This window comes from Hyla sarda, chromosome 10, assembly GCF_029499605.1.
Source record: "Hyla sarda isolate aHylSar1 chromosome 10, aHylSar1.hap1, whole genome shotgun sequence".
In the NCBI taxonomy this organism is placed as follows: Eukaryota; Metazoa; Chordata; class Amphibia; order Anura; family Hylidae; genus Hyla; species Hyla sarda.
Window position 1 is genome coordinate 15,260,111 of NC_079198.1, and position 274,465 is coordinate 15,534,575.

General features: G+C 44.0%; 6 protein-coding genes and 1 pseudogene across 25 annotated transcripts in view; 1 reads left to right on the plus strand and 6 right to left on the minus strand.

The window, feature by feature from the left end:
• Nucleotides 1-1,744, minus strand: part of LOC130294200 (fish-egg lectin-like) — a 50,202-nt gene extending 48,458 nt beyond the window's left edge. Inside the window, exon 1 of the mRNA XM_056543749.1 lies at nucleotides 1,702-1,744. The gene's annotated coding sequence lies outside the window, so the exon portion shown is untranslated. The remainder of the gene's footprint in view (nucleotides 1-1,701) is intronic.
• A 3,247-nt stretch (nucleotides 1,745-4,991) lies between these two features.
• On the minus strand, nucleotides 4,992-10,847 carry LOC130294204 (fish-egg lectin-like). Its single transcript, XM_056543763.1, has 4 exons — nucleotides 10,311-10,847; nucleotides 9,920-10,147; nucleotides 7,148-7,481; nucleotides 4,992-5,277 (listed from the first exon to the last, which is right to left on the minus strand). Exons 1-4 carry the CDS (start codon nucleotides 10,357-10,359, stop codon nucleotides 5,097-5,099), a joined length of 792 nt encoding a protein of 263 aa, XP_056399738.1. The 5' UTR covers nucleotides 10,360-10,847; the 3' UTR covers nucleotides 4,992-5,096.
• Nucleotides 10,848-30,079: 19,232 nt separating this feature from the next.
• On the minus strand, nucleotides 30,080-56,286 carry LOC130294206 (fish-egg lectin-like). Of its 4 annotated transcripts, none has more exons than XM_056543775.1 (7): nucleotides 56,176-56,286; nucleotides 43,524-43,584; nucleotides 42,741-42,863; nucleotides 38,693-38,791; nucleotides 32,192-32,419; nucleotides 30,924-31,257; nucleotides 30,080-30,455 (listed from the first exon to the last, which is right to left on the minus strand). In XM_056543775.1, the coding sequence occupies exons 3-7, from the start codon at nucleotides 42,760-42,762 to the stop codon at nucleotides 30,278-30,280; spliced, it is 861 nt and encodes a 286-aa protein (XP_056399750.1). In that variant the 5' UTR covers nucleotides 42,763-42,863; nucleotides 43,524-43,584; nucleotides 56,176-56,286; the 3' UTR covers nucleotides 30,080-30,277. The 4 variants fall into 4 exon arrangements, with proteins under 4 accessions (XP_056399750.1, XP_056399751.1, XP_056399753.1 ...); XM_056543776.1 differs by having other exon boundaries at nucleotides 43,524-43,587; nucleotides 56,176-56,206; XM_056543778.1 differs by lacking the exon at nucleotides 38,693-38,791.
• On the plus strand, nucleotides 55,990-241,693 carry ARHGEF1 (Rho guanine nucleotide exchange factor 1). 10 transcript variants are annotated; one of them, XM_056543766.1, is made up of 36 exons: nucleotides 56,386-56,509; nucleotides 60,228-60,307; nucleotides 77,787-77,887; nucleotides 110,401-110,502; nucleotides 171,781-171,837; nucleotides 175,245-175,322; nucleotides 179,177-179,290; nucleotides 181,735-181,833; nucleotides 184,168-184,210; nucleotides 189,224-189,329; nucleotides 193,741-193,881; nucleotides 198,782-198,811; nucleotides 201,411-201,510; nucleotides 202,438-202,516; nucleotides 206,024-206,059; nucleotides 209,114-209,281; nucleotides 210,181-210,286; nucleotides 211,922-211,933; nucleotides 214,715-214,891; nucleotides 218,589-218,767; nucleotides 221,418-221,561; nucleotides 221,640-221,722; nucleotides 223,075-223,200; nucleotides 224,282-224,396; nucleotides 225,955-226,055; nucleotides 226,220-226,297; nucleotides 227,614-227,689; nucleotides 227,809-227,976; nucleotides 230,475-230,562; nucleotides 231,506-231,613; nucleotides 234,509-234,576; nucleotides 235,672-235,815; nucleotides 236,315-236,506; nucleotides 237,308-237,420; nucleotides 238,908-238,987; nucleotides 240,713-241,693. In XM_056543766.1, exons 5-35 carry the CDS (start codon nucleotides 171,820-171,822, stop codon nucleotides 238,980-238,982), a joined length of 3,165 nt encoding a protein of 1,054 aa, XP_056399741.1. In that variant the 5' UTR covers nucleotides 56,386-56,509; nucleotides 60,228-60,307; nucleotides 77,787-77,887; nucleotides 110,401-110,502; nucleotides 171,781-171,819; the 3' UTR covers nucleotides 238,983-238,987; nucleotides 240,713-241,693. The 10 variants fall into 10 exon arrangements, with proteins under 10 accessions (XP_056399743.1, XP_056399742.1, XP_056399741.1 ...); XM_056543768.1 differs by lacking the exons at nucleotides 56,386-56,509; nucleotides 110,401-110,502 and adding an exon at nucleotides 55,990-56,038; XM_056543767.1 differs by lacking the exons at nucleotides 56,386-56,509; nucleotides 110,401-110,502 and adding an exon at nucleotides 56,248-56,319.
• On the minus strand, nucleotides 57,856-127,566 carry CD79A (CD79a molecule). Of its 7 annotated transcripts, XM_056543783.1 has the most exons (7): nucleotides 127,467-127,541; nucleotides 117,116-117,210; nucleotides 96,380-96,481; nucleotides 77,634-77,924; nucleotides 71,461-71,579; nucleotides 60,156-60,218; nucleotides 59,202-59,654 (listed from the first exon to the last, which is right to left on the minus strand). In XM_056543783.1, the coding sequence occupies exons 4-7, from the start codon at nucleotides 77,902-77,904 to the stop codon at nucleotides 59,541-59,543; spliced, it is 567 nt and encodes a 188-aa protein (XP_056399758.1). In that variant the 5' UTR covers nucleotides 77,905-77,924; nucleotides 96,380-96,481; nucleotides 117,116-117,210; nucleotides 127,467-127,541; the 3' UTR covers nucleotides 59,202-59,540. The 7 variants fall into 7 exon arrangements, 6 of the variants coding, with proteins under 6 accessions (XP_056399758.1, XP_056399754.1, XP_056399759.1 ...); XR_008848426.1 differs by lacking the exons at nucleotides 96,380-96,481; nucleotides 117,116-117,210; nucleotides 127,467-127,541 and adding exons at nucleotides 57,856-58,087; nucleotides 81,767-82,020 and having other exon boundaries at nucleotides 59,491-59,654; XM_056543779.1 differs by lacking the exons at nucleotides 96,380-96,481; nucleotides 117,116-117,210 and adding an exon at nucleotides 81,767-81,922 and having other exon boundaries at nucleotides 127,467-127,566.
• Nucleotides 201,278-201,386, minus strand: LOC130294763 (U2 spliceosomal RNA; annotated as a pseudogene).
• A 9,728-nt stretch (nucleotides 241,694-251,421) lies between the features above and the next one.
• Nucleotides 251,422-274,465, minus strand: part of ERFL (ETS repressor factor like) — an 86,050-nt gene continuing 63,006 nt past the window's right edge. For both annotated transcript variants that reach the window (XM_056542375.1, XM_056542376.1), the window contains 5 exons: nucleotides 267,282-267,353; nucleotides 260,053-260,287; nucleotides 254,638-254,815; nucleotides 253,542-253,656; nucleotides 251,422-252,457 (listed from right to left, as the gene is read on the minus strand). In XM_056542375.1, coding sequence (XP_056398350.1) covers nucleotides 251,913-252,457; nucleotides 253,542-253,656; nucleotides 254,638-254,815; nucleotides 260,053-260,287; nucleotides 267,282-267,345 — 1,137 coding nt within the window. In that variant the 5' untranslated portion in view covers nucleotides 267,346-267,353 and the 3' untranslated portion in view covers nucleotides 251,422-251,912. The remainder of the gene's footprint in view (nucleotides 252,458-253,541; nucleotides 253,657-254,637; nucleotides 254,816-260,052; nucleotides 260,288-267,281; nucleotides 267,354-274,465) is intronic.

Sequence of the window (274,465 nt, forward strand, 5' to 3'; positions counted from 1 at the left end):
CCTACCTTGGCCACCGGACTCCTTTCTCTTTTATAAGTCTGTTTATCCTGTGACTCATTTATTGCTTGTAATGCTTCTTTTATCACTTTCAATAAAACCCTTTTTTGAATTTGAAAAAAAAAAAGTTTGACTCATTGTCATTTGCACTATGCTTGAGAAAGGCTCACTTTTAGCCGAAACGTTGCTGTTATTGATGCAATAAACATCAGTTTGCTACTATACTGGACCTGGCGATTGTTGCTGTTTCCTTTGAAGAGAGTGTGAAGTGTACCCGCCTTTGGCGTTCGGGTGGATTACGGGCACATCCCCAGTGGTAATCCAGTGCTGGCTCCCATTGTGTTTTTACTTTTATATATATATATATATATATATCAACAAAAGAAGAAGGTCCGGCACGTTAGGTGGAGGATAAAATAAGCTTTCCTTTATTCACAATTCTTGACACGATTCACATACAGAAAAAGGGCTGACGCGTTTCACCTACATTGAGGCTTAATCGTAGCTACGGATTTGTGCTTTAAATGTTAACACAAATACTGTGTGAATCCAGTCATTGGGATTTTGCTACAGATTTTTTTGCTGCAGATTTTATACTGTGGATTTTGTTATTGAATTACCAGCAGAAATTCTGCAGCAAAATGGGGGAGATTTATCAAAACCTGTCCAGAGGAAAAGTGGTCCAGTTGCCCATAGCAACCAATGAGATCGCTTCTTTCATTTTTAACAAGGCCTCTGAAAACTGAAAGCAGCGAACTGATTGGTTGCTATAAGGCAACTTTCCTCTGGACAGGTCCACAAGAAATGTGGGACAATACAAAGATTGTATAGACTGATGATGTGGGGAAGATACAGATGTGGAATGGCATTATAGGCGCACAGGTGGGTAACACTATTGGTTTATAGTAGTGTTTCCCAAGCAGGGTGCCTCCAGCTGTTGCAAAACTGCAACTCCCAGCATGCCTGGACAGTCATTGGCTGAGAGTTGTAGATTTGTACCAACTGGAGGCCCCTGGTTGGGAAACACTGGTTTATAGGGAGGGAAAAAACAACTATGATGGACTAAGCTTTTCAGGTACTGTAGGTGGGGGACACTATGGGGGAGATTTAACAAGACCTGCCCATAGCAACCAATCAGATCCTTTCTTTCATTTTTCAGAGGCTTTTTTAAAAGTAAAATAAAAAATCTGATTGGTTACTATGGGCAACTTTTCTCTGGACAGGTCTTGTTAAATCTCCCCCATAGTGTATATTAGAATAAATAAGGAAAAAAACAAAACACAAAAACACACTATCATTTCCCTGAAGCTGCTTGTACAGAGGCCAGTCCTCCCTGACAGACCCCCCTCCCTACAGTCCTCCCTGACAGACCCCCCTCCCTACAGTCCTCCCTGACAGACCACCGTCCCTACAGTCCTCCCTGACAGACCACCGTCCCTACAGTCCTCCCTGACAGACCACCGTCCCTACAGTCCTCCCTGACAGACCACCGTCCCTACAGTCCTCCCTGACAGACCACCGTCCCTACAGTCCTCCCTGACAGACCACCGTCCCTACAGTCCTCCCTGACAGACCACCGTCCCTACAGTCCTCCCTGACAGACCACCCTGCTGATCATCAGTTACTGTGGACTCTTCTAAGTCCCCTCACACAGTCCACCCTCCCTACAGTCCTCCCTGACAGACCCGGCTGATGATCACTTACTGTCCCCTCATGGCAGCTCCAGCTGATCTTCTATCCTCCATCTCTTCCTTTCCTTACCCAGAGAGGAGCAGGGAGGGGGAGGGGCCGTCAGCAGCAGCAGGACCCTGAGCGACAGTGGCCAGAGAATGCCTGTATGACAAGATGTCACTTCCTAACACTTGTATCTGCTCTTTCTTCTTGTCCCCTGCTGTTATCTCTACCAGCCGTGCCTCTATACACTCCTGCCCCTGTGCCTCTATACACTCCTGCCCCTGTGCCTCTATACACTCCTGCCCCTGTGCCTCTATACACTCCTGCCCCTGTGCTTCTATACACTCCTGCCCCTGTGCCTCTATACACTCCTGCCCCTGTGCCTCTATACACTCCTGCCCCTGTGCCTCTATACACTCCTGCCCCTGTGCCTCTATACACTCCTGCCCCTGTGCCTCTATACACTCCTGCCCCTGTGCCTCTATACACTCCTGCCCCTGTGCCTCTATACACTCCTGCCCCTGTGCCTCTATACACTCCTGCCCCTGTGCCTCTATACACTCCTGCCCCTGTGCCTCTATACACTCCTGCCCCTGTGCCTCTATACACTCCTGCCCCTGTGCCTCTATACACTCCTGCCCCTGTGCCTCTATACACTCCTGCCCCTGTGCCTCTATACACTCCTGCCCCTGTGCCTCTATACACTCCTGCCCCTGTGCCTCTGTGCCTCACACCTTTAAGAAAAAAAAAAAAGGCCCTATGAGCCCTATGTGTGCACGTCCCTGTATATATATATATATATATATATATATATATTATTTATTTTAATTTTTTTTTTCCTGCTCTAGTTAACCATGGTCATGTTTGACTGGTCAGCAAAGATTAGATGGCCATACAATTACATCTACATTATACAATGTATTCAGAAAACTTTCAGACCGCTTTTTTACATTTTGTTATGTTGTGAACTTTTCTTAAACTAAAATAGAAAATTTACAACACAAATAGAAAAACATAGCCGCACATCCACCATTTGTATAATGATTATACATTTTGATCAAAAGCCCACTCGCCACAACAAGGCCACCTAGGCAGAGTGGGTCCCTAACCTAACACTAGTGTAGTGCCGGGCGGCGACCACCGCCTCTGAGACACCATGCCCACAGGGGGAATGACCCAGTGGCCAGGCAGCCCCACTGCTGCCCGACCAAGCCCCTGTCTTTGGGCTGCACCACCCCACAGACAAAGCATCACAGAAACAATGGCCGCCACAAAGAACCACACCAATGGGAACACTTACTATGTGCTCCCTACCAGAAGGCTGGGAGAATGTTAGGAGGAAACCCTTATGCCGTCTCCTGCTGATTAAAAATGCCTGGGCCGAATGGGTGGAGCGGAGTGCTGGCCATGGAAGAAGGGAGAGACTACAAATGTACAACACAAATAGAGAAACACAGCCGCACATCCACCATTTGTATTTTGATCTACTTTCTTCTCAGCATAATAAAAAAACTAACAGGTTGTTATACATTTTGATCAAAAAGTACAAGCCCACTCGCCACGTCAAAAATCGAAAATTCCTGTTTTCTCACCATCATTCTGCTCTCAATACTCCATAACCCCGTATTTATGGTTGTTCTTAGTTACAAGACCAACGCCTGCTGCATCGGAGGGGAGCGAGGGGTCCCGCGGCATGCGACTGGCCGATCCTGCGACTATACTCTCGGCTGTGTTCTTTATTTCTTTTTCTCTTTCCCTTTTTTCAATATATTCCACGTGTGCATTAGAGCAGTGCTTCCCAACCTTTCTATCACTGTGGACCGGTAAGCGTTTGATCATTTTTCCGTGGCCCGCGTGTTTTGATTTAATAATTTTAATTTAATTGTATTTAAACATGCCTTCAAAATTAAATACAGCTAAACCAAAAAATGAATATAAAGTGATTTATTTTGATTTAACTCACTAGAATGCATGTTTGTTCTTTTGTGAGCCCCAGACTTCTCCTTTAAAGGGTACCTCTCATCAAAAAAACTTTTGATATATTATAGATTAATGTATGCAGAATAACTTTACAATTGCAAGTTATTAAAAAATATGCTTCTTTCTATTTAATTTTCATCTTTGAAGAAATGACCACTAGGGGTCTCCCTACCAGTCCTGGCAGCAAGCATTTCAGACTCATGCTGGAGTCCTAAACACTACGAGCTGCCAGTCTGCTTTGTTCACAAAGGAGAACAATCAGAGCTGCCAGCCTGCTTTGTTCACAGCCTGTTTGGCTGTGAACAAAGCAGGCTGGCAGCTCTGAGTGTTTAGGACTCCAGCATGAGTCAGAAATGCTTGCTGACAGGACTGATCGGGAAAAATACAATAGAAAGAAGCATATTTTTCATTAACATACTATTGGAAAGTTATTCAACATTCATTAATCTAAAATATATCAAAAGTTTATATGATGAGAGGTACCCTTTAATGCTGAGCATGTATTATACTTTGTGACTTGACACATTACCCCCTAAGCACACAGGGAAGCCACTGTATTTCTTATTAGCAAGACCTAGCATAACGCGACCCCAGGCCGGGTGCCTGAGCGAATCCTGTACTATAGCAGGTTGTATGGTGCAAGAACCACTAGGTAGGGGACATGAAATACACACTGTGATTCCCTTCACCCATCACTGTCACCCACTTCCTCTGTGCACTTACCTCACGGCAGCTTCTCTTCAGTCCCCGCATCTCCGACCTTGAGGACCCGCTCTCTGATTGGTCAGGAGGAGGATCAGTGTAACAATAGCGAATTTTCATTCGTTATTGTCACACAATGGGCGGGCTCGGGAGGGCGCAATGCTCTGCGCCTCGGCCGTCACAGTGACATTTTTTAAAGTTCCTCGGGCCGCCCGGTACCGTTTGATCCACGGTACCGGTCTGCGGCCCGGGGATTGGGGAACACTGCATTAGACTATTCACCATAATATATTCCTTCCATTTAACCTCCTCTAATTGTCCAGACTCCAAAACCTGAAAAATATTTTCAAATCTGCCCCGAATATTATTTCTAAGAAATTCAAAGAAGTTGAATTTTTTCCATTCCACTATGAAATAGGCCTGTGACGCTAAGAAATATAGTCTGATGTCTGGAAATGCTGGACCCCCCCCCCCCCCCCCAATATACCGTGGCTGGCAGAGATGGACAAGCTTTATTCTGGTCCTCTGTCGCCCCCAAATCAAAGCCATGATTTTTAAAGAACTACACGAAAGACATGAGAAAAAAAAAGACATGAAGACCAGATTTTATTTCATGCAAATTATGCATAGTGATTTTATTATCATTTGTGTAATAGCTATAATTTTATAAAATTTTTATTTTTTCCCCCCATGTTCTCTTAATCACAAAGAAAATTGAATACTTTTTGCTCATGTCGGTTCTGTCACATATTTAGATGTGATGTGGTTGGGTAAAAGTAGTCATTGGCTTTGCATTTATAGATGTCTCCGCTCTTCCCCAGAAGCCACAGGTTTCCATCATCATAGGATACATGTCGGAAAGTGCCACAGAAATCCATTATAGTCCAAAAGGTTCCAGTAGGATTGCTAGCCGAGATCCCATCCCTGAAAGAGAGAGGAGAGGTCACTTACATCTCCAATGGAGGAATATTGATTATGACAATCAGGTGATAACTATGGTACAATCCACTGATTCCCAATTGGGGTCCCGCAGAACCTAGGGGTTCCATCAGGCACTGCCAGGGGTTCTGCACTGGCAATTATTTATTTATCTTTTTTTTTTAATCTCCTGGATCACGGCAGCACAGGGGGAAGGGAAGCCTGCGTGCGCATTGTGTGAACATGCGCACACAGCGCCCCCCTGCGGCACCGTGAGTGAGTCACATGTGCTCAGGCCGGAAAGTGGATAAAGGCAATAGGAATGATCATCTTCCCAGCCCCTTGGTCATCTTCCCAGCCCCCGGACCAGCTTCCTGGACCCCTGATCATTTCCCCGGTCCCCTGATCATCTTCCCGGCCCCTGGACCAGCTTCCTGGCCCCCAGACCAGCTTCCTGGCCCTGCAGAAGGATGTTGAAAAACAGCTCAGCTTAATTAAGGTACTGCACCCTCTCCCTTCTGTCACCCCTCTGTTTCCCCCTTTCCCCCTTGTTCACTTTCCTGTCATCCATGTCCACCTTGTCCACCCCTGTCACCCATGTTCACCACCCCTCTGACCACCCCCCCCAGTCTACCACCTATCACCAATGTCCAAACCCCACTATTCACCCCTCTGTCCCTTTGTCACCCCTGTCCACCCCTCTGTTACCACCTTGTTACTCCTGTCCACCCCTCTTTCACTCCCCTGTCACCATGTACACTCTTCTACACCCATGTAAACCCCTCTGTCACCCCCACGCCCCCTGTCACCCATGTACACTGTTCTACAACCATCTGTCACCCATGTACACCCCTATGTTACATCCTACACCCCTCTGTCATCACTGTACACTCCTCTTCACCCCCAACACCCCTCTGTCACCCCCCTACACCCCCCTGTCACCCATGTACACTGTTCTACAACCATCTGTCACCCATGTACACCCCTATGTGACATCCTACACCCCTCTGTCATCACTGTACACTCCTCTTCACCCCCAACACCCCTCTGTCACCCCCCTACACCCCCCTGTCACCAATGTACACTGTTCTACACCCCTCTGTCACTCATGTACACCCCTCTACACCACTGTAGTGCGGAGCCTAATAGGTTTGTTTTGCAGGTAAAGAATTGTGGCTGGAAGAAATAGTCATGATGGCGCGGACCAGATGGAGAAGAGAAGGGAACAATGCTGATTTTAGAAGATGTCACTTGTGAGTTGCTGTATAAAGCAGCACTGTAATCTACATACCCACAGTTAAATTGACATTGTGCATTGCATTGTGGCTTTTTACCTTTTTTTTTTCTCGTCAAATTCGGTAGGGGTTCGATAGGAAAAAATAAAAAAATTTCGGAGGCGTTCCCCAGGTCGAAAAACACTGGTATAATCTTATATTGTGCCCAGCAGTGAACTCCTTCTCCAGCTCAGTGACACTATCAAAACTAGTACTGGCAGCCACCACTAGGGGAGCCCTACACATAGCTTTATATTGCCTGCATTATTACCAGCTGTAAAAAACCTTATGCAGTGTCCTGCTCCTAGTGGTGGCTGCAGATAGCCAGAATTATGTTATTTATCGATAGAGATAAGCAGAGCTCCCAATGATAGAATAATTGACATTTAGTGGAGCTCTAAAAGGGGAGTGGGACACCTTGTGATTTTTGCTATGGTGTCCTCTCATTTCTGTATGTGCCCCTTACAATAAGAGCATATTGCTGGTAAGGTATATAGGTTGGGAGTCAATGTCATGACTCTATGATGTCAATCACCGAACCACCACATCCATGTTTATATACCATGTATGATAGTGATATGCAATGTCTACTAAGCTTTTACCTTTTAAACAAATATCCTTGGGCGTTCACACCATACACAGAACCATCTGTGCCGACCTCCACCATGACCAAACTGCCTTCTATCTGCTGCCACCGACTTCCTCGGCAGGATGTGGGCGTCACATCATAGCGGTAATATATGTTATTGGCGGAATTGACACCCCAGCAGCCATAAGGGCCACAGCTGTAATACTTCAGAGCCCCCTCTAGTTGGGTATAGGTGAAGACGGCCGATCTGGAAATGGCTTGATCCTGGTTCAGGCAGAAAATCAAATCCCCTGCATTGGCTCCAGACAGGAATTTATTACCACCTGCGTCTACCTGCTTCAGAAGACCTAGGGAAACAAAATAATGGATAATGTTAGATGAGACTGATAGATAGATAGATAGATATTAGATAGATAGTAGATAGATAGATAGATAGAAAATAGATATGAAATAGATAGTGTCACGTGTGGGCAGGGAAAAGGTGAAGTCCTGCACTCCATTCGCCCACAACCTTTTTCCCTTCTTATTGCGTAAATGTTCTAACTGACGCATCAACAACCACGAAGACGGTCCCAGCCTATCTATGTGCTGGGACTTCAGAGTCAAAATAACAAACTACAAAAATACTCAATCACAGGTCAGGGGATTGTCAGGCTTACAAAAGGTAAACGCTGATTTAACAATGAATCAATGTCAGCAAGCCAAAGTCTGAACCAAGAGAATCAGAGAGATGCCGAATCAGAAAGCAAGGGGTTAATCCAGAAAAACAGAGCCAAAGTAAGATACCAGAAAGCAGAATACAATATAGAATTCTAGCTACAGAAAAAAATCTTCTTTCACTGGCAAAGGTGTATTAGCCAATGAAGGCTTAAGTAGCCAACAAAACAGATGTGGGCACACCAGGTATCTGATAGGGGAGCAAGACAGAATCGTGATAGAGTGTAACCACAGAAACCTAACAAAGAAAACAAACAAGACATTTAAAGAGACACTGCTATTACAGATAGATATGAGATAGATGTCATGGTTGTGCCTTGTAGGGAAGGGGAGAATGAGTCTTAAGCTGACTCTGAACCTCTTTCCCTTCCTACTTCCATAGTCACCTTAACTGGTGGCTCCACAACTAGGTATATGACTGTGGTTACCAGGTCCAGAGAAATAGCCAAAGGATAAGTGCAGCCACCAAATATATCCAATCAAAAGTGGTAGTTTTTTCCATAGTGCAGAAAAAAAGCAGACAATGTTTCAGTAGTCTAACACGACCTTCCTCAAGTAGATAGATAGAGACAAAGAAGTAACTGCAGCACTAAAAAGGGTGAAAAAATTGAAAGTAGCTTTATTCCATATCAATATTACAGATGCAGCGTTTCTGCTGCCTGTGCAGACTTTCTCAAGCATGATGCTATTTTTTGTCTAGATAGATAGATAGCTATGAGATAGATAGATAGATAGATAGATAGATATGAGATAGATAGATATGAGATAGATATGAGATAGATAGATATGAGATAGATAGATATGAGATAGATAGATATGAGATAGATAGGAGATAGATAGATAGATAGATAGATATGAGATAGATAGATATGAGATAGATATGAGATAGATAGATATGAGATAGATATGATATATATAGAGATAGGAGATAGATAGATAGATAGATATGAGATAGATAGATAGATAGATAGATAGATAGATATGAGATAGATAGATAGATAGATAGATATGAGATAGATAGATAGATAGATATGAGATAGATAGATAGATAGATAGATATTAGATTGATAGATAGATAGATAAGGTATACAGACCCTTGAAGAATGTTGTATAACCTGTAATTTCCCTGAAGATTGTTCATATATTCATTCCTCCTTCTAAACCCTCAATCTCTCTTACACATATAATGACGGGGGAGGCTGCGTGTCTGTATGTTCTGCAGAACCTGCTAAGGCTCCTTTCACGCTTCCGTTTTTGCCCGGTAGGTGAAGTCCGTTAGAAAGATAGCGGGAGTAAAAATTGTGCATGACGTCTTTTTCTCCCGCTATCTTCGGCCACAATCACCGGAGTTATAACGGATGTTAGAGGAATCCCATTCAAGTGAATGGGATCCTCTTTGCCTGTTATGACTCCCATTAGGCTCCGTTACAATAATGCATGTTAAGGGCCGTCAAAATTTAAAAAAGAATAAAAGAGCCCTTAACGTCCGTTGTAAAGGAGCAACGTTCACAGTGTGTAATCCAGAGTGAAGCCGCCTACACGTTAGAAAGAAGTAGTCAGGACCTGTCTAGTGCAACCAGTTGACTGTTTGATATTTTCAGGGGTCTCCCGACTCTTTCCTGACCCGCTCCTTGGCTGAGTCCAATTTATGTTCATGGTGGGAGTGGGAAAGACAGATGTGAATCCTTAAGTATTCTAAATAACAAAACATTATAGCCCAGGGTAGCCATACACATAAGAGAGATGTCGGCTGAACACTGGCTGCCATCTTGAAGGGGGACACTTTAGTACTTTTTGCAGTCACTTCTGTGTTTACACATTTGGGGGGAGATTTATCAAAACCTGTCCAGAGGAAAAGTTGACCAGTTGCCCCTAGCAACCAATCAGATCGCTTCTTTCATTTTTAACAAGGCCTCTGCAAAATGAAAGAAGCGATCTGATTGGTTGCTATGGGCAACTCAGCAACTTTTCCTCTGGACGGGTTTTGATAAATCTCGCCCTTGGAGTGGAATGGGTCAGAAATGGTGCAGACCAAGAAGACCCCAAGGCAGTAAAGATGTCCTCTTACCATTAACAGCCACCCAGCTGTCATCGTCTAATCTATAGATATTATTCGCCCTGTTGACTCCCCAGACACCGGCTGGACCGACCGACACATGGATCAGTTTGCCAGGAATCTGCTTCCAGTATGTGTCCAACCATTGGTAGATGTTGTCATCATTGTTCACACCATAGACCTGACCGGCGCCTGCATCGATCTGCTTCAGATTTCCAGGGATCACAGTGCACTGCAGTCCTGAGAAGAGAAGCAATGATACAATCCAAGGAAAATAAGAACAACACAATAAAACTAAACATAAGCAATAATGTACAAGAAATACAAATACATAAAGAGACATGCAGTTATAGGAATCACTCCCTATACAAGTACTGACTCCATAGAGGAGGAAAGAAGTTACCTGCAGCAGCTCCTGTATACAACAGCACAAGACCGAGGATCTGGATCATGGTGACTCCTACTGTGATGACCGACAGGTTCTGCACCTTTTATTAGTCGCCTTAACCCCTCCCTGTGTCACATAATATCACATAAGGCAGGGACTAGTGGTGACGTTCTCCTGCCCCCTGAGGTGTGGTAAGTGTTTGTAGACCATGGCCATTATTGCTCAGGGGCCAAGAACAGTCTCGGCCCACTGGACCTGAGCCTCAACATAATCATATGCCCAGAACTTAGGAATCATCTTGTCTCTCCTTATTCTTTTTAGCCTTTGTTCATTTTGTAAATGAAAGAGAAATGGTGGATGACTTCAGCTGCTGTAAGGTGCTACCATGACCATCCAAAGGCCAGGAAATATATTATTATTTTATCCTCCTACTTAAAGGGGTACTCCGGCCCTAAGAAATCTTATCCCCTATTCAAAGGATAGGGGATAAGATGTCTGACCGCGGGGGTCCTGCCGTTGGGGACCCCCGCAATCTTGCATTCAGCACCCACCTCTTTGAGCTGCACATCGCGCTGCCAGCTTACAAACTGCCGGTGGCCAGCATGACTCTGTCATGACTCAGCCCCCGTGTGACGTCACCCCCCCGCGCCTGCTATGCAAGTCTATGGGAGGGGGCGTCATGCCCCCTCCCATAGACTTGCATAGCGGGGGCAGGGTCGTGACGTCACACGGGGGCGTGACATCACGATACTCCGGCCCCGTGGTCGGCACCCGGCAGTTTGTGAGCTGGCAGCGCGGCGTGCAGCTCAAAGAGGTGGGTGCCGAATGCAAGATTGCGGGGGTCCCCAGCAGTGGGACCCCCACGGTCGGACATCTTATCCCCTATCCTTTGGAAAGGGGATAAGATGTCTTAGGGCCGGAGTACCCCTTTAAGGTACCCATACACATTAGATTCAAGGGGTACTCCACCGCTAGACATCTTATCCCCTTATGTTTGGATAGGGGATAAGATGTTGGGAACCAGTGATCTTAGGGGGTTGTGCTGAAGAGAAGTGTTTTCAAAAAGAAAGATGAAAATGCATAAATTATAACTACCCAGTGCTATCTCCACCATGAAGATCTTATCTCCAAATCGATTGATGCTGCCCTAATAGAAATGCTTAAGGTCACCCCAAATATGGTTCATTGTATTATAGAAGATCTTCTCCAATCAAGAATATTCCCCGGTTACGTGACAATATGGATACAGACCATGTTACATCTTGTATACACAGATATCTTTGTGTCCCGGTACCGTATTGCATCCAGATTCCAGTTCCTAGTGTAGAGGTCCCCAAAGTCAGAGTAACTACGTTCAGGTAGGGGTCCTCAGGTGGGACAGCCCCTAGTCGCCTCTCCTTAAGTCTAACTTTAATGTTCATAAATGTATATATTAATAATTATATCTATATTGTATAGACATGTATAGTACTTACCTTGTTCAGCGTCGCAGGACCTTCGGTCATGTGATCATGCTAGTAACCTCTATGGTATGTTGCAGGACCTTAGGAGGTCCTTGGGTCACGTGTTACCCACAAATCTCTGTAAAGGTGATTGACATCCGTTTGGACCAATTAGCATTAGTCCAGCCCCTGCCCATATAAGGGAGCAGCGTCCAATTATCGCTCTCTTGGGTTGCTGCTCTCGTGGATGTCGGACTAACAGGACGGTGTGCTACGCAACTTTCAACGACACGCTAGGCCTCAAAACCTATGGCCTCATCAGAACCAAAAATCGTGAGTTTTACTCTAATTCCTGCTAATGCTAGCCTGACTACTGGACCGCAACTAATTCCCCTAAATCCAGTGGAACAGCGCAATAGACTAAAGACTTTTAAAGCTAAAGTCCCAACCATTGTCAATCTCCAAAAGGAAGCTGTTGTATTGTTATGTTAATGGAGTGTACAGAAAATCTTCAGTTAAGTTAACGCTGTTTACAGAAGCTTTCCGGTTGTGGACAATCCATTATTACTCACTACCTCAAACCTATTATCATCTACCTCCCTATCGTTCCTGGGAAGGGCGGTTGTCACGATGCCGGCTGGCAGGTAGTGGACCCTCTGTGCCAGAGAGGGATTGGCGTGGACCGTGCTAGTGGACCGGTTCTAAGCCACTACTGGTTTTCACCAGAGCCCGCCGCAAAGCGGGATGGTCTTGCTGCGGCGGTAGTGACCAGGTCGTATCCACTAGCAACGGCTCACCTCTCTGGCTGCTGAAGATAGGCGCGGTACAAGGGAGTAGGCAGAAGCAAGGTCGGACGTAGCAGAAGGTCGGGGCAGGCAGCAAGGTTCGTAGTCAGGGGCAACGGCAGAAGGTCTGGAAACACTGGCAAGGGACACACAGGGAACGCTTTCACTGGCACTAAGGCAACAAGATCCGGCAAGGGAGTGCAAGGGAAGTGAGGTAATATAGGGAGTGCACAGGTGATAACTCTAATTGGAACCACTGCGCCAATCAGCGGCGCAGTGGCCCTTTAAATCGCAGAGACCCGGCGCGCGCGCGCCCTAGGGAGCGGGGCCGCGCGCGCCGGGACAGAACAGACGGGGAGCGAGTCAGGTAGGAGAGCCGGGGTGCGCATCGCGAGCGGGCGCTACCCGCATCGCGAATCGCATCCCGGCTAGCAGCAGGATCGCAGCGCCCCGGGTCAGAGGACGTGACCGGGGCGCTGCAGCGGAGGAGGTGAAGCGAGCGCTCCGGGGAGGAGCGGGAACCCGGAGCGCTCGGCGTAACAGTACCCCCCCCCTTGGGTCTCCCCCTCTTCTTGGAGCCTGAGAACCTGAGGAGCAGACTTTTGTCAAGGATGTTGTCCTCAGGTTCCCAGGATCTCTCTTCAGGACCACAACCCTCCCAGTCTACTAAAAAAAAATTTTTTCCTCTGACCTTTTTGGCAGCCAAAATCTCCTTGACCGAGAAGACGTCCGAGGAGCCGGAAACAGGAGTGGGAGGAACAGATTTGGGAGAAAAACGGTTGAGGATGAGTGGTTTGAGAAGAGAGACGTGAAAGGCATTAGGGATACGAAGAGAAGGAGGAAGAAGAAGTTTATAAGAGACAGGATTAATTTGACACAGAATTTTGAAAGGACCAAGATAGCGTGGTCCCAACTTGTAGCTAGGGACACGGAAGCGGACATATTTAGCGGAGAGCCATACCTTGTCTCCAGGGGAAAAAACGGGGGGAGCTCTTCTTTTCTTATCCGCGAACCTCTTCATGCGTGAAGAAGCCTGTAAGAGAGAATTTTGGGTCTCTCTCCATATAATGGAAGGGTCACGAGAAATTTCATCCACAGCGGGCAGACCAGAGGGCAAGGGGGTAGGGAGGGGGGGAAGAGGGTGACGGCCGTACACCACGAAAAATGGGGATTTGGAGGAAGATTCAGAGACCCTGAAGTTATACGAGAATTCGGCCCATGGAAGGAGATCTGCCCAGTCATCCTGGCGGGAGGAAACAAAATGTCGCAAATAATCACCCAGGATCTGGTTAATTCTTTCTACTTGTCCATTGGACTGGGGATGATATGCAGAGGAAAAATTTAATTTAATCTTGAGTTGTTTACAGAGAGCTCTCCAGAATTTAGACACGAATTGGACCCCTCTATCCGAGACAATCTGCGTAGGCAACCCGTGAAGACGAAAAATGTGTACAAAAAATTGTTTAGCCAACTGAGGCGCAGAAGGAAGACCAGGAAGAGGAATGAAATGTGCCATTTTGGAGAATCGATCAACGACCACCCAAATAACGGTGTTGCCACGGGAAGGGGGTAAATCAGTAATAAAATCCATACCAATCAGAGACCAAGGCTGTTCGGGGACAGGCAGAGGATGAAGAAAACCAGCGGGCTTCTGGCGAGGAGTCTTATCCCGGGCACAGATAGTGCAGGCTCGCACAAAGTCCCCAACATCCGTCTCCAGAGTTGGCCACCAATAGAAGCGGGAGATGAGTTGCACAGATTTCTTGATGCCCGCATGACCTGCGAGATGGGAGGAGTGACCCCATTTGAGGATTCCGAGGCGTTGGCGTGGAGAAACAAAGGTCTTTCCTGGAGGAGTCTGTCTGATGGAGGCAGGAGAAGTGGAGATCAGGCAGTCAGGTGGAATGATGTGTTGCGGAGGGAGATCAACTTCTGAGGCATCCGAGGAACGAGAGAGAGCATCGGCTCTAATGTTCTTATCGGCAGGACGAAAGTGAATCTCAAAATTAAATCGGGCAAAGAACAGAGACCACCGGGCCTGGCGAGGATTCAGCCGTTGGGCCGACTGGAGGTAGGAGAGGTTCTTGTGGTCGGTGTAGATAATAACAGGAAATCTTGATCCCTCCAGCAGATGCCTCCATTCCTCAAGTGCTAATTTAATGGCTAGAAGTTCTCGATCCCCGATGGAGTAGTTCCTCTCCGCTGGAGAGAAGGTCCTAGAGAAAAAACCACAAGTGACAGCATGCCCGGAAGGATTTTTTTGTAGAAGAACAGCTCCAGCTCCTACTGAGGAGGCATCAACCTCCAATAGGAAGGGTTTGGAAGGGTCAGGTCTGGAGAGCACGGGAGCCGAAGAAAAGGCAGACTTGAGTTGTTTAAAGGAGTCTTCTGCTTGAGGAGGCCAGGACTTGGGATCAGCATTTTTCTTGGTTAAAGCCACGATAGGAGCCACAATGGTAGAAAAATGTGGAATAAATTGCCTGTAATAATTGGCGAACCCCAAAAAGCGTTGGATAGCACGGAGTCCGGAGGGGCGTGGCCAATTTAAGACGGCAGAGAGTTTGTCTGGATCCATCTGTAGTCCCTGGCCAGAGACCAAATATCCTAGAAAAGGAAGAGATTGGCATTCAAACAGACATTTCTCAATTTTGGCATAGAGTTGGTTGTCACGAAGTCTCTGAAGAACCATACGGACATGCCGGCGGTGTTCCTCTAGATTGGCAGAAAAAATTAGGATATCGTCCAGATATACCACAACACAGGAGTATAATAGATCACGAAAAATTTCATTGACAAAGTCTTGGAAGACGGCAGGGGCATTGCACAGTCCAAAGGGCATGACCAGATACTCAAAGTGTCCATCTCTGGTGTTAAATGCCGTTTTCCACTCGTCCCCCTCTCTGATGCGGATGAGGTTATAGGCGCCTCTTAAGTCCAATTTAGTGAAGATGTGGGCACCTTGGAGGCGATCAAAGAGTTCAGAGATGAGGGGTAAGGGGTAGCGGTTCTTAACCGTGATTTTATTAAGACCGCGGTAGTCAATGCAAGGACGTAGGGAGCCATCTTTTTTGGAGACAAAGAAAAATCCGGCTCCGGCAGGAGAGGAGGATTTACGGATAAAGCCCCTGTTACGCCGAGCGCTCCGGGTCCCCGTTCCTCCCCGGAGCGCCCGCCTCATCTTCGTTGTTGCAGCGCCCCGGTCAGATCCACTGACCGGGTGCGCTGCGGTCCCGCCTTCAGCCGGGATGCGATTCGCGATGCGGATAGCGCCCGCTCGCGATGCGCACCCCGGTCCCCGTACCTGACTCGCTCTCCCTCGGTCCTGTCCCGGCGCGCGCGGCCCCGCTCCCTAGGGCGCGCGCGCGCCGGGTCTCTGCGATTTAAAGGGCCAGTGCACCAATGATGGTGCCTGGTCCAATCTTCCCAATTAGCTTAATTGGTAATCACCTGTGCACTTCCCTATATTACCTCACTTCCCTTGCACTCCCTTGCCGGATCTTGTTGCACTTGTGCCTAGTGAAAGCGTTCCCTTGTCTGTTCCTAGTCCGTGTTCCTGACCTCCTGCCGTTGCCCCTGACTACGATCCTTGCCGCCTGCCCCCGACCTTCTGCTACGTCCGACCTTGCTTCTGCCTACTCCCTTGTACCGCGCCTATCTTCAGCATCTTCAGCAGCCAGAGAGGTGAGCCGTTGCTAGTGGATACGACCTGGTCACTACCGCCGCAGCAAGACCATCCCGCTTTGCGGCGGGCTCTGGTGAAAACCTGTAGTGGCTTAGAACCGGTCCACTAGCGCGGTCCTCGCCATCCCTCTCAGGCACAGAGGATCCACTACCTGCCAGCCGGCATCGTGACAGTAGATCCGGCCATGGATCCCGCTGAAGTTCCTCTGCCAGTTGTCGCTGACCTCCCTACGCTGGTCGCCCAGCAAGCTCGTCAGATCGCCCAGCAGTCGCAACAGATAGCGCAACGAGATCAACAGCTGGCATACTTGACCTCCGAGGCACTGCGTATTCAGTCACAGATACAGCAGCTGCAGCCGCAGATACAGCAACAGCTCCAGCTGCAACTACCATCTCCTCCGCCGGCTCCTGCAACTCCTCCGCAGCAACCGGTCCTTCCTAACCCCTGCTTGTCCCTGCCGGACAAATTTGGCGTAAAGATCGCCCAACGAGATCAACAGCTGGCATACTTGATCTCCGAGACACAGCGTCTTCAGTCACAGTTACAGCAGCTGCTGCCGCAGATACAGCAACTTCAGTCACAGCAGCTGCTGCCGCAGATACAGCAACTTCAGTCACAGCTACAGCTGCAACAACCATCTCCTCCGCCGGCTCCTGCAACTCCTCCGCAGCAACCAGCCGTTCTTAACCCCTGCTTGTCCCTGCCGGACAAGTTTGATGGGGACCGCAATGATTCTGCCACAGCCACAGTCCAGTCCTTCTTCGCTGAGGTCCGTGGTGTCTTCGAGGAGCCTGCCCGAGCTTCTTCTGCCGAGATTGCCCTGCTGAACCTGGAACAGGGTGTTTCTTCCGTTGGCGAGTACGCCATTCAGTTCCGTGCTCTTGCTTACGAGTTGTCCTGGAATAGTGAGGTTCTCTGCGCGACCTTTAAAAAAGGCCTATCCAGCAACATTAAAGATGTTCTGGCCGCACGAGAGACTCCTGCTGACCTACATGAACTCATTCATCTTGCCACTCGCATTGACATGCGTTCTTCCGGATGGCGTCTGGAGCTCCGCCTGGATATGGACTTTGTTCGCACGAAGCGTTTTTTCTCCCCGGCTCCTCTCTCCTCTGGTCCTCTGCAATCCGTTCCTGTGCTTCCCGCCGCGGAGGCTATGCAAGTTGACCGGTCTCGCTTGACACCTCTAGAGAGGACACGACGCCGCATGGAGAATCTTTGCCTGTACTATGCCGGTACCGAACACTTCCTGAAGGATTGTCCTATCCGTCCTCCCCGCCTGGAAAGACGTACGCTGACTCCGCACAAAGGTGACACAGTTCTTGATGTCAACTCTGCTTCTCCACGCCTTACTGTGCCTGTGCGGATATCTGCCTCTACCTTCTCCTTCTCTACTATGCTCTTCTTGGACTCCGGATCTGCAGGAAAATTTTTTTTGGCCTCTCTCATCAACAGGTTCTACGTTCCTGTGACCAGTCTCGCCAGACCCCTCTACATCTATTGTTTTTACAATAAAAGATTGGACTGTCTCGTACGTTTCCACACAGAACCCCTCCTAATTTGCATCGGACCTCATCACGGAAAAATTGAGTTTGTTTTCCTCAGGTTCTTTGGCCCCAAGAAGAGGGGGAGACCCAAGGGGGGGGGTACTGTTACGCCGAGCGCTCCGGGTCCCCGTTCCTCCCCGGAGCGCCCGCCTCATCTTCGTTGTTGCAGCGCCCCGGTCAGATCCACTGACCGGGTGCGCTGCGGTCCCGCCTTCAGCCGGGATGCGATTCGCGATGCGGATAGCGCCCGCTCGCGATGCGCACCCCGGTCCCCGTACCTGACTCGCTCTCCCTCGGTCCTGTCCCGGCGCGCGCGGCCCCGCTCCCTAGGGCGCGCGCGCGCCGGGTCTCTGCGATTTAAAGGGCCAGTGCACCAATGATGGTGCCTGGTCCAATCTTCCCAATTAGCTTAATTGGTAATCACCTGTGCACTTCCCTATATTACCTCACTTCCCTTGCACTCCCTTGCCGGATCTTGTTGCACTTGTGCCTAGTGAAAGCGTTCCCTTGTCTGTTCCTAGTCCGTGTTCCTGACCTCCTGCCGTTGCCCCTGACTACGATCCTTGCCGCCTGCCCCCGACCTTCTGCTACGTCCGACCTTGCTTCTGCCTACTCCCTTGTACCGCGCCTATCTTCAGCATCTTCAGCAGCCAGAGAGGTGAGCCGTTGCTAGTGGATACGACCTGGTCACTACCGCCGCAGCAAGACCATCCCGCTTTGCGGCGGGCTCTGGTGAAAACCTGTAGTGGCTTAGAACCGGTCCACTAGCGCGGTCCTCGCCATCCCTCTCAGGCACAGAGGATCCACTACCTGCCAGCCGGCATCGTGACAGCCCCTTTTTAGATTCTCCTGGACGTATTCGGACATGGCAAGAGTCTCTGGGGCAGAGAGAGGATAAATTCTGCCCCGGGGTGGAGTAGTACCCGGGAGGAGGTCGATAGGGCAATCATAAGGCCTGTGAGGAGGTAGAGTCTCAGCTTGTTTTTTGCAGAAAACATCCGCGAAGTCCATATAGGCCTTGGGGAGACCGGTTACTGGAGGAACCACAGAGTTACGGCAAGGGTTACTGGGAAGCGGTTTTAGACAGTTCTTGGAACAAGAGGACCCCCAACTCTTGATCTCCCCAGTGGACCAATCCAGGGTTGGGGAATGAAGTTGAAGCCAGGGAAGTCCAAGGAGAATCTCCGAGGTGCAATTGGGGAGGACCAAAAGTTCAATCCTCTCATGATGAGATCCGATGCTCATAAGAAGGGGCTCCGTGCGGAAACGTATGGTACAGTCCAATCTTTCATTATTTACACAATTGATGTAGAGGGGTCTGGCGAGACTGGTCACTGGGATGTTGAACCTGTTGACGAGAGAGGCCAAAATAAAATTTCCTGCAGAACCAGAGTCCAAGAAGGCCACTGTAGAGAAGGAGAAGGCAGAAGCAGACATCCGCACAGGCACAGTAAGACGTGGAGAAGCAGAGTAGACATCAAGGACTGTCTCACCCTTGTGCGGAGTCAGCGTACGTCTTTCCAGGCGGGGAGGACGGATAGGACAATCCCTCAGGAAGTGTTCGGTACTAGCACAGTACAGGCAGAGGTTCTCCATACGGCGTCGTGTCCTCTCTTGAGGTGTCAGGCGAGACCGGTCGACCTGCATAGCCTCCACGGCGGGAGGCACAGGAACAGATTGCAGGGGACCAGAGGAGAGAGGAGCCGAGGAGACGAAACGCCTCGTGCGAACAGAGTCCATATCTTGGCGGAGTTCCTGACGCCTTTCAGAAAAACGCATGTCAATGCGAGTGGCTAGGTGAATAAGTTCATGTAGATTAGCAGGAATTTCTCGTGCGGCCAGAACATCTTTAATGTTGCTGGATAGGCCTTTTTTGAAGGTCGCGCAGAGGGCCTCATTATTCCAGGACAATTCTGAAGCAAGTGTACGGAATTGTACGGCATACTCGCCAACGGAAGAATTACCCTGGACCAGGTTCAACAGGGCAGTCTCAGCAGAAGAGGCTCGGGCAGGTTCCTCAAAGACACTTCGGATTTCCGAGAAGAAGGAGTGTACTGAGGCAGTGACGGGGTCATTGCGGTCCCAGAGCGGTGTGGCCCATGACAGGGCTTTTCCGGACAGAAGACTGACTACGAAAGCCACCTTAGACCTTTCAGTGGGAAACAGGTCCAACATCATCTCCAGATGCAGGGAACATTGGGAAAGGAAGCCACGGCAAAACTTAGAGTCCCCATCAAACTTATCCGGCAAGGATAAGCGTATCCCAGGAGCGGCCACTCGCTGCGGAGGAGGTGCAGGAGCTGGCGGAGGAGATGACTGCTGAAGCTGTGGTAGCAACTGTTGTAGCATAACGGTCAGTTGAGACAGCTGTTGGCCTTGTTGCGCAATCTGTTGTGACTGCTGGGCGACCACCGTGGTGAGGTCAGCGACAACTGGCAGAGGAACTTCAGCGGGATCCATGGCCGGATCTACTGTCACGATGCCGGCTGGCAGGTAGTGGACCCTCTGTGCCAGAGAGGGATTGGCGTGGACCGTGCTAGTGGACCGGTTCTAAGCCACTACTGGTTTTCACCAGAGCCCGCCGCAAAGCGGGATGGTCTTGCTGCGGCGGTAGTGACCAGGTCGTATCCACTAGCAACGGCTCACCTCTCTGGCTGCTGAAGATAGGCGCGGTACAAGGGAGTAGGCAGAAGCAAGGTCGGACGTAGCAGAAGGTCGGGGCAGGCAGCAAGGTTCGTAGTCAGGGGCAACGGCAGAAGGTCTGGAAACACTGGCAAGGGACACACAGGGAACGCTTTCACTGGCACTAAGGCAACAAGATCCGGCAAGGGAGTGCAAGGGAAGTGAGGTAATATAGGGAGTGCACAGGTGATAACTCTAATTGGAACCACTGCGCCAATCAGCGGCGCAGTGGCCCTTTAAATCGCAGAGACCCGGCGCGCGCGCGCCCTAGGGAGCGGGGCCGCGCGCGCCGGGACAGAACAGACGGGGAGCGAGTCAGGTAGGAGAGCCGGGGTGCGCATCGCGAGCGGGCGCTACCCGCATCGCGAATCGCATCCCGGCTAGCAGCAGGATCGCAGCGCCCCGGGTCAGAGGACGTGACCGGGGCGCTGCAGCGGAGGAGGTGAAGCGAGCGCTCCGGGGAGGAGCGGGAACCCGGAGCGCTCGGCGTAACAGCGGTGGTAGGAAAAGATATATTGAGGAGCCCCCACCCTGGCGTCACGAATAGCAAGGGTTAACAAGCACCCTTTAATACCCGCACAGCTACACTCCCCATCCCCTACATCGCCCAAGCTACCACATATCAATCGCCTTTCATAAGGGAAAGTTTAACTCCTACAGGACCCATGACGTAACGTTACGTCCCAACACCCTGGGTCTTAAGGACCAAGGACGTACAGTTATGTCATGGGCAGTTCTGGTCCCCGCCGTGCGCCGGGCGGGGAGCGGACCGGGATGCCTGCTGAAATCATTCAGCATGCATCTAGTGCAAATGCCCAGGGGGGTCATTAGACCCCCCATGTCGGCGATCTCCGCAAATCGCATGTGAATTCACACATGCGATTTGCGGCTATTCCGGCGTTGCGGGTCACGTCACGGAGATACAAGGTGATCGGGGGTGTATGATACACCCCCTATCACCCACTGTATCTATGGGGAGGTGGCCATTTCTCCACCACCCCCCCCCCCCCCAGGATCTCTGCTATTGGCTGGACGATCATCCAGCCAATAGCAGCCGGCAGGGGAGGAGTTAACAGCATCCTCCTGCAGCTCCCGCAGCTGGCTGAGTTCAGTCAGCGGTCAGAGCTGCTGGAGGAAGCCGGGGACCCCCCCCCTGCCGAGATCGGAGCCCCCAGAGAAGAAAAGAAGCCCCCCATAGATCAGGGAAACCATACAGCCCAGGGAAAGGTAGGGTAAATAGTAAAAAATAAAGTTAAAAAAAAAGTTTAAAAAAATTTCCCCCCCCTGACCCCCTAATAGGTCCCCAAGGGTCTTCTGCAGTTTTTTAGTGTGACCCGGGCCCTATTAGGGGTTCAGGGCGCTGCATTAGCCCCCCAATTTTTTTTTTGGCTGCAGCATTTCCCCCCCCCCCCCCCCCATATAACGGTGTGTGATTTCTAATCACACACCGTTATATATAGTATACACCAAGCACACACACAGTACATAACCCCCCCCCCCACACACACACACACACTACCCCCCCCCCCCCCGCAACCGCCCTCCCCCCCCCCCCCCACCTGCCACCATAGACAAAAGGCGATGGCTCGACGGGCATTTTCGGTAGTGGAGGCATACGCTTTTCTTGCCTCCGACTCCGAATCTGTCAGTGAGGATGATGAAGATCCAACATTTCTGAGTTCTTCATCGTCCTCCTCATCACCTAGTAGTGATGATGAGCCCCCTGCACGGCGAGGCCACGCACCCCCCATGCTGATGCCGCTCGTACTAGGAGTCCGACCACCCAGACAAATTTACCGGAGCCCCCTTCCGGTGAACCTGTCTGGAGACCCCCAGAGGGTTATCAGCCACGGGTTCCGGAGTTTGTTGGCGACTCCAGAATCCGGATTGACAATTCTGGATTCACTGAAATTGACTATTTCAGTTATTTTTTCAGTGACAGTTTTGTCAATTACATGGTGGAGCAGACGAATCTGTACGCCAGGCAGTTCATCGCCCACCACCCTGATTCTTTGTTTGGCCAGGTCCAATGAATGGTGCGCCATTGATGCAGCAGAAATGAGGACATTTTGGGGCCTCTTGCTGCATATGGGCCTGGTCAAAAAGCCCAGTGTCAGACAGTACTGGAGCGGGGACATCCTATACCAGACCCGCTTTACAGTATGGTCATGACACGGAGGCGGTTCGAGGTCATTTTGAAATGCCTGCATTATGCAGATAATGAGGCATGTCCGCCCCGAGGTGATCCCGCCTATGACCGGCTTTACAAAGTGAGGCCGGTCATCGATCACTTAGGGGCCAAATTTTTGGAGGCCTATGTACCCCTCAGGGAGCTCTCGGTTTATAAGTCTCTTATCAGTTTTAAGGGGAGACTCATCTTCCGCCAGAATATTCCCTCGAAGCGGGCGCGGTATGGCGTGAAGCTCTATAAACTTTGTGAGAATACCTCCGGGTACACTCTCAAGTTTAGAGTGTATGAGGGAAGAGATTCCCGTATTGAACCCCCAGATTGTTCCCCCACTCTGGGTGTTAGCGCGAAAATCATTTGGGAGCTTGTGCACCCATTGATGGATAAGGGTTACCACGTGTACGTGGACAACTTTTATACCAGCATCCCTCTGTTTACATCCCTTGCCGCCAGATCCACGTCCGCTTGTGGGACCGTGCGGAAAAACCATAGAGGCCTCCCTCTAAATTTTGTTAAGACACCTATTCCCAAGGGTGAGTCCCGTGCCCTTGCCCATGAAAACCTGTTTCTGGTCAAGTATAAGGATAAGAGGGATGTCCTTATGCTGACCACTATTCATGGCAACGGCAGCTCACCTGTCCCTGTGCGAGGTACCACAACACCGGTCCTCAAGCCCGATTATATTCTGGACTACAATCGGTATATGGGGGGAGATGATCTTTCTGATCAAGTCCTCAAGCCATATAACGCCATGCGGAAAACGCGGGTATGGTACAAGAAAGTTGCAGTCTACATGGTACAGGTTGCCATGTACAACTCTTTTGTACTGTCCCATTACGCTGGCAACACAGGGACATTCCTCCAGTTCCAATAAGAAGTCCTAAAGGTCCTGATCTTTGGCGACCGGGAAAGAGCAGGCCAGACTTCCCAAGGAACTGAAGTAATAGGTGCCAGGATCGTCCCAGGCCAACACTTTCCAGGTGATGTCCCCCACACTGGAAAGAAGGGACGAGCCCAGAAAAGATGCAGAGTGTGTTACAAGAGGGGGATTCGGAAGGACACCACCACTCAATGTGACACTTGCCCAGATAATCCGGGCCTCTGCATTAAGGATTGCTTCAGGGAGTATCACACTTCCATGGAGTTCTACATTTTCCCTCTTCATTTTAATTTTCCACAATTTGACCCAAATGTACCAAGTCCAGAGTACATTCCAAGTTTTAACCCCATAAAACCACTAAATTGCCCCAAAAAATATTTAATCCCCCAAAAAAAAAAAAAAACTGATAAGACCTCTGGGGGTATTTTATTTTTTTTATAAAAAATGGGTCATGGGTCACTGAGTCACTATCATCGGGGACTTTTTATGTTGCCTCAAATGCGCAGCGCTCTCTCTCCACCTGAGCGGGGTGCGCATTTGAGGCAACAAGTTAGGGACGGCCACACATATCACATTCCAGAATGATAATTCAGAGCATAGGGTTTGGGGCGGGCATATTTTTTTGTTTTGGCTATGCTCTGGGTCATCATTCTGGGAACATAATCTGTTTTATAATTTTATGTCCCACTGTACCCCATTTTAGTTACTTAGTGTACCCCAGTTATTTACCCCATGTAATGCCCCTTGAGGGGGGGTCCCACTGTTCTAGCTCCATAGGAGAAAGCCAAAGCTCAAGGACCCTGACTGATCTCCGACACCTCTGAGACCGGTGTGCACCCTGTTTACGCCCAGACTTGAGGTATGCCCTTACTCCAAAGAAATGTGTTTACACATTTACAATGACATTTTCTCCTTTTACCACTTGTGAAAATGAAAAATTTGGGGTAACCAAATTTTAGTGTAAAAAAATTACATTTTCCATTTTCACATCCCACTTCATGAATATTTATCAAACACCTGTGGGGTGTTAAGGCTCTCTGTACCCCTTGTTATGTTCCTTGAGGGGTGCAGTTTCCAAAATAGTATGCCATGTGTTTTTTTTTTTTTTTGCTATCCTGGCACCATAGGGGCTTCCTAAATGCGACATGTCCCCCCCCCCCCCCCCCCCCCCCATTTCAGCAAAATTTGCAAATGTGACTCCTTCTCTTCTGAGCATTGTAGCACTCCCGTAGTGCATTTGACGTCCACTTATGGGGTACTTCCATACTCAGAAGAGATGGGGTTACAAATTTTGGGGGGTATTTTCTGCTATTAACCCTTGCAAAAATGTGAAATTTGGGGGGAAACACACATTTTAGTGAAAAAAAAAATTTTTTTTACATATGCAAAAGTCGTGAAACCCCTGTGGGGTATTAAGGCTCACTTTATTCCTTGTTACGTTCCTCAAGGGGTCTAGTTTCCAAAATGGTATGCCATGTGGGGGGGTTTTGCTGTTCTGGCACCATAGGGGCTTCCTAAATCCAACATGCCCCCCGAGCAAAATTTGCTCTCGAAAAGCAAAATATGACTCCTGCTCTTCTGAGCATTGTAGTTCGCCCGTAGTGCACTTCAGGTCAACTTATGGGGTACCTCCATACTCAGAAGAGATGGGGTTGCAAATTTTGGGGGGTATTTTCTGCTATTAATTCCTGCAACAATGTGAAATTTGGGGCGAATCACACATTTTAGTGAAATTTTTTTTTTTTTTACATATGCAAAAGTCCTGAAACCCCTATGGGGTATTAAGGCTCACTTTATTCCTTGTTACGTTCCTCAAGGGGTCTAGTTTCCAAAATGGTATACCATGTGTTTTTTTTTTTGCTGTTCTGGCACCATAGGGGCTTCCTAAATGCGACATGCCCCCCGAGCAAAATTTGCTCTCAAAAAGCCAAATATGACTCCTTCTCTTCTGAGCATTGTAGTTCGCCCGTAGTGCACTTCAGGTCAACTTATGGGGTACCTCCATACTCAGAAGAGATGGGGTTACAAATTTTGGGGGGTATTTTCTGCTATTAACCCTTGCAAAAATGTGAAATTTGGGGGGAAACAGACATTTTAGTGAAAAAAAAAATTTTTTTTTTACATATGCAAAAGTCGTGAAACCCCTGTGGGGTATTAAGGCTCACTTAATTCCTTGTTACGTTCCTCAAGGGGTCTAGTTTCCAAAATGGTATGCCATGTGTTTTGTTTTTTTTTTGCTGTTCTGGCCCCATAGGGGCTTCCTAAATGCGACATGCCCCCCAAAAACCATTTCAGAAAAACGTACTCTCCAAAATCCCCTTGTCGCTCCTTCGCTTCTGAGCCCTCTACTGCGCCCGCCGAACACTTTACATAGACATATGATGTATGTGCTTACTCGAGAGAAATTGGTCTACAAATACAAGTATAAATTTTCTCCTTCTACCCCTTGTAAAAATTCAAAAATTGGGTCTACAAGAACATGCGAATGTAAAAAATGAAGATTGTGAATTTTCTCCTTCACTTTGCTGCTATTCCTGTGAAACACCTAAAGGGTTAAAACGCTGACTGAATGTCATTTTGAATACTTTGGGGGTGCAGTTTTTATAATGGGGTCTTTTATGGGGTATTTCTAATATGAAGACCCCGGTCACTCCGGTCTCCGCCACGATCCTGGTTGCCGGTGGTCAGCGAGTCATACTGCACTAAGCCAATCACCGGCAGCAGCGAAGTCCCGGCTCGGCCGGCGATAGGCTGAGCGGCAGTGTGACGTTTTCGGCCCTGGCAGCAGGTGCCGGGGCCGAAAACGTCGCACTGCCGCTCAGCCAATCGCCGGCCGAGTCGAGACTTCGCTGCGACCGGTGATTGGCTGAGTGCAGTATGACTCGCTGACCACCGGCAACCAGGATCGTGGCGGAGACCGGAGTGACCAGGGGAACAAAGGAAGGTATGTATCTCTATTTTTTTTACTGGAGTACTCCATTCATTTTACACAATTTTTTGTGCTTATGAAAAGTAAAAATTTTTTGAGCAACGGGGGCAGTGCAGACTAAACACTGCCTATAGAGGAGGACGGCACTCAGCTGGAGCTTCTCGCAACTTCCTTAGGACATCCCCCCCCCCCAGCAATGGAAGTAACAGCACTGACATGTCCCCCTGAACTGGCTGAGTATGTGGTGTCATTCAGCACTAGTACACATCCATCCAGGTACATCGCTGTGCTACATTTCTTTGTGCCCTCAGACCCGTCTCACTATAGGTCATGGGTCAGGTGAGGGGAATATGGCACGAGCCCGCACGTTGGTTCCTCCTCACAACAGGCCAGACATCGGAGCTGGTTCCAATGTCCGTTATTTAAATAAATAAATGCCGTGATCAATAGCGATCACAGCATTTTCTAACCTGCATTTACTTTTTAAGAACTTGTCCATCCACTCAAAATACCGATCTCCTGATCATGTCCTTTAGTGTTAGATTCTGCTGGTCATTTATTATTACCTAGAGGGGATTCCTGAGATAACAACAGGAATAACAGGAAAAGTCTCCAGCAGAAATAGAAAAATACATAATAATACCAAGATGTAAGTGTAGACGACATCACCATGAGCTTCATCCTCAGCTTCTTACTGTAGTTTGCAGGAACCTGAACTGTTTTACTGTTTTTTGTTTTTGTTTTTTATCCTGTGCAATAACATATCTGTTTGTAATGTGCTAAACAGGTTTGTTTGACTCTGTAAATCAGTTTTAGGGTGCATGCACACCACTTTTTTTGCTAAACAGTTCCCGTATACGGTTTCAAGTTAAAAACCGTATGGAATCATATAGCAAACCGTATGCATTGACTTAACATTGTAAACCATATGTCAAACACAATCATCCGGTTTAGTCCGTTTTGCGTCTTATACGGTTTTGTACTTTTTTTTTCCCCCATATCCAAAACCGTAGACTACCACGTTTTTTGGTCCGGGTGAAAAACCGTATTAAACCGTATGTGTTCATTTTTTTTAACATGGGAGTCAATGGGAACCGTACAGAACTGTATGTGCGTACGGTTCCATCAGGTTTGCACCATACGGTTTTTGACTTTGCACAGTTTTTTTTTCTTGGAATTTCAATCAAACAAGTGACACTTTATTCAAAATGAAGTGAAAAATTAAAAACATATACTTTTATTTATTTTAAACGGATGCAACCGGACATTGTTTTTCAAACCGTTTACAGGTTGAAATTTATACACACGTTTTGATACAGTTTAGTCAGGCTTTGAGGAATCCGTTTTTCATCAAAAACCTGATATGGGAACTGTATTGCAAAAATGTGGTGCATTCACCCTATTCACACTACATGTCTGCTTCTGCGGTAGTATTTGATTTCTCTTTCCGTGTTTGTCCATCCCACTGGTCTTTTGTTATTCTCTTTATATTCCTTATATTCATTATCTATGTCCTCCAGATCCCCTTTTTTTACTTCTTTGTTTTGCCCATCCTATGAAGTATAACTTTGCATTTCATTAAAAACATTATAGTGAGTTGCAATATGAATTTATATGCTGTATGCTAAGGTTACTTCTTTTCTCTATTTATGCATATCCGCTTAGATTGATCTTTATTGCATGCAATAGAAGGAGTTTTTTGGTATATAACTTTATTTATATGTTTGTTGTTTCACCGGTGTGGGGCAGAAGCTTGTGTGGCAGCGCATGTTCCTGTGCTTTGACCTCAGCTCACTTCCCCTATTTAGGATTATTTTGTCTGTACACAATTCATATGAGTAAGGCTTGGTTAACAGGCCAAAGTGCGTCACTGTCTACCTAGTCCTATGTACCTTGAAGATTTAAAATAAAGAAGCTGGGTTCTAAAGACTGTATATATTATACCAGCGCTTCTTAATACACTTAATTAGCTGCCAGATATTTTATATGGGTCCCTGTAAACCATATATAGGGTAAAACATGTTCTGGGGAGAAGTATCTAGTGCCAAAGGGCCCCAGGGGCTAAGGCATTCGGGTAGAAAGACTCCGACAGCCTGATCCACATTAAATGAGTTGTGTATGCAGTTACAAGGCTAACAAATCTCGCATGTTCATAATCCCAGTTCTTGATACCCTAACAAAAGGAGCATGTAAGGACATTACCAACTAATTCCACATGGACTCGTCCCCAGTTATTTGTTATTCCTTACTCAGACCTGTGAAAGACATTCGGAATTAAAGCCCCAGGAACTGTTGTCAACACTAGGCCCCAGTGGCCCCAGTGGCCACTTTCTGTCATCCGCCCTCCAGGACTGGGTGCCAAGGATGGCTGTTGTGGTGACCCAGTTTGTGCTGACCCAGTACAGGAGTTGCACCCCTGTACCCTTACTGCCATGTCAGGCAACCTCCCTACAGTGTCCCCTGGGCCCCTTACACCTGTTCCCCTTGTACAGTTATCTTTATGCTGTGTATTGTATATAAAAGCGTTATGCCTTTAAGAACAGTTGACATGTGATTAACCTGTTGTCATGTGATTGTAACCCAGTGAGGTATCAGTGAGCATATGACCTAAGGGTGACCTGTGGGACCCATCCAGAGTCTCTGTATAGCTGTTTAGACTGTTACACCTGTCTGACTCAGTAAAGCTGCCGTTGTTCCATAACATGGTGTCGGAGTCATTATTTGCCTCCGTGCCTAGCCCAGGATCCAGCGATATTCCTTCCAGCGATAAACCATGTAAATCCCATGGCATCATGAACACAAGGGGTTAATGCCATCTGCCCCTAGGGTAATTCCATCTGCCCTCATCACACCCTCACCACATTATCAGTTGTTGTATACTCGAGAGTTTTCTAGTTCTTTCCTGTCTGACAACAGTGCTCTCTGCTGCCACCTCTGTCCATGTTAGGAATTGTCCTGAGCATGAGCAAATCCCCATAGAAAACCTCTCCTGCTCTGGATAGTTCCTGATAGAAAAGGGCAGAGGTGGCAGCAGAGAGCCCTGTGGTCAGACTGGAAAGAACTACACAACTGTAGTACATCTGTACTGCAGCACAGTACAACTGTCAGTATTACACTGACATTCAACCTATGATATCCAGCCTATGACTGGACCTCACAAGCAACCATGCTCAGTAGATAAGAGGCCATCAGCTGACCTCCTGCTGTTATGACAGCCATTGGGACCCTGTGATCAAATTACAGGGTCTCCGATGGGGCACAAGGGGAGCTATTCCTGTGGAACACTTCCTGACACTATTAAATATTTAACTATAAGAAATATATATTGGCTTGCCCTGGTTGTTATGGTGGGCATAGTTTTCTGGCCCTGGTTTTAATGGTGGGCATCATTGGCTGGCCCTGGTTGCAATGGGAGAATTATCTGCTGGCCCTGGCTGTAATGATGGGCATCATTAGCCAGCACAGGCTGTATGGGGAGCGCTGCACGCTATTTTGCATGTCCCTTCTTTCCTTCCCAGATGGGGGCAGAGCACAATTCATCAGCGTACTGAAAATCTCTTTTCTTTGACAGGATAAATATTAGCTTACATGGCAAAACCCCTGCCCTAGATTGTTGGTGAACTACACTAAAGAATCCACTGAGAAAAAAAAGACATAAAATAAACGATTTGAAATCCATATTTTATTTAATGCAACAGATATTACAAAAAATTGAGCATTGTGATTTTATTATTATTTTTGTATTATCTATGATTTTACTTTATTTTTTCCCCCCTGTTTTCTCTGAATCACAAAGAAAAAAATAAAGTACTCTTTGAACAAGTCGTTCCTGTATTTACATGGAATCTCATCGCCGGGCCGGCCCAGAGTAGTCTAAGTAGTCATTGGCTTTGCATTTATAGATGTCTCCACTCTTCCCCAGAAGCCACAGGTTTCCATCATCATAGGATACATGTCGGAAAGTGCCACAGAAATCCATTATAGTCCAAAAGGTTCCGGTAGGATTGCTAGCCGAGATCCCATCCCTGAAAGAGAGAGGAGAGGTCACTTACATCTCCAATGGAGGAATATTGATTATGACAATCAGGTGATAACTATGGAATTATCTTATCTTGTGCCCAGCAATGACCTGCTTCACCAGCCCCAATGATGCTGTCATAACTAGTATTGCGTCCACCACTAGGGGAGCCCTGCACATAGAATTATATTGCTCTCATTAATACCAATATAAAAACATATGCAGAGATCTGCTCCTAGTGGTGGCGGGAGATAGCCAGAATTATGTTATTTATCTATAGAGAAAAGCAGAGCTCCCCATAATAGATTGATGGATCCCTTGTGATTTTTGCTATGGCGCCCTATCATTTTTGTGTATGCCCCTGACAACAAATATATACTAATAGCATGGTATATAGGTTTGGAATCAATCAGAGTCCCATCCCTGTTTATACTCTATGTATTATTATAATATACAATGTCTACTAAGCTTTTACCTTCTATACAAATATCCTTGGTCATTCACACCATACACTGAACCATCTGTGCCGACCTCCACCATGACCAAACTGCCTTCTATCTGCTGCCACCGACTTCCCTGGCAAGATGTGGGCTTCACATCATAGCGGTAATATATGTTATTGGCGGAATTAACACCCCAGCAGCCATAAGGGCCACAGCTGTAATACTTCAGAGCCCCCTCTAGTTGGGTATAGGCGAAGACGACCGATTTGGAAACGGTTTGACCCTGGTTCAGGCAGTAAATCGAATCCCCTGCATTGGCTCCAGACAGGAATTTATGACCACCTGCGTCTACCTGCTTCAGAAGACCTATGGCAAAAAAATGATGGATAATGTTAGATGGGACAGATGGATAGATAGATGGAAAGATAGATAAACAGTGGGGGATGTTTCAGACCTTGCAAGCCTGTTAAACTGATTGCACAGAGGCATATTCACAGTGTAGGGTCCATCCCAATGAGGTCACCTTAGCGTGGTGGGATGGTCCAAACTATTTGGCTGCCAAATTGTGAGCTAAGTACATCATTTTTGCATTTTTTGCATTTTAGCAATATAGCATTTCATGTTTTAACTGTATCTTTGTGCTAGCAGTGTGCTGCTGTATTCTCCTGTTTATATTCAGCCTAGCAGCGCGCACCTGTATGCCAGGTCCATGCAGTAGTTTTGGTATCAGTATGTGCTGGCCAACTTATCCTTGTTTAGATAGATAGATACATAGATATGAGATAGATAGATAGATAGATATGAGATAGATAGATTGATAGGAGATAGATAGATATGAGATAGATAGATATGAGATAGATAGATATGAGATAAAAATTAGATAATCTGAAGCTTAGGTTAGAGAGAGAAAGCTGTCAGTTCCCCGAAGATTGTTCATATATTCATTCCTCTTTCTAAACCCTCAATTTCTCTCCCTCTCTCATGTATTCAGATCACAGTAAAGCAAACACAGCAGCTCAGGTATGTTCTGCAGAACTTGTTAGTAGGAATCTATCTACATTGGGATTCCTGAATATGGGTGTGGGTGGACAGCCATCGCCCCTGTATGAGATCCTTCTATACTGTAAATACCAAAACATTATAGCCCAGGGTGGCCATACACATAAGAGAGATGTTGGCCGTACACTAGCTGCCATGATAAAGTGAATTCTGTCGCTTCTGTGTTTACACATTTGAAGTGGAATAGGTCAGAAATGGTGCAGACCAAGAAGACCTGAAGGCAGTAAAGATGTCCTCTTACCATTAACAGCCACCCAGCTGTCATCGTCTAATCTATAGATATTATTCGCCCTGTTGACTCCCCAGACACCGGCTGGACCGACCGACACATGGATCAGTTTGCCAGGAATCTGCTTCCAGTATGTGTCCAACCATTGGTAGATGTTGTCATCATTGTTCACACCATAGACCTGACCGGCGCCTGCATCGATCTGCTTCAGATTTCCAGGGATCACAGTGCACTGCAGTCCTGAGAAGAGAAGCAATGAGACAATCCAAGGAAAATAAGAACAACACAATAAAACTAAACATAAGCAATAATGTACAAGAAATACAAATACATAAAGAGACATGCAGTTATAGGAATCACTCCCTATACAAGTACTGACTCCATAGAAGAGGAAAGAAGTTACCTGCAGCAGCTCCTGTATACAACAGCACAAGACCGAGGATCTGGATCATGGTGACTCCTACTGTGATGACCGACAGGTTCTGCACCTTTTATTAGTCGCCTTAACCCCTCCCTGTGTCACATAATATCACATAAGGCAAGGACTAGTGGTGACGTTCTCCTGCCCCCTGGGGTGTGGTAAGTGTTTGTAGTTTGTTACATAGGATACAGTTTGTTTAATTTACTGTGGTGTTCTATGACCATTTGGGCATTAGGACAGGACCCAAGGACCCATGGCCAGGAGGGACTCATACAAAATAAAAATAATAGGAAAATGTGCAATATGGGGTTACAGGAGGGGCACCTATTAAAGGAGGAACAGTAGGAAGGGTCCTTACAGAGGAAAGGATAGTGAGTCTTAGGGTAGTGGGTGACTAGATATTTATAGGGCTCACAGGTGAGGAGCTGCATAGGGAAGCAGAGCCTTATAGGGCACCCCCTGTCTTTCACTATAAAGTCCCTTCTGGTCTTGTTTTTGCTGCTCCCCTTCTGCACCTCACAGCACCCCACAAGCCGACACACAGTGATAAGTACTCCTGTTACACTTCCTGAGACCAGGGTGAAATCTCGGTGGTCAGTCATCAGTATAGGAGATTTATGTTGATTTTATAGTATTTGTGATGGTACAAAAGTCCCCTAGAGAGTTTTTCAATTGGGTGCAAAAAGCGGTTTAAAACGATGCAGAACCAAAACTGTATCGACTCGCTCTGTGACATGGCACCGGTGATACTTGGCAGCTACCCAGTACTTCACACAATACTTAACCTTTGCCCGGGTGCTGCCAACCCACAGTATGCTGCGACATCTTGTCTGTGAGGGCCTAATGTCCAAGTTTTTCCAAAGGCCTCATAAAGTCTAGGACTGCCTCTGCTTTCTTAGAGTCACTGCATTGGGATATGTACAATTGGCGTCACTCAATGGTTGGCACAATTGTGTCACAATCCCTAAACTTTAACTACCCAGTGCTATCTCCACCATGAAGATCTTGTCTCCAAATCGTTTGGTGCTGCACTAAAAGAAATGCTTAAAGGGGTACTCTGGTGAAAACCTTTTTTTCTTTTAAATCAACTGGTGGCAGAAAGTTAAACATATTTGTAAGTTACTTCTATTAAAAAATCTTAATCCTTCCAGTACTTATTAGCTGCTGAATGCTACAGAGGAAATTCCTTTCTTTTTGGAACACTGATGACATCACGAGCACAGTGCTCTCTGCTGACATCTCTGTCTATTTTAGCAACCATGCATAGCAGATGTATGCTAAGGGCAGCATGGTGGCTTAGTGGTTAGCACTGCTGCCTTGCAGTGCTGGGGACTTGGGTTCAAATCCCACTAAGGACAACAATAAATAAAGCGTTGTTATTATTATTATTATAACGTCAGCAGAGAGAACTGTGCTCGTGATGTCATCAGAAAGCATTCCAAAAAGAAAAGAATTTCCTCTGTAGTATTCAGCAGCTAATAAGTACAGGAAGGATTAAGATTTTTTAATAGTAGTAATTTACAAATATGTTTAACTTTCTGCCACCAGTTAATTTAAAAGAAAAAAGGTTTTAACCGGAGTACCCCTTTAAGGTCACCCCCCGACATGGTTCATTGTATTCTAAATTTTCTCCAATCAAGAATATTCGCTAAGTGATAATATGGACACGGACCATGTTACATTGAATGTTTTAACTAGAGTATTTGAGCTTTGAAATGAATCTCTTTCTTCAAAAACAACAAAAAAGCAGGTTTTCCTAGTTTTTTGGAAGACAATACATTTTCTTTAGAAATTCACTAATTACCTAGCCAGCCCATATCAATGCTGCCAAGCGGCCTGCAGGGGCCACAAGCAAGATTTTCAGGATTTTTTTTTATAAATGATACATTTCTGCAGAAATCAACTTACCTAGATGGTATGGACTTACAGCTTGTGGCCCTCTAGGCATTCAGACTGAATACCCCCCATCAGGGTCATTCCACATGTGTCTGAATTTTTTATGTACATCCGTTAAAAATTCACAGCAAAAATTGTACAGTGGTCCCTCAACATACGATGGTAATCCGTTCCAAATGGACCATCGTTTGTTGAAACCATCGTATGTTGAGGGATCCGTGCAATGTAAAGTATAGGACAGTGGTCTACAACCTGCTGACCTCCACATGTTGCAAAACTACAACCCCAGCATGCCCGGACCACTGGTAGAGGAAGTTGTACTCACCTGTCCCCGCCGCTCTGGACCGTCACCGCTCGTCACCACTGCCCAAGATGTCGCCCTCCATCGCTGTCCCCGGGGTGTCCCCGACGCTCCGGCAAGGCCTCTGCTTCCCCAGCGTTCGCGCGCTCTGTCGCCGCCATCACGTCGCTACGCACGCCGCTCCTATTGGATGACGGGACGGCGTGCACAGCGACGTGATGACGTCAATGGAGAGAACCGACGATGGAGGGGATCCCGAAGAGGAGGCGCCGGAGCCCCCAGGACAGGTAAGAGACATCATCGGAGCTCACGGGGCACCGTAAATGGCTATCCAGTGGCAGCTGAAGCAGTCTGTGCTGCACGATAGCCATTTATGCGATGGCCCCCGACATACAAAAGCATCGTATGTTGATGCTGCCTCTGAGAGACCATCGTATGTTGAAATTATCGTATGTCGGGGCCATCGTAGGTCAAGGGGTCACTGTATATGTTACATGTAGATTTTGTTGCAGATTCACCGTGGATCTCACCCTTATACACAAAAAGTGCACAACATAGGAGGGAAATTATCATTACTTTTACACTGTTTTTGTGGTTCATGAAAAGTCTTTTGCACAAAGGCTTCGTTGTGCATTTTCTTGCACCTCTTTACAGTTGGTCATATTTTCAATAATGGTGCCATTGTAGAACAAAATGAAATTGCTCATTCAGTGGTAACTTATTTATGAATAGCGAGTTGTAAAATATCCAACTTTACATCATTTCAGACCACATGCAGTGAAAAGCTCTACCTACACCATCTGACAGTCTTTCCATCTGACATTCTGAGAAGTTACAGTAGAAGTTGTGCGTCACTGCCTGCTATCCATCTAACTGTGGTGGACCAGGAAAGTAACGATGTCTAGGGTGTTGCGGTAATAGTGTAGGGTCTGATGGTATTAACCCTTGAATGTCGTGACGCCAGGGTGAGGTTTCCTCAATAGTAATGTTCCTACCGCCAACCATCCCACAAACGGCAGGGAGAAATAACGGAATGTCCACAGCAGATTTTATGAAGTAAACTGAAGAAACTTTACTTGCAGATTTTATGCAAGGGTATTGAACATAACAGTCTTTTCAAGAGTGAACCGGGATACAGGTTCCTCACAGGTTTTCTGGGACTTGGAAGCAATGAGCTTTTGATGCTAACCCCTGTGCTACTATTTTAGAATATTTGAGCTGATAGTAGTCACACAGAATTGAGTAGTTTGAGCTTTGGTAACGCACGTTTTATGGCTGCGGAATGTTAGGCTTCAGGCCTAGCTTGAACTGATGCTGAGATGTTGTGCTCGCTTTGTAGCCAGGAAATAAGAGAGAGAATTTAGTGGCTGCAGACCCTTATATATTAAGAGGGCTGGACAAAGCTCATTGGTCAGCAAACCTGTAAGTTATGAACCCAGTGAACTCTGGGTACATCACATGACCTCCAAAGGTCCTTAAGCACTTTATACATTACAACTGTTAAGGTCCTATACATATATTTCCTATACATTAAATTAATATGTACACACTTTACTTAAGACGACTAGGGGTAAGCCCTACAGGAGAGCCCTATAGACATGGAGGGACTCTAGCTGCGGGGACCTTAGACAAGGGACAGGACTAGGTCCTGTACTGGGACACAACATTACCATATGGTATCCAGTTGTGCTCCGCTGCCTTTGCGCCGCTTTGTCCTTTGTTCTGTGCGATCCCCAGGTCTTCCCCTCTACAGTGCTGTGCGGTGGTCTTTCCTCTTCTGCTCTGTGTGGCACTCCTTTTGCCTGCACATGCCTCACAGAACTGTGGAGGGAAAGACCCGGGGACCGCACAGCACTGTAGAGGGGAAGATCTGCGGACAGCACAGAACTGTGGAGGAGAAGACCTGCTGACTGGACAGTATTGTGGAGGGGGAGACCCTGGGACCACACAGCACTGTAGAGGGGAAGACCTGGGGAGCGCTTAGCACTGTGAAGGGGAAACCCCGAACTGCACAGCACTGTGAGGTGGGGAGAAGTGGGAACCACATAGCGCTCTGTAGGGGAAGACCCGAGGAGCACAGAGCACTGTTGAGGGGAAGACCCGGGGAGCGCACAGCACTGTGGAGGGGTAGACCCAGGACCACAGAGTGCTGTGGAGGGGGAAAGACCTAGGGACTGCACAGTGCTCTGGAAGGAAAGACTTGGAGAGTGCACATCGCTGTGAAGGGGAAGACCCAGATACGCACGATACTCTGGAGGGGAAGACCTGGGGAGTGCACATCGCTGTGAAGGGGATAAGCTAGGGAGCACACAGCACTATGGGTAGACCTAGGGACCACAGAGGGATGGGAAGGGAAAAACCCATGAAGCGCACAGTGGTGTGAAGGTGAAGACCTGGGGAGCGCACAGCACTGTGGAAAAGTAGACCCAGGGACTGCAGAGCGATGTGGAGGGAAAGAGTTGGGGGCAACACTGTGGAGGGGAAGACCCAGGGACCACACAGCACTGTAAAGAGTAAGATCAGGGAACCACACAGAGATGTCAAGGGGAAGATTAGGACCACAACAACAATGATAAATTCCCCCATAGTGAGCATACTGCAGCTGGGGGAATTTTGCAGCAGTTATGACCCATCAACCAAAAGGGGGGGGGATTGATTTTTTCTCTCTAGGTCACAGCATGGCGGCAGCAGCTTCATCAAAGGTATTTATAATTTTTTTACTGAATAAAATGCATTCCTCACTCCACACTGCCGCCCTGAGCACAATCCCACGGGTGTCTTATGGTAAATACGATTCCGTAGAATAATTTATATGAACATCTAAACACCAGAAGACAGGGGCACAAAGCAAGATTTTCAAGATTTCTGAAAAATTAAACATTTCTGCAATATTTGGTGTCCCGGTACAGGACCTTTCTTGTCCTGTCCCTGTCTATATCCCCTCAGCTAGAGTCTCTACATTCCACAGGGCTCTCCTGCAGGGCTTGCCCCTTGGTCGCCTCATATAAATGTATTTCTGTATAGCGTACAAATGTATAGGACCTACCTAGGTCACTCGATATATTATAATGGTTGTACAGATGTTTAGGACCTTTCTGGGTCATGTGATAGTGTCATGGGTTCAGGACCTACAGGCTTTGCAACCAATGGGATTAGTCCAGCCTCCCTGGTATATAAGGGGCTTTAGTCTGTAAATTCACTCTCTTGGTTCCTGCTCTTAGTTCCGGACTGTCAAGCAAGCACAATCAGCATATCTCAATTTATCTCAACTAGACCAAAGCCTACAGAACCAGCAGCCACTAAAACCGTGAGTTATAAAGCTCTGTTTACTAAATCCTTGTGACTACTATTCAACTTAACTCATACAATTAGTAGCACAGTGGCCTGCTTAAAGCTAAAGACTACCCGTCCCAGCAAAGCTTGCGAGGAACCTGCATCCCGGTTACCTCAAGAGAAACTTTTTAATTGTAAAGACTGTTGGCTTAAGAAGTTCAGTAAAAGTTCCAGTTATCTCACAAAGTCTGCTGTGGACATTCCGTTTATTATCCCTGTCGGCCGGTTGGCGGCAAGACCTCCAATACTAAGCAAACCTCACCCTGGCGTCACGACAAGTAAGGGTTAATACCACAAGACCCTGCATCACCTCATTGCCTCACCCAGTCACCACAATTATCCTACCTAGCGGGTTTATATGCACAATAAACATTTTATCATACCAGCATGTGAGGGCCAAAATAAACTTGCTAACCTCCCAGACAAACTTCTGGCTTTTAAGAGTAAACAAAACAGTAGGGAAAAACAGAAAGGTTACCTCTTTTAAAGGGGTACTTCAGGATATAATTTTTCTTTAAAATCCTGTCCAGGCTGCCGGCATTTGAAAAAAAATTTAACTTACCTCCCGCCACTTCCCCGGTGCCTTCAGTATAGCTGTCTTGGCCTCTGGAGTGGTCCTCTTCCTGGTTGTTAGGGGTTGATGTGTCAGACTGCAGCTCAGCTAAGAATAATTATTCTTAATTTATTTAGTGCCAACAGATTCCGCAGTGCTGAATACTCAAATTAGTCCCTGTCCCCATTGGGGGTCACAATCTAAGTTCACCAATATATTGGACAATTTCATTTTTTTGCTGATTTTTCATTTTTTAATCCATTTTTTTCTGTAACACAGTAGGCGTTGACAAAGAAATAAAACTCAATATTTATTCCCCGAATTCTGACGTACTTAGAAATATCCCACGTGTGGCCTTTGTGCACTACATGTCTCTCACACAGCCCTTGGGGTGCAAAAATATTTTTGGGAGACTAGTTAACGAGACTAGTTAACGATTTTATTGGTACCATTTTGGGGTACATGACACTCTGATTGTTTTTTATTTTATTTTTTTATGAGGTGGTATACATAAAAAAATCTATTCTGCAGTAGGTTGTTCGTCATGCAGTATAAAGACTTAGACTAATCACCACGTACATGTACCTGATATTGCGTAAACGGCTTGAGGTAGGGATGCTTATATAAGAACTAAGTTTATCCAATCTGGGATGGGACTGATAAAAGCCAAATTAAAACTTTGGATTTAATATGTAAATTAATAAAGGAATATTTGTTTATATAGTTATTTTAATTTCCTATTCAATAGTTGTATATTTATCGCCTGCATTGTTTACTACTGATTACAACCAGATACTGAGACTTGTTTTCTTTTTCTAAACTGTTTCTATTTTCTGATTGCAGATTTGGAGTACATTGTTATGAGGGCCGCCATCTTGCCTGGAATGCTATTAACAGCATTTGAAGGGTTGCTCCCACCATCCTATTTTTTTTTCTGTCCCTGCCTATTGCCACTCTATCCCTAAACCCCTCCCTGCTTTAAATTTTTACTATTTTAACCCCTTAAGGACCGGGGTTTTTTCCGTTTTTGCATTTCCGTTTTTTGCTCCTTGCCTTTAAAAAATCATAACTCTTTCAATTTTGCACCTATTAATCCATATTATGGCTTATTTTTTGCGCCACCAATTCTACTTTGTAATGACATCAGTCGTTGTGCCCAAAAATCTACGGTGAAACGGAAAAAAAAATCATTGTGAGACAAAATTGAAAAAAAAACGCCGTTTTGTAACTTTTGGGGGCTTCCGTTTCTACGTAGTACATTTTTCGGTAAAAATAACACCTGATATTTATTCTGTAGGTTAAAATGATCCCCTACTTATATAGGTTTGATTTTGTCGCACTTCTGGGAAAAATCATAACTACATGCAGGAAAATTAATATGTTTAAAATTGTCATTTCTGACCCCTATAACTTTTTATTTTTCCGTGTATGGGGCAGTTTGAGGGCTCATTTTTTGCACCGTGATCTGAAGTTTTTAGCGGTACCATTTTTGCATTGATAGGACATATTGATCGCTTTTTATTCATTTTTTCATGATATAAAAAGTGACCAAAAATGCACTATTTTGGACTTTGGAATTTTTTTGCGCGCACGCCATTGACCGTGTGGTTTAATTAATGATATATTTTTATAATTCGGACATTTCCGCACGCGGCGATACCATATATGTTTATTTCTATTTTTATTTACACTGTGTTTTTTTTTTATGGGAAAGGGGGGGTGATTCAAACTTTTAATAGGGAAGGGGTTAAATGATATTTATTCACTTTTTTCCACTTTTTTTTTGCAGTGTTATAGGTCCCATAGGGACCTATAACCCTGCACAGACTGATCTCTTATACTGATCATTGTTATCCTATAGGGACCTATAACACTGCACACACTGATCTTTATCATTGATCACTGGTTTCTCATGGGAAACTAGTGATCGATGATTCTGTCGCTTGACTGCTCATGCCTGGATCTCAGGCACTGAGCAGTCATTCGGCGATCGGACAGCGAGGAGGCAGGTAGGGACCCTCCCGCTGTCCTGTAAGCTGTTCGGGATGCCGCGATTTCGCCGTGGCTATCCCGAACAGCCCACTGGGCTAACCGGCATGGTTTCAGTTTCACTTTAGACGCGGCATTCAACTTTGAACGCCGCATGTAAAGGGTTAATAGCGCGCGGCATTAGCCACGGGTCCCGGCCGTTGTTAGAGGCCGGGCCCGACCCGCTATGATCGGGAGTGGACACATGACGTTCCAGTACGTCATGTGTCCTTAAGGGGTTAAAAATAACTTTTTGTCTGCCTGGTAGTGTGCTCACTACAAGGCAGACTTCCCCAGCAGGCACCACGTCACTGATGCCAGCTGGGGGGGACTTCCGCCCTTAGTTTATCTACACAGGGTGCCTCCAGCTGTTTCCCCACTACAACTCCCAGCTTGCCCTGACATCTATTGGCTGTCAGGGCATGCTGGGAGTTGTAGTAGTGAAACAGCTGGAGGCACCCTGTGTAGATAAGCTATAAGTTAGTTCCATGCGGCACTGCGGCGCTACGGCGCTAGCCCGTTCCCTCCGTCAACCCCCCCCCACATACCCCGTTCCCTCCATCACAAACCCCCCTCCCGCAAACCCCTTTCCCTCATTACACTTACAGTTACTGCAGAGTCCGGCAGCGGGCGTGCAGGGACAGCGGCGCGACGACATGTGCGGGAGGAGTGGCCTCCCAGCCAGTGGCCAGGGAGCCAATGTGCTTGCTCCCTGCCTGTCTGATTGACAGGCAGGTAGCGAGAGCAGCCTAAATGAAAAAGGACTGATTGCCAGGTCAAAATCAGTCCTTTTTCAGGCGTGACGTCACACCAGGCTGCAGCCGGCCACTAGGAGGTGACCCCTAGTGGCCGGTTTTTAAATTAAAGCATTTTAATGAAAAAAAAATAATAATAAAAGTATATTAGAGATATGTTGTAGTACATAAGTACTACAACATATCAAAAAATAAAGTTGGTGACAGTGCCCATTTAAAGATATGCTTTACAGCAAGTCCCATAAACAAAGGCACAATCCTGGGGCAGACCCTATTCACTTTGATGGGAGAGTTTTAAAGGCATGCTCCATGACCTGTGCAGAGATCAATGTGTAGGGTGGGTGAGGCTGAGCCCTACCAGGGCTTCTTCACCATACAATTTAGTTTCATAAACAGCATTGGACTGGGGTTCCTTGGATGCACCAAATGGAGTTGTCTTCTGCTAGACCTACTGAACCTTGTTGTATTAGTGGCCCATTGTTATTTCAGAGCCTGGGCCCTTAGGGGCATTCTCTGGTACACTGGTGGGCCAGTCTGACCCATCACACACATTTTATAAGAAAATCTCTTGGATTTGGGCCCAGCATATATTTGGGTCTGTGATGGTCAGATGTAGTATATATTCTACATACCTTTAAAGGGGTACTCCGGCGCTTAGACATCTTATCCCCTATCCAAAGGATAGGGGATAAGATGCCTGATCGTGGGGGTCCCGCCGATGGGGACCCCCGTGATCTTGCACGCAGCAGCCCAGTTAAAATCAGTCCCCGGAGCATGTTCGCTCCGGATCTGATTACCGGCGACTACGGGGCTGGCGGCATGTGATGTCACGCCCCCTCCCATAGGCTTGCATTGAGGGGCGGAGTGTGACGTCACACGGGGGCAGATAGTATGTTTAATACACATTTGTTTCTTAAAATAATTTTTTTGTTACCAAAAACAGAATAGAAGGCCGTATGTTCTGTATGTGAATGGCGCCTTAAGTTTATAGACATAATATTGAAGGTAGAGGACCATACTTTTGGCTTATAGCATCACAAACATTTATGACCATACATGGTAAATATCCTCAGACTAAGCTAGGACTCAAAGAACAAATATTAGACAATCTGTATAACCTGTTACACAATAAAATGCACTTTGTGGCTGATTCCCATGTGATAACATCAGAAATGTCTCTGATTATCTGATGTTCAATTGTGCTCAGGGCTTACATTCATGCTCGTGGTTGCAACATTTGAATACAGATTATGCATGGCCATACATTGACTTACCAGGTGGTTGAAGTTCTTTCATACTTGAGACTGCACTTTACATGCAACCCTGTACACCTATAATAAATGAGAAAGACTAACGAAGCGGTTGAGTTGTGCCCAAAACCGCGTATGAGGGCACGCCTATAGAGGGCATGCCCTATGGTGAAATGATGAAAATAAGGGCGGGTTGGGAGGGTTCCGAAAATGACTTGTACGCCCCGCCTGCATGGTGGAGGGGCGTTTTATAGTCGTGCCTCCATCCTGGCTCCGCCTAGAGGTGCGGGGGGCGTGGGAATTCACGCCCCTTCACACAAATTCAGCCTTAAAGGCTTCCCACTTGTGCTCAGGGCTTACATTCATGCTCGTGGTTGCAACATTTGAATACAGATTATGCATGGCCATACATTGACTTACCAGGTGGTTGAAGTTCTTTCATACTTGAGACTTCACTTTACATGCAACCCTGTACACCTATAATAAATGAGAAAGACTAACGAAGCGGTTGAGTTGTGCCCAAAACCGCATATGAGGGCACGCCTATAGAGGGCAGAAAATCAAGAAGTAGAATTAATAACATTGTTCCTAACCATGATGACCAAGGCCACACACTAGTCATATCTATCTCCCCTAACTGTACTAACTGAACTAGAGAAACAAAGAGTTATGCCTGCTGGCTAGCAAACACAAGAGGCAGTGCTTGATGTTGCGAAGCCATGGTATTCATGCCTACTAGGAACGGCCCGACACTGGAAAAGGGAACTGACTACATACTAGCTAATTCGTGCATGTTGACATACTTACTGTGCCATTGAAGAAAGGGGAAACCAACAAAGCTTGTCAGGCATGACATGTCCTCCACTCCCTGCTAAATAAGTGGCAAAAATTCACTGTTAGTTGGTGACGCACAACCTGACTATGTGACCGACCCTCGGTACATTTTGCCAGGCATTTAAGTGACCTGGTGCCTGTAGATGTGACAGGTCTTAGTGTAGACGTTTTGCCTGACGAGACAAACCTAATTCGAACCTCGTACCTGTAGGTGTGACAGGTCTTGAGTAACCCTTGTGTCTGTGGACGTGACGGGAGTTTGCGTGACGCTGACAAGCGTGGACGAGACCGGTTGATTCGAGACAATGACCACTTGGGCGTCGTGAAATTTATAAACTTATGACTTGTGTACGGGAAACATTGACTATGCTCTAAATCCCCTACAGGTGTGGCAGGAGATGATGATGTGGAACCCCTAAAAATGATGGTGTCGTTGCTCTGAAGATGTGTCAGTAACAGCAACCGAGTAGTGCATCCCCCTGCAGACGTGGCAGGCATGACGGGTCTACAACTACCTATGTGTCATGATGTAGTTGCTCTGAAGACGTGTCAGTAACAACTATGCAGTGCATCCCCCTGCAGGCGTGGCAGGCATGATGGGTATACAACCACCTATGTGTCTTGATGTAGTTGCTCTGAAGACGTGTCAGCAACAACTAAGCAGTGCATCCCCCTGCAGGCATGGCAGGCATGACGGGTATACAACTACCTATGTGTCATGATGTAGTTGCTCTGAAGACGTGTCAGTAACAACTATGCAGTGCATCCCCCTGCAGGCGTGGCAGGCATGACGGGTATACAACCACCTATGTGTCTTGATGTAGTTGCTCTGAAGACGTGTCAGCAACAACTAAGCAGCGCATCCCCCTGCAGGCGTGGCAGGCATGAAGGGTATACAACTACCTATGTGTCATGATGTAGTTGCTCTGAAGACGTGTCAGCAACAACTATGCAGTGCACCCCCCTGCAGACGTGGCGGGCTTAACGGGTATACCGCTACCTATGTGTCATGACGTAGTTGCTCTGAAGATGAGTCAGTAACAACTATGCAGTGCACCCCCTGCGGGTGTGGCAGGCCTGACTGGAATACAAAGCCACCTATGAATCGTGAGGTTGTTGCTCTGAAGACGTGTCTGTAACAACTAATAAGCAGTGCCTCCTGCCGCAGACATGGCAGGTGTGACTGGTACAACCACCTATGTGTCATGACGTAGTTATTTTTAAGACATGACATTATGCATAAGAATATTTCAGCGACAGACTTATGCATGCCCTTGGACAAGATGAACGGTAACTAGTGAGTGTATGACGAGATGCGGACGCTTCAACTGTGACTACGTGCAGTTATTATGGTAATGTACGTGAATCATGTGAGCTACGGGAACCAATAGCCGGTACATCGGCTGTAGTGCAGAGCAAATAGGCGTAGTGACACTAATGTGTGCCTGGTATGTTACTTATGGTAGTTAACTTGTGACAACACTATGTGGAGGAATATGAAGAAGCCGTCTCGTATGCATGACTTGTAGCAATGTACGCGAGTAATGGAATGTAACAACATGACACTGATTACTACTATACAGTACGCTAAGGACAAGTGTTATGATAACTATGATCATGCCTAACACCAACTAACTTAGTGAAAATACAACCTGCGTGCTGCGAGCCTATACACAGTGACTGGAGAATGCTGTAACATGTGCTAAAATTCTATAGGTATGTAAGTGTAAAACACTATACAGCATAGCTATGTACCGGGAAACAACAACGTCATAACCAATACTACAAACGTATGTACCGTAGAATGCTACAATCGTATGTTCCGTGAAACACAACGTATCAAGTGTAATGGCCAGACGAATGTGCAGAGTAACTGTAACTGTACCGTATAAGCAATGAACATCTGAGCAGTATGACGCTGTGAGTTTATGTGTAGTGTACACCGTGTGAAGCTATACGTGTGTGAACTGTATGAGCTATGAGCATGTGTACGATAACACAGTATGAAGCTAGACTCATCAACACCTATGAGCGAACGTTCCGTATAGCCGTACGTACGGAAGGAAGGCACACGTAAGTGCAACACGACAACGACGAGCACATAAGCGGTGCCGGTGGTACGAGCGTTCAACCCTATGACTGTACTTGCTGTATGTGACGCAATGAGCGTATGTACTATAACACAACACTGACCGTGCCTACTGGTATAAGACACTGTGCGCGTATGTACTGTTATACAACAATGTGACCGTACCTACTGCATATAGCACTGTGAGCGTGTGTACTGCATGCCATGCTGTAACTGTACCTACTGCATGTGACCCTAAGAGTGCATGTACTGTATCCAATACTGGCCATACCTGCTGCATATGACACTATGATCGTGCGTACTGTGTACAACAGTAATTGTATCTACTGCGTATGAAAGTATGAGCGTATGTATTGCATACTACACTGTAACTGTACCTACTGCACATGCCACTGTGAGCATATGTACTGCATACTGTACTCTAACTGTACCCACTGCACATAACACCATGAGCGCATGTGCCGTACACAGCACTGAACTGTACCCCTAACATGAACACTATAAGCGTATGTACTGTATGCAACGCTGCAGCTTACCCACTGTATGTACATTACGAGCGTAAGTATTATATACGACACTGACTGTACCTACTGCATGTGACTTTATGACCGTATGTACTGTGCACAACACTATAACTACACACCACTGTAAATTGTACCCACGGCATAACGGTGAGAATGTATACACTGTGTACAACACAGACTGTTACCCAAAGCATGATACTGCGGGCGTATGTGCTGTACACGACACTGACTGTACCCAGAGTATATGACACCATGGATGCACACGCTGCGCCCAACACTGACCGTACTCTCCGCATGTCTCACTAAGGGCGCATGTAGCCCGCGCATGTAGAGCATACGCCGCGAATGCCCCCACGCAGCGTGAGACGCCGTGATCGTGTATGCGTCGTAACCTACCTGCGGTATAGAACTACTATGTCGTAAGAGCAGTGATGCTATGAGTGTGAATACCTGACTCATGTTAGAATGCTATTAGTAACTGCAGAGTATGAACGCTATGAGTAACTGCATGGTATGGACGCTATGAGTGACTGCCCGTTATGTTATGAGTAACTGCACAGTATGGACTCTATTAGTAACTGCACAGTATGGAGGCTATGAGTGACTGCACGGTTATGGATGCTATGAGTGACTTCACGGTATAAATGCTATGAATGACTGCACGGTATAAATGCTATGAGCGACTGCACGGTATGAATGCTATGAGCGACTGCACGGTATGAATGCTATGAGCGACTGCACGGTATGAATGCTATGAGCGACTGCACGGTATGAATGCTATGAGCGACTGCACGGTATGAATGCTATAGTGGCTGCACAGTATGAATGCTATGAGTGACTGCACTGTATGAATGCTATAAATGACTGCACAGTGTGAATGCTATAAATGACTGCACAGTATGAAAGCTATAAATGACTGCACAGTAATGAATGCTATAAATGACTGCACGGTATGAATGCTATAAATGACTGCACAGTATGAATGCTATAAATGACTGCACAGTATGAAAGCTATAAATGACTGTACGGATGAATGCTATAAATGACTGCACGGTATGAATGCTATAAATGACTGCACGGTATGAATGTTATAAATGACTGCACGGTATGAATGCTATAAATGACTGCACGGTATGAATGCTATAAATGACTGCACGGTATGCATGCTATAAATGACTGCACGGTATGAATGCTATAAATGACTGCACGGTATGAATGCTATAAATGACTGCACGGTATGCATGCTATAAATGACTGCACGGTATGAATGCTATAAATGACTGCAACGGTATGAATGCTATAAATGACTGCAACGGTATGAATGCTATAAATGACAGCACGGTATGAATGCTATAAATGACTGCAACGGTATGAATGCTATAAATGACAGCACGGTATGAATGCTATGAGCGACTGCACGGTATGAATGCTATAGTGGCTGCACAGTATGAATGCTATGAGCGACTGCACTGTATGAATGCTATAAATGACTGCACAGTGTGAATGCTATAAATGACTGCACAGTATGAAAGCTATAAATGACTGCACAGTAATGAATGCTATAAATGACTGCACGGTATGAATGCTATAAATGACTGCACAGTATGAATGCTATAAATGACTGCACAGTATGAAAGCTATAAATGACTGTACGGATGAATGCTATAAATGACTGCACGGTATGAATGCTATAAATGACTGCACGGTATGAATGTTATAAATGACTGCACGGTATGAATGCTATAAATGACTGCACGGTATGCATGCTATAAATGACTGCACGGTATGCATGCTATAAATGACTGCAACGGTATGAATGCTATAAATGACTGCAACGGTATGAATGCTATAAATGACAGCACGGTATGAATGCTATAAATGACTGCAACGGTATGAATGCTATAAATGACAGCACGGTATGAATGCTATAAATGACTGCAACGGTATGCATGCTGTGAGAGCTATGGGACAAATGCTGAGGCATGTAATTCATGCATACACATGTGATGAATATTCTGCAGTGAATTCAAGGTGCAACAGGACAACCAGTGTGAACTTCACTTGGTGGTCTACATCAGAAATATGGGAGGGTATCCTTTGGGGGGGCCACCTCAGCATGCCAAGGAGCAGCCCATCCCCCATACCACACCCAAGCAGCGCACAGACAGGCCCCACATTAGCGAGGACACTGTCCGTATCCTGCACGCTGACATGCGACAGCCCGCCTGGCCAGTTCCAAAGTTCACCAGCAGACTGCGCTGCTCTGAACCACCACGCACCACGTGACCCTGCCGCGTCGCCCCGGCAACATGACGCCGGAACATGCCGCGGGAGTGAACGGGGCGCCGGCGGGGTCAGAGCAATGTCGCAGGCACGTGACCGGCCCCCCACGTGACACCGCTGCGCTGCACCGGCCGTGGAAAGCAGATTAGGCCGTGGCACCACCGGATGCCTACCGGGAGGCACGAGGCAGCGTACGGGGCGGCTGTGAACGCCGCCGCCGCCAGGGAGTGGAAGCCGCGTGAGGGAGTAATAGATGGGGCGAGGTTCCCCGGCGGACCCCGGGAGCGTGGAGGCGCACGGGTGAGGGGAACATTAGGAGGTGGGTGACTGCTTATGAAACCGGGATAACCCGGGCTTACAATACTGGAACCACTCCGCCCCCTGCACACGCGCTCCTTCCGAAAATGACTTGTACACCCCGCCTGCATGGTGGAGGGGCATTTTATAGTCGTGCCTCCGTCCTGGCTCCGCCTAGAGGTGCGGGGGGCGTGGGAATTCACGTCCCCTCGCACAAATTCAGCCTTAAAGGCTTCCCACTTAGGTGAAAGAATGTGACCAAATTAAAGCTGACAATCCATCTACAGCCAAGATGGGACAATAGAAGGTATTATCTGTCACAAGGGATATAATTATGTGTATGGTCGGTGTTAATGTCCATTAAGATCTAGAAGTTTCTTGAGCAAACAAACTGGAACAACCAGAAAACCATCAACAGGACCATCGTGAGTGCAGACTCGAGAACTGTATTACAGGATTATAGAAACTCAGGGGCGTACCTAGAGCATTAGGCACCCGGGGCGGACCCTTTGTTTGTCACCCCCCCCCCACACACACAGACACACGCACCCCCCCTTAATTACACCCCCTCCCTCCCCTCCCCCCAGGAGCGGACTGACAACACTCGGGGCCCCTGGACCAAAAAAAGGCAAGGGCCCCTGCTAGGCTCTGCAGCTCGTCAATCTTCTGCCACACTCCTATTCCACCCAAATCCCACACACAATAAACTAAAATTTATATATATATAAGAAACACTTTAACGTAGGTAAATTTCCATGACCAATAATACTGGTATACAAGGAGTAAATATATACCACCACACAACAACTGGATAATACCGCCATACTGTACTGAATAATACCACTATACACAGACCAGTATACTATAAAGGATCTGTATACAATATAAGTGATTATATACAGGACCATATGGCGGTAGATATCAGCTGTATACAGGATGTATATACTATATAAGTGATTACAGTTACATTTTGGGACTCACAATTACGTCTTTTCTGATCAGCGGCGTCCTCTTTCCTTTTCTTCTCCGACCCTGGCCAGTGATAGCCTGAGCCCACTGTCATGTAAGAAGCCGGCTTCTTACATGACAGTGGGCTCAGCCTATCACTGGCAGGGTCGGGGCATCGCTCTGGCCGGTGATAGGCTGACGGCTGTCCGGCGTTCCCGTCCCCAGCGTGCGGCCGACGTGGGTGAGTTAAGTTTATTTTCTGTATCTTTTGCAGCCCGGGCATAGGTATACAGCGTACAGCAGTGGTCTCAAACCTGCGGACCTCCAGCTGTTGCAAAACTACAACTCCCAGCATGCCCGGACATCCATGCTGGGAGTTGTAGTTTTGCAACAACTGGAGGTCCGCAGGTTGGAGACCACTGGCGTACAGTGAGTTCCATCGCCGGAGGCCCCCAACAAAGAGGAGGAGGGCAGTGCTTGACATATGTGAGTAGTACCCCGCTGGGCTGATCATTAATTGGGGGGAGCAGAATAGCGCTGGCGGGTCACATGATTTTGGTGGGGGGGAATACCGTTATATACCGTGGAACCGCCGTAAGTTAAAAAAAATACCGTGATACACATATATGGTCATACCGCCCAGCCCTAGGTATACGCAGAGCAGCCCCCCTCTCCCCCCTTCCCTATAGGTAAATGCACAGCACCCCCCCCCCCTCTCCCCTATAGGTAAATGGAGAGCACCCCCCCTCTCCCCCTCCTTCCCTTTAGGTAAATGCAGAGCACCCCCCCTCTCCCCCCCTTCCCTATAGGTAAATGCAGATCACCCCCCTCCCCCCTCCCTTCCCTATAGGTAAATGCAGAGCACCCCCACCCCTGTCCCTCTAGGTAAATGGAGAGAACCCCCCCCCTCTCCCCCCTTCCCTTTACGTAAATGCAGAGTACCCCCCCCTTCCCTATAGGTAAATGCAGAGCACCCCCCTCCCTCTCCCCCCTTCCCTATAGGTAAATGCAGAGCACCCCCCCTCTCCCCCCTTTCCCTATAGGTAAATACAGAGCACCCCCTCTCCCCCCCTTCCCTATAGGTAAATGCAGAGCACCCCCCCCCCTCTCCCCCCCTTCCCTATAGGTAAAAACAGAGCACCCCCCCTCTCCCCCCCCTCCTATAGGTAAATGCAGAGCACCCCCCTCTCCCCCCTTTCCTATAGGTAAATGCAGAGCACCCCCCTCTCCCCCCCCCCCCCCTTCCCTATAGGTAAATGCAGAGCACCCCCCTCTCCCCCCCCCCTTCCATATAGGTAAATGCAGAGCACCCCCCCCTCCCCCCCCCCTTCCATATAGGTAAATGCAGAGCACCCCCCCCCCTTCCCTGTAGGTATATGCAAAGAAAAAAAAAAAAGGATGCTCACCTGACGTCCCACGCAGCGATCTCCTCAGCTGCAGGGCCCGCATCTTCTCCCCTCCACAGTACAGGCGCCGATGAGTGACGTCACCGGCACCTGTACTGCGTGCTGCGTGGGGGCGGAGGTCACGTCTCCTCTGTGCAGCTGCAGATGCGGCTCACACAGAGGGGACGCCTTCTCCTGTATGTGCGTGTATCGCGCATACAGGAGAATGTAGCGCTGTCAGCTGGGGATCTGGGACGAGTGTCCCGGACCTCAGCAGCGGCGGAGGCGGGTCAGTCCGCCCCTGGCACCCCCCTTGAGAGTGGCACCCGGGGCGGACCGCCCGTCCGCCCCCGCCCCCCCACCCCCTTGGTACGCCACTGTAGAAACTTGACCAATAGTGGGGTCTCTGAAGTGAGGTAGAAAATGGTGGAGATAGGAAATACTATATACTGTGCTGTAATATTAGAATATGGACCATCACACACTATATACTCTGCTGTAATATTAGAATATGGACCATCATACACTACAGTGGGGATCAAAAGTTTGGGCACCCCAGTTAAAAATTTGTATTTATGTGCATAAAGAAGCCAAGGAATGATGGAAAAATCTCCAAAAGGCATCAAATTACAGATTACACATTCTTATATGTCAACAAAAGTTAGATTTTATTTCCATCATTTACACTTTCAAAATAACAGAAAATAAAAGAATGGCGTCTGCAAAAGTTTGGGCACCCAGCAGAATTTATAGCATGCACTGCCCTCTTTGCAAAGCTGAGACCTGCCAGTGTCATGGATTGTTCTCAATCATCATCTGGGAAGACCAAGTTATGTCAATCTCAAAGGTTTTAAATGCCCAGACTCATCTGACCTTGCCCCAACAATCAGCACCATGGGTTCTTCTAAGCAGTTGTCTAGAAATCTGAAAATAGTTGACGCTCACAAAGCTGGAGAAGACCATAAGAAAATGGCTAAATGTTTTCAGATGTCAATTTCCTCTGTTCGGAATGTAATTAAGAAATGGCAGTCATCCGGAACAGTGGAAGTTAAAGCAAGATCTGGAAGACCAAGAAAAATATCAGACAGAACAGCTCGCAGGATTGTGAGAAAAGCAATTCAAAACCCACGTTTGACTGCACAATCCCTCCAGAAAGATCTCGCAGACACTGGAGTTGTGGTACACTATTCCACTATAAAGAGATACTTGTACAAATATGGTCTTCATGGAAGAGTCATCAGAAGAAAACCTCTTCTACGTCATCACCACAAAAATCAGCGTTTGAACTTTGCAAATGAACATATGGACAAGCCTGATGCATTTTGGAAACAAGTTCTGTGGCAGGACTGAGCAAAGGTACGTTTGGAGAAGGGAAACAGAATTTAATGAAAAGAACCTCTGTCCAACTGTTAAGCATGGGGGTGAATCAATCATGCTTTGGGGTTCTATTGCAGCCAGTGGCACTGGGAACATCTCACGAGTAGAAGGAAAATAGATTCAATATAATTTCAGCAAATTTTGGATGCTAACTTGATGCCATCTGTGAAAAAGCTGAAGTTAAAAAGAGGATGGATTCTACAAATGGATAATGGTCCTAAACACACCTCGAAATCCACGGGGGATTACATCAAGAGGCGTAAACTGAAGGTTTTGCCATGGCCTTCACAATCTCCTGACCTCAACATAATTGAAAATCTATGGATTGACCTTAAAAGAGCAGTGCGTGACAGACAGCCCAGAAATCTCAAAGAACTGGAAAACTTTTGTAAGGAAGAATTGGCAAAGATACCTCAAACAAGAATTGAAAGACTCTTGGCTGACTACAAAAACATTTACAAGCTGTGATACTTGCCAAAGGGGGCAGTACAAGATATTAACTCTGCAGGGTGCCCAAACTTTTGCAGAAGCCATTTTTTTTGTTTTCTGTTATTTTAAAAGTATAAATGATGGAAATAAAATCTAACTTTTGTTGACATATTATAAGAATGTCTAATCTGTAATTTGATGCCTTTTGGAGATATTTCCATCTTTCCTTGGCTTTTTTATGCACATTAATACAATTTTTTACCTGGGGTGCCCAAACTTTTGATCCCCACTGTATATACTGTGCTATAATATTAGAATATGGACCATCATATACTATATACTGTGCTGTAATATCAGAATATGGACCATCATATACTATATACTGTGCTGTAATATCAGAATATGGACCATCATATACTATATACTGTGCTGTAATATCAGAATATGGACTATCATGTACCATATACTGTGCTGTAATATCAGAATATGGACCATCATGAACTATATACTGTGCTGTAATATTAGAATATGGACCATCATTAACTATATACTGTACTGTAATAATAATATATGGACCATCATGAACTATATACTGTGCTGTAATATTAGAATATGGACCATCATACACTATATACTGTGTTGTAATATCAGAATCTAGATCATCACTTAGGAGCTTTTTCAATGACCGAGAAAACATTACAGAAGATAGCAGCCAAATTCGGGACATGTCAACAATTTAACCTGTTGCTTTAAGTGTTACTCTACTTTTATACACTTTTGACATGTCATAGATTAATGTCAGAACAATTTTTTTGAAAGTACAGTTAAACTTTAGTTATCCCCCATCTACAGTAGCTTATTGGTGGGGGTCCGACTGCTGAGACACCACCGATGAGAACAGAGATCAATTTTGAGTGAATGAAGTGCAGCATGCATGATCGTTCACCGTTCCATTCACTTCCTATACAACTTATGAATTTACCTGAGTTCTCTCCTGAGGAAGAGTGGAAATGCCCCTCAAAACGCGTTTATATTAAATATAGCAACTACTGCTTTCAAATATCCAGGACCGATCTCCTTTATTCATCCACCCCACCATCTGGCATCCACCCATCGTCTGTTCTTTTTCTTTCCAGCAAGTTATTTAATTCTTTGGATCCTACATTATTGCACCCAACACCACAGGCACAACCCCAGATACTAACTATGTGTACCCTTGGGTCGAGGATCTCCATAACTTTATTTAGTAATCGATTCTGCACATAGGAGCGCTTTGTATTTCTTTTTTTCTTTTGATCTCCTGATCATGTCCTTAGGCATTAAATTCCGCTGGTGATTTATTAGCACCAAGAGGGGATTCCTGAGATAACAACCGGAATAACAGGAAAAGTCTCCAGCAGAAATAGAGAAGATAAGGTGATTCACACAATTACATTCACATTTATATTCCTTTCTTACTTGCCCTTATTTTTTTTTTTTACTTTGGGGCCACATTTCCACCTTCTTATAGAAGAGACACCTGCCCAGTAAAGTAAATGGGACCAACCAGTGCCACACTTCTTAATGGAACTTCACCAGCTTCCTCTCTTATATGTCATGTTTACATGCTTTTCTATTATTGTACTGCTTTAAAAAAAAAAAAAAAAAATTTTAACAAGATTGGTATGTTTTAATTTGCTGTATTCTGACCATCTGCAATTTTTTTTATTTTCTGTATATGGGGCGTTAAGAGGGCAAATTTTTTGTGCCCTGTATTTTTTTTTGTGCCCTGTGCAGAGGAAAAGTTGACCTGTTTTCCACAGCATCCAATCAGATTGCTTCTTTTTAAAAATCGAAAGAATCAATCTATTTGGTTGCTATGGGCAACTGGTCAACTTCTCCTCTGCATAGGTTTTGAATAAATCTTCAAAAAAATAAATTTTTACTGTACGGTGAACGGAGTAAATTTAACCCCTTAAGAACCAAGCCCATTTTCACCTTTTCGTTTTTTTCCTCCTCGCCTTTTAAAATCCGTAACGCTTTCATATTTCATTCTACAGACCCATATAAGGGCTTGTTTTTGCGTGACCAATTGTACTTTGTAATGAAACCTCTGTTTTTACCATAAAATGTACGGCGAACCCAAAAAAATATTTTTTTAGGGAGGAAATTTAAATGAAAACCACAATTTTGCACATTTTGGAGGGTTTCGTTTTCACACTGTACAATTTACGGTAAAAGTGACATGTGTTCTTTATTCTGTGGGTCAATACGATTAAAATGATACCCATGGCTAGATACTTTTGTATTTTTGTACCGCTTAAAACTTAAAAAAAAATCTAACATTTTTTGTACAAAATCAGTAATCTAAAATCATCCTATTTTGACCACCTATAACTTTTAAATTTTTCCGTATATAGGGTGATATGAGGGCTAATTTTTTGCACCGTCATCTGTACTTTTTATCGATACCACATTTGCATATATAAAACTTTTATATACTTATCTATAGCAATCATTTGATTGCTAGTACTGTTCAGTGCTATGTATAGGACATAGCACTGATCAGTATTATCGGCTATCTCCTGCTCTGGTCTGCTCGATCTCAGACCAGAGCAGGAGACGCCGGGAGCCAGGTGAGGGGACCTCCGGCCGCCATTACAGATGATCGGATCGCCGCGGCAGCCGTGTATGACGCGAGCACCGATCCGATGCTCCCGGTCATGCACAGGACGTAAATGTACATCCTGGTGCGGGAAGTATCGCCAAACCATGACGTACATTTACGTCCGTGGTCGTTAAGGGGTTAAGACTCAAAGGAATGACAAAATCAAATTTTTTCTACTGCGACAACATAAAAAGACTTTTCAAAAATTAAACAGTAAGACATATATGAACCCCAAAATGGTGGCATTTAAAAGTTCAACTTTTCATGCAAAAGAACAATCCCTCACAAGGCTTTATTAATGGGGGAAAAGAATAATGACATTATTTGGAAGGCGGAGAGGAAAAGACAAAAAAAAAATTTGGACATTAAGGCAGATGGCATGAGGGGGGAAAGGGTTATAGGGAACAGAAAAAAGAGCAAATATCTTCAAAAACTGCAGCACACTTATATTTGGCTTCAATTGGCTTTATCTGAAGTGAGCTGCAATATGACCAACAACCTGAGGACAGGTACAGTGCTGTTTTTCTTGAAGAAATCCCCTCTGTTTTACTAATCCTGGATAACCTCTTTATGTGGTAGCCATGGTGCCTGTAGCCCAGATGTAACACACTTTGAAACATATATAAATCAGAAATGACACACATACCTCCTCAATAATGATCTGTTTTTCTCTATATGAAAATCTCTTTTTCTTATCCATCTCTTGCTGCGCTGGTGAGGCACATCCTCCATCTTCCTCATTACCACAAGGATTCGCCTCAGCCATTGTAGCTTCATTTGTTATGGCTGGGTATGTGCTTGTAGATAGAGATGGGGTCACATGTTTGTTCACTAACATCTAGGTTCATGCTCCTGAGGAAAATGTCTCTCTATGAATCCTAAAAAAAAGAGTTGATATGACCTCTGGTGTCTTCCTGGAGTCTCTGCACTGAGTGACACGATCCTCCACCTTTCCTCTATCCCAGAGTGTAAGATTTGAGGTAAGGATGTGAGCTAAAGTTGTGAGGTAAAGATGTGAAATGAAGATGTGAGGTAAGGGTATGAGGTAAAGATGTGAGGTAAAGTTTTAAGGTAATGATGTGAGGTAAAGGTGTGAGGTAAAGTTGTGAGGTAATGATGTGATGTTAATTTGTAAGGTAATGATGTGAGGTTAAGCTATGAGGTAATAATGTCAGGTTAAGGTGTAAGGTAAAGTTGTGAGGTAAAGATGTGAGGTAATGATGTGAGGTAAAGTTGTGAGGTAATGATGTGATGTTAATTTGTAAGGTAATGATGTGAGGTTAAGCTATGAGGTAATAATGTCAGGTTAAGGTGTAAGGTAAAGTTGTGAGGTAAAGATGTGAGGTAATGATGTGAGGTAAAGTTGTGAGGTAATGATGTGAGGAAAAGTTGTGAGGTAATGATGTGAGGTTAAGTTGTGAAGTAATCATGTAAGGTAATGATGTAAGATAATAATGTGAGGTAATGCTGTGTGGTAAAGATGTGAGGTAAAGTTGTAAGGTAAAGATGTGAGGTAAAGTTGTAAGGTAAAGATGTGAGGTAAAGTTGTAAGGTAAAGATGTGAGGCAAAGTTGTGAGGTAAAGTTGGGAGGTAATGATGTGAGGTAATGATGTGAGGTGAAGTTGTTAGGTTAAGATGCATCGTGTAATGTTTGTGACAGATTTGGGTGCAATTAGCCACAATTTGAGATGCGCCCAAACTCTGTCCAACATTAGACACATTAATAATTGTGAAGGGGAACAAAACAACATAAGGAATGCTAAACCCCTCCCCCACACTATTGATAAATTCCCCCCATTGTTTTCATTCACTGACAACAAGCAAGAGAGCTTGATAATGGTGACGAAATGAAAAACAAAAATCATGTTAGACTTAATATTAGACTTTATTGACATCAAACTGGAAAATCGCTATAAGCATTTCCTATTGGTGATATAAATGGTTCATGCCTGTCTGGTATATTGAGTGAAGACATTAAAGGGGTATTCCAGGAAAAAACTTTTTTTTATACATCAACTGGCTCCAGAAAGTTAAACAGATTTGTAAATTACTTAAAAAAATCTTAATCCTTCCAATAATTATCAGTTGCTGAAGTTGAGTTGTTCTTTTCTGTCTGGCAACAGTGCTCTCTGCTGACATCTCTGCTTGTCTCGGGAACTGCACAGAGTAGAAGAGGTTTGCTATATGGATTTGCTTCTAAATTGGGCGGTTACCAAGACAGGTGTCATCAGAGAACACTTAGACAGAAAAGAAGAACTCAACTTCAGCACCTCATAAGTACTGAAAGGACTAAGATTTTTTTTAATAGAAGTAATTTACAAATCTGTTTAACTTTCTGGAGCCAGTTGATATATATAAACATTTTTTTTCCTGCATAGCCCCTTTAAGGTTAGCATTTCATGACATATAACAGATAGTATAATGTACAATATGATTTCAGAGGAATAAACCATTTCTTGTATGGATAGTAATGACATAACCAGGTAATGGCAGTATGTTCTAGAATAGAGAGATCCCTGTCCATCTACTACTGGGGCGCCAGATATTCCTGGACAGTCTGTAATAATAGTGAAAAGAAAAACACGTCCATGATCATATCAGTATATTAAGCTATAGACATGTATACCATGCATTATACTCTTTATTATTTATTGTGGTTTTCCAACATGTCTGTAAAAAGCATTGGTTGTTTGTGATTTTTGATTAAATCATCCAGGAAAAGGAATATTTTAGGTTGGCAGCCCTGACCCACTAGTCCCTTTTCCTGATGCAAAACTCAAAATATCAGCTTCCCTTTAAAATCCATTCTGTGCTTATTATGTATGCGATATATCTCAAAGCATGCCCCTCATATTACAAAAAAAAAATGCTTCTTTAATTCATACAGATATCTTACGTCTTAAATATGTGTCTAGCTTCTGTATTTGGCTCACAAATCCCACTGTTCTGCTGCTCACCCATTCTGACATCCACTGCTCAGGAAGGGGCATGTCCGAGGCAAGCACTGAGCCCGTCCTCACTCACCATGTATTCACTTACTTCCTGAGTCTGCTGTGTTGGGTCTCTTTATCCATTTACTGCAGACTGCTCTGTAACCCCCTCCTCTCTGTTTTCAGACAAGAGTCTTATAGATAGGACAGGAGTGAGCACAGAGGAGTTCTAGTCCCACCCTCACTTACTAGACTTTGTCCCGGCCTGTGCTTGAGCTAGGACAAAGAATCCTTGCACCAGCCCAGAGGATTGCACCCCCCCCCCCACCCCCACACACACACACACACACACTTCTCTATTAAAGGGGTATTCCAGGAAAAAACTATATATATCTCAACTGGCTCCAGAAAGTTAAACAGATTTGTAAATTACTTCTATTAAAAAATCTTAATCCTTTCAATAATTATCAGCTGCTGTAGTTGAGTTGTTCTTTTCTGTCTGGCAACAGTGCTCTCTGCTGACATCTCTGCTTGTCTCGGGAACTGCACAGAGTAGAAGAGGTTTGCTATGGGGATTTGCTTCTAAACTGGGCGGTTCCCGAGACAGGTGTCATCAGAGAGCACTTAGAAAAGAACAACTAAAATTCAGCAGCTCATAAGTACTGAAAGGATTAAGATTTTTTTAATAGAAGTAATTTACAAATCTGTTTAACTTTCTGGAGCCAGTTGATATATATATATATATATATATATAAAAGTTTTTCCCTGGAATACCCCTTTAACTTACAATTCCTTATTAGGGTATATGGCCACAGGTTTATAAACTGCACTTTATACTACTATTTGGGTAAACCCACTATGATAGGCTCGATGCACTGTACAAATTCTACAAACAAGGCAAAGCTGTACATAAAATAAAAGCATTTAACAGGTCAATACAATTACAAGACGAGCTGTCTTATGTGGTGCGTCACCAGTGTCACCAGTGATATCCACACAACCGTTCCGATGGTTTCTAATGGTTTGTTACCAATTTTTTCCCCCACGCGACGCTGATTCCTCTAATACTGATTTCAGGGGTCAAGGTTTTTCCAGCTGAAAGACTGTCGCCCGCAAGGTGCCCACATCTTCATAGGTGGCTTGTAGACCACGGGAGATGTCTTCATACATCGAACAGTCCTCCAAGTTAAGACCCTTTAAAAAGTCGGAGACATTTTTTTATTACAATATTTCGGGGAAGAATTCAGCTAACAAGAGAGAGAAGCAAGAACTAAGAGGTACTGGTGGTAAAATATATATATATATATATATATATATATATATATATATATATATATATACACGTTTTGTGTCCCTGTAAAAGTGAAAGGGGTTATGCAGGAAAAAAGTACAGCAGTATTCAGCAGCTAATAAGTACAGGAAGGATTAAGATTTTTTAATAGAAGTAATCTACAAATCTGTTTAACTTTCTGACACCAGTTGATTTAAAAAAAATAAAAAATAAAAAAAAAATAAGGGTTTTCACCGGAGTACCCCTTTAAGTACTAGAAGGATTAAGATTTTTAAATAGAAGTAATTTACAAATCTGTTTAACTTTTTGGAACTTGTTGATTTAAAAAAAATAAAAATAAAAAAAAATAAAAAGGGAGGGGGGGGGGGGAGTACCCCACGTAATGGGGACTGACAGATTCTTACCTCATAAAGATTCTCTCCTTCTGCTTCTTTGAAAGACATTGAGTTAACATTTTCCAAACGTTTCTGTTGCAGAAGACGAAAGACAAGAAAGTAGAGATGAGAACATTAGACCATTTGCTGCTGTGGAGCAATACGTAGAATGGAAAACACAGGTTAGATTTATGTGTTGATAATAAAATTAGGAAACCTGGAATATAATGGATTGCACATAGGGTCAAGCTGTGTAGATGCCTCTGGGTATAACATAAACATAGCTCTATACCAGTGGTCTTCAACCTGCGGACCTCCAGATGTTGCAAAACTACAACTCCCAGCATGCCCGGACAGCCAACGGCTGTCCGGGCATGCTGGGAGTTGTAGTTTTGCAGCATCTGGAGGTCCGCAGGTTGGAGACCACTGCTCTATACAGTGCCACAAAAAACAGCCTTATAGTGCAACATGACAGCACCATCCAATAAAAACATAAATGCTTCACAAAGTGTCCAAAAAAAAAAATACTACTGTATGAAATGCCTAAATAATTCTAAAGCTGAGTTCAAAATGGCCACTGTTTAGTACAGGCTACATACACTATGGTGGTGCTGACAGGGTGGGTTTTATTTCAGCACAGCTGCATCTATCTGCATCTAACTACTTTATCACTGTAACTTGGTCATGTGATCACCAGTCTGATTCTCTTAATCTTCCAGTGCTTAATGGTCAAAACAGGATGTCAGTTCTGGGTCTGACTTCCTATAGCCTACCTGATCCCTCCTACTAGCTCCCAGACCCCTCCCCTTCCAGCTTCATCTGTTGTCTCTATGAGATCAGGATATATATTAGTTATACGCCCTCCTCCAGTTCTATCTGTATACTGCTGCTGCTATCTCTAAGGGATCAGGATATATAGAAGTTATACACCCTCCTCCAGTTCTATCTGTATACTGCTGCTGCAGTCTTTATGGGATCAGGGTATATATTAGTTATACGCCCTCCTCCAGTTCTATCTGTATACTGCTGCTGCTGCTGCTGCTGCTATCTCTATGGGATCAGGATATATAGTAGTTATACACCCACCTCCAGCTCTAGCTGTATACTGCTGCTGCTATCTCTATGGGATCAGGATATATAGTAGTTGTACACCCACCTCCAGTTCTATCTGTATACTGCTGCTGCAGTCTTTATGCTGCATCCTTTCTCTGAAAAAATGCACTTTAAGTAAGAAAATGCACCTAAACTGCAAATAACGTGTATTAACCTAAAGACTCATGCGTTTACCTGGGTAACCTCCAGTACCAGCAGCCAAATTAGATGACCAGTTTGAGGATTCATGGGAAATGTGGGTTACATTACAGAATCACATCAGCAAAAAGTGGTAAGCACAAGGCATACACAAGAACCTCTACATCATTCTCTAATAAAAGACTATGTTGCGCTATATAAGGAATAAAAAGAATTTGGAGAAAATAACCTCTTGTTTTGCCAGTAATATAATACATACTTGATTGAAATCTGTATTGGGTTTTTCAATAAATAACCAGGAGAGATTATATATTTCTTAAAAGTACAATACTTAACTATGCCTTTTTCAGATTTAAAGGGGTTCTCCACCATAAGGTGATTTTAGTACGTACCTACCAGACAGTAATGGACATGCTTAGAAAGGATCCGTGCTTGTCATGTTGTGAGATTACCATAATGCTGTGGCTAGCTTTTTGTGAACTAGGGGACCCCGTGATCTTGCACGCAGCACCCCATGTCACGCCCCCTCCCATAGGCTTGCATTGAGGGGCGGAGCGTGACGTCACATGGGGGCGGAGGTGTGATGTCACATGCTGCCGGTCCTGTGGTCGCCGGTAATCAGACCCAGAGCGAATATGCTCTGGGGACTGATTTTAACTGGGGTGCTGCGTGCAAGATCACGGGGGTCCCCAGCGGCGGGACTCCCGCGATCAGGCATCTTATCCCCTATCCTTTGGATAGGGGATAAGATGTCTAAGTGCCGGAGAACCCCTTTAAGATCCTTAAAGGGACCCTCCGCAATCTCCGAGCAGCACCTCGGAGCTGTGTCTCCAGTTTCAGAAAGCTCTTTGTTTCCGGGACTGGAGACGTGACGTAACGCCATGCCCCATAGACATGAATGGAGGGTGCGTGGTGTTACGTCACGAGGGGGCATGGCGGGTACATCACGTCTCCATCCAGTCCCTAAAACAAAGAGCTTTCCGAGACTCAGGGCCATTTGAAGGAAATTGGAGGCCCCAAGCAAAATAGACATGGAGGCCCCCTCCACCCCCCCTCCCCCTGTCCTTCTTACTCCCCCCTCCCCTCCCTATGTCCTTCTTATTCCCTCCCCCATGTCCTTCTTACTCCCCCCTCCCCTCCCTGTGTCCTTCTTATTCCCTCCACCATGTCCTTCTTACTCCCCCTCCCCTCCCTATGTCCTTCTTACTCCCCCTCCCCTCCCTATGTCCTTCTTACTCCCTCCCCCCCTATGTCCTTCTTACTCCCTCCCCCATGTCCTTCTTACTCCCCCCTCCCCTCCCTGTGTCCTTCTTATTCCCTCCCTCATGTCCTTCTTACTCCCCCTCCCCGTGTCCTTCTTACTCCCCCTCCCCTCCCTATGTCCTTCTTACTCCCCCTCCCCTCCCTATGTCCTTCTTACTCCCTCCCCCATGTCCTTCTTACTCCCCCCTCCCCCTGTCCTTCTTACTCCCCCTCCCCCTCCCTGTGTCCTTCTTACTCCCCCTCCCTTTGTTTTTTTTTTACTCCCCCCCCCCCCCCCAACATGTTTTTTTCCCCTCCCTACCCTACCTATGTTCTCAGTTACCTCCTCCGGCTCCTTCCCTGGACCCTGTAGCGTGGCCGAGCTCCTCTACCTCTTGGCTCTCACTCCGTCCGGCCGGGTACCGCGTGGTACAGGAGATTCAGTTTCTTGTTCCTGGCTGGACTGAAAGGAAGTGAGCACTCTGTGTACACTTCCTGTCAGTCCGGCCAGACTGACAGCCAGGAGGAAGAGGAGCTCGGCCATGCTACAGGGAAGGGGAGGAACTTGGGAGGTGACCAGGGGTGCTGCAGCCTCCTGAGGCTCTCTATAGAGCGCTCAGGCGGCTGCAGCCTTATAGGAAGCACAACAAGCATCGGGGTCCAGCTCGGGGTCCCAAGCAATTGCTTGGTTTGCCTGTCCTTTAGCGACGGGCCTGCCGAGTCTGGAGACGCAGCCCCGAATAGAATGCGGGTGTTGCTCTTTGGCCAGATAACTCCTTTAAAGGGGTACTCCGCTGCTCAGCGTTTGAAACAAACTGTTCCGAATGCTGGAGCCGGTGCTGGGAGCTTGTGACATCATAGCCCCACCCCCTCAATGTAAATCTATGGGAGGGGGCATGACAGCCACCACGCCCCCTCCCATAGACTTGCATTGAGGGGGCAGGGCGTGACGTCATGAGGGGGCGGGGGCTATAACGTCACGAGCTCCCAGCGCCGGCTCCAGCGTTCAGAACAGTTTGTTCCAAACGCTAAGCAGCAGAGTACCCCTTTAAGCTCTACCCGAAAGACTTGGGCCATCCTTTAAGCTGGCCTTACAAACACACAAATAAAAGTTGCCAATTTAAGTAGGATTAGCCAATATAATGTATATGGTGGCTTCAAGACTCTCCTCTGGCAGCAGATGTCAGGGGAGAAAAACTACATATCAGCATTCCTAATGATTCTGATCTCAGGAATCAGAGATGTCCGGCAACGACTTTCTCCCCTCCCACCAGTCAGAATACACGCTCAGCTTGTCATCTCAAATATACGGCCAGCTTCAGAACCGGTCAGATTTTCTTATATTTTGTACAAAATGACACAGCAGGACACTATGGAAGAGACCAGGCTTTATTGTTAGCGTTAAAGAAATAAATTCATAAAGAAAAAAAAAACCACACTCTTTTTTATTTCTTTCTCATTGGCACAAGTATATATATATATATATATATATATATATATATATATATATATATATATATATATATATATACGGTCTATATAAAAAGAGAGAGAGAGAGAGAGAGAAACTGCAAAGCTTCAATGTCATACAAGTCAGGAAACTCTTAATACAAGCAAACTGTGATCTATTTTAATAAGTAAGTGTTCAATTTTCCTACTGCACCCCCACAGGGCAAATCAGGCATTACATATACACCACTTAAATAAACTTTTCTAAACTACCTCAGGCTATGTTGCCTAACTACTCCTAACACTCCTCCCACCCTTAAAAAGCTGTGTATCATACCTTTATTCTTGCTCACATAGTGCAATCTCCCAGCAGGAGAAAGTGGGTGTTTCCATGCAGGCATGACATTGAAGCCTGCTGGGGGACCACTTCCGCCCTCACATGGTTGCAGTGCTGGGATGAATAAAAGACCTCAGGCTCTGTGTATCTTTCAGTGAGGCACTGTGCAGCTGTCAATCAAGCTCAGTGCAGAGAAACACTTCCTGAGTTTGGTCTCCTGCCAGGTCGGGGGGAGACCAAACTCACTGTATTAATTGCAGCAGGGAACAGAACAGAGCCACCTAGTGGCCGTTTTTTTAAACATATTTGTGTTAATAATTTTAAAAGCAAGTAAATGGCAAAGTGTCTGCTAATTACACAAGGAACACTATATTATAAGTTTTATTTGGTGACAGGTACTCTGCATAATGCATAAACATGTTGGGTCCACCATAAGGAAAAAACTCTTTGTAGCATCTATCCAATCTGAAAAACAGCTGAGCGTCTTAAATAGCGGATCCCCAATATGACAATAATTTTAATCGTGGGACTTGTAGTTTTAATTAGAGATGAGCGAACTTACAGTAAATTCGATTCGTCACGAACTTCTCGGCTCGGCAGTTGATGGCTTTTCCTGCGTAAATTAGTTCAGCCTTCAGGTGCTCCGGTGGGCTGGAAAAGGTGGATACAGTCCTAGGAAAGAGTCTCCTAGGACTGTATCCACCTTTTCCAGCCCACCGGAGCACCTGAAAGCTGAACTAATTTATGCAGGAAAAGTTCATCAACTGCCGAGCCGAGAAGTTCGTGACGAATCGAATTTACTGTAAGTTCGCTCATCTCTAGTTTTAATCATAAACAGTATATTAAAATTACAGCCCATTCTAGACTGGCCTTACACTGATTCCTGTCTAGTCTATAGTCTGTAGGTGGCCACATGACTGAGAGCACAGGCTTTGTCACTCCTCCATTTGCCAGAGGCGACAGAGTTTTGTTTCAACTTGGCAATCTTTATGTAATAAGGAACCTTGTCCAATAAACTGATTCAGATATGTCCTCCCAGTGATCAGCCGCAATCTATGTAGGAATTTAGTAGCAAGGGTTTAATTTCCCTACAGCACCACCACAGGAGAAATGAGGCATTACACGTCAACCTTCAAAATAAATGTTCTGTCTATTGACTGCACAAACATGTGGGGTCCTCCAGAATAAGAAATGCTCTTTGGAGCCGCTCTACTTTATGGCATATTAATAAAGGTCATGGATGTTGAACCCTCTAATTAGTAAAGTGGTCCCTCAAGTTACAATATTAATTGGTTCCGGGACAGCCATTGTATGTTGAAACCATTGTATGTTGAGACCATAACTCTATGGAAACCTGGTAATTGGTTCTGAAGCCACCAAAATGTCATCCAAAAATAGGAAAAAGTGAGGATTAAACAAAAATAAGTAGATAACTAATACAGATAAAACAAATCCTTCCATATAAAAGTAATAAAGATCTGCTGGGAGCTGTAATCACTATGTCTGTGTTTCCCAAGCAGGGAGCCTCCAGCTGTTGCAAAACTACCACTCCCAGCATGCCCGGACAGCCAAAGGCTGTCCGGGCATGCTGGGAGTTGTAGTTTTGCAACAGCTGGGGGTACCCTGCTTGGGAAACACTGATCTATATAGAGGACAGGAGCTTCTTCGGGGTCCTGTACAGTACACAAAGTGTCCCAAAAAAGTAACATGGAGTCGCCCCCACCTGGTGTCCAAAGGAGCAGCTAATCCTGGTACAGGTAAAGAGTACAGAACATGTAATACCTCCCTGTACTGTAGGGGGCGCTACCAGACCCCAGTCAGTGCATGCACTTCAGTAATACAGGTAAAGAGTAGTACAGAACATGTAATACCTCCCTGTACTGTAGGGGGGGCTTCCAGACACCAGTCAGTGCATGCACTTCAGTAATACAGGTAAAGAGTAGTACAGAACATGTAATACCTCCCTGTACTGTAGGGGGCGCTACCAGACCCCAGTCAGTGCATGCACTTCAGTAATACAGGTAAAGAGTAGTACAGAACATGTAATACCTCCCTGTACTGTAGGGGGGGCTTCCAGACACCAGTCAGTGCATGCACTTCAGTAATACAGGTAAAGAGTAGTACAGAACATGTAATACCTCCCTGTACTGTAGGGGGCGCTTCCAGACACCAGTCAGTGCATACGCTTCAGTAATACAGGTAAAGAGTAAAGAACATGTAATACCTCCCTGTACTGTAGGGGGCGCTTCCAGACACCAGTCAGTGCATACGCTTCAGTAATACAGGGGTTTTACCAGTGAATGCCCATTCTGATTGGTCAGTTCTTCCAGCCATTGACAGGTATCGCAGATCTGGACTGTCTGTACATTGTATGTTGAGTCTGGTTTCAACTTACAATGGTCCAGAATAGACCATTGTATGTTGAAACTAATGTATGTTGAGGCCATTGTAAGTTGAGGGTTCACTGTATTACTTTTCTGAGAATGAATTTTCTATGCAGGACTACCCCTTACGGGACTTTCAGTGGTTCCTTTTAAGCAGTGGTGAAAGCATGTAGGTCTGAGAGAGGAAGGCAATAAAGAAGACTGATAATGCTGCCATATGGCTCCTGCGCTGTTCTACATTGTTGTACGCGCCGGGTCTACTGACAACAGCTGTACACCAGTCAGGGACGTGTAATCATTATTGATGGCTTTGCCTGCCGTGGAATAAGCTTCCCATAAACGCTTGTACACTTCAGCATGACGACATCGCTACAAGACAGGAATGAGGAGAATATTCTTAATATTGGGAAAATAACTAAAAGGGGATCATTTATGAACTTGCTCATAAAAGGACAGTAGAAAAGTAAAAATACCTCAGCTATCACCTAAAACAAAAACTTGAAGAAAAAAACTCAAATAGACATTTTTGCGTATTTCTGAAGGAGGATGGTGACAACTAGAGATAAGCGAACTTACAGTAAATTCGATTTGTCACGAACTTCTCGGCTCGGCGGTTGCTGACTTTTCCTGCATAAACTAGTTCAGCCTTCAGGTGCTCCGGTGGGCTGGAAAAGGTGGATACAGTCCTAGGAAAGAGTCTCCTAGGACTGTATCCACCTTTTCCAGCCCACCGGAGCACCTGAAGGCTGAACTAGTTTATGCAGGAAAAGTCATCAACTGCCGAGCCGAGAAGTTCTTGACGAATCGAATTTACTGTAAGTTCGCTCATCTCTAGTGACAACCAATATGGCTGGCACTTTATGGCTGACCAACATACTATTTTAAAGGGGTACTCCAGTGGAAAATTAAACAGATTTGTAAATTACTTCTATTAAGAAATCTTAATCCTTCCAGTAGTCATCAGCTGCTGTATGCTCTACAGGAAGTTCTTTTCTTTTTGAATTTCTTTTCTGTCTGATCACAGTGCTCTCTGCTGACACCTCTGTCCATGTCAGGAACTGTCCAGAGCAGGATAGGTTTGCTATGAGGATTCGCTCCTGCTCTGGACAGTTCCTGACATGGACAGAGGTGGCAGCGGAGAGCACTGTAGTCAAACTGGAAAGAACTACACAACTTCCCCTGGAGAATACAGCAGCTGATAAGTACTGGAAGGATTAAGATTTTTATATAGAAGTAATTTACAAATCTGTTTAACTTTCTGGCACCAGTTGATAAAAAAAAAAAATATATATTCCACTGAAGTACCCCTTTAATGAAAAGTGTGCTGGAGTAAGATGCGCCAACAACAATTTGGGTTCCTAAAATGTACAAACGTTTTTACGCCAGGAAGTGTGTTCTTAGTGATGCATTAATATCAAAAGGAGACGTGCATTAGAAATTAAAAACTTTTTCAACAGAGGTTGTGGGGAGCAGAATGTCAATCTGAACAGGATAGAACTCGCTATAGCAAAATTATTTTCCAAAATCTTGGAGAATGGACAGGGGACAACTGGTGGAACGTACGGAGCTTTTAAAGGGGTACTCAGCTGCCCCAGCATTCGGAACATTTTGTTCCGAACGCTCAGAGTGGGCGACGTGGGTCGTGATGTCACACCACGCCCGCTCAATGCAAGTCTATGGGAGGGGGCGTGGCATCACAAGGGGTGTGGCCATGACATCATGACCCCCGCCGCCGCACCCAGCGTTCTAAAGGAGCGGGGGTCCTAGCTGCGGTACAGATAATAGTTCTAAATAAGGAGATAGAATTTGAATTGCTCCAGTTGTAGGAGAGTGAAAAACTCTCAAAGGACGAGGAATCTAATTAGATATGTAGAAATGAAATGAAAGAAATATATATCGTTGTGTAACACAAATACCTGAGAGCCATGATTTCCTATGGATACCAACATAGTTCACACTGCGTACTTGGCCGGAATTTTACATATGCACCAAGAAAAACTTCCGATGTACACAATAAATGGGTTATCCAGTAATAGAAAAACAGAGCTAATTTCTTTCAAAAACAGCGCCACCCCTATCTCCAGGTTGTGTGTGGTATTACACCTTATTTACTGGTATGCAGACCAATATATGGAGGGTAAACTTCAATAGACCATCCCCATAGATTAACTTAAAGATAATCCAAAAATACCTGTCTTTCCCATATATATATATATATATATATATATACACACACACACATATATATATTAATTAAAAATTCCACACATAATGTTGGAATAGTAGTGCTATAGTCTCCTTTTGACTTAAAGGTGTATTCCACGCTGTCAGGAACTGAGGAACTGTCTGGAGCAGGAGAGGTTTTCTATGGGGATTTACTCCTTCTCTGGACAGTTCCTGACACAGACAGAGGAGTCAGCAAAGAGCACTGTGGTCAGACTGAAAAGAAATGTAAAAAAGAAAAGAACTTCCTGTGGAGCATACAGCAGCTGATAACTACTAGAAGGATTAAGATTTTTAAATTGAAGTATTTTACAAATCTTTTAACTTTCTGGCATCAGTTTATTTAAATAAAATGTTTTCCACCTGAGTAGCCCTTTAAGGGTGCGTTCACACGCTAGTAGCTAGCAGCGAGTTTCCCGCTGTGGAAAACCCGCTGCGAGTTACGCTACCATTGATTAAAATGGGGCCGCGGACAGTCCGCAAATCTGACACTATTGCGTACTGTCTGTGGACCAATTCAAATCAATGGTAGTGTAACTCACAGCAGGATTCCCACAACGTGAGACCCGCTGCTAGTAATAGCGTGTGAACGCACCCCCAAGACTGAGAAAACCTGAAATGCCTGCAAAAGTCTCTAGAATTGCAATCGTTTGGGGGGAGTTAAAATAAGCCCACCCCTTTTGTTGCCCTGTTTACTGGATTGTCCCAACAAAATTGGGACTGATGGCACATATGCTGCATGCAAAGCAGAACTGTACAGCCAACAGATTGGTGCAGTGTACTGTATACCCAACCTGAATAGAACTCAACATTTAACAGCTTAAATGTCCTGATGGTGATGTGGGACTATGGGAAAATAGATGGGTGCACACAAACCACATGACCGGAGACAGCAGATCAAAAAGGGGACATTGAAAACCAATAGGGCATATCCCCCATACAAAACAACAAAAACCTGGGTCATAGAGTAGAAGCAATAGATGCACACAACCTACTAGATCACAGGTTCTAAGACATCGAGTGGCAAGATAATGACCCTCAAGTATGTCCTCCAATGGGAGATCAGATTATTGCTCATGGGATTTTGAGGTAGTCTGAAATTAACCTCAAGGGTTTGGGCCTCATTTCTTAAAGGGTACCTCTCATCAAAAAAACTTTTGATATATTATAGATTAATGTATGCAGAATAACTTTACAATTGCATGTTATTAAAAAATATGCTTCTTTCTATTTAATTTTCCACTTTGAAGAAATGACCACTAGGGGTCTCCCTACCAGTCCTGGCAGCAAGCATTTCAGACTCATGCTGGAGTCCTAAACACTACGAGCTGCCAGTTTTTCCGCAGTGTGAACAGGACAGCAGAAATAACATTAAAGTCAATGGGCAGAGGAGATGTGAATTAATTTGGAAGGGAGAATTCAAGAGGAATTACTCGAGTAAATTCCTCTTGAATTACTCCATGTGAACGCACCCTTAAAGGGCAACTGTCATGAACTTGGGGCTATATAACCTACCCACAGCCTTTGTACTGTGTACAGATTGTGTCTGCAGTAGTTCTCTCTCTGCTTTTAACACCCCAAAAAAACGTTCTTGATATCAGCCGCACACATTCGGATAGGTGTGGCGCAAGGTTCGCTATGCCCCACCGCCGACACGCCTATCCCCTGTACGTCAGCGCTGGGACTGCTGTGTGATTGACACACAGGTCCCAGCGCATGCGCATCTTAGCTTATCCCCTGTGCACTCCGCAGCGTGTTATCCTGGCAAACGCTCGCTCCTGCCGCCTGACTCCTCAGTGCGCCTGCGCAGTGCTAGAGGCAGAGAGCGCGCTCTCTGCCGCTAGCACTGCGCAGGCGCACTGAGGAGGAAACCGGTGGGAGCGAGCGCTTGCCAAGATAACACCCTGCCTCCTCAGTGCGCCTGCGCAGTGTAGAGGCAGAGAGCGCGCTCTCTGCCTCTAGCACTGTGCAGGCGCACTAAGGAGCGAGCGCTAACACGCTGTGGCACGCACAGGGGGATAAGCTAAGATGCGCATGCGCTGGGACCTGTCTGTCAATCACACAGCAGTCCCAGCGCTGACGTACAGAGGATAGCGGCGGGGCATAGCAAACCTTGCCCCACGCCTATCCAATATGTGCATCTCACTGAGGAGGTTAATACTTAAAGGGGTACTCCGCTGCTCAGCGTTTAGAACAAACTCTTCTGAACGCTGGAGCCGGCGCCGGGAGCTTGTGATGTCATAGCCCCTCCCCCTCATGATGTCATGCCCCGCCCGTCAATGCAAGTCTATGGGAGGGGGCGTGACAGCCATCACACCCCCTTCCCATCGACTTGCATTGGGGGGGAAGGGTGAGACATCATGAGGGGGCGGGGCTATGACATTACAAGCTCTCGGTGCCGGCTCCAGCGTTGGGAGTACTCCTGTAAAATATAGAATTGTATACTTACCCTGTACAGGAGGAAGGTCCCAGGGATGATAGCGCAGAGGAGCAGTATGATTCCCTCAGCAGTGATGAGTCTGTTCTTTGTAGCTTCTGAAACGTTAAAGAACAGGTATAGAGGAGGACCTGAAACATGAAATGCAGGAGGTTAGAACCATGAATAGGCCCAGTAATACTAGAGGTCAGTCATTTCTACAATATTAAATATGATGAGAAAAAAAAGGCTTAGTGCCTATGGATAATACTCAGGCATAGCTATAGGGGGCCCAGTGGTGGACGACCTTATTTCAGATTGTGCATTGGGGCCAAGTAAAAGGGGTACTCCGGTAAAAAAAAATTATTATAATTTTTTTTTATTATTAAATCAACTGGTACCAGAAAGTTAAACAGATTTGTAAATTATTTCAATTTAAAAATCTTAATCCTTCCAGTACTTATCAGCTGCTGCATGCTACAGAGGAAGTTCTTTTATTTTTGGATTTCTTTTCTGTCTGACCGTAGTGCTCTCTGCTGACACCTCTGTTCATGTCCAGAACCGTCCCGAACAGGATAGGTTTGCTATGGGGATTTGCACCTGCTCTGGACAGTTCCTGATACAGACAGAGGTGTCAGCAGAGAGCACTGTGGTCAGACTGTAAAGAAATTCACAACTTGTGGAGCATACAGCAGTTGATAAGTACTGGAAGGATTAAGATTTTTAAACAGAAGTAATTTACCAATCTGTATAACTTTCTGGCACCAGTTGATTTAAAAAAAAAAATAAAAATGTATTCCACCGGAGTACCCCTTTAAGCCTTCAAGTCAACCCTCTGTAGATGCTTACAGTGATAGTAAATGCATGCAGTATTCTGGGCAAATCTATACTGTTTGGTCAGGTTATGGAAACAATATGATGTCATACTCCTAAAAAGGTTGCCTACTTTGAAAACTCCCTTTTTGTTTGAAGATTTCTCCATAAATAACCTGATCACAGGGCATCCGACTTCTGAGACTCCCAGCGATCGGAGGGAATCTGTAGGAGAAACCTACAGCAAGTGCTCAATTCTCCTGCAGTGCCACCACAGGGGACATTAAAGAGGCACTGTCATTGTTGAAAACTTTTCATATATTGCAGGACTTTTCACAATATACACCTATTAAAAAAATATTTACATTTTCAACTGAAATTAAAGCTCAAAATAGCCACCACTAGGGGTCGCCTTTCTTTTAGCCAGACAGATTAGTCTAGATTTTACAGCATACTGGATACCGGCCGTAAAGCATACCGGTATCCAGTATAGGAGATTTCTATTGAGTGTATGGGTGGGCACGCACTGCCTGTGAACGAGCCTGTGAACGAGCAAAGGGAGCGAGCTCACACAGGCAGGGTCTTCCACAGATCCAAGGGTGCAATGCTCTGCAGTCTACACATACCCCCCCCCCATGTGTCTATACAGGTGGGGGTATGTGCAGACAACGGTGCAATACTCTGCACATACCCCCCCCCCCCCATGTGTATAGCAGTGTGTGTATGAACATTCCTACACAGGTGGGGGTATGTGCAGAGCATTGCACCATTGCCTGTATTACAGTCAATGGTGCAATGCTCTGCACATACCCCCACCGGTATAGGAATGTTCCTACACACACTGTGAAGTAGACAGACTGACACGCCCCCTCCAGCCAGCACAATGAAAAAGTAACTCATCAGCAGATAAATGCTTGGATCTCTGGATATACAGGTCCAGGGCCGGTTTTATGCTTAGCGTGGCCCTAGGCAAAATCAAAAGAGGGGCCCCAAAAGTCGTAATAGTGCACTAACCAGATTTGCACATTTTTGGTCACTTCAAATACCATAAAAAATATCTAAAAAAGCAATTGAAAAGTCCCATCAAAACAAAAATGGTACCGATAAAAACTACAAATCACAGCGCAAAAAATTACCTCATACATCCCCATATACAGAAAAAGAAAGGAGTTATAGGGATCAGAATAGTACAATTTTATATTTTTGTATAGTCCCCCCACATTAGGTTGGCAGTATAGTTCCCCCAAATTAGGTTGGCAGTATAGTTCCCCCACATTAGGTAGGCAGTACAGTTCCCCCACATTAGGTAGGCAGTACAGTTCCCCCACATTAGGTTGGCAGTATAGTTCCCCCACATTAAGTTGGCAATATAGTTCCCCCACATTAAGTTGGCAGTATAGTTCCCCCAAATTAGGTTGGCAGTATAGTTCCCCCACATTAGGTTGGCAGTACAGTTCCCCCACATTAGGTTGGCAGTATAGTTCCCCCACATTAAGTTGGCAATATAGTCCCCCCACATTAAGTTGGCAGTATAGTTCCCCCACATTAGGTTGGCAGTATAGTTCCCCCACATTAGGTTGGCAGTATAGTTCCCCCCACATTAGGTTGGCAGTATAGTTCCCCCACATTAAGTTGGCAGTATGTTCCCCCCCCCCCATTAGGTAGGCAGTATAGTTTCCCCACATTAGGTGCAGTATGTTCCCCCCCCCCCCATTAGGTTGGCAGTATGTTCCCCCCACATTAGGTTGCAGTTCCCCCCCCTCCCATTAGGTTGGCAGTATGTTCCCCCCACATTAGGTTGCAGTTCGCCCCCCCCATTAGGTTGGCAGTATGTTCCCCCACATTAGGTTGCAGTCCCCCCCCCCCATTAGGTTGGCAGTATGTTCCCCCCACAGTAGGTTGGCAATGTGTTCCCCCACATTAGGTAGGCAGTATGTTCCCCCACATTAGGTAGGCAGTATAGTTTCCCCACATTAGGTGCAGTATAGTTCCCCCACATTAGGTTGGCTGTATGTTCCCCCCACACTAGGTTGCAGTTCACCCCCCCCCCCCCCATTAGGTTGGCAGTATGTTCCCCCCCATTAGGTTGCAGTCCCCCCCCCCCCATTAGGTTGGCAGTATAGTTCCCCTCTTTACCCCCCCCCCCCAATTAGGTTGCCAGTATAGTTCCCCCCCCCCCCCATTAGGTTGCCAGTATAGTTCCCCTCTTCCTCCCCCCCCCCATTAGGTTGGCAGTATAGTTCCCCCCCCCCCCCCCCTAACGCCGGCCCTGTATAGGTCCGAGACACATAAAAATTATATGCACATGATCAGGATTGGGTACTGAGTAACATATGACTTTTTTTTCCTTTCTTCGCACTATGACAGGTACGCTTTAAGTATTACCGCATGCTCAAACTCAGTGCTATGGGTTGTCTATGCAATGCACGTACATGCCGGGTCCTCCGGAGAGTCAAACCCTTTTGGTCTGCTCAACTCTCGGCAAATATGCCTTCTTTAAATTCCTCAATGTAGATACAGACATATGTATCCGCATGTATCGCCTCCGATGGGGAAGATTTATCAAAACCTGTCCAGAGGAAAAATTGCTGAGTTGCCCATAGCAACCAATCAGATCACTTCTTTCATTTTTCATAGGCCTCTTTAAAAATGAAAGAAGCGATCTGATTGGTTGTTATGGGCAACTCAGCAACTTTTCCTCTGGACGGGTTTTAATAAATCTCCCCCCGCCCATATAGTTTACATTCGGCTATAGAAGTAAAAAGGGAATTGGTGCTCAAGGTTACGGATATTTGTCTCACACGTGGAAACAATACTTAAAGGGGTAGTCCAGTGGTGAAAAACGTATCCCCTATCCTAAGGATAGGGGATAAGTTTGAGATCGTGGGGGGTCCGACCGCTGGGGCCCCCTGCGATCTCTCTGTACGGGGGGCAGGCTCTCCGGACAGATAGCGGGTGTCGACCTCCGCACGAAGCGGCGGCCAACACGCCCCCTCAATACATCTCTATGGCAGAGCCGGAGATTGCCGAAGGCAGCGCTTCGGCTCTGCCATAGAGTTGTATTGAGGGGGCGTGTCGGCCGCCGCTTCGTGCGGAGGTCGACACGCCCCCTTCCCGCGGGCTGTTGGGGCTCCGTACAGGAGATCGCAGGGGGCCCCAGCGGTCGGACCCCCCCACGATCTCAAACTTATCCCCTATCCTTAGGATTCTTCACCACTGGGTTCACCACTGGACTACTCCTTTAATGGGGTACTCCAGTGGAATAAATTTTTTTTTTTTAATCAACTGGTGCCAGAAAGTTAAACAAATTTGTAAATGACTTCTATTAAAAAATCTTTACCCTTCCAGTACTTTCTAGCAGCTGTATGCTACAGAGGAAATTCTTTTCTTTTTGAATTTCTTTTTTGTCTTGTCCACAGTGCTCTCTGCTGACACCTGATGCCCGTATCAGGAACTGTCCAGAGCAGGAGAAAATCCCCATTGTAAACCTATGCTGCTCTGGACAGTTCCTGACACGGACAGAGGTGTCAGCAGAGAGCACTGTGGTCAGACAGAAAATAAATTAAAAAAAGAAAAGAACTTCCTAGTAGTAGACAGCAGCTGATGCCCGTGTCATACGCGGCTGATCCCGGCTGCTGATCGCAGCCAGGGACCCGCCGGCAATGGCCGACGCCCGCGATCTCGCGGGCGTCCGCCATTAACCCCTCAGGTGCCGGGATCAATACAGATCCCGGCATCTGCGGCAGTTCGCGATTAAAATGAACGATCGGATCGCCCGCAGCGCTGCTGCGGGGATCCGATCATTCATAACGCCGCACGGAGGTCCCCTCTCCTTCCTCCGTGCGGCTCCCGGCGTCTCCTGCTCTGGTCTGTGATCGAGCAGACCAGAGCAGGAGATGACCGCAAACACTGATCTGTTCTATGTCCTATACATAGAACAGATCAGTATTAGCAATCATGGTATTGCTATGAATAGTCCCCTATGGGGACTATTCAAGTGTAAAAAAAAATGTAAAAAAATGTAAAAGTCAAAGTAAAAAAAAAAGTGAAAAATCCCCTCCCCCAATAAAAAAGTAAAACGTCAGTTTTTTCCTATTTTACCCCCAAAAAGCGTAACATTTTTTTTTATAGACATATTTGGTATCGCCGCATGCGTAAATGTCCGAACTATTAAAATAAAATGTTAATGATCCCGTACGGTTAACGGCGTGAATGAAAAAAAAAAAAGTCCAAAATTCCTACTTTTTTAATACATTTTATTTGAAAAAAATTATAAAAAATGTATTAAAAGTTTTTTATATGCAAATATGGTATAAAAAAAAGTACAGATCATGGCGCAAAAAATGAGCCCCCATACCGCCGCTTATACGGAAAAATAAAAAAGTTAGAGGTCATCAAAATAAAGGGATTATAAACGTACTAATTTGGTTAAAAAGTTTGTGATTTTTTTTAAGCACAACAATAATAGAAAAGTATGTAATAATGGGTATCATTTTAATCATATTGACCCTCAGAATAAAGAACACACGTCATTTTTACCATAAATTGTACGGAGTGAAAACGAAACCTTCCAAAATTAGCAAAATTGCGTTTTTCGTTTTAATTTCCCCACAAAAATAGTGTTTTTTGGTTGCGCCATACATTTTATGATATAATGAGTGATGTCATTACAAAGGACAACTGGTCGCGCAAAAAACAAGCCCTCATACTAGTCTGTGGATGAAAATATAAAAGAGTTATGATTTTTAGAAGGCGAGGAGGAAAAAATGAAAACGTAAAAATTTAATTGTCTGAGTCCTTAATGCCAAAATGGGCTGAGTCCTTAAGGGGTTAAAGGGGTACTCCACTGGAAAACTTTTTTTTTTTTTTTTTTTAAATCAACTGGTGCCAGAAATTTAAACGATGACTTCTATTTAAAAATCTTAATCCTTCCAGTACTTATCAGCGGCTGTATACTACTAGGAAGTTCTTTTCTTTTTTTAATTTCTTTCCTGTCTGACCACAGTGCTCTCTGCTGACACCTCTGTCCATGTCAGGAACTGTCCAGAGCAGAAGCAAATCCCTATAGCAAACCTCTCCTTCTCTGGACACTTCCTGACATGGAAAGAGGTGTCATCAAGTAGAAGATAATTTATGTTTGTTGATCAAATAATGGCAAAATAAATATATGGTAAGATGGCCGGCGGGTCGCGACCCGCCGGCCATCTTACCATATATTTATTTTGCCATTACTTCTGTTGTACTTGTTTTTTTTTCACCTAGAGTAGAGGTGACAGGTTGGCCTCTCCTATACTTGGTTTTGTACCTTCAGCTACAGTTAGTTATGAACATTTAGTGTTTTTTTTAACCTTATTCTGTGGGTTAATACTTATCGCCTTTTGCCTCCTACTCACCCTTCACTCTTAGGTAGGTTCCACAGGATAAATGGTTTCTATTTCCTACGTTCACTCTGCACTGATAGAACCCACGGTCTGTTTTGTTTACGTTGGCGATGGTCAGGTTTTGCGTGTTGGATTCTAATTCTACCATTCTATATGTTTCGTTAGATATTCCGTCCCGGAACCAGAAAACGGTCACATCCTCATTGGGTTTCTTATGGAAGTTGCATGGGATCGTAACGTCCTCTCCAAGGGATACGGATATAGAGGTGGGTACAAACTGCATTTCCAGACCCCACAATGGAACTGTAGAAAAATAGTGTACAGATGCTGTTATGGATACATACATATACATAGCTGTATAGAAATCTGTACAGACCACCAGGCACTCTGTGTAATTGGTAATTGTGGAATAATCTGATAAGAAAAATACCCTAATGCCGGGAAAAAGTCTTTAAAGGGGTACTCCGGAGGGGGGAAAAAAATGTCAAATCAACTGGAGCCAGAAAGTTTTGCAGATCTGTATATTACTTTTATTAAAAAAATCTTAAAAGCGTATTGCGGGCAAAAACATCTTATCCCCTATCCAAAGGATAGGGGATAAGATGTCTGATTGCGGGGGGCCCGCCACTGGGACCCCCCGCGATCTCCCTGCAGCACCCGTATTCTATGCGGGGCTGTGTCTCCAGGCTTTTTGGTACTGGAGATGTGACGTCACGCCACACCCCCTCCATTCATGTCTATGGGAGGGGGCGTGGCAGCCGCCACGCCCCCTCCCATAGACATGAATGGAGGGGGAGTGGCGTGACATCATGAGGAGGCGTGACGAGGTTTCCGAGCCTGGATAGAATGCAGGTGCTGCAGGGAGATCAGATTTTTTTGGCCTGGAATACCCCTTTAACCCTTCCAGTACTTATCAGCTGCTGTATGCTCTAGAGGAAGTTGTGTCGTTCTTTCCACAGTCTGTCCACAGTGCTCTCTGCTGCCACCTCTGTCCGTGTCAGGAATTGTCCAGAGCAAGTAAACTATAGTAAACTGCTCTGGACAGTTCTTGACACACACAGAGGTGTCAGCAGAGAGCACTGTGGTCAGAGTGGAAACAACTACACAACTTCCTCTGATAAGTACTGGAAGGATTAAGATTTTTATATAGAAGAACTTTACAAATCTGTATAACTTTATGGCACCAGTTTATTTGAAAACAATGTTTTTCCTCTGAAGTACCACTTTAAAGGGGTACTCCAGTAAAAAAAAACATTATTATTTTTTTTTTAAATCAACTGGTGCCAGAAAGTTAAACTGACTTGTAAAGACTTCTATTAAAAAATCTTTACCCTTTCAGTACTTTTTAGCAGCTGTATGCTAGAGAGGAAATTCTTTTCTTTTTTAATTTCTTTTCTGTCTGACCACAGTGCTCTGTGCTGACATCACTGTCCGTGTCAGGAACTGTCCAGAGCAGGATAGGTTTGCTATGGGGATTTTCTCCTGCTCTGGACAGTTCCTGATATGGGTATCAGGTGTCAGCAGAGAGCACTGTGGACAAGACAAAAAAGAAATTCAAAAAGAAAAGAATTTCCTCTGTAGCATACAGCTGCTAGAAAGTACTGGAAGGGTAAAGATTTTTTTAATAGAAGTCATTTACAAATCTGTTTAACTTTCTGGCACCAGTTGATTTAAAAAAAAATGTTTCCACCGGAGTACCCCTTTAAAGACCCCTAAATAGGTTTGGATTGTGCTGGAGCTTTACCACCTTTGGAGCCCATTGGTAGATCTCCGAAACTGTGGGTGAGACTGGCACGAGACAGCAATCCAAAAAGGCCACAGATAAGTCCATACCTTCCATAAGGACGAATCTACTCTATCTTGATGAACGGACATACGAAAGATGAGACTAACTTGGAAAACATTCAACTATTTCTGGAGATTGTCCATGACGTTATTAATAGATGGATTGGCAAAAATATTTTTCACCGTTCAGATTTTAAGCAAAAATGTTTAAAAAGTCATGCGTGACATGAGGCCTCGCACGGTACTTTGCTCTCTAGAGAGGTTCACTTGATAAATACACTGATGGCAGGTGCTTCCTGTTCCTCTTTCCATTATATTCTCAATAATGAAGACAAGACAGAGATACTTCCTATCAGTGTTATCTCAAGTCTGACCAAAGTGTGTGTGAGTGGGGGGGGGGGGGGTCAGAGATAATATAATTTATCCGAATAGCAAAAAGACAGGTTCTATGGGTATGTATGCAGATTGAGGAAGCCATGACTGTAGACTACTACTTCAACCCATAGGGGCAGCAGTGGCCTGAGACAACTACATAGACCTTGCTTGTGCCCAATACAGTGATCCTTCAACGTACAATGGCCTCAATATACAGTGATCCCCCAACATACGATCATTTCAACATACAATGGCCTCTCAGAGTGTCACTCACCTGTCCCCGACTGTCCTCTTCATGCTCCACTGCATGGCCGTCACTGTCCTTTGTCGTCATCACGTCGCTGCGCACGCCGCCCCGTCATCCGATAGGAGCGGCGTGCACAGCGACGCGATGACGGCGATAGAGAGCGACGATCCAGGGCAGGGGTGATGGTCCAGAGTGGTGGGGACACGTGAGTATAACTTTCTATATTTATTATTGCACGGATCCCTCAACATACGATGGATTCAAGTAACGATGGTTCATTTGGAACGAATTACCATGGTATGTTGAGGGTCCACTGTACAATAGTTTCCACATACAAGGGTCTTTTCTGGACCATTGTAACTTGAAACCAGACTCAGCATACAATGTACAGACAATACAGATCTGTGAAATGTGTCAATGGACGGAAGATCCGACCAAGCAGAATGGGTAAAAAGCTGTATTACTGAAGCGTATGCACTGACAGATGTCTGGTAGTGCCCCCTACAGTACAGGGAGGTATTACATGTTCTGCACTACTCATTACCTGTATTACTGAAGTGTATGCACTGACTGGTGTCTGGTAGCGCCCCCTACAGTACTGGGAGGTATTACATGTTCTGTACTCTTTACCTGTACCAGGGTTACCTGCTCCTTTGGACACCAGGTGAGGGCGACTCCATGTTACTTTTTCAGGACACTTTGTGTACTGTACAGGACCCTGAAGAAGCTCCTGTCCTCTACATAGACCAGTGTTTCCCAAGAAGGGTGCCCCCAGCTGTTGCAAAACTACAACTCCCAGCATGCCAAAGGCTGTCCGGGCATGCTGGGAGTTGTAGTTTTGCAACAGCTGGAGGCTCCCTGCTTGGGAAACACTGACATAGACAGTGATTACAGCTCCCAGCAGATCTTTATTACTTTTATATGTAAGGATTTGCTTTATATATATTAGTTATCTACTTATTTTTCTTTAATCTTCCCTTTTTCCTATTTTTGGAAGATATTTTGGGGCTTCAGAACCAATTACCAGGTTTCCATAGAGTTCTGGTCTCAACATACAATGGCTTCAACATACAATGGTCATCCTGGAACCAATTAATATTGTAACTTGAAGGACCACTGTATTAGACTTCATCAGAACCTTGTATGTACTGTTTTATAAAAAAAAAAAAATTATCATAGAGAACCCCCTGTTGCCCTTCCCATAGCCATAGAATTAAAGGGGCACTTCGGTGGGAAAAAAAAAATTCAACTGGCTCCAGAAAGTTACATAGATTTGAAAATGACTTCTATTTAAAAATCTTAATCCTTCCAGTACTTATGAGCGGCTGTATGCTCCAGAGGAAGTTCTTTTCTTTTTGAATTTCTTCTCTGTCCAACCACAGTGCTCTCTGCTGCCACCTCTGTCCATGTCAGGAACTGTCCAGAGTAGGAACAAATCCCCATAGCAAACCTCTCCTGCTCTGGACAGTTCCCTCATACGGACAGAGGTGTCAGCAGAGAGCACTGTGGTCAGACTGGAAAGAAATTAAAAATTAAAAAAAGAACTTCCTCTATAGTATACAGGTACTGGAAGGATTAATAATTTTTCTGGAACCAGTTGATATGAAAAAAAAGAATTGTTTTCCACCGGAGTACCTCTTTAATTCTATGGACCGTTAGAGTAAAATAGGATGTTTGGAGCCCTGAATCAGGAAAATTGAGCTCCAGTTGGCTCATAACAATGTAATTCGGGACATACCTGGGAGGAGCATAAGGAACACGACTACGGGTGGTGTCCATGTCAAATGTGGTGTATCCATTGGCATCTTCTCCAATCTGATGTCCCACCCAAGATGACCTGCAGAAGACAGCCCGAGAGCCTGCGCCAGACTGATACTGGAGGTGTTTGTTATTTCTATATGGTTCGTCGGTGGGAGGGAGGATGTGAACAGGAGATCAGCTCCATTGCTTCAAAGAAAATATGAGTCGAAAAACTGTCTCCCTTGTACCGTACCTAAATATCTATACCACCCCAGAGTGTAGTATTAATAAAACTTGTCATAAAGGATGATGGGGCTTGCAATAGTTAAAGGTGTACTCCAGTGGCAAACACATTTTTTAAAAATCAACTGGTGCCAGAAAGTTAAACAGATTTGTAAATTACTTCTATTTAAAAATCTTAATCCTTCCAGTACTTATCAGCTGCTATATGCTTCACAGGAAGTTTTGAATTTCTTTCGAGTCTGACCACAGTGCTCTCTGCTGACACCTCTGTTTGTATCAGGAATTGTCCAGAGCAGGAGAGGTTTGTTTAGGGGATTTGCTTGTACTCTGGACAGTTCCTGATACAGACAGAGGTGTCATCAGAGAGCACTGTGGTCAGACAGAAAAGAACTTAAGAAAGAAATACAACTTCCTGTGAAGCATACATGTCAGGATCCGGATACTGTGAGGATACTGGTGGTGGATCCTCTGTGTCAGTGGGGTGATGACGTGGGCCATACCAGGGGAACGGAGTCTAAGGGGTTACTGGTTTTCACCAGAGCCCGCCGGAAAGCGGGATGGACTTGCAGCGGCAGGTAACCCCCAGGTCATTTCACCCGATAGCGACTCAACCCCAACTGACGGCTGAGACAGGCGCGGTACAAGGGATTAGGCAAGAGCAATGTCGGACGTAGCAGAAGGTCAGGGCAGGCAACAAGGATCGTAGTCAGGGGCAACGGCAGAGGGTCTGGAACACTGGCTTGGGACATACATGGGAACGCTTTCACTGGCACAAGGGCAACAAGATCCGGCAATGCTGGGAAGGGGAAGTGAGGTTTTATAGAGAGGGCACAGGTGTGATCACTGATTGAGCCAGGCGCCAATCAGCGGCGCACTGGCCCTTTAAATCACAGAGAGCCGGCGCGCGCGTGCCCTAGGGAGCGGGGCCGCGGGCGCCCGGACTGAGCCATCGGGGAACTTGACGGGTGAGGTGACCAGGGTGCGAGCCGCGAGCGAGCGCGTCCCACCACGCGGGTCATCAATGCAGCGCTCCCGGTCTGTGGGTCTGACCGGGGTGCTGCAAGAAGGTGAACGCCGCGAGCGCTCCGGGGAGGAGCAGGGACCCGTAGCGCTCGGCGTAACAATACAACAGCTGATAAGTACTGGAAGGATTAAGATTTTTTTAATAGAAGCAGTTTACAAATCTGTTTAACTTTCTGGCACCAGTTGATTTGAAAAAAAAAACTATTTCCCTGGAGTACCCCTTTAAATACAGGCCCTTAGTTGACATTAAACCCAGTGGTGTATCTATAAGGCAGTAGTCTACAACCTATGGCTTCCCATCTATTTTTGAACTGCACAAAGTGGCTGTCATAGTATGCTGTGAGTTGTAGTTCCACGAAGACTGGAGAGCCATGTGTTGCAGGGTGTTGTTATAGGGAGTCGGACAGTGCATTCCCACTGAACCCCTATGCCAAGTGGCAACCGAGGAGCCCTTTGCCCCAAGGGCAAGCAGCACTAAGTACGATCGTACAGTGACCTCTCGTAGTAATAAATTGTGATTGAACGCTAAGTAATTGACTGATTTAGTAAATAGCACGGGCGTATGCAGGATTTTATCAAATGGGAACTACAGCCATAGCTATGCAAGTGCCAGTACATAAAAATACACGTGGACTTGCAGAACAAAGTAAGTGTCCCTATAAAATAAAAAAAAACATATAAGTGACTAAAACATACTAAACTACACCTAAATAATGCCACCAGACGGTACACCTAAATACCACTGCCAAACTGTTCACCTAAACAATGCTGCCAAGGCATATACCTTAACAATCTTGCCAAACTGTACACCTAAACAACTCTGTCAAACTGTAAACTTACAAGGGTTATCTACCATAAGTTGACTTTAGTACGTACCTGGCAGACAGTAATGGACATGCTTAGGAAGGATCTGCGCTTGTCTTGGGGTTAAATGTCTATGTTGTGAGATTATCATAATGTTTTTATGAACTGGTTATTTCCTGTTGGATTTCGTTCTCTAAAACTACACATCCCATAGTCGCTTATATGTAAATACGAGGTGACTTTCCTTCCTCCCACACATCAGCCACCCCACCTATAGAAACACAATTAAGCTGCATTCCATTCAAAAGACCAGTGTTTTCTAACCAGGATGCCTACAGCTGTTGCAAAATGATCTCTCTCCCACCAAGTGGTCGCTCCACCCAATGAAGCAGGACCGGCTCCCTCTGAACTCCTGACTAGAGATGTCATGTCTCGACACACTGCAACCTGGGAAGATCCGAGACTTGAGTAATTTTGTAAAAATAAATATTGTGGCGAAAATCACAGAAGACTTTCAGGGGGGGTCCCTGGTGTCTGAGCATGACGTCACGAGGGGCGTGATGTCACAAGGGGCGTGGCGACCACCGAAGTCCGCACCCAGCGTTCGAATATAAATGTTCCGAATGCTGGGGAGTAGAGTACCCCTTTAACATGATCCAGGGCTGGAGCAAGAATTTTTGACACCCTAGGCGAAACCTAATTTTGTGGAAAGACTCTATAACGGAGTATTTATTTATGGGTGTACAGTAAAGTCATTCATCCAGACATTTTACATTACATGTTCACCTGCCTGCAGGCACCCCTAGGGGGAGCTCACTGTATTCATACGTATACAACTTCCATTAACCTTAAAGGCGTACTCTGCCCCTAGACATCTTATCCCCTATCCAAAGGATAGGGGATAAGATGTCTGATCACGGGGGTCCCGCCACTGGGGACCCCCGCCACCTCGGCTGCAGCACACCAGACATACCGTGCATGGAGCGAATGTGACATCACGCCACGCTGGGGACGTCACAGCCATGCCCCCTCAATGCAAGTCTATGGGAGGGGGCGTGATGGCCATCATGCCTCCTCCCATAGACTTGCATTGAGGGGCGTGGCCGCGATGTTACAAAAGGGGGCGCGGCCGTGACATCACAAGGTCCAGCGCTGCACCCGACACTCTATACAAACCCCTTTGGATAGGGGATAAGATGTCTAAGGGTGGAGTACCCCTTTGATAATAAAACAGTAGACGGTAAGCTCCCTCTGGTGGAGGAAGTAGGCAAACTTTTTTTAGAGTGCTGAATGTAAAAAAAATAAAAATTACTATAAAAAGGTGGAAACTCACTTTAGTCTATTAAATTACTGCGCCAAATATCCAGACTAAGCTGCATTGACATTGAGAGACATTGGCCCTTATTTAGTCTGGGTTCACACTACGGTTTGTAATTACGGTTCCCGTATACGGCTGGGAGGAGGGGGCGGGGCTTAATCACGGCGCCCGCACTCAGCCGTATTCGGGAACCGTATTTAATGTATGTCTATGAGCCAACCGGAGTGAACCACAGCCTCCGGTCGGCTGCTTTTTCGGCCGTATGCGGTTTCCCGACCGCAGGCAAAAACGTGGTCGACCACGTTTTTGCCTGCGGTCGGGAAACCGCATACGGCCGAAAACGCAGCCGACCGGAGGCTGCGGTTCACTCCGGTCGGCTCATGGACATACATTAAATACGGTTCCCGAATATGGCTGAGTGCGGGCGCCGCGATTAAGCCCTGCCCACCCCTCCTCCCAGCCGTATATGGGAACCGTAGTTACAAACCGTAGTGTGAACCCAGCCTTACTAAGAGTGTTGTGTAGTTTTCTTTGTGGGTTTTAATTCCTTACAATTTATTTTCCACGGTATTTACTAAGGTTTCCCTACATTTTCCACTTCCCCTACATTTTCCGTTTTTTACACCCGCTCTGATCTGTCGGGTTTTCCTCGGCTCAAATCCACCACATTTTCTGTGGAAACCTTAATAAATATGTTGGGTTTTTGTGAAAATGTCAGGGACACACTCCCTTTTTGGTGACCACGCCCACTTTCCCTGACGACCACGCCTCCTTTTTGGGTTTTCTTAGCAAAATGGAGAGTTAGTAGGGTTTTTTTTTCCAATTCTGGCGCAGACAGAATTTTTGGAGCAATGAGCCAGAATCTGGCGCACAACCCGACAAAACATGGTTTTTGTAATAGTAAATGAGGGCCATTGTGTGAGACAGCTAACAATAGATTCAGGCGGAACCATCAAAAAAGGAAGTGAGATTTGCAAATGGGAGAAGATAATGTGAATGGAACAATAAACCAGATGGGTATCTTCTCTGTATTCTTACGAACTCCTAAAACAAGCCATTAACCCCCTACCCACCGCAGAGATGTTTGGCGACAACGTTTTTTGTTTTTCTACCTCCGCCATACAAGGGCTGTATTTTTTTTATTTTTTATTTTTTTATTTTTATTTTTTTGCAGAATAAGTTGTATTTCTTACTTAATTTTTTTTTAACCATATAGTGTTCTGTATTTTGAGGGCAAAAAAAAAAAAAAAAAAAAAAAGAACACCCAATTCTACCGTTTTGCGCATTTTAATATTTTTTTTTTTTGTTTTTGATTAGTTTACCCTTCTTCATAAAGTTTTTTCTTTCTATATTTCTATAGTTATGCTGCTACTTTTTAAGTTTTACAGCTTAATAAATAAATGATATATATTATAAAATTATGTATATATATATATATATATATATATATATATATATATAAATAAGTAAATATGAATATATATATATATATATATATATATATATATAAACATTTATATAGATATATAGATATAGATGCTGCTACTTTTTAAGTTTTACAACTTCATACATAAATTGTATGTAAATAAATAAATAAATGAATTATGTGTATATATATATGTATATATATATATATATATATATACACACACACACACACATATATAAAAATGATAAATAAATAATATATATATATATATACATATATATATATATATATATATATATATATATATATATATATATTTATTTATTTTTTTCCATGCCTGAGCTGTATGAGGGCTCATTTTTTTGCACGGTGATCTGTAGTTTTTATTAAAACTATTTTGAGGATAGATAAAATGTGTTTGTTTTTGGGAGGTGGGGTCAATTCTTGCATTTGGTATTTTGTTTTGCTAGGCAAGATTATGAACATTATATCTACATTTCTTAATGTAGCAATAGTAGTCGTGCTTATTTTTTTATTATTATTATTTTTATGTTGTTAAAACTTTTTTTAATCCTTTATTTCATTTCGTTCATGGTGTTACAAACTGGCCAATTAGGGAAGAGAAGAGACTGCCACTTGGCGTCTGACCGCCCTAGATTAGTGTTTTCCAAACAGCGTGCCTCCAGCTGTTGCAAAACTACAACTCTCAGCATGCCCGGACAGCCAAAGGCTGTCCGGGCATGCTGAGAGTTGTAGTTTTGCAACAGCTGGAGGCACACTGTTTGGAAAACACTGCCCTAGATGTACATCAAGAAAGGGGTTAATACTCCTCTTGGTGGCAATGAAGGAACTACTCCAAACAGAAGTCAGGTTGGCCACATAGCATAAAAAAAAAAAAAAATATCCACATGCAGTTTGCATCATGACCAGCAGATGGCAGCATACACTTATATAAAGATTTACAGGCAGAGATAGGAAAGATTTCCTGGGACAGTTTCATTTCAGACAAGGACCACCATCAGGAATTTCGTGGTCCCAAACAGTTGAAGTTGGCCCCTTACCAAATGCTGTAAAAGGAACCTGGCAGTGTGCCCTATATATATATAGATAGATAGATAGATAGATAGATAGATATAGATATATATATTATTTGGCCCAGGCCCCTGATGGCAGCCCTACTTATTGCTACAATGCATTCGGAAAGTATTCAGACCCTTTCACTTTCTCACATTTTGTAATGAAAAGGCAGTTCCAATAAAGTGAATGGGGAAAACTGAAATTCAAAATGTTATTAAAGGGCACTGTCATTAAAATGCTATTTTTGCTATTGCACTCCTTATGGTAAATAAAAAAATATTTCTAATATACTTTGTTTAATAAAAAAAAAAGAGGTTTTCCGTTTTATTTGCGCTTAAAAAAAGCTCAAGAGCACATTTTCCCCCATCTTATACACAGACTTTGGACAGAAGCCCAAACACAGGAAGTGCAGCCTGGAGTGCTGAGGGGGGGGGGGGGGGGGTGGCCAGCTTCATCCAATCATAGCTCCTCTCACACTTAACTGCCATATGCTGTTGGTTGGACACACCCCCCTCAGCACTCCAGGCTGCACTTCCTGTGTTTGGGCTTCGGTCCAAAGTCTGTGTATGAGATGGGGGAAATGTGCTCTTGAGCTTTTTTTAAGCACAAATAAAACATAGAAAACTTCATTTTTTTTAAACAAAGTATATTAGAAATATTTTTTATTTACCATAAGCAGTGAAATACCAAAAATTAGTTTTAATGAGTGCTCCCATTTAAATAGGAAAAATTTAACTTTTGCAAGGACATAAGTATTTAGACCCTTTTTTAAGACACTTGAAATTTAGCTCTGGCTCCTCCCATTTCCCTAGATCCTCTCTGAGATGATTCTGCACCTTGGACGGAGTCACCGGTGGTGAATTCAGCTGATTATACAGGATTTGGAAAGACACAACCCTGTCTATATAAGAGCAAAAACCATCAGAGCAAAAACCAAGCCATGAGGTGGTAAGAACTGCCTGTAGAGCTCAGAGATAGGATTGTGTGAAGCCACAGATCTTCAGAAGGGGACAAAAAAAAATTCAACAGCACTGAAAGTTCCCAAGAGCTCAGTGGCCTACATCATTTTTACATGAAAAAAAAGTTTGGAACAACCAGTACTCTCCATGGAGCTGCCGCTCCATCAAACTACGTAATCGAGGGGGGAGGGCCTTGGTAAGAGAGGTGGCAGAGAACCCAATGGCTACTCTGGCTGAGCTACAAAGATCCAAAGTGGCAGCAACATGATGTGGGTGTGTTTTCAGCAGCTGGGATAGGGAGACTGGTCAGGGTTGAGGGAAAGCTGGGATTCGCATAGCGGGCCACGATTATTAAAATATAATGTCAATGAACCTGTACGGGGTAAACATAAAAAAACAAATGTAAAATTGCTGCTATTTGGTCACATCACATTCCAGAAAAAAATAAGTGAAAAGTGATAAAACTCACAAATACGTAAAAACTACAGATCACAGTGCGAAAATTGAGCCCCATACAGCCCCGTATATGGAAAAATGAGCCAGAATAAGTCAATAAACAAACTCGTTTTGTTTGAAAACATTTTTTTTTATTTTATTTTTTTAAAGTAAAATAACAATGGTTATCATTGTTATTGTATTGTCCCACAGAATAAAGAGAATATGTCAGTTTTACAGTCCAGGCATGCTGGAAGTTGTATTTTGTCAGCAGCTGGAGGCACACTGAAAACACTTTAAATATAAAAAAAAAGTCAGCAGGATGGCACAAGATAAAAGAAACATAAATAAAATATTATGTGACCAAACAATACTGAGTGACATGGGGTCACCCCGGAAATAATTCATTTTATAGAACTGATATTCTGTGGTATGACCACCAGGAGGTGCTATAAGCAAAGAGAAATAAACATGTAATTTGCCCACTGAGCAGGGAGATGCTCTTTGCTCATTAATGCTAATTATATCATTATTATGTCATTCCACTGCCCTGGTTATGCTTTACTGCAGCTCGTTACACTATAGCGTCTCATTACACTAAAGACTCAGAATGACACACCCCATAAAATGTGTATTTACAAAAGGAGGAAAGTTCTGTGCAAGTCTATTAAAGGGGTACTGCGCTGCTTAGAGTTTGGAGAAAACTGTTCCGAATGCTGGAGCCGGCCCTGGGAGCTCGTGACGTCATAGCCCCCCCCCCCTCTCATGATGTCACGCCCCGCCCCCTCAATGCAAGTCTATGGGAGGGGGCTGGAAACTAGCACTGAGACATCTGGTCTTGACTGTACCCCAGTAGAAAGAGCTCTAAGGAAATTGTAATGGCCGCCCCCTTATAAAGGGGGGCTGAGCCAAAAGCCCATAGGTCAAGCTGCGGGTCATGAGTCAAGCTGGTGACTCTCTGGGTAACATAAACATAACATGGGACATCTCAAAAGGTCCTTTAGACAATTACATTAGTCCTCCAAAGGTCCTTAATACTGTCTTTACATTAGCATATTGACTATATACCTATTACAATAAATACATTGTACTAACAGCAGGGGAGACACTGCAGGAGAGCCCCCAGGTCACTGAGGGACTCAACCTGACAGGACCTAAGTGTAGTACAGGACTATGTTCTGTACTAGGACATTACAAACCAGCTACTTAACATAAGTAGCCCTCAACGACAGGTTCTGTCAGGATTGAGGGTTGAAGCGGCCTGGGAGCCAGATGTAGTACTGGGGTATTTTTGTTAATAAACGTCCATTTCTACGCTGCTACTTGATTTAGAAAACTGACAACATAAGAGTGTCTGTATAATTGTCCATAATGTCCATACATGCTCGGATTAATTTTTTTCAACTGAGAACAGGATTAATAAGGACTATGACTAGTACTGATAACTTTACTTAAGGATCTATAACTCTGCATTTGATGATACTAGACTATGCATAATTGACTATACAATACACGACATTCTATTCTATACATGACCTGACTTAATACTTGACATGAGACATTTTCGGATTGGGTTGCCCGAGGCTTTCTGCTCAATGCCTTGGCTACTGGGGTCCCTTGGCATTTAAACACTTCTCCCCACAACACTGTATTAGTTTTATCATTTTTATGCTAGACATTCTGTAAATAACATTTGACATTTCTGTTACCTTATGCTTGACTACGTGCATTATTGGAGTATCAGGAGTACCTTCTGGCCAGGAAAGTATCCTGTGCACGAATGCAAGAACATATGATATTAGACATCATTTACATATGACATTGGAGTGGGCTGTGTAATTTTGAATGATACAGTCCTACTGTATGTGACTTGATGTGTACATGACTTGTACGTGTACATTATGTTTACTTTATGTGTACATTATGTGTAGTACACTGCTTTGCTGTATATTGTATAAGATGCTTAAAGGGGTACTCCGCCCCTAGACATCTTATCCCCTATCCAAAGGGTAGGGGATAAGATGTCAGATCGCCGCGGTCCCGTTGCTGGGGACCCCTGGGATCCCCGCTGCGGCACTGCGCTATCATTACTACGCAGAGCGAGTTCGCTCTGCACGTAATGATGGACAGTACAGGGTACATCGTTATGTCACGGCTCTGCCCCTCGTGACGTCATGGCCCGCCCCTTTCAATACAAGTCTATGGAAGGGGGCGTGACGGTCGTCACGCCCCCTCCCATAGACTTGCATTAAGGGGACGGGCCGTGATGTCACGAGGGGCGGAGCCATGATGTCATGCTGCTCCATCCCCCGTATCGCCCGTCATTACGCACAGAGCGAACTCGCTCTGTGCAGTAATGATAGCGCGGTGCCGCAGCGGGGATCCCGGGGGTCCTCAGCAGCGGGACCACGGCGATCTGACATCTTATCCCCTATCCTTTGGATAGGGGATAAGATGTCTAGGGGCGGAGTACCCCTTTAATCTTTGCATCTGGCTGGTATCTGACCTTGCATGGACCGTTGGGACCTACGCAGCACCATCTCTTGGGACCCAGGAACGTCTACTTCTTCAGGAGCTCTTGATTCAGTTTGGTTTACAACAGGTTTTTCCTCTTCAGTGGCCAAAGTAGGTAGTAAGTCTGGACTGGCAGGACTTGGACTTGTGGATACGTACATGGGTGAAGCAGGTGGTCTGGAGATTGGAGTATATTCTGGCACCAACGGTGACAGGACTTGAGCTGGTGAGGGGACTAGAGTTGGTGGCACCGGCCCACATGTTGGCATGAGACCGAAGATTGCAGTTCGGCCAGGATGGAACATGGGGACATCCATGGATGGGTGAATTTCCTCTCCGGGCACATACTCCCAGGCAGATCTTCTTAGTGACATAGCTTGATTCGATTATGATGAACGGTTCGTACCCTGACTTCTGGATTGCCTACAAGTCTGGATAGGGTACGGCGGTCACCGTGTAGGGCTCCATTTCCAAGATAGAGTCCAGTTTGTGGGTTCTTGGGAACTTCCGCAGCCAGACCTTGTTGCCTATCTGAAAGGTTTGGCGGAGGCATGACAGTTGTAGTCCTGCTGTTGCCTCTGTTGGGCCTCGCCCTCTCCATGGAAGCTTGCGGAGAGTTATTGAATGGAGCTTGGAGTCCAAACGTCCGATCCTTTGGCAGCTGGCTGTGTCAGCCCATCATCAAATAGAACTGGGTGTATCCAGTGGAACAGTGCACTGTATTGTTATAGATTTCTAACAGTTCGGGTAACAACCGGGGCCACTTTTCGTGTCTGGACACAGACGCTGCTCAGACATCCTAGGATTTGTACCCAATGGGAGTAGAACATATGGACCGTGGTTTTGGCTGAGAGATCTTTAACTGGCACGATGACAACCCACTTGGAGTAGTGATCCACCATGGTGAGAGCATAAGTGTACCCTGACCGGGTAAGAGACAACTTGACATGGTCTAGTGCAAACAACTGGTAAGGCCTTTCACTCTGGATGGAATGGAGGGGTGCTCTGGCATCCCTGCATCCGTTCTTGGTGACATTGCAGATGGCACACTCACTGCACCATTTTTCAATGTCGCTCCGCATCCCAATCCGGTAAAGCCGTTGCCTGACAGTAGCTTCGGTCTTGTGTCCCGACAGATCTAGGTAGGCGTTGAGGACCATCGCCGCGTCTCTTCGGGGAACCAGGATCTGATTAAGTCGTTCACCTGAAACCGGATCCAAAGAGTTTCGGTATAACAGTCCCTTGTGTATGAACAGTCGCTTCCTCTGTTGCCACAGACGCTTCAACTTGTAGTCGCTCTGAGACCGGCGTAGATGGGTTGGTACCTTTTTCATCAGCAGGTAGTCCAACAGATTCCCCATGACTTAATTTTCGTCTTGCAGAGTCTTCCAGGTATATGGGTCTTCCTGGACCTTCTCAGACCTGTTTTCACCCTCTTCAAGTGTGGTCACAGCATTCTGACAAACAAACCTCTGGTAAAATGGGGGCATCTCCACGTCTTCCCAGTCGTCTTCGACAGGTGGTTCTTCGCCAGGGGTCATTCAAGATCGGCGTTGATATTGGACTTGCCGCTTCTGTACTTGATAGTGAAGTCGTAATTGGCCAACCTTGAAGCCCAATGCTGCTCAATGGCACCCAGTTTGGTGGTGTTCAGGTGGGCCAACGGACTATTATCCGTATATATACAAAAACTTTTGATATGTTGTAAAGCATGCAAAACAAATAGGTTTTGCACTTGCGTTCATTAGAAAATTTTTGGTATTTCATACTGAAAAAGCCAGTCAAACAACTGCCCCCCCCCTGCCTGCTTGGACACATACTGGTCCTGCTTGTGTCCCGCTACTGTCAGTGAGGACAAGCTGGGAGTTGTAGTTTTGCTAATGCTAGGGGAGATGTGATCAGAAAGCATACTGAGGGAGGGGGCAGAGATCTGCACAGTGAGGCCACGCCCCCTCCCTTTGAGAGGAATTCAGACTAGTGAGCTAAATTAAAAGTGTAATAAAAAAAAATAAAGGTGCTAGACACAAAAATTACATGTACATGGTCAGGATTAGGTACTGAGTGATATATTTAAAAAAAATGTTTTTTGTTTGATCTGACGGGTACGCTTTAAACTTCTCAGTCACAGTCCATACGAGGGCAAGGAGTTCCAGCTTGAAGGAGCTTTAATTGGCATTGTTCTTCTCTGCTTCTCGCAGATTACGACTGGCATAGGCTATCACTCGCTCTTGTCCTTCCTGGACTTGGGATAGGACTGCCCCTAAACCCTCGAAGCTGGCATCAGCGTACAGCCGGAACGGCTGAGTGTAGTCTGGATATGCCAGGATGGGTGGCTCTGTCAACATGTGTTTCAGGGCTTGGAATTCTGTCTCTTGCTCCTTGGTCCAGTCCACAGGTAGCTTCCCACTGTAATTCTCTTTCGCCGTAGGAGAGCTGTGAGGCTCTCCGCAATATGGGCAAAGTGGGGAATGAAGCGGCGGTGGTAGCCGGCAAATCCCAGGAAGCTCCGGACATCTTTCACTGTGCGCGGGGTAGGCCAGTTCTTAACAATGTCCACCTTCTCGGGATTAGGCTGGACTCCCTCGCCGCGGACAACATGACCTAGGTAATGTACCTGAGGTTTAAGCAGATGGCACTTGGACGGCTTAATCTTTAATCCGTGTTTGATCAAAACTTGGAAGACGTCCGACAGATGACCAATGTGCTCCTGGTAGAACTTGGATTACACAATGACATCATCGAGGTACTGTAAGGGGCATTACACAGCCCGAATGGCCTACTCTTGAACTCAAACAATCCCATGGGTGTCACGAAGGCTGTCTTCTCTCAGTCTTCCACAGCCATAGGCACTTGCCAATGCCCACTGGTTAAGTCCAAGGTGGAGAATTAAGTGGCCAACCCAAGGGCAGTGAGTGATTCTTCGATTCTTGGAAGGGGGATAAGCGTCCTTATGGGTGATATTGTTCAGTTTCCTATAGTCGACACACAAACTGATGGTCCCATCCTTCTTTTTGACCAGGAAAAGGGGCGCCGCCCAGGGACTCTGACTTTCCTGTATGATGTCTGCGTCCTTCATGTCAGCCAGCATCTTCTTGACCGTTAGGTACATGCCAGTCGTGACCGGGCAGTGTCTCTCTTTAATAGGTGGGCTGTCGCCTTTCAGAATTCGGCGCTGAATCACGAACGTATGTCCAAAGTCTGTAGGATGCTTACTGAACGCTTCTTGGTACCTCTTGGTTACATTGATGACCCCATGGACTTGATCCTTCGGGGTGGTCTTGTCTCCTACTTGAACCAGGGTTCAGGGGGACCTTGAGCAGAATCCAAAGTCACTTGAGCTTCCCGTTGTCGAGCCACCTTGCGTTCTGATATAATGTCACTTGACTCTAGAAGATTCAACTGGCTACTGGAGTGTATTTTGGTAAGACTGTAGCCACGCTGGACAGATGGACTATTCGGACTGGAACTTTCTCGTTGATAACTGTGACCAGACTTCTTGGTGCTTGAACTAGAGGATGGTCTTCTAACTGTATAGGCTCTAGCAGGGCTTGGTAGTCCTTGTTTCTCACTCCAGGACGTGCACGACACCAAAGGACTGTCTCTGTGTTGGGTTGCAAGGTCACCAACCTGATGTCTTGAATTTGCACTTTGCAAATTTTTCCTTGCCGATTGGCAAATTTCTGCTCCGCTTGGAGAACCTTTAAGTGGTTCTGCGCAGCCCGCTGGCCTGAGGGGGACATGTAGGGAAGAGAGGCATGCAAAGAATCTACTATGTCAGTAAAGCAATATTTCATGATATTCATTCCCAATATGAGCTCTGCCGACCCCTTGTCAGACACATCAATTACAATCACTCCCTGCCCTCTAAGTACATGTTTCCCCAACTGGATGGTGGGCTCCCAATATCCATGTCTGGGTATTGGTTTCCTGTTACTTGCTACTACCCTGAAATCAACATCATCAGGCTAACACAACAAATTAGCATTCCAGTACTTGTAGAAAACATCTTTGGATATAGTGGACACTTGTGACCCGTATCTATTAACGCTTCCAACTGGATACCTTCGAAAATGAGGGCAGGGGGCAACATATAGTGAGAGTCCTGACTTAGCTTGTTCCGGGTTCGGACCTGATGTCTGCTTTCCTGAGGGCCGGTCCGTGACCTCAGGGGAAATCCCTTTAAATCCTAACATTGTACTTTCCAATGTCCAGATTTGTTGCAGTAGGTACAAAAGGGCCTTTGGGTACCTGGGGGCCTATTGGGCGGATTATTGCAGGGTTAACTTAACGATAAGTAGATACAGGTCTCCTGGGTAGTGACGGCTCACGGTTGGCAAGCTCCTTCACAGCCAGAGTCAATTGTTCAATGTCCTGTTTGACACTCTGAAATTCTGAGGCTGTGGAGGTTGGTAGGGTATTGGACAGGGGGGCGGGAGCCGCTGGTGGTGGTGATGATATGGGTCCGGCTGCCAAACCCAAGGGTTCTGGCATAGGTGCATAACTCTCTTTAGACTCAGTCCCGGGCTCTATGACCCGAATAGCCAGCCTCTTAAAAGCAGCGGAGGACAAATTGGGATTTTGTACTGCTAACATCCTCAACTGAGCGTTGTCCTATTTGTTATGAGCCCAATCAATGAGCCTGTCCATCAATACTTTGTTACCCTGATCGGGAGTGATACCATCTAGCTTTTGAACAGTCTCTAGGGCATTTAGTAAAGCTACTGCATAAGCTCTCAGAGTCTCACCTGGATTCTGCCATATCTCATACAACCGGAGACGTATCTCTGACAGATAATGCAACTCAAATACCTGATACAACCCCTGGAAGATCTGCTCTACCGTTGCCTTCTCGGAGGCGGGGCAGGTTCGGACCTCCTCAAGGGCTGGTCCTTGTAGTTGTCCTGTAAGCACCTGTTGATTGGGAGGGAGAGAGTAAAAGAAAAGACAAAAAAGCTCTGAATATTTTCCTTGAAATCCTTCAGGGTGAAGGGGTCTCCATTGTAGATAGGAAGGACAGGATTCCCCAAAAATACTGGTGCTGATGCTGGGACACCCACATTGTATATGTATAGTATATATGATGTATATGGCCTGTGTTGTGGGCCCCTGTACAGTATATATGATGTATATAGCCTGTGTTGTGGGCCCCTGTACAGTATATATGATGTATATAGCCTGTGTTGTGGGCCCCTGTACAGTATATATGATGTATATAGCCTGTGTTGTGGGCCCCTGTACAGTATATATGTATATAGCCTGTGTTGTGGGCCCCTGTACAGTATATATGATGTATATAGCCTGTGTTGTGGGCCCCTGTACAGTATATATGATGTATATAGCCTGTGTTGTGGGCCCCTGTACAGTATATATTATGTATATAGCATGTGTTGTGGGGCCCCTGTACAGTATATATGATGTATATAGCCTGTGTTGTGGGCCCCTGTACAGTATATATGATGTATATAGCCTGTGTTGTGGGCCCCTGTACAGTATATATGATGTATATAGCCTGTGTTGTGGGCCCCTGTACAGTATATATGATGTATATAGCCTGTGTTGTGGGCCCCTGTACAGTATATATGATGTATATAGCCTGTGTCGTGGGCCCCTGTACAGTATATATGATGTATATAGCCTGTGTCGTGGGCCCCTGTACAGTATATATGATGTATATAGCCTGTGTCGTGGGCCCCTGTACAGTATATATGATGTATATAGCCTGTGTCGTGGGCCCCTGTACAGTATATATCATGTATATAGCCTGTGTCGTGGGCCCCTGTACAGTATATATGATGTATATAGCCTGTGTCGTGGGCCCCTGTACAGTATATATGATGTATATAGGGTGTGTCGTGGGCCCCTGTACAGTATATATGATGTATATAGGGTGTGTTGTGGGCCCCTGTACAGTATATATGATGTATATAGGGTGTGTTGTGGGCCCCTGTACAGTATATATGATGTATATAGGGTGTGTTGTGGGCCCCTGTACAGTATATATGATGTATATCGCCTGTGTTGTGGGCCCCTGTACAGTATATATGATGTATATAGCCTGTGTTGTGGGCCCCTGTACAGTATATATGATGTATATAGCCTGTGTTGTGGGCCCCTGTACAGTATATATGATGTATATAGCCTGTGTTGTGGGCCCCTGTACAGTATATATGATGTATATAGCCTGTGTTGTGGGCCCCTGTACAGTATATATGATGTATATAGCCTGTGTTGTGGGCCCCTGTACAGTATATATGATGTATATAGGGTGTGTTGTGGGCCCCTGTACAGTATATATGATGTATATAGGGTGTGTTGTGGGCCCCTGTACAGTATATATGATGTATATAGGGTGTGTTGTGGGCCCCTGTACAGTATATATGATGTATATAGCCTGTGTTGTGGGCCCCTGTACAGTATATATGATGTATATAGGGTGTGTTGTGGGCCCCTGTACAGTATATATGATGTATATAGCCTGTGTTGTGGGCCCCTGTACAGTATATATGATGTATATAGGGTGTGTTGTGGGCCCCTGTACAGTATATATGATGTATATAGCCTGTGTTGTGGGCCCCTGTACAGTATATATGATGTATATAGCCTGTGTTGTGGGCCCCTGTACAGTATATATGATGTATATAGCCTGTGTTGTGGGCCCCTGTACAGTATATATGATGTATATAGCCTGTGTTGTGGGCCCCTGTCCAGTATATATGATGTATATAGCCTGTGTTGTGGGCCCCTGTCCAGTATATATGATGTATATAGCCTGTGTTGTGGGCCCCTGTCCAGTATATATGATGTATATAGCCTGTGTTGTGGGCCCCTGTCCAGTATATATGATGTATATAGCCTGTGTTGTGGGCCCCTGTCCAGTATATATGATGTATATAGCCTGTGTTGTGGGCCCCTGTCCAGTATATATGATGTATATAGCCTGTGTTGTGGGCCCCTGTCCAGTATATATGATGTATATAGCCTGTGTTGTGGGCCCCTGTCCAGTATATATGATGTATATAGCCTGTGTTGTGGGCCCCTGTACAGTATATATGATGTATATAGCCTGTGTTGTGGGCCCCTGTACAGTATATATGATGTATATAGCCTGTGTTGTGGGCCCCTGTACAGTATATATGATGTATATAGCCTGTGTTGTGGGCCCCTGTACAGTATATATGATGTATATAGCCTGTGTTGTGGGCCCCTGTACAGTATATATGATGTATATAGCCTGTGTTGTGGGCCCCTGTACAGTATATATGATGTATATAGCCTGTGTTGTGGGCCCCTGTACAGTATATATGATGTATATCGCCTGTGTTGTGGGCCCCTGTACAGTATATATGATGTATATCGCCTGTGTTGTGGGCCCCTGTACAGTATATATGATGTATATAGCCTGTGTTGTGGGCCCCTGTACAGTATATATGATGTATATAGCCTGTGTTGTGGGCCCCTGTACAGTATATATGATGTATATAGCCTGTGTTGTGGGCCCCTGTACAGTATATATGATGTATATAGCCTGTGTTGTGGGCCCCTGTACAGTATATATGATGTATATAGCCTGTGTTGTGGGCCCCTGTACAGTATATATGTATATAGCCTGTGTTGTGGGCCCCTGTACAGTATATATGATGTATATAGCCTGTGTTGTGGGCCCCTGTACAGTATATATGTATATAGCCTGTGTTGTGGGCCCCTGTACAGTATATATGTATATAGCCTGTGTTGTGGGCCCCTGTACAGTATATATGTATATAGCCTGTGTTGTGGGCCCCTGTACAGTATATATGATGTATACAGCCTGTGTTGTGGGCCCCTGTACAGTATATATGATGTATATAGCCTGTGTTGTGGGCCCCTGTACAGTATATATGATGTATATAGCCTGTGTTGTGGGCCCCTGTACAGTATATATGATGTATATAGGGTGTGTTGTGGGCCCCTGTCCAGTATATATGATGTATATAGCCTGTGTTGTGGGCCCCTGTACAGTATATATCATGTATATAGCCTGTGTCGTGGGCCCCTGTACAGTATATATGATGTATATAGCCTGTGTTGTGGGCCCCTGTACAGTATATATGATGTATATAGGGTGTGTTGTGGGCCCCTGTCCAGTATATATGATGTATATAGCCTGTGTTGTGGGCCCCTGTACAGTATATATGATGTATATAGCCTGTGTTGTGGGCCCCTGTACAGTATATATGATGTATATAGCCTGTGTTGTGGGCCCCTGTACAGTATATATGATGTATATAGCCTGTGTTGTGGGCCCCTGTACAGTATATATGATGTATATAGCCTGTGTTGTGGGCCCCTGTACAGTATATATGATGTATATAGCCTGTGTTGTGGGCCCCTGTACAGTATATATGATGTATATAGCCTGTGTTGTGGGCCCCTGTACAGTATATATGATGTATATAGCCTGTGTTGTGGGCCCCTGTACAGTATATATGATGTATATAGCCTGTGTTGTGGGCCCCTGTACAGTATATATGATGTATATAGCCTGTGTTGTGGGCCCCTGTACAGTATATATGTATATAGCCTGTGTTGTGGGCCCCTGTACAGTATATATGATGTATATAGCCTGTGTTGTGGGCCCCTGTACAGTATATATGTATATAGCCTGTGTTGTGGGCCCCTGTACAGTATATATGATGTATATAGCCTGTGTTGTGGGCCCCTGTACAGTATATATCATGTATATAGCCTGTGTTGTTGGCCCCTGTACAGTATATATGTATATAGCCTGTGTTGTGGGCCCCTGTACAGTATATATGTATATAGCCTGTGTTGTGGGCCCCTGTACAGTATATATGATGTATATAGCCTGTGTTGTGGGCCCCTGTACAGTATATATGATGTATATAGCCTGTGTTGTGGGCCCCTGTACAGTATATATGTATATAGCCTGTGTTGTGGGCCCCTGTACAGTATATATGATGTATATAGCCTGTGTTGTGGGCCCCTGTACAGTATATATGTATATAGCCTGTGTTGTGGGCCCCTGTACAGTATATATGTATATAGCCTGTGTTGTGGGCCCCTGTACAGTATATATGATGTATATAGCCTGTGTTGTGGGCCCCTGTACAGTATATATGTATATAGCCTGTGTTGTGGGCCCCTGTACAGTATATATGATGTATATCGCCTGTGTTGTGGGCCCCTGTCCAGTATATATGATGTATATAGCCTGTGTCGTGGGCCCCTGTACAGTATATATGATGTATATAGCATGTGTCGTGGGGCCCCTGTACAGTATATATGATGTATATAGCCTGTGTTGTGGGCCCCTGTACAGTATATATGATGTATATAGCCTGTGTTGTGGGCCCCTGTACAGTATATATGATGTATATAGCCTGTGTTGTGGGCCCCTGTACAGTATATATGATGTATATAGCCTGTGTTGTGGGCCCCTGTACAGTATATATGTATATAGCCTGTGTTGTGGGCCCCTGTACAGTATATATGATGTATATAGCCTGTGTTGTGGGCCCCTGTACAGTATATATGTATATAGCCTGTGTTGTGGGCCCCTGTACAGTATATATGATGTATATAGCCTGTGTTGTGGGCCCCTGTACAGTATATATGTATATAGCCTGTGTTGTGGGCCCCTGTACAGTATATATGATGTATATAGCCTGTGTTGTGGGCCCCTGTACAGTATATATGTATATAGCCTGTGTTGTGGGCCCCTGTACAGTATATATGATGTATATAGCCTGTGTTGTGGGCCCCTGTACAGTATATATGTATATAGCCTGTGTTGTGGGCCCCTGTACAGTATATATGATGTATATAGCCTGTGTTGTGGGCCCCTGTACAGTATATATGATGTATATAGCCTGTGTTGTGGGCCCCTGTACAGTATATATGATGTATATAGCCTGTGTTGTGGGCCCCTGTACAGTATATATGATGTATATAGCCTGTGTTGTGGGCCCCTGTACAGTATATATGATGTATATAGCCTGTGTTGTGGGCCCCTGTACAGTATATATGATGTATATAGCCTGTGTTGTGGGCCCCTGTACAGTATATATGATGTATATAGCCTGTGTTGTGGGCCCCTGTACAGTATATATGATGTATATAGGGTGTTGTAGGCCCCTGTACAGTATATATGATGTATATAGCCTGTGTTGTGGGCCCCTGTCCAGTATATATGATGTATATAGCCTGTGTTGTGGGCCCCTGTACAGTATATATGATGTATATAGCCTGTGTTGTGGGCCCCTGTACAGTATATATGATGTATATAGCCTGTGTTGTGGGCCCCTGTCCAGTATATATGATGTATATAGCCTGTGTTGTGGGCCCCTGTACAGTATATATGATGTATATAGCCTGTGTTGTGGGCCCCTGTACAGTATATATGTATATAGCCTGTGTTGTGGGCCCCTGTACAGTATATATGTATATAGCCTGTGTTGTGGGCCCCTGTCCAGTATATATGATGTATACAGCCTGTGTTGTGGGCCCCTGTACAGTATATATGATGTATATAGCCTGTGTTGTGGGCCCCTGTACAGTATATATGATGTATACAGCCTGTGTTGTGGGCCCCTGTACAGTATATATGATGTATATAGCCTGTGTTGTGGGCCCCTGTACAGTATATATGATGTATATAGCCTGTGTTGTGGGGCCCCTGTACAGTATATATGATGTATATAGCCTGTGTTGTGGGCCCCTGTCCAGTATATATGATGTATATAGCCTGTGTTGTGGGCCCCTGTACAGTATATATGATGTATATAGCATGTGTTGTGGGGCCCCTGTACAGTATATATGATGTATATAGCCTGTGTTGTGGGCCCCTGTACAGTATATATGATGTATATAGCCTGTGTTGTGGGCCCCTGTCCAGTATATATGATGTATATAGCCTGTGTTGTGGGCCCCTGTACAGTATATATGTATATAGCCTGTGTTGTGGGCCCCTGTCCAGTATATATGATGTATATAGCCTGTGTTGTGGGCCCCTGTACAGTATATATGATGTATATAGCCTGTGTTGTGGGCCCCTGTACAGTATATATGTATATAGCCTGTGTTGTGGGCCCCTGTACAGTATATATGATGTATATAGCCTGTGTTGTGGGCCCCTGTACAGTATATATGATGTATATAGCCTGTGTTGTGGGCCCCTGCCCTCCTGTCCAGCTCCATTATGTGTGAACATTTCTCCGTGCGGATTCCTTTGTGTAATGAGTGAAGTTTTTCATTTCGGTGGACGCTATAAATAGTCATGTGAAATTGTTCTCTGCACATCCCCCTGCCCTGTAATCCTGTGAGGGGGGAGACATGTTTGCTGTATCTGTTGTGCGCGCTCTGCTGTTCCGTCGGCCTCAGTATCTGGCTCCTGTCCCTTCCATGTCCCAATTCCCACTTCAACTTGGCTCCAAACTGGGACAGAACTTTTCCGCAGCTGAAAACCCAACTTGTAGGACTATAATGCGGCGGTGAGCTTTATAATGGGGCCTTCCCTCCCTCCCGCGCTCCCCTTTCTGCCGGTCCCTATGTGTCTTTCCCTCTCAGCAGGCTCGATTACAGCCTTCATTTCCTTTTTCTGTTTTCAGGCTATGGGGGTCCCTGGAGGATCCATAAATAACCCCTTTTATCAGCGGAGCCTATGACTAAAGCCGGCAACAACAGTGGCGACACAAGAAACTGGGCCGCATCCACATGTCTAAGGCCTCTAATAGAACCCCATAAGCTCCTGGGTCCCAATGCAAAATCTGTGACAGGGCCCCCCCCCCCCCCCAGCTACCTTGTACCATATATAATAATATACAGTTAAAGGGGTACTCCACTGGAAAACATGTTTGATTAATTTAGGGCATAAATAGATTTCATTGCTACTGAGGAAAAGTTGAGCATTAGATGGGTTAAGCCAGCATTTCTCAACCAGGGTGCCTCCAGCTGTTGCAAAACTACAACTACCAGCATGCCCGGACAGCCTTCGGCTGTCCGGGCATGCTGGTAGTTGTAGTTTTGCAACAGCTGGAGGCACCCTGGTTGGGAAACGCTGGTTTAAGCTATATGTCTTAAAGGGGTACCCCACTGGAAAACATTTTTTTTTTTTTAATCAACTGGTGCCAGAAAGTTAAACAGATTTGTAAATGACTTCTATTAAAAAAAATCCTTAATCCTTCCTGTACTTATCAGCTGCTGTATAATGCACAGGAAGTTTATTTTTCTTTTTGAATTTCTTTTCTGTCTGACCACAGTGCTCTCTGCTGGCACTTCTGTCCAAGTCAGGAACTGTCCAGAGCAGGATAGGTTTTCTATGAGGATTTTCTCTTACTCTGGAAGGTTCCTAAAATGGACAGAGGTGTCAGCAGAGAGCACTGTGGTCAGACAGAAAGGAAATTCAAAAAAGGAAAGAACTTCCTCTGGATCGTACAGCAGCTGATTAGTACTGGAAGGATTAAGATTTTTTAATAGAATGCTGGTAGTTGTAGTTTTGCAATAGCTGGAGGCACCCTGGTTGGGAAACACTGGGTTAAGCTATATGTCTTAAAGGGGTACTACACTGGAAAACATTTTTATTTTATTTTTTTTATTTTTTAATCAACTGGTTCCAGAAAGTTAAACAGATTTGTAAATAACTTGTATTAAAAAAAATCCTTAATCCTTCCTGTACTTATCAGCTGCTGTATAATGCACAGGAAGTTTATTTTTCTTTTTGAATTTCTTTTCTGTCTGACCAAAGTGCTCTCTGCTGGCACCTCTGTCCAAGTCAGGAACTGTCCAGAGCAGGATAGGTTTTCTATGAGGATTTTCTCTTACTCTGGAAGGTTCCTAAAATGGACAGAGGTGTCAGCAGAGAGCACTGTGGTCAGACAGAAAGGAAATTCAAAAAAGGAAAGAACTTCCTCTGGATCGTACAGCAGCTGATTAGTACTGGAAGGATTAAGATTTTTTAATAGAATGCTGGTAGTTGTAGTTTTGCAATAGCTGGAGGCACCCTGGTTGGGAAACACTGGGTTAAGCTATATGTCTTAAAGGGGTACTACACTGGAAAACATTTTTATTTTATTTTTTTTATTTTTTAATCAACTGGTTCCAGAAAGTTAAACAGATTTGTAAATAACTTGTATTAAAAAAAATCCTTAATCCTTCCTGTACTTATCAGCTGCTGTATAATGCACAGGAAGTTTATTTTTCTTTTTGAATTTCTTTTCTGTCTGACCAAAGTGCTCTCTGCTGGCACCTCTGTCCAAGTCAGGAACTGTCCAGAGCAGGATAGGTTTTCTATGAGGATTTTCTCTTACTCTGGAAGGTTCCTAAAATGGACAGAGGTGTCAGCAGAGAGCACTGTGGTCAGACAGAAAGGAAATTCAAAAAAGGAAAGAACTTCCTCTGGATCGTACAGCAGCTGATTAGTACTGGAAGGATTAAGATTTTTTAATAGAATGCTGGTAGTTGTAGTTTTGCAATAGCTGGAGGCACCCTGGTTGGGAACCACTGGGTTAAGCTATATGTCTTAAAGGGGTACTCCACTGGAAAACATTTTTATTTTTTTTAAATCAACTGGTTCCAGAAAGTTAAACAGATTTGTAAATGACTTGTATTAAAAAAATCCTTAATCCTTCCTGTACTTATCAGCTGCTGTATGATGCACAGGAAGTTTATTTTTATTTTTGAATTTCTGTCTGACCACAGTGCTCTCTTGCTGACACCCCTGTCCATGTCAGGAACTGTCCAGTGCAGGATAGGTTTTCTATGGGGATTTTCTCCTACTCTGGACAGTTCCTAAAATGGACAGGGGTGTCAGCAGAGAGCACTGTGGTCAGACAGAAAATAAATTCAAAAAGAAAAATACAGGAGGAAGTTCTTTTCTTTTTGAATTTCCTTTCTGTCTGACCACAGTGCTCTCTGCTGACACCTCTGTCCATTTTAGGAACCTTCCAGAGTAAGAGAAAATCCCCATAGAAAACCTATCCTGCTCGGGACAGTTCCTGACATGGACAGAGGTGTCAGCAGAGAGCACTGTGGTCAGACAGAAAAGAAATTCAGAAAGAAAAGAACTTCCTGTGGATCGTACAGCAGCTGATAAGTACTGGAAGGATTAAGATTTTTTTAATGGAAGTAATTTACAAATCTGTTTAACTTTCTGGCACCAGTAGATAAAAAAAAAAATAATTTAATGTTTTCCAGCGGAGTACCCCTTTAAAGGAAACTTGCACCTGCATAGACTATCTAACACCAAGGAATAACTTGTAGTACCTGTGCACCATCTCTAGAGATGAGCGAACTTACAGTAAATTCGATTCGTCACGAACTTCTCAGCTCGGCAGTTGATGACTTTTCCTGCATAAATTAGTTCAGCTTTCAGGTGCTCCGGTGGGCTGGAAAAGGTGGATACAGTCCTAGGAGACTCTTTCCTAGGACTGTATCCACCTTTTCCAGCCCACCGGAAAGCTGAACTAATTTATGCAGGAAAAGTCAGCAACCGCCGAGCTGAGAAGTTCGTGACGAATCGAATTTACTGTAAGTTCCCTCATCTCTAACCATCTCCAATGGTGATACATCATTTATAGTGATGGTCCCCCTGTATGGGACTAAGGGACCTTTTGGCTCCTCCATTAGCTGTGGATACCAAATTTTTCCTCTAAGGTCTGTAATAGAACCCCATAAGCTCCTGGGTCCCAATGCAAAATCTGTGACAGGGGGCCCCACCAGCTACCTTGTACCATATATAATAATATACAGTTAAAGGAGTACTCCCCTGTAAAACATATTTTTTTATATTTTTTTTTTTAAATCACTAATGACAAAAAATTAAACAGATTAGTAAATGACTTCTTTAAACAAGTTTTTAATCCTTCCACTACTTATCAGCTGCTGTATGCTCCACAGGAAATTATTTTCTTTTTGAATTTCTTTTCTTTCATGACCACAATGCTCTCTGCTGACACCTCTGTCCATTTTAGGAACTGTCCAGAGAAAGATAGGTTTGCTATGGGGATTTGCTCCTACTCTGGACAACATATATACAAATGGGGAAACATCTACAGGGGGCCCTGGGACACTGAAGGACACTACCTGACAGAGCAGGAAAGGTACGGGTCAACACCATCCCGTACTGGGCCACCGCAAACGTCTTTAAAGGGGTACTCCCGTGGAAAACTTTTTTTTTTTTTAAATCAAATGGTGCCAGAAAGTTAAACAGATTTGTAAATCACTTCTATTAAAAAAATATTAATCCTTCCAGTACTCTTTAGGGGCTGTATACTAAAGAGAAATAAAAAAAAAAGAAATGCATTTCCTCTGATGTCACGACCACAGTGCTCTCTGCTGACCTCTGCTGTCCATTTTAGGAACTGTCCAGAGCAGCATATGGGGATTTTCTCCTGCTCCTGACAGTTCCTAAAATGGACAGCAGAGGTCAGCAGAGAGCACTGTGGTCGTGACATCAGAGGAAATGCATTTCTTTTTTTTTTTTCTCTTTAGTATACAGCCCCTAAAAAGTACTGGAAGGATTAAGATTTTTTAATAGAAGTGATTTACAAATCTGTTTAACTTTCTGGCACCAGTTGATTTTAAAAAAAAAAAAAGTTTTCCACGGGAGTACCCCTTTAACCCCTTAAGGACTCAGCCCATTTTGGCCTTAAGGACTCAGACAATTTAATTTTTACGTTTTCATTTTTTCCTCCTCGCCTTCTAAAAATCATAACTCTTTTATATTTTCATCCACAGACTAGTATGAGGGCTTGTTTTTTGCGCGACCAGTTGTCCTTTGTAATGACATCACTCATTATATCATAAAATGTATGGCGCAACCAAAAAACACTATTTTTGTGGGGAAATTAAAACGAAAAACGCAATTTTGCTAATTTTGGAAGGTTTTGTTTTCACGCCGTACAATTTCTGGTAAAAATGACATGTGTTCTTTATTCTGAGGGTCAATACGATTAAAATGATACCCATTATTATATACTTTTATATTATTGTTGCGCTTAAAAAAAATCACAAACTTTTTAACCAAATTAGTACGTTTATAATCCCTTTATTTTGATGACCTATAACTTTTTTATTTTTCCGTATAAGCGGCGGTATGGGGGCTCATTTTTTGCGCCATGATCTGTACTTTTTTTTGATACCACATTTGTATATAAAAAACTTTTAATACATTTTTTATAATTTTTTTTTTAATAAAATGTATTAAAAAAGTAGGAATTTTGGACTTTTAAAATTTTTTTTCGTTCACGCCGTTCACCGTACGGGATAATTAACATTTTATTTTAATAGTTCGGACATTTACGCACGCGGCGATACCAAATATGTCTATAAAAAATGTTTTTTATGCTTTTTGGGGGTAAAATAGGAAAAAACGGACGTTTTACTTTTTTATTGGGGGAGGGGATTTTTCACTTTTTTTTTACTTTTACATTTTTTTTTACACTTGAATAGTCCCCATAGGGGACTATTCATAGCAATACCATGATTGCTAATACTGATCTGTTCTATGTATAGGACATAGAACAGATCAGTATTATCGGTCATCTCCTGCTCTGGTCTGCTCGATCACAGACCAGAGCAGGAGACGCCGGGAGCCGCACGGAGGAAGGAGAGGGGACCTCCGTGCTGCGTTATGAATGATCGGATCCCCGCAGCAGCGCTGCGGGCGATCCGATCGTTCATTTAAATCGCGAACTGCCGCAGATGCCGGGATCTGTATTGATCCCGGCACCTGAGGGGTTAATGGCGGACGCCCGCGAGATCGCGGGCGTCGGCCATTGCCGGCGGGTCCCTGGCTGCGATCAGCAGCCGGGATCAGCCGCGCATGACACGGGCATCGCTCCGATGCCCGCGGTTATGCTTAGGACTTAAAGTACGTCCTGGTGCGTTAAGTACCACCTCACCAGGACGTACATTTACGTCCTGCGTCCTTAAGGGGTTAAGCATCTAAGGGGCAATGGTCTCCAACCTGTGGCTCTCCAGCTGCTGCGAAACTACAATTACCAGCATGCCCAGACAGAATTGTAGTTTTAAAACACCTGCTTTCCTAGATTCCTAAACAGGAATACAGGATTGGTGAAGGTTTCTCCATTAAAGTGGTACTCCGCCCCTGGCATCTTATCCCCTATCCAAAGGATAGGGGATAAGATGTCAGATCGCCAGGGTACCGCTGCTGGGGACCCCGGGGATCGCTGCTGCGGCACCCCGCCATCATTACTGTGCAGAGCGAGTTCGCTCTGTGCGTAATGACGGGTGATACAGGGGCCGGAGCAGCGTGACGTCATGGCTCCACCCCTCATGACATCACGGCCCATCCCCTTAATGCAAGTCTATGGCAGGGGGCGTGACGACCGCCACGCCCCCTTCCCATAGACTTGTATTGACGGGGGTGGGCCGTTACATCACGAGGGGCGGAGCCGTGACGTAACGATGCTCCGGCCCCTGAATTGCCCGTCATTACGTGCAGAGCGAACTCGCTCTGTACAGTAATGATGGCGGGGTGCCGCAGCAGCGATCCCCGGGGTCCCCAGCAGCGGCACCCTGGCGATCTGACATCTTATCCCCTATCCTTTGGATAGGAGATAAGATGTCTAGGGGCGGAGTACCCCTTTAAGGAGACCCCATATGGACGACAACCCCTGTGCAAGATATAAAGGTCTTCGCTGGTGGTCAATCAGCTTTCCCAGGTACACGGTTATATAAAAACAGCACGATGTATAAACTCTCGCGTGTTCACGCTCCGTGATGTGTGACCTCGGCTGGCGCAGCAACCGGAGGACTGATGGACGGGCAGGGTCAGCAGAGAGTTTGTGCCAAGAAAGGGTGACTGTCCAGAAAAATAATTTGCCTGGAATCAATCCCTCCCTGGGTTTCTGCGGGGTGTTTTTCTTTGTGATTTTGTGCCGTGTTGGCAGGATCACTGGAACAGGCAGGTCGCGAGTTCTGAAACATTAATTTCGGACATATATATATTGGAAGCCTGAGCAGATGCCAAGGGCGTAGCCAGAACCATCACTGCCTTGTGACTGCTTTGGTGCCCAGCAGACTTTGTCCCACAAGGAGGGCCGTTCTCCTTCACGAATGTTGATTAATTTAGGGCATAAATAGATTTCATTGCTACTGAGGAAAAGTTGAGCATTAGATGGGTTAAGCCAGCATTTCTCAACCAGGGTGCCTTCAGCTGTTGCAAAACTACAACTACCAGCATGCCCGGACAGCCGAAGGCTGTCCGGGCATGCTGGTAGTTGTAGTTTTGCAACAGCTGGAAGCACCCTGATTGGGAAACGCTGGGTTAAGCTATATGTCTTAAAGGGGTACCCCACTGGAAAACATTATTATTTTTTTTTTAAATCAACTGGTGCCAGAAAGTTAAACAGATTTGTAAATTACTTCTATTAAAAATCCTTAATTCTTCCAGTACTTATCAGCTGCTGTATAATGCACAGGAAGTTTATTTTTCTTTTTGAATTTCTTTTCTGTCTGACCACAGTGCTCTCTGCTGGCACCTCTGTCTAAGTCAGGAACTGTCCAGAGCAGGATAGGTTTTCTATGGGGATTTTCTCTTACTCTGGAAGGTTCCTAAAATGCACAGAGGTGTCAGCAGAGAGCACTGTGGTCAGACAGAAAGGAAATTCAAAAAGAAAAGAACTTCCTCTGGATCGTACAGCAGCTGATTAGTACTGGAAGGATTAAGATTTTTTTAATAGAAGTAATTTACAAATCTGTTTAACTTTCTGGAACCAGCTGATTAAAAAAACAAATAAAATCCAGTGGAGTACCCCTTTAAAGGAAACTTGCACCTCCATAGACTTTTTCTGCTTATTTCTGCTCTGCAGGCTTCATCTATACTTTGCAGTTCTCCCAGACCTGGTAGACGGAGCTCCCTCCTCCCCCCTCTATAGACTTGTACTGGCTTGTCTTGCAGACACAGGACAAAGGTGAGTAGTTTTTAAGAGGAGAACAAATGAGCAGTTGGGGTGGGGGGAAGCTTAGTAACTAGAGAAAGAAGCATTTTTCTCTAATAAGATATATTACAAAAGTTTCTTATATTCGCTTGTGCTATTGATCTATGCAAAGTTTGTTCAATTAACAGTGTCTATTTAAGGACTCTGCAGTGTTTAGGTGGTGGGCCTATGGGGTTCAAATGACACATCTACCAAATTACTGTACTTTAAAAAGTACCTGTCACCAAATAAACTGTTCTAAACTAACTACGGCTAGGTTCCCTAACTACTCCTAAAATAAAAAAAATTCTGAGCTGTAAAAAGCTGTGTATTTTTCCTTTCTTCTTGCTCACATAGTGCAATTTCCCAGCAGGAGAAAGTGGGCGTTTCCCAGCAGGCATGACATCACTGAAGCCTGCTGGAGGACCACTTCCACCCTCACATTGTTGCGGCATTGTGATTAATAGAAGACCTCAGGCTCTGTGCAGCTTTCAGTCTGTGTTGCTATCAGTGAGGCTCTCCTGCAGCTTTCAGTCTGTGCAGCTTTCTGTGAGAATCTGTGGAGCTTTCACTTTCTGTGCAGCTGTCAATTAAGCTCAGTGCAGAGAAACACTTCCTGAGGTTAGACTCCTGCCAGACCGGGAGGAGACCAAACTCATTGCATTAATTGTGGCAGGGAACCGAACCGGGCCACCTAGTGGTCGTTTTTTCTATTACATTTTAAACATATTTATGTTGATAATTTTAAAAGCAAGTGAATGGGAAATTGTCTGATAATTACACAAGGAACACTATATTAAAGGTTTTATTTGGTGACAGGTACCCTTTAAGGAGGCCCACCCTCTCCAGCATTTGGGATGTAGTGCTGTTGCCCTGAAATGACAGCCTGCAGTTGGTTTCACGCCCTTGGGATTAATACAAGTTTACAGGGAATAAGACGGAGAGATTTATCCAGTGCCTTAAAGGGCCGTTATTAGTCCTCGTTCCTGTCCCATCCGTGCGAGTCTCCCATCTCACATCTCTATGTTATGTCGTCTGGCACCCCCTGAGCGCATAGAATGTGACCGTGTCGTATAGACACAGGACGGCTCTCGGATTGGAGACTGACAGTGAGAGTAAACATCTGAAGAAGCTGTATACATTTTCCGTAAAGCGGAGGATTCTGGGCGTTAAGACACTTGCACAAGAAGCGAACACATGTTCTGGTGTCATGGGTCATCCAGAGCTGGAGGCTGGCACCCACATACAGCGACTGGACTACAAACCCTAGATCGGCGTTTCCCAACCAGGGTGCCCCCAGCTGTTGCAAAACTACAACTCCCAGCATGCCCGGACAGCCTTTGGCTGTCCGGGCATGCTGGGAGTTGTAGCTTGCAACAGCTGGAGGCACACTGGTTGGGAAACATTGCCCTAGGTGGTTATAGTCCATATTGGGAATTTGGAGGTGCATCCTTTAGTGAGACAATTGCAGAGCGCCAAACAGTTAAATTGTCACGGTCATTTGAACAATCTTTGCATCGATCAATAGTGCAAGTGAATATAAGAAACTTTGTAATATATCTTATTAGACAAAAATGCTTCTTTCTCCTGTTATTAAAGGGGTACTCCGGTGAAAAAAAAAGTTGAACAGATTTGTAAATGATCATTATGCACCTCAGATGGTGAGGTTCTTGAGGTAAAAGCTATAAATTAGATTTTTAGATTTGTAAATGACTTCTATTTGAAAATCTTAATCCTTCCAGTACTTATCAGCTGCTGTATGCTCCACAGGAAGTTCTCTTCATTTTAAATTTATTTTTCTGTCTGACCACAGTGCTCTCTGCTGACACTTCTGTCTCTCTCAGGAACTGACAAGAGCAGGAGAGGTTTGCTATGGGGGTTTGCTCCTATTCTGGACAGTTCCTGAAATGGACAGAGGTGTCAGCAGTGAGCACTGTGGTCAGACAGAAAGGAAATGTTAAACAATAAAAGAAAGAACTTTCTCTGGAGCATACAGCAGCTGATAAGTACTGGAAGGGTTAAGATTTTTAAATAGAAGGAATTTACAAATCTGTTTAACTTTCTGGCGCCAGTTGATTCTTTTTTTTTAAATTATATATATATATATATATATATATATATATATACACAGCAACAGGAGAATACAGCAGCACACTGCTAGCACAAAGATATAGATAAAACATGAGTATATAGATAGAACATGAAAAGCTATACAGCTGTAATGCAATAAATGAAAATATGAAATTATGAGGTACTTAGCTTGCAAATTTGGCGGCCAAATAGCTTGGACCGTCCCACCACGGTAAGGTGACCTCATACTGGGAAGGACCCTACACTATGAATATGGCTCTGTGTGAACAGCTCAGCAGGCATTGCAAGATCTGAAACATCCAAGGCACCTTATAGCAGCACACTGCTAGCACAAAGCTATAGATAAAACATGAGTATATAGATACAATCTCTAAGCCAGGTTTATATAATAGTTTGGAATCAATAGTGCTGGCCAACTTATTCTTTGGTTATATATATATATATATATATATATATATATATATATATACACACACACATATACGGTGGTCCCTCAACATATGATATTAATTGGTTCCAGGAGAATCATCATATGTTGAAACCATCATATGTCGAGTACATATGTCTATGTAAAAATGGTAATTGGTTCTGGGGCCTTGGAACCATTGTATGTTGAATACATAACTCTATGGGAAACTGCTAATTGGTTCTGGGATGACCATTGTATGTGGAGTGTATGGGGAGTGTTTAACAAACCAGGGTGCCTCCAGCTGTTGCACAACTACAACTCCCAGCATGCATGTACAGCCATTGACTGCCTGGGCATGCTGGGAGTTATAGTTTTTCAACAGCTGGAGGCACACTGATAGGGAAACATTGATGTATGGAGTGTATAGTGTGTATATGTATTGTATGTGATGTGTGACATCACATACAGTACTGTACAGTTCTTTAAATACCTTCAGGGGGGACAGAATGTCCTCCATTACCATCCTGCCGACTACAGCTCTATAGGAAAGGAAGGGGAGGGCAGCCAGCAGCTCATTGGATGCCTGCAGCAAGATGCTGCATGTTATTGGCTATGGCTGCACTGGGGGGCGGGGCTTACACGGAGCTCACAGTGGAAGCCTGCGTGAGTTAGCAGGACAGCATGTGAGTAACAGGAGGCAGAACGGGGCACACGGGGCACATTAAACAACTATCTGTCATTTGCTGAAGTTGTCAGCGCTGTCATATAGCTGTTTGTACGATGGACCCGACACACAGCAGCATCATATGTCGAGGCTGCCTTCAACATACGATGGGCTCTGAGAGGCCATCATATGTTGAAATGATCATATGTCGGGGCCATCATAAGTCGGGGGGGTCACTATATATATATATATATATATATATATATATTTATTTTTTTTACCAGTGTTACCAGTGTTCAAGTCCCCTAAGAGGACTGAAAGTAGAAGTAATACAAAGTTATGACTTCTTCCATTTATCATATAAAAAATAAATACACATAATTAGTATCTCTGCTCCCATAAAAGTCAGAACTATTCAAATAAAACCTTAAATACCAAAATTGTATTAATACCAGACTACAGCTCACCCTACAAAATTTTTTATTTTTTATTAAAAATAAAATTAGCCCTCGCATTGCTTTATAGATGGGAAAAAAAAAGTCATGAGTTTTAGAATATTGTTATGCAAAGTGATTTTTTTTAGCATTTATTTAATTGATGTATTTATATATTTTTTGTTTTTGAAGCAAAACATAACAACAACAGAATAACTTTGGTATCGCTATAATCGCGCTGACCTGCAGAGTGACCGGTCAATGGAAAAAATAAAGTTCTTCTGATTCTTGCAGGGAGAGGATGTAAGAAATGAAAATTAGTCTTCTAGAAGGGTTTAAAGGGGTACTCCACCCCTACACAACTCTACTACAACTCCCAGCATGCCCTGACAACCTAGACCAGTGGTCTTCAAACTGGGGACTTCCAGCTGTTGCAAAACTACAACTCCCAGCATGCCTGGACAGCCAATGGCTGTCCAGGCATGCTGGGGGTTGTAGTTCTGCATCAGTCGGGTGAAGTGAAAAAAAAAACGGTGACCCATAGTCGAACGTGACTGAGCCCAACTCTCTTAGCCCTTCTCAGTGCTGATAGCTGTTAGGGTTCAGCATTAGGGTTGGGATTAGGCTTTTAGGATTAGTGTTAGGATTGGGGTAAGGGGTTATGATTAGGGGTTAGGGTTTAGTATTGGGGTTAGGATTAAGATTAGGGGTTAGGGGTACATTTTTGAATTGTTGTTTAGGGATAGGATTAGGCAAAATTTCCACTTGTTTTTTGTCTGGCAGTTTTTAGAGATCGGCCACTGCAGTTTTTGACCCAAAGTCAGAAGTGGATCCATAAGGGAGGAGAAGTGTAAGTCCTTCCTTTATATTAGGGATCGACAGATTATCCGTTTGGCCGATATTATCGGCCGATATTCACGATTTTGGACGTTATCGGTATCGGCAATTACCTTGCCGATAATCCGATAATGCCCCGCTCCCCCCCCCCCCCACCGCACCGCCCCGGCCAGAGACCGCCGCCCCATTGCCTCCCCCATCCCCGATTTTATAATTACCTGTTCCCGGGGTCCAATCTACTTCTGGCTCCTGCGGCTAATTATATAATCAGGGATGGGGAGGCAATGGGGCGGCGGCGGTGGTTGGACTAAGGACCGGCAAGGGGAGAGAAGCAGGCGGCGGCGGTCTCTGGGCAGATTTAAAGTGCCCGCTTTAAATCAATGATCTGCTTCGGCGGCGCCGTGGGGGTGTTGGTGTTTGGAGAAATGGCCGATAATTTATACCGGAATATCGGTATAAATTATCGGCTATCGGCCCTAACCTCCACAGATTATCGGCTCTAAAAAAAAAAAAAAAAAAACGATATCTGTCGATCCCTACTTTATATGTCCTATTCATTTTGAATACACTTCTGGCTTTGGCTCAAAAACTGCAGTGGCAGATCTCCAAAAACTGCCAGAAAAAAAAACAAGTGGAAATTTAGCCTTAGGGGTTAGGATTAGGGTTTAGTATTGGGGTTAGGATTAGAGGTTAGGATTAGGGGTACATTTTAGGATTGTTGTTTAGGGTTAGGATTAGGGGTTAGGATTAGAGGTTAGGATTAGGGGTAAATTTTAGGATTGTTGTTTAGGGTTAGGATTAGGGGTTCATTTTAGGATTGTGGTTTAGGGAAAGGATTAGGGGTTAGGATTTGAGATTAGAGGTAAAATTAGGATTAGGGGTTAAGGTTAGGATTAGGGTTTAGAGATGGGATTAGGGGTTAGTATTTGAGATTAGAGGTAAGATTAGGATTAGGGATTAAGGTTAGGATTAGGGGTTAGGATTAGAGGTTCGGTGTTAGGGAGTGAGAGGCTGTAAAGCAGAAGTGTGTACCTGTGCAGAGGGTCACATTCCACTACAGGGACACAGTTTTCTTCATTACACCTGGGTCTTGGAGATCTCTGGTCTAGGTCGTCTTTCTAGCAGTAATAAATTGGAAATAAATAGACAATTTCTTATAGTGCAATCCCGCCATGCACACTATTATTATGCGGTAATATTATTGGGATACATTTATTTACTGCACAACACAGAAGAACGATAGGTAAAAGATCAAAATGTCACAAGTGTAGTGCAAATCAATCAAAGGCTAGGTCTTCCCAGTGCATTCTGGGAGAGATTCATGTGTGTGTGTGGAGTACGGGGCACACAGCTTACCATCAGAAAAGGCATAAAAAATGCTGAAACCACATGACTTCTATGTAGTGAATGTTGCATTACAATTTCCTGTTGTTGGGGGGGGGGGGGGGGGGAAGCCACATGACAAGTGACAAGACAAATGCAGAACCTCTTCAGACATATATAAGATCTGGTATTACATCACCTCAGTTGTTATATTTGGGGAATGTCTTATGACCAACACATAAATAAAAAAGATTATAATAATATATTAATAAATACATAAATAATGAATCATACACCGCACACAACACAATCATTGCCTTGATATTATGTCATTAAATGTGCAGGAGATCCAACCATTCCATAGACCCCGTCACCCGCTGCCAGCAGGAGATGGGTGTTGTCTTTCCTTACACAGTTGTGGTTTTAGTGGTTCTGGGTGGAGCCTCATTAAAGATTGTATGGAATTCACAATTGTTAATGATGGAGGGTATATAAAGACATTTAGGGAGATTTATCAAAAATGTGGAAAAGGAAGAAAAGTTGACCAGTTGCCCATAGCAATTAATCAGATCACTATTTTCATTTTAAGAACTGGTCAACTTTTTTCATGACGCCAGGGCACTGTTATTCTATACACGGTCCGAGGTTGGAGACAGCTTCTCCTGGGCCAGACACAGGCAATAAATGAAAACATAGACATCAGGTTACGGATAACTGTCTTTACTGAGCTGGGTGCAGATAGTATTACACCTACAGCAGGTTTTGGTGAGAGAGTGCAGCGTAACCCATTGGGAGCCCTTTTACCATGCTGGGACTTGTGGTGCTTACACCAAACAGATTAATACTGACCTGTGAGACGGAAGGATGAATCCTGGTAGGTAGGATTCTGTCAAGGTACTGAAGACTTTTCCTCAGGGGCATGAACTTCCACCGTGCGAGTAATCCTTGCAGAAAGACCAGAGGGACTAGACATGAGCGAGGCCTCTCCTCAGAGCACACGACACACAGCACACCTGAACCACACTGCTGCTCAGGAGCCACAATAGGATGAACTGGGGGAAAATCCTCCCCTGCACTACACTATACAGGGAAGACTTTAGGGGTTCCAATTGGCAGGCAGGGCCACATGGGGTTCACTGCTCTCATTTAAGGGTACAGTAACATAGAAAAACATATATACATATAACAATAATAGAATTCATTTAGGAAAATATATTACTTGGCAATAGAATGTAAATATAATTAGTTTAACTACATTTTAACTACAATTAATTTAGCTACCAAGCTGCCCAAGACAGTCCAAAGCCACAGGACAGCTACTGGTGCTGGGACACCCCATATAGATATGAGATAGATAGATAGATAGATAGATAGATATGAGATAGATAGATATGAGATAGATAGATATGAGATAGATAGATATGAGATAGATAGATATGAGATAGATAGATATGAGATAGATAAATAGATATGAGATTGATAGATAGATAGGAGATAGATAGGAGATAGATAGATAGATAGATAGATAGAGAGATATGAGATAGATAAATAGATATGAGATAGATAGATATGAGATAGATAAATAGATATGAGATTGATAGATAGATAGGAGATAGATAGGAGATAGATAGATAGATAGATAGATAGATAGATAGATAGATAGGAGATAGATAGATAGATATGAGATAGATATGAGATAGATAGATATAGATATGAGATAGATAGATAGATAGATATGAGATAGATAAAAATCTGTTTTCTCCCCGTGTCTCTGTGTGGTGGCTCTGCTGTGTTGTTACAATGGATTAGGGATATTTGGATATTCTGGGCCGTGTGCGGCCCTTCCATGGAGCGGTGCGGGGGATCTGCAGGACGCTCTTTGATGCTTCTTACAGATCAGAATATTTGCCACTTCTGCCAACAGCTGAGCTACAAATCATTTTATCCTTTTATTTGTCTTTGGATCCAGATTTCCATCAGAAGAGATTACAGCTGTGTATGTGAGACGGCATCACATGTGGAGAAGAAGAGCAGATATCCTATGTGCAGTATATGGCTGGAGACATCAACATAATAAGGGGGGGGGGGGCATAGATATCCATAGAAAGTCCGCCAGCTCTATGGTATCCACCCGCAACATACAGACACACTGCTGTGACCCCATAACTGCATAGGCCAGTGTTTCCCAACCAGGGTGCCTCCAGCTGTTGCAAAACTACAACTACCAGCATACCCGAACAGCCGTTGGCAGTCCAGACATGCTGGGAGTTGTAGTTTTGTAACAGCTGGAGGCACCCTGGTTGGGAAACACTGGCATAGGCCATACTGGTTTATGAACAGAATGCAAGATCAGCAGTGCAGACTGATATACAGCGGATTTGTGGTATGTTGGGTGCATGAAATGTCCGTACTGTATCTGTATCCTGTAAATCATGATAGGTCACAACTTAGGACAGTGTTTCCCGACCAGTATGCCTCCAGCTGTTGCTTGATTGGGTATAAAAAAAATTACAACTCCCAGCATGCCTGGACAGCCTTTCAGAAAAACAGATTTAAAATAAAAATGAAAACTGCCCCACACCTGTTGGCACTACAGTGTTTCCCAACCAGTGTGCCTCCAGCTTTTGCTACAACTCCTAGAACAAAACAAAAAAAAGAGCAATTTTCTTCCAGAAATACCGCCATATGTCCTCAGGTTGTGGGTGGTATTACAACTTGGCTCCATTCACTTCAGTGGAATTCAGCTGCAATATCACCCACAACCTGAGGACTTCTGTGGCGCTATTTCTGGAAGAAAATAGCTCTTTTTTTTGTTCTAGGAGTTGTAGTTTTGCAACAGCTGGAGGCCCACTGGTCGGGAAACACTGAAATAACAATAAAACACGTCCTAGCAAGAAAGCAGCTTAAAAAGGGATATATAAAGAACAAGTCCCTTACTGATCCAGCCCCCTTAAGGGTAGGGTTACACGTGGCGTAAATGCTGCGTATTTGACGCACGTGGGTATTTCTGTGCTAGAAAAGTCAATGGTAGCAGTAATAAACACCCATATACTTTGCTAGCACTGAAATACGCTACGTGTGACCCTACCCTTTATTGGGCCCTGTCCGATATAAAAACTTTTGATATGTTGTACATCTTTGCAAAACAATCGTTTTTCTAATATACTTCTTTAAAAAAAAAAAAAAATTATTATTAAAGAAAACTGCCTCCAAAAACCCCTCCACTAGGGGTCCCCATACCTCCTGGGACACTGATGAGCCCCACCGCTGCATGAGCATGTCCAAGGGTTATGGACACAAGATGGTTGATTGACAAGGCTGCAGGAGGAACACAGCCTGCAGCAACACTGCTGTAACACAGAGTTTTACCAAACATGTGCCTCCAGCTGTTGCAAAACTACAACTCCAAGCACGCCTGGACAGTCAAAGGATGCTGGGAGTTGTAGTTTTGCAAAAGCTATAGGCACACAGCTGAAGGCAACATAGCTGCAAAAAGAGTTATCCAAACACCTCAAACTATTCCAAAACTACAAGTCCCAGCATTACAGGACTGGCAAAGGATGATACACATGAATGAAATAGGAACACATAGAAAATCTATGCATAAAAAAACAAAAAGCAAAAAAAACCCACTGTACTTTTAGCACTAATCCTTTGCACTAATTTAGGAAGATGTAAGTTATACACTCACCATATTGTCTTTGGTGGTAGAGTACAGGCAATCTCCAATAATCATTGTGTGTGTGCAGCATAAATCCAGAAAGGAAAGGGTTACAGAGCAGGGCTCCCAGTAGAATGGGACCCCTGTGTAGCGCCGCAGGGACAGCAGAAAGTAACCTTTTGTAGATATACAGGCCATTGGGTGCAGTTCCACACTGCAGTTTTAGGCCATGTACACATGACTTAATTACCAAGCGCAATTCCATGGGAATATTCCACTCGGAAATCCTGCTGCAGCAGAGTCCCATTGATTTCAAAGGGATTCTGCAGCACTGTGCACATGGCCGTTGGCTGTCGGGGCATGCTGAGAGTTGTAGCTTTGCAATAGAATTTTAGTAAGGCATGTAGATCAGTGTTTCCCAACCAGGGTGCCTCCAGCTGTTGCAAAACTACAACTCCCAGCATTCCCGGACAGCCAAAGGCTGTCCGGGCATGCTGGGAGTTGTAGCTTTGCAACAGCTGGAGGCACCCTGGTTGGGAAACACTGATCTAATGTGTATGGGACATCCAGACTCTCCCACTAGAGCAGATGTCGGAGGGGTCCACCAAAATACAAATTTAACATATTAATACTCCTCATTTGCATATAACTACAAACATTACTGATCCATGTATTCAGATGGAGATGTTGCCTCTCTACGACCTCCTTTCCCCCCTGGGCCACCTTTGTTTATACCCCTTCCTGGCTCTAGACCTGTTCATGTATATTGCTTTACAGCTGTTTCAGTCATGTGACTATAGTGAGGTAGTAAATGGTCGGCATTCTGCTGGTAAGTGTGGTGCACCTCCAACAGGAAAGTCTTCAATATAAGGAACAAACTTCTGATACTCACTTATAAGCTTGTGTTTATTAAAGAGTACCGGTCATGATCTTGTTACATTTTATAATCCTCCCAGGTCACTGCCCCCATCATGATAATCCACCCCCGGCCTTTATTTTTTATCATTTTTTAGTTTTCTACCTTGATATTGCTCTGTATTTTCTGCTCACACTCCGTCAGATTCACAGACTGGAAAGGGGCGTTCCCCAGCAGGCGTGACATCATCTGAAGCCATACAGGGGAGAACTTCCTCCCTCACTCTGCTACACACAGCCGAGAGCAGTTCAGTGTGAGATGAGCCATGATTGGCCAAGGCTGCATTCACCCCCCCCCCCCCCTCAGCACTCCAGACTGCATTTCCTGATTTTGGACTTCTGCCAGGCCAGCAGGAGTCCAAAGTCTGTGCAAGAGATTTGGGGGGGGAATGTGCTCTGGACTAGTAGGGAGACACCTAGTGGTAGCTTTTTTTAACACAAATAAAACATAGAATTTTTTTTTTTTTTTTTAACAAAGTACATTAGAAAGGTTTTTTATTTACCATAAAGAATGCAATAGCAAAAATTATTTTTAATCAGAATGCTCATTTAAAGAAGAATTCCAGGAATATTAAATTTTTTCATAAATGTTTTAACCCGACTAAAGGGGCAGGGTTTGCATAATTAGGGGCGTGTTCCCGACATTTTCCTGAAAACCCGACAGTTGTATTTAAAAGCCCACCAGAAAAAGAGTGAAATACTAAACTTGAAAACCCGACTGCCTTGAAGTGTGAGGAATCTTTTTAAAAAGTTTATTTTTATTTTTTTTTATTATTATTAAATCCTGTTACTTGTCCCCTTAGTAGCTTTTCATATTACAGTTTAAATTTTTTTAATAACATTTATTTTTGAATTTCTCTTATTTTTATATATTTTTTTTAAATCTTGGCTTTCATTTCCTTTCATCTTTTCTTTTTTACTTTTTGTTTGATAACGAGCCAGGAGCTCGTGACGTCATAGCCCCCCCTCAATGCAAGTCTATGGGAGGGGGTGTGATGGCTGTCACTCCCCCTCCCATAGACTTGCATTGAGGGGGGGGTGTGATGTCATGAGGAGGTGGGGCTATGACGTCACAAGCTCCCGGCGCCAACTCCGTTTGTTCCAAACGCTGAGCAGCGGAGTACCCCTTTAAGGTGAAAATGGGCTGAGTCCTTAAAGGGGTTATTCAGGAAAAAACTTTTTTATATATCTCAACTGGCTCCAGAAAGTTAAACAGATTTGTAAATGACATCTATAAAAAATTTTTAAGCCTTTCAGTACTTATGAGCTGATTAAGTTGAGTTGTTCTTTTCTGTCTAAGTGTTCTCTGATGACACCTGTCTCGGGAACCGTCCAGAGTAGAAGCCAATCCCCATAGCAAACCTCTTCTACTCTGTGCAGTTCCCAAGACAGACAGAGGTGTCAGCAGAGAGCACTGTTGCCAGACAGAAAACAACAACTCAACTTCAGCAGCTAATAATTATTGACAGGATTAAGATTTTTTTTATAGAAGTATTTACAAATCTGTTTAACTTTCTGGAGCCAGTTGATATATAAAAAAAAAAAAAAAAAAAAAGTTTTTTTCCAGGAAAGAACAGCTGGAGGTCCACAGTTTGGAAGCCACAAGTGCTGGATGTGCCTATGGTGAACTTGGCATCACCCACATCTGTTTTATTTAACCCCTAAGATGTAGGAAAGTGATTGATTTTTGCAGCAAATTTTAAATCTAAGGGCTCGTTCACACGCATTTTACGCTGTGGATCCACCGACGATGGACCGCCAAAGTGTGCCACCAGATGTGCCTACTCGGAGTGGAGGGAGCAGCCGCGATGTGTGCGAGTACACCGAGCATGCGCACAGCGACTCATACGTCGTAGCAGTGTGTCTGCTCGTAGCGGCGGATTGCAGCTCCGAACAGGCACCTCTGGAGACACACTTTAGGGGTCCATTATCGGGGTCCAAAATACGCTTTTGATCCGCCCGTGTGAAGGAGCCCTTACAATGTAGTCACCCAGCAGGGCCCTTCACAGTGTGCAGCTATTACATGTGTGACGATACTAACGGCGTGCGCCCCGTAGTCAGTCGCTGTCATATCAAGTGTCATAATAAAGCCATCCACCACAGAGAGCACCATCTGCCTGCAATGTGCCTCAGCTACCAAGCCAAATTTCAGCGAGGGGCCAATAAAATCTATATGATGAGTGCGGGGGACCGAGAGTTCATCATATGGCAGAGGTTACATAGGGACAATGATGTGAATTGTCAGAAGTTTAGTCAGTTGGGGGACTCGTGCTGAGACTCCTCACCAATCCTTAAAGGGGTTACCCAGGAAAAAACTTTTTTTTTTTTTTTTTTTTTTTTAATAGATCAACTGGCTCCAAAAAGTTAAACAGATTTGTAAATTACTTCTATTGAAAAATCTCAATCCTTTCAGTACTTATGAGCTGCTGAAGTTGAGTTGTACTTTTCTGTCTAAGTGCCCTCTGGTGACACGTGTCTCGGGAACCGCCCAGTTTAGAAGCAAATCCCCATAGCAAACCTCTACTACTCTGTGCAGTTCCCGAGACAAGCAGAGATGTCAGCAGAGAGCACTGTTGTCAGACAGAAAACAACAACTCAACTTCAGCAGCTGATAATTATTGAAAGGATTACGATTTTTTAATAGAAGTAATTTACAAATCTGTTTAACTTTCTGGAGCCAGTATATATATATAAAAAAAAAGTTTTTTCCTGGATAACCCCTTTAAAGAAGTACTCCGCCCCTAGACATCTTATTCCCTATCCCAAGGATAGGGGATAAGATGTCTGATCGCGGGGGTCCCGCCACTTTCTGTTCCTAGAAATGACTAATATTACATTTGAAGCTTGAAAAATTTGCATAATAATCAAATTAAAAAAAGAAAAAATTAGAAAAGGCCTTATCCAGGAAAAGAAAAAGTTAATGTGTTCCAAAAACAATGCCACACCTCTCTTCAGGATGTGTGCAGCGCCATTCACTGCAATGGAACTGAGCTGCAATACCACACCCAACCTGAGGACAGGTGTGGTGCTGTTTTTTTTTTTTTTTTTAGTCCTGGTTTAGTCTGGTTTTCTAGTCCTGCATAACCCATTAACAAGTACAGGCAAATGGACTGAATACGTCACTAGCTGACTATGTTAAGCCCATGGGCACAAAACCTCGATGGGCCTGCTGTATATATCAGTATGTCGCTGTATACATCAGTTTCCCTTTGTGACAGGTTGCTAATGTATATGCGAAATGCACAAAGCAAACATGGTATGAACCTAGCTAAAAAGGGGCACTCCGGAGATTAAAAGAAACATTTTTAAATTCAACTGGAATTGAATTTAATCTATAAAAAATATTTTAAAGCGCCTCTTTTACCTAAATTAACCCCTTACTGTGCTATGTCCAAAGACCTCTCCTCCAGGACACTGGTAACGGACTTTTTTTTTTTTTTTTTTGGCTTCTTTTTTCCCACCACAATACTAAAGGGGTATTCAGCCCATAGACATCTTATTCCCTATCCTTTGGAGGGGTCATCACGCCCCCTCGTCTCCAGTCCCTTCCCCTCCCCCCCCCCCCCAATCAGACATCTGATCTGACATTGGATAGGGGATAAGATGTCTATGGGCGGAATATCCCTTTAAAATTGTGGTGGGTGAAAAGAAGCATAAAAAAAATAAATAAATAAAAAACCTTTCTAAATGTAATTTGCGCAAATAATAAATACAGCTCCACTGCAAAAAGTGGGGTACGGTGCACCAAACAGCAGAATACAGTGGTCACTCAACATACCATGGTAATCCGTTCCAAATGGACCATCGTTTGTTGAAACCATCGTATGTTGAGGGATCCGTGCAATGTAAAGTATAGGACAGTGGTCTACAACCTGCGGACCTCCAGATGTTGCAAAACTACAACACCCAGCATGCCCGGACAGCCAACGGCAACATCTGGAGGTCCGCAGGTTGAAGACCACTGGTATAGGAAGTTGTACTCACCTGTCCCCGCCGCTCCGGACCATCGCCGCTCGTCACCGCTGCCCTGGATGTCGCCTTCCATCGCTGTCGCCGCGTCCCCGGGGTGTCCCCGACGCTCCGGCAAGGCCTCTGCTTCCCCGGCATCCTCGCTCTCCGTCTCTGCCTCTGAGAGTCCATCGCATGTTGAAATGATCGTATGTCGGGGCCATCGTAGGTCGGGGGGGGGGGGGGGTCACTGTACTTTGAAAGATGTTCTACCAAGAATTGTGCAAAAAAAATAAAAAATTTGTGCAAAAAATGCAATTGCGCAAAATTTGCAGGGACATTTAGAACATTGAAGTGGTGTAAAGCCAATGATAAATGTCCCCGTGTGTATGTGGGGCAGTGAAGCTCTGACCCCCGCCGGCTGGTCTACTCCTCACAGTTACTATAGGTTTGAGAGCTCGCTAGTGATCGACTTCCACATGCCGGGGACAACCTCCAAATCAGGCCGACAGGGGTCAAAGCTTCACTGTTAAAGGGGTACTCCGGTGCTAAGATGTCACGGCTCCGCCCCCTCAATGCAAGCCTATGGGAGGGGGCATGACAAACCGGGCACTCTCGTACCCAGCCGAACCCGGTCTGTATTTCATTCATTTCAATGAGCCGACCGGAGTCAAACAGTGACTCCGATCGGCTCATTTTTGTCTCGTATGCGGTTTTCTGACCGGACCTAAAACCGTGGTATGCCGCGGTTTTAGGTCCGGTTACAGAACCGTATACAGGGCAAAAATGAGCCGACCGGAGTCACTGTTTGACTCCGGTCGGCTCATTGAAATGAATGAAATACGGACCGAGTCTGGCTGGGATACGGGAGTGCCCGGTTTTCGCTGCCCCCCAGCCGGATCCGGTTCCTGTGAGCTCAAAACGTAGTGTTAAAAGAGTAGTCCAGTCCTGAAAAACTTATCCCCTATCCTAAGGATAGGGGATAAGTTTCTGATCAAGGGGGGGGGTCCGAGCGCTGGGGCCCCCCCGCGATCTGGGGCCCCCGGTAGCTCGCGGAAAGGGGGCATGTTGACCACCCAACGAAGCGGCGCCGACACACGCACTCAATACAGCGCTATGGCAGAGCCGGAGATTGCAGAAGATTGGCTATCTGGTAAAGCTGGGAGTTGTAGTTTTGAAAAAGCTGGAGGCATCCTGGTCAGGTATCAGGGCATGCTGGGAGTTGTAGATTTGCAACAGCTGGAGGCACCCTGGTTGGGAAACACAACAATCCTCTTTGTATCTACCCTGTATCTAAACAGTCCTGACCAAACAAAAGTAGGTCATTGGTGCCCCCTAGGCGGCAGTGATATATGCCTGGTCCGACTTCCCTCTACTCGTCTGAAGGAATGCATTGTTTTACATATTGCAAAAAAAAAAAAAAAAAAAAAACGTTTTGAACAACTTTTGGCAGCAACCATGTAGCAGCTGCATTGACTTGCATAGTTTGCTGCATTCCTAGGACAGAGCCTCCAGCCAGTACGTCACATACAAGTAATGCAGCAATTGAGAAGCTTCACCTATGTCAGTGTTTCCCAACAGGGGTGCCTCCAGCTGTTGCAAAACTACAACTCCCAGCAAGCCGAAGGCTGTCTGGGCATGCTGGGAGTTGTAGTTTTGCAACAGCTGGAGGCACGCTGGCTGTCCAGGCATGCTAGGAGTTGTAGTTTTGCAACAACTGGAGGCACCCTGGTCAGCTATCAGGGCATGCTGGGAGTTGTTGTTTTGCAACAGCTGGAGGCACCCTGGCTGGCTGTCCAAGCATGGTCACATACAAGTAATGCAGCAATTGAGAAGCTTCACCTATGTCAGTGTTTCCCAACAGGGGTGCCTCCAGCTGTTGCAAAACTACAACTCCCAGCAAGCCGAAGGCTGTCTGGGCATGCTGGGAGTTGTAGTTTTGCAACAGCTGGAGGCACGCTGGCTGTCCAGGCATGCTAGGAGTTGTAGTTTTGCAACAACTGGAGGCACCCTGGTCAGCTATCAGGGCATGCTGGGAGTTGTTGTTTTGCAACAGCTGGAGGCACCCTGGCTGGCTGTCCAAGCATGGTCACATACAAGTAATGCAGCAATTGAGAAGCTTCACCTATGTCAGTGTTTCCCAACGGGGGTGCCTTCAGCTGTTGCAAAACTACAACTCCCAGCATGCCCGGACAGCCGAAGGCTGGGAGTTGTAGTTTTGCAACAGCTGGAGGCACCCTGGCTGGCTGTCCAAGCATGCTAGGAGTTGTAGTTTTGCAACAGCTGGAGGCACCCTGGTCAGCTATCAGGGCATGCTGGGAGTTGTCGTTTTGCAACAGCTGGAGGCACCCTGGCTGGCTGTCCAAGCATGCTAGGAGTTGTAGTTTTGCAACAGCTGGAGGCACCCTGGTCAGCTATCAGGGCATGCTGGGAGTTGTAGTTTTGCAACAGCTGGAGGCACCCTGGCTGGCTGTCCAGGCATGCTAGGAGATATGGTTTTGCAACAGCTGGAGGCACCCTGGTTAGCTATCAGGGCATGCTGGGAATTGTAGTTTTGCAACAGATGGAGGCACCCTAGTTGGCTTATTGGGCATGCTGGAAGTTGTAGTTTTGCAACAGCTGAAGGCACCCTGGTTGGGAAACACTGACCTATGTACTGCGCAGAGCAGGAAGTACCTGATGCAATGTATCTACTGAGACAGAAGACTGAGACATCTTGTGCTTCCTGGTTTACTCTCCTCTTCCTTGCAGCGTAGGAAATGCAACCTGTGAAGAGAAAACCATTCCTGCAACTCGTGCCCCCTCCCAGTTTCGCCGGTTCTCAGTGACTTACTCAGTGCTCCCCACCCTGTATGTGTACATGCAGCCCCTCCCTGGTGTCTGTGCACCTCCCCTGCTCTCTTTCCCAGTAGCTCCCCCTCCCCCTGTCCTCCTTCCTGCCTCCCCTCCCCTCTGCAGTCTACTTTGATGACAACTGGAGCTCTGTGCAGGGACTTTCTCACCCAGACACCCCCAGACCGAATCCCCCCCCCATGTGCACAGGATCAGTGTGAGCTGCTGGGAGCCCTGTGCCCAGGGTAGAGGTAAGAAAGCAACTGGCAAGCTGGTAGTACCCCCTTTGTAATCCCCCTCCCCATAGACAACTCTTTTCCTGTTTAGTGCACCTTTTTGTTGCACTTTTTGTCCTAGTTGTACTGTGGAGCCCTCTGCAGCCTTCACCCACATATACTGGACTTTGCGAGAAACTTTGCACCTTTGCAGAGTAACTTTCCCAAGTGATCCGGTGTCTGTGGTGATGTTGGCATCTGCCCCTGTAGCCGGGTGGCGTTGGGTATTTATGTATTGTTTTGTCTCCCATTCTGTCAGTGCCATAGTCTTGTGTCTGTCACACCGCCTCCTCTCGCTCAATCACTTCCTTTTGGTATAGGTTGGTGGATTGCCAAATATTTTTTTTCTTTATATACAATTATACCCTTTATACCGCATGGTACCTGCCTCCTTTCGGGTGATTGGCCATAGAAACGAAACTTTGTGAGTGTTTTGATACTTTTGTAGCAGAGCGGTGAACGATATACAAGGTAACTGCCTGGATATTTGGCTGCAGGGTTGAATGATTACATGGCACCACATGGGCAACGCGAACTATGAATGATGGTGAATTGGGTCTGGCAAGTATTCGGCTGAATTATTCCTATATGTCGGATCGGTTTCACTGGGATATTCTGGATGTTTATGCCACAGAATTATAATTTGGTGAGAAAAGAGACTTTGCACCTTTAGTGGAGAAACTTTCCCAACTGATCCGGTGTCTGTGAATGTTGGTGTTGGCATCTGCCCCTATAGCTGGGTGGCATTAGTTATGTATTGTTCCTGTCAGGCACTACGCCTCCTCTCTCAGTCACTTCCTCTGGTATACGTTGGTTTATCACCTCATATTTCCTTTATATACATATATATTCTTTATACCGCCTGGCACTTGTTTCGGGTGAACAGTCAGAACGATCAACTGTATACCGAGTATCTGCCTGGATATTTGGCTGCACGGTTGAACGATTACATGGCACCACATGGGCAATGTGAACTATGAATGATGGGGAATTGGGTCTGGCAAGTATTCGGCTGAATGATTCCTATATGTCGGATCGGTTTTGCTGGGTATACTGGATGTTTATGCCACAGAATTGTATTTGGTGAGAAAAGAGACTTTGCACTTTTTGTTGAGTAACTTTCCCGATAGATCCGGTGTCTGTGAATGTTGATGTTGGCATCTGCCCCTATAGCTGGGTGGCATTGGGTAAGTATTGTTTCTCCTGTCAGGCACTACGCCTCCTCTCTGTCACTTCCTCTGGTATATGTTGGTTTATCACCTCATATTTCCTTTATATACATTTATATTCTTTATACCGCCTGGCACTTGCTTCCTTTCAAGTGGACGATCAACCGTATACCGTGTACCTGCCTGGATATTTGGCTGCAGGGTTGAACGTTTACATGGCACCACATGGATCTTTGCAGAGTAACTTTCCCAAGTGATCCGGTGTCTGTGAATGTTGATGTTGGCATCTGCCCCTATAGCTGGGTGGCATTGGGTAAGTATTGTTTCTCCTGTCAGTCACTACGCCTCCTCTCAGTCACTTCCTCTGGTATATGTTGGTTTATCACCTCATATTTCCTTTTTATACATATATATTCTTTATACCGCCTGGCACTTGCTTCCTTTCAGGTGAACGGTCAACCGTATACCGTGTACCTGCCTGGATATTTGGCTGCAGGGTTGAACGTTTACATGGCACCACATGGATCTTTGCAGAGTAACTTTCCCAAGTGATCCTGTGTCTGTGAATGGTGATGTTGGCATCTGCCCCTGTAGTCGGGTGGCGTTAGGTGTTTCTGTACGGTTTTGTCAGTCATTCTGCCTGGTGTCTGTCTCTACACCTCCACTTCCTGCGGCGTACGTTGGCGTATCGTCCCCTATTTCCTTCTTTACATTTGTTCTCTTCATACAGCCTAGCACTTGCTTCCTTTAGGGTGGTTGATCATAGAAATAACATTTTGTGAATTGGTTAGATACAGTGCACTGTGTACAATGTACCTGCCCAGCTATTTAGCTGCTGTAGTTAGTGCTCAGTAGGGTTAAACTGTACATAGCACCACATGGGCAATGGGCACTATATATACATCACATCCGTTTAGGATTTGCATTGACTTCTTTTAGTCCTGCCGTGGCAATAGTGTAATGTTGTGCCCATGTGGTGTGACATTACACGATTTTACCTGTCGAGATTCATTCCACCATTAAAGTCGTCCCCCCCCCCCCATACTTTACACCAGTGTTTCCCAATCTGTGGCTCTACAGCTGTTGCAAAACTACAGCTCTGAGCATGCCTGGGGGTTGTAGTTTTGCAACAGTTCCCATGTTTAGAGGTAAATTGATACGACCTGTCATATAACCCCTAGTGACTGCTGTGTCCTAACCCAATCAATGCCCCATCTTTGGTTCTGATCATAACTGTGTCACGTTGCCCACAAGTCATCTGCTGTTGGTGCAACCATTCGGCCTACACCTCCCTTCTGCTAGTACTAGGTATTAACCCATTCGTACTACCTATACCATACCGATTCCTCTACTGTGAAATTATTTGGTATTCTCCGCATTAAGGTCCTGCACAGAGTCTGCAACTCCATTTACAGTTGGACTAAGGCAAGGCCGTATGATGTGTTCAGTCCATTAGAAAAGCCGTCGGGACTTGCGGCTCTAATACGTACTTAGAAATACTCCGTCTGAAGCTTCCCAATCACACTAGGCCAGTTTCACACTAGCATAATACTGACACATTTTTGCATCCAAATTATGGTAACAAGACAGGCCTGGCCACCAGCCCAATGACCTGACAGCTGTCGGTTTGGGCCATCAGACCTGTGCTTGGGCTAGGACATGTACCTGTAATACAGAAGCATAGTGTAAAACGTGCTATACAGGAAAATTGGTAAATCCCATTACGTTTGGATGACTCAGTAATCTAATGTGTATGGGGGGGCCTGCTGACCGGCTCTGACCACTTTCAACTCCTCTGATTCCTTGTTGGGCCAGGACGTAAGCCGTCACCTGATGTGTCTGGCAACTCCTTATCTCCTTTTTCCCATTGGACTAAACATGCACAATCGGCCGAGCTGACTGTGCTTATTTATGGACTAGATGGGAAATAGTGTTTTGACTGACGTCTGTCTTATGTGTACGACCAGTTTGGGGTTTGTTGGCAAATCTCACCAAAGCTGGTTGGATCTGTCAACAAATAAATCTGGGGAATGGCTACCTCATAGCAGTATGGATTTTGAATATCTTTATGAGGTTGTATAGGATCTCTCTTGTACCCACATGCCAGTTAACCAGTCAGACTGTTTTGACATGGAGCCCGTTTGGGCACATAGTACGAGTAGGAACCCTGAGGTAAGGGTAAGCACTTATATCATTCCATGTTCTTCCTGCACCCACGTCATACAGTCATCTTGTCTCTTAAAGTGGTACTCCGCCCCTAGACATCTTATCCCCTATCCAAAGGATAGGGGATGAGATGTCAGATCGCGGGGGTCCCGCCGCTGGGGACCCCCGGGATCTCTGCTGCAGGATCCACCTGTTGCGGCTTCCGGAAACGCTGGAGGCTTTGGCTCCTGACCACGGTGACGTGAGACTGTGACTCCACCCCCCCCCCCGTGTGACGTCACGCCCCGCCCCTCAATGCAAGTCTATGGGAGGGGGCGTGTCACGCCCCATCCCATAGGCTTGCATTGAGGGGGCGGAGCGTGATGTCACACGGCGGAGCCGTGACGTCACAATACTCCACCCCGTGATCGACACGCTCCGGGGACTGATTTTAACGGGGGGGGCGGTGTGCAAGATCACGGGGGTCCCCAGCGGCGGGACCCCCGCGATCAGGCATCTTATCCCCTATCCTTTGGATAGGGAATATGATGTCTAAGCGCCGGAGTACCCCTTTAAAGGAAAACAGTCATCCTGTTCACCCACACTAAACCCAATACACTGGGCAATAGTGTGGATGAACAGGAGTCGATGAGGGGGTCACTGACTAAAGTCTGAAGAAATGTCCCACGAAGATCTGCTTCTATCTTCTCTGAATTGTGCGCTGGAGGCGGGCCCCGTCGGCTCAGTTTGCATCTTCATTGTCTGTGGCCCCATGTCCTTGTGACGTGGAGTCACTGGTCACGGGTGCACATGCACCGACTCAGTGGACCTAAGGTACATATTTTATTCAGTGACCCCTCATCTGACTCCTGTTCAGTCACACTATAACCAAGTGTATTGGGTTTAGTGTTGATGAACAGGATGACCATTTTCTCTTAAATGAACGCTGTCGCTTTAAAACATTTTGATATGTTGTAGAAACATGTCATAAGTTTTGATCGGTCGGGGTCTGAGTGTTCAGACCCTAACCGATCACTAGAATGAGCAAGAGAAGAGCATGCTAAGTGAGACAAATTTACCTTAGTCTATGACAGTGGTCTCCAACCTGCGGACCTCCAGATGTTGCAAAACTACAGCTCCCAGCATGCCCGGACAGCCGTTGGCTGTCCGGGCATGCTGGGAGTTGTAGTTTTGCAACATCTGGAGGTCCGCAGGTTGAGGACCACTGGTCTATGAGATTGTCTCAGTCAGCCGTGTACTTCTCTCCCGGCTTATTTTAGCGATTGGTTGGGGTCTGACAATTCAGACCCTGACCGATCAAAATTTTAGACTTTTCTTTTATATATGTGAAAAGTTTTTTTTAAAGTGACAAGTACACTTTGGGGGAGATTTATCAAAACCTGTTCAGAGGAAAACTTGCCCAGTTGCCCATAGCAACCAATCAGATCGCTTCTTTCACTTTTCACAGGCCTTTTTAAGGGTACGTTCACACGCGCGTATTTAGCTGCGGATCCGCTGGTGAAGGCCCCGCTCTATGCTGTCTTTACATGTGCCTGCTGGTAGCAGCAATTACGCCGCTACCAGCAGACACACTGCAGCGATGTGCGCGGCGTACTCGCACATGGCGGCCGCTCTCCCTGCTCTGAGCTAGGCAGAGAGCTCCCGCGATGTGCGAGTATACTGCGACTCACATCGCAGTGTGCCTGCTGGTAGCGGCGTATTGCCACTGCGAGCAGGCACATCTAAAGCCGGCATAGAGCGGGGCCTTCACTAGCGGATCCGCAGCGTAAAATACGCTGAAAATCCGCGCGTGTGAACGTACCCTAAGGGTGCGTTCACACTGCGGAATCTCCGCTCGCTGAATTCAGCGAGCAGAGATTCCGTCTGGCGGCCGCCGCCGAAAATACTTCTGCGCTAGGGCCGCGGGGCACTGAGCCGTCACCATTGACGGCTATGCAGTGCTCACGGAATCCGCGCAAAGAACGAACATGTTCCTTCTTTGTGCGGAACAGTTTCAGCGGCGGAATTGTAACTACACCGCTGAAATTCTGCAGTGTGAACGGGACACACCGTTGTGTGCGGAATTCCGTAGTGTGAACGTACCCTAAAAATGAAAGAAGCGATCTGATTGGTTGCTATGGGCAACCGGTCAACGTTTCCTCAGGTTTTGATAAATCTCCCCCCCATTATTTCTACTTTTTAGTCCTTTCTCGGCGCCTGCAGCTTCAGACTGCTGTCCGGACGGAGTTTGCTCCCCATTGACCCCCGCTCTCTTCCGGTTCGGAGTGTCACAAAGCTCTATAGTCCCACCGGAGTGCGAAGCTGACCCAGCTGGTTTACACAACGGTTGGGGAATCCGCTATTAACCCCTTCACACAACAGCAAGGACGGATGTCCTCCCTATAACCAAATTTTGTATTTCTGACATTTAGGAAACTGCTATCGAGACGCCATGATGTGTATCTGGATAGCCCAGTACCTCAATTTCTATAGAATCATTTTTATACTCGGCTGGTTTTATACGTCCTTCGTACTTTTTTTTTTTTTTAAATGTTTTTTTTTTTTTTTTTTTTTAATACAGCGGTCAATTTTTCCAGTGAGTTGGCCACACTTCCATGTATTCTGGTAAAATGATACGATGCGGCTTAAATGATGGACTGAATATTTCCATCCACCTTTATTAGGCCCTTATGGTACATTTGCTCGTACTATTTTTCTTTCCCGTGTTTATTGTATTTGCCAGATGTTATAGTATTGGACTTATAGGAATTTCTGTTGCTCCTCTCAGTTTTTTTTGCTGTGTTGCGTCGCAGGTTTTTCACGCTTTTTATGGGGGAAAATGATGGCACGCAATACCCCGATTGTTGTCCGCAGTGGTGACGTCCTTGTGGGTCGCCTCTGTTTTGAGCCTTTGAACGACAGGAAGATGCAGCACAATGAGCGCGTTACTACGGTCTCCCCATTCCGTACACGTACATACAAGAAATAGCTGTTGGCTGAAATCACGTTCGTCTGTCCGCTGTCTAATGGTTATGTAAAACTTATCCCCTAAAGTGTCTGATCATGGGGGGGGGGGATCTGACCGCTGGGACCCTCCACGATCTTTAAAAGGGGCCTGTCTCTTACCGCAGAGCGCTCCGACTCCCACTATCCAAGACAAACTAATATCTGGAGAGACGGTCTGCGCCGCCAATCACCGGCTGAGGTTTGTCTCGGAAGTAGGGTTGCCACCTGGCCCGTATTTCGCCACCCTGCCGATACTTTTATATTAAAAATACCGGCAATGCAATGGTCTGTATTTATCCAACCAATCTTCCAACTCCCGAAATGTTGCACTGTATAATATACCAGTGTTTCCCAACCAGAGCGCCTCCAGCTGTTGCAAAACTACAACTCCCAGCATGCCCAGACAGCCAAAGGCTGTCTGGGCATGCTGGGAGTTGTAGTTTTGCATCAGCTGGAGGCACCCCTGTGTTGGAAAACACTGACCTACACTATATACTACTATATAGTCCAACATGCTGGGAGTTGTAGTTTTGTAACAGCTGGAGGCACCCCTGGTTGGAAAACACTGACCTACACTATATACTACTATATAGTCCAACATGCTGGGAGTTGTAGTTTTGTAACAGCTGGAGGCACCCCTGGTTTGAAAACACTGACCTATACTATATACTACTATATAGTCCAACATGCTGGGAGTTGTAGTTTTGCAACAGCTGGAGGCACCACTGGTTGGGAAACATTCACCTGTGCTATATACTACTATATAGTCCAACATGCTGAGAGTTGTAGTTTTGCAACAGCTGGAGGCACCACTGGTTGGGAAACATTCACCTGTGCTATATACTACTATATAGTCCAACATGCTGAGAGTTGTAGTTTTGCAACAGCTGGAGGCACCCCATGTTGGTAAACACTGACCTATATTATATACTACTATATAGTCCATCATGCTGGGAGTTGTAGTTTTGCAACAGCTGGAGGCACCTCTGGTTGGGAAAGCTGAGCCACAGGCTGTATCAGTGCATGCTGGGAGTTGTAGTTAGTAACTAACTGCAGCTCCCGAATTTACTTTAAAAAAAAAGAAAGCGATCAAAAAGTCACATCAAAACAAATGGTCCTGTTAAAAACCTACAGATTGGGGCGCAAAAAAGGAGCCAATATAAGGAGAAATAAGAAAGTTATAGGGGTCAGAATAGGACAACATTTCCCCCGCATATGTGTATCCTGTGATGTCACGCATATATCATTGATTATGCAAATTAGCATGGCCAGTATTTTTTTGGCAAGAAAGGTGGCAACCCTACTCGGAAGGTGGGGGCCGAACGCTCCGAGGTAAGAGACAACCCCTTTCTGGAGATCACAGGGGGGCAGTGATGACACTTATCCCCTATTTTGTGGAAAGGGGATACATTTTACCTAACCAGAGTACCCCTTTAAATGGCAAAGATCTAAGATTCCTTATATTCCTGACTGCCATAATGTACATCGACCGCCATGTAGACCCTGTCTGATGAATACACAGGGCTTGTTCACACTACCGGATTCCGCATGCAGCAGCCCCCAAATTGATTTTACTGCTTAGTTTCTGCTGCGCGGTTGACGTGTCGAAACGTTCCGGAGGATCTGCATTTCGATGGAAGATTAAACATGTTCAATATTGTGACAGAATCCGCCAAAGAAATCCCATCTGTCAATCGGCTTATGTCCCCAGATGTGTTGCAGACACAAACGCGAGTCCAGCATGATGCCAGTATGACTAAGAACGCTTAAACGGTCGAAACGCGTCACTGCTGTTCTTTTACCTGTACTGCCGTGTCAGAATAAATATTACCTGCATTACCAGCCTAGTCCGGGCTGAGTCCGTAGCGCGTGAGTGGCAACCTATTAGGGGTGAGCTGGATATACCTGTGGACTGTGCTACAAACGCGAGTCCGGATCATTTCTGGTCCAAGCAGAAGATGGCAGGTCCTCGGTGTAAACTGACTGAAAAGTGGTGCAGTTGCCCATAGCAGCCAATCAGATGGCGTCTTTCATTTTTAGAGAAACCTCCCCTATATATAAGGTTATATATATATATATATATATATATATATATATATATATATATATAAAGTTTAGGGGGGCTGCACCACCATGAAGTAATAATAATAATAATAATATTTTTATTATTATTATTATTATTATTATTATTAATAATAATAATAAAAATAATAAATAAAAATAATAATTAATTAAATAATTGTAATTAATTAAATAATTATAATTAAATCATGAAATAATAGTGATTAAATTATTAAATAATGATTTAATAATAATAATAATAATAATAATAATAATAATAATAATTAATAATAATAGTAATCACCATTGTGTGATATCCAATAACACTTTGTATAGGGCAGTGTTTCCCAACCAATCCAGCTAGCAAAACTACAACTCCCAGCATGCCCGGACAGCCTTTGGCTGTCCGGGCATGTTGGGAGTTGTAGTTTTGCAACAGCTGTTTCCCCATCTATAAAGTGAATTGCAGCCTCAATATAGAAGCCCATCAGGCGCCTTATCTGCTTTGATCACAATACAATGAAGTGTTTCCTTTCATGTTTGGCCGCGCTGAAGATCAGGCCTAACCACCTTATCCGCCCACACACTTATTATGAAGAATTCGGCATTGTAAAGGGGGACTCGACACGTGAAACCAAAATAGGGCCCAACAGAGGCCTTTAAAAAATAAAAAGGGTGCCCCATCTATTCATAGGCTGTGTATGGTATTGCAGGTCACTATTCACTATTATGAAGAGTGGTTACAATCCAATTTATGGACCGTTTTGGCGCCGTTTCTGAGAAACTTGTAGGACAAACAAACATCAGACGAAATGGACACCTAGTTTAGGAAAGGATATCCGAAATCCTAATATGGCTAGGGGAGGTACAGTATATGACACTTAGGACCTGATTCTGTCCCCCGGTGCTTCATATCCCACAATACTATTTGGGACTCTGTAGACTGCAGAATCGGCAACCGGTTGGACCAGGACAGGATTTTCCGTAACTATTAGATGACTCTTCTTCGATTGTTGTGACACTGGAAGAAGCCTTTGGTGTGGATCCCGGTGACATCTGGAGGGCGACACCATTATTTGTTTTCATTTTCCAAATGACAGCCCTTAAAGGGGTACTCCGGTGGAAAACTTTTTATTTTTTTAAATGAACTGGTGCCAGAAAGTTAAACCGATTAGTAAATGACTTTTCTTAAAAAGTTAAACAGATTATTAAATTACTTTTATAAAAAAATCTTAATCCTTTTAGTACTTTTTAGCAGCTGTATGCTACAGAGGAAATTCTTTATTTTTTGAATTGTCCACAGTGCTCTCTGCTGACACCTCTGTCCGTATCAGGAACTGTCCAGTGTAGCATAGGTTTGCTATGGGTATTTTCTCCTGCTCTGGACAGTTCCTGATAGAGCCATCAGGTGTCAGCAGAGAGCACTGTGGACAACACTTTCCCTCTGTAGCATACAGCTGCTAAAAAGTACTGGAAGGATTAAGATTTTTTAATAGAAGTAATTTACAATCTGTTTAACTTTCTGGCACCAGTTCATTTAAAAAGCTGGTGCCAGAAAGTTAAACAGACTTCTAAATGACTTCTATTAAAAAAAAATCTTAATCCTTCCAGTATTTATTAGCTGCTGAATACTACAGAGGAAATTCTATTCTTTTCGGAAAACAGTGCTCTCTGCTAACATCACGAGCACAGTGCTCTCTGCTGACATCTCTGTCCATTTTAGGAACTGTCCAGAGCAGCATATGGGGGATTTTCTCCTACTCTGGACAGTTCTTAAAATGGACAGAGGTGTCAGCAGAGAGCACTGTGGTCGTGATGTCAGCAGAGAGCACTGTGTTCCAAAAAGAAAAGAATTTCCTCTGTAGTATTCAGCAGCTAATAAGTGCTGGAAGGATTAAGATTTTTTTTTTTTATAGAAGTGATGTATAAATCTGTAACTTTCTGGCACCAGTTGATTTAAAAAAATAAATAAAATAAAAAAAGTTTTCCATCGGAGTACCCCTTTAAAGCAGTGTTTTTCAACCTGCGGCTGTCTAGCTGTTGCAAAATACAGCTCCCATCTTGCCTTGACAGCAAAACTACAACTCCTATCATGCTCTGACAGCCCCAGCCTGTGGCCCCTCAGCTGTGGCAGTCATCACTTGTGATATGGTAGCCATTATTTTGTTAAAAGACACACATATATTTAAAGGAGTACTGCAGTCTTAGACATTTATCCCCTATCAGCAGGATCTAGAGGAAAAGTGTCTGATCGCGGGGGGTCCGTCCGCTGGGACCCCCCCCCCTCCCCCCATGATCTCCCATACGGGGACCCAGCATTGCCGCGGCTAATGCGCGTGTCATCGACTTCACGGAGGACACTTCCCCTCCATACAGCTCTATGGGAGAGGCGGGGATGCATGAATGCTACATCTCCGCCTCTCCCATTGAGATACATGGAGGGGGCGTGTCAGCCACGGTATTTTGCTGCGGCCGACACTCCTCCTGCATGGGAGAGTCGCGGCAGAGTCAGGGCCCCGTACAGGAGATCGCGGGGAGTCCCAGCAGCGTTCTGACCCCCAGCGATCAGACACTTATCCCCTATCCTGCGGGGCCGCAGAACTCCTTTAATAAATTAACACCATAGGGGGTCTAGGCCTTTGTGTCTGTGAAGACCCCAAAAAAAAGACCCCCCCCCCCCCCCCCACATAAGAAGACACTAGCATTTAGGGCTGGGCAGTATGACCAAATGTGTGTATCATGGTATTTTTTAACTTTTGGCGGTTCCACGGTATATAACGGTATTTCCTAGACCCCCAATCCCCCCCCCCCCCCCGTATTAATTATCGGCCCACATCCCCATTGAAGTAAATACTCACATATGTCCCCCGCATGTCCCCTGCCCTCCTCGTACTGTTTGTTGCGGCCGCCGGCGCTGACACTCTATACTGTGCGGTATCACTATGCACGGGCTGCAAAAGGTAAACAAAATAAACTTTAACGCACCTACGTCGGCCTTACGCTGGGGACGGGAACGTCGTACAGCCGTCAGCCTATCACAAGGCCGCAGCGATGTTCTGCCTCGGCCGGTGATAGGTTGAGCGCACTGTCATGTAAGGTTCCTGTCCCCAGGAAACAAGTGAGGCCGGTACCGGACTAACGGGAGGTGAGTTAACGTTTAATTTGTTTATTTTTTGCAGCCCGGGCATAGGGATACCGCACAGTATAGAGCAGTGGTCTCCAACCTGCGGACCTCCAGATGTTGCAAAACTACAACTCCCAGCATGCCCGGACAGCCAACGGCTGTCCGGGCATGCTGGGAGTTGTAGTTTTACAACATCTGGAGGTCCGCAGGTTGGAGACCAGTGCTCTATACTGTGCGGTATTGCGGTACGGTACGGGTTAAAATTCATATCGTGCAGCACAAAAATTTCGGTATTCGGTATGAACCGGTATATATACCGCCCAGCCCTACTAGAATTATACGTGATAATCAGGACCCTGATTGCATTCGTGTAGGTTACACCTCTAGGGTCAGCATTTACACTACACTCTCCATATCCTGACATTTTAGGATTTGGGGGGGGGGTCCTAGAGGCTGGACACCAATATAAGAGCAAGGCCTTATATAACTATTGACATCCTCCTAACTAGAGATGAGCGAACTTACAGTAAATTCGATTCGTCACGAACTTCTCGGCTCGGCAGTTGATGACTTTTCCTGCGTAAATTAGTTCAGCTTTCCGGTGCTCCGGTGGGCTGGAAAAGGTGGATACATTCCTAGGAAAGAGTCTCTTAGGACTGTATCCACCTTTTCCAGCCCACCGGAGCACCGGAAAACTGAACTCATTTACGCAGGAAAAGTCATCAACTGCCGAGCCGAGAAGTTCGTGACGAATCGAATTTACTGTAAGTTCGCTCATCTCTACTCCTAACGACCGCTCAGTGGATAAATGATGGGTGCTGGTTGGTACATTCTTATATCGGAGTTCCCTTTTATTAAAAAAATAATATGTAAGTAACTTGTCCTAAATATAGCAGCTTTCGTCATCCTCGACAACAACAACAACTCCCAACATGCCCGGACAGCCGTCATCTTTTATAGATTAATAGTTCGGACACCCCTATATGCATTAGATCAGTGTTTCCCAACCAGAGTGCCACCAGCTGTTGCAAGACTACAACTCCCGGCATGCACAGACTGCCATAATCTGTAATAGAGGAAAAGTGCCCCCCCCCCCCTCAATATACATTAGATCGGCCGCCAGCTGTTGCAAGACTACAACTCCCAGCATGCACAGACTGCCATAATCTGTAATAGAGGAAAAGTGCCCCCCCCCCCCCATATACATTAGATCGGCTGCCAGCTGTTGCCAAACTACAAATCCCAGCATGCACGGACAGCCATTATCTGTAATAGAGGAAAAGTCTCCCCCCCCCCCCCATATACATTAGATCGGCCTCCAGCTGTTGCCAAACTACAACTCCCAGCATGCCCAGACTGCCATAATCTGTAATAGAGGAAAAGTCCCCCCCCCCCATATACATTAGATCGGCCTCCAGTTGTTGCCAAACTACAAATCCCAGCATGCACGGACAGCCATTATCTGTCATTGACAAATAGTTGGGACACCCTTATATAAATTTAGATCAGTGTTTCCCAACCAATGTGCCTCCAGCTGTTGCAAGACCGGACAGGCCTCATCTGTCATAGAGAAATGGTCAGGACACCCCTATTTACCTAAAAATCAGGGTTTCCCAACCAGTGTGCCTCCAGCTGTGTGCCTCAAACTACAATTTGGGTGTCTGGGCATGCTGGGAGTTGCAGTTTTGCAACAGCTGGAGGCACCCTGGTTGGGAAACACTGCATTAGATAATCAACCTGTCCTGCCAGTTCGAAACCATGGCCGCCTGTTGCACTGCTGGGAGTTGTAGAATAGCTGGAAAGCTACAGGTAGAAAAAATGCTGCGGTACAGGAATCTCCCTCTAAGCTCCCTGCCAGTAAGCGGGTGTCTGCGGCTGTGGTATTCACTGTATATATAGACTCTTATGTAGAAAATATTCCAGTAGCTTCTTACTTTTCTCCTAGTCCCATTTAGAATTTGTCATATTTTCCATATACAAAAGCTTCATGATGAAGGAGCGGCCTGTCCTAGAAGAGCGGCTTTGTACGCGAAGACATTTACGAGGGGTTTCTCTCTAATGCGGCCGTTCACACTGGGGGGGGGGGGGGGTCATGTGTCTGTCATAAGGCCCCTTTTGTCACTGCTGCACTAATATAGGCCGAGGCTTGTCAATGGCACCCTATGAAAGTGAAGGGCACGTGCCAAAAATTGAATGATGGTCACATAACCTTCCATAGACTTTAATGGGACTGCAACTAAACTGAGGAAGGAGGAAAGGAACCGGCAAGAAACATCTTCAAGCAGTGGCAACCACTGTCTGGGCATGCTGGGGGTTGTAGTTCTGCCACCGTTTGGAGAACACTGCCATATTGGATGTCTCCAGTCTTCATAGTGCAACTCCCATCATCAGCGCTTGGTTCTTGCAGGTCACAGTACCACAACCCATTCTCTTAAGTTTGACATTTGACTCCTCTTGACACCTTTTGTTTTTTTAAAGGGGTACTCCAGTGGAAAACTATTTTTTTTTTTTTTTTTTTTTTATCAACTGGTGCCAGAAAGTTAAACAGATTTGTAAATTACTTCTATTAAAAAAAATCTTAATCCTTCCAGTAATTATTAGCTGCTGAGTACTACAGAGGAAATTATTTTCTTTTTGGAACACAGAGCTCTCTGCTGACATCATGACCACAGTGCTCTCTGCTGACATCTCTGTCCATTTTAAGAACTGTCCAGAGTAGGAGAAAATCCCCATAGCAAACATATGCTGCTCTGGACAGTTCCTAAAATGGACAGATGTGTCAGCAGAGAGCACTGTGCTCGTGATGTCAGCAGAGAGCTCTGTGTTCCAAAAAGAAAATAATTTCCTCTGTAGTATTCAGCAGCTAATAAGTACTGAAAGGATTACGATTTTTTAATACAAGTCATTTACAAATCTGTTTAACTTTCTGGCACCAGTTGATTTAAAAAAAAAGTTTGCCACCGGAGTACCCCTTTAAACAGATTTGTAAATTACTTCTATGAAAAATCTTAATCCTTCCATTACTTATCAGCTACTGTATACTACAGAGAAAGTTCTTTTCTTTTAGATTTTTTTCTCTGCCTGACCACGGTGCTCTCTGCTGACACCTCTGTCCATGTTAGGAACTGTCCGGAGCAGTTGCAAATCCCCATAGCAAACCTCTCCTGCTCAGGACAGTTCCTGACATGAACAGAGGTGTCAGCAGAGAGCACTGTGGTCAGGCAGAAAAGAAATTCAAAAAGAAAAGAACTTTCTCTGTAGTATACAGCAGCTGATTAGTAATGGAAGGATTAAGATTTTTAATAGAAGTAATTTACAAATCTGTTTAAAGGGGTATTCCGGTGGAAAACTTTTTTTTTTTTTAAATCAACTGGTGCCAGAAAGTCAAAAAGAAAAGAACTTCCTCTGTAGTATACAGCAGCTAAGTACTGGAAAGATTAAGATTTTTTAATAGAAGTCATTTACAAATCTGTTCAACTTTCTGGCACCAGTTGATTTAAAAAAAAAAAAAAGTTTTCCACCTGAGTACCCCTTTAAGGTCGCGAAATCGCTCACTGAACATATTAGTTTGCAGTTCTCTGACGTGTAAGGCCTTGTTCCCTGTTCACATTCCTTTGGGGACCTGAACACACTGCAGGCTCAGATGTTTTGACTTGCACAGGTACATTGTAACAGACTACCAGCTTAGGAAAGCAATCTGTGCTGCTGTGTTGGTAGGAGCGGCAAGAACTGGATACAATTGTCACAGGTCTTCAGCTGCAGGGTTTTCAGGCCTTTAGACTCGTGTTTCCCAACCTGTGTGCCTCCAGCTGTTGCAAAACTACAACTTCCAGCATGCCTGGACACCCGAAGGAAAGAGTCTCCTAGGACTGTATCCACCTTTTCCAGCCCACCGGAGCACCTGAAAGCTGAACTAATTTATGCAGGATAAGTCATCAACTGCCGAGCCGAGAAGTTTGTGACGAATCGAATTTACTGTAAATTCGCTCATCTCTAGTAATCTCCTTACTACTGGGGTGACACACTGCAACAAACTTCCTCCTCATGTAATCACCTTACTACTGGGGTGACACACTGTAACAAACCACCTCCTCATGTAATATCCTTACTACTGGGGTGACACTGTAACAAACCACCTCCTCATGTAATCTCCTTACTACTGGGATGACACACTGTAACAAACCTCCTTCCTCCTCATGTAATCTACTTACTACTGGGATGACACACTGTAACAAACCTCCTCCTCCTCATGTAATCTCCTTACTACTGGGATGACACACTGTAACAAACCTCCTCCTCATGTAATCACCTTACTACTGGGAGGGGGGGCACACTGTAACAAACCTCCTCCTCATGTAATCTCTTTACTTTTGGGGTGATGCACTGTGACAAACCCCCTCCTCATGTAATCTCCTTACTACTGGGGTGATACACTGTAACAAACCCCCTCCTCATGTTTTCACCTTACTACTGGGGTGACACACTGTAACAAACCTCTTCCTCATGTCATCTCCTTACTACTGGAATGACACAATGTAACAAACCTACTCCTCATATAATCTCCTTACTACTGGGGTGACACACTGTAACAACCTCCTCCTCAGGTAATCTCCTTACTACTGGGGTGACACACTGTAACAAACCTCCTCCTCATGCAATCTCCTTACTACTGGGGTGACACACTGTAACAACCTCCTCCTCATGTAATCTCCTTACTACTGGGGTGACACACTGTAATAAACCTCCTCCTCATGTAATCTCTTTACTACTGGGGTGACACACTGTAACAAACCTCCTCCACTATGCGTTTGTTTAAAAAAAAAAAAAAAAGTCTATTCTTTCTGCAGAATCGGATTGGAAATGCAATGTAGTCTATAGAGGCAGCGCATTTCTGAGCGGTCCTAGCGCTGTCATGTTCTGTCGGCGCCTGCTGTCTGCAAAGTGTCGGCCTGAAAATTTTGCGTCCATCAAAATCCGCTAAGTGAACATCTCAAAACTAAGATCTGAAAATATTAGCTTAAAGGGGTACTCTACTGGAAAACATTTTTTTTTTATTTTAAATCAACTGGTGCCAGAAAGTTAAACAGATTTGTAAATTGCTTCTATTAAAAATCTTAATCCTTCCAGTACTTATCAGCTCCTGTATGCTCTTTTTGAATTTCCTTTCTGCCTGACCACAGTGCTCTCTGCTGACACCTCTGTCCATTTTAGGAACTGTCCAGAGCAGGAGAGGTTTGCTATGGGGATTTGCTCCTGCACTGGACAATTCTGAAAATGGACAGAGATGTCAGCAGAGAGCACTGTGGTCAGACAGATTGAAAATTCAAAAAGAAAAAAACTTCCTGTGGATCATACAGCAGCTGATAAGTACTGGAAGGATTAAGATTTTTTAAAAGAAGTAATTTACAAATCTGTTTAGCTTTCTGTACCGATTATCGGTTTGGCCAATATTATCTTCCGATATTCACGAATTTGGACATTATCGGTAATAATGCCCCGCCACCGCACCGCCCCAGCCAGAGACCGCCGCCGCTGCCCTATTGCCTCCCCCATCCCCGCTTTTATAATTACCTGTTCCCGGGGTCCGCGCTACTTCTGGCTCCTGCGGCATCCTGCAGTAATAATAACATCATGACGGTGTACCGATGTACCCGCTGCAGCAAATCTTGATCCTTATCGGTCTCGAGCTGTACATATGGATGCAGTGGTCACATAGGTAGACGGGCGTGTCATTGCTGCAACAAAGTAACAACAGTTTGGAAGCCCCTGAGCTTTGGGGCATTGTTAGGATTCTTTTGTTATTTTATGGTACACCCCCCACCTGCGCAATTTTTTTTGTGTGTATATATATATATATATATATATATATGTTTTTTTTTTTCTTTTTGAAAGGCTCCGGGAACCCCCTTAACGTTCTGCTGTTGGGGCGGTGCAGTCAGCTGCTCTGGATGTGCGTTGCCATGTGCAGAAGGGACAATTGTTCTCTGCGGAGTAAAGTAGTTGTTTGGCCTTGGCCACCTCCTGATATTGTTAAAGGTCTCGGCTTCCTGGTATTTTCCTGATAAATATTGGCGCGGCGTGTAACTCCCTCTCTAGGCCTCACCCGTGTGTGTGTCTGAGTTTGCTTTGCAGACTCAGTAACGTATCGGACACTGCTGTGTGTGCAATTTCCTTGCATATTGTGCTAGCCGTACACATGAGATCAGCGCTTCCCACCCAGCCGGCCTCCAGCTGTTGCAAAACTACAACTCCCCAGCATGCCCAGACAGCCGAAGGCTGTCTGGGCATGCTGGGAGTTGTAGTTTTGCAACAGCTGGAGGCACACTGGTTGGCCAGTCCTGTCAGAAAAAGACTGCTTCGGCCAACAATGTGTGATGTCCTAGTACGGGATATAGTCCCGTACAGTGCTTAGGCCCTGTGAGGTTGAGTCCCTCTGTGTCCTAGGGGCTCTCCTGCAGTGTCTCCCCCATAGTAATATATATTATGTATAGTGTTATGTATAAAGGACCTTTTAAAGGGGTAGTCCAGTGGTGAAAAACTTATCCCCTATCCTAAGGATAGGGGATAAGTTTGAGATCGTGGGGGGTCTGACCGCTGGGGCCCCCTGCGATCTCTCTGTACGGGGGCCAGGCTCTCCAGCCAGATAGCGGGTGTCGACCCCCGCGGCAGAGCCGGAGATTGCTGAAGGCAGCGCTTCGGCTCTGCCATAGAGTTGTATTGAGGGGGCGTGTCAGCCGCCGCTTCGTGCGGAGGTCGACACGCCCCCTTCCCGGGGGCTGTCGGGGCTCCGTACAGGAGATCGCAGGGGGCCCCAGCGGTCGGACCCCCCACGATCTCAAACTTATCCCCTATCCTTAGGATAGGGGATAATTTGTTCACCACTGGGTCACCACTGGACTACTCCTTTAAGGACCTTTGAGTTAGTCACATGATAATGTGTTCACATGATGTTTGTTACCCAGAGAGCACCAGCTAACCAGGTGACCTGCAGCTTGACCTATGGGCTTCAGGCTCAGCCCCCCCTTTATAAGAGGGGCAGCCATTACAATCTCTTCTTAGATCCTGAGGCACAGTAAAGACCAGACGTCTCAGAGCCAGTGTCCAGCACGTCTGGAGGCCTCAAGCCTAACCTACAGCCACCTGTCAGTAAGTCAAGTCATCTCTGTCTGCTGTCACTACCTACAGTCAAGTCAAGTCTATTATAGTCAGAGTGGCTGAACTAAAGTCTGTCAAAGTCACTACAAGTCCCAGCAACCTGCGTGGTCCTTCTGTGTTACTGGCCACCTCTCTGAGATCCTGGCCCAGCTGTAAAGACTATTTCCATCTGTCTACCTCAGTAAAGCTACCGTTAACCCTGACCTGGTCTTGGACTATTATTGCCCTGTCTAACCTAGGGATAGCGGTGCTGGATGGTTACCGGGAAAACCACGCCCTGGCGTCATGAACATTTAGTGGTTAATACCATCTGCCCTTGGGCTATACCATCTGCCCCATACACCTCACCTTCACACCCTGTGGAACTTGTTTGCTTGTGTCCATTGGTGAACGCGTGAACCCGTTCCCCAAATAAGACAGAAATCGCTTGTTCAAATACCAAAAACACTGTGTGAACACAGCCTAAAAAGGGGGAGATTTATCAAAACCTGTCTAGAGGAAAAGTTGCCCAGTTGCCCATAGCAACCAATCAGATTCACTGAGAAATGAAAGAAGCGATCTGATTGGTTGCTATGGGCAACTCTGCAACTTTCCTCTGGACAGGTTTTGATAAATCTCTCCCCAAAGTGTTAAGAATTAGAAAAAAAAACATGGCTGATATGTTACGAAAAACAGCACCACACCTGGTTACAGGTTGGATAAGGCATTGCAGCTAAGCCCCATTCACTTCAGTGGAGCTGAGCTTCAATACCAGACATCGTCGGTGGAGAGGTGGAGCGCCATTTTTGCAAAGAAAGCAACCAAACCTCCCCAATCTCATGGCGTCAAACTTAGTCTTTCATCTTAACGCCCCGAATAAGATTGCCTAATGATTCCGTTCAGGATGTATGTGCTATTTTAAGGGGACTGGACAATGCAGTCTGCCTAAAATAGCCCATACGTTCCAAACAGAATTGCTCGGTGACTACATTTGGGTCTTGGAAATGAATGGCGCCCGCTGCTCTCCGTTTACCGTATACATAGGCGTCCTGTTTTGGCGGGAGGCCCACGGATACGTCTAGCGATAACCAAAATGCAGTATAAACTGTGCCTAAGGAAGTAGCCCTAGAAGGGGGCAACATCTTTGTGCATCCCTCCGATGGTCTCGCTTTACTGTTGCTGTAAAACACTGGAGCTGGCGTTTGGTTTCTAATTTTTAAGGGGGTTGACCTTTATATTTCTTGCATGGGTATATACAGAGTGCAGAGAAGATAGGATATGGCCGTATTACTTAGAAATAAAGATTACTGTCTGTGTAAGGTGGAGGGAGGGGGACTAGTATGGAGGGAAGTGACAGCAGATAAGGACTTTCACTTTCTGGCTGCGGAGCGCTGCTGCCTGTCACTATAGATAGGGCTCCATGTCAAGTGCGTGTTATATATTCTACAGGAGGGGCAGGCAGGGGACAGCCATAAAGGAAGTCATTTTGATAAGACAAGTATATTAGGGAATTGTTGTACAGTTATGGCCGTAAATGAAGTATTTCTCACAGAAAAGGATTGCAGTAACACATGTTTTGTTATACACATGTTTATTCCCTTTGTGTGTATTGGAACGAAACCAAAAAATGGAGGAAAAAAAGCTAATTGGACATAATGTCACCAAACTCCAAAAAGGGGCTGGACAAAATTATTGGCACCCTTAACTTAATATTTGGTTGCACACCCTTTGGAAAAAAATAACTGAAATCAGTGTCTTGCTATAACCATTAATAAGCTTCTTACACCTCTCAGCCGGAATGTTGGACCACTCTTCCTATAACCATCAATAAGCTTCTTACACCTCTCAGCCGGAATGTTGGACCACTCTTCCTTTACAAACTGCTCCAGGTCTCTCTTATTGGAAGGCGCCTTTTACCAACAACAATTTTAAGATCTCTCCACAGGTGTTCAATGGGATTTAGATCTGGACTCATTGCTGACACTTCAGAACTCTCCAGCGCTTTGTTACCATCCATTTCTGGGGGCTTTTTGACGTATGTTTGGGGTCATTGTCCTGCTGGAAGACCCAAGATCTCGGATGAAAACCCAACTTTCTGACACTGGGCTGTACAGTGCGACCCAAAATCCGTTGGTAATCCTCAGATTTCATGATGTCTTGTACACATTCAAGGCACCCAGTGCCAGAGGCAGCAAAACAACCCAAAACATCACTGACCTCCACTATATTTCACTGTACGTACTGTGTTCTTTTCTTTGTAGGCCTCATTCCATTTTCGGTAAACAGTAGAATTATGTGCTTTACCAAAAAGCTCTATCTTGGTCTTATCTGTCCACAAAATGTTTTCCCAGAAGGATTTTGGTTACTCAAGTTCATTTTGGCAAAATGTAGTCTTGCTTTTTTATGTCTGTGTCAGCAGTGGGGTCCTCCTGTGTCTCCTCCATAGTGGGGTCCTCCTGGGTCTCCTTCATAGCGTTTCATTTCATTTAAATGTCGACAGATAGTTCGTGCTGATGCTCCCTGAGCCTGCAGGACAGCTTGAATATCTTTGGAACTTGTTTGGGGCTGCTTATCCACCATCTGGACTATCCTGCATTGACACCTTTCATACATTTTTCTCTTCCGTCCATGCCCAGGGAGATTATCTACAGTGCCATGGGTTGAAAACTTCTTGATTATGTTGCGCACTGTGAACAAAGGCAAATCTAGATCTCTGGAGATGGACTTGTAACCTTGAGATTGTTGATATTTTTCCACAATTTTGGTTCTCAAGTCCTCAGACAGGTCTCTTCTCTTTCTGTTGTCCATGCTTAGTGTGGCACACACAGACACACAATGCAAAGACTAAGTGAACTTCTCTCCTTTTTATCTGCTTTCAGGTGTGATTGTTATATTGCCCACATCTGTTACTTGCCCCCAGGTGAGTATAAAGGAACATCACATGCTTGAAACAATCTTATTTTTCCACAATTTTGAAAGCGTGCCAATAATTTTGTCCATCCCATTTTTGGAGTTTGGAAGGAAGCTCAACGGAGCGAAACATATGTAGGGGTCTGGCACATCCCTGGGTAAGGCTTATTATCCCATCTGGTACTGGTTCTTTTGGTTTTTATGCCCCTCTGCTGTGTTACTCTATACTATTTACCTTTATTTGTTTCATTGTCATGAGTGTGGGTTTAAATCATTTATTCATACATTATATTACATCCTTCCCTAGTATGTGTTCACCATAGATATTCTCCACTGAGCCATTGTTATTTTAATTTTATGTTTTTTATTTTTGTGATTTTTCAATAAAGATTCATTTTGTATTTTTTGCAATTATGGTTTTGGTTAGTGTCCTCTTATTTTTGGGGTAGTAGTTTGTAGTTTTGCAACATCTGGAGATCTACTGTTTGGAGACCAATGATCAAGCTCTTTCCGATCTGCTCTTGTGCTATAGTACGGTGCCACAGGTCCTAGGGTCACCCTCTTCTATCTATCTCGGTGGTCTCCAAACTGTGGACCTCCAGATGTTGCAAAACTACAACTTCCAGCTTGTCCAGACAGCCATTGACTTCTAAGAGACCATTATGGTGCCATAGTACGGTGTCACAGGGTCACCCTCTTCAATGTATCTCTGTGGTCTCCAAACTTTAGATCTCCAGATGTTGCAAAACTACAACTCCCAGAATGCCCGGAACATGTAGTTTTGCAACATCTCGAGGTCCACAGTTTGGACACCACTGATCGAGCTCTTTCTGATCAAGCTGTATGGCTCTTGTGCCATAGTACGGTGCCACAGGTCCCAGGGTCACCCTCTTCTATCTAGTTCAGTGGTTTCCAAACAGTGGACCTCCAGAAGAGGGTGACTCTGGGACCTGTGACTTCTAATAGTGATCTCTTAGAAGTCAATGGCTGTCTGGGCATTCTGGTAGTTGTAGTTTTGCATTATCTGGATATCTAAAGTTTGGAGACCACAGAGATAGATTGAAGAGGGTGACCCTGTGGCACCGTACTATGGCACCATAATGGTCTCTTAGAAGTCAATGGCTGTCGGGACATGCTGGGAGTTGTAGTTTTGCAACATCTGGAGATCTAAAGTTTGGAGACCACAGAGATAGATTGAAAAGGGTGACCCTGGGACACCGTACTATGGCACAATAACAGTCTCTTAGAAGTCAATGGCTGTCTGGGCATTCTGGTAGTTGTAGTTTTGCAACATCTGGAGGTCCACAGTTTGGAGACCACTGACATAGATAGAAGTGGGTGACCCTGGGACCTGTGGCACCGTACTATGGCACAATAACAGTCTCTTAGAAGTCAATGGCTGTCTGGACAAGATGGGAGTTGTAGTTTTGCAACATCTGGAGGTCCACAGTTTGGAGACCACTGACATAGATAGAAGAGGGTGACCCTGGGACCTGTGGCACCGTACTATGGCACAATAGCGATGACTTTTGAACATACAGTAAAGCTGTACGCTAGGCCCGATAGACTTCTATGAGAGTCGTATTATGGCTCGGCGGCCTCACCCGGGATTCTCCCTTTTACTTTCGAGGGCCGGCTCTGTAATGTTTACCAGGTTTCGCTGACCTTGGTTGAGGGGGCTCTGGCGTGTGCCCGTCAGCTGTGTCAGGACAATGGCATGCTGTATTACAGGGAATGTATGCGGTGAGGTAGCCGGGTCTTTGTCTGGACAATAATGTGCTCAGATGTTGGTCTCCTTCCAGATGATGTGATCACCACCTCAGCCTCTATAACAGTGGCCGTCTGTGGAGCACAGGGCCGCTCTCCGCCCGGGCCTACAGAATGGAGGGTCTGTGAGCTGTCTCCTGTGAAGCGGGGCTGGGTGTTCCTCTTTCCACCAGCCGCTGGGTGGAATACCAACTTGGGCATCTTAAATTACCCTTTTCCCTTTCCTCTTGAGTCACTGAGAGGTTTTTGTGCTCGTACAGATGGGGTATTGATGGCGAGGGGCCCGGGACACTGTAATAACAGACAGAGGTGCTGGCAGGACTGTGAGTCACTGTGCCCGTGTGTGTGGGTACCTGTGTGCCTGTCATAGTGCCCGTCTGTGCGCTGTTTGCCGCCTATCCCTCCTCAATGCTTGTCTTATAATCTACTTGTAGAATAGGAGCCCTTGTTGAAAATTTTATTCAGCAACTTAAAAACGTATTGTGAAAGCACAAGATGGTCAGGATCCAGCATTGGCATGGTGGTAGGGTCGCCACCTTTCTTGCAAAAATAAATAAATACAAAATACCGGACATGCAAATTTGCATAATTAATTATAGATGCGTAACATCACAGGATACACATATGTGGGGGAAATTTTGTCCTGTTCTGACCCCTATAACTTTTTTATTTTTCCTTATACGAGTCTGAATGTGGGATTATTTTTAGCGCCCCGATCTGTAGTTTTTAACAGTATAATTTTTGTTTTGACGTGACTTTTTTTGATCGCTTTAAAAAAAAAATATTTTTTTAATTAAATTCGGGAGTTGCAGTTAGTTACTAACTACAACTCCCAGCATGCCCTGATACAGCCTGTGGCTCAGCAGCTGCCCCAAACGAAAACTACAACTCCCAGCATGTTAGGCTACATAGTAGTATATAGTATAGGTCAGTGTTTCCCAACCAGGGTGCCTCCAGCTGTTGCAAAACTACAACTCCCAGCATGTTGTACTATATAGTAGTATAAAGTATAGGTCAGTGTTTCCCAACCAGGGGTGTCTCCAGCTGTTTCAAAACTACAACTCCCAGCATATTGGACTATATAGTAGTATAAAGTATAGGTCAGTGTTTCCCAACCAGGGGTGCCTCCAGCTGTTGCCAAACTACAACTCCCAGCATGCCCAGACAGCATGTTGGGCTATATAGTATAGTTCAGTGTTTCCAAACCAGGGTGCCTCTAGCTGTTTCAAAACTACAACTCCCAGCATGTTGGACTATATAGTAGTGTATAGTATAGTTCAGTGTTTCCCAACCAGTGGTGCCTCCAGCTGTTTCAAAACTACAACTCCCAGCATATTGGACTATATATAGTAGTATATAGTATAGGTCAGTGTTTCCCAACCAGGGGTGCCTCCAGCTGTTGCAAAACAGCTGTCCGGGCATGCTTAGAAATGTAGTTTTGCAACAGCGGGAGGCGCTCTGGTAGGGAAACACTGGTATAGGGTAATTACATTTTGTAGGTTTTCTCTGTGACTTTTTAACCCATTGCGCCAAAATGTGCAACTTTCTAATAAATGCTCCGGTCTGGGCTGGTTTAGATTTGTGACAACTTGCACAAGGCGCAGAAAATAAATTTAAGTGAGAACTCCAACCAAAGCAAACTTATTCCGTATCCACAGGATAGGGGATAAGTAACTGATCACGGGGAAGAGTTCTGACCGCTGGGACCCACCGCGATCGCCGGAACGGGACCTCTGCTCTCGGTGAGGAGCTGGTGCGGTAGACTGCGCGCGATCCATTCATTTCCATGGGAGCACCAAATAGGCCCGAGTACAGCATTTGGGCATCATTGGTGCTCCCGTAGTAATGAATGAAGCAAGTGCCATCTACCATTCCAGAGATCCCATTGGTCGGAGCTAAGTAAGGTTATTTAAAAAAAAAAATTCCCAGCTCTAGTAGTAAATGATTTTTTTTTTGCATTGGATAAATCCTTTAAGGTTTTTGTTTGCTGTCAGTGAAGGAGAAGTTTCTACCATTTAAAGGGTTACTCCGGTGGAAACTTTTTATTATTATTATTTTTTTAATCAACTGGTGCCAGAAAGCTAAATAGATTTGTAAATTGCTTCTGTTTAAAAATATTAATCCTGCCAGTACTAAACAGCTGCTGTATGCTCCAGAGGAAGTTCTTTTCTTTTAGAATTTATTTTTGATCTGACCACAGCGCTCTCTGCTGACACCTCTGTCCATTTTAAGAACTGTCCAGAGCAGGAGAGGTTTGCTATGGGGATTTGCTTCTGCTCTGGACAGTTCCTAAAATGGACAGAGGTGTCAGCAGAGAGCACTGTAGTCAGACTAGAAAGAAATTCGAAAAGAAAAGAACTTCCTGTGGAGCATACAGCAGCTGTTAAGTACTGGAAGGATTAAGATTTTTATATAGTCATAATTTATAAATCTGTTTAGCTTTCTGGCACCATCGGAGTACCCCTTTAAAGGCTGGTTTCACACAGCCGGTATGTAAGTATAGGGGTTGTAGAAGGTGCGATATTACCCAGACCCAGGAGCCTGAGGGGTCCATAAGGTCTATTTCTTAAAGAAGTAGACCAGTGCTATAAATAAAGCATTATAGCTGGGGACCCTGTAACAGTGTTTGGCATTGGGGCCCCACATCTTCAAGTTTTACCACTGCACATAGTCGTGTTACGATTCATTTACATGGCCATTGTAGTCCGGTAATGGGTGCTTTGGTTTCATATGACATTCTCCCAATGCTCTTCTGGATAATCCAAACTTCAGACGGGCCCAGACATGTACTGGCTTAAGCAGGGAGACACGTCTGGCACTGCATGATTTGAGTCCCTGGCGGCGTAGTGGTAGCCTTTGATGGTAGCCTTTGTTATTTTCGTCCCAGCTCTCAGCAGGTCATTCACTAGGTTGCCCCCGTGTGGTTCTGGGATTTTTGCTCACGTTTCTTGTGATCATTTTGACACCACAGGGTGAGATCTTGCGTTGAGCCCCAGATCAAGGGAGATTATCAGTGGTCTTGTATGTCTTCCATTTTCTAATAATTCCTCCCACAGTTGATTTCTTCACACCAAGCTGATTGCCTATTGCAGATTCAGTCTTCCCAGCCTGGTGCAGGTCTACAATGTTGTTTCTGGTGTCCTTCGACAGCTCTTTGGTCTTGGCCATAGTGGAGTTTGGAGTGTGACTGTTTCAGGTTGTGGACAGGTGTCTTTTATACTGATACTGATTCTTAAGTGGGAGAACTTGCACAATTGGTGGCTGACTAAATACTTTTTTGCCTCACTGTATGTGGGCATAAAATGCGAAACGGGCCAAGGGCTTGCAGGCCTGTACATAGCTGGCCCTGCTCTCAGCTGAGGATCTACTTGTATCCAGTCTAGACTATACTCTGCGTGCCAAATTCTTCCGCACAAACTACACCTATCTCACGATGTATCAATTTGGAGTCCTAGACTGCCCACGGTTGTATATACATGGCATGGCGCCATTTTTGCAAGAAAGCGGCTGTATTTTTCTAATCCTGGATAACCCCTTTTAAAAGGGGTACTCCTGTGGAAAACTTTTTATATATATATCTCAACTGGTGCCAGAAAGTTAAACAGATTTGTAAATTATTTCTATTAAAAAATCTTAATCCTTCCTGTACTTATTAGCTGCTGAAATGGTTTTCTTTTTGGAACACAGAGCTCTCTGCTGACATCATGACCACAGTGCTCTCTGCTGACATCTCTGTCCATTTTTGGAACTGTCCAGAGCAGGAGAAAATCCCCATAGCAAACATATGCAGTTCCTAAAATGGACAGAGATGTCAGCAGAGAGCACTGTGCTCGTGATGTCAGCAGAGAGCACTGTGCTCGTGATGTCAGCAGAGAGCTCTGTGTTCCAAAAAGAAAACCATTTCCTCTCTGTAGCATGCAGCAACTGATAAGTACTGGAAGGATTAAGATTTTTTAATAGAAGTAATTTACTAATCTGTTTAACTTTCTGGCACCAGTTGATTTGAAAAAATAAAAATAAAAAAATAAAAAGTTTTCCAAGGGAGTACCCCTTTAAGGTCCCATACATGTTTGACCAATACAAGCTGGACTGGTCCACCATCTGATGCAGCCTTTCCCAACCAGGCTGCCTCTGGCTGTGGCAAAACTACAACTCCCAGCATGCCCGGACAGCCTTTGGCTGTCCGGGCATGCTGGGAGTTGTAGTTTTGCAACAGCTGGAGGCACCCTGGTTGGGAAACGCTGATCTTAGATGTGTGCGTGCGTATATATTTCTTCACTTAACTCCGGAAAACATGTATGTGGGAGACCTAACTGCTGATGATTCAGAGTTTTCAATAAAAATAACACCATGGTGACGCCGGCATGCAAAACAACAACTAGTACTTAAAGGTACCAGTCAGGGGGACGGAAAGAAGAATATTTCTAAGGCTGCATTCACACCACGTTTTTGCAATACAGTTCCCGTATGAGGTTTTTGATGAAAAACGAATTCCACAAAACTTTTCACTCCATTATAAATAAAGTTTCACTTGTTTGATTGAAATTTGGAGAAAAAAAAAACTGTGCAAAGTCAAAAGCCGTATGGTGCAAACCGGATGGAACCGCACGCACATACGGTTCTCTACGGTTCCCATTGACTCCCATGTTAAAAAGAAAAAAACAACTGTATACGGTTTCAATACGGTTTTTCACCAAAAACTGTGGTAGGCTACGGTTTTGGGTACGGGGAAAAAAAATTAACAAAACCGTACAGGACGCAAAACGGACACAACCTGATGCATCTTTTGGCATACGGATTTCAATGGAGAGTCAATGCGTACGGTTTTCAAATTGAAAAGGTATACGGGAACGGTATTGCAAAAACGTGGTGTGAATGTGCCCTAAGGGTGCGTTCACACTACGGAATCTACGCTCGCTGAATTCCGCCTGGCGGCCACCGCTGATAATGCTTCGGCGCTAGGGCCGCGGGGCACTGAGCCGTCACCATTGCCGGCTATGCAGTGTTCTCGGAATCCGCGCAAGGAATGAACATGTTCTTTCTTTGCGCGGAACAATTTCAGCGGCGGAATTTCTGCAGTGTGAACGGGTCTCGCGGAGACCCATTCACACTAATGTTAAGTTCACACCGCGGAATTCCGTAGTGTGAATGCACCCTAAGCCTGAATGTAGTGCTGGGCGGTATACCGGTTCATACCGAATACTGAAATTTTTCTCATACCGCAATACCAGTTGGGCCCCTCCATCACGCCCCCGAATGACTTAATTTTCAGCCGCAGCGCACTGTCCCTACTTCGGGGAACCAATCATATGTGATCCGCGGGCGCTATTCTGCTTCTCTCCCCCCCCTTGTTTATCAGCCCAGCGCTGCACTGTCCCCAACGGCGCTGGAAATCTGTACTGTACTACATATTCCTTGTGCCCGGGCTGCAAAAATAAACAAAATAAACTTTAACTCCCCTTTCTACGTTCCCCCTTTGTCTATTTGGTAACGGTCTCACGTTGGGGATGGGAACATCACCGAGCCGGACGGCTCCTTACATGACAGTGCGCTCAGCCTATCACCGACCAAGGCGGGACATCGCTGTGGCCGGTGATAGGCTGACGGCTCTGTGACGTTCCCGTCCCCAGCGTGAGGCAGTTACCGGAGCAACGTGGGAAGGTGAGTTAGAGTTAACTTTTTTTGTTTATTTTTGCAGCCTGGGCACAAGGAATATGTAGTACAGTACAGATTTCCAGCGCCAGCGGCCCGCAACTCACAGGAGGACGAGGTGACATATGATTAGTTCCCCGGGGGGGGGGGGGGGGGGATGATTAGAGAAGCAGCGCCCACGGGTCACATGATTGGGGGGGTGAACAATACCGTTAAATACCGTGGAACCACCATAACTTACAAAAATACAGTGATACACATTTTTGGTCATACCGCCCTGCTCTACATAAATGTCTCTCGTAGTACAGTTTAATTAAAGGGGTACCTCAGTACTTTCAAACCTATTCCCTGTGGATAGGTTTCTGATCATAGGGGGGGGGTCAGACCGCTGAGACCCCTGCCACTGTCCGCACGCGCTCCCTGCATTCTCTATTGGAGGCACTGTACTCGTGTATCTCAGGTGCTCTCATAGACAGTGAATGAAGCATGTGCCAACATGCCACCCCATGCACAGGGAGCCATGGGGCCTCATTCTGTAGATTTTGGGAGTCTTGGCGGAAGGGCCTGCCGCAATCAGACACTTATCCCCTATGTTGTACTGGAGTACCCCATTAATCCGTAAAAATGGAAAGGATAAAACATATTTGTAAATTGGCCTAGTGCTGGCAAAGCTGAATATTTTTTGTCGCGGAATCGGGCCATAAAGGATCAACTGCTTTAGAACCTACAGTGGGTATGTGTATGGGACTAGGTAGGTAAGTGATATACTGTGGCCGGCAGTGACCAAAAGCATGACTGTGTGCGCGGCCCCGCCTCTAAGCCTCTCTGAACACACAGGGCTGCTGCTGGTAAAGCCGTATGTGTGTGTGTATGCTCATTGGAGAATACGCAGTATTTTCCCCGCTGCGCAGCGTGCTATACGTCAGGTAAGCACTACCAGAGACCATACCCTAAAAAAAATCTTTTTTTTTCTATTTAAAGGTGTACTCCGGTGGAAAATTATTTTTTTTTTAAATCAACTGGTGCCAGAAAGTTAAACAGATTTTTAAATGACCCCTATTAAAAAATCTTAATCCTTCCAGTACTCATTAGCTGCTGAATACTACAGAGGATATTATTTCCTTTTTGGATCACAGTGCTCTCTGCTGACATCACGAGCACAGTGCTCTCTGCTGACACCTCTGTCCATTTTAGGAACTGTCCTACTCTGGAAAGTTCTTAAAATGGACAGAGATGTCAGCAGAGAGCACTGTGGTCATGATGTCAGCAGAGAGCTCTGTGTTCCAAAAAGAAAATAATTTCCTCGGTAGTATTCAGCAGCTAATAAGTACTGGAAGGATTAAGATTTTTTTTTTATTGAAGCAATTTACAAATCTGTTTAACTTTCTGGCACCAATTGATTTAAAAAAAAAATGTTTTCCACCGGAGTACCCCTTCAAGGGATCTGTCAGGCGACTACAGGCTACTGTTTATGGAATTCTGTAGTTTTATCAAGCTCTGCGGTATAGGCCGGTGCTATAGAAATAAAGGAATTATTACTATCAATGGCCTTTTGTGTTCTTGGTCGTTGTTTTTAGAGGTGTGAGCTAAAGTTGAGATGATGAAGGTAAAGGGACTTAAGTAGCTGTCAGGCAAACGCTCATACGGCTGACGGCTGTATTGATGCACGCTCGACTCAGCTGAGCATGAGTGTGTTTTTAGGCCTGGTTCACACAGCTGAATTTCTGAGCGGTCCTAGTGCCGGTGCTGTCTGTGCAGAGATTTTCCGTGCGGACATTCCACCGTGTGAACATAGCCTTAGTCGCAAACTTCTGTATGTGGCTTGTGTCTGGAGAGAATTAAAGGGGTACTCCAGCGCTTAGACCTCTTATCCCCTATCCAAAGGATAGGAGATAAGATGCCTGATCGCGGGGGTCCCGCCGCTGGGGACCCCCGTGATCTTGCATGCAGCACCCCAGTTAAAATCAGTCCCCGAAGCATGTTCACTCTGGGTCTGTGAAGTCAAGGCTGTGACGTTAAGGCTCCGCCCCCGCATGACATCACGCTGTCACGCCCCCTCCCATAGGCTAGCATTGAGGGGCGGAGCGTGATGTCACACGGGGGTGGAGCGTGATGTCACACCTCCGCCCCCGTGTGACATCACGCTCCACCCCCGAGTGACATCACACTCCGCCCCTCAATGCAAGCCTATGGGAGGGGGCGTGACAGCGTGACATCACACGGGGGCGGAGCCTTGACGTCACAACGCTTCGGCCCTGTGATCGACAGTAATCACACCCGGAGCAAACACGCTCAGGGGACTGGTTGTAAACTGGGTGCCGCGTGCAAGATCACGGGGTCCCCCAGCGGCGGGACCCCCGCGATCAGGAATCTTATCCCCTATCCTTTGGATAGGAGATAAGATGTCTAAGCGCCGGAGTACCCCTTTAAGGATCGAGAGTTGAAATTCACTATGTCGACTCTTTCTCTTCCCCTACACCCGAGTCTCCAAACTGTGGGCCTCCAGATGTCGCAAAACTACAACTCCCAGCATGCCCGGACAGCCAACGGCTGTCCGGGCATGCTGGGAGTTGTAGTTTTGCAACATCTGGAGGCCTACAGTTTGGAGACCACTCCAAACCAGTAGATAAAATCCAGCAACACGACAGACGTAGAGAATGTCAGTGATTTATTGGGCCGTTGCGCAGATGCCGGGTGTGTGTATATATATAATTTGTGTACTGCAGTTGTCAGTGCAGTTAAATCATTAATGTTGTGGATATATTATCTGTAGCCAGACATCTGCTTTCAGCAATGGTTCAGTTCCAGACTGTTCCGACCCGAACCAAGACTTTTATATCTGTGGGGTTTCCCTGTTTTTCTATTGGCTGCGAACAGCCCTGTGATGTCATAGCATCGGGTCACTTGGGTGTCCTCAGGCAGCCTGGCCCTTTTGGGCGTCCATACGTTTTTATCTTCATCACTTGGAGATGCACTGAAGTTGGAATTCCTCTTTTTTGTATTATCTGTGTGGTGTCGCGGGGGGGAGTGATGGTGAGGTGTATGGGGCAGATGTTAACGCCTATATGTTCGTGATGCCAGGGCGTGGTTTACCCGGTAACCACCTGAACGGTAGTACTGCTATCCCAAGGTTAGGCAGGACAATAATAGTCCAAGACCAGGTTAGGGTTAACGGTAGCTTTACTGAGGTAGACAGATGGTATAGTCTTTACAGCTAGGCTAGCCTTTACAGCTAGGCCAGGATCCCATAGAGCATGGCTGTCCTAAAGTCTGTCGAAGTCTCTACAAGTCCTCGCAGCTTGCGGGGACTTGTAGTGACTTTGACAGACTTTAGGACAGCCACTCTGACTATAATAGACTTGACTTGACTGTAGGTAGCGACAGCAGACATAGATGACTTGACTTACTGACAGATGGCTGTAGGTTAGGCTTGAGGCCTCCAGATGTGCTGGACACTGATTCTGAGACGTCTGGTCTTTAGTGTGCCTCAGTAGACGTGTGGTGGAAGAGAGGAATTGTAATGGCTGCCCCTCTTATAAAGGGGGGGGGGGCTGAACCAGAAGCCCATAGGTCAAGCTGCAGGTCACCTGGTTAGCTGGTGCTCTCTGGGTAACAAACACGTCAGATGAACACATTATCATGTGACTATCTCAAAGGTCCTTAAAGGTCCTTTATACATAACACACATAGCACTATACCTAATATATATTACTATGGGGGAGACACTGCAGGAGGGCCCCTAGGACACAGAGGGACTCAACCTGACAGGACCTAAGTACTGTACGGGACTATATCCCATACTGGGACATCACATCCGTGTTAGTGTTGACTTTGTGCAGATAACCAAAACCTTGTGTGTCTATTATCCACCCCTTTTATGACACCTATATAAGTGGTTTCTGCTTATTTTAGGCCCAACTGTGCATCCCTAGAACTCTCTTCAGCTATTTCGTTCACTCTTAGGCCATGTTCACACGGAGGAATTTTTGCGGAATGTCCGCCTGGAAAATTTAAAGAAGATATCCGGCGAAACAATATTTATCAGTATAGATACCATATGGCTAACAGAAAAGGTGGCAGTTCACAAAGTATCTCTATCTCTCCAGCAATTCGCAGGCTTCGGCTCTTCTTCGGCCTCGGTCTCACAACCTCTTTCTCATGGCAGCTGCTTAAAGGGGTATTCCAGGAAAAAACTTTGTTTTATAGATCAACTGGCTCCAGAAAGTTAAACAGATTTGTAAATTACTTCTATTAAAACATCTTAATCCTTTCAGTACTTATGAGCTGCTGAAGTTGAGTAGTTCTTTTTTGTCTAAGTGCTCTCTGATGACACCTGTCTCGGTAACCGCCCAGTTTAGAAGCAAATCCCCATAGAAAACCTCTTCTACTCCGTGCAGTTCCCGAGACAAGCAGAGAGGTCAGCAGAGAGCACTGTTGCCAGACAGAAAACAACAACTCAACTTCAGCAGCTGATAATTATTGAAAGGAATAAGATTTTTTTTAATAGAAGTAATTTACAAATCTGTTTAACTTTCTGGAGCCAGTTGATATACATAAAAAAAAGTAACCCCTTTAGCTCCACTATTTAGCTCTGCGCCAGTAGCTCCTCTAATGGCGGCTCTTTCTTTTTCAGCACTCACATCGCAGGCCCCCTTGGGCACTACATGTAGCCAACCAATTGCTCTAACCACTGTTGGGTCAAATTTGCCCTTTTCTAATTACTGTTCAAAAATGGTAAAGGCCACAACTCTTGCCAGCAATCCAAATTCGGGCTCTGCGTGGGCCTGGTCAGATGCCCGCCTTCTATCTCTGCTCCGTTTGACACAAACAACGTCTGTTGGCGCTACCACGTACAGTCCTTACCAACAAAGGGGCATTTGCAAGTGTGGGGCCCAATAATCTGGCAACAATGATCTTGAAGGTCTTATCCAGGATTTAGAGAAACAGAGCTGATTTCTTTGAAAAAACAGCACCACACCTGTTGCCAGCTTGTGTGTGGTATTAAAGCTCCAGTCACGTTAAAGGGGTACTCCGGTGGAAAACTTTATTTTTTTTTTTTTAAATCAACTAGTGACAGAAAGTTTAACAGATTTGTAAATTACTTCTCTTAAAAAATCGTAATCCTTCCAGTACTTATTAGCTGCTGAATACTACAGAGGAAATTCTTTTCATTTTGGAACACAGAGCTCTCTGCTGACATCACGAGCACAGTGCTCTCTGCTGACATATCTGTTCATTATAGGAACTGTCCAGAGGGGCATATGTTTTCTATGGGGATTTTCTCCTACTCTGGACAGTTCTTAAAATGGACAGAGGTGTCAGCAGAGAGCACTGTGCTCGTGATGTCAGCAGAGAGCTCTGTGTTCCAAAAAGAAAATAATTTCCTCTGTAGTATTCAGCAGCTAATAAGTACTGGAAGGATTAAGATTTTTTTTAATTGAAGCAATTTACAAATCTGTTTAAGTGTCTGGCACCAGTTGATAAACATAAAAAAAAAAAAAGTTTTCCACCGGAGTACCCCTTTAAAGGGAAATACATATTAGCCATGAGGGATGTGAGGGTTATCCCCCATGTCACAAATTCTCTGTAGTTAATCATTCTCCTGGTCTGTCTGGGCCCTGTGAAGTAGCGCTTTGTTTAGGGCATGTTCTGTGTGTCGCGGTATTTACATGTGCTACGCTGTGTTTGTATATACTGTAGCAGTAGTTCTGTGTTTGTCTATGGGTTAGGTGGTGTTTTGTGTGTTGTTTTTAGGGGTTGTTTGCCTGCCTCTCTGCGCTGACGTTGACATATGATGTTGACATATGACGCTTCCTGACTCGTATACGACATGTGTCAAAACAAACAGCTGGATTTTCCCTCCGAATGAGAAGAATAAAAATGAAAAACTCCGCCTGATACGGTCAATTCTTAGACGCTCGTCCTATTACCGTATAATACAGTGAACGCTATATGGCTTAAACCAGTGGTCTCAAATGGTGGCCCTCCAGATGTTGCAAAACTTCAACTTCCAGCATGCCCGGACAGCCAACGGCATCACCATTGCGACACCCTGACACCATAGGAACACAGAGCTCTCTGCTGACATCATGAGCACAGTGCTCTCTGCTGACATCTCTGTCCATTTTAGGAACTGTCCAGAGCAGCATATGTTTTCTATGGGGATTTTCTCCTGCTCTGGAAAGTTCTTAAAATGGACAGAGATGTCGACAGAGATCACTGTGGTCGTGATGTCAGCAGAGAGCACTGTGGTCGTGATGTCCGCAGAGAGCACTGTGGTCGTGATGTCAGCAGAGAGCACTGTGGTCGTGATGTCAGCAGAGACCACTGTGGTCGTGATGTCAGCAGAGAGCACTGTGGTCGTGATGTCAGCAGAGAGCACTGTGGTCGTGATGTCAGCAGAGAGCACTGTGGTCGTGATGTCAGCAGAGAGCACTGTGGCCGTGATGTCAGCAGAGAGCACTGTGGTCGTGATGTCAGCAGAGAGCACTGTGGTCGTGATGTCAGCAGAGAGCACTGTGTTCCAAAAGGAAAATAATTTCCTCTGTAGTATTCAGCAGCTAATAAGTACTGGAAGGATTAGGATTTTTTAATAGAAGTAATTTACAAATCTGTTTAACTTTCTGGCACCAGTTGATTAAAAAAAAAAAAGTTTTCTACCGGAGTACCCCTTTAAAGTTTTTCAGCTGTTTTTCCTCTGTGTGCACCAGGCCAAACCTTTTGTTTTTTCTTTTTTTGCCGAATTCTGCCAGGTCACTCTTCTGATTCTGGTTTGTGAGCAAACTTTCCCCATAGTTTTATTATTCACAGTTGCATGGGTCAGTAGTTTCTGCACGCTTTTCACTATACTCGTGAACCAGGAGGCTCAGGATGAACATACATGTTTGGGCGTTTAAAGTGGGTGAAAAATCTCTGGACGAGTGTTTCCCTACCAGGGTGCCTTCAGCTGTTGCAAAACTACAACTTCCAGCGTGCCCGGACAGCCAAAGGCTGTCCGGGCATGCTGGGCGTTGTAGTTTTGCAACAGCTGGTGGCACCATGCTTGGGAAACACTGGTCTATATAGAGGATAGGAGCTTCTTCAGGGTCCTGTACAGTATGCGCAATGTCCAAAAAAAAGTAACATGGAGTCACCCTCACCTGGTGTCCAAAGGAGCAGATAACCCTGGTACAGGTAAAGAGTACAGAACATGTAATACCTCCCTGTACTGTAGGGGGCGCTACCAGACACCAGTCAGTGCATACACTTCAGTAATACAGGTAAAGAGTACAGAACATGTAATACCTCCCTGTACTGTAGGGGGAGCTACCAGACACCAGTCAGTTCATGCACTTCAGTAATACAGGTAAAGAGTACAGAACATGTAATACCTCCCTGTACTGTAGGGGGCGCTACCAGACACCAATCAGTGCATACACTTCAGTAATACAGGTAAAGAGTACAGAACATGTAATACCTCCCTGTACTGTAGGGGGCGCTACCAGACACCAGTCAGTGCATACACTTCAGTAATACAGGTAAAGAGTAGTACAGAACATGTAATACCTCCCTGTACTGTAATGCTGGGAGTTGTAGTTTTGCAACAGCTGGAGACACCCTGGTGGCGAAAACACTGCTCTGGACGCTTGCCAGCCTAGGGAGGGGGCATCGGGACAGCCGCAGACAAGAGGGATTGGGATACAAAGTCTGGCGGGTGGGGGGGCTGGGCACATACCTGGCCCGCTGCATAGTTGCCATACTTTTACTCTTAGAAGGAAGTTGGTGTGAGTGCACAGAGTGTGCAAATGGTTGCAGGGATGTGTCTGTACACGCATGGGGCGTAGCAGCACTTACGTAGGACTGCCATAGGGCATATATACTATGCAGAGCTCTAGGGAACTAAATGGGGTTTGCACATCCTTCCTATATCTTGGATCTGTATGGTTCATAGTAGGTCTACATAATTCATTCAGATTTTAAAGGGGTACTCCGGTGGAATTTTTTAAATTTATTTTTTTTTTTTTTAAATCAACCGGTGCCAGAAAGTTAAACAGATTTGTAAATTACTTCTATTAAAAAATCTTAATCCTTCCAGTACTTATTAGCTGCTGAATACTACAGAGGAAATTATTTTCTTTTTGGAACACAGAGCTCTCTGCTGACATCATGAGCACAGTGCTCTCTGCTGACATCTCTGTCCATTTTGGGAACTTGTCCAGAGCAGCATATGTTTGCTATGGGGATTTTCTCCTACTCTGGACAGTTCTTAAAATGGACAGAGGTGTCAGCAGAGAGCACTGTGCTCCAAAAAGAAAAGAATTTCCTCTGTAGTATTCAGCAGCTAATAAGTACTGGAAGGATTTAAGGGGTACTCCGGTGGAAAACTTTTTTTTATTTTTATTTTTTAAATCAACTGATGCCAGAAAGTTAAACAGATTTGTAAATTACTTCTATTAAAAAAATCTTAATCCTTCCAGTACTTATTAGCTGCTGAATACTACAGAGGAAATTCTTTTCTTTTTTGGAACACAGAGCTCTCTGCTGAAATCATGACCACAGTGCTCTCTGCTGACACCTCTGTCCATTTTAGGAACTGTCCAGAGCAGCATATGTTTGCTATGGGGATTTTCTCCTACTCTGGACAGTTCCTAAAATGGACAGAGGTGTCAGCAGAGAACACTGTGCTCATGATGTCAACAGAGAGCTCTGTGTTCCAAAAAAGAAAAGAATTTCCTCTGTAGTATTCAGCAGCTAATAAGTACTGGAAGGATTAAGATTTTTTAATAGAAGTCATTTACAAATCTGTTTAACTTTCTGGCACCAGTTGATTTAAAAAAAAAGAAAAAGTTCTCACCGGAGTGCCCCTTTATGTAAAAGAAAATCTCCTTTTTTTTTTTTTTAAAGATATTTTAACAGTGGAAATATTCCGGTCGTGGGTCATGTGACTGTCCCCCAACCCACCGCAGTCTCGGGCTCCTCGCTGTGTGTTTATTTTGGTACTCCGGGTTTTACAATGTTTTTCCTCAGTGTATAAATCAGTTTAATTAAGTTTTCCGTCAGCCGAGGAGGAGTTGTTATTTTTTATTTCTGGAGCTGTCCAGTGGTCTCCAACCTGCGGACCTCCAGCTGTTGCAAAACTACAACTCCCAGCATGCCCGGACAGCCAACGGCTGTCCGGGCATGCTGGGAGTTGTAGTTTTGCAACATCTGGAGGTCCGCAGGTTGGAGACCACTGCTATAGACTATGAGCTAAGCCGGCAAAGCACACGAAGGGTTAACGCTGGCATGACGGAGGGCATTGAGCTGTATGTAGCAGAGACAGGGATTAGACGGCACATTCCAGCTGTACCCCCCCTCCCCTCCCTTTTAGTGGGCAGCAGCTGGTATTCTGAGGGAGGAGGGATGGAAGGGGGGTGATATGACAATAGTGCCAGTCCTGGTCTGTGCCACCAATGCTGGGCGACCATGGGAGGTGTATGGATTTGGGGGAGTGTAGAGACTTATGTCCTGCATACCTGGGATTCCATTCCCCACCTCCTGACGGGCCATCCCTGTGCACATTCTGCCCACTCATCCTTTTTGCTGGATTTTACTAATCCACTATCGCCCCCCACATGCACCCATTCTGTTCTCCTGTATGTGGCACAGGGATTAAAGGGGTTATCCAGGAAAAAACTTTTTTTTCATATATCAACTGGCTCCAGAAAGTTAAACAGATTTGTAAATTACCTCTATTAAAAAATCTTAATCCTTTCAGTACTTATGAGCTTCTGAAGTTAAGTTGTTATTTTCTGTCTAAGTCCTCTCTGACATGTGTCTCGGGAAACGCCCAGTTTAGAACCAAATCCCCATAGCAAACCTCTTCTAAACTGGGCGGTTCCCGAGACACGTGTCATCAGAGAGGACTTAGACAGAAAAGAACAACTTAACTTCAGAAGCTCGTAAGTACTGAAAGGATTAAGATTTTTTTTAATAGAAGTAATTTACAAATCTGTTTAACTTTCTGGAGCCAGTTGATATATAAAAAAAAAAAGTTTTTTTCTGGATAACCCCTCCGGTGAAAAACTATATATATATATATATATTTTTTTTTTAATCAACTGGTGCCAGAAAGTTAAACAGATTTGTAAATTACTTCTATTAAAAAATCTTAATCCTTCCAGTACGTATTAGCTGCTGAATACTACAGCGGAAATTCTTTTCTTTTTGAAACACAGAGCTCTCTGCTGACATCATGAGCACATTGCTCTCTGCTGACATCTCTGTCCATTTTAGGAACTGTCCAGAGCAGCATATGTTTGCTATGGGGATTTCCTTTTACTCTGGACAGTACTTAAAATGGACAGAGATGTCAGCAGAGAGCACTGTGGTCATGATGTCAGCAGAGAGCTCTGTGTTTCAAACGGAAAAGAATTTCCACTGTAGTATTCAGCAGCTAATAAGTACAGGAAGGATTAAGATTTTTTAATAGAAGTAATTTACAAATCTGTTTAACTTTCTGGCACCAGTTGATGTAAAAAAAAAAAAAAAAAAAAAAGGTTTTTCACCGGAGTACCCCTTTAACACCACCATGCAACTTCGTTACCTTACCCCAATGTATGTATACGGTAATTTTTGGGCCCCATTTGTGCAATTAAATACATCAAGTCAACTGGGTTATCTGTGATTTTTTTCCATGGGACTGGTTGAACTGGTTGATTTTAACCCATCAGGTACAATTCGGGTTCTGATGCTCATTCAAGATATGAGTGGCGTTTTAAAGGGGTACTCTGGTTGAAAAGATATTAAAGGGGTACTCCGGTGGAAAACATTTTTTTTTTTTTTAAATCAACTGGTGCCAGAAAGTTAGGGCGCCTTCACACCACGTTTTTGCAGTACAGTTCCCTTTTCAGGTTTTTGATGAAAAACTGATTCCTCAAAACCTGACTAAACTGTATCAAAACGTGTGTATAAATTTTAACCCGTAGACAGTTTAAAAAATGATGTCCGGTTTTCAATACGGTTCCGTACGGTTTTCACATTGAAAACATAAATGTAAAATGGTGGTGTGAATGCACCCTTAAACAGATTTTTAAATGACTTCTATTAAAAAAATATTTACCCTTCCAGTACTTATTAGCAGCTGTATGCTACAGAGGAATTTCTTTTCTCTTTGAATTTATTTTTTGTCTTGTCCACAGTGCTCTCTGCTGACACCTCTGTCCATGTCAGGAACTGTCCAGAGCAGCATAGGTTTGTTATGAGGATTTTCTCCTACTCTGGACAGTTCCTGATACGAGCATCAGGTGTCAGCAGAGAGCACTGTGGACAAGACAAAAAATAAATTCAAAAGGAAACGAATTTCCTCTGTAGCATACAGCTGCTAAAATGTACTGGAAGAGTAAAGATCTTTTAATAGAAGTAATTTACAAATCTGTTTTAACTTTCTGGCACCAGTTGATTAAAAAAAAAAAAATAAATGTTTTCCACCGGAGTACCCCTTTAAGATAAATTTTGATAAATGCACTGGTGCCAGATTTGTAAATTACTTCTATTTAAATATCTTAATCCTTCCAGTACTTATCAGCTACTGTATACTCCAGAGGAAGTTGTGTTCTGTCTGACCACAGTGCTCTCTGTTGCCACCTCTGTCAGTGTCAGGAACTGTCCAGAGTAGGAGCAAATCCCAATAGCAAACCTCTCCTGCTCTGGACAGTTCCTGACATGGACAGAGGTGTCAGCAGAGAGCACCATTGGAAACAAAAAAAAAAGGAATATGGTTGACTTTGCCATGTTAGGGTACATTCACACTGAGGAATAGGAGAGGAATCCTCGCGTAAAAATTCTGCCGCAGAATTTAAGTTTTTTTTTTTCGTGCAAAATTTGTGTGAAAATCGTGCAGAATTCTGCGTGGAATATAGGAGGAAACTGGGGTTTCCTTTTTTTTTTTTTTTTTTTTTTTGCTGAACTACAACCACCAATTGGAATTTCCCTTTTTATTTACAGTGGTCCCTCAAGTTACAATATTAATTGGTTCCAGGACGACCATTGTATGTTGAGACCATAACTCTATGGAAACCTGGTAATTGGTTCTGAAGCCCCCAAAATGTCATCCAAAAATAGGAAAAAAGTGAGGATTAAAGAAAAATAAGTAGATAACTAATATAGATAAAGCAAATCCTTATATATAAAAGAAAGAAAGATCTGCTGGGAGCTGTAATCACTGTCTATGTCAGTGTTTCCCAAGCAGGGAGCCTCCAGCTGTTGCACAACTACAACTCCCAGCTTGCCCAGACAGCCAAAGGCTGTCCGGGCATGCTAGGAGTTGTAGTTTTGCAACAGCTGGGGGCACCCTGCTTGGGAAACACTGGTCTATGTAGAGGACAGGAGCTTCTTCAGGGTCCTGTACAGTACAGTGGCCCCTCAACATATGATATTAATTGGTTCCAGGAGAACCATCATATGTTGAAACCATCATATGTCGAGTACATATGTCTATGTAAAAATGGTAATTGGTTCTGGGGCCTCGGAACCATTGTATGTTGAATACATATCTCTATGGGAAACCGCTAATTGGTTCTGGCATGACCATTGTATGTGGAGTGTATGGGGAGTGTTTAACAAACCAGGGTGCCTCCAGCTGTTGCACAACTACAACTCCCAGCATGCATGTACAGCCATTGACTTTCTGGGCATGCTGGGAGTTATAGTTTTGCAACAGCTGGAGGCACACTGATATGGAAACATTGATGTATGGGGTGTATAGTGTGTATATGTATTGTATGTGATGTGTGACATCGCATACAGTACTGTACAGTTCTTTAAATACCTTCAGGGGGGGTAGAATGTCCTCCATTACGATCCTGCCGACTACAGCTCTATAGGAAAGGAAGGGGAGGGCAGCCAGCAGCTCATTGGATGTCTGCAGCAAGATGCTGCAGGCTATTGGCTATGGCTGCACTGGGGGGGCGGGGCCTGCGTGAGTTAGCAGGAAAGCATGTGAGTAACAGGAGGCAGAACGGGGCACACGGGGCACATTATACAACTGTCAGTTACTGAAGTTGTCAGCGCTGTCAGATAGCTGTTTGTACGATGGCCCCGACACACAGCAACATCATATGTCGAGGCTGCCTTCAACATACCATGGGCTCTGAGAGGCCATCATATGTTGAAATGATCATATGTCGGGGCCATCATAATTCGGGGGGTCACTTTATGCGCAATGTCCAAACAAAAGTAACATGGAGTCGCCCTTAGCTGGTGTCCAAAGGAGCAGGTAATCCTGGTACAGGTAAAGAGTACAGAACATGTAATACCTCCCTGTACTGTAGGGGGCGCTAAAAGACACCAGTCAGTGCATACACTTCAGTAATACAGGTAAAGAGTACAGAACATGTAATACCTCCCTGTACTGTAGGGGGCGCTACCAGACATCAGTCAGTGCATACACTTCAGTAATACAGGTAAAGAGTAGTGTAGAACATGTAATACCTCCCTGTACTGTAGGGGGCGCTACCAGACATCAGTCAGTGCATACACTTCAGTAATACAGGTAAAGAGTACAGAACATGTAATACCTCCCTGTACTGTAGGGGGCGCTACCAGACATCAGTCAGTGCATACACTTCAGTAATACAGGTAAAGAGTACAGAACATGTAATACCTCCCTGTACTGTAGGGGGCGCTACCAGACATCAGTCAGTGCATACACTTCAGTAATACAGGTGTTTTACCGGTAAATTCTGATTGGTCAGATCTTCCAATTGACACGTTTCACAGATCTGGACTGTCGCACATTGTGGCCCTCATTTACTATTCTAAACCGACTTCTTTTGTCAGGTTTTTTTGGCGCATCTTTGTCTGCGACACGATGCAACATTTTTTCCCGACGGACCCGATGTGGATTCTCCCAAACCCGAAAAGGGGGCGTAACCCGACATTTCTGAGCTTTCCCATGTATTTATAAAGGTTTCCAACCCGTATTTGTTGAATTGTTGTGGATTTTTTCCCGACAACTCAGAGGAATTGGAAACCAAAACCAACAAAACCCACGTACGACAAACAGGATGCGACATAATAATAAATACCAGGGGGAAAAAGCAGTCGGGTAAGAAAGCAACATAGACTTACAACCCGATTTCCTAAGTAAATGAGGGCCTGTATGTTGAGTCTGGTTTCAACTTTCAATGGTCCAGAAAAGACTATTGTATGTTGAAACTATTGTATGTTGAGGCCATTGTAAGTTGAGGGATCACTGTACTTATTTATTTATTTTTATATGGAATTTCCGCGCAAATTCCGTGCGGAAACGATTTCAAGCGTAACATTTTTTACCATCGACTTCAATGGACTTCTGCTCGCGTATTCCGCAAGAAGACTGAACGTGTTCTTTCTTCTAGCGGAACGGAATCCCGCGAGCGCAATTTACGCAGTGTGAAGAGTGCAGAAGAAAATACATTGAAGTCAATGGCAATGCAGATGTTAATTATTTCTAAGCGGAGAATTCACGAGGAATTACTGAGTGTGAACGCAGCCTTAGTCTTTAGAACCGCATTGTTTGTTGATAATTAGAGATGAGCGAACTTACAGTAAATTCCATTCGTCACAAACTTCTCGGCTCGGCAGTTGGTGACTTATCCTGCATAAATTAGTTCAGCCTTCAGGTGCTCCGGTGGGCTGGAAAAGGTGGATACAGTCCTAGGAAAGAGTCTACTAGGACTGTATCCACCTTTTCCAGCCCACCGAAGCACCTGAAAGCTGAACTAATTTATGCAGGATAAGTCATCAACTGCCGAGCCGAGAAGTTCGTGACGAATGGAATTTACTGTAAGTTCGCTCATCTCTATTGATAATTCTCAGATGATGAGCTCAGCTCTGCTACATCATGTGCACTTGGATATGTTGGGGAGGGAGGATTAGTCCAAAGTCTTTAATGTATCTTCCTTTGCTCTTTGCAGGTGACTCGATCTCTGGCCCCCGTCCAATAGACCTTTAAGATGGACCAAGAAGATGGGGTGAGTGTTGACAATGGTTTTTCTATGGCAGTGTTTCCTAACCAGGGTGCCTCCAGCTGTTGCAAAACTACAACTCCCAGCATGCCCGGGAACTGTATTGCAAAAACGTGGTGTGAACCCGGCCTTAAGCAAATCCTTACATATAAAAGTAAGGCGGCATTCACACCACGTTTTTGCAGTACACTTCCCGTATACGTTATCAATGTGAAAACCGTGCGGAACCGTATTGAAAACCGTACGCATTGACTCTCCATTGAAAACCATATGCCAAAAGATGCATCAGGTTGTGTCCGTTTTGCATCCTGTACAGTTTTGTCTTTTTTTTTTTTACCCGTACCCAAAACTGTAGTCTACCACGGTTTTTGGTCCGGGTGAAAAACTGTATTAAACCTCATACTTTTTTTTTTTTTTAACATGAGAGTCAATGGGAACCGTACAAAACTGTATGTGCGTACGATTCCATCCGGGTTTCACCATACGGTTTTTGACTTTGCACAGTTTTTTTCTTGGGATTTCAATCAAACAAGTGAAACTTTATTCATAATGGAATGAAAAGTTAAAAACGTATACTTTTTTCTTAAAAAACTGATGCATCCGGACATCATTTTTTAAACCGTATACTTTTTTTTACCGTATACGGGTTAAAATTTGTACACACGTTTTGATACAGTTTAGTCCGGTTTTGAGGAATCCGTTTTTCATCCAAAACCTGATACAGGAACGGTCTTGCAAAAACGTGGTGTGAATGCAGCCTAAGAAAGATCTACTGGGAGCTGTAAATCACTGTCTATGTCAGTGTTTCCCAAGCAGGGAGCCTCCAGCTGTTGCAAAACTTCCAGCATGCCCACACAGCCAAAGACATGCTGGGAGTTGTAGTTTTGCAACAGCTGGGGGCACCTTGCTTGGCAAACACTGGTCTATGTAGAGGATAGGAGCTTCTTCAGGGTCCTGTACAGTACACAAAGTGTCCCAAAAAAGTAACATGGAGCCGCCCTCACCTGGTGTCCAAAGGAGCAGCTAATCCTGGCACAGGTAAAGAGTACAGAACATGTAATACCTCCCTGTACTGTAGGGGGCGCTACCAGACACCAGTCAGTGCATGCACTTCAGTAATACAGGTAAAGAGTACAGAACATGTAATACCTCCCTGTACTGTAGGGGGCGCTACCAGACAGCCAGTCAGTGCATACACTTCAGTAATACAGGTAAAGAGTACAGAACATGTAATACCTCCCTGTACTGTAGGGGGCGCTACCAGACAGCCAGTCAGTGCATGCACTTCAGTAATACAGGTAAAGAGTACAGAACATGTAATACCTCCCTGTACTGTAGGAGGCGCTACCAGACAGCCAGTCAGTGCATACACTTGAGGTAATACAGGTAAAGAGTACAGAACATGTAATACCTCCCTGTACTGTAGGGGGCGCTACCAGACAGCCAGTCAGTGCATGCACTTCAGTAATACAGGTAAAGAGTACAGAACATGTAATACCTCCCTGTACTGTAGGAGGCGCTACCAGACACCAGTCAGTGCATACACTTCAGTAATACAGGTGTATTACCAGTGAATGCCCATTCTGATTGATCAGTTCTTTCAGCCATTGACACGTTTCACAGATCTGGACTGTCTGTACATTGTATGTTGAGTCTGGTTTCAAGTTACAATGGACCAAAAAAGACCATTGTATATTGAAACTATTGTATATTGAGTCCAGGGATCACTGTATGTGTTGGGTACCGGAGGCCTGTAAGCTGCATGTGGTTCCTGGCCCTCAGTCGTCTGGAGAGGATGGCTTTTTTCCATAGTGTTGTCCCACTAAAGGGTCTGTGTTTGTCTATCACAGAATGTCCTGGCACACAGTAGTGGATTTCGGCATTATTAAAATTCCAGACTTTGAGGGTTGTTATCTTAAAAGGTTGAAGCACTTTAGTTTCTCCGCTCTCCTCGTTCTTCTGTTGCCAGTTGTGCATCATGGTGTTGTGTCTTTGTGTAGCGGGCGCACTTCTGAAGTCAGATGAGTTCTCGCTATAATGGGGCGTTTCCTGGTGGGTTGATCAGCTTCCTGCAGACGGTCTGAGCATCCTTCATACTAAGGCTGCCGTTATATGTTCCGTTATGAAAACCCTTAAAGGGGTACTCCACCGGAAAACATTTTCTTTTTCTAAATCAACTGGTGCCAGAAAGTTAAACAGATTTGTAAATTACTTCTATTTAAAAATCTTAATCCTTCCAGTACTTATCAGCTGTTATATTCTCCACAGGAAGTTCTTTTGTTTTTGAATTTCCTTTCTGTCTGACCACAGTGCTCTCTGCTGCCACCTCTGTCCATTGTATAAACTGTCCAGAGCAGGATAGGTTTGCTATGGGGATTTGCTTGTACTCTGGACAGTTCCTAAAATTGGCAGAGGTGTCAGCAGAGAGCACTGTGGTCTGTAGAGAATATAGCAGCTGATAAGTACTGGAAGGATTAAGTTTAAGTTTAAGTAGAAGGAATTTACTAATTTGTTTAACTTTCTGGCACCAGTTGATTAAAACAAAATGTTTTCCATTGGAGTACCCCTTTAAAATCAGCCGTTAAACGTCCGTTACAAAATCCCATTATAGTCTATGGGATTTTTACATTATCCGTTTTAACCTCTTATAGCCCGATATTAAGAACGGACGTAATTTTGTTACGGGTGAAATAGTGCATGCGCTAGTTCTTCTCTTCTATCTCCCGTCACAAAATAACGTCCGTTATTAATATCGGGCTATGACTGGTTAAAACGGATAATGTAAAATCCCATAGACTATAATGGGATTTTGTAACGGCCGTTTAATGGCTGATTATTAGGGTTTTCATAATGGAACATTAAAGGGGTACTCCGGTGGAAAAAAAAAAAAATATATATATATATATATATAATATATATATTTTTTTTTTTTTAAATTAAATGAACTGGTGCCAGAAAGTTAAACAGATCTGTAAATTACTTCTATTAAAAAATCTTAATCCTTCCAGTACTTATTAGCTGCTCAATACTACAGAGGAAATTATTTTCTTTTTGGAACACAGAGCTCTCTGCTCCGGACAGTTCCTAAATGACCACAGTGCTCTCTGCTGTCCATTTTAATAACTGTTCAGAGTAGGAGAAAATCCCCATAGCAAACATATGCTGTTCTGGACAGTTCCTAAAATGAACAGAGATGTCAGCAGAGAGCACTGTTTCACAGATCTTGACTGTCTGTACATTGTATGTTGTGTCTGGTTTCAAGTTACAATGGTCCAGAAAAGACCAATGTATGTTGAAACTATTGTATGTTGAGGCCATTGTAAGTTGAGAGATCACTGTACAGTGGTAGCCATTATATTGTGACATTTTTTTTCTGATTTTAGACCAATCTTATATGTTTTTCATCTACCCAGGGTTTCCATTCCATGGGGGCCATGTCAATCATTGGAGCGGAGGATGAGGACTTCGAGAATGACATTGAACCAGTAAGGGTTGGTGGGCCCGAATTTTGAGTATTCTACAACATTAACTCTTTTTGCTCTCCTGTTCGTGTAAATCTTGTGACTCTGGTGCTTTGGTCAGGGTTTCGTTGACAGCACCTCACTATTTCATTGAGTGAAGAAACTTTGCTGCCCATCTTAGTTGTTTATTCTCTATTGACATGGTTGTTGTTGCTCGTAACCTTATTATGTCATTGACTGTATTATCTCTGCCATTCATTTTAACCTATCATTCACCTATAGACCTCTAGGCCAGGGTCACAATGAGAGCATCTGCAGCATGTTTCCCGCTGCGGATGCGCCGTCGGCAGTCACAGAGGCAGTCTCGTTCTGCAGTCCCTCTGTGACTGCTGTCAACGCATCCTCAGCCAGAAATATTCTGCGGATGTGACCCATGTGACCCTTCCCTAAAGGGGTATTCCCATATTCCAGCTTTCAGCTGAATTAGAACCTGTCATTGCTTTTTCAGTTTACCTATATCTTCTCTTCACCTCACCATCTTATACATCAGACTGTCTCTGCTTTTATCTTATTCTCTTGAGCCTCTGCTCTTCATCCCACCATCTTTATTCTCCTGGCAGTCTGCTTTTCACCTCATTATTTTATTCTTCAGTGCTCTTCTCTCCATCTTATTCTCCTCAATGTTTCTGCTCTCCATCCCACCGTCTTACTTTCTTAAGTCTTTTATCTCATCACCATCTTATTTTGCTGATTCTCTGTTTTTTTCCCTTACCATCTTGTATTTCTGACCTTCTCTGCTCTTCACGTCACCATCTTATTCTCCTGACTGTCTCTGTTCTTAATCTTCTGTTCTCTAAGCCCTGCTCCCCGCACTATCCTTTTCTCTTACCTCTGCTGTTCCACACATCTTATTCTCTTACCTCTGCTCTGTCACCATCTTATTCTCTTACCTCTGCTCTGTCACCATCTTATTCTCTTTCCTCTGCTCTGTCACCATCTTATTCTCATACCTCTGCTCTGTCACCATCTTATTCTCTTACCTCTGCTCTGTCACCATCTTATTCTCTTACCTCTGCTCTGTCACCATCTTATTCTCTTACCTCTGCTCTGTCACCATCTTATTCTCTTACCTCTGCTCTGTCACCATCTTATTCTCATACCTCTGCTCTGTCACCATCTTATTCTCTTACCTCTGCTCTGTCACCATCTTATTCTCTTACCTCTGCTCTTCCACCATCTTATTCTCTTACCTCTGCTCTGTCACCATCTTATTCTCTTACCTCTGCTCTTCCACCATCTTATTCTCTTACCTCTGCTCTGTCACCATCTTATTCTCTTTCCTCTGCTCTGTCACCATCTTATTCTCTTACCTCTGCTCTGTCACCATCTTATTCTCTTACCTCTGCTCTTCCACATATCTTATTCTCTTACCTCTGCTCTTCCACATATCTTATTCTCTTACCACTGCTCTGTCACCATCTTATTCTCTTACCTCTGCTCTTCCACATATCTTATTCTCTTACCTCTGCTCTTCCACACATCTTATTCTCTTACCTCTGCTCTGTCACCATCTTATTCTCTTACCTCTGCTCTTCCACATATCTTATTCTCTTACCTCTGCTCTGTCACCATCTTATTCTCTTACCTCTGCTCTTCCACATATCTTATTCTCTTACCTCTGCTCTGTCACCATCTTATTCTCTTTCCTCTGCTCTGTCACCATCTTATTCTCTTTCCTCTGCTCTGTCACCATCTTATTCTCTTACCTCTGCTCTGTTACCATCTTATCCTCTTACCTCTGCTCTTCCACCATCTTATTCTCTTACCTCTGCTCTGTCACCATCTTATTCTCTTACCTCTGCTCTGTCACCATCTTATTCTCTTACCTCTGCTCTGTCACCATCTTATTCTCTTACCTCTGCTCTGTCACCATCTTATTCTCTTACCTCTGCTCTGTCACCATCTTATTCTCTTACCTCTGCTCTGTCACCATCTTATTCTCTTACCTCTGCTCTGTCACCATCTTATTCTCTTACCTCTGCTCTGTCACCATCTTATTCTCTTACCTCTGCTCTGTCACCATCTTATTCTCTTACCTCTGCTCTGTCACCATCTTATTCTCTTACCTCTGCTCTGTCACCATCTTATTCTCTTACCTCTGCCCTGTCACCATCTTATTCTCTTACCTCTGCTCTGTCACCATCTTATTCTCTTACCTCTGCTCTGTCACAATCTTATTCTCTTACCTCTGCTCTGTTACCATCTTATTCTCTTACCTCTGCTCTTCCACCATCTTATTCTCTTACCTCTGCTCTGTCACCATCTTATTCTCTTACCTCTGCTCTGTCACCATCTTATTCTCTTACCTCTGCTCTGTCACCATCTTATTCTCTTACCTCTGCTCTTTCACCATCTTATTCTCTTACCTCTGCTCTGTCACCATCTTATTCTCTTACCTCTGCTCTTTCACCATCTTATTCTCTTACCTCTGCTCTTTCACCATCTTATTCTCTTACCTCTGCTCTGTTACCATCTTATTCTCTTACCTCTGCTCTTCCACACATCTTATTATCGTATTGAAAACCGTATGCCAAAAGATGCATCAGGTTGTGTCCATTTTGCATCCTGTACAGTTTTGTCAGCTTTTTTCCCCGTACCCAAAATCGCAGCCTACCACAGTTTTTGGTCCGGATGCAAAACCGTATTGAAACGTATACTTTTTTTTTTTAACATGGGAGTCAATGGGAACCGTACAGAACTGTATGTGCGTACGGTTCCATCCGGTTTTCATCATACGGTTTTTGACTTTGCACAGTTTTTTTCTTGGAATTTCAATCAATCAAATGAAACTTTATTCAGAATGGAGTGAAAAGTTAAAAATGTATACGTTTTTATTCTTAAAAAACTGATGCAACCGGGCATCATTTTTCAAACTGTATACGGGTTAAAATTTGTACAAACTTTTTGATACAGTTTAGTCAGGTTTTGAGGAATCCGTTTTTTTTTTTTTTTTATTAAATAAAAAACGTGGTGTGAACCCAACCTCACCTCGGCTTTTCCCACCATCTTAGGCTTCTTTCATACTGCCATTGTGACCCGCCCATAACTGGTCAGTTAGGCTCATTTTTTTAATTTTTTTATTATATATAATATTTTTTTTTTTATTTTTTTTTTTTTCTGGCCTTTTAAAGGGGTACTCCGGTGGAAAACAACTTTTTTTAACTGTTGGCAGAAAGTTAAACAAATTTGTAAATTACTTATCAGCTGCTGTATGCTCCACAGGAAGTTGTATTTCTTTCTGGAGTTCTTTTCTGTCTGACCACAGTGCCCTCTGCTGACACCTCTGTCCGTGTCAGGAACTGTCCAGAGTGCAAGAAAATCCCCATAGCAAACCTCTCCTGCTCTGGACAGTTCCTGACATGGACAGAGGTGTCAGCAGAGAGCACTGTGGTCAGACAGAAAAGAGCTAAACAAGTCCCTCTGGATCATACAGCAGCTGATTAGTACTGGAAGGATTAAGATTTTTAAATAAAAGTAATTTACAGATCTGTTTTAACTGTGGCACCAGTTGTTTTTTTTTTTATAAAATTGTTTTCCACCGGAGTACCCCTTTTAACAGCCATTATCAGGATGGTCACAACAGGCACCGCTGGGTCCCGACAGATTCCATTGATTATAATGGGGTCTGTTGTTGTAGAGGAGTATAGCAGGAGTAAAAGATGGTGCATGCACTCGTTTTTCCCCCGCTTTGCCCCTATCATTTTACAACAACCGCTGTACTGCCGGGACATAACGGCAATGTGAAAATAGCCATATTCTCTTATCTCTGCTCTTCCCAACAAATGATTCGCCTCATTGACTCTTTCCATGGTTTGTCTCCTCAGAATGTGGATGACCAGCAAAGTTATTTCCAGAGTATTGAGCTGGTAAAAGATCACCCAGCTTACATTATGGTCTTTCTTCACCATGCTGTTCTTCAGTTTGACCCAAGCCCATTGGTAAGAAGTGGCCACATAATCAACTAACCCAAGTCCTATCTTGTACTTTCATACACTATATTTGTACTGTAATTTTAACCATTAAAATGGCCTCACCACCTTCGCTTGTTGTACAAGCCATTTTTTCCAAACAAATGTGTGTCTGTGTGTAAATCTATCTATCTATATATTTATACACAGTATGTGTATGTATATATATATATATATATATATATATATATAATTTTTTTTATCCACAGTGTGTGTGTGTATATATATGTATATATATATATATATATATATATATATATATATATATATATTATTTTTACACAGTGGGGGGGGATTCATCAATCTATATACAGTAATTTTACGTGTATTTTCTTGTGCAAAATCTTGCGCAAGGATATTTCCTGCGTTCTATTTGTGCGTCTTTTTTGGTAGAACTTTTTCTAAAGATGTCACCCTTCAGGTGTACCGTAGAGCCGTTTTTCCTGTAGACATGAATTTACTAACTGCGTCTTTTTTTTTTTGCACACAAAAAGAACGCAAGTGTCATTTTTTTTCGCAAATATACACCAGCTCCGATAAAGGGGACTCCATCAAGGGGTACTCCGCCCCTAGACATCTTATCCCCTATCCAAAGGATAGGGGATAAGATGTCTGATCGCGGGGGGTCCCGCTGCTGGAGACCCCGCGACCTCGGCTGCAGCACCCCAGACATCCGAACTTTGCTCCGTGCCAGATGACTGGCGATGCAGGGCGGAGGCTCGTGATGTCACGCCCTCTCAATGCAAGTCTATGGGACTTGTCCAGGGGCGGAGTACCCCTTTAAACTGCACGTCTCCAACTATTGCAAAACTAAAAACTCCCATCGTGCCCTGAAAGACACTGGTTGACGAACATTGAGTTATTGCATCAAAAATCAGCCATACTTCATTGTTTAACACCTGAAAAGCCTCATTTTTAATATTGGACTATATCTATGTCCCAAGAACGGATCTTCTCGGAGAACAGTGAGAACCCCAAGATTAAAGGGGTACTCCGGTGGAAAAACATTTTTCTTTTTTTTTTTTTAAATCAACTGATGCCGGAAAGTTAAACAGATTTGTAACTGACGTCTATTAAAAAATCTTTACCCTTCCAGTACTTTTTATCAGCTGCATGCTACAGAGGAAATTCTTTTCTTTTTGAATTTCTTTTTTTGTCTTGTCCACACTGCTCTCTGCTTACACCTCTGTCCGTGTCAGGAACTGTCCAGAGCAGCATCGGTTTGCAATAGGGATTTTCTCCTGCTCTGGACAGTTCCTGATACGGGCATCAGGTGTCGGCAGAGAGCACTGTGGACAAGACAAACAAAGAAATTCAAAAAGAAAAGAACTTCCTCTGTAGCATACAGCTGCTAAAAAGTACTGGAAGGGTAAAGATTTTTTAATAGAAGTCATCTACAAATCTGTTTAATTTTGTGGCACCAGTTGATTTAAAAAAAAAAAAAAAAAAAGGAAAGTTTTCCACCGGAGTACCCCTTTAATTAAAGGGGCAGTTTCTATGATGGATCTTGTCTGTAATGGTTGTGCTTATTTATTCTCTTTCTCTCCTCCATGCTGGTCTCAGATGCTCACCTCGGTTATTACAGGTGTGTCTGATCCCTATTACATGTGTGCTTTTTGTGCCTGTCAGAACTGGGGCCCAATGAGTGTATGTGACGAACATAATGGGGTCTAGCTGTTCCTGTAATGTCATTCACCCCATATGACTGCCACACCATTATGGTGACACTGCGTTCTGTCATGTAACAGAATAAGCCATCTAACCTAGAGGAGCAGCCTTAAAGGGATATACTCCACTGGCCAGCGTTCAAAACTAAATGTTCTGAATGCTGTTTTCGAGCTGGGTCTGTTCCGCCCCCTCAATGCAAGTCTATGGGAGGGGGCGTGACGACAGTCACGCCCCCTCCCATAGACTTGCATTGAGGGGGCGTGGCCGTGACATCGTGAGGTGGCGTAGCCGACCTCTGCAGCGCGAAAACAGCTTTCGGAACATTTCGTTCCGAATGCTGCCCAGTGGTGTACCCCTTTAAGTTGCACAAATCACATGACATATTATGCTTCGCTCCATCCCACTTGGTAATGCCTCCCAAAATTGCCAGTTTTTCCCCTTTTCAAAGTTATTTTGCATGTAGCATGACTTTCGGGGTTGCAATACCAGACCCAGCCATGGACAAAGGTGGCGCTGTTATTTAAAAAAAAATAATAAATAATGTTTTTCTAATGTCAAACAAACCCTTTAAATATGCACATGATATGCAAATGGATACACGCTCATTAGCTTTAAGTGAAAAGTGACTGCTGAGGAGCTTGTCCTTGCCAGCAGGTGGCAGTAGATTCTTGCTTGATGGGTGAATCGTGGTTTATATTATGTTTTTTTTGCTTTCTAATTTTTATTTCGGTCCTGTTTGTCTGCAGCTCTGCTTCTTACATGTGGAGATGTTAAGAAGCCTTTCAGCCAAAGAGGGAAAGAAATCCTTTACAGATTTCTACAACACGTTCCTGATGAAGGGCGCAGTGAGTATCTTGTCTGCTCTTGTACATTAGAGAACCAGCATGAATCTTAGATCGGTGGGGGTCCCACCTCTGGGACAGTAAGAGACCACAGTGTTCCACTTCATTGTTCTTATACTGTAGGAGCAATGGTTTTTCTGTGACTATGCCTAGTGCAGCGGTGTTGTTCCATTTGAGGTCGGACCCCCACAGATCAAACATTGATGGCCCATACTAGGAATGAGCTGTTATATTACTAGAGAATCTCTTTAAAGGGGTACTCCGGCGGAAACCTTTTTTATATATTTTTTTTAATCAATTTTAGGAACTGTCCAGAGCAGCATATGTTTGCTATGGGGATTTTCTCCTACTCTGGACAGATGTCAGCAGAGAGCACTGTGCTCGTGATGTCAGCAGAGAGCTCTGTGTTCCAAAAAAAGAAAATAATTTCCTCTGTAGTATTCAGCAGCTAATAAGTACTAGAAGGATTAAGATTTTTTAATAGAAGTAATTTACAAATCTGTTTAACTTTCTGGCACAAGTTAATTTAAGAAAAAAAAAAAAAAAAAGTTTTCCACCGGAGTACCCCTTTAAGGTCTTCTCTATTGAACCATCTTATAGGTGCCATAAGTTATAAGGGGATGGTGTTCCTGCTTTATGTAAATAAAGTTTCATCCTCAATTACCTGTAGTTTCTAGGTGTTAAAGGGGTACTCCGGTGGAAATTATATTTTTTTTTAAATCAACAGACAGTTATACAGATTTGTAAATTACTTCTATTAAAAAAAATGTTAATCCTTCCGGTACTTATCAGCTGCTATATGCTCCACAGAAAGTTATCTCTTTTTGAATTTCTTTCCTGCCTGACCACTGTGCTCTCTGCTGACACCTCTGTCCATGTCAGGAACTGTCCAGAGTAGGAGCACATCCCCATAGCAAACCTCTCCTCCTCTGCACAGTTCCTGACATGGACAGAAGAGAGCACTGTGGTCAGACATAAAGGAAATTCAAAAAGAAAATAACTTCCTTTGGAGCATACAGCAGCTGATAAGTACTGGAAGGACTAAGATTTTTAAATAGAAGTAATTTACAAATCTGTATACCTTTCTGGCATTAGTTGATTTAAAAAAAATGTTTTCCCGCTGGAGTTCCCCTTTAAGGCCAATAATTTGTCCCAACTCTGCGCTCCATTATAGTCTATGGAACCGTTGCCTGCAATGAGCCCCAAGCCAGGAGTGCAGCATGTTACACGTACTTCACCTGGCTGTATCTCATGTTCAGTGCTGAGACCCCCACCAATAAGAACTGTTTAGAGGTCCCTGTGACATTATTAGTTCTGCTCTTTCCTTTGTAGTTGTGACTTCACATTACACTCTAAAAGCAGTCTGCTCTGTCCCTGCTTTCCCTGTACTCACCTGTCTGCTTGGGATGAGACCAGTGATGTGAAGAGGGAAAGTAATTGAAAGAGATTTTCTGCTACAGAGCTCCAAATCCCCTACATAGATGGATGTTAAAGAGAAACAACCTGTGTACGGTGTCAAAGTATTATAAAGCTACATACTAATATTCTGTTATTAGCTATACTGCACAGATCTTCCATATCAGCTCTGCTGTTTCCCATGTAGACATCACACACTCTAAAAATCAGTCTGCTCCGTCCCTGCTCCTCCCTCCCCTCCTGTCTGCTCAGGACAAGGCCAGAGAGGGGAGCTCATATTACTGCTCATTATATTTATAACTGATTAGACGAGGCAGCAGGAAGCCTTTCTCAGTCACAGTAGTTTATGCCAGAACGGGCTCCCTGCTGCCTTACCTATTATGTCATAAATCTAATGTACTGTAATATGTGCAGTAAATCCCTTCTTCACATCACTGGTCATGTCCTGAGCAGACAGAAGGGAAGGGAGGAGCAGGGACCAAGCATGGTCACAGCTAAGTTGCTTTATTATACTTTTTCAACACCAGACACAGGTTGTTTCTTTTGCCAGACAATCCCTTTAAGTTCAGTCTACGCAGGGGATTTGGAGCTTTGTAGCAGAAAACCTGAGCTCAAAGACATCAAAGATGTCCAGGTGGACATTGGAGGAGTGATGTAACACTATGGTATAATTCCTGGTAGCTCTGTGTAGGGGGTGACTGGCATATTTTAGGTGTGATTTTTGGACCGTACCTCTCCGCCAGCCGCTGATAATAATGGGAATTCTTGTACAAACAGCAGCCCCGGGGCAAATCTTTCACTGCATTGTTCACCAGTGACTCAACATTCCTGAGCGTCTGCAGCTCTTCACCCAACAGGAATAGCTGTGATTGCTTCCTATTGACTGACGTTTCTTCTGTTTTTTTATCCCCCCCCTTATAGGTTTTGCGCGTCCCGATTCCGACTAACGTGTCCTTTGAACTGGGTGAGTTCTTAACGGGGACTTGGAACCTGTATAAATTGCTGTGTATTTTAAAGGCTTTACACCCTAAGGCTTAAGATGTTGATGCAGAAGTGACCCATTTAATTTTGCAGGGTTCTGGAAAAGCTGGGTGGCTGTCTTGACTGCCCACCATCCTGCAGCGCAAAGCTCTATCTTGTCCTGATAGTTTGTTACAGTGTATCAGTGCTGGTAAAATGGAATAGTCTGGATACAATCGAATACGTTCTAAAGCAGTGATCTCCAACCTGTGGTGCTCCAGCTGTTGCAAAACTACAACTCCCAGCATGCCCTGACAGCCTGCGGCTGTCAGGGCATGCTGGGAGTTGTAGTTTTGCAACAGCTGGAGCAGCACAGGTTGGAAATCACTGCCTTGAGGTCAGGATAGGTTTTCATCCAAGTACTATACTTATTGCTCTACTACAGTAGCTGTCTGGGCATGCTGGGAGTTGTAGTTTTGAAACAGCCCGAGAGCCACAGGTTGGCGGTCACTGCTTTGCTACAGGTTGGCGGTCACTGCTTTGCCGCAGGTTGGCGGTCACTGAGGCCTGTATAGGTTTTCACCCAAGTGGAGTGATAACTCATACAAATCATTGCTCTACTACAGTGGTCTCCAAACTGTGAGCCTTCAGATGTTGCAAAACTACAACTCCCAGCATACCCCTTGGCTGTCCAGGCATGCTCTGGGTTGTGGTATTGTTACTGGAGGTCCACAGTTTGCAGACCACTGCTCTACTACATGTGGCATGTACCGTACATAAAGGGGTTGTCCAGGAATAGAAAACCAGAGCTAATTTCTTCGAAAAACAGTATACAAAAAATACCATACACAGCCTGAGAACAGGGTTGACTCTGTTTTTGGAAAAATTATCTCTGGTTTTCTAGTCCTGAACCACCCCCTTAACTTAGAAAGTCATGTCGATGGACCCCCCCCCCCCCCCAGCAGTTAAAGGGGTACTCCGCCCCTTGACATGTTATCCCCTATCCAAAGGATAAGGGGATAAGATGTCTGATCGCAGGGGGTACGGCCATATTCGTGAAGTCAGGTCACGTCACACCCACTCCATTCATGTCTATGGGAGGGGGCGTGGAGTAACCGCAGCAGCACCGTCCCGAGGATCGTCTGGGCCCCAGCGGCCCGGACCCCCGCGATCAGACATCTTAATTCCTATCCTTTGGATAGGGGATAACATGTCTAGGGGCGGAGTACCCCTTTAATTAATCTTCAGGAGAACCCAGCAGCAAGCGTTCAATTATCCTGCAGCACCCCCGCAGGGGCAATGAAGTACTACACCCTTCCTTTTTAAATCAATAGGCTTGAATAGTGCATGAACAAGCCGGTTCCCCCAGACTCTCCATGCTGGCTAACAGATTAGGATCCTGAATATAGGGCCCACCCTTATTTGCTCTCATCGTCCTAAATAAAGTAGACAACGCAGTCAGTGTAGCAGTTTGCCGGCTGATCTTAGAACAGTTCTGGATGGGGTTGCCCTTTATGGGCGATGTAATCTTTCCGTCACAAGCTGCTTATGATATTTTAGGTCAGACTCGATTAGGGTTTTTCCCTTTACGGTGAATGCATTTGGCACGCTCCTCTTTGATCGTTTTGTATGGCTCTGTTCTGCAGAAGCTGCCACCTTTTTGTTTCTATGTCTTGTCTGGTTTGTAGGGCAGCAGCAGAAGCCTTCCTGCAGCGAGAATGCTCTGTGTATAGCGCCCTGTGTATAGCGCCCTGTGTGTGGCGCTCTGTGTGTGGCGCTCTGTGTGTGGCGCTCTGTGTGTGGCGCTCTGTGTGTGGCGCTCTGTGTGTGGCGCTCTGTGTGTGGCGCTCTGTGTGTGGCGCTCTGTGTGTGGCGCTCTGTGTGTGGCGCTCTGTGTGTGGCGCTCTGTGTGTGGCGCCCTGTGTGTGGCGCCCTGTGTGTGGCGCCCTGTGTGTGGCGCCCTGTGTGTGGCGCCCTGTGTATAGTGCTGCTCTGTGTATAGTGCTGCTCTGTGTATAGTGCCCTGTGTATAGTGCTGCTCTGTGTATGGCGCCCTGTGTATAGTGCTGCTCTGTGTATAGTGCCCTGTGTATAGTTTGCTTGGTGCACAAAGGCAAATCACTTCCCGAGTAGATGCTGTGAAGCTGATAAACTCCGCACATGGTTCTTCTGTCTCCTCCCTTCCTAGAGTCAGCAAAGTTTTCTGTGCAGGGATATGGAGCCACCTTCAGGGCACATGCGGTACTGCAGTCTGAAAAAATGCCACTTATCCAGATACAGCACTAGCCCAAATTCTTTTGAGGATGCCTGAGGTGTATATTATTGTATTTTTCAGACAATTTTAATGTTTAAGGGGGAGATTTATAAAAACCCGTCCATAGGAAAAGTTGCTGAGTTGCCCATAGCAACCAATCAGATTGCTTTTTTCATTTTTTAGAGGCTTTTTCAAAAATTAAAGAAGCGATCTGATTGGTTGCTGTGGGCAATTCAGACACTTTTCTTCTGGACAGGTTTTGATAAATCTCCCCCTTAGTCCTTATTAGGCTGACCATACATCACTTTTTGTTATTTAATTAATTTTTTATTTTTCGAGACTCGCCCATCTTTTTATAAAAAAAAAAAAAAAGAAATTGTTTTTTTCCCTCCCCTTTTTAAGAAAAAAAAAAAAAACACAAAAAGAACAGAACGGGACAAAATATAAATTTTTGCCTTCTTTGTGTCCCAGCATCTGCTGCTCACTGTTCTTAAAGGGGTACTCCGCTGCTCAGCGTCTGGAACAAACAGTTCGGAACGCTGGAGCCGCTGCCGGGAGCTCTTAACGTCATAGCCCTGCCCCCCTCATGATGTCACGCCCCACCCCCTCAATGCAAGTCTATGGGAGGGGGCGTGACAGCAGTCACGCCCCCTCCCATAGACTTGCATTGAGGGAGCGGGGCGTGACATCATGTTCCAAACACTGAGCAGCGGAGTACCCCTTTAAAGTGGGCACGACCCGTGCTACTTGATCTTAAAGTAGTAACTGGCCCTGCTGCCACTTTCAGACAGTAAGCAGTGGCTGCCAGTATTTGTGATGAGTGACGCCTAGAGTTGCCACCTTTTTTTGCCCAAAAATACTGGCCATGCTAATTTGCATAATTCATTATATATGCATAGAACTCGGTTTTAGGTCCGGTGGGAAAACCGCATACGGGGCAAAAATGAGCCGACTGGAGTCAGCGTTTCACTCCGGTCGGCTCATTGAAATACATTACATACGGGCCTCATACGGTAGCGCCAGTTTTTACCTCCCCCCCCCCAGCCTAAAACATGGTGTGAACCCAGCCTATGATAACACATCCTAGATCTGAACGAATGAACTAATCGTATGAAATACTTTCGTCTTTACATAGTTGAATTCGCTGACAACAAAATCACACAAAAATTATCAATGGAAATCAAATTTATCAACCCATGGAGGTCTGGATATGGAGTCACACTCAAAATCACAGTGGAAAACCGCACTACAGGCTGATCCAACTTTATGTAATGTCCTTAATACAAGTCCCAATGAGGCTCAGTAGTGTGTGTGGCCTCCACGTGCCCGTATGACCTCCCTACAACGCCTGGGCATGATCCTGATGAGGTGGAAGATGGTCTCCTGAGGGATGTCCTCCCAGACCTGGACTAAAGCATCCGCCAACTCCTGGACAGTCTGTGGTGGATGGAGCGAGACGTCCCAGATGTGCTCAATCGGATTCAGGGGAACGGGCGGCCAGTCCATAGCATCGATGCCTTCCTCTTGAAGGAACTGCTGACACACTCCAGCCACATGAGGTCTAGCATTGTCTTGTATTAGGAGGAACCCAGGGTGAACCGCACCAGCATATGGTCTCACAAGGGGTCTAAGTATCTCATCTCGGTACCTAATGGCAGTCAGGCTACCTCTGGAGGCACATGGAGGGCTGTGCGGCCCCCCAAAGAAATGCCACCCCACACCATTACTGACCCACTGCCGAACCGGTCATGCTGGAGGAGGTTGCAGGAAGCAGAACATTCTCCACGGCGTCTCCAGACTCTGTCACGTCTGTCACATGTGCTCAGTGTGAACCTTCTTTCATCTGTGAAGAGCACAGGGCGCCAGTGGCAAATTTGCCAACCTTGGTGTTCTCTGGCAAATGCCAAACATCCTGCACGGTGTTGGGCTGTAAGCACAACCCCCACCTGTGGATTTCCGGCCCCCATACCTCCCTCATGGAGTCTGTTTCTGACCATTTGAGTGGACACATGCACATTTGTGGCCTGCTGGAGGTCATTTTGCAGGGTTCTGGCAGTGCTCCTCCTACTCCTCCTACGGCCTCCTCCACGTCTCCTGATGTACTGGCTGTCTCCTGGTAGCGCCTCCATCCTCTGGACACTACGCTGCCAGACACAGCAAACCTTCTTGCCACAGCTCGCATTGATGTGCCATCCTGGATGAGCTGCACTACCTGAGCCACTTGTGTGGGTTGTAGACTCTCTAACTATACCCTAGCTGCCAACATCAAAAATGTTTTCTATGGACTTTTAAGCTGGACCTTATTATGGGGTGAAGTTTTATTTGCGGGGGGGGGGGGGGGGGGGGGGGTGCTGCAGTAATGTCAGACGCCATTTGTAGTTACACAGACAATACAGACAAAACCCCAAGATTGGAATATCTGTGTTTGTGCTGGATTTATATAGGTTTTCTCAGCTTTTTTATGTATTTTAGGTGGTTTGAATAGAATTTTAGTAACGCGTGTAGATCAATGTTTCCCAACCAGTGTGCCTCCAGCTGGCTGTCCGGGCATGCTGGGAGTTGTAGTTTTGCAGCAGTTGGAGGCGCCCTGGTGGGGATACACTGATGTAGAGATACAGTGTACCAATATAGGGTGCTAGATCAGTCCTGAATGTTGAGATTTACTTTATTCCTGAGCGAGACAAAAAAAGTTCCCATGGAAGTTACTCTGCATTGTCTAGGAAATGTGGTTCTGTATATTGAGCCTTATGTTTCCCATCGCAGATCGCACAAGGTTAGATCTTATTCAAGACGAGACGCTGAAGAAGTATTTAAGTGAGATTCAGAGTCATCAGATCCCAGAGATCTGCAGACAGCTGGAAGATTTCAGGTAAGTGTCACTACTGCGCCAGGGTGATAGATAGATATGAGATAGATAGATATGAGATAGATAGATATGAGATGGATAGATAGATATGAGATAGATATGAGATAGATAGATATGAGATAGATAGATATGAGATAGATAGATATAAGATAGATAGATATGAGATAGATAGATATGAGATAGATATGAGATAGATAGATAGATATGAGATAGATAGATATGAGATAGATATGAGATAGATAGATATAAGATAGATATGAGATAGATAGATATAAGATAGATATGAGATAGATAGATATGAGATAGATAGATAGATAGATAGATATGAGATAGATAAATAGATATGAGATAGATATAAGATAGATATGAGATAGATAGATATAAGATAGATATGAGATAGATAGATATAAGATAGATATGAGATAGATATGAGATAGATAGATATGAGATAGATAGATAGATAGATATGAGATAGATAGATAGATATGAGATAGATATAGATAGATAGATATGAGATAGATATAGATAGATAGATAGATAGATATGAGATAGATAGATAGATATGAGAGAGATAGAAATGAGAGAGATGGATAGATGTGAGATAGATAGAGAGATAGATATGAGATAGATAGATAGATATGAGAGATAGATAGATATGAGAGATAGATAGATATGAGAGAGATAGATATGAGAGAGATAGATATGAGAGAGATAGATATGAGAGAGATAGATATGAGAGAGATAGATATGAGAGAGATAGATATGAGAGAGATAGATATGAGAGAGATAGATATGAGAGAGATAGATATGAGAGAGATAGATATGAGAGAGATAGATATGAGAGAGATAGATATGAGATAGAGATATAGGGGATAGAGATATAGGGGATAGAGATATAGGAGATAGAGATATAGGGGATAGAGATATAGGGGATAGAGATATAGGAGATAGAGATATAGGGGATAGAGATATAGGGGATAGAGATATAGGAGATAGAGATATAGGGGATAGAGATATAGGGGATAGAGATATAGGGGATAGAGATATAGGGGATAGAGATATAGGGGATAGAGATATAGGGGATAGAGATATAGGGGATAGATATAGGAGATAGATAGGAGATAGATATGAGATATGAGATAGATAGATAGGAGATAGATAGATAGATAGATAGATAGATAGATAGATAGATATGAGACTGACAGACAAATATCTACTTAGATGAAAAGTGAACCCTTCATACTACCTGGATGTCTGTGTTGATTGGTAATAAAATGGGAGCTGGTGATTATCTGTGTCCCAAGTCTAGACAAACACAATGTAACTAAACAAATAACACACAAAGGCTGCCATGTCTATGTCTTTTATTTAGCACATTGAGTAAACATCCACAATGCAGGGGGGAAAAAGTAAGTTAATCCTTAAAGTTGTATTGTAGCCCGTAAATACAATATCTCCTATCCACAGGACAAGTGACTGATCACAGAGGAGGTGGGGAGCAGGATTCCTCTCTACAACACATTTTTTGTTGGTGCAAATAAGATTTCTTTCAACACAGAGAATAAACCTTCCTCCCGGCAAATGTGTTTCATTTTATCAATATTTCTGGGAAGCCTTGCGTGCAGCGACCTCTTTAGGACCGGTCACCGATGCGGCCTGTGATTGGCTGAGTGGTCCGTCACTGTCGAGACTATTACGTCTCAGAAGGTGGGGTCAGAGCGCTAAGTGGGGACAGCCGGGCCCCATTCTGGAGATCACGGGGGTCTCGGGGGATCAGACTTCTCATAGTGGACATATAGAGGGAGATTTATGGCACCTTTATAAATGGCTAAATAGCATAGATCTAAGTAAATTTAAAGTGTGACATTAACCAGAGAAGAAGAGACCGGTCAGTCGCCATGCCTTGTGCGCTCTTATTCAAGTAGAATTGGGGAAGCCGATACCGGACGCTTGTACATGTATACATGCATGTGCCCGCGTGGCCCATTAGGACAATTATTTCACCAAGAAATTAAAGATGTACTCCGCAGCCCCCTCAATGCAAGTCTATGGGAGGGGGCGTGACGGCTGTCACGCCCCCTCCCATAGACTTGCATTGAGGGGGCGGGGTGTGACATCATGAGGGGGCGGGGCTATGACGTCACAAGCTCCCGGCGCCGGCTACAGCATTCGGAACAGTTTTTTTCCAAATGCTGAGCAGTGGGGTACCCCTTTAAATGGCAAAAGGTGTCTTCATTAACCCCTTAAGGACGCAGGACGTAAATGTACGTCCTGGTGAGGTGGTACTTAACGCACCAGGACGTACATTTACGTCCTAAGCATAACCGCGGGCATCGGAGCGATGCCCGTGTCATGCGCGGCTGATCCCGGCTGCTGATCGCAGCCAGGGACCCGCCGGCAATGGCCGACGCCCGCGATCTCGCAGGCGTCCGCCATTAACCCCTCAGGTGCCGGGATCAATACAGATCCCGGCATCTGCGGCAGTTCACCATTAAAATGAACGATCAGATCGCCCGCAGCTCCTGCGAGGATCCGATCATTCATAACGCAGCACGGAGGTCCCCTCTCCTTCCTCCGTGCGGCTCCCGGTGTCTCCTGCTCTGGTCTGAGATCGATCAGACCAGAGCAGGAGATGACCGAAAACACTGATCTGTTCTATGTCCTATACATAGAACAGATCAGTATTAGCAATCATGGTATTGCTATGAATAGTCCCCTATGGGGACTATTCAAGTGTAAAAAAAAATGTAAAAGTTAAAGTTAAAAAAAAGTGAAAAATCCCCTCCCCCAATAAAAAAGTAAAACGTCCGTTTTTTCCTATTTTACCCCCAAAAAGCGTAAAAAACATTTTTTATAGACATATTTGGTATTGCCGCGTGCGTAAATGTCCGAACTATTAAAATAAAATGTTAATGATCCCGTACGGTGAACGGCGTGAACGAAAAAAAATTAAAAAAGTCCAAAATTCCTACTTTTTTAATACATTTTATTAAAAAAAAAATTATAAAAAATGTATTAAAAGTTTTTTATATGCAAATGTGGTATCAAAAAAAAGTACAGATCATGGCGCAAAAAATGAGCTCCCATACCGCCGCTTATACGAAAAAATAAAAAAGTTATAGGTCATCAAAATAAAGGGATTATAAACGTACTAATTTGGTTAAAAAGTTTGTGATTTTTTTTAAGCGCAACAATAATATAAAAGTATATAATAATGGGTATCATTTTAATCGTATTGACCCTCAGAATAAAGAACACAGGTCATTTTTACCATAAATTGTACGGCGTGAAAACAAAACCTTCCAAAATTAGCAAAATTGCGTTTTTCGTTTTAATTTCCCCACAAAAATAGTGTTTTTTGGTTGCGCCATACATTTTATGATATAATGAGTGATGTCATTACAAAGGACAACTGGTCGCGCAAAAAACAAGCCCTCATACTAGTCTGTGGATGAAAATATAAAAGAGTTATGATTTTTAGAAGGCGAGGAGGAAAAAATGAAAACGTAAAAATTAAATTGTCTGAGTCCTTAAGGCCAAAATGGGCTGAGTCCTTAAGGGGTTAAATGGGCACTTTCCCAAGAAAAATATTGTAGAGACTTAAAGGGGTATTCCGGCCACAGACATCTTATCACCTATCCAAAGGATAGGGGATAAGATGTCTGATCGCGGGGCTGCTGGGAACCTCGGCGGTTGCCACACCCGGCATTCTAAACAGTGTATTTAGAACTCTGGGTTTGGGCGGTTGGAGAAGTGACGTCACGCCACGCCCCCTCGTGCCATTACACCACACCTCTTCCATTCATGTCTGTGGGAGGGGCGTGACAACTCCCATAGACATGAATGGACAGGGTGTGGCATGACATCACTTCCCCGGCCGCCCAAACCCAGCGTTCCAAACATACTGCTCAGAATGCTGGGTGCGGTACGGAGATTGCGGGGGTGGGGTCCTAGCGGCAGGACCCCCGCGATCAAACATCTTATCCCCTATGCTTTGGATGGGAGATAAGCTGTCTGTGGCCGGAATAGCCCTTTAACAAAAGTTTTTTTTCTGTCGTGGGTCTGAGTTCTCAGGAGTTGTGCTGTTAGTTGTAGTTTTGCAACAGCTGGAGACTCACTTGCCTTTTCTCTCTGCACTGTGGATGTTTACACAATGTGCTCAAAATATGAATGAACAGTACAACGGTTTGTTTGTTATTAGTTTAGTTACATTGTATTTGTCTATATTTATGCTATACACATGAGATAGGCTTACATTCACCAGAAGCTGGACAGGGGGCAGGCAGGATAACCTAGGGGTGTCCTTTATGACCCATATGTTGAAATGATATGATGTGATTTTGTGCTGATGACCTTCTATTCCTGTACACACTGTGCTGTAGTCGCTGACACTTCCTCTGTATTCTCTGTATAGGGCCAAACGGGTACTTGGTATGACTCCTGGGGAGCAGGAGCTTAGAGAACTGGAGTCCTATACGACCAATGACAGATATATATTACAGTCCAAAGAAAAACAGCTGGCGGAACGTCTACTGGGGAAGCTGGAAGATATGCAGTGAGTATTTCCAAAATACATGGGGGGAGGGGGGCAGGGTAGTGGGGGATTTCAATGATCCCTATTTGAAGGACACATTGCTCAGACACCGGCAATTATTCTTTCATGTTGGATCTTTTTCACATTTCTCACAATTTTTCTCCCCGTTGCTGTGGTGCCTGCTACTCCCTCTTACCACTTTCTGCAGTGCCAACCACTCTTCCATGCCACTTGCAGCATTGCCTGCAACTCCCTTTACAGCAGTGTCTGCCATGCCTCAATACCAGGGCCTATTGTGCCCTCATAACAGTTGCTGCTATACCCATGCTGCAGTGCCCGACACTCCCCATGAAAACCATGTTGTGCCTCTTAACATTGCTGTAGTGCCGGTTGAGCCCCCATGATTTTACTGCAGACCCTGTTGTGCCCCAGTGATGTTTGCTGCAGTGCCTGTTGTGGCTTCATAATATGGGCTGCAGTGTCAATTGTGCCCCCCCCCCCCCCCTTACAGTGCCTGACGTGCCCCCAGGATTTTTGCTGCAGTGCCTATTGTGTCGTCACGACACGTGCTTTACTGCCTGATGTGCACTCTTGACATGTGCTACAGTGCCTATAGTGCCCCCATGATGTTTTCTACAGTGCCTATAGTGCCCCCAGGATGGTTTCTACAGTGCCTATTGTGCCCCCATGATGTTTGTTGCAGTGCCTTTTGTTCCCCCATGATGTTTCCTGCAGTGCCTATAGTGCCCCTATGATGGTTTCTACAGTGCCTATAGTGCCCCCATGATGTTTTCTGCAGTGCCTTTTGTTCCCCCATGATGTTTGTTGCAGTGCCTTTTGTTCCCCCATGATGTTTCCTGCAGTGCCTTTTGTTCCCCCATAATGTTTTCTGCAGTGCCTTTTGTTCCCCATAATGTTTCCTGCAGTGCCTTTTGTTCCCCCATGATGTTTTCTACAGTGCCTATAGTGTCCCCATGATGGTTTCTACAGTGCCTATAGTGTCCCCATGATGGTTTCTACAGTGCCTATAGTGCCCCCATGATGTTTGTTGCAGTGCCTTTTGTTCCCCCATGATATTTCCAGCAGTGCCTATAGTGCCCCCATGATGGTTTCTACAGTGCCTATAGTGCCCCCATGATGGTTTCTACAGTGCCTATAGTGTCCCTATGATGTTTACTGCAGTGCCTTTTGTTCCCCCATGATGTTTTCTGCAGTGCCTTTTGTTCCCCCATGATGTTTCCTGCAGTGCCTATAGTGCCCCCATGATGTTTCCTGCAGTGCCTATATTGCCCCCATGATGTTTCCTGCAGTGCCTTTTGTTCCCCCCATGATGTTTTTTGCAGTGCCTATAGTGCCACCATGATGTTTCCTGCAGTGCCTATATTGCCCCCATGATGTTTGCTGCAGTGCCTATAGTGCCCCCATGATGTTTGTTGCAGTGCCTTTTGTTCCCCCATGATGTTTGTTGCAGTGCCTTTTGTTCCCCCATAATGTTTGTTGCAGTGCCTTTTGTTCCCCCATAATGTTTGCTGCAGTGCCTTTTGTTCCCCCATGATTTTTCCTGCAGTGCCTTTTGTTCCCCCATGATGTTTGTTGCAGTGCCTTTTGTTCCCCCATAATGTTTGTTGCATTGCCTTTTGTTCCCCCATAATGTTTGCTGCAGTGCCTTTTGTTCCCCCATGATTTTTACTGCAGTGCCTTTTGTTCCCCCATGATGTTTGTTGCAGTGCCTTTTGTTCCCCCATAATGTTTTCTGCAGTGCCTTTTGTTCCCCATAATGTTTCCTGCAGTGCCTTTTGTTCCCCCATGATGTTTTCTACAGTGCCTATAGTGTCCCCATGATGGTTTCTACAGTGCCTATAGTGCCCCACGATGGTTTCTACAGTGCCTTTAGTGCCCCCATGATGTTTGTTGCAGTGCCTTTTGTTCCCCCATGATATTTCCAGCAGTGCCTATAGTGCCCCCATGATGGTTTCTACAGTGCCTATAGTGCCCCCATGATGGTTTCTACAGTGCCTATAGTGTCCCTATGATGTTTTCTGCAGTGCCTTTTGTTCCCCCATGATGTTTTCTGCAGTGCCTTTTGTTCCCCCATGATGTTTCCTGCAGTGCCTATAGTGCCCCCATGATGTTTCCTGCAGTGCCTATATTGCCCCCATGATGTTTCCTGCAGTGCCTTTTGTTCCCCCCATGATGTTTTTTGCAGTGCCTATAGTGCCACCATGATGTTTCCTGCAGTGCCTATATTGCCCCCATGATGTTTGCTGCAGTGCCTATAGTGCCCCCATGATGTTTGTTGCAGTGCCTTTTGTTCCCCCATGATGTTTGTTGCAGTGCCTTTTGTTCCCCCATAATGTTTGTTGCAGTGCCTTTTGTTCCCCCATAATGTTTGCTGCAGTGCCTTTTGTTCCCCCATGATTTTTCCTGCAGTGCCTTTTGTTCCCCCATGATGTTTGTTGCAGTGCCTTTTGTTCCCCCATAATGTTTGTTGCATTGCCTTTTGTTCCCCCATAATGTTTGCTGCAGTGCCTTTTGTTCCCCCATGATTTTTCCTGCAGTGCCTTTTGTTCCCCCATGATGTTTGTTGCAGTGCCTTTTGTTCCCCCATGATTTTTCCTGCAGTGCCTTTTGTTCCCCCATAATGTTTGCTGCAGTGCCTTTTGTTCCCCCATGATGTTTCCTGCAGTGCCTATAGTGCCCCCATGATGTTTCCTGCAGTGCCTTTTGTTCCCCCATAATGTTTGCTGCAGTGCCTTTTGTTCCCCCATGATTTTTCCTGCAGTGCCTTTTGTTCCCCCATGATGTTTGTTGCAGTGCCTTTTGTTCCCCCATGATTTTTCCTGCAGTACCTTTTGTTCCCCCATGATTTTTGCTGCAGTGCCTTTTGTTCCCCCATAATGTTTGCTGCAGTGCCTATAGTGCCCCCATGTTATTTTCTGTAATTTCTGTTGTGTCTCCTGATATATACTTTGCTGCCTGTTGTGCCCCTGCGACGTTTACTACCGTAGTGCCTCATGCTGTGTATTACGGTTTCCCCCCCCCTCCCCTTATTTTACTTGCAGTGCAGCTGCAGTGCCCATCATATATCCATGTTACTTGCTGCACTGTTGGTTGTGCCCCCTGTGCCCCTTCCCTTATCCCCACTAAGTATTGATTTTTACGTTATTTAATTCTCTGTAGTATCTTTCACTCACTATTGCTGTACATACTATGACCCGGCTGTCAGGGCATGCTGATAGCTGTAGTTCTCCAAAATCTAGAAAGCCCCATTTTGGAGCATGGAAGGACTGTAGATTCCTTGAATCCTATACATGTGTACCTGTGCACGGTCCCCTCCGCTATTCCATCCTCTTCCATTGTGGGAGCCAGTGTCCCACACTGCAGATGGGCTGCTATATATAACTCCGCTCAATCCCAGGCTGGGAAAGTCGGGACCCCAGATTAACCCCGACACCTCTGGGAATTAATCTTGCACTCCTTAACCCATTCGTTGCCTACTGCATCAGTCCGACCCTACTGAACGCACATACCCAGGAGCTTTTGGCATCCAAAGGGTTAATACCCAGGAAGTGGTCTTGGGAAGTATCCACAGTCACCGTTCCCTAACGAGGAACATCTGTCTCGCAGTCTGTGTCGTTGCATCATCCTGCTGCGTGGCGGGGTATATATAATGCGGCACCGTCCCCGTTGCCTCCATTCACTGACTCTGGACTCGGAGACACTTGTAGGAGCCTCTCGTACCATGATCAGCAGGACCAACTGTGCCAGACTCACACCCGCTAAACATGATATTCCGTGGGTGAGTGTCTTGGGTAGGGATGGGCATGGGGAACATGTGGAGACAATTCATCCTTAATTATTAGTTCAGTGGACTCCAAACTGTGGACCTCCAGATGTTGCAAAAACTACAGCTCCCTGCATGTCCGGACAACTAGGGGTTGTAGTCTTGCAAAAATTGGAGGTCCACAGTTACTAATGTAATGTATGTACACAGCAGAATAGTGAGTGCAGCTCTGGAGCATAATACAGGATATAACTCAGGATCAGTACAGGATAAGTAATGTAATGTATGTACACAGTGACCTCACCAGCAGAATAGTGAGTGCAGCTCTGGAGTATAATACAGGATATAACTCAGGATCAGTACAGGATAAGTAATGTAATGTATGTACACAGTGACCTCACCAGCAGAATAGTGAGTACAGCTCTGGAGTATAATACAGGATATAACTCAGGATCAGTACAGGATAAGTAATGTAATGTATGTACACAGTGATCTCACCAGCAGAATATTGAGTAGAGCTCTGGAGTATAATACAGGATATAACTCAGGATCAGTACAGGATAAGTAATGTAATATATGTACACAGTGACCTCACCAGCAGAATAGTGAGTACAGCTCTGGAGTATAATACACGATATAACTCAGGATCAGTACAGGATAAGTAATGTAATGTATGTACACAGTGACCCCACCAGCAGAATAGTGAGTGCAGGATATAACTCAGGAGAGTATTCTATATTATGTAATCTTTGAGTCAATTTGCAATGTAGATAACATTTGTATGTAAATTAATACTAAAAAACATAGGCATACTCTTTTTAGGGGGATGCTGGATTTGAGAAATGGTTCTTGTATAACTAAATTCACTAAGATGTGGAACAAATCAAACTTTACAGTTTATACATCACCCTTTATTATCCCACTGCGGACATTGAGTGCTATGTATGTGGTGCAAACACATGGTCACTAGAGGGCAGCACTGACCTGTTTGGCAGCCCGGTTCTTGTTAGCTGTGCACTTTGTACACAGCATCCTTTATACATGTACTCATTTATTCTGCTGTGTCAGTCGGAAAATGTAAATCAGGATTACTGTGGTTACCAATGCTGAGCCCTGATGTTCTTTTTCTCTTTCCAGCCCAAACATCTCTACGGACGAGGAGAAAAGGTAATGCCAAGCTCGTGATCGCCACCTATCTGCCAAATGACTAACGTCATGTGTACCATGTCCGGTTCACACTGTTAAAGGGGTATTCCAGGCAAAACCTTTTTTTATATATATCAACTGGCTCCGGAAAGTTAAACAGATTTGTAAATTACTTCTATTAAAAAATCTTAATCCTTCCAATAGTTATTAGCTTCTGAAGTTTTCTGTCTAACTGCTCAATGATGATGTCACGTCCCGGGAGCTGTGCATGATGGGAGAATATCCCTATAGGAACTGCACAGCTCCCGGGACGTGAGTCATCAGAGAGCAGTTAGACAGAAAACAGCAACTCAACTTCAGAAGCTAATAACTATTGGAAGGATTAAGATTTTTTAATAGAAGTAATTTACAAATCTGTTTAACTTTCCGGAGCCAGTTGATATATAAAAAAAAGTTTTGGCCTGGAATACCCCTTTAATGTTGATTCTCTATAGCAGTGTTTTTTTAAACAGTGTGTCTCCAGCTGTTGCCAAACTACAACTCGCAGCATGCCCGGACAGCCTTAGGCTGTCCGGGCATGCTGGAAGGTGTAGTTTTGCAACAGCTGGAAGCACACTCTTTGGAAAACACTGCTCTAGAGAAAAATAATTTTTTTTTTTTCTTCGTAAGAAGTTAATAGAGATTTGGAACAGAAACAGTGCCAGTCTTGACCATGCGCTGCGTCTGGTATTGCAGCTGATCCCTATTCACTGAAACAGTTATTCCTAACTTACGTAGTAATTAGCATATGCCATCACTGTATGATAAGTGGTGGTCTGACCTCCAGGACCCCCACTAATTATAAGAATGAAGAGGCACTCGTTTAGCTCTGCGTCTCCTTCTGGGTTGTTCAGTTGCTCTGTGTTAGCAACTCTCTGCTCTGGCTTTTAAAGGGTGTCCTAAGCAGGAGACACCCTTCATTTATTTATTTAATTTAATTATTTTATTTCTTTTTATTTATTTAATTTAAGTTATTTTATTTTAATTTATTTATTTTAATATTTCTTTTTATTTATGTATTTATTAAATTTTGATGTTTATTTATTTTAATTTATTATTTATTTTATTTATTTATTTTAAATTTTTTAATTATTATTTATTTTATTTATTTCTTTTAAATTTTTAAATTTTTATTTATTTTATTTATTTTTATTGTTTTATTTTAATTTATTTTTATTGATTTATAGTTATTTATTTTAAATTATTTTATTTATTTATGTATTTTTATTTGTTATTTTATTTTAATGTATTTATTATTTATTTATTTAATTACATTTTTTTTTCAAACTTTCAAGGAAATAAAAACAAAATCAAACATAAAAAAAAAAAATGAAACCAAACCCACCACTGGGTTGCTCCGCGATCTCCTGTATGGGGCCCCACCTCTCTCTGGGAATGGGGTGTGTTGACCCCCGCACAAAGTGGCGGCCGACACGCCCCCTCCATAAATGTCTATGGGAGAGCCGAAGATAGACGAACGGCTCTCCCATAGAGATATATGGAGGGGGCATCTCGGCCGCCACTTCATGCAGGGGTTGACACGCCCCCTTCCCGGAGAGAACCATAACCCCGTACAGGAGATCGCGGGGGGTTCCAGACCCCCCCCCCCCCCCCCCCCCCCGTGATCTAAAACTTGAGGGGTTTGGGAATATTTCAATATTTTTTTTTTTAAAGCCGAGGAACGTGCTCTCGATTCACCCAAAGTGCAAGAAAAAGTGCAAACGTGTTACACTAAAAAAAACGTGCACAAAGGATGCGGTCTATCGCAAGCCCTTCTCCGATAGGAGAGAGGCCCCCCAACAAACCTTACCCTTTGCCTCCGGACCAAAAGGTACCTGCGAGGTTCCAGGTTCGATGTCCCTTTTCGCCGAAGCTACTAGGGGACCACAAATGCTCCAGGCATCCCCCTTAGCGTTAGCCAAGGTATCTGCCCGCAGAGCCGATAACGGTAGGTACCCTGCCAAAGCAGGAGTACCCGGGGTGTTTGCAGGGAGGTGCGGAACCTAATGGCCACACACACCTCCCCTAGACCGCCAGGAGGGACACCCAGAAGGGTTACCACATCCTGACAAATCCTGTGAACACACAACACGCAAAAAGTGACACAGTGACAAAAAGAAATAAATAAGTGAATATGTGCAGATATACTGCCCGGACATCCGGCCGGATCTATAAACATTTCTCTGATCCTAGCCAGAAGGCCGGGAATCAAGAGGTGAGTGCCACAAGGTGAAGAGATTATGGTGCCCGTGCTTCAACTCAGTGAGTCCATCCTCCCGGTGAGTTTCGGTGAGTTCGGGTCACCAGTCCCCGAGGCACAAAAGTACCACGGCTCTAGACCCTCTCAGCCTCATGGCGAGACCCGGAGGGAGCAGGTCACATCGGGGCAGCCGTCGAACTGATTCCTCAGAACCAGCCCCGGAAAGCCCCGGTACACCTGCATCCTCCATGCAGCACCCATCCCCACCAGCCCCACACCGGCGTAGTGTACCACCGGCATGAAAACTGATAAGAACAGATACTACACTTGATCTTAGCCAAAAGGCCAAGAAGCGTTACTTATACTTATTGTCTTTTGCAGTTCTGCCATCGTCCATGCCATAGCTGCATACATGAAGCACATCGGGGTGAAGACCAAGGCGGCGGATAGCAAAAAGAAAAGTGGCTTTTTCAGGAAAATGGTGAGAGATAAGCATTTATTCATTTATTTACATTTTATTAATTCATCCTTCTGTTTAAATTATTTTAGCAGAATGATCAATCTGCCCGATACAAAAACAACCAATTACTGCTCAGCTTTCATTGTACCAGAGCTGCTTGAGATGGGAAAGGCGAGCCGTGATTGGTTGTTATAGGAAAGTCAGACGGTTTGTGTCGGATTTAGGATAATTTGGAGTAAAAGTGATTTTTGCAGAATTTTTTTTTTTTTTTTTTGCGTTTTTAATGTAATTTTTCTTTTTTTCAAGTGACATAAGTTTTTTAATTTTTTTGTAAACCCATAGGAGGGTTAATAAATAAATTAAAAAAACTAAGATTAAAAAAAAATATAAATATATATATATATATATATATATATATATATATATATATATATATATATATATAATTTTACATTTTTTTTTTTTTTTGCGGGAAATGGTGTACTTATTTTACTATATATTGTCTTGAGTAGCAATATATATATATATATATATATATATATATATATATATATCTATTTGTGAAATGGAATGGCGATATTTTCTGAATTCCCAAAAAGAGTGAATAGCCTGGGCTTTAATTTTCTTAAAGGGGTATAAGGAGGATAAGGTGTCTGATCGCGGGGGGCCCGCTGCTGGGACCCCCCACGATCTCCCTGTAGCACCTGCATTCTATACGGATGCTGAATCTCCAGTTTCGGAAACCTACAGGGGCCGTCACGCCCCCTCCCGTAGACATGAATGGAGGGGGCGTGGCGGGACGTCATGTCCCCAGTCCCGGGAAACCCGGAGGCTTCCGAAACTAGAGACGCAGCTCCCGCATAGAATGTGTTAAATTAATTAAGGCAATACCCCTTTAATTGTGACATGTTTCTGCAATATTTCCCTCAATGTCTTCTCTTTCTCCAGGTTTCTGCAAAGAAGCCAGATGAGCCCATGAAACCTAAGAAACCTTTCAGTATCTGGAACCGTAATGAGACTCCGCACAGTGAGTAGTACATGAAATTATGTTAAGTCAACGGTTCAGATACTTTCTATCTATCTATCTATCTATCTATCTATATATATACGGTATATATAATCTTGTATGATACAACTGGGTGTGTTATGTTAGTGCCAGCAATAATACACATGTACATTAATAGGAATAACAGGGTCTAAGCGAGATGGAATGGTCCTTAAAGTGTACCGGTCATATCACAGAAAAAAAATAATGCCTTTATATATTACTCACTAGGTCGTGTAGATTCTTTACATGTTTTTTTTTTTTAATGTGTCTAGCTTCTGTATTTGGCTCACAAATACCTTTGTTCTGCTGCTCACTCATTCTGACATCCACCGCTCAGAAATGGGTGTGTCCCAGGCAAGCACTGAGCTCGCCCTCACTCACCATGCATTCACTTCCTTCCTGAGTCTGCTGTGATGGGTCTCTTCATCCAATTACTGCAGGCTGCTCTGTAACCCCCTCCTCTCTGTTTTCAGACGAGTCTGATATACAGGACAGGAGTGAGCACAGAGGAGTACTAATCCCTCCCTCACTTACTAGACTTTGTCCTAGCCTGTGTTTTAGCTGGGACAAACATGATGCTGCAGCCGGACAGAATTATGTACTGGATGGTATGGGGAGCCCTAATGGTCTTTTTTTTTTTTTTTTTTTTTTTTTATAAGCCATGATTTCTATGAGAAGGAGATAACATTTTCTTATGAATTATATTAGAAAGGTTAAATGGGCACTATCATTAAAACTATTTTTTGCTATTGCACTCCTTATGGTAAATAAAAAAATCTTTCTAATGTACTTTGTTTAAAAAAATGAAATTTTCAATGTTTTGTGTTTAAAAAAGCTGCCACTAGGTGTCTCCCTACTTGTCCAGAGCACATTTCCCTCCATCTCTTGCACAGGCTTTGGACTCCTGCTGGCCTGGCAAAAGTCCAAAATCAGGAAATACAGTCTGGAGTGCTGAGGGGGGGGGGGGGGTGTGTGTGCAGCCTTATCCAATCATAGCTCATCTCACACACTGAACTGCTCTGGGCTGTGTGTAGCAGAGTGAGGGAGGAAGTTCTCCCCTGTATGGCTTCAGATGATGTCATGCCTGCTGGGGAACGCCCCTTCACAGTCTGTGAATCTGACTGAGACTGAGCAGAAAATACAGAGAAATATCAAGGTAGAAAACTAAAAAATAATAAAAAATAAAGGCCGGGGGTGGTTTATCATGATGGGGGCAGTGAACTGGAAAGATTATAAAATGTAACAAGATCATGACCGGTACTCTTTAATATTTTTCTAAGATGTACAGCATATAAAGGTGTTTTAATTCTGACAGTGTTTACTTAATAAACTAATAGGGGTGTGCACTGTACTGACAAGTATATTACAAGGCCTGTTTTTTTCCCACCTTAAGAGTTAAAGGGGTACTCCGCCCCTAGTCATCTTATCACCTATCCAAATTATAGGGGATGAGATGTCTGATCGCGGGGGTCCTGCCGCTGGGCATCCCCTGCGATCTTCCCGCAGCACCCGGCCTTTGTTTAGAACTGCGGCTGCTGCACCGGAGGCTCGTGGCATCACAGCCAGGCCCCCTCAATGCAAGTCTTGCATTGAGAGGGAGGGCTTGACGTCACGAGGGGGGCGTGTCGACCGTGACATCAGCGCCACATCTCTAGTCATCAGGCACGGGGCGACGTTTGCTCCGGGCCCCTGATGACTGCGGTACCACGGCAGAGATCCTTTGAATAGGGGATATGATGTCTAGGGGCGGAGTACCCCTTTAATGTAATTATTTACATCCTGTATTATACTTCAGAGCTGCGCTCACTATTTTTGAAACAACTAACAAGCGTGTGAGCAGAGTTCTATAAAACAGGTCAGTTAGCAAGCTCTGGTGGGGGAACCCCTTTTTTTAAATAAACATTTCAAAATGAGGCACCACGAAACGGGGGTCATACAAAATGACCTTGAAATTGTCCCTGTCTAGGCTTTTGGCATATTGCAGGGACAAGTGAAAGATTTAGGGTCAGAGTAAAGGACGATATTTCCTATTTATGGGACTATATTGTTCAGTGGGGTTAAAGGGGTACTCCACTGCCCAGCATTCGGAACATTTAGTTCCGAACGCTGGCTTCGTGCTGGGGGGAGGGATCGTAACATCATGGCCACGCCACTTGTAACATCACACCACGCCCCCTCAGTGCAAGTCTATGGGAGGGGGCGTGACGCCCCCTCCCATAGACTTGCATTGAGGGAGCGTTGCATGACATCACGAGGGGCACAGCCGTGACCTCACGACCCCTGCAGCACGAAGCCAGCGTTCGGAACTAAATGTTCCAAACACTGGGCTGTGGAGTACCCCTTTAAGTTTTGCATCTTCCTATGAGATTTTCTCCCTCCGTTTGTTCCCTTTCACATGCAGCTCATATCTGTGGTGCCCTATTTCTTTTCACTGATACGTTATTCTATTTTGTACTTTTATGTATTTATGTTTCTGTATAGCCGTCTGTGTCTTTCCTGTCTCCCTATAGTCCGGACTCCCCTTACTTACACTTCTGTCTTCTTCTATAAGCTCCTATGGCTGCTTTGCATGCTTGTTTATATTTCTTAAAGGGGTACTCCGGTGGAAAACTTTTTTATTTATTTATTTATTAATCAACTGGTGCCAGTCACGCCCCTTCCCATAGACTTGAATGGAGGGGGCGTGGCATGACATCACTAGGTGCGTTGTCGTCACACCCCTGTCTCGGGGGGGGAGGGCTCAGAGGCAGCGCCCCGCACAGAATGACGGCACTGCACCGTGCCCCCCAACGGCGGGACCCCTGCGATCATACATCTTATCCTCTATCCTTTGGTTTAAAGCTGGAATACCCCTTTAAAGGAATTATCCAGGAAAAAAAACTTTTATATATATATATATATATATATATATATATATATATATATAAATCAACTGGCTCCAGAAAGTTAAACAGATTTGTAAATTACCTCTATTAAAAAAAAATCTTAATCCTTTCAGTACTTATGAGCTGCTGAAGTTGAGTTGTTCTTTTCTGTCTAAGTGCTCTCTGATAACACGTGTCTCAGGAACTGTCCAGAGTAGAAGCAAATCCCCATAGCAAACCTCTTCTACTCTGTGCAGTTCCCGAGAAAAGCAGAGATGTCAGCAGAGAGCACAGTTGTCACACAGAAAAGAACAACTCAACTTCAGCAGCTGATAATTATTGGAAGGATTAAGATTTTTTAATAGAAGTAATTTACAAATCTGTTTAACTTTCTGGAGCCATTTGATATATATATATATATATATATCTAAGTTTTTTTTTCCTGGAATACCCCTTTAAGTGATCTCCATGAACTGGGTCACAACCTTAGCGGTGCACAGTCGACGACACCAATGCATTGCTCTGAATCCCGTATGGGTTGTGGGTGGTGTGCTCCGGTCCCATCTTCATGGCTTCTTTTGTTTTTCTCCCCTCTCTCTGCTCCTCCCTGTGTTTTTCACAGATGTTGACACCAGAACCACAAAGGTTGAGGCTGAAGGTATCTTCAGAATTTAGACCCACCATTCTCTCTTCTCTTCCCCAATCCCAAACAACTCACCGAGTCCCTAGCTCTAATCAACCAACCGCATGATGGAATGTACCAAACCTTCACCACGCGGGAGGGGTGGGGTCTGATATGCAGCATGGGGGCCACTTCTGACTAATGCACTTAACCTGTTTATGATAGGATAACTTATGATTGCAGCCCCAGGGGGCCTATTTACAGGTTAAAGGGTCACTCTCATTAAAACAAATTTTTGCTATTGCACTCTTTATGGTAAATGAAAAATATTTCTAATATACTTTGTTTAAAAAAAATGAAGTTTTCTATGTTTTATTTGTGCTTAAAAAAGCTCAAGAGCACATTTCCCCCATCTCATACACTGACTTTGGACCAAAGTCCGAACACAGGAAGTGCAGCCTGGAGTGCTGAGAGGGGGTGTGTCCAACCAACAGCCTATGGCAGTTATGTGTGAGAGGAGCTATGATTGGATGAGGCTGGACCCCCCCCCCCCCCTCGGCACTCCAGGCTCCACTTCCTGTGTTTGGACTTTGGTCCAAAGTCTGTGTATGAGTTGGGGGAAAATGTGCTCTTGAGCTTTTTTGAAGGGGTACTCCGCCCCTAGACATCTTATCCCCTATCCAAAGGATAGGGGATAAGATGTCAGATCGCCGGGGTCCCGCTGTTGGGGACCCCGGGGATCGCTGCTGCAGCACCCCGCTATCATTACTGCACAGAGCGAGATCGCTCTGCACGTAATGACGGGCAATACAGGGGCCGGAGCATCGTTACGTCACGGCTCCGCCCCTCGTGACCTCACGGCCCGCCCCGTCAATGCAAGTCTATGGGAGGGAGCATGGCGGTCGTCACGCCCCCTGCCATAGACTTGCATTAAGGGGACGGGCCGTGATGTCATGAGGGGCGGAGCCATGACGTCATGCTGCTCCGGCCCCTGTATCGCCCGTCATTACTCACAGAGCGAACTCGCTCTGTGCAGTAATGATAGCGGGGTGCCGCAGCGGCGATCCCCGGGGTCCCCAGCAGCGAGACCACGGCGATCTAACATCTTATCCCCTATCCTTTGGATAGGGTATAAGATGCCAGGGGCGGAGTACCCCTTTAAGCACAAATAAAACATAGAAAACGTATTTTTTTTAAACAAAGTATATTAGAAATATTTTTCATTTACCATAAGGAGTGCAATAGCAAAAAATTTTTTAATGAGAGTGCCCCTTTAAAGCCTCAGTCCCACAAACTACTATTGTCTGAATTGTCCCTGAAGGATTCTAACTCAACCCAAGATGGAGTCCCGTGGTTGGAACAAGTGACATAAATAAACTAAAATAACTGGAATATCACATCTTAAAGGGGTACTCCTTTGGAATGTTTTTATTTTTTAAATCAACTGGTGCCAGAAAGCTAAACAGATTTGGAAATTACTTCTATAAAAAAAAATCTTAATCCTTCCAATAATTATCAGCTGCTGAAGTTGGGTTGTTCTTTTCTGTCTGGGTCTGGCAACAGTGCTCTCTGCTGACATTTCTGCTTGTCTCAGGAACTGCACAGAGTAGAAGAGGTTTGCTATGGGGATTTGCTTCTACTCTGGACAGTTCCCGAGACAGGTGTCATCGGAGAGCACTTAGACAGAAAAGAACAACTCAACTTCAGCAGCTCATAAGTACTGAAAGGATTAAGATTTTTTTTAATAGACGTAATTTACAAATATGTTTAACTTTCTGGAGTCAGTACTTATCAGCTGCTATTTGCTCCACAGGAAGTTTTTTTTTTTTCTTTTTTGGATTTCCTTTCTGTCTGACCACAGTGCTCTCTACTGACACCTCTGTCCATTTTAGGAACTGTCCAGAGCAGGAGCAAATCCCAATAGCAAACCTCTCCTGCTCTGGAAAGTTCCTTACATGGACAGATGTGTCAGCAGAGAGCACTGTGGTCAGACAGAAAGGAAATTCAAAAAGAAAAGAGCTTCCTATGGAGCTTACAGCAGCTGATAAGTACTGGAAGGATTAAGATTTTTTAATAGAAGTCATTTACAATTCTGTTTAACTTTTTGGCACCAGTTGATATAAATAAAAAAATTAAAAATAGTTTTTCACCAGAGTTCCCCTTTAAGCCTCAGTTATGTGGCAGGTTTAGCCTTGCAAAGTTTATCCCAGCCATATTTGGCCCTATAGACCCATGAAGGGTTATACAAAGTGTTGACTACAAATCTTTCAAGGCATGACCCTCTAGAGCAGTGGTCTTCAACCTGCGGACCTCCAGATGTTGCAAAACTACAACTCCCAGCATGCTCGAACAGCCGTTGGCTGTCCGGGCATGCTGGGAGTTGTAGTTACTAGAGATCGACCGATTTCGGGGGGCGGGGCATTATCGGCTTATCGGCAAGGTAATTGCCATACTGATAATCGGTCGATCCCTAGTAGTTACGCAACATCTGGAGGTCCGCAGGTTGAAGACCACTGCTTTAGAGTTTCTAAAGAAGTCCTTGTAATGTGAGCATGACCACAAAAGTCATGAAATCTTAACCTTGCCCTTGATGAAGCTAAGGAACTATCATTGGCAAGACCACCCACCTTTGGCAAGGGCATAGTGTAGGGCACAACAATGCTACCCTGCTCAAGCCATACTGTCAGTATGAGGAGTCCGTGCCTCATGGACGATCTTCCTCCACATGAAGCAATTTCTATCTAGCGTTTACTGCTTTACAACTAGATCATAAATACTGTTTGATGGGACTGTTGCTTTGGAGAGTAAAAAAAAAAAAATACCCTCACACCTGGAGCGGGCAGAGAGTTCCCCTTTATTATTTCACCTACTAACAAAAAAAAATAATATATATATATATATATATTTTTTTATTTTTTTTTTATTTACATTTTATATATATATATATATATATAATGATACATTGTATTACTGTTCTTAGTTTAATCAGAGTCATTAGGTGAAGTTTGGATTTTTTTCTTTACTGAGTATTTGTGATGCGGGAAATTGGAGTAAGGTGTTTGTTTGATGTTCCTCGTTCTGCTTCCTCAGTCGACAAACCAGCCGTTCCGGAGAGAAAGATCAGTCATGGGCAGAGGACCTATGACCGGAGTGACAGCAGCAACATAGTAAAGCCTAAGATGTCTATAGACAGTCCTGACCCGGGAGTATCGGTGACCATACATCCACCACCCAGTGACCCCAGTGACAGCGACACAGGTCAGTAACATAGGAATGGTGCAACCAGTTACCTATTCGCATTGGTCTTATTGGTGTTGGTGACTTGCACTCAAGTTCTGCCTGAAGACGTTAAAGGGGTATTCCGGCTTTATAGATCTCATCCCCTATCCAAGGGATAGGGGATAAAATGTATGATTGCAGGGTTCCCTCCGCTGGGGACCCCCACGATCTCGGTGTAGCCGGGCGCAGCCTCCGAGACAGGGACATGACATCACGACCACGCCCCCTAGTGACGTCACGCCACCTCCATTCATGTCTATGGGAGGGGGCGTGACTGCCGTCACGCCCCCTCCCATAGACAAGAATGGAGGGGCTGTGACGTCACATCCCCATCTCAGAGGCAGCGCCCCGCACAGAATGACGGGGGCTGCACCGTGCCCCCCAGCGGCGGGACCCCTGCGATCATACATCTTATCCCCTATAAAAAGAACAGGGGATAAGATGTCTGATCGCAGGGGTCCCACAGCTGGGGACACCCAAAATCTCTCCTGCAGCACCCACTTGTCATCAGATGCACGGAGCGAAGATCGCTCAGTGCCTGTTGACTCATGATACAGGGGCCGCAGTATTGTGCCGTCACTTCCCCTCCCATAGGCTTGCATTGAGGGGGCGGGGTGTGACGTCACAAGGGGCGGAGCCGTAACATCACGATACCCCGGCCCCTGTATCGCCCGTCGTCAGCCACGGAGCGATCTTCACTCTGTGCAGCCCATGGACTGGGGTGCTGCAGGAGAGATCCCCAGCGGCGGGACCCCCCGCGATCAAACATCTTATCCCCTATCCATTGGATAGGGGATAAGATGTCTAAGGGTGGAGTACCCATTTAATGAACATAGTCCTCATGCTTTTACATATACAATATATTCTCTTTTTTCCAGTGTCTGATGGGACGTCCTCTTTTGATATTACAGACGTGTCCAAGGGTTCTCCAACAACAGAATTCTGCCCGACAGATCAACAAGAAGACAGTGCAGAGAACGACAGGTAAGTCATCGCAGGTAGCCCATTACATAAAGAGGTGATCCCAGCGACCCAGTGTCTCCCAGTTCCTGCAGCCTCGCTACGCAATTCCTGCCTCCTGATGGGTTCTCCATTGGAACCTTTCCCCTGCTTGCAATGATGAGCCAGATCGATGGATCGAATATTTCTCCTACTTTGCCGTTTGCTTTTGAATCACACTTCTTCTTGTCTGTCTGCTTTGATGGAAAACTGCCCCAAGACTTGGGGTGGAGTTTACTCTTCCCTAATAATGTGGAGGGCTTCTGGATCACCCCCGGCTTATACAACACCAAATCCTCCATCCATCAACGAAAGGACCACAATAGAGAGTGGGTCCGGCACTGCACTGTCTATAGTTACGTTAACCGAAGAGGCAGAGGCATATACGGAGGAACATTCACGGGGGTGCTATCCTGCTAGGCAAAGTCTTACAGTAATGGCAGATCATGGAGAGAAATGAAGAATGCACTCACCTGAAGAGATAGCTTTCTAGAAGAACTTCATTCTAAAAAGCAGTAAGGGGGTAGGATCTGGGAGCACCTCGCGGCAACAGACTGTTTCCTGCGCCCCAGCGCAGGAAACAGTCTGTTGCCGTGAGGTGCTCCCTGATCCTACTCGCTGTACGCTTACTGCTTTTTAGAATAAAGTTCTTCTAATGTAGCAAACTATCTATTCGGGTGAGTGCATTCTTCATTTCTCTCCAGGATCTGCCATCAACAAAAGGAGATGAAGCAGGAGCGTCTCCTTCTGCAAATTCTTTGCAAAGCCATAGATACTTCTCTTACTTCTAGAAAGCAGTAAACGTACAGCGGGTAGGATCAGGGAGCACCTCGCGGCAACAGACTGTTTCCTGCGCTTGAGCGCAGGAAACAGTCTGTTGCCGCGAGGTGCTCCCTGATCCTACCCTCCGCTGTATGCTTACTGCTTTTTAGAATAAAGTTCTTCTAATGTAGCAAGCTATCTATTCGGGTGAGTGCATTCTTATTTTTCTCCACGATCTGCCATCAACTAAAGGAGTTGCAGCGGGAGCGTCTCTTTCTGCAAATTCTTGGCAAAGCCATAGATACTTCTCTTACTTTGCTGCACCGCATCCAGCGGTTGTGAATACTGGCCAATCCATAGTTCTCCAGCCGCTAGATGTTGTATGTATCCCTGTCCGGACAATACAGCCCAGCACCTGTCCTGTTTGCTCTGCTATTCATGTCTTCCCATTTTCCATCTTCTCCCGTTGTATCTACGTATGCCTTGACCTTGTCTTGGTCGAAATTCTTGTCATACCTATCCGACAAAGGTTTTTTTTTTTAATACATCTGTTGTGTCTGCGTCTTGGAAACCAAATGTGGCGTGCTTTAGGTCTTGTGTTGTCCTGGTCTTGCTCCGATGACTTGTCCTAACCCGGCCCTTGATGTGTACAGCAGTCAGATGGCATGCGCGGCGCACATGTTTGCTTTGCGATACAGTCTAGGCTTTGACAGATGGATCTGCTATGTTCTGTGTTACCCTGCTGAGTAACACAATGGCCCTGTTCTTGGATGTGTTGCCCCCTGTCTGCTGAGCTTTCAGTTCAAATACCAGGGCATTTGTATGGAATGATTTAACCCTTGCCTGCTCTGTTCACAGACGGAAGAAAAGGTCAGTGCATGTTTGTCATCTGATATCCCGGGAGATTTGCTAGAGGCTTTTTATAAAGCCTGGCTAAGTATTAAACACTCTGCCCAGTTCCCTCCCCGCTTCCTTGTTTTGTTGACCTGCAAACCCCATCCCCCTTTACTTCTGCCCCACTGACTGATTTGCCCGGACCTGCAGGTCAGTAGAATTGATCCTGCCTTATTTAGGTAGACTAGGAAGATTGGTGAAGTCATGAGAGTCCTAACCTATCTGTTCACTAGTAACTTACTCGAGAAAAGGGAAACCTGTGTTGACTTTCATGCTGCCAGAACTATGAGTATTCAGGGTGTTGCCAGTGGCTTCTTCTCACTCCACCAACCTTGATTGATACAAACAGGTAGCACTCTCCGCTCTCACCAATGACCTCTTGGTCCCGCCCCGGTTTCACCAAAGTAATCCAAGAAAGAAGCAATGTCCGGCGCTGGAAATGCCCATTAAAAAAAATTGCTTTTATTGCTTGACAGGAGTCACAGTACAGGTAGGAACGTCTGTCGCGTTTTGCACTCACATGTGCTTAATCGTAGACTCACGATTAAGCACCTGTGAGTGCGAAACGCGTCAGACATTCCTACCTGTACCATGACTCCTGTCAAGCAATAAAAGCAAGTTTTTAAGTGCATTTCCAGCGCCGGACATTCCTTCTTTCTTGATCCTTGATTGATAGATCTCTCCAGGTTTAAGATTAGGGAGAGACCTGTCAATCAAGGCCCGTGCAGAAAAAGCCACCAGGGACCACCACAATGAAACCTGGGTCGGGCAGCATGAAGGTAAAAAACAGGTTCCCTTTAAGAGCTCTAGTTTAGTTAGGATAAAGGGTACAAATTTAGTAATTGATTTAAAGAGAATCTATGCTATGACATCCTATGGACAACAGTGGTCCTGTGTGTGTGTGGGGTGGGAGGGGGAGAAGATTATTTTTTTTTTAATACTGCGTCACTTATTTTAGAGATGCCCCCTCCAATGCTAAACTAGTTAGCTCAGTCGCCTGCCCAATTGAAATGCCAATGACCCAAAAAACAAGTTGTGATCAGAAGACTTGATTTAAAGTGTAACACTTTACGCTTCAACTTTTCTAAGTTTAAAAGAATAGTCTAGTGAAAAATAACTTATCCCCTATCCAAGGATAGGGGGTAAGTTATAGATTGCAGGGGGTCCGAGCGCTGGGACCCCCCGCGATCTACTGCGCGGGGCCCCGTCAGTTTGCCGCAGCCTGCACACCCCCTCCATGTATCTCTATGGGGTACATGGAGGGGTGTGTCGGCCGGCACTTCTTGCGAGGGTCCACGCGCCCCCTTCCAGCCGACTGCCGGGACCCCGTGCGGGAGATCGCGGGGAGTCCCAGCGCTCGGATCCCTCACGATCTATAACTTATCCTTGGATAGGGGATAAGTTATTTTTAACTGACGACTCCTTTAACTCTTGGCTAACCTTTACATCGGGCGTGGAGAAAAGCATTTTACGCAGGGCGGTACATCTCTAACTAATAGTACTCGTGAATGGACCTCTTTGGGCATCAGATGGTTGCCTTGGCAACCTGACATCCCAGTGTGGACTGGATCTCTCCACGCTTGAGCTGAAGAATCAGCAGGAGTTGGACTTAAAAGGGATATTCCACCCCTAGACATCTTATCCCCTATCCAAAGGATAGGGGATAAGATGTCTGATCGTGGAGGTGCCACTGTTGGGGAACCCAGCGATCTCCCTGCTCCACTCGGCATTCGGTTAGAGCGTCAAGTGCAGCTCCGGAGGCTCGTGATGTCACGGTCGTGCCCCGCTTTTGACGTCACGACCACACCCCCTCAATGCAAGTCTATGGGAGGGGGCGTGACAACGTCACGCCCCCTCCCATAGACTTGCATTGAGGGGGCATGGTCGTGACGTCACAAGCCTCCACCCCCTTAGTCATCCGGAACAGAGCGAAGTTCACTCTGTTCACCAGATGTCTGTGGTGCCGCAGCCATAGGGGATAAGATAGGATAGGGGATAAGATCTCTAGGGGCGGAGTACCCCTTTAAGCACATTACTGAAGGATCTGCAGGGTAACCACCAAAAAGTGCCTACAGGTTGTCGTCACACTACATCTAACGTGTGTGAACATGGATGAGGCTTTGACTTATAACCTTTAATTCTCCAGCCTATAAAAGCAGAGGAGCTAAGTGTCCCCAATAATTTTGGAGAATTGCACTTTGGTTCCCACCAGAAAATCCACTACTATAGGTCCTGACATGATAGTAGGGCCCAGCTGTCAATGGTACCACTTGACCCAATTTTATTGCTTTATATCATATTTAGGGTTCTTGGAGGTGGGCATGAGAGAGTCATATAGTGTGCGTCACCCATGAGTGTTCAGATTGATGGTTTATGAATAGTCAATGGATTTTTACGGGTCCTTCCAAACCTTTGCTTCTGAATTTCACCCATACACCCCTTACCCTATTACTGGTCCACGCTATGTCCCCTCGTACGTTGTGTACATTTTATTGCATTTCCATTATGATACCCTCACAACCCATATCTTTGTCTCACTTCCCCCTGCCACAGATTGCTTGATCTCCTCCCCAGTCCTATCCTTTGTCCTTTCCGTTTCTTTACCCTTTTTATGTCCATAGTTCATCTCCTGTATCTCCTGACCAAATCTGTCTGCTCCTCCATTGCATGGCTACCCTTACCACGCCCCATCTCCTCTTCGTTGCCCGGTGACGTTCCGGATACCATCCTACCAATTCTTTGGCTTCAACTGGACAGGCATTCTAGTAAGCTGGGGCGCTCAGAGAGCTTACGAGTTTACGAGCGCAAGCGTTCCCAGCGAGGTTCAGCCAAAGGCAAGCAGACGCGCTCTCGCAGCGATGTGGATCTGGAGGCTGCCGCCCGAGCCAACGACCTGCAGGTCTCGTCAAGCAAGTCAAAATCAGGCAGTGCCACGTACGTTGGGAGGATCCCGTAGAATTATTTTATTCTTGTTAATGTTCTGTTTTCGATATAACATTGTGATTATTGGTAGTCTGGAATGTGCTTGCCTATAACTTAGATTAAAGGGGTACTCCACTGGAAAAAAATGTTTTTTTTTTTTTTAATTAACTGGTGCCAGAAAGTTAAAGGAGTACTCTGGTGCAGAGTATTCCTGCTTCGCCCTGCCCGGGCTGCAAAATTAATGAAAATAAACCATCTCTCACCTTCCTGGGTTCCCGTGGAGCGTCACTACAGCTGATCGGTCCTCCGGTCCATCCTCTTCATACTTCCTTTTGTAACGAAGCGTCACATAGCGCTCAGCCTATCGCCGGCCGAGGCAGAACATCGCGGCGGCCGGCGATAGGCTGAGCATCATGTGACGCTTCGTTACACCCAGAAGTATGAAGAGGATGGACCGGAGGACCGATCAGCTGTAGTGGCGCTCCGCGGGAACCCAGGGAGGTGAGTGATGGTTTATTTTCATTTTTTTTGCAGCCCGGACAGGACGGAGCAGGAATACTCTGCACTAGAGTACTCCTTTAAACAGATTTGTAAATTACTTCTATTTAAAAAATCTTAACCCTTCCAGTACTTATCAGCTGCTATATGCTCCACAGGAAGTTCTTTTCGTTTTGAATTTCCTTTCTGTCTGACCACAGTGCTCTCTGCTGACACCTCTGTGTCCATTTTAGGAACTGTCCAGAGTAGGAACAAATCCCCATAGGAAACCTATCCTGCTCTGGTCAGTTCCTAAAATGGACAGAGGTGTCAGCAGAGAGCACTGTGGTCAGACAGAAAGGAAATTCAAAAAGAAAAGAACTTCCTGTGGAGCATACAGCAGCCCATAAGTACTGGAAGGATTAAGATTTTTTAAATAGAAATAATTTACAAATCTGTTTAACTTTCTGGCACCAGTTGATTTAAAAAAAATTCCAGGGGAATACCCCTTTAAATAAATGTAAAGGGGTTGTACAGTGAAAACTAACTTATCCTCTATCCACAGGATAGGGGATGAGTAACTGATCGCCACTGCGATCCTGCGGTATCCTGCACTGCACTCCAGTTCTCCTCATTCATGGAGCGGAGGTCATTCATCTCTATGGAAGAGCCAGAGATACCCAAGCGCTGTATTCGTGTATCTCCGGCTTTCCCATAGAGATGATTGGAGGACGCTTGCCAAACCCCACATCGTGCACAGAGAGAGCCGGAGCGCAGTGCAGGAGATCTGCTGCTTATCCCCTATCTTAAGGATAGGGGATAAGTTAGTTTATGCTGCACAACCCCTTTAAAGGGGTACTTCGGTGGAAAACTTTTTTTTTTTTAAATCAACTGGTGCCAGAAAGTTAAACAGATTTGTAAATTACTTCTATAATAAAATCTTAATCCTTCCAGTACTTATCAGCTGCTGAATACTACAGAGGAAATTCTTTTCATTTTGGAACACAGAGCTCTCTGCTGACATCATGACCACAGTGCTCTCTGCTGACATCTCTGTCCATTTTAGGAACTGTCCAGAGCAGGAGAAAATCCCCTTAGCAAACTTATGCTGCTCTGGACAGTTCCTAAAATGGACAGAGATGTCAGCAGAGAGCACTGTGCTCGTGATGTCAGCAGAGAGCACTATGTTTCAAAAAGAAAATAATTTTCCTCTGTAGTATTCAGCAGCTAATAACTACTGGAAGGATTAAGATTTTTTAATAGAAGTAATTTACAAATCTGTTTAACCTTCTGGCACCAGTCAGTTGATTTAAAAAAAAAAAAAACGTTTTCCACCGGAGTACCCCTTTAAATTACTCTAATTCAAAAGTTACATGACAAATCTTTACATGATACCAAGCTGCCATCCGACCGTGCCTCTTCCATTCCCATCTCCAGATGCCAATGAGCCAGAGGACCTTCCGTGCATTTGTTTCTGTTGATGATTTGTCACATGGTTATATTAAATGTCGTCTTCTTTTATGTGAAGTTCTAGTGTATTTCTCATAGTAGCCAGTGGACAACCTACATGGTTGCAATTTGCCTTGGAGATCCTTCGGGTTCTACAGAGATTCAGGGGCAAGGGGGGGTGTCCTGTAAGCAGAGCAACTATTCTATTATCCACTACTGGGGAGACCATATTAATTGTCCCCCAACTTCCAAGTAGGGTTGCCACCTTTAAAAAAAAATAATAATATTGTGCCCCCATCTGTAGTATTTAACAGCACCATTTTTGTTTTGATGTGGCTTTTTGATCTCTTTATATTTTATGAAATTTGGGAGTTGCAGTTAGTTACTAACTACAACTCCCAGCATGCCCTGATACAGCCTGTGAGTCAGCAGCTGCCCCAAACGAAAACTACAACTCCCAGCATGTTGGACTATATAGTAGTATATAGTATATGACAGTGTTTCCCAACCAGGGGTGCCTCCAGCTGTTGCAAAACTACAACTTCCAGCCTTTTGGACTATATAGTAGTATATAGTATAGGTCAGTGTTTCCCAACCAGGGGTGCCTCCAGCTGTTGCAAAACTACAACTCCCAGCCTGTTGGACTATATAGTAGTATATAGTATAGGTCAGTGTTTCCCAAACAGGGGTGCCTCCAGCTGTTGAAAAATTACAACTTCCACCCTTTTGGACTATATAGTAATATATAGTATAGGTCAGTGTTTCCCAACCAGAGGTGCCTCCAGCTGTTGCAAAACTACAACTCCCAGCATGTTGGACTATATAGTAGTATATAGTATAGGTCAGTGTTTCCCAACCAGGGGTGCCTCCAGCTGTTGCAAAACTACAACTCCCAGCATATTGGACTATATAGTAGTATATAGTATAGGTCAGTGTTTCCCAACCATGGGTGCCTCCAGCTGTTGCTAAACTAGGTCAGTGTTTCCTAACCAGAGGTGCCTCCAGCTGTTGCAAAACTACAACTCCCAGCCTGTTGGACTATATAGTAGTATATTTTATAGGTCAGTGTTTCCCAACCAGGGGTGCCTCCAGCTGTTGCAAAACTACAACACCCAGCATGCTGGACTATACAGTAGTATATAGTATAGGTCAGTGTTTCCCAACCAGGGGTGCCTCCAGCTGTTGCAAAACTACAACTCCCAGCATGCTGGACTATACAGTAGTATATAGTATAGGTCAGTGTTTCCCAACCAGGGGTGCCTCCAGCTGTTGCAAAACTACAACTCCCAGCATGCCCGGACAGCCAACGGCTGTCCGGGCATGCTGGGCGTTGTAGTTTTGCAACAGCTGGAGGCGCTCTTGTTGGGAAACACTGGTATAGTATATGGTACAACATTCCGGGAGTTGGAGGATTGGTTGGATAAATACCGGCCATTGCATTCCCGGTATTTTTTATTTAAAAATACCGGCAGGGTGGCCAAAATACCGGCGGTGCCTGGTGGCAACCCTACTTCCAAGTATGGAAACACCTGAAGGGCTTGAAGAATTGCTCAAAGTTTTGGTCTAAGTTTGCAAAAGAAATTGGAGGTTACAGGTTGACTTTATAAAAAGTGATTCCCTTATATATTCAAAAAGCTATAAGCAGCCAAAAAATAAGGTCAGACTATAGTTTGTAGTAAACTAGTGGACGGTAGTTTTGTAGAGGACCTACAAACCAGACCGTATGGAGGTTCTGGGGGTTTCCTATATCTTTTGTAATTTTTGGCTTTTTTTATCTTTACAGTCCTGAGCCTGGAGGGAGCGGAGAGGGTCAGCAGTCCTTTCTGCTTCCCCAGTCTGAGGAGACTGAGCCGCGCGTTTTGGAGGCCGAGAATGACCCCCCAAACTGGAGGGATCTCGTCCCCCCTGAAACACTCCTCAGGCTGAAGAAAAGCGAAATCAAGCGGCAAGAGGTCATCAATGGTAGGTAGTATTTTCAGAATCCATGTATAGTAACGTGTATATATATATATCAACTGGCTCCAGAAAGTTAAACAGATTTGTAAATGACTTCTATTAAAAAATCTTAATCCTTTCAGTACTTATGAGCTTCTGAAGTTAAGGTTGTTCTTTTCTGTCTAAGTGCTCTCTGATGACACGTGTCTCGGGAACCGCCCAGTTTAGAAGCAAATCCCCATAGCAAACCTCTTCTAAACTGGGCGTTTCCCGAGACACGTGTCATCAGAGAGCACTTAGACAAAAAAGAACCTTAACTTCAGAAGCTCATAAGTACTGAAAGGATTAAGATTTTTTAATAGAAGTAATTTACAAATCTGTTTAACTTTCTTGAGCCAGTTGATCTATATAAAAAAAGTTTTTGCCTGGAATACCCCTTTAACTATGTAAGGGTTGGCCAGCTGATGCTCTCCTGGGCCGCCATAGTCTATTGTGTTATTTAGGATTTTTTTTCATAATCTTTTTATGTAAAAACAGGAACACCACTTCATTTTCTTTTACTACTTAAATTTTTAAATTTTTCTACTACTTCAAAGGGTTACTCCGGTGGAAAACTTTTTTTATTTTATTTTTTATTTTTATCAACTGGTGCCAGAAAGTTAAACATATTTGTAAATTACTTCTATTAAAAAAATCTTAATCCTTCCAGTACTTTTTAGCTGCTGAATACTACAGAGGAAATTCTTTTCTTTTTGGAAGACAGAGCTCTCTGCTGACATCATATCATGACCACAGTGCTCTCTGCTGACATCTCTGTCCATTTTAAGAACTGTCCAGAGTAGGAGAAAATCCCCATAGCAAACATATGCTGCTCTGGACAGTTCCTATAATGGACAGAGATGTCAGCAGAGAGCACTGTGGTCATGATGTCAGCAGAGAGCACTGTGTTCCAAAAAAAAAAAAATTTCCTCTGTAGTATTCAGCAGCTAATAAGTACTGGAAGGATTAAGATTTTTTTTATAGAAGTAATTTACAAATCTGTTTAACTTTCTGGCACCAGTTGATTTAAAAAGAAAGTTTTCCACCGGAGCACCCCTTTAAGGTAGATCTTTAGTGTGAAATCCTGGAAAACCACTTTATAGGGGCAGCCTCACGAAGACCACCCTTGTCTATATGTCCTGTTAGGGCAGTATTTACCAACCAGTGTGCCTCCGGCTGCTGCAAAACTACAACTCCCAGTATGCCTGGACAGCCGCTGGCTGTCCAGGCATGCTGGGAGTTGTAGTTTTGCAGCAGCTGGAGGCACCCTGTTTGGGAAACACTGTGTTAGGGCACATGTATTTTACAGAGGAGTTTTCCACACTCAGGTTTCCTTTCCTATGAGCCAGATTGGAGAGCTGTTCCATGGGAGTTTCTCTTGTTTTGGTGGATCATAGATGTTCTTGTAAGCCATTCATCTGAATGGCCGCAGTGTAATACCTCACTACCCCTCCAGTGGGCACTGCAGCAGAATTGCCCATTCTTCACCCAGGTCCAATGAGACAACTCCTTTCAATAGAGCAAATTGAAATATATATAAATAAAAAAAATAAAAAAATAATATATATATATATATATATATATATATATATATATATATATATATACGTCCAAGGGGGAAGACAGCACTAGTCCCTGCTCTTATGCCCGTGACCATCCGGATAACCAGTCCAGATACAGAACATCCAAGTGGTATAGGTCACAGCAAAAAGTATGCAGACTCCCAATTTCAAAAAGGCTGTGGTCTTTATTTAGGTCATCAGCAGTGCAACGTTTCAGCTATAGTGTAGCCTTTGTCAAGCATTGCTTGACAAAGGCTACACTATAGCCGAAACGTTGCACTGCTGATGACCTAAATAAAGACCACAGCCTTTTTGAAATTGGGTGTCTGCATACTTTTTGCTGTGACCTATACCACTTGTGTGTGTATATATATATATATATATATATATATATATATATATATATATATACAGTGGTCCCTCAACATACGATGGTAATCTGTTCCAAATGGACCATCGTTTGTTGAAACCATCGTATGTTGAGGTATCCGTGCAATGTAAAGTATAGGAAGCTGTACTCACCTGTCCCCGCCGCTCCGGGCGCGTCACCGCTGCCCTGGATGTCGCCCTCCATCACTGTCGCCGTGTCCCCGACCCTCCGTACGTCTCGGCTTCCCCAGGATCCTCGCTCTCTGCTCTCCGTCGCCGTCATCATGTCACTACGCACGCACGCTGCTCCTATTGGATGACTGGACGGCGTGCGCAGCGACGTGATGACGACGATGGAGAGCGCCGGCGATGCAGGGGATCCCGAAGAGGACGCGCCGGAGCCCCGAGGACAGGTAAGTGATTGTCAGCGGACCACACGGGGCAAGGTAAACGGCTATCCGGTGGCAGCTGAAGCAGTCTGCGCTGCCGGATAGCCGTTTATGCGATGGCCCCGACATACAAAAGCATCGTATGTTGATGCTGCCTCGGAGAGGCCATCGCATGTGGAAATTATCGTATGTTGGGGCCATCGTAGGTCGGGGGGGGGTCACTGTATATACATATATATATTGTATTCTGAACTGTTGCTTATGGCAGGTGTATATGGGCAACTAATTGTAACGACTCCTCCATCTTTCCCATGTCAGAACTGCTGTTCACTGAACACGCCCACGTGCGGATGATGCACGTGTTGCACGACATCTTCTATATTCCCATGAAGAATGTCTGGATCCCCAATTTGGAGCTTGAGAACATTTTTCCGAGTCTTGATGACCTTATTGAGGCACATGGTGAGTTAGTTCTGTGCTCTTTGTGCAATGTTTTCAACCTCTCCTGGTCTCATGTGTTACCATTCTGACTTTTCGTAGCTTTGCTCTTGGACAACTTGAAGAAGCTGCGCTTGGAAAATAACTCCATCATCCAGGAGATTGGGAGCACCTTGCTGCATCGGGTAAGTGGGCACCTGCAAAGGTGGAACAAGGTTGGGGGTCTGTAAACGCTTCGATGTCTGAGCCTTACCTTTTTCCAGTCTTGTGATCCAGTCTAGTCTTGATCTCCCACCCGGGGCCCCTGCTCTCTGATAGGAACGCATGCTACAGATGGCATGCGCGTCATTAATTTCTATGGCAGTGCCATAGAGTGCATTAAGGTTTTAGCACACGTTCCTCTCCGGTAGGAGATTGCAAGGGGGGTCCAGCGGTATTATACACCAGAGCTGTACTCACTATTCTGCTAGTGTAGTCACTGTGTACATACATTACATTACTTATCCTGTACTGATCCTGAGTTATATCCTGTATTATACTCCAGAGCTGTACTCACTATTCTGCTAGTGTAGTCACTGTGTACATACATTACATTACTTATCCTGTACTGATCCTGAGTTATATCCTGTATTATACTCCAGAGCTGTACTCACTATTCTGCTGGTGAGGTCACTGTGTACATACATTACATTACTTATCCTGTACTGATCCTGAGTTATATCCTGTATTATACCCCAGAGCTGTACTCACTATTCTGCTGGTGAGGTCACTGTGTACATACATTACATTACTTATCCTGTACTGATCCTGAGTTATATCCTGTATTATACCCCAGAGCTGTACTCACTATTCTGCTGGTGAGGTCACTGTGTGCATACATTACATTACTTATCTTGTACTGATCCTGAGTTATATCCTGTATTATACTATAGAGCTGTACTCACTATTCTGCCGGTGAGGTCACTGTGTACATACATTACTTATCCTGTACTGATCCTGAGTTATATCCTGTATTATACTCCAGAGCTGTACTCACTATTCTGCCGGTGAGGTCACTGTGTACATACATTACATTACTTATCCTGTACTGATCCTGAGTTATATCCTGTATTATACTCCAGAGCTGCACTCACTATTCTGCTGGTGAGGTCACTGTGTACATACATTACATTACTTATCCTGTACTGATCCTGAGTTATATCCTGTATTATACTATAGAGCTGTACTCACTATTCTGCTGGTGGAGTCACTGTGTACATACATTATTTTACTTATCCTGTACTGATCCTGATTGTTTGTCTACTGTCTAGCTATTTGTTTTTATTGATGTGACTTTTGCTTTAATGTAGAAGATACTTGGTAATTTCTCCCCTGAGAACAGCAATCCTGAGATTTCCTTGAGAGCAGTCACTATTGTCTTGGGAGGATTTCCAGGCAACCATGTTGTTCAGCCCCTGCACACCACATATACAGGCAGTAGATGGGGACCTCTGGGTGCGCCCTGTATACTCATGTCTCTTATTGTCTCCTCACCTAGTTTGATGGTACTGAAGGACTCTGGTTTCAGAAGATCTCCTCAAGGTTTTGCAGTCGCCAGCCTTTTGCTCTGGAGCAGCTCAAGCAGAAGCAAAAGAAAGATCCTCGATTTACACAGTTCATTCAGGTAATTATTATTCTAGCATCAACCCCTCAGTTAAAGGGGTATTCCGGGTTTATACATCTTATCCCCTATCCAAAGGATAGGGGATAAGATGTATGATCGCAGGAATCCCGCCGCTGGGGACCCCGCAATCCGAGTGCAGCCCCCTGGCATTCTGTGGCGGGTGCTGCTTCCCAGATGGGGACGTGATGTCACGGTCACACCCCCTAGCAACGCCACGAACCCTCAATTCATGTCCATCGGAGGGGGCGTGACGGCCATCCCCTAGTGGTGTCACGCAACGCTCGGTCACACACCCTATTGACGTCACGTCCCCTCCATTCTTGTCTATGGGAGGGGGCGTGATGACCACCCCCTAGTGGCGTCACGCCACACCTGGTCACACCCCCTATTGATGTCATGCCACACCCCCTCCATTCATGTCTATGGGAGGGGGCGTGATGACCACCCCCTAGTGGCGTCACGCCACACCCGGTCACACCCCCTATTGATGTCATGCCACGCCCCCTCCATTCATGTCTATGGGAGGGGGCGTGACGGCTGCCCCCTAGTGGCGTCACACAACGCCTGGTCACACCCCCTATTAACTTCACGCCCCTTCCATTCATGTCTATGGGAGGGGGCGTGAAGGCCGCACCCTAGTGGCGTCACGCCACACCCGGTCACACCCCCTATTGACGAAAAGGCATGGAGAAGGATGCCAAAAATAAAGCCCTTCTGGCAATACATGGCACCATAATGAATTTAGAATTTTGCCACTTGTCCCATTATCATCTTGGTTCAATGTTTCCCAACCAGGGTGCCTCCAGCTGTTGGAAAACTACAACTCCCAGCATGCCCCGACAGCCAACGGCTGTCGGGGCATGCTGGGAGTTGTAGTTTACCAACAGCTGGAGGCACCCTGGTTGGGAAACCCTGTCTTGGATTTTATAGGATCCTACAGTTTTTCCCGAAATCAAATGGGATCGTCAGACAAGAGTGGCACTGTTTGTGGGGGAAGAAAGCGTTTTCCTGATCTTGGACTCTCATGATTGGTGGAGTCCATGAGTTTATGACTATACTTTGCCATCTTTACCCTCCTCAGGAAGCAGAAAGCAATCCACAATGTCGGCGTCTACAGTTAAAGGATATTATTCCGTTTGAGATGCAGAGGTTGACCAAATATCCTCTTCTGCTGCAGAACATCGCTAATCTAACTGGTGAGGATACATTTCTCGCTTATTTTATCACCAGTTTGTATGTGATCAGCAAAGTAACGCTTTTCACGTGTCTTAGAGACAAGTTTTGATCAGTCGGGGGTCAGGGAAGGGCACAAGTCCTGCAGGAACTAGTGGGAACTGAGTTCCTGCACTTTTTTCAGCAGCAGGACCACCATTCCTATTAGCAGGAGTCCTGCAGGACCAGCCCTTGAGTGGGTGAGTTCCCTCACTTTTTTCCCTAAGACTTTACCCCTGGGTCTGGCTGTTTAGAGTCCCACCAGTCAACTTGAATGAGCGGGACCCCGGCCCATCAAACCTATTATGTCCCTAGGCTCATAGGCCCAGAATAATCAAACTGTGTGAGAGAAAAAGGGCAGTGATTTTTCCACAGCGACCAATCACAGCTCAGCTAACGCGCTGTGGTAAAGTGAAAGCTGAACTGTGATTGGTTGCTGAGGGGAAAATCACTCTACGTTTTCTCTCACACAGTTGGATAAATCTGGGCCTATATAGACATTGAATGGCTTTTTCTTTATCCAGCTGTCTTTTTCCTGGTCAAGGAATAGTCTTGATTCTATAGGAACGTGAGAAATCTCGGCACTCGCATATCTAACATGTGAATAATACAAGAATTCATTGAAGGAAAAACCGTGAGAGCAGGGCTCAAGAGCAGGAACGCGTAGGAACTGAGTTCCTGCACTTTTTCAACTGCAGGAACACCGTTACCATTAGCAGGAGTCCTGCAAGATCAGCCCTTAAATAGAAAGTTCCCACACTTTTTTTTTTCCCAGGTCTTGCCCCCTGCGTGAGTGCTGAGATTTGTTTAATTTCTGTAGCTCTTCACTGTCTACAGGCATCACGTGGAGCGAGCGATCACCCTACCTATATACATAGAGTTATTAGAGCTAAACGAGTAGTCCAGGATTGGAAAACGTATCCCCTATCTTAAGGATAGGAGATAAGTTTCAGATCGCTGGGGGTCCGACTGCTGGGTTCCCCACAATCTCCTGTACGGGGCCCTGACTTTCCGGCCAGATAGCGTGTGTCGACCACTGCATGAAGCGGCAGCCGACATGCACCGTCAATACAGCGATGGCAGAGCCGGAGATTGCCAAAGGCAGTGCTCCGTCTCTCCCCGTTGCTTCGTGCGGTGGTCGGCACGCCCCCTTCCCGAACTGCCGGGCCCCGTACGTAAGATGGCGGGGGGTCCCAGTGGTCGGGGATAGAGGATACATTTTCCAGTCCTGGAGTACTCCTTTAAACATTGTCCTAAGATCATATTTATTTGCACTATAGCAACACGTTTCTGGTCCGTAACGAACCCTGCACCTTGCCTGACGAAGGGTCCGTTACTGACCAGAAACGTGTTGCTGTAGTGCGAATAAATATGATCTTAGGACAATAATTGTGTGTCCGCACTATTTCTATTGCTGGATCAGTGCCTGGAAGCTTGAATTTTGGCCATTTTCTGAGTAAACTTTTCCAAATGACTTTCAAATGACAATGACATCTTTTGGCTTTTTCCTCCATTGACCTGATATTTTTTTGGTGTTAACAGAGGAAGAAGAGGAGAAACAGCTGGTACAGAAGGCAGCTGAATGTTGCCGGCAGATCCTGAACCATGTTAACACCGAAGTGCGAGAGATGGAGAACCAAATGGTAAGAAACAACCAGGGAAGTTGAAGGGGGATCATATATTTCGGACAACCTTTCCATAGTACTACATCCTGTAGATAACTGTATATAAGCCATATCTGGTGTCGCCATCTACAGTAACTTTCTCGTTCCCACTTTTTTATTGTTCCAATTTTCCTTCTCCGCAGAAACTGATTGACTACCAAAGACGTCTTGATGTGTCGAACTTAAAGCAGAGCAATGACCCGCTGTTAATGGAGTTCAAGGTAAGGCTTCCACCTCATTAATGGGAATTGAAATGCATGATCACTGTGCAGAATGTTTTCCATCTATACAGAACTTGTGCTCGTTCACTTTGAATCTCATCATATTCTTTGTAGTGATCATTGTACATGTAGGACATATCCATGGAAAACTTTATTTATTTATTTATTTTTTTTAAATCATCTGGTGCCAGAATGTTAAACAGATTTGTAAATTACGTCTATTAAAAAATCTTAATCCTTCCAGTACTTATTAGCTGCTGAATACTACAGAGGAAATGTTTTTGTTTTTTTTGGATCACAGTGCTCTCTGCTAATATCATGACCACAGTGCTCTCTGCTGACATCTCTGTCCATTTTAGGAACTGTCCACAGCAGCATATGTTTGCTATGGGGATTTTCTCCTACTCTGGACAGTTCTTAAAATGGACAGAGATGTCAGCAGAGAGCACTGTGGTCATGATGTCAGCAGAGAGCACAGTGTTCCAAAAAGAAAACCATTTCCTCTGTAGTATTCAGCAGCTAATAAGTACTGGAAGGATTAAGATTTTTTTTTATAGAAGTAATTTACAAATCTGTTTAACTTTCTGGCACCAGTTGATTTAAAAAAATATATATATATATTGTTTTCCACAGGAGTACCCCTTTAAGGTGCCCGTACTTGGTAAATGAATATCAGTACTACCCAAATAACTGAGCAGGTCTAGATCAGTGTTTCCCAACAAGTGTGCCTCCAGCTGTTGCAGAACTACAACTCCCAGCATGCTGGGAGTTGTAGTTCTGCAACAGCTGGAGGCACACTTGTTGGGAAACACTGATCTAGATGACTCTCTAGTGTGTTTTGGACTGTCCCAACAGCAGATGTTAAAGGAAAGAAGGATTGAGCTTTGGAATTCAACATGTCCGTTCCTTTGTTCTCATGGGAATTACATTTTTGTTACGAAAGCTTGGAGTGGGCGGCAGGGGTTGTGGCTTCATGACCACGCCCCCCCTTGTATCATCATGACCACACCCCCATCAATGCAAGTCTATGGGAGGGGGCGTGGTCCCCTCCCATAGGCTTGGATTGAGGGGGCATGGTGTGATGTCACAAGGGGTGTGGCCTGGATGTCATGAATGCTGGATGCTGCACAGGAATTTTGGGTGTCCCAGCTGCGGGACCCCGGCGATCAGACATCTTATCCCTTACCCTTTGGATAGGAGATAAGATGTCTAGGGGCAAAGTACCCATTTAAGGTAAATAGTCACCTAGGCATTGTGAGAGAATGAAGGAAGGGCACGCACTGACACCTATCTACATAAGTTTCCTTTTTTTCCAGAACATCGACATTACCAAGAAAAACCTTATATATGAAGGAGCCCTTACCTGGAGGGTCAGTAAAGACAAGTCCGTCGGTAAGAGTCGTGTATTTTCCTTGGAATCCTCACATGGTGTCCTGACCTGTGGTCTTGTCTTGGTCAGACCTCTAATGGGCTCTTATTTTTCTCCCCTTTTTTTCGCCTTTGCTCTCCAGATGTTCACGTTCTTCTCTTGGACGACATCTTGATGCTTCTTCAGAAACAGGATGAACGTCTAGTCCTGAAGTGGCAAAGTCGGACAATCACCCCGGCTCCGGATGGGAAACTCATGCTGAGTCCAATCATTAAGCTCAACACCTCAATGGCCCGGGAGGTGGCTACTGGTAAGTGCCTCCAAATCCACTCCATAACCTATACTGTAAGTTCCCAACCAGGGTGCCTCCAGCTGTTGCAAAACTACAACTCCCAGCATGCCCGGACAGCCAAAGGCTGTCCGGGCATGCTGGGAGTTGTAGTATTGCAACAGCCAGAGGCACTCTGGTTCGGAGACACTGACTTATACAGTCATGGCCAAAAGTTTTCGGGACTGAAGCATATATATATATATTTGGTTTTACAAAGTTTGCTGCTTTAGTATTTTTAGATTTTTTAGGCAGATCTTTCTATGGTTACAAAGGTACAACTACTACTACAAGACTTTTTTATACATTGACAAATACATCAAGTTTATGCAAAGACTTAATATTTTATAGCTTCTTCCTTTTTTCAAGACACCCTGGCCTACTGCCTATCAGCTTCTTGACCAGATCCTGACTGATGGCTAGAGAGGTTACATCTCTGGAAATGTTGAAGCCATGGAAAAAAATATTATAATTTTTTCCCTAAAAAAAAAAAAAAAAAAATGGGGGGAAAAATAGAAAAAAATTCCAAGGGGAGTAGTTTTACAAATTGAAATAATTTCAGTGCTGGATGTTTGTCTCACGTTAATACTGAGAGGAGGAAAAGAAAAAGACTATGTTCTAAACATCCCAACATAATAGCTGTGATGGGGGAGAACATTATCTGGGACGAGGGAGAACATTATCTGGGACGAGGGAGAACATTATCTGGGACGAGGGAGAACATTATCGGGGACGAGGGAGAACATTATCTGAGATTAGGGAGAACATTATCTGGGATTGGGGAGAACATTATCTGGAATGGGGGAGAACATTATCTGGAATGGGCAGAACATTATCTGGAATGGGGGAGAACATTATCTGGAATGGGGGAGAACATTATCTAGAATGGGAGGAGAACATTATCTGAGATGGGGGAGAACATTATCTGGGATGGGGGAGAACATTATCTTGGATCGGGGAGAACAGTATCTGAGATCTGGGAGAACAGTATCTGGGATCGGGGAGAACAGTATCTGGGATCAAGGAGAACAGTATCTGGGATCGGGGGGAACAGTATCTGGGATCGGGGAGAACATTTTCTGAGATTGGGGAGAACATTATCTGTGATGTAAAAGTCAATTAGGGCTGATCTGAGAGAACAGAAACAATCAACTACTGTAATACCAAAAAGATAAAAATCCACTCCACACATGAATGGTCTTAGGGGGCTTTACTGTTGACAGGACTCATGGTTGGGTCACCGTTCCTTCTCTGGACAATCATTCTTCCAGATGTTCTAAATAGTCTGAAGGGCCCTTCATTATAATTGTACTTCAGTAACCATAGAAACATCTGACTTAAATATCTAAAACACTGAAGCAGCAAACTGTGGAAAAAAAAAACTTTGGGTCCGTCTGAAAACATTTACATAGTAACATAGTAACATAGTTCATAAGGTTGAAAAAAGACCGGAGTCCATCAAGTTCAACCTATGACCCTAATGAGTCCCTACTGAGTTGATCCAGAAGAAGGCAAAAAAAAAACCTCATACTAGAGGTAAAAATTCCTTCCCGACTCCAAATATGGCATCAGAATAAATCCCTGGATCATCGTTCTGTCCCTATAAATCTAGAATCCATAACCAGTGATGTTGTTATTCTCCAAAAATGCACCCAGACCCCTTTTGATCTCTTTTACAGAGTTCACCATGACACCTCCTCATTTGGCCTTGGCTACAGAACTGAGAAAGTATAGACAGTGGTTGGGAAGGTGTCTTATACCCATAATTCTTCTCTAAAAGTCTTGTATGGTTTTGATAACCTTTTTCTTTTGAGGGGTCCCCTGATCTAAGGCGGCATTCACATCACGTTTTTGCAGTACAGTTCCCGTATACGTTATCAATGTGAAAACCGTACAGAACCGTATTGGAAACCGTATGCACTGACTCTCCATTGAAAACCGTATGCCAAACAATGCATCAGGTTGTGTCCGTTTTGCATCCTGTACGGTTTTGTCAGGTTTTTTTCCTGTACCCAAAACCGTAGTCTACCACGGTTTTAGGTCCGGTTGAAAAACTGTATTAAACCGCATACGTTTTTTTTTTAACATGGGAGTCAATGGGAACCGTACAGAACTGTATGTGCGTACAGTTCCATCCGGTTTTCACCATACGGTTTTTGACTTTGCACAGTTTTTTTTCTTGGAATTTCAATCAAACAAGTGAAACTTTATACAAAATGGAGTGAAAAGTTAAAAACGTATAAGTTTTTTTCTTAAAAAACTGATGCAATCGTATGTCAGTTTTCAAACCGTATACGGTTTTTAACTGTATATGGGTTAAAATGTGTACCCATATAATGTGTAGTCAGGTTTTGAGGAATCAGTTTTTCCTCAAAAACCTGATACGGGACCTGTACTGCAAAACCGTGGTGTGAATGCGGCCTTAGGGTGTCTTGCTGCTGCCATTGAAATCAGAATCCTTACTATATAGTTTCTTGCAGATAATAAAGCGTTCTTCGTCATATTCAAGTGGGAGGATAGAGCACAGATCTATGAGCTGGTAGCACCTACCACATCCGAGAAAAAAATGTAAGTACAAAGAATGTTTATATGGATGATATCCGTAGGGTAGATGATGATGATAATAAATATTATTATTATATTTATATAGTGCACACAGATTCTGCAGCGCTCTACACTCAAATTGGTCCAGGCCCCCATTAGGGCTCACAATCTAAATCCACCTATCAGTATGTGTTTGGGAGGAAACCCACACAAACACAGGGAGAACATACAAACTCATTGCAGATGTGGTTCTTGTTGGGATGTGAACCTATGATTCCGTTTTTTTTTTTTTTTTTTTTTAAATGATCGTCTTTTTTATTTGTTTTTTTTTTTTGTCTGTGTACGGTATCGCTTCTCGGACCTAACTAATTGAGCTGTAATACCTACGCGGTCCATAAACGCGGCTTTAAAGGGTTACTCCGCTGCTCAGCGTTTGGAACAACCTGTAGCGTCATAGCCCCGCCCTCTCATGATGTCACGCCCCACCCCCTCAATGCAAGTCTTTGGCAGGGGGCGTGACAGCCGTCACGCCCCCTCCCATAGACTTGCATTGAGGGGGCGGGTGTGACATCAAAAGGGGGGCTATGACGTCACGAGCTCCCGGCTCCAGCGTTCGGAACAGTTTGTTCCAAATGCTGAGCAGCGGAGTACCCCTTTAAAGCCACCCCTATATTCCTATATTTTTAAAATTTTTCTACCAATATAAGTCACACATACAGGAATCCTGCTGTACTTCTCATGTGCTGTACGTAAGATTATAGAAAGAACCTCCTATCTGATTCGGCTCCTGCAAGCAGAATTGCCGATGGCTACCTAGAAGCTGAGAGATTGCTTGCTTAGAAAGTGGAGGGCACCTGCAGGTGGCGCTGTTTACACAGAGTTTGCTTAGGCCAGGATTGTAGACCTTTACATTACTGCAATTCTAGTCGCTTCTTCTGGTATTAATAATACGTTTGTCTCCTTACAGATGGTTCTCCCTGATCAGTCAGAATACCGGTCGCCTGGAAAGGACTGCTTGTTTAAAACCAAGACCCTCATACAGTAGTCCAGCCATGCTTCCACAGAGCCCAAGCGAGTAAGTAGATGAGTGCTTCCCAACCAGGGTGCCTCCAGCTGTTGCAAAACTACAACTCCCATCATGCATAGACAGCCAAAGGCACCACGCTGGCTCCGTTCAGCTCATTGAAAAGAATGGGGTCCAGTACGGCAGCGGCCAGTTTACAAATTCTCCTGCTGGAGACGGCTGCCGTTTCCCCAAAATGTGATTTGAATGACCCCTAAAAAATCTGGTGAGGTATAGAGTATTTTAAATGTATTTAAAACAGTTTCAGTATTTATTAAATATGTAATTGGTATTCATATTAAATATTTAATAAATACTGAAATTGTTTTAAATACACTATACCTCACCATATTTTTACTTTTATTTTTATAGTAAAAAATATTTTATTTCTTATTTCAATTTTTATTATTAACTCAACTTAAGGACGGTAGTTAAAGGGGTATTCCGGTAAAAAAACAAAAACTAAAAACCTGATAAAAAACATAAGTTAAACAGATTTGTAAATTCTAAGAAATCTTAGTCCTTCCAGTACATATCAGCTGCTGAAGCTGATTTGTTCTTTTCTGGCTGACCACAGTGCTCTCTGCTGACACCTCTGTCTGACTCAGGAACTGTCCAGAGTAGCAGCAAATCCCCATAGAAAACCTCTCCTGCTCCGGACAGTTTCTGAGACAGAGAGGTGTCAGCAGAGAGCACTGTTGTCAGACAGAAAAATGACAACTCAGCTTCAGCAGCTGATAAGTACTGGAAGGATTAAGATTTTTTATAGAAGTCATTTACAAATCTGTTTAACTTTCTGGAGCCAGTTGATATTAAAAAAAAAAAGTGTTTTACCGGAATACCCCTTTAAATACTGTCCTTAAGTTGAGTTAATAATAAACGTTGAAATAAGAAAATATCAATAAAACTATAAAAATGGTGAAGGGTATAGTGTATTTAAAACCATTTCAGTATTTATTTAATATGTACACCAATTGGCATGCATGCTAAATATTTAACAAATACTGACATATTTATATATTTATAACACTATACCTTACCATATATTTACTTTTATTTTAACTTTTTATATTTTTTATTTATTTACATTTTTATTATTAACCCAACTTTTGGACAATAGATATTTTTTCTTGGTGTTTAGGACCATATATTAGTCATGGTGCAAATCGCTAGGGCTCGTTCTTTATACAGTCGCGGCCGTAAATGTTGGCACCCCTGAAGTTTTTCAAGAAAATGAAGTTTCTCTCACAGAAAAGGATTGCAGTAACACCTGTTTCGCTATACACATGTTTATTCCTTATTCCCAAAAAATGGAGGAAAAAAAGCTAATTAGACAAAAATGGGCTGGACAAAATTATTGGTACCCTTTCGAAATTGTGGAAAAATAAGATAGTTTCAAGCATGTGATGCTCTTTTAAACTCACCTGGGGCAAGTAACAGGTGGGGCAATATAAAAATCACACCTGAAAGCAGATAAAAAGGAGAGAAGTTCACTTAGTCTTTGCATTGTGTGTCTGTGTGTGCCACACTAAGCATGGACAACAGAAAGAGGAGAAGAGAACTGTCTGAGGAGTTGAGAACCAAAATTTTGGAAAAATATCAACAATCTCAAGGTTACAAGTCCATCTCCAGAGATCTAGATTTGCCTTTGTCCACAGTGCGCAACATTATCAAGAAGTTTTCAACCCATGGCACTGTAGCTAATCTCCCTGGGCGTGGATGGGAGAGAAAAATTGATGAAAGGTGTCAACGCAGGATAGTCCGGATGGTGGATAAGCAGCCCCAAACAAGTTCCAAAGATATTCAAGCTGTCCTGCAGGCTCAGGGAGCATCAGTGTCAGCGCGAACTATCCGTCGACATTTAAATGAAATGAAACACTATGGAGGAGACCCAGGAGGACCCCACTATGGAGGAGACCCAGGAGGACCCCACTGCTGACAAAGACATAAAAAAGTAAGACTACATTTTGCCAAAATGAACTTAAGTAAGCCAAAATTCTTCTGAGAAAACATCTTGTGGACAGATGAGACCGAGATAGAGCTTTTTGGTAAAGCACATCATTCTACTGTTTACCAAAAACAGAAAGAGGCCTACAAAGAAAAGAACACAGTACCTACAGTGAAATATGGTGGAGGTGAATGATGTTTTGGGGTTGTTTTGCTGCCTCTGGCACTGGGGGCCTTGAATGTGTACAAGGCTTCATGAAATCTGAGGATTACCAACGGATTTTGGGTCGCACTGTACAGCCTAGTGTCAGAAAGCTGGGTTTGCGTCCAAGATCTTGGGTCTTCCAGCAGGACAATGACCCCAAACATACGTCAAAAAGCCCCCAGAAATGGATGGCAACAAAGCATTGGAGAGTTCTGAAGTGTCAGCAATGAGTCCAGATCTAAATCCCATTGATCATCTGTGGAGAGATCTTAAAATTGCTGTTGGGAAAAGGCGCCTTCCAATAAGAGACCTGGAGCAGTTTGTAAAGGAAGAGTGGTCCAACATTCCGGCTGAGAGGTGTAAGAAGCTTATTGATGGTTATAGGAAGACACTGATTTCAGTTATTTTTTCCAAAGGGTGTGCAACCAAATATTAAGTTGAGGGTGCCAATAATTTTGTCCAGACCATTTTTGGAGTTTGGTGACATTATGTCCAATTTTCTTTTTTCCCTCCTTTTTTGGTTTAGTTCCAATACACACAAAGGGAATAAACATGTGTATAGCAAAACATGTGTTACTGCAATCCTTTTCTGTGAGAAATACTTCATTTTCTTAAAAAATTTCAGGGGCGCCAACATTTACGGCCATGACTGTATATGTAGTTTTCTGTTGTACTGTGCATCCTCACGGTGCCTGTAGAATATTACAGTCAGTCCCTTCTCTACGTCTTATTTCAACTCTTTGTTCTTTTTATAGCTTTAATGATCAATTACTGGGAGGTTCGGAAAATGGAGGCTCCATGAAGGTGTCTGTAACAAAGGGCGGTAAGTACTCCTCCCTGTAAATTCAGACAGAATAAACCTGGACAAGACAGGCGGAAACTTTGGCAAGTCTAGATGGATATGTTAGATGCTTTTTCTCTTCCTTGTTCCAGCTTTTGACTTGCTTACTTAAAATAATGGCAAATGCTGTTAAAGGGGTCCTGCGGAGAAGAAAAAAAAAAAAATCAACATCAACTGGTGACAGAAAATTATACAGATTTGTAAATGACTTCTAATTAAAAATCTTAATCCTTCCAATACTTATCAGCTGCTGTTTGCTCCACAGGAAGTTGTGTCTTTCTTTCAAGTCTGACCAAAGTGCTATCTGCTGCCACCTCTGTCCGTGTCAGGAACTGTCCAGAGCAGGAGAAAATCCCCATAGCAAACCTCTCCTGCTCTGGACAGTTCCTGACATGGACAGAGGTGGCAGCAGTGAGCACTGTGGTCAGACTGGAAAGAACTACACAACTTCCTCTGCAGCATACAGCAGCTGATAAGTACTGGAAGGATTAAGAATGTAACATAATTTTGACATCATTTACAAATCTGGATAGCTTTCTGGCAGCGGTTGATTTGAAAACATGTTTTTCTCTAAGGTAGTGTTTCCCAACCAGGGTGCCTCCAGCTGTTGGAAAACTACAACTCCCAGCATGCCCGGACAGCCTTTGGCCACAGTGTCTGACCACAGTGCTCTCTGCGGACACCTCTGTCCATTTTAGGAACTGTCCAGAGCAAGATAGGTTTGCTATGGGGATTTGTTCTTACTATGGACAGTTCATAAAATGGACAGATGTGTCAGCAGAGAGCACTGTCGTCAGGCAGAAAGGAAATTCAAAAAGAAAAGAACTTCCTTTGTAGTATATAGCAGCTGATAAGTACTGGAAGGATTGGGATTATTTAAAAGAAGTAATTTACAAATCTGTTTAACTTTCTGGCACCAGTTGATATAAAAGAAAAAGTTTTCCAGTGGAGTACCCCTTTAAAGCATAATTTGAACCAATAAGTATTGTGCTGTCCCATGCTTCATACTACTGATCTTTTCTATGTGCTGAAATAGAACCCAGAACATCATGTTTCAATCTACATTTCTATCTACAGGAAAGGAGGAATCTCTTGAAGACGGGGGCTTAGGGAGTGAAGAGGGTTCTGCAGACCAATCGTCAGAACATCTCCTGGAAGATGGCTTTCAGGCCTACAAACTGAGCACAGGAGGAAATGTTGCCAGTGAAGCGCTAGAAGAAGGTGAGGAGTATAATACAGGATATAACTCAGGATCAGTACAGGATAAGTAATGTAATGTATGTACATAGTGACCTCACCAGCAGAATAGTGAGTACAGCTCTGCAGTATAATACAGGATATAACTCAGGATCAGTACAGGATAAGTAATGTAATGTATGTACACAGTGACCTCACCAGCAGAATAGTGAGTACAGCTCTGGAGTATAATACAGGATATAACTCAGGATCAGTACAGGATAAGTAATGTAATGTATGTACACAGTGACCTCACCAGCAGAATAGTGAGTGCAGCTCTGGATTATAATACAGGATATAACTCAGGATCAGTACAGGATAAGTAATGTAATGTATGTACACAGTGACCCCACCAGCAGAATAGTAAGTACAGCTCTGTAGTATAATACAGGATATAGTTATAACTTATAGAAACTGATACATAGGTTGGCCTACCCAAAAGAGTGACGTAGACAGTGACATCTTTCCTGAACTCTTTTGCCAGTGTCGGTGTTGAAGAGGTTACTTGTACGTAATATCCGTCTAAGTCTGGATGCCGATTCTCTACCAAACCTCGACAGCTGGTCAGACAATCCCCAGGACGAGACTAGAGTGTCGGCACAAACAGAGAAGACCACTAATGGTGATCAGGACGAAGATGCTGCGGCAGAATCTGACCGGGACGCCAAAGAGCAAGGTAAAAATGAAGACCTTCTAGCAATGGCGCACATATCTAAAAGGGGGTCCCATAGCAAAGATGCATGCAGGCCTCCTACTATGGCAACTGATTGCTGCCTCCCAGGCCTGGTGTTTATTCCTCATTGCTTTCCATCAGTTTTCTCCTTTATGTGCTGGCAATGCAGTTCCCTGGGAGAGGAGTCCTCCACAGATTCTCACCAGGATCAAAAGTAATGGGACCAACCAGGGACCGATAGCAATTGCATTGTCTGTGCTCTGTGGTTTGTTCTCCCTCGTGTTATAACTCAAGTACTGCAAGGGCAACATGGCAGAGGTGGCAGAATCCCTTGCCCATATTGCTGCCATACATTGCCAGCCCCGGCCAACACTTGGTTTGTTGGGTGCCTGACATTTGGAGTCAAAATGCTTTCCGACCAAATTGACCCTATAAGACAGTGTTTCCCAACCAGGGTGCCTCCAGTTGTTGCAAAACTACAACTCCCAGCATGCCCGGACAGCCAAAGGCTGTCCGGGCATGCTGGGAGTTGTAGTTTTTCAACAGCTGGAGGCACCCTGGTTGGGAAACGCTGCTATAAGATATAGTGTACAGTCAGTGCATTGCTACTTGGCAGTACTGATACTTGTGTGGCCCAAGCCCGGGGTTTTTCAAGCATAGTGTCTACAGCTGTTGTAAAAACTAAAACCCCAGCATGACCTGGCATGCTGGGAGTTGTAGTTTTGCATTAGCTGAAGACACACTGAAAAAAGCACTGCTCTAGTCTAATTCTATCTACTCCCTTCTTCTATGGTTGTGATTTAGGTCCAAGAGATGTCGGAGAGTCTCTTTGTGCTCCAATCGTATTATCCCAAGAACAATCGGAGGAAGTTAGAAGACGTATCCTCCTACTGGAGCAGAGAGTGCAGCAGCTCAAGGTGTGTATTACTATAAAACATGATGACCACAACGGGGACGGCTGCTATTACCTTCTACTACTAAATCTACTACTGCTAGCTTCTATTACCACTGCTTCTACTACTAATACTACTACTTTTACTACTACTACTACTACTACTACTACTACTACTTTTACTACTACTACTACTTTTACTATTACTACTACTACTACTTTTACTATTACTACTACTACTACTTTTACTATTACTAATACTACTACGAATGCTATTACTAATACTACTACGAATACTATTACTAATACTATTACTAATACTACTACGAATACTATTACTACTACTACTACTTTTACTACTACGAATACTATTACTACTATTACTACTACTACTACTACTTTTACTACTACTAATACTATTACTACTACTACTATTACTACTACGAATACTACTACTACTACTACTTTTACTACTACTAATACTACTACTTTTACTTTGACTTCTACTACTACTATTTTTACTACTACTATTACTATACTACTACTTTTACTTGTACTATTACTATATCTACTACAGCTAGCTTCTATTACGACTGCTTCTACTGCTTTTACTTCTACTACTACTACTACTACCATTTTTACTACTACTAGTACTTTATCTACTACTACTACTTTTACTTCTACTACTACTACTTTCACTACTATATCTACTACTACTAATACTACTACTTCTTTTACTACTACTATATATACTACTGCTAGCTTCTACTACTACTCCTTCTTCTACTACTACTTTTACTATTACTAGTACTATATCTACTACTTTTACTACTACTAGTACTATATCTACTACTATATTTACAACTACTATTACTACTTCTTCTACTTCTACTTTTTCTACTTCTACTACTATTATTCCTTTATCTACTTCTACTTCTATTACTACTATATCTAATAGTATTACTTCTACTACTATTACCACTACTACTAATACTACTATATATATATATATATATATATATATATATATATATATATATACTACAACTACTTCTACTATTGCTTCTTCCACTTTTTCCACTACTTCTACTACTATTTTTACTCCTCCTTCTACTTTACTACACTACTTCTTCTACTGTATTTTTATTATTGTTAATTTTGTACATTTTATGAGATCTACAGTATAAATTACAGCCCCTTCAGACATGTCAGGATGTTCTAGCACCTGGAGGTCTGAATATCCAGGAAAAGAAAAACAAAGCTAATATCTTCTAACACAGCTCCATCCCTGTCCTCAGGTTGTGTGTGGTATTACAACTTGGCTCCATTCCCTTCAATGGAACTGAGCTGCAATACCACACGCCACCTGAGGTCAGATGTGGCTGTTTTAGAAGAAATTAGCTCTTTCTTTCTATTCCTGGATAAACCCTTTAACTTTGCTTCGGTTTTCTGGACTATTGGTGCTAGAGCTGCGTATTCCTAATGTTTACCTTTGGTGTTCTTGCTCCGTAGGTAATAGAGGAGGATTATATCCACCTACAGAGGACAGTTGCCAAACTTACTGTATCCCAAGGAAGCTTTACATGAAACAGGTAAAGTGTAAAGTGTCTTTCAACCACCCTATTGAGGGTCTCTGAGTTAATAGAGGGGTCCCCCATGTAAGACCCTCATCTATTAGCCAAAGTGGAGACCGGTAACGTTCAGTTTGTCTTGTGATCAAGGAACCACCATCTCTTTGCATTACACAGGCAGCCTATTGATTTCAATTGGAATGGTGTAATGCTGTATTTCTCCTGTGGTGGCGCTAAAGGGCAAATAAACACTTGCTCCGCTCTATAAAAATATTTTATTGCTGGAATTACCACATTTATTGTTACTATTAAAACCACTTCCTAAAGCAGCAGGGGTGGAGAGTTTCCTGACATTGCTCTGTGAATCCATTGTCAGTCTATAACGGCGTTTCCCAACTAGGGTGCCTCCAGCTGTTGCAAAACTACAACTCCCAGCATGCCCGGACAGCCTTTGGCTGTCCGGGCATGCTGGGAGTTGTAGTTTTGCAACAGCTGGAGGCACCCTAGTTGGGAAAGACTGGTCTATAGACAGATGTAGGAACGGCACAAAGCTCGGAGTGATATCGTAGTATCAGACTACAGTTTGTAGTCTGTAACCATGGAAATGCTTAGATCTGCATAGGAGGTGTGTACAGAAAAGGAAAAACCTTAGGAGATTTTTGATCAAAAATATGTTCGAAGTTGCTTCATTCTATATCTAAAGTTTCCTAAAGTCCAACCCTGTCCGGGTGCCCTGTTTGAAGGGGTACTCCGCCCCTTGACATCATATCCCCTATCCAAAGGATAGGGGATAAGATGTCAGATCTCGTGGGTCCCGCCGCTGGGGACCCCCTGGATCTACTATGCAGCACCCACCTTTAGCGGCTTCCGGAACCGCTGGAGGTCCTCAGGCTGAGTCCATCTCGACCACGAGGACGGAGCATAGTGACGTCATGGCTCCGCCCCCGTGTGACGTCACACCCGCCCCCTCAATGCAAGTCTATTGGAGGGACGTGACAGCTGTCACGCCCCCTCCCGTAGGCTTGCATTGAGGGGGCGGAGTGTGATGTCACACGGGGGCGGAGCCATGACGAGAGCCATGACGGGGGCGGAGCCGTGACGGGGGCGGAGCCGTGACGGGGACTCAGCCTGAGGACCTCCAGCGGTCACTATGCTCCGTCCCCGTGATCGCCAGTAATCAGACCCGGAACGAACACGCTCCGGGGACTGATTCTAACTGGGTGCGGCGTGCAAGATCACGGGGGTCCACAGAGGCGGGACGCCCGCAATCAAGCATCTTATCCCCTATCCTATCCCGCCTTTTAATAATACATGTCTTTCTGGGCTTGACTACCCCTAGGTAGAAATGCAGATGCTAATTTGCTTCACTTTAAAGGGGTACTCCGGTGGAAAACTTTTTTTTTTTTTTTTAAATCAACTGGTTCCAGAAAGTTAAACAGATTTGTTAATTACTTCTATTAAAAAATCTTAATCCTTCCAGTACTTATTAGCTGCTGAATACTACAGAGGAAATACTACAGAGGAAAACTTCCTGTGGAGCATACAGCAGCTGATAAGTACTGGAAGGATTAATATTTTCTAATAGAAGTAATTTACAAATCTGTTTAACTTTCTGGCATTAGTTGATTAAAATTTTTTTTTTTTTAAATGTTCCCCCGGAGTACCCCTTTAAGTAATGCAATACCTGTATTCAATAGTGTTTCTTACACGGTACAGCATTTCACTTTTGTTATGTTTATTCCTCAGGTCATATTTTTCATAAAGAACCCCCTCATGGTTAACTGTGCTACACACCCTGCCAAAATCGATGGTGACGCAACCTCCATGGTGCTTCCGCCAGGAAAAGGATGATCATCAGGGTGGGGAAGTATGGGACGAAAATGGACCGCCAGTCATAGGATGTGGGTGGGTGGGAGGCCTCTTGTTATTAGAGGGGACCTGGTTATATCCTTTTTGGATGACACACAAGTGCCTTATTGCTTTTATAACTTTTGAGGTTTTTTTTTTCAGGGACTGTCGGAGGGCTGGGGAGGGCTGCTGGAATATATATATTCAGTGTTTTTTTTTTAATATATATATATATATCAGATATAGAAATTCTTATCGTAGCTGTACAGTAAAGATATCTTGTCTGCTTGCTAGACTTTTTTTTTTCCCCCACCTTAATAAAGTTTATATAAAATAATAAAAAAACAAAACAAAAGGGCAAAGAAAAAAAAAAAGAAAAACCTCCTTTAACTCTATGAGCAGTACGAGGTTTCTCTGTAGTGTGGATGCTTGGATATGAATGGGATAAAGAAAGTGTGGAGGGATTAAGGATTTAAGGGGTTACAAGATGATTTATGAAGACGATGCATTGGTAAGAGAGTTAGGGGGGATTAGATATGACAATTTTGGGGGTCTACAGCACCCAGCCAGAAGTTTTAGTTCTGCAAAAGCTGGAAAGACAACTATTTAATTGGATAGTAGTCATTATTGGGCCCAGTCTACACAGCGGCTTTTAATTGGGGCATTACCATTGGTCGCAAGTGGTCAGGAGTCTCCTTGTAGTCGTAGCCAATGAGGGTGCATTGGTTCTATCAGCGCTCAAGTCCTGCAGGAACGTAGGGGAACAGCGTTCCTGCACTTTTTCAATGGCAGGAACACTGTTCCCATTAGCACAAGTCCTGCAGGACCAGCCCTTAAAGAGGTTATCCAGGAAAAAAAACTTTTTTTTATATATATATATATATATCAACTGGCTCCAGAAAGTTAAACAGATTTGTAAATTACTTCTATTAAAAAATGTTAATCCGTTCAGTACGTATGAGCTTCTGAAGTTAAGGTTGTTCTTTTCTGTCTAAGTGCTCTTTGATGACACGTGTCTCGGGAAACGCCCAGTTTAGAAGAAAATCCCCATAGCAAATCTCTTCTAAACTGGGCGTTTCCTGAGACACGTGTCATCAGAGAGCACTTAGACAGAATAGAACAACCTTAACTTCAGAAGCTCATAAGTACTGAAAGGATGAAGATTTTTTAATAGAAGTAATTTACAAATCTGTTTTACTTTCTGGAGCCAGTTGATATAGATATATATATATATATATATATATATATATATATATATATAAAAGTTTTTTTTCCTGGAATACCCCTTTAAAGGGGTATTCCGGGCAAAAACATTTTATCCCCTATACAAAGATATCTGATCGCGGGGGGCCCGCTGCTGAGACCCCCCGTGATCTCCCTGCAGTACCCGCATTCTATGCGGCTGCTGAATCTCCAGTTTTGGAAACCTCCGGGACTGGGGATGTGACGTCACGCCACGCCCCCTCCCCTCCATTCATGTCTATGGGAGGGGGCGTGACGTCCGTCACGCCCCCTCCCATAGATATGAATTGAGGGGCGTGACGTCACGTCCCCAGTCCCGGAAACCCGGAGGTTTCCTAAACTAGAGACGCAGAATGCGGGTACTGCAGGGAGATCATGTTTTTGCCCGGAATACCCCTTTAAGTGGAAATCTTGGTTGAGTTTCCACCCTTTTTTTATTTTTTTTACCAGAACTTGACCCCTGGGTACTATGTTCTAATAGCAACCAATATGAACATGACGGAATAAGGGTCCATGAACAGGGGCCCCAATAGCACCCATCCTGCTACTCAGAATTTGACCAAAGTGCCCTTAAATAGCTGCTGCCGGGGGGGGGTTTCTGGGTTTTGGGGTGTTAGGCTGAAGACATCCTGGGGATCCCAGATCTGAAGTAGAGAACGTTAGGGCTTGGAGGAGTTGTTTAAGATGACAAAAAAGGGATTTGCGCCAATCTTACGTCTACAGGTAACACGCTTCAATTGATCGTGGCCGAGCTGCAGTACCAGACACAGCCCGTGGACACCGGTGGCGCTGTTTCTGAAATTTAAAAGCAGATCCCTTCTTTATCATCCTGAACAGATTCTTCAGCACCACCACATGGATAGTGTTAAGAGAAAGATGTGAAACGTATGTGTCGCGAACGGTCGGTCTAAATATGTATTCTCCCAATGGGCTTTGTAGGAACCTATGGAAGGGTCTAGGAAAAGATCTCATTAGAATCCAGGCAACCACTCTATCAGAATTGGTGTACTAATGACTTTTACTGTATACATATCAATGTTTGGGGGTCTAAGCATCACTGTAGAAGAGGGGACTTAAAGGGGTACTCCTGTGGAAAAAAAAAAAAATTTTAATCAACTGGTGCCAGAAAGTTAAACAGATTTGTAAATCACTTCTATTAAAAAAAATCTTAATCCTTCCAGTACTTTTTAGGGGCTGTATACTAAAGAGAAATCCCAAAAATAAATGCATTTCCTCTGATGTCCTGACCACAGTGCTCTCTGCTGACCTCTGCTGTCCATTTTAGGAACTGTCCAGAACAGGAGAAAATCCCCATAGCAAACATATGCTGCTCTGGACAGTTCCTAAAATGGACAGCAGAGGTCAGCAGAGAGAGCACTGTGGTCAGGACATCAGAGGAAATGCATTTCTTTTTGGGATTTCTCTTTAGTATACAGCCCCTAAAAGGTACTGAAAGGATTAAGATTTTTTAATAGAAGTGATTTACAAATCTGTTTAACTTTCTGGCACCAGTTGATTTAAAAAAAAAAAAAAAAGTTTTCCACCGGAGTACCCCTTTAAGCTGAACATCAGAGACCTTTAGGCCTGGCTGGTTGCTAAGGATAAACAGCCTAGCAACCATAGTCTCTTCAATGCAATATATATATATAGCCAGTCGATTCCAGGCAGATTTAGAAAGCAAAATTGAGGCATGGATGTGTTTAAAGGGGTATTCCAGGAAAAAAAAAAAATTTTTATATATCAACTGGCTCCAGAAAGTTAAAACAGATTTGTAAATTACTTCTATAAAAAAAAATCTTAATCCTTCCAATAATTATCAGCTGCTGAAGTTGAGTTGTTCTTTTCTGTCTGGCAACAGTGCTCTCTGCTGACATCTCTGCCTGTCTCGGGAACGGCACAGAGTAGAAGAGGTTTGCTATGGGGATTTGCTTCTACTCTGGACGGTTCCCGGGACAGGTGTCACCAGAGAGCACTTAGACAGAAAAGAACAACTCAACTTCAGCAGCTCATAAGTACTGAAAGGATAATAAAAAAAAATTATAGAAGTAATTTACAAATCTGTTTAACTTTCTGGAGCCAGTTGAGATATATATATATATATATATATATATATATATATATATATATATATAAATAAAAGTTTTTTTCCTGGATAACCCCTTTAAAGACTTTCCTTTATGTCCTGGGTAGGGGGTCTGCGATGACCTTTGGTTTTGCAAGGGTCATGGGGACCCTAGTGATTTTCATATAGTGGGAAAGGTTGCATTGCACCATAAAGTTACATATTGGACCTCAAGAAATCATGCCCAGAGTATACCCCCAGTGTTTCCCAGACAGGGTGCCCCCAGCTGTTGCAAAAGTACTGTCTGGGCATGCTGGGAGTTGTAGTTTTGCAACAGCTTGAGGCACCCTAGTTGGGAAACACTGTTATACCCATAGCGCCACCACCACTGCTGGCGACCTACTGTCCTTTAAAAAAAAAAATTAAGAAAATACATTGTATACAGATGTGTAAAGGGCGGGTATTTTATATATATATAATGTATTTGTGTTTTAGTCCAATGTGGCCTGATATTCCGTTTTGGGTATTTAAACATCAATCCTATATAATTTAAATATATATATATATATATTTGTGAAGCTTTGGGATTTTTCGTTTTATATTTCGGTAGGTTTATGAATTGACGCTGTCCCTCCCCCGCGCACACACAATATTTTCTCAATAATTGCCAAAGAACTTTTTTTTATTTTTTTTGCTTTTTGTGTATTTTTTTGTTTTTTTTGAAAAGTTGTAATTTACAAAAATTTGTCACCAAAAAACAAAAAATAAAGTGCTTTTTTTTTTTTCTTCTTCTTCCTCTGACTCGTGTGATGTGTACGATTTCTTTATTCCGCTCTCCGAATACAACAGTCGGTAAACTTAGTTGTTTCTGTTTTTTTTTTGTTTTTTTCTTTATTGCTTTTTTTGCTTTTGGATTTACTCCGCCTTATTCGTTTTACTCACGGATACAAGAAAAAAAAGGAGGAAAAATAAAGCATCTGCGATTTTTCTTAATTTTTTTTTTTGTTTTTTTTGTTTCTTCCCTCTTCTCCCCCCCCCCCCCCCTCCATAACTTTACCACATACATCTTGACAGAACACTGGATGGAGAGTGGGGATAACTGGGTGTTTTAACATATATACACATCATAAACTGGACGGGGGTACACAGGTGACCGTAGGGATACTGCTTTTTGGCAAGGTTGCTTGAATTGACTTGGATATAAGAAATTGAGGTGCGCAATTTTTTTTTCTTACATTATAAAGACTCAATAGGGGATAACATCTTTTGGCTTCCAGGAGCTAAGATCCCTGTTAATGACCCACCAGAGGGGCAACTGGCTCTAGAAATTTAAACAGATTTGTAAATGACTTCTATTAAAAAATCTTAATCCTTTCAGTACTTATGAGCTGCTGAAGTTGAGTTGTTTTTTTTCTGTCTAAGTGCTCTCTGATGACACCTGTCTCGGGAACTGTCCAGAGTAGAAGCAAATCCCCATAGCGAACCTCTTCTACTCTCTGCAGTTCCCGAGACAAGCAGAGGTGTCAGCAGAGAGCACGGTTGACAGGCAGAAAAGAACAACTCAACTTCAGCAGCTGATAATTATTGGAAGGATTAAGATTTTTTTTAATAGAAGTAATTTACAAATCTGTTTAACTTTCTGGAGCCAGTTGATTATATATAATTTTTTTTTCTGGAATACCCCTTTAACACTGAGGTTACCCATAGCAACCAATCAGGCTGCTGCTTGTACGTCTAAACTAGAATTAACTGTGAGGTTGCCCATAGAAACCAATCACGTTACCGGTTTTTCGTATAATCTTATCAATGAGGTTGCCCATAGCAACCAATCAGGTTGCCGGTTGTAAGTGAAAACATGACTTAACAGTAAGGTTGCCCATAGCAACCTGTTTGCGGCGGTCCGTATTCTAAGCAGGTAGTACAAATGAAAGGTATTCACTGGTTGCTATGAGCACAGCCGTCTGCTGCATAGCAACGAATTATAACTGCGTCATAAATTATTCTAGAACCGGCTTCTGTGGATCCGGACACCCCCAGGGGAATTAGACTCTAGGGTACGTTCACACGGGCGGATTATTTTTGCGGGTTTCCCGCTGCGTATTTGAAAGTGGGCGGGCTCTTCTCGGCTGTCCGCAGCAGATTTTCCACGGTGGAATCTACGCTGCGGAAAATCCGCCGCAAGCCCCATTGAAGTCAGTAGGGACTGTGGCGGATTTTCCGCAGCGTAAATTCCGAAAAGAAAATCCGCCGCGGAAAATCTGCTGCGGGCAGCCGAGAAGAGCCCACCCACTTTCAAATACGCAGCGGGAAACCCATGTGAACGTACCCTAACGAGGGAGATTTAGCAAAAAAAAGAGCGGAGCAGTTGTCCATAGCAACCAATCAGATCGCTTCTTTCAGTTTTAAAAAGGCCTCTGCAAATTAAAAGAAGCCATCTGATTGGTTGCTATGGGCAACTGCTCCGCACTTTCTCTACGCAGGTTTTGCTAAATCTCCCCCTAAATGTTCAGCTTTTATACACAAGTTTCCAAGAGGAAAAGTTGCTGAGTTGCCCATAGCAACCAATCAGATCGCTGCTTTCATTTCTCAGAGGCCTTTTCAAAAATGAAAGCAGCGATCTGATTGGTTGCTATGGGCAACTCAGCAACTTTTCCTCTGGACAGGATTTGATAAATCTCCTCCATTGCTCATAGCAATATAATAGCAGATAATTTCTTATATTTATTTATTTATTTTTAAGCGTGTCGGGTAATTACAGGACGGAATCTGATTGGCTGGTATGAGGCAAAGCCGCCCCTCAGTGTCTGCACTAGTTTTTATACATAAGGTCCTATAGCAGTGGTCTCCAACCTGCGGACCTCGAGATGTTGCAAAACTACAACTCCCAGCATGCCCGAACAGCCGTTGGCTGTCCGGGCATGCTGGGAGTTGTAGTTTTGCAACATCTGGAGGTCCACAGGTTGGAGAACACTGTCCTATAAGCTCAGGTGGGGGTGGTTCAAAGCTGTAAAAGAAGTCGAATAATTTAGACAACAAAAAAAAATGTAAATGACTGTTTTTGTGTATCTGTTGTTGCCCTTGGAAACGGTTAACAGATTAGCTCCTCCCCCTCTGTGAGCCGTGAAGAAACCAGCAGCATTGTGATTTCAGCTCTTGATCGGTCTGGAGCATAGGTAAGTATTATTTTTCTCAATACTTTTTCAAAGAAAGGAAAACAACATAATTGCAAACCTACTGAAAATTTCGGAGGTCTTAAAGGGGTACACCGGTGAAAAACTTTTCTTTTTCTTTTTTTTTTAAATCAACTGGTGCCAGAAAGTTAAACAGATTTGTAAATTACTTCTATTAAAAAATCTTAATCCTTCCTGTGCTTATTAGCTGCTGAATACTACAGTAGAAATTATTTTCTTTTTGAAACACAGAGCTCTCTGCTGACATCATGACCACAGTGCTCTCTGCTGACATCTCTGTCCATTTTAAGAACTGTCCAGAGTAGGAGAAAATCCCCATAGCAAACATATGCTGCTCTGGACAGTTCCTAAAATGGACAGAGATGTCAGCAGAGAGCACTGTGCTCATGATGTCAGCAGAGAGCTCTGTGTTTCAAAAAGAAAATAATTTCCGCTGTAGTATTCAGCAGCTAATAAGTTCAGGAAGGATTAAGATTTTTTTAATAGAAGTCATTTACAAATCTGTTTAACTTTCTGGCACCAGTTGATTTAAAAAAAATGAACAACTCAACTTCAGCAGCTGATAATTCTTGGAAGGAGTAAGATTTTTTAATTGAAGACATTTACAAATCTGTTTTAACTTTCTGGAGCCAGTTATAAAAAAAAAAAAAAAAAAGTTTTTTGCTGGAATACCCCTTTAACATGTATGGTATGAACGGCAAGCAGGTCTGTCATCTGAACAAACATATGGTTCACAGTGATTGCATGTGTATGGGTACCGTGGTGCTTCTATGCATCATTTTCAAGATCTCTGCTTGCTGTCAGTGAGTGGAAGTGGTCATTCTGGCCCCAACATTTGGGCAGCTCTTCTTAATTTTACTCCCCCTATTAAACTAAATTTCGTATGACTCAACAGCCCTGATTTACTACTGAGTTTAAAACCTTTGGTATAAACTGGTGTACTTTGGCGCATTTCTGATGCATCAAAGTTTAAAGGGGTGGTCCAGGAATAAAAAATCCAAGTTCATTTTCCAGAAACAGCAGTGCCAAACCCTGTCCCCAGGTTGTGTGCGGTATTCCAACTTGTCTTCATTAGCTTCAATGGAACTGAGCTGCAATACCACACATAACCTGAGAACAAGGGTGGCGCTGTTTATGGATGAACTTTGCTCTGGACAACATATGAATCTTCATTCATGAATGGGACAAGTGAATTAAAATTAACTATGAAAAGTGGGGGAAAAAGGGAATCCTAGTACGAGGCCCAATGTATCCATGCATTCCTAGGCACCTATCTCATTCCGTAGGCAATCCTTTTCCTGGTCATTTATGTTGACGTTATTCTGGAGATCCCCTTTAACGATACGGTATTCCTTTCATTGAAGGGGTACTCCACTGGAAAAAAAATTGTTAAATCAACTGGTGCCAGAAAGTTAAATAGATTTGTAAATTATATGTATATACCAGTCCTCAAGAACACTAGGGATGTGTAGAGTAAAGAGGAAAGAAAATAGTGGATCTAATAAGGATTTATTAATATATGTATATAAGTAAGTAAATAAATCACCAATCACTCTGCAGGGCCCTTGCAGGAATGAATTGGTAATAATCAATATATAAATAAAAATGCAAATGAAAATGCAGATAAAAATAATATAGCAGAAATGCACCAATGTCCACTACGGTGGTTAGCAACGTGTCTCTTTTGGTTAGTAGTCACTCTTGGTCACAGTTAAGTCCAAGGATATCCAATCAAAAGAGTCACAGTTCAGTAATCAACTCCTATGATACTGTAGCCAAATATAGCAATAGTGGCGATAATAGCAGCAGTTGTAGCAATTATGGCCGTAGTTTGTGGCGTATCGGTGCACAGCACCACTCACCCTTCTTCTCGGCTGTTAGCGATCCCGGCAAGCAATGATGTTCACAGGTAGCGATTTCGGCAGACGCGATGTCCTGTAGGTGATAAGAGCTGTTTGTATTGCCGGTCTGGATCGTAGCCTAGGTGAGTGGTTCTCCGGTAGGCTGTAAGTATCCTGGGCTGGCACGGGGAGGCGTCCGGCCTAGGGAGAACGTGTCCATGAACTCTGTCGTCCGGGGCTGTGAATGGAGATCTGGGAGCAGCTGCGTGTCTGAATGATGCGCTAGCTGCGCGCGTATAGCAGTGGTCCCAGTTCTGTGAGCATCCAGCAGTTGCTAGCCAAAATGTGTGGATATAGTCTCTTTAGAAGTGGTATAAGGTGCTTTTGCAAGTCGGACGCGTTTCAAGGCCTGCGGGCCTTTTCTTCAGTGACAGTAAGGTCACAGTACTGTCACTGAAGAAAAGGCCCGCAGGCCTTGCAACGCGTCTGACTTGCAAAAGCACCTTATACCACTTCTAAAGAGACTATATCCACACATTTTGGCTAGCAACTGCTGGATGCTCACAGAACTGGGACCACTGCTATACGCGCGCAGCTAGCGCATCATTCAAACACACAGCTGCTCACAGATCTCCATTCACAGCCCCGGACGGCAGAGTTCCTGAACACGTTCTCCCTAGGCCGGACGCCTCCCCGTGCCAGCCCAGGATACTTACAGCCTACCGGAGAACCACTCACCTAGGCTACGATCCAGACCGGCAATACAAACAGCTCTTATCACCTACAGGACATCGCGGTCTGCCGAAATCGCTACCTGTGAACATCATTGCTTGCCGGGATCGCTAACAGCCGAGAAGAAGGGTGAGTGGTGCTGTGCACCGATACTCTACAAACTACTGCCATAATTGCTACAACTGCTGCTATTATCGCCACTATTGCTATATTTGGCTACAGTATCATAGGAGTTGATTACTGAACTGTGACTCTTTTAATTGGATATCCTTGGACTTCACTGTGACCAAGAGTGACTACTAACCAAAAGAGACACGTTGCTAACCACCGTAGTGGACATTGGTGCATTTCTGCTATATTATTTTTATCTGCATTTTTATCTGCATTTTCATTTGCATTTTTATTTATATATTGATTATTACCAATTAATTCCTGCAAGGGCCCTGCAGAGTGATTGGTGATTTATTTACTTACTTATATACATATATTAATAAATCCTTATTAGATCCACTATTTTCTTTCCTCTTTATTCTACACATCCCTAGTGTTCTTGAGGACTGGTATATACATATATTTTCCCATTTTTTGACTAGGCCTGATTGGGTGAAGGCATCACCTTTAACCTCGAACACTCTCCTTACCTTTATCTTTAAGTGAGCTACACATCCTATTGTCCAGATTTGTAAATTACTTATATTAAAAAATCTTAACCCTTCCAGTACTTATCAGCTGCTGTATAATCCACAGGAAGTTCTTTTCTTTTTTCTTTTTCCTTTCTATCTGACCACAGTGCTCTCTGCTGACACCTCTGTCCATTTTAGGAACTGTCCAGAGCAGGATGGGGATTTGCTCTTACTATAGACAGTTCCCTAAAATGGACAGAGGTGTCAGCAGAGAGCACTGTGGTCAGACACAGACAGAAAGGAAATTCAAAAAGAAAAGAACTTTCTGTGGGACATATAGCAGCTGATAAGTACTGGAAGGATTAGGATTTTTAAATAAAAGTAATCTACAAATCTGTTTAACTTTCTGGCACCAGTTGATTTAAAAAAATAAAAAAATAAAAAAAAAAGTTTTCCAGTGGAGTACCCCTTTAAGGCCAAAAAGTCATTTGAACCACTAGGTGGAGCTACTCCCCTGCATACAATAGTTATTACTTTGTGAACAAATGAATCTTGCTTTGAGCTTACGTGAAGTCATTTTGGGGTAAGATTTATTTATTATCGGATCATGGGGTTCACCTGTGTCCCAAATAAGCAGATTCTGAAGAACGTCAATAGAAAAATAGACACTTAACATCTTCTCTGAACCTACTTTTTATCAATTGGGGAAAGCTGTTCTGCAGCACCCCCAGCACGAAAGAGTGACTCCCTTCATCACCAAGGAGTTTACGCCACATATGACTTTGTAACTCATCAGTCTATGTCAGTGTTTACCAACCAGAGTGCCTCAGCTGTTGCAGAACTACAACTCCCAGCATGCCTGGACAGCCGAAGGCTGTCCGGGCATGCTGGGAGTTGTAGTTTTGCAATAGCCAGATTAACCCTGGTTGGGAGCCACTGTATCTGTAACAATGACATGGTGTCTGTATATAGGTGAACACATATACCTTATGTGACATGGGCTGTTACATTGACGATGTATTTTTTTTTTTTTCCAATGACAATGCACAGGTCAACACAGCAGCAAAAACAACAAAAAATAAAAACATATTCCTAAGATTCCACCGGCACTGAAAGTGCATTTAATGCTGGTGCGGCAGCGTTGCAACAGTCTGGCTACCGGTATAAGAAGTCCAGTGTAGTCCGGTGTTGTAGAACTACCCCTCCCAGCAGGTCCTGACAACCCTTGCTACCACCGTATCATCATCGAAGGGTTAATTTTTATGCACGTCCTCCTTACATGTTGCTTTCGGGATGAAGGGGTTGGCACACCACATATTTTGCCCGCTATATATCCATATAGTTATATATATCTATATATATATATATATTGTACATTTAGATATAGTTTCTGTATAACTATCAAGTCTAGCTGAGCGGAGCAGCTGTTTTTTCTTGGGAAATTTTGGTGGCTGCCCCTTTAGGTCGTTCGTCTTCTGTTTTGTCTCTTCCCGACGAAGATCCCGGGCAAGGTGGGCTATACCCGCACCCCTCGGCCTCCGAACTGCAGTCGCTCACATCCGTAATTTCCAGGTCCGAGTCGGATTCGGGCTCCGGTTTCCCTTCGGGCTGCTCTACTCGGTCTCTTCTCGCCGCCCCCGTGCTGCCTAGGTCGCCGCTTCCTCTCAGGGGCAACGGATGGGCGTTCAGGCTGGCACACAGCCTTTGCGGTATACTCTGTAAGAGGTTAGAGGACCTGTCCATGGACTCGCCTGGAAGCAGGGAGACGGGAGGGGGCAGCTGGGAGAGTGAACCGGGATAGAACTGGGGCGGGTACAGGGAGGTGGGCAACTTGGAGCCGGTTAGAGGAAAAGTGCTGGAAAGGTATGGGTTAAACCCCCAGGGGTAATCGGGAAATGGGGTGTTTCGGTTGTATGGGGGCAACATAGCTGGAGGCTTGGTGTAACCAGAACCTAGAAGAGAATTGAAAGAGAAGTCAAACACAGGACAGGAAACGTGCGGTAACCAATATATGTCAAAAGGCCAGGCCAGTGCCTGGCCTAACCATATCGGATACTCCATAGGTGCCATATTTCAGCCTATGATACATCAGATGCAAAAGATCCAGCTTTTTTTTTAAATTAAAATAAAATGTGGGCGTTGTTTTCCATGAAATGGGGCATGGCTTAAATGCACCCAACACTAAGCCAAAATAAAGATGGCGCAAACTAAAACCAGTCTTAAAGGGGTACTCTGCTGGAAAACATTTTTTTTTTATATCAATTGGTGCCAGAAAATTACACAGATTTGTAAATGACTTCTATTTAAAATTCTTAATCCTTCCAGTACTTATCAGCTGCTGTATGCTCCACAGGAAGTTCTTTTCTTTTTCAGTTTCCTTTCTCTATGACCACAGTGCTCTCTGCTGACACCTCTGTTGATTTTAGGAACTGTCCACAGTAGGAGCAAATCCCCATAGAAAACCTATCCTACTCTGGACAGTTCCTGACATGGACAGAGGTGTCAGCAGAGAGCAGTGTGGTCAGACAGAAAGGAAATTCAAAAAGAAAAGAACTTCCTGTGGGGCATACAGCAGCTGATAAGCACTGGAAGGAGTAAGATTTTTAAATAGAAGTAATTTACAATTCTGTTTAACTTTCTGGCACCAGTTGATTTAAAGAAAGATGTTTTCCAGCGGAGTACCTCTTTACGGATCGCCAGATTTAAAACAGCCCGCGCCGCTTTTATCCAGTGCATTTGCAGAAGGTTTAGGCAAAGCTAAAAATTACTAAGAATTAATTACAAAACTCAATGGCAATGATTATAAAGACAAAAATATAGATGAAATATATACACATATATATATATATATATATATATATATATAAATATATATAAAATAATATTTTTATTATACATAATTATATTAATATATATATATATATATATATATTTAAAAAAAAAATATATATATATATATATATATATATAATATGTAAAATTTTAAGATAGATAAATAGTGCCTGTATGGGTGTCGCCGTCATTTTGGAGTCTCACCTGAGCTCAAGAAAGGAAAAGCGGCTTCAAGACGAAGCTTTTCTGTCTCTGGAGTAGAAAGAGGCCGATCTAGTAATGGAGGCCGGCCAGTAGGAGAAAAGAGAGACTGCAAAGCCTGGAAAGTAACAAACAGCTGTCAGTGTAAGGCACATCCCAGCTTCTTGTATAGTCTTTACACCTCCTGATCCAATAATATATAAATAGCAAATAAATAATTGAACAAAATAGCAAATAAATAATTGAACACCAGGCCCGACTGTGTAGTGGTGGGGACAGGGTCAGGCTGTTCTACATCAGTATCATTCATGGACATCTATGGTCCAACCTGAGACTGGTCTCCTATATAAGAGTGTTAAAGGGGTACTCCGTTGCTCAGTGTTTGGAACAAACCGTTCCAAATGCTGGAGCCGACAGCACGCGACATCATAGCCCCACCCCCTCAATGCAAGTCTATGGGAGGGGGCGTGACGGCTGTCACGCCCCCTCCCATAGACTTGCATTGAGGGGGCGGGACGTGATGTCACGAGGGGGCAGGGCAATGACGTCACAAGCTCCCGGCGCCGACTCTAGTGTTCTGAACAGTTTGTTCCAAACACCGAGCAGCGGGGTACCCCTTTAATGGTGGAAGGGAAGACCCCATAGCAAAATGTCCCCTTCTTAGCCTGTTTCATCATAGAACGACAAGGTGCAACTCCAGTTAACTGCCTATAACCTCATCCTCTACACGAAATACAGTTCCTCCCACCAAAGGTAACTTCAGGGCCCCAATGAAAAATGGCTACAATGAACCATTCATAATACTGGTGTTTTCTCATGGGGCCTTGGTGCTACCTCCGCACGCCCTATAGTTATGCCTCTGCCTCCCACCCGCCAAACTTCAATTTCTGAAGCAGTAACATTCACTTAGGAAGACATGATTCATAGTAAACCAACATTTTAACAGCCAATATATCAGGACATTTATTGCGACCGTCCGCTAAAACAACCATAGAATCTTTTAGGTAAGAGTTACGTAAACCCATGCCCATTTCGTAGCCCAGCCATAGCCAAGATGTTCAGATGTGAAATGGAGCCATTGGTATAGGCTTCTTCCTACCTCAGGAGTGAAGGGGTCGTGTGAATGTGCCCCAGGGAAGGGGTTCTGCCCAAGAAGAAGCGATGAGTTGGCCATGTCTAGTAGAGGGTAGTTGACAAGCACAACTTTACTGAAGTTAAACTTGTAGGTGAAGCGCTTGCCCTTAGTCTTGTGTAGAATTCTTTTATTATAGTAATATCTGGAAGGGAGAGACAAGAGTAAATTATTTTATTAATGGCGTCATCATCTCCATATTAAAGGAGTAGTCCAGTGCTGAAAAACTTATCCCCTATCCTAAGGATAGGGTATAAGTTTCAGATTGCGGGGGGGGGTTCGACCGCTGGGGTCCCCCGCGATCTCCTGTACGGGGCCCGTCTTGCTGGCCAGATAGCGGGTGTCGACTACCGCACGAAGCGGCGGCCAACACGGCCCCTCAATACATCGCTATGGCAGAGCCGGAGATTGCCGATGGCAGCGCTCCAGCTCTGCTATAGAGTTGTATTGAGAGGGCGTGTCAGCCACCGCTTCGTGCGGTGGTCAACACGCCCCCTTCCCGCGGGCTGCCGGGGCCCCATACAGGAGATCACGGGGGGCCCCAGCGGTCGGACCCCCCGTGATCTGAAACTTATCCCCTATCCTTAGGATAGGGGATAAGTTTTTCAGCACTGGATATCTCCTTTAACCAATGATAAGTTGTGTAGGTTGCTCTACGTTCCCCTGACTAGTCCATACTCATTTATGTATCCTTGACATCAAGACAAACCTATATAAACCTATACGTAAATCCAAAACAATGAGAAGTTTTCAACTGGCACTATGGTGGATACACAGGAAGCGATGCAAATCCCTTCTCCAATGGGCAATAATACAGTCGCTCGTAAATACCTCTATCTGGTGGTGATCAGCAATAAAGTCCTTAGACTAATGCACCTCCAAACAAATTAGAGAAAGAATGCGGCAGCTCCCCAAAATTCTTCAGGCTTTATTTCATGCGGGTGTACAAACAGGTGCAAATCACAGAACAACATCCGTTTCACACTAATCTGTGCTTCTTCCGGCCCATGCCGGAAGAAGCACAAGTTAGTGTGAAACAGACGTTTCTCTGTGATTTGCACCTGTTTGTACACCCGCATGAAATGAAGCCTGAAGAATTTTGGGGAACTGCCGCATTCTTTCTCTTATTTGTTTGGTGAACTGAACAGACTATGGTTCTTCTAAAACAGTCATAATAACAATGTTGTGCCAAGGAGGCGTGCCATAGCAAGGATGAAATTGGGACCCCATTATGGTGCCGTATCTTTCACAGAAGGACATTTAGGGGAGATTTATCAAAGGATTTAGACTGGTTTTTCCCATCTAAGTTTGTCGCACAAAAAGTCGCAGTCTAATTAAAACTCTAAAGCAAAAGTTGCAATACTTTTTTTGCCACTTTTGCTTTAGAGGATTTCTAGAACATGATGCATTCTGGTCTATTTTAGACAGAAAAAATGCATTGGTGCTGAATTTATCAAAAGCGACTTTTCAGCGACAAGTCGCATTGGCTGAAAGTACGACGAAATGTCAGACCATGTTGGAGCAGGTTTAAATACAGTCTAAAGCATAGATCCCGAAGTCTGTGTGCAGAATTTATCAAGAGCCGTGCAACCTTTGATAAATTAGGCGCACAATAGACCGGCCTAATGCTCTGTAGGTTGGTATATTGATGCGGGACATAGACAGCTTTGATAAATCTCCCCCATAATGTTTGCTGCCTATTCTATTCCCTTTCTTTTATGGAGAGACTCCGACAAACTCAATGGTGTTCAACTAAACCTGCCCCTTTTCCCTAAGAACCCTATAGTTGCATTAGAGTTTCCTCTATGGTAAACAACAGTAATTATTAATTGCACAATAAAATGTGTATATATACATATATAATTGTTTTTTGTAATCATTATTAATTATTTATTTTTGTGTTAGTGGAGTGTGATATATATTTTTATTCATCTTTTCATCTTTATAGCCTTTTTTTCTGCATGCAATTACAATTATTACAAGACCTAGAGGACTATGTAATTCTCAAGAGAAGGAATTGAGGCTCCTAAAGCAGGGTCCCCCTTTATTAACCCAGAATTCCCTAATAAGGCACAACGACAATGATTTTTTCTAAACTGGATAATCCTCTAAAACAATGTTTCCCAACCAATGTACCGCCATCTGTTAAGTATTAAAGATAACCCAGTGTTTCCCAACCAGGGTGCCTTTAGCTGTTGCAATACTACAACTCACAGCATGCCCGTACAGCAGTATTGACATGTGCATTGTCTCTGAAAAAAAATACATCGTCGCTGTAACAGCCCATGTCACAAAAGGTATATGCCAATATCTATATACAGACACCATAATGATGGTACAGATACAATGTTTCCTAACCAGTGTGCCTCCAGCTGTTGCAAAACTACAACTCCCAGCATGCCCTGACAGCAGTATTGACATGTGCGTTGTCTATATAAAAAAATACATCATCTATGTAACAGTCCATGTTTCAAAAGGTATATGCCTATATCTATATACAGACACCATAATGATGGTACAGATACAATGTTTCCCAACCAGTGTTCCTCCAGCTGTTGCAAAACTACAACTCACAGCATGCCTGGACAGCCGAAGGCTGTCCGGGCATGCTGTGAGTTGTGGTTTTGCAACAGCTGGAGGCACACTGATTTAGTAACACTGCTTTATTTATTAGCATATTCAATTAATTTGACAACCTAATTCAAATATTCCTAAAATGATAATATTTTTCATCAATATTTAAATTTATCTACCTAAAAAAAATAAAAAATTCAAATTCTTAGAAAACCCACTGTCATATAAACAAATAAGATGTTATAGGAACCTTCTCTGATACATCAAGCAGATTCCATTACAATAGAAGACATCATGCGGTGTATTGTGTAATGTATGTATTAAATAAAACAAGATGTATAGCAGCTGCACGTCCCCGCGTCTGACCCGACCCCCCCCCCCCCCCTCCTCTCCAGAGAGACTCCGCTGTCTTCACAGGGCACAACATATCACCCACAAGTTAGGCCGAGGAAGATTTTTGAAATTAAATGTCAAAAGTGATTTTTCGGCGCACGGATGAGGATCCTCCTCCTCGCTTCTCTCCGCAGGCCCCAAAGGGACCGTCTGGGCTTGAACCATATACGAACCTTCTGTTGTCACAGCTTCTCACGTACATGGCCGATCCTTTTATTCTACCCTAGTCTTTTCCAACGTATGGCTCATATATTCTACATGCATTACAGTTATTGTTAGAAAAGTATTAACGATAAGGATTTCAGCTTTTTTGCACTGAATACAATACAAAATCAAATAGAGAGGCAGAGGATAGTCGGGGGCTGTGCATATGTAAGAAGCCTGGGTGACCCTGTGACTAGAAGCTTGCTCCATTGCTGCTTCTAATGGCTGCTATAACTTAGCTACAAGAAAAAGCTGTCAATAGTCATCTGTGCTTTAAAGGAGTATTCTGGAAACTCAACTGATCCCACATCCACAGGATAGGGGAAGTATGACCAATCGGACCCCCGAGATCTCATGTAGCGGGCCTGGCAATGCACCCATCCTTGGGTGAGTCCCATCTCAGCCTGGTGATTGACCAAGCGGGCCATCACTCCTGCTTGTTTCCTAGGGTGAGTTGCCCATCCCCGTACAGGAAATCATTGGGGGATCCCAGCAATCGGCCCCCCATGATCAGACACTTATCCCTATGCTATTCTGGGATAGGATAGGGGTAGTAGTGTCTGATCGTGGATGAATCTGACTGCTGCCCCCCCCCCCAATCTCCTATAAGGAGCTGGGCCACTCATCCGTCCTCAAAGCACTCCGACCCCCACCTTCTGACACAAGCAAGAATTACGGCCCGCTCAGCCAATCACCTACGGTGATGAGGTCCAGTCTCAACCTGGTGATTGACTGAGCAGGCCGTCACTTCTACTTGTTTCCCCGAGTGGGGGAGCTTTAAAGGGGTAGTTTAGTCCTAAGATATCTTATCCCCTATAAGATGTCTCACCGTGGGGGCCGTCACGCCCCCTCCCATAGACTTACATAGGGGGGGTGACGTCACACGGGGGCGGAGTCATGACGTCACCATACTCCGGCCCCGTGGTCACCACCCGGCTGTTTGTGAGCTGGCACCGCGGCGTGCAGCTCAAACAGGTGGGTGGCGAATACAAGATTGCGGGGGTCCCCAGTGGCGGGGCCCCCGCGGTGATACATCTTATCCCCTATCCTTTGGATAGGGGATAAGATGTCTCAGGGCCGAAGTACCCCTTTAAGGATGGGTGGGTTGCAGGGCCACATACAGAACACTGCGTGGGGGGGGGGGGGGGCAGCAAACGGACCCCAACCTCCCTCCTTCCAAATCAGACACTTATCACCTATCCTGTGTTCAGAGATGACTCAATTCTTAACAAATCGAATTCACTCCAAATTTCCCCCCAAAATTCTAATTCATCTGAATTCAAAATCTTTTGGCACCAATTTTTGTGGCTGATAAAATAGGGCACCACAAAAAGTACATAGAGAAGGGGAGTCCTGTCAAAGACAAGAGTCCCTGCTCCTTGCAGAATGCGTGCCAGATCTGAGCCGTGGTGCTGCATGCATCACCGCTTACACTCACCACACTTAATAGTCCTGGGCACTCAGCACCCAGTCCTGCAAATATTAACTGAGCAGAAATACTTATAAGTGTATGCCTCACCGCTCAGTGCACAGGAGCAGGGACACCTGTCGCACAGAGAGTCCCTGCTTTTATACGAATTGACCAACATCTGATTCAAACAAAATATTCTCTTATCTCTAGGACAGAGTCTCCCAACCAGGGAGCCTTCAGCTGTTGCAAAACTACAACTCCCAGCATGCCCGGACAGCCGAAGGCTGTCCGGGCATGCTGGGAGTTGTAGTTTTGCAACAGCTAGACGGATCCTGGTTGGGAAACACTACGCTAGGATATGTTATTAGTTTATAATTGGTGAAAGTCCAACCATAGAGATGCCCATTGACCATTTCTAAAATTACTATGTTCCCCCTATTTTGTGCTTAAGATGGACAAGCTTGACCTTGGATTGAACCCCTACTTATTGGGAAACCCCAGAGATGATAATGTGATCTTTGGGGGTCCTATTGCTGAAACTTCGGTGATCAGCCGGAATCTGTGGGAGGATCTGGCAGCAAGTGTTCAGTTTCTCTGCAGCACCTCCTACAGGAGAAATGAAGCATTACAGGGGGCTCATTGAAATCTATTGGCTGTCTTTGTAATGCATTGATGTGTTGGGTCCTCTAGGATGGCAAATGCTTTTTGTAGCATTTTGGGGGGGGGGGTACCCCCTTGATAAACACTTATTATATCTGCTGTGTATATTCTAAATAAATGTGCATTAGGTGGGCCCGTACCTCAGTGCCCGACTCAGTTTGTCATAGTTCATGTGAGGTTTGCATTTGCGGATCCCCCATAACCGCGCCACCTCATCGGGGTCCTTGATGACGAATTCGCCGTAGTCTCCTTGCCAGGCGATGACATCATGATATTCCTCTTTCTGGAGAAGCTCTAGAATGAAGTGCCAGAGCTGGATCTGTCTGGAGCCCGGGCTGGACTCCGGCTTATAGGCCCAGTCAGGAAAGGCGAACCCTGGAGGAAAAACAGCAAAAAAACATGGAGTAATTAGAACAACATTATAAGATATAAAACATAGAGAAACAGTAAAACACTGATCATGGAATTTACAGAAAAGGCTGATAACAGGGAACACCAGCTTACATTCAACTGCACCACCAGCCAGCCAGGGTGTCTCCAGCTGTTGCAAAACTACAACTCTCAGAATACCCAGACAGTCATCCAGGGTGTCTCCAGCTGTTGCAAAACTACAACTCCCAGAATGCCCATACAGCCAAACTGGGTGTCTCCAGCTGTTGCAAAACTACAACTCCCAGAATGCCCAGACAGCCAACCTGAGTGTCTCCAGCTGTTGCAAAACTACAACTCCCAGAATGCCCGGACAGTCATCCAGGGTGTCTAAAGCTGTTGTAAAACTACAACTCCCAGAATGCCCGGACAGCCATCCAGGGTGTCTCCTGCTGTTGCAAAACTACAACTCCCAGAATGCCCAGACAGTCAACCTAGGTGTCTCCAGCTGTTGCAAAACTACAACTCCCAGAATGCCCAGACAGCCAAACTGGGTGCCTCCAGCTGTTGCAAAACTACAACTCCCAGAATGCCCGGACAGTCATCCAGGGTGTCTCCAGCTGTTGCAAAACTACAACTCCCAGAATGCCCAGACAGCCATCCAGGGTGTCTCCAGCTGTTGCAAAACTACAACTCCCAGAATGCCCAGACAGCCAACCTGGGTGTCTCCAGCTGTTGCAAAACTACAACTCCCAGAATGCCCGGACAGTCATCCAGGGTGTCTAAAGCTGTTGTAAAACTACAACTCCCAGAATGTCCAGACAGCCAACCTAGGTGTCTCCAGCTGTTGCAAAACTACAACTCCCAGAATGCCCAGACAGCCAACCAGGGTGTCTCCAGCTGTTGCAAAACTACAACTCCCAGAATGCCCAGACAGCCAACCTAGGTGTCTCCAGCTGTTGCAAAACTACAACTCCCAGAATGCCCAGACAGCCAACCAGGGTGTCTCCAGCTGTTGCAAAACTACAACTCCCAGAATGCCCAGACAGCCAACCAGGGTGCCTCCAGCTGTTGCAAAACTGCAACTTTTAGCATGCCTAGAAAGCCAACTAGGGTGCTTCCAGCTGTTTGGAGTTGTAGTTTTGTAACAGCTGGAGGCACCCTGGTTGTGACACACAGAGATAGCCTAACATCCTGATTAGAGATGAGCGAACTTACAGTAAAGTCGATTCGTCACGAACTTCTCGGCTCGGCAGTTGATGTCTTTTCCTGCATAAATTAGTTCAGCTTTCAGGTGCTCCGATGGGCTGGAAAAGGTGGATACAGTCCTAGGAGACTCTTTCCTAGGACGGTATCCACCTTTTCCAGCCCACCGGAGCACCGGAAAGCTGAACTAATTTATGCAGGAAAAGTCATCAACTGCCGAGCCGAGAAGTTCGTGACGAATCGAATTTACTGTAAGTTCGCTCATCTCTAATCCTGATATAAAGGGAAAAAATAATACTGAAAAAAATCCCAAAAATCCAACAATTACTACAATTGTTGCTGAATTTTTCAAGTTGAACTAGCAATGTGTAAGTTGGAGGTCCCCCTTAGGTTTTGTTCATACCACGAAGACCTGAACAAGGTGTATACCCCAGATATAGGCGGATGTATGGGTACACAGAGGCATAAGTCTGCCATTGATTCCCATTTAAAAAAAAGTATACTTTCTCGATGCACTTTTAGTTAACCAGTTAAATACCGTTCAATTAAAAGTATAGAGCAGTGTTTTGTAAGCAGTGGGCCTCCAGCTGTTGCAAAGTTACAAGTGGTAGCATGACCAGACAGCTTTTCCCATGTTGGGGAAAAGATGCACCAAAAGGACACGGGATGGGACGCTAAAACAAGGTGTGAACAGAGCCTTACATGTCAGATGTAGTTATAACAGCAATGACTGAATTAAAAGGAATTTATAAGAAAAAATATATAAGAAAAAAAACTGAAATATATGAAGAAAAACTTCAATAGGAATAAATAGAACACTAAGGCTATAAATATAATAATAATAAATATAATCAAAATCATACATTATTAAATAAATACATGTAATAATAATAAATTGTTAAATAAATATAATAATAATAATTATTATCATTATTACTATTATTATTATCATAATCATTGTTATTTTTATTGTTGTTATTATTATTATTGTTATCATCATCATCATCATCAATAATAATGAGAATTATTATTATAGAACTAAAAATATATATAAAAAAAAATCTATAATAACAAACATCATCATCACAGTAATAAAAACAATAATAGGGCTTAATAAAATGACTCAAAATTTTGTGATTTTGTCACATCTGAGAAATGATTAAATTGTTCTAAAATTATAACAATTATTAGTATTTTGATGAATAGTCAGTTAAAATGTTACATTTATTAACAGTAATGGTTATTTAGTAATAATAATCATAATAATTGTTATTATTATTATCATTATTATTACTACAGTAATAGCAATAATTATCATCATCATTAACATTATTATATTTTTATTCTGATGACATTTTTAGATTAGTTAAACTTAAAAAAAAATCTACTAAGTTTAATCTTTGATGTTTGTTCATATTATTTTATTGTCAGAATAATTATGTAAAATATTAAATAATTGTTATTACTATTATATTTTAGATTATTTTATAGTAGTAGTAATAACAATACTACTATTAATAATAATAATTTAGCTAGTTTTATATTTTATATGATTTTAATGTTACTATTGCTCTATTATATTACCTGTTGTTATTATTACTGTTATTATTATTATGTTATTATTATTATTATAATTACTATTATTATGTTATTATTATTATGTTATTATTATTATTATGTTATTATTATTATTGTTATTATTATTATTATGTTATTATTATTATTATTGTTGTTATTATTAGTGTCATATTTCGTTTACTTTTCACAGCTTTTCTCTATGATGTGATACATCTTTCTATTGTTGTGTAGATATATGGAGTGTATGAGTGATTAACCCTGTGACCCCCGGGCTGCAGTCACTTCAGCAGTAATCTCTCCCCATCCCTGTATAATTCAGTCTTCCATCATCCTTCCCTCCTGTCCCGGCTCCTCTATACCCTCTTATACCGCTGACCCGACTCCAATTACGGCTGATATTCCATCCCCATCTCTCCTCCTTCATGTTCTTGTTTTTCTCTATTTCTGTCGTATTCGATGAGATCGTCTCTTCACCTCCCCGGCACCAACTACAACCCCCACAGGACTCCTGGACTCTCATCATCCGGGAGAATTCGTTACAGGTGGAAATATTGGTGACTGGAACATCCCTGACATTTACTTATTATTATTATCATTATTATTATTATTATTATTATTATTATTATTATTATTATTATATCTCTAGGTCTATAATATCCACCAGTATATTCTCTGTAGGGAAAAATCTCAAAACAACTAAGAAAACTAAGAAAAACTAAGAAAAACATGACACGATAAGAATTTATATATATAATAGGAATCATATAATACAACAAAAACACTGAACAAATATATATATGTGAGATATGAGATAGATAGATATATATGAGATATAGATAGATAGATAGATAGATATGAGATAGATAGATAGATAGATAGATAGATATGAGATAGATAGATAGATATGAGATAGATAGATATGAGAGAGATAGATATGAGATAGATAGATAGATATGAGGTAGATAAATAGATATGAGATAGATACATAGATATGAGATAGATAGATAGATATGAGATAGATAGATATGAGATAGATAGATATGAGATAGATAGATAGATATGAGGTAGATAAATAGATATGAGATAGATACATAGATACATAGATATGAGATAGATAGATAGATATGAGATAGATAGATAGATATGAGATGGATAGATAGATATGAGATAGATAGATAGATATGAGATAGATAGATAGATATGAGATAGATAGATAGATATGAGATAGATAGATAGATATGAGATAGATAGATAGATATGAGATAGATAGATAGATAGATATGAGATAGATAGATAGATATGAGATATTACAAACCTACAGAACCCCAGACAACCACATCGTCCTATAGAACACCAGACAACCACATCGTCCTATAGAACACCAGACAACCACATCGTTGTATAGAACACCAGACAACCACATCGTCCTATAGAACACCAGACAACCACATCGTCCTATAGAACACCAGACAACCACATCGTTCTATAGAACACCAGACAACCACATCGTTGTATAGAACACCAGACAACCACATCGTTCTATAGAACACCAGACAACCACATCGTTCTATAGAACATCAGACAACCACATCGTCCTATAGAACACCAGACAACCACATCGTCCTATAGAACACCAGACAACCACATCGTCCTATAGAACACCAGACAACCACATCGTTCTATAGAACACCAGACAACCACATCGTCCTATAGAACACCAGACAACCACATCGTCCTATAGAACACCAGACAACCACATCGTCCTATAGAACACCAGACAACCACATCGTCCTATAGAACACCAGACAACCACATCGTCCTATAGAACACCAGACAACCACATCGTCCTATAGAACACCAGACAACCACATCGTCCTATAGAACACCAGACAACCACATCGTCGTTCACCATCACAGCTCTGCTACATGGACGATTCCTCCCCGATCCCCCATACACTTTACAATATTCCAGACATTTTACTATTCATCCCAATCTTATACATCTCCCTCATCTCTCCCCAATAAATAATTCACTTTTACAAATATTTGGGCTGGAGACCATCCTGGGATATGGGATGGGGTGAAGAAGAGACCAATAAACGTATTAAAGTTCCCGCTGGGTCCAGGGGTCTTGTCAGGTGTTTTGGGGGGTGGTATATGGGGGACTCCTAATTTACATAATTTGGAGAAATAATTCTTGCAGAGAAGTTTATAAGTTTATCGATCTCCTCCTTTCATCTCTGTGATACAATGTTTCAATTTACTAACAAAAATCACGCCCCCCCCCCCAAATTTCAATAAACTATCTCTCCCCCCCCCCCCCCCCATGCACCTTCTCTATGATCATTAACTCTTGCAGCCATATCTATAGGTTGAATGCAGGGGGACTGCAGCTGTTTAACCCAATTCTTCTGAACCTTCCGACAACTTTGTCTCCAAGTTACTTTCTATCAGAGAAACAATCACAAAAACCCAAAAACCATTGTAAGAAACAGAAATGTAAGGAGACACTGGAGATAGAGCAGTGTTTACCAGTTGTAGTTTTGCAACAGCTGGAGACACCCTGAGACAGAGTACAGTCACATATCAATAGTCTCCATAACAGAGATTCCCAACCTGTGGCTCCTTAGTTGTTGCAAAACTACAACCTCCATCATGTCCCGATAGTCTTCACCTGTCAAGACAGGATTAGGGGTTGTAGTCTGGCTACATGTCACAGATGGGGAACAAAGTCAATAACATAAAAAATAGCGTAGAGATAGATATGAGATAGATATGAGATAGATATGAGATAGATATGAGATAGATAGATATGAGATAGATAGATATGAGATAGATATGAGATAGATAGATAGATAGATAGATAGATATGAGATAGATAGATAGATAGATATGAGATAGATAGATATGAGATAGATATGAGATAGATAGATATGAGATAGATATGAGATAGATAGATAAATAGATAGATATGAGATAGATAGATATGAGATAGATACATAGATAGATAGATAGATAGATAGATATGAGATAGATAGATAGATATGAGATAGATAGATAGATAGATAGATATGAGATAGATAGATATGAGATAGATATGAGATAGATAGATATGAGATAGATATGAGATAGATAGATAAATAGATAGATATGAGATAGATAGATATGAGATAGATACATAGATAGATAGATAGATAGATAGATATGAGATAGATAGATAGATATGAGATAGATAGATAGATAGATAGATAGATAGATATGAGATAGATAGATAGATAGATATGAGATAGATAGATATGAGATAGATAGATATGAGATAGATAGATAGATATGAGATAGATATGAGATAGATATGAGATAGATATGAGATAGATAGATATGAGATAGATAGATATGAGATAGATAGATATAAGATAGATATGAGATAGATAGATAAATAGATAGATATGAGATAGATAGATAGAAAGATAGATATGAGATAGATAAATAGATAGATATGAGATAGATAGATAGATAGATATAAGAAACATAGATAGATATGAGCTAGCTAGATAGATAGATGATAGATAGATATGAGATAGATAGATATGAAATAGATAGATAGGAGATAGATAGATAAATAGATATGAGATAGATAGATAAATAGATAATCAGATCCATACAGTTAATATACAGATACATAGATAAATAAATAAATACATAAATAATAGACAGAAGATACATTAATAGACAGAAAGATATATTGTTCATAAATATATTTAAAAATACGATAGATGGATAGATTGATAAATTGTACATAGAAGATACATAAGATAGATAGATAGATATGAGATAGATAGATATGAAATAGATAGATAGATATGATATAGATAGATACATAAATATTAGATAGATATATATGAAATAGATAGATAGATATGAGATAGATAGATATGAGATAGATAGATAGATATGAGATAGATAGATAGGAGATAGATAGATATGAGATAGATAGATATGAGATAGATAGATAGATATGAGATAGATAGATAGATAGATATGAGATAGATAGATATGAGATAGATAGATAGATATGAGATAGATAGATAGATAGATAGATATGAGATAGATAGATAGATAGATAGATAGATAGATAGATAGATATGAGATAGATAGATAGATAGATAGATATGAGATAGATAGATAACATATAGACCACACTAATGTCTGAAGTTACCTGGAGTCCAGAGAGCCGGCATAGAAGGAGTCAGCAGAATGTCAGACACACAGCTACAATCCATACTGGAGTCTACAGACCGGGGGAAGAAGAAGGGGAAGAAGAGAAGGGAGAGGAGAGACCCGAGGAAGTGATCAGAATGAGATGAGGAGGATATCAGAGCCGGAGCAGGTGAGGAAGAGGAGTCACAAGAAGAGATGAAAGTGACAAAATATGTCATACATGAGGAAGAGAAGATGAGGTCCAGAAGAAGGAAGCAGAGAGGAGGGGAAGAAGAAGAAGAAGAAGAAGAAGAAGAAGAAGGAAAAGAAGGAGAAGGAGAAGAAGAAGAAGAAGGAAAAGAAGGAGAAGGAGAAGAAGAAGAAGAAAAGAAGAAGAAGAAGAAGAAGAAGAAGAAGAAGAGGGAGAAGAAGAAGAAGAAGGAGAAGGAGAAGAAGAAAAGAAGAAGAAGGAGAAGAAGAAGAAGGAGAAGGAGAAGAAGAAAAGAAGAAGAAGGAGAAGAAGAAAAGAAGAAGAGGAAGAAGCAGGTGACGAAGAAGAACAGATGAGGAACAAGAGATGATGAAGACATCAGCAGACGGACCAGGGTGATCGGGCAGGAGCCGGGGAAGAAGAAGTGAAGAAGAAGAGGGTTAAAGAGAATAGTCAGGTAAGAAGTGAAGATGAAATAGGAAGGAAATGGGGGAGGAAGTGGAGATAATAGGTGAAGAAGGTGACAGGACAGGAGACCACCCAGGGAGGAAATCCAGACGTGATGGGAGATCAGTGGGGAGGAGGAGGACAATGAGAGGGGATCAGGGGGTTCAGATAAGATATCACAAAAAGTGGAGTTATGGAATATGGAGAGAGAAGAAGATCAGAAGAATGAGAGGGTCAAGACAAGGGGCAGAGGGCAAGAAGAGAGAACAGATCAGCAACGATTCCATCTCCTTATAAGAAAATACATACTGTATAACGAGGTGTCTTCAACACAAGCACCGCCAGTTATTGCAGAACTATAACTCCCAGCATGCCCTGTCAGCCACCGTCTGTCATTACTATCAGTGTTTCCCAACCAGGGGGCCTCCAGCTGTTGCAAAAGTGCAACTCCCAGCATGCCCGGACAGCTGGAGGCCCCCTGGTAGGGAAACACCGCATTACATGCTGGGAGCAGTAGTTTTGCATCTAGAACACAACTGCCCCAAAAGACTCAACAAGTGCAACAATAGAAGATGGAGGAGAAGAGGAACAAAATAAATCCGGTGTAATAGAAGAGTCTCAATGCTGCAAAGTACTACACATAATATATACAGTACTACATATAATATACAGAGTACTACACATAATATACACAGTACTACACATAATATACACAGTACTACATATAATATATACAGTACTACACATAATATACACAGTACTACATATAATATACACAGTACTACACATAATATACACAGTACTACATATAATATACACAGTACTACACATAATATACACAGTACTATATATAATATACACAGTACTACACATAATATATACAGTACTACATATAATATACAGAGTACTACACATAATATACACAGTACTACACATAATATATACAGTACTACACATAATATACACAATACTACACATAATATACACAGTACTACACATAATATACACAGTACTACATATAATATACACAGTACTACACATAATATACACAGTACTTCACATAATATACACAGTACTACACATAATATACACAGTACTACACATAATATATACAGTACTACATATAATATACACAGTACTACACATAATATATACAGTACTACATATAATATACAGAGTACTACACATAATATATACAGTACTACATATAATATACAGAGTACTACACATAATATACACAGTACTACACATAATATATACAGTACTACATATAATATACAGAGTACTACACATAATATACACAGTACTACACATAATATATACAGTACTACATATAATATACACAGTACTACATATAATATACACAGTACTACATATAATATACACAATACTACACATAATATATACAGTACTACACATAATATATACAGTACTACACATAATATATACAGTACTGCACATAATATACACAGTACTACATATAATATACACAGTACTACACATAATATACACAGTACTACACATAATATACACAGTACTACACATAATATACACAGTACTACATATAATATACACAGTACTACACATAATATATACAGTACTACATATAATATACAGAGTACTACACATAATATACACAGTACTGCACATAATATACACAGTACTACATATAATATACAGAGTACTACACATAATATACACAGTATTACACATAATATATACAGTACTACATATAATATACACAGTACTACATATAATATACACAGTACTACATATAATATACACAATACTACACATAATATATACAGTACTACACATAATATATACAGTACTACACATAATATATACAGTACTGCACATAATATACACAGTACTACACATAATATATACAGTACTACACATAATATACACAATACTACACGTAATATATACAGTACTACACATGATATACACAGTACTAAATATAATATACACAGTACTACATATAATATACACAGTACTACATATAATATACACAATACTACACATAATATACACAGTACTACACATAATATACACAGTACTACATATAATATATACAGTACTACACATAATATACACAGTACTACACATAATATACACAGTACTACATATAATATACACAGTACTACATATAATATACACAGTACTACATATAATATACACAGTACTACATATAATATACACAGTACTACATATAATATATACAGTATTACACATAATATATACAATACTACATATAATATACACAATACTACACATAATATATACAGTACTACACATAATATATACAGTACTACACATAATATACACAGTACTACATATAATATACACAGTACTACATATAATATACACAGTACTACACATAATATACACAGTACTACACATAATATACACAGTACTACACATAATATACACAGTACTACACATAATATACACAGTACTACACATAATATACACAATACTACATATAATATACACAGTACTACACATAATATACACAGTACTACACATAATATATACAGTACTACATATAATACATACAGTACTACACATAATATATACAGTACTACACATAATATATACAGTACTACATATAATACACACAGTACTACATATAATATACACAGTACTACATATAATATACACAGTACTACACATAATATACACAGTACTACATATAATATACACAGTACTACACATAATATACACAGTACTAAATATAATATACACAGTACTGCATATAATATACACAGTACTACATATAATATACACAGTACTACACATAATATACACAGTACTATATATAATATACACAGTACTACATATAATATACACAGTACTACACATAATATACACTGTACTACATATAATATACACAGTACTACATATAATATACACAGTACTACACATAATATACACAGTAATACATATAATATATACAGTACTACATATAATATTCACAGTACTACACATAATATACACAGTACTACATATAATATACACAGTACTACACATAATATACACAGTAATACACATAATATATACAGTACTACATATAATATACAAAGTACTACATATAATATACACAGTACTACACATAATATACACAGTACTACATATAATATACACAGTACTACACATAATCTACACAGTACTAAATATAATATACACAGTACTGCATATAATATACACAGTACTACATATAATATACACAGTACTACACATAATATACACAGTACTATATATAATATACACAGTACTACATATAATATACACAGTACTACACATAATATAAACAGTACTACATGTAATATACACAGTACTACATATAATATACACAGTACTACACATAATATACACAGTACTACACATAATATATACAGTACTACATATAATATACACAGTACTACATATAATATACACAGTACTACACATAATATACACAGTACTACACATAATATATACAGTACTACATATAATATACACAGTACTACATATAATATACACAGTACTACACATAATATACACAGTACTACATATAATATACACAGTACTACATATAATATACACAGTACTACACATAATATACACAGTACTACATATAATATACACAGTACTACACATAATATACACAGTACTACATATAATATACACAGTACTACACATAATATACACAATACTACATATAATATACACAGTACTACATATAATATACACAGTACTACATATAATATACACAGTACTAAACATAATATACACAGTACTACATATAATATACACAGTACTACATATAATATACACAGTACTACATATAATATACACAGTACTATATATAATATATACAGTACTGCACATAATATACACAGTACTACATATAATATACACAGTACTATACATAATATACACAGTACTACATATAATATACACAGTACTACACATAATATACACAGTACTACATATAATATACACAGTACTACACATAATATATACAGTACTACATATAATATACACAGTACTACATATAATATACACAGTACTACACATAATATACACAGTACTACATATAATATACACAGTACTACATATAATATACACAGTACTACATATAATATACACAGTACTACACATAATATACACAGTACTACATACAATATACACAGTACTACATATAATATACACAGTACTACACATAATATACACAGTACTACACATAATATACACAGTACTACATATAATATACACAGTACTACATATAATATACACAGTACTACATATAATATACAGAGTACTACACATAATATACACAGTACTACATATAATATACACAGTACTACATATAATATACACAGTACTACACATAATATACACAGTAATACATGTGATATGTTCCTACTCCATGTGCAAACAACCTGATGATAATATAAGAGGGAAGTGAAGTATCCTGCCCCCCCTGACACCCTCCTGTGCTTGATCTTTTCACCAAGACTTGTGCGCCCCCTCCCCAGCAGCCCCCCGGCTGTAGAACACAAGCCAGAGCCCGATAATGATCAACCAACAGCAGATGGGGTGCAGCGGAAAGTGGGGCCCCGGGCAGAGTTTGTGTTGTTTTCACGCCTCTTGTGTGACATGGAAGCTGGGGGGGGGGGGGGGGGGGGGGGGGGGTGTAAGACCCTTATTCTTCTTCTTCCTAGAGGAAACTACAAGAAACAACATCCCCTCCACTCATCTATAAGATTATATCCATGGACTGATAAATAATTCATATGTATCCATCTAAAATAGACATAAAATATATAACTTCCAATATCTATCTCATATCTATCTATCTCACATCTATCTATCTCATATCTATCTATCTCATATCTATCTATCTATCTATCTATCTCATATCTATCTATCTATCTCATATCTATCTATCTATCTCATATCTATCTATCTATCTATCTTTCTATCTATCTATGCCCCTCTCCAGTTGTACATTGTGGAGTCCCTGTGATCTCTCTCGGTTTATCTTCATTAAGCTTCTGTTTGTTTCTTCTTTTCTTTCCTCCCAGCTTCAATTTTCAGTAGAGAAACAAATAGAAGGGAAACTGCAGGAACGATGTGAGGCAGATAAATGGGAGACGGCAGAAAGAAAATAGATAACCGGAGAGGGGAAGAGACAGCCTGTTATAAAGAGACAGCTGAGGAAGAGAGAACAGGGCCCCATAGGTGTGGGGTCTCCTGGAGAGACAGCCTATTATAAAGAGACTGCTGAGGAAGAGAGAACAGGGCCCTATAGGTGTGGGGTCTCCTGGAGAGACAGCCTATTATAAAGAGACAGCTGAGGAAGAGAGAACAGGGCCCCATAGGTGTGGGGTCTCCTGGAGAGACAGCCTATTATAAAGAGACTGCTGAGGAAGAGAGAACAGGGCCCTATAGGTGAGGGGTCTCCTGGAGAGACAGCCTATTATAAAGAGACTGCTGAGGAAGAGAGAACAGGGCCCTATAGGTGAGGGGTCTCCTGGAGAGACAGCCTATTATAAAGAGACAGCTGAGGAAGAGAGAACAGGGCCCTATAGGTGAGGGGTCTCCTGGAGAGACAGCCTATTATAAAGAGACTGCTGAGGAAGAGAGAACAGGGCCCTATAGGTGAGGGGTCTCCTGGAGAGACAGCCTATTATAAAGAGACTGCTGAGGAAGAGAGAACAGGGCCCTGTAGGTGAGGGGTCTCCTGGAGAGACAGCCTATTATAAAGAGACTGCTGAGGAAGAGAGAACAGGGCCCTATAGGTGAGGGGTCTCCTGGAGAGACAGCCTATTATAAAGAGACAGCTGAGGAAGAGAGAACAGGGCCCCATAGGTGAGGGGTCTCCTGGAGAGACAGCCTATTATAAAGAGACAGCTGAGGAAGAGAGAACAGGGCCCCATAGGTGTGGGGTCTCCTGGAGAGACAGCCTATTATAAAGAGACTGCTGAGGAAGAGAGAACAGGGCCCTATAGGTGAGGGGTCTCCTGGAGAGACAGCCTATTATAAAGAGACTGCTGAGGAAGAGAGAACAGGGCCCTATAGGTGAGGGGTCTCCTGGAGAGACAGCCTATTATAAAGAGACTGCTGAGGAAGAGAGAACAGGGCCCTGTAGGTGAGGGGTCTCCTGGAGAGACAGCCTATTATAAAGAGACTGCTGAGGAAGAGAGAACAGGGCCCTATAGGTGAGGGGTCTCCTGGAGAGACAGCCTATTATAAAGAGACAGCTGAGGAAGAGAGAACAGGGCCCCATAGGTGAGGGGTCTCCTGGAGAGACAGCCTATTATAAAGAGACAGCTGAGGAAGAGAGAACAGGGCCCTATAGGTGAGGGGTCTCCTGGAGAGACAGCCTATTATAAAGAGACTGCTGAGGAAGAGAGAACAGGGCCCCATAGGTGAGGGGTCTCCTGGAGAGACAGCCTATTATAAAGAGACTGCTGAGGAAGAGAGAACAGGGCCCTATAGGTGAGGGGTCTCCTGGAGAGACAGCCTATTATAAAGAGACAGCTGAGGAAGAG

Coding starts and splice junctions, on each gene's coding strand:
- LOC130294204 (XM_056543763.1), bottom strand. CDS start 10,359: ATGATCCAGATCCTCGGTCTTGTGCTGTTGTATACAGGAGCTGCTGCA. Junction 7,482..9,919: donor CAGCTGGGTGGCTGTTAATG/GTAAGAGGACAT, acceptor TTGTTTCCCTAG/GTCTTCTGAAGCAGGTAGAC. Junction 5,278..7,147: donor CAAGGATATTTGTTTAAAAG/GTAAAAGCTTAG, acceptor TCTCTCTTTCAG/GGATGGGATCTCGGCTAGCA.
- ARHGEF1 (XM_056543768.1), top strand. Junction 179,291..181,734: donor AGTTTGACCCAAGCCCATTG/GTAAGAAGTGGC, acceptor GTTTGTCTGCAG/CTCTGCTTCTTACATGTGGA. Junction 237,421..238,907: donor AGAGAGTGCAGCAGCTCAAG/GTGTGTATTACT, acceptor CTTGCTCCGTAG/GTAATAGAGGAGGATTATAT.
- LOC130294206 (XM_056543775.1), bottom strand. CDS start 42,762: ATGAAAGAACTTCAACCACCTG. Junction 32,420..38,692: donor CACCGGGGAAGTGGCGGGAG/GTAAGTTAAATT, acceptor TTCTCTTCTCAG/GACTGCAGTGCACTGTGATC. Junction 31,258..32,191: donor CAGCTGGGTGGCTGTTAATG/GTAAGAGGACAT, acceptor TTTTTGCCATAG/GTCTTCTGAAGCAGGTAGAC.
- CD79A (XM_056543779.1), bottom strand. CDS start 81,833: ATGCCAATGGATACACCACATTTGACATGGACACCACCCGTAGTCGTG. Junction 77,925..81,766: donor GTTCCTTATGCTCCTCCCAG/GTATGTCCCGAA, acceptor ATTTTTCTACAG/TTCCATTGTGGGGTCTGGAA. Junction 71,580..77,633: donor AACCTACCTAAGAGTGAAGG/GTGAGTAGGAGG, acceptor TTCATGTTTCAG/GTCCTCCTCTATACCTGTTC.